This window comes from Colius striatus, chromosome 10 (assembly GCF_028858725.1).
Source record: "Colius striatus isolate bColStr4 chromosome 10, bColStr4.1.hap1, whole genome shotgun sequence".
Classification (NCBI taxonomy): Eukaryota; Metazoa; Chordata; class Aves; order Coliiformes; family Coliidae; genus Colius; species Colius striatus.
In genome coordinates this window covers 30,024,643-30,254,407 of record NC_084768.1, presented here as the reverse complement: position 1 = coordinate 30,254,407, position 229,765 = coordinate 30,024,643, and the positions used below count along the sequence as shown (strand labels likewise).

General features: G+C 47.9%; 5 protein-coding genes across 6 annotated transcripts; 1 reads left to right on the top strand and 4 right to left on the bottom strand.

Annotated features, from left to right (window-relative positions):
* Positions 1-588: 588 nt before the first annotated feature.
* On the bottom strand, positions 589-100,779 carry EIF2B3 (eukaryotic translation initiation factor 2B subunit gamma). The gene is made up of 11 exons (XM_062003961.1): positions 100,349-100,779; positions 97,743-97,882; positions 80,493-80,652; positions 74,896-75,007; positions 50,411-50,500; positions 31,822-31,949; positions 31,020-31,213; positions 26,891-26,968; positions 26,054-26,202; positions 12,454-12,557; positions 589-795 (listed from the first exon to the last, which is right to left on the bottom strand). The coding sequence occupies exons 1-11, from the start codon at positions 100,494-100,496 to the stop codon at positions 743-745; spliced, it is 1,356 nt and encodes a 451-aa protein (XP_061859945.1). The 5' UTR covers positions 100,497-100,779; the 3' UTR covers positions 589-742.
* Positions 100,780-101,188: 409 nt separating this feature from the next.
* Positions 101,189-109,502, bottom strand: LOC104561172 (E3 ubiquitin-protein ligase HECTD3). Its single transcript, XM_062004066.1, has 21 exons — positions 109,050-109,502; positions 108,792-108,952; positions 108,418-108,510; positions 107,908-108,043; positions 107,414-107,529; positions 107,081-107,194; positions 105,928-106,010; positions 105,517-105,682; positions 104,933-105,014; positions 104,486-104,668; positions 104,338-104,387; positions 104,153-104,217; positions 103,818-103,921; positions 103,442-103,561; positions 103,227-103,316; positions 102,928-103,134; positions 102,526-102,655; positions 102,045-102,119; positions 101,701-101,782; positions 101,521-101,592; positions 101,189-101,361 (listed from the first exon to the last, which is right to left on the bottom strand). The coding sequence occupies exons 1-21, from the start codon at positions 109,377-109,379 to the stop codon at positions 101,277-101,279; spliced, it is 2,544 nt and encodes an 847-aa protein (XP_061860050.1). The 5' UTR covers positions 109,380-109,502; the 3' UTR covers positions 101,189-101,276.
* A 4,192-nt stretch (positions 109,503-113,694) lies between these two features.
* HECTD3 (HECT domain E3 ubiquitin protein ligase 3) lies at positions 113,695-124,389 on the bottom strand. The gene is made up of 21 exons (XM_062003839.1): positions 123,888-124,389; positions 123,645-123,805; positions 123,168-123,260; positions 122,781-122,916; positions 122,247-122,362; positions 121,887-122,000; positions 121,412-121,494; positions 120,878-121,043; positions 120,363-120,444; positions 119,273-119,455; positions 118,542-118,594; positions 118,177-118,241; positions 117,638-117,741; positions 116,601-116,720; positions 116,181-116,270; positions 115,594-115,800; positions 115,134-115,263; positions 114,613-114,687; positions 114,303-114,384; positions 114,112-114,183; positions 113,695-113,890 (listed from the first exon to the last, which is right to left on the bottom strand). The coding sequence occupies exons 1-21, from the start codon at positions 124,212-124,214 to the stop codon at positions 113,806-113,808; spliced, it is 2,544 nt and encodes an 847-aa protein (XP_061859823.1). The 5' UTR covers positions 124,215-124,389; the 3' UTR covers positions 113,695-113,805.
* A 96-nt stretch (positions 124,390-124,485) lies between these two features.
* UROD (uroporphyrinogen decarboxylase) lies at positions 124,486-128,381 on the top strand. Of its 2 annotated transcripts, none has more exons than XM_062003841.1 (10): positions 124,486-124,577; positions 125,959-126,071; positions 126,158-126,237; positions 126,412-126,474; positions 126,574-126,771; positions 127,010-127,171; positions 127,294-127,431; positions 127,538-127,638; positions 127,901-127,967; positions 128,104-128,381. In XM_062003841.1, the coding sequence occupies exons 1-10, from the start codon at positions 124,552-124,554 to the stop codon at positions 128,266-128,268; spliced, it is 1,113 nt and encodes a 370-aa protein (XP_061859825.1). In that variant the 5' UTR covers positions 124,486-124,551; the 3' UTR covers positions 128,269-128,381. The 2 variants fall into 2 exon arrangements, with proteins under 2 accessions (XP_061859825.1, XP_061859824.1); XM_062003840.1 differs by having other exon boundaries at positions 126,379-126,474.
* Positions 128,382-129,243: 862 nt separating this feature from the next.
* ZSWIM5 (zinc finger SWIM-type containing 5) lies at positions 129,244-228,662 on the bottom strand. Its single transcript, XM_062003838.1, is given in 15 exon segments — positions 129,244-131,791; positions 132,201-132,282; positions 132,589-132,752; positions 134,923-135,080; positions 136,565-136,700; positions 137,135-137,395; positions 137,986-138,123; positions 138,978-139,124; positions 141,639-141,815; positions 144,191-144,370; positions 149,463-149,613; positions 150,221-150,369; positions 158,649-159,005; positions 227,946-228,394; positions 228,396-228,662. Coding segments are annotated over 15 exon segments (3,654 nt in total). The 5' UTR covers positions 228,638-228,662; the 3' UTR covers positions 129,244-130,928.
* Between the last annotated feature and the right edge of the window lie 1,103 nt (positions 228,663-229,765).

Here is a 229,765-nt window from a genome sequence, read left to right as displayed (position 1 = left end):
AACAGATCATATAGATGTGGGGAGGGGCCTCTTGTCTGACATTAGGAACTGACAAGCAAAAGAATCATGAAAATAAGGCCGACAGTACCTTCTGCTTGCGCCCCGCTTCCCCTTTGCCCCCCTCAGCCCTCTCACATACTTGGCTCTCGGGCAGGATTTGAAAGTAACGGACCCAGCTCAGCCCCGATGGCAACGGGGTGCCAAACCCCTCCGAGGCGCAGCTCAAACACTTCTGTGCTCTGGGGCAGCAGCGTGAGAGAGAGGAGGAGGAGGCTGGCGAAGGCGTTTGGTGCCCACAGCAGCGCCGCGTTCCGCTGCCCGCCTGCTGCGCTGATGAGATGCACGGGCAGCATCCCGAGCGGTTTCTCCCAGGCTCGGGGCTGGCGGTGCAGGGCTGCAGGGAGGTGCTTTACATGGCAGGGAGGGCGACTAAGTCATTCTTTGGAGCGGGCACAGTCTGTGTGGTCCCGGCTCTCCCTTCTGCTGGAAAAGTACAGTGCGTTGGCCCGGCGCAGGGCCCGGCGCTCCCCCGGCGGCACAGACCCGCGCGCATCCCAATGAGGGGGGAGGGGCCGCCGGCCACACCACTCTGGAAATTCTTCTTTATTAAGACATAAATACAAAGCTGAACAGGAAAGGAGCAATGACAGGGTAAACCCTGCCAGTACTGATGATCTTACGGCGCTTGAACATCTGGTTCGGCTGCTGGCTTCCATAAAATCATCTTTAAAAGCTACTCGGGTTATATCTCCATCAGCTGTTCGGTGCCCACAATGACTTCATTAACATGTTTGGCTGAAAAAAGAGAGGGAGGAAAAGAAGAGGAGTTGAGTTTTTCAGCGGTGCTTCAGCAGACCTTCAGCATCTTTCAAATCTGCAACTTTAATACAAATGAGAGAAGCAGATTCTGGGGAATACAAACAGCGATTCGCTGCCCTTCTTTGGACGCCAGCCTTCTCTCCGACAGTATCCCCCACGCATGGCAAAAGCCTAAACAACTGACCAACTAAAAACCTAAACTGTTCCTCTAATGAGAGTTTTCACAGGTATGTGTCACTGCTGAACAAGGGAGGCCCGATGGAAGGCTCAGCTGCTGCTGACAGGTGCACACCTAAGTCGAGGCAAAGAACCATCGACGCCCAAGATGGAGATCTGACAGAAAAGGAAAGAGCAGCGATCCACCCCGGCCCTAAAGAGCACTGTGTGCCCTCAAACTGCACGGAGGCTGGGGAGGAGAGGGGCTGCTCAGCATCGGGACCCATCACTGAGGTAGCATGAGAAACCCTCAGCAATCTCAACTCGGCCCTGGCAGCTTAAAAAAGAGAGTTGGGGTTTGGGTTTGGTTTTTTTCCCTCCATTTAAATCTGACTTCTCCCGTTTGGACTCAACTCTGGATGGAGCCTTTCCAAAAGTATCCGTGTGAAGAAAGGTCTAAGTACCGTTATCACATCGGAGGGTAACAGCGGGCAGCCCTCCTCAGACTCCTGTGGAGCAAATTTGTTGGAGGAGTCACAGTCACAGTCGCTCCTTTGCCTGTTCCCAGGGGCTCTGCACAGCCCCAGTGGACACAAATAACGTGCCAGTCCCTGCCCCAGCACTGTTAATGCCCTGTACTGAAAGAGCCTTCCCTTTAAAATGCAAAAGCAGCTTGTCAGGGAAGGACTGCAAATAAGGGATCTAAAGCCAAAATAATAAAACAACAACTGAAAGCCCAGTGCCTAAAAAAACCCGGAGCATGTGGCCTCAGAGTGTGACACAAAGCCAGGGAGCTCAAAGTGGGTGTCCCGTGGCGGGAGGCAGGGAATCTACATTGCTCTGTGGGAGATGGACACCTATTCAGGTGGAGCTCAGGTGGTTTGACCCATGCCCTCAGGCTCCCCATCTCCCCCTCCTGCACCGTGGGAACAACAATTGGCTCTGGAGCCTGGGATAAAGCACCGAGGCCTGTGAGGTGCTGGGATGCACTGATAGAGGCTGTGCTGTCTCCCACACCTTACACAGTAGTGGGGGTGGATATCCAAGGATCATGGAAACAACCAGCTTTATTTACCCACCTAAAACTCCTCCCCTCAGGGGAGTGGATTTTGCAAGGCTGCTGCAAAACAACAAACATGCCACCTTTGGCTAAATGAAGAAATTCCTGGCAATCCCCAAACTGTCTGGGCCAACGTGGTGATTCTTCTCTTAAGATTCAAGGCATTACCTTTGCACCGTGTGAACCATTGCTCCTGAAAAGGTTTGATCAAAAACTGCCCTACAGACTTCAAGGAGTAGCAAGATAATTTCCCATTACAACCCCGACCCCACAATCAGGCGGCTCCTGCCGTGTCCTCAGCTTGGGGACAGAGTTGCGTTAGCCACACGGCTGCCTTTCAGAAGCCCTTTATGAAGGCAAAAATAAGGAGATGAAGGAGCTGCATCTCACTTTCAGCATCAGATGGAGTGGTTTAGTTCTTTGCTCAGGGTGTTTAGCCGCAACTGATAATTAACTCCAGAGCCCGGTGCTAACACCTTGGAGCTCGAAGATGGAACACGAAGCCCAATCTCCAGCGCTTTGGGCAGGATGAGCAGAGACAGATGAGGTGCTCTGGAACGCGAGGGACTGACTGTACAAGAGCCAGGTGCAAGTGTGATGTAGGTAGCACCACACAACCTCTCCAGCTCAGCTCTGCCAATAGCCCCGAGTCCAGCCCTCAGCATCCTCTCTCCTCCCGCCCCGGACCCCACACAACTTTGCCAAGGTACCTCAAACCCAACCTGCAGCACTTCTTGCTATAACATTCCTCACCCCCAACAACTTTCCCAATATATCTCAAACAGGCCCTGTAGCAACTCCTGTGACTCCACTCCTGAACCTCCTCCAAGCAGACTACCTATCGTGTTGATTTCTGTGATGTGAATAAGACCCTGGCTACCATCCAGCGGGAGTAATTACGCTATGCCCCCACAGATTAAACGTGCCTTCATCGAGGCTTACAAAGAGCCATGTCAATTTAGGGTGCTATATATAGGTTATCTGTAGCAATGCTTTTTAATAAGGAACTCCTTGCTTCGCTTCAGTCTGCGTGCTGGGCTGTCCCAAACGTGCAGAGCCGGGATGGGTCCCGCCAGACGCTTCCTCGCAGAGGTGGTACCAGCTATTTGTAATCTGCACTGACATGCTTGTCGCTGCCTTACGATGTGTTGCATTTTACACCTGGTGAGTTCAAAATGCTTTTCGAGAGCAGGCGAGTAAGAGCATTCCCCTGTTACAGACGGGGAAACTGAGGGAGTTTCAGTAACCAGAGCCACAAGGCAATCAGAGCACGGAGTCCCCTCAGCTCCCGTCCCTCTGCCTTTTGTGTCTCCTCCGTGTGGCCCAGATTCCCCGGAGCGGGCACACACACACAGCCTGCCTGGGATGTCACTGCTACCTCAGAGGCTCGCATGAAATCACCAAGCTCATTTCTCCTTGTACAGGGCTAAAAGAAAACACATGAACGTGCCTGTCTCAGATCCCCGAGAAAGTTTTGAAGCGATAAAGAGAAGATAAAGGGAATGGTTTTGCTAGAAACAAAGCCCGGTTCCGCTCCCTGAGGGGACGCGATAGGCAGATAAGGATTCACCCTGCTTCCCTCTTCCCTTCCCAAAGCCCTCCTCGTAGGAGGGACGGGAGTTCAGACTCCACTGTGCGTGCCAGAGAGCCGAGCTGAGCTGCGGATAGCGTTTCATTATCAGCCGTGGCTGCCAGTTGCCAGTGGCTCTGGCTGGTACCAGCAAGCTCACTTCATGCAGAAACTCTGCCTGAAACTCTGGGGGAGGAGGGAGAAGTACCTCACATGCTTAGCTGTTCAGCTCCCTTCTCCTTCCCCAGCTCCCCATTAGGGATTTCTTACCAGGCTGCCTTTTATCTGACACTGGCAGGGTTACAGATGCATTCAGCCCACAGAGAAAGAAGAGGGATTAGAGAAAAGGACTTTCAGAAAGCCTTAGAGTTCAACTCCGCAACCTTAAATCATGTTCAACTAGATCTTCTCAGATTGGGAGCATCTGGTGCTAAGCAAATCCAGAGCTGATCAACACATTCAACCCTCCCGATTAACACTTTGCTTCAACTTGCTGACGCAGCCTTGCCCCAGAGCCGGCCTGGGTGCTTGAATCCAGCGTCCAGGGAGATTTCAGCGAGTGCAAATCAAGCCCTTGTCACTGCTTACATATGCATTCCTGCTTTGGAAGACATTTGTTTATGCATACTGTACACTAGCCCCTTAAAAGCATATGCGGGAGGCAAGGAGAGCTGGGGAGCAGCTTTTGGTGCTTGGCTAAAAACAAATTGTAATGCAAATAAACAGAGGGACGGAAATGAGTGCACAGCCCGGCAGAAACCCCCCAGCAGGCCGGGGACCCAGCGCTCCCCAGCCTTCCCCCAGGTTCCTGCCAAGCTGCTCACAGAAAGGGGATGCCTGAGCATTCCTTTAAAAGCCATGTGAAAGCATCTCCTTGTTGTTTGCTCAATTAGCCCCAGACAGATTGCTGCTGCTGCTGCTGGTGGCAACGCTGGGTTGTTAAAGGAGGAGGGGAAGGAGGGGAAAGGGAGGGGAAAAAAAAAAAAGAGAGGAGAGAAGGGGAAAAAAAAAAAAAGGGTTAGGGCCTAGGCCCAGGACCACCACGAAGTTCCAGCCCTCAGGGGCTCCAGAAAACGTTCAGTTTACTCACTCAATTACATACACTGTTTTATAAACCCTTTAAAATAAAATAGAAAACAGTCCCTGGCACAGAATTACTGCTCTATTATACAGCAGTGATGAAAGCCACTGCTGTGTATTTGCTCTCTTTAAAGCAAGAGATAGTTTAACTTAAAAGACTAGGCGGGGGGGAGGGGTGGCTGCAGAAACGCATGCACGAAAACACGCTGTGGGTGGTTCCTACCACATTCACCCACGACAGAAAGGATCAGAGAGTGGGAGAGAAGAGCAACTTGTCTCTGCAGTGATGGTTGGCCCTGGAAAAGCAGCCAGGCTTGTTGTGGGGGGGGGGGGAGGGTTGGGGGGAGAGGAACTAAAGGGACTTAAGGGGATGGGAAGCAGCTGAAGCTTGACTTTGGGAGGCTGGAGGGTGTTTTAAATTACATGTAGAGATAAAGAAGGGAAGCAGGTGATGGAAGCTGATTTGTTTGTGTTTACAGAGCAGTGGGGATTTCCAGCCAAGGCCTGCTCTCTCCTCAGCCACACTTTACTTACGGGATCACTGGAGATCAGGGGTGACCACGCTGTGGCCCCAAAGGCCAGGAGTGTCTCATAGATTTCTCCCAAGCACCACACCAGCCCCACTGCGTGGCTGTGGGCTGAGCCCCTGGGCCTTTGGGTACCCCAGCTGCACCCAGGGGTGAGATGTGCAACTCATGCCAGGGACACGGGGAATGGGGCTGGCAGTGGTCAAGGCAGGTCAGCTCTGGCCTACAAGCTGAGACCTCCAGCCCAGGGAACAGGCAGGCAGCAGGGATCTCACTCCCACCTTACACCCTTCCTCAGCAACCACTCCTGCACTGTGCCCCTGCTCAATGGCTTCAGCTGAGGCTCTTCCCATAGTTCAACCAGTAGTAATCCCTTCACCCTCAAACCCTTCTGAAGGATAGCTGTGTCCTGAGAGTATAAAGTAAAGGCAACACAGAATTTAGTACCCAAAGAGAGACGGATTTTCTGTGGCTTGGAGCGGACGGATGGGAGGAGTGAAGGAACTGGAAGGAGAGCTGTATGAGAAAGTGATCAGTCAGGGTCTTAGGAGAAAGGTTAGTCAAGGGAAAAGGAGACCAAGAGCTGGTGATGTGCCTAAGATAGCAAGCTCCTTGGGGAGGAGGGCACACTTAGAGCCCTAGTGTGGGGCAGAGTCTTGCCAAAGTGTTTAAGGGACTGAACTGAACCGACCGATGTACTTCTATGAGGTAGCACCACCTGACAGCAAATGCAAGCAGGCCCCTCAAAAACATCACTCTGACAGACTCCATCCACACTCCTGCTAAGACGGCAGAGATGCTATGTCTGCCTGGACGTTGCTGCCCTCTGCAATGGATGCAAGTAGAGGTCCCCTTCCTTTCTCAGCATCCATTGGGGTGCTCCTCCTGGCTCTTTCATGTGGTTGAGCTCTAGCAGAGCACAAGTGGTTATTTTTCTCTGCGTGGAGCATGTAAAAATATTTCCACAAGGTTCTGAAGTGTTGCCTTATGGGCAGACTTCACAATTTGCACGCTGCGAATGTGGCAGCTCGCTTAACCCCCTCCCTCAGGAAGCCTGAACTTCCCTGCCTGAGAATGACAGTATGCACAAGTGCCCATCCCCAGCAGCAGTGGCGAGGACAAGGGAGGACACAACGTTGCTGGATGGATCTCCTAGGCAAGTTTTATGCCACTGCTAAGGCCAGAACTCATAAACCATCTTTATACAACTTGGAAAAGAGGCTTATTAGGATTAGTTAGAAATGTAGTCATTGCATAGTCGCTGAAACAAAAATGACAACTATTTAAGAGACGCCTGTTCTAACTGCCAACAGTATCTTTGTCACGGACACTCATCAGTTAAACTACTTTAGAGAGCAAATCTTATGGACTTCTCACTTTTGCTGTAAATTTACACCATTCCTACATCATCTCCAGCTCATCTCGCACCCCAGTGCTCAATATACATGTGTGCACTGTTTAGTCTGTGTCTGTTCTTCACAAGCTTTCGTAACTCCCATCTGCACTGCAGCATGCACTCTGATCCCGACCTCGTGTTGTGCTAAGTGTTCCTAGTTCCTGAAGACTTCACCAGGAGGTAACTCAGCATTTCACAAGAGCAGATGCTCGACCCTTCTTGAATGCAGCGAGAGCATCAGAAAGTCCCTCAGTTCCTTCCTGTCCCTATCCTGCTAAATCTTGGCTGGGGCAAAGCGTCTTCACAAGCAGTCACCCATTCATATGTGGAGGTTTCATAAACTGTACCTGCCTTCAGAGGATGACATTAGAGAAAAATGTGCTCTTTGGCCCTCATTAAAATAAAACAATCTTACTCTGTTTCATTGAGAAGTCCTAGGACTCCAACCTTGGAACAGAACTTGGAAAATGATCGGAAACGGGAGCCAGTCCTTACTGGATATGTGCCTTTTTCTGTTCTTGTGAGAAACCACACAGTTTTGGCTACGTGATAAGCCTCTGGAAAAAAAATAATCTCAGTTTTCACATGTTCTCAGGAGAGCAGCTCAAAGCTCCAGAGACTCTGTCTGCAGCAAGCGCTGCTGGCCATGGAAGCACAGAGGAGGGGAGGCAGGACTCCCCCACGCCAGCATCCCTGCGCTGCAGAGCTGCCTCCCGCCTGCACCCACAGCCATCCTGCCTGGGCACCGGGAGTCACGCTGCAGAGCTGCCTCCCCTCTGCACCCACAGCCAACCTGCCCGGGCACCGGGAGCCACGCTGCAGAGCTGCCTCCCCTCTGCACCCACAGCCATCCTGCCCGGGAACCGGGAGCCGTGCTGCAGAGCTGCCTCCCCTCTGTGCCCACAGCCAACCTGCCTGGGCACCGGGAGCCACGCTGCAGAGCTGCCTCCCCTCTGTGCCCACAGCCAACCTGCCTGGGCACCGGGAGCCACACTGCAGAGCTGCCTCCCCTCTGTGCCCACAGCCATCCTGCCCGGGCACCGGGAGCCACACTGCAGAGCTGCCTCCCCTTTGTGCCCACAGCCATCCTGCCTGGGCACCGGGAGCCACACTGCAGAGCTGCCTCCCCTTTGTGCCCACAGCCATCCTGCCCGGGCACCAGGAGCCGTGCTGCAGAGCTGCCTCCCCTCTGTGCCCACAGCCATCCTGCCTGGGAACCAGGAGCTGTGCTGCCTGAATCAGTAAGTAGAACTTTCTCCTCCCAGCACCAGGACTGGATCTCATGGCTGCTGGTGCCCATGGGCACCCATGAAACCTCCTGGCAAAGAAGTTATCTTCTGCCTCAAGGAAGATGACCCACTACTATCAGTTCCCAGCAGCTAAAGCAGCAGAAAGCTGTACAAGGGAGTCTCAGTTTCTGATGCTGCTAACAATCCACACAAGTGCCAACATCATCCTGCAGAATAAGCTATTTTTGTTGGTTTTTTTTAGTGGACTGAACCTTCCCTTTCAACATTTACAGGAAAAATGCTAAGGGTGAAATGTCAAGTCTGTATCAGCTAGGAAATGCAACATGTAACATACAGCTTCAGCACTTGAGCTGGCCAGTCCAAATGAATGGGCAGATGATCAGAACCTCCCTGTTGCTCAGGTCTCTGTAAAATAGGAGGAAACCCCAACCACGTTCATACTGAGGATGCACAGATGATGTTGTTGTTAACAACTGTGAAGCAGTCAGATGACAAATGTTGCAGGGCAGCCACAGGAAGGAGGGATCTTGTCTCTTGCACAGTGTGCAGTAATTAAGGTTTCAGACACAAACCAAAGGGAAGTCAGGAAAGTGAAAAATATGGAAAACCCCTGCATTCAGCAAGCACTACTCATGCTGGGTGTTGACTGTCTCAGGGCACCAAGGAAAATAAAAATACATGGTGGCATAAAAACTGCACAGGAACAAGCACAGAGAAGTCTTAAGCCTACAGCCTGGTCACAAAGATAATGCTACTACTAAGTATGTACCAGGATACCAAGCTGAGATTACATCAGCATCCTGGCTGCTGGTATTTTTACCCTTTCTGAACATATGCTTTGCGGCCACAACACTGCTGTAATGCACTTTTTGGGTGGGCAATGACTCAAGCTGTCCCCAAACGACATTGTCTCCTTCATACCCAACGCTCGTAAAAGATTGCTGCCTCAGCAACAACAGAGACGAAGGCGAGGGACATCGTGGTGCCTTTTGTGTCCGTTTTGCTGGTTCTGGTCCTCTGTGTGTGTCTTTACCACCTCTGTTCTTGGTGTTGCTTTGAAGAAGGGTTAGCCCACTTTACTGTACATGCCTCTTCCTGGCTAACCTATACCAGATGTATAACACTCCCCGCTGAATCTGGCCTAGAGACTCCTTTGGGAACTGAACTCACTGATTCTAGGGCTCATTTGACTCCATGACTGGCCCATCACCAGACTCCCTCTCTTTAAGCCCTACTTCAATGAGTGCACGCTGCTTTTGAGCTCCTCTTTAAAAATAGGTTCATCAAAAAGGCTGGAGCATGATCCTAATAACTGTCTTTGAAACAGTGATTGAATGCTTTGTGCAATTAAGCTCTTTCAGAACTGCTGCCTGCCATTTCCTATCCCTTTAATAACTACCTCCTTTTTCTTAGGTACCAACATGTTTTTCACAATGCTACCTGCATGAGGTAGCTTTCACAAAGCCCATCTGTTAATTCTCTGCTAGCAAATTCCTTAAATTAAAGTATCAAAGAGGAAGGAAAGTGGACGCTTCCTAAGCATGGTAATAAAAGCAGTAGGAAGAGAATAGTATGGCTCTCAGGAGGCATGGCTTGCAAGTCCAGAAGTTTAATAAAACTCCTTAGCTTGACTTTAAGAGGCACTTAAAAGTACCATCTCTGGCCAGTGCTGTGACAGGGCTGAAGTCGATGCAGGGCTGCAGGGTCACTGCTGACAGTTACCTGACCTCTCTGTATCTCTAACTATTCCCTCTATTTAGGTGTCCAGAGCCTTGCCAAGCCCATTATTAAGTGATGAGGTCTCCCACTATGTCCCCAGGGAGATTATCCCACAGCCTACCAGACCACATCGTTAGGAAAATGTTCCAGATAGCCAACCTAAATTGTGTTTAATTCAATCCCATTACTCCCAGCTGTACCATTTGGACCACCCCAAATACGCCCGTATTCTTCCGCAGAAGGAAAAGGGTGAGAGCTGGTTTGAGTTACGTTTGCCTATCATTTGTGGTAGCTGTTCCCCTGCCATCCTCCTCGGATGGGACTGGAGTTCATTTTGTGAAAGGAGGTCAGTGCACCACTGGCTCAAAGAGCTCTTGTGCCCTGAGCTGCCTGGGCACTGTGGCCAGCACTCGTAGGGCAGCACAGCGAGCACGTAGCCAGCTCTGCAGCACACTGCGGGTTTTGCTTGGGGTTGTGTAGGATGACTCCAACATATTTCTACCTTTGATGCCTCTGGCTGATGTTTTGGAATAAAGAGCTGCTGTATTTTTATTTTTTCATGTTTCTGGGAAGGTATATGCAGCCCTGCTGAGGAGGTTTCTAGCGTGGAACTCCCAGACTAGGGTCAAGAGCCAGCTGCTACCACTGACGTCTGCTCAAGTGTGATCAGCTTGCAACAAAAGGTGGCTCCAACCCAAGAGAACCAGGCTTGGGGTTTTATTTTTTTTTCCTAATCTGGCCATGGAAGCTTGAGTTTGAAGAAGGAAAAGTTACCAAACAGAACAACATAGCCAAAGTCTCGATGAAAGGGGGAAGATGGAAACAGACTTGCGGGGCCACACCAAAAGCTTGGCACAAGATACAGGAAGTCTCGGGCAGGGGAAAGGAAGTCGTGGCATGCTTTCACAGCGAAAAAGAGAGGGCCCCGTTTGCTAGGGGACCAGCCAAGGTCAGAAAAGACATGCTGGGCTGGAAAGACTCTACAGTTCAGGAAAGCAGTCATGAACTTCGCAGACAGATCCCAGACCACCGAGGAGAACCTGACCCCCAGCCCAAAGAAATTCCAGAACGGTTAGGAAACTGAGGCAGGGAAATGAACTGAGGCTTTATTATTTTCTCTTGCTCAGCATAATGGTACATTCATAATCCACCTGAAGGTGTCTTTGCTAACGTCAATCATACGTTTCTGAACAGTTTAACTAGAGGGCCCATAGACTCATTAACAAGTGGATTTAAGCTTTGGAGAGCTGAGCAGTGGACTCTACAGGAACAGACAAATGAATCATGGGTTGCAACTCTGTTACTGACCCTGCAAATACATCTACAGGGCCTGAAGAACATTCAGATAAGGATGAAAATCAAGAGGAAAATGCTTTCCATACTAAAACCAACCAGAATAGGATGTGCAGCCTGGAAAAGGCTACTGAAGCAGATGTGTGCGAGGTCAAAGAGTGGTATTTCTGTTTGTTAAAATCAAGTCAAGAAATCAAACGTATTCCTAAGATATTCCCTAAATCTACACCCATGTCCTCATAGCTCATGCTGCAGGTTAACAACCAAACGTGACCTGAGTCAGCTCTCTCAGCCATTCCTGCAGACGTGTGTATGTGGCACGTAAGGATGTGGTTTAGTGGTAGACTTGGCAGTGCTATGCTTATGGTTGGGCTTGATGAGCTTAAAGGTCTTTTCCAACCTAAATGATTCTATGATTCTGTGCTCAGGGGAGGACACAGATGGAGGGTAGTCAGTGGCTGGGGGCAATGAACCCCACACAGGCTGCTGATTCAGTCAGATTCGTGGGCAGAACCATGAGTAGGGACAGTCTCTGGTATACAAGGACCAAGACCACAGGGCACAGAACACTCACTGCGTGTTCCCTGAGACTTGCAGCTGCAAGATCGATGCTTTGTTTTCACGAGTCTGTTTTAGTTTCACTGTAAATGAAAATCTGTCATATGCATAGCTGACAATAGGTTATGCTGTACATTAAGTGCAAACCCTGCGCTCTGTCAGGGCCCGTGAAGACAAAGCGAGCAAACACATCCTGATCTGACTAAATAACTTCACATGGAGCCTTGCAAAGGAACTCACTTTTGTCCTCAGTCCACACCCTCAAGCAGGGATCTGCCAAGCCCCAACTATAAATATTCATTAAAAAGCCCTCTGCTTGGGATGCAGTGACTGAGACAGCCATTTCCTGCCCATTATCTCTTAGGGCAGGAAATCAACAGTTCCACTCAGGCGGTTCCTGAGCCCTCACCACACCACTCAGGCTTCCCCTGGATGGCTCAACTTCGCCCAAATGAGGGCTATGTAGTTGTAACCTCTCTGAAGCCCCAAACCAGCATTTTCTAGCAGTGAAGCAGACCTGAACGTAGCTGCCCTTGGGTTTCATACTGGGCACAGCAGCTCCGAGTATGATACTGCACCTTGAGCTTTTGCTTGGAGCAAGGTGAACAGGAGTGCACTGGCAACCGTGGGTATGTAGCACTCACAGGGAGAAGAATGTCTGTGTGATCACCCTTGACACTGAGAAAGATTACTAGTCAAAATACCAGCTTCTTCTGCTGAAGACAACTTCAGACTGATCTAATTGTGGTCTCTGGGAAAAAGATTGTCTCAGCACCCAGTCTTGTTCTTTATAACAATAACAACAGATCTTTTCTGCCAACTTCAGAGGAGCAAGTCCCTGAACAATTCTTATGCCAAGAAGCTGTACTTTCCATGAAAAACAAATCCTAATATTATAGGACACCACACTGCAGAACTGCCACTGTTTACTCGCATTTCATGAAGAAGCAGGAGTAAAATCTCAAGTTAAAAAAAACCCTCTGAAAACATTGCAAATGCACTGTAAATATAGGTCCTCTACTTACCTCTGGCTTCCAGCCTCTGATCGCTTCCAATCAAACAGTCTTTGATGTCTGCGCCCTTCTCTATCACGGCGTTGTGGCAAATAACACTGCCCTGAAGACAGCACCTACAGCATAAGCACAAAGGAAAGCATGAAAATCATTTAAAATGACAGGTATAGAACAAAAGTATCCACTGGAACATCCAAAGAGCCTGTGACATGATTCTATAAGTAAGTTCAGTTCTTCTTTGTTCTCCAAATCTCCAGCATTCTTCTCCTGATCCTCACACCCTGTTGCTGGAAAAACTGAAATGCCAGCTGTCAGAATGGGTTTGCAAAAAAGGGTTTCCAGCTTTACCTCCAGTAAGAACAGCTTTCCCCTACATTTCCTTAACAGAATACATACTGCCACAGGATTTCACAGACCTGGCCTGGGACTTGGGACCTGCATTGAGCCTTGTATTTTCCACAGACAGTCTGGGTAACTGTGGAGCAGGCTCCTCTGCTCAGCTCCCCAGTTAAAAGGAGGAGGAGAAGCCCAGTTATTCCCTGTGAATTTGGCTGAGAAGTTTCATACGTTCCAGTTCCAGCTTGCCAGGCCCTGAGGAAGGGTGGCGAGGTCAATACCTCATCTGGCTGTCTTTGTTCATGTTACATTCAAGCACTCAAACACGATTACTGTGGAGTACTAAACCAATGAAACCCACACCACGCTACTGGCCTTGGATATCTTTACACTCACATAGCCTTTGACACCACAAAGTTTGAAATGCTACACAGGATGGCAAAAGCCATCTTCTTCCAAAACAAATCTGTGATAACCAGCTTTCAGAGCTGCTGATCTGATTGTCCAGACAGGAAAGAAGTTCAGAGTCCAAGTGCTGGCTTCATAACTCCTCTGCTGAGAGATGCAGAGTAAGTTGCTGTGTTGGTCTGAGCACCTCCATGGAGTAAAATGGAAGCTGTGGATCTTTACTAGCATCTGTGATGTGTCCTGAAACGCTCTTCACTCAGCATTGTGTGCTGTGTTAAATGGTATTATTTCTGCTAATACTAACTACAACAACTATGGATATCCTGCAGCCAGTGTGGGTCACAGGCGTCACCGCTACTCATTGCACCAGCGACGCACAGCTGCACCGCACCACGGGGCTGGCTCAGGAAAAGAATTGTTACCCTAATGTCTGAACTGACAGCACAGAGGGGTTTTGGTCTCAGGTCAAAGCCCTGAGTCTCAACTCTGTGTTGCATGGAGAACTTGCTGGCTGTGGTCCTCAAGAAGAAGAGAGAAAAACATCAGTCCTCACTCCAGACCGCTGATCCTAAAATCACTAGTATCTACTCCACAGAATTTGTCACTAAACACATTAGAATTCTGTTGCTTGTGTGGGTCAGAGCAGAAACCATCTGCCCCACAAAACCAGCATTAATTCTACAGGAGTAAAAGCAATAAAACTGGACCTCAGCCACAGTGGTTAGCAGTTACGACCCCCCTCGAACAGACTGTCCCCTCTGAACAATTATTCTTTTAACTCGCTTAAACTCCCCCTCCCCTGACCTATAAGGAGGCAATATGAGCAATTACGCTACAAGCAACCAGCTCAGGTTGCCTTGGCAAGGTTTTTACTAACATGTTAATAAGATAAAAAGCGGCAAAGATACACAGCAGACCCCTGCCTGCCTTTGCTCTCCCACTGTCACGATCTGCTTCCTTTCCAGCAGCTCCGCGCGCAGCGGCTCAGGCTGTCGCCTTGCGCAACGGCGGTCGCTGAGCGGGAGCAGCTCTGTGTCTGCTGGCGGGGCAGGGAAAGGGTCTGTGGAGGGAGGACTGCCCACTGCTGCCAGCCTGACTTGGCTTTCAACAGGAGTAGCGAAGGCGATGGGAGAAGTTGCTCGTTCCCCACTGAAATGGCTCCCATCCAAAACGCACGCTGCAAAATACCTCCTCCTCCATCGCTTGGAGCCAGTCAGATGAGAGCTTTCCCCTGAAAACTTTTAGGTTCCCACCATCTATCACTCGTGAGCACCAGAGCAGTCGTGAGCAGGCTACACCTCTCGGCATTATCCTCACGCAGGAGGATATTCCCCAACAGAAAGGGGATTTAAGCTGTCGCTCTGGAGTTCAGGCTGGAGAATACTGGACGTGTGTTCAAAGCCTACTTGGGGATAGTTTTTCAGCCCCTGGAGAAAAAATAGCATTGTAACCAAGAAACTGCTGATGACATGAACATCAAAGATAAGGGGGGGTTCCCGCCAAACCATTTTTTTGGGGAGGGACAAGCCAGAGAACCAAGATGAACTTTTCTGTGCCAGGTGCTTGCAAACCAGCCCTTCCCCAGTGCCAGGGTAAAACAAACCCCAAGAACTCTGCCACCCCAGGAGTTTCTTAAAACTTAAAAACCCAACCAACTGCAGAAGTTTTCAAACCATACTCAACGCTCAGATTACCCCAATCGCACAAACCAGCAGCGAATCTGGCTTTTATTGCTCAAGTGGAACAAAACTTCAAGAGATAAAAACACAATTTGTGGGTGTTCCCTGCACCCGCTGACAGATGTAACACAGCTCTTTTGAAACCACTTGTAAAAAAAAAAGGACGTCACAAAGCCTGCCAGGAGAAGTATTTTGTGTATTTATTTAATTGTTACTATTTTTCAAAGCCGAAAAGTAAGGAATAAACTTTTATTCTCTCGCAGGGTGAATATCCCATCTCGGGGCACTCTGCTGTATTATATCCTTGGCTGAACAGCCACCATGGTTCCTGCCTTGCTTAACAATTAGGTGCTGTTAGTCCTCAAAGGTGCTCCAGCAACGTCCAGCTCCGTGGGCACCGCTGTGTGTGTGCATACATTCGATGTACTGCCTCATAATGCAAACCAGATTGATTCCTCCCCCCTCCCACCCCCCAAAATCTTAGTATATTTTTAAACTTTTCAGCACGGTGAAAACGGATATCTTCTGACCTTAAAATCCAAAGAGCATGTTCAAACCTACAAGAGGAACTAATTTGGGGCATTTGATTTATGGCTGAAATTTCAATCTGAATTTGTTGTAGGTGTAATCGCAAACCCAACGTCTGGCAGCTGGGCGTTTTGCAGAAAATAAATACAAATAGTCAGTGTGCGTCTGCATTCTAGAGAGAGCATTTTACAAGCCCGGTCCTGTAGTGGGAACAGATGCAGCTAAGACATTAATTTGTTCTACAGGTACAACATGAGGATGGAAGCATGTGAGAGAGAGTGTGCGTGTAGGTCTGTGCCCGTGCACGCGTGTGTGTGTTACGCGCCTGTATCCGAGAGACAGAGAGGCTGACTTTGGGGTGGGTTTTTTTTTGCCTTGAAAGTGAGAGAACAAGAGCAAAAGGAGTAGTGGCCAAGGAGGCATGGGGGGATTACAAGGATTTAGGTCTTTAAACTGCAGACCACCTAACAAGATCACTCTGAAATGCCACTAATTTCAGTTAAGGCCACAGACCTCCCTTCCTCTGCCCTCCCTCTCTCCCCCATTGTAAACAACTAATCCCAGCAGAAAACAACAGAGAGCAAAATGTACACACATTCTGCAACATTCCAGGTCCTTCTTTATCTTTTATTTATTTTTCTAAAAGGTCAGCCTATGTATGGAGGGAGGGGGGAGGGGAAGAAAGCCAAAAAAACCTCAAGTCCATCTCTTGTGTGGGCTTGAAGGAAGCTGGGAGAAAGCAAAGTCCAAGAGCATACAATATGGAGCTTTTATAGCACAGCAATTCCTGGACTCGGCTTACTTTCCCCTCCCTCTACTTGTGGCAAAGTCACATAGCTTTAAACCAAAGGACAGGGTGGTCGATTACATCTGAAAGAAATGTAAAGAATTGAGAAAGAATTCCATCTCCTGTCGAAATTACAAATAAGGAAGTATTAGTCCCAGAGACAGGCTGATTTATGCAGCCCTGGAACTGCTGACTTTCAGCCTGAGTATCAGTCTATAAATCAAACTCTTAAATCAAGTGTGTCGATCGCTGCAGCACTGCGATACTTAGGAGAAGCGAGGCACCTACCACTGAAAGCAGGAAGACTGCCAGGGTGCTGTACCCTTCTTAATTTTCTGAAGTGTAAATCTGAGATCAAACATCCTTTGGGGGAACGGGAAATCAAAATCCGCAGCGCTCAGCACACCGGGAGCGGGCTGCGGGAGTCCGAGACACAACCCCCTAATTACAGGCTACCCACTGATTATTTAGGACTCTGTGATTAAAGTGATGAACGCTCCTGGGAGAAAGGAGCTTAAGTAACTGAGGTCAAGACCTCAACTGCAGCTCTCGCCCTGGTTGTGCAAGCTTAGGAAGGTATGAATGTCACAGGTTTGCCTTACAGCAAATCTCCTGAAATGCCAATGGAAGTTATCCAGGTCTGCTAGTTTAATCCAATTGTGCCAAAACCCCAACGTAATCTGCTGTTGGGCAGCAAAGCAAATGAGGTGTCTAAAATGCAACGCTTAAAACCGTACACTCACGAGGAAGAAAGAGCCTGGAGGAGAAAGCTTAGGACAGCCCTTTGGTACTGGCTCTGCTGTGCCAATAGGTCGGGTCTCTTGCTCTTCCAGATGAGCTACAAAACAGAGAGACTGATTCAGGAGTTAAAAGCAAAGGGTGACGTGCCTCGGCAGCTACTTTGCTGACTGAGGGGTAACAGCTGTGGATTCCCCTGGGAGCAACATCCCATTCTGCCCCGACCAAGAAGATAACAGCCACAACAGGCACCTTAATAACACCGCGAGGTGGCAAGGAGGCAGGCAGAGCTCTAAACCCTACCAACAAACCCTCGAGGAATCCCCCGTTAGCTAGTGAGCTAGGGTCCAGGACACATGAACACAGAGGAGAGGCACATGGGAAAACAAGGAAGAGGCAAAAACACTACGAGGCAAGTTGGGAACCCAAAATGTCGCCTTCACCGACAAGTTTTACGCACCAATACTTTTTGACACCAACACGCTTTTACACACTGACAGGCAAACTCAGGGCACTGTGAATCTCACGCTATGCACTCAAGTAAATACCAAAGACTACAATAGATGCCAGCAGTACATGCTATAATTTATAGATACATTTCAAAGCGAGCATTCTTAAGTGAATTTGGGCTTTGATCTCCCGTTTTTCCCCTTGGGGGTAACAAAATCATTTTACCAACCCCTCTAAATTCTTCACCCGTCTCCGAGGGTGTTTTCGCTAAGAAACTTGTTTCATGTCTCTTTTCTAGCCAAGCTCATCGCTGTGGTATGGCTCCTTTACACTTCTTCCCCACACCCTAAACATTTTGCATTACATATTGCGTATACTTGCCAGCACTCGTATTTTCCAGTGAAAGTTCAACTGACCTTAAAGGATTGCCTCAAACCTACCTTAATGTGTTTTATTAAGTGAAACTTAGGCTGCTGGGGGAGGTTGCCTGGAAGGTTGTGCCTCACCTCTGAAACTTCAGTTAAACCCATCTGATCTTGGAACAAACAAATTGGTGGCCTTTTATGTAGCTGCGAGCTGGGTTTTGCACACTTCAGCGAAAGCACGCTGCAAGGGGGTTTATATCAGGAAACCCCACACGCAGGAAAACTGACCTCCCTCTGGATTCTCTCTTGCAGAGTGGGAGGGCCGTGCCCTGCATGATTTTACAGGCACTTAGCTGACACCTGGGGAAAGCTATCGATGGCTATGTGAAGGTAACAAAGCAGAAAATGTTCACCCCCATCTCTGGATTTGCTTTACTTTCTCACTGGCACAGTGAGAATGAGCAGGGTAACTGGCACACACTTTCTCTGGGCTTTTTCCATACCTGTAGCCCTCCATAGGACACAAGTGGTTAAATCAGCTTCCATATCATAGGGGCTAGGATGATGAGGAAAAGAGTTTTTTCAATGTTACAAACTGAGCCTGGCTTCTTAGAGCCAAGCTGAACTTATTCAACCCCACAGTCCCCTTAGGAACTTAGAGGCAGGATTCTGGCACAATGTGGTACTTTTTTTCCTTTTCCATACACAGGTTGAGAAATATTTTCAAGAGATCCCCACACCAGTTTCTCACCAAAACCCAAAGGCAATCAGTTGCTTGTGAAAAAAACCTCTGTGCTCTTTGATTAGACCCATGTGGCTAGCAGGAGGCTAAAGCTTACTTACAGCTCTGAAGCCAGACATAACCCTGGCCACTTGGAGAGGCAGATCAGCAGAATGAGAGGAGATGTTGCAAAATGCCAGAGCTGATTTGTGCTTTAAGTCCAACTTTTGATGTACAAGATATGTGGAAAATTGGGAAGAGTTCCCTGCACTATCAGGAAAACATCTGTATCTGAGATTAAAGAACAGGTGATTTATTTAAGACAGATTGATGTACCAGGAAGCTAGCCAGAAGAAAACCTTCTCTTTTTTTTTTTTGAGGAGCTGCTAGTAATAATGGTTCAGACATTCACAAGACAACAGGTACTATATGAGAAATATCCTAAATACATTAGATACAGTAGGATTTGACTTCAGTTGAAAGTAACTAAAAACTAGCCCTGCAGTAGCTCAACTGCTTCCTGCTCACCGGTTTCCTAGTTTGCTCTCTCTTCTTCAATTCATCTCTCTCAAAGCAAACTCTGCCAGCCAGAGGTTGCCTCTATTCAGTATCTTATACAACATGTGCAATGAATTAAACACTAGAATGAAAACTGTGGTTCCTGACCAAAAAGGTACAGACTTTAAAACCAAGGGCTGTGACAGAAGGACAGAACATAATTGCTATACAATAAAGAGCAATAAGAACTCTTTTTGCAGGTAAGGACTATACCTAGCTTACTTCACACGTTCATATTCATCCATATCTATGATATATTTTACCCATATATACACTTAGCTGGGCCTGTGCTTTTTCTGAATCAAGTTCTCACTTTTCATTTGCTTCCTGTCATATCTATTCTAAACTCTTCCTTCCTCCAGGGAAGCAATCAGTGGTGTGAGACAAAGTGTCCAGAAGGCAACAGCCACCTGAAAAAATGGTTGAAGACACAAAATGTTTGGGAATGCTATCATAAGCAAATCTTTCTTTCCAGCTTTGCAAGATATGGTGCTGGAAACAACTTCAACTCTTCTTTTCTTCTTATGAGGGAATGTGCTGTAAAATGGGTTTTACAATTTCAGCAAATGTTGCCTCAGCAACATTCCCCCATTATCCAAGGGGGAAAAAAAGACTACTTATGTGCTGAACCCCTATAAATGCTCAATTCCATCCTGGTTTTAATTAGAACTTTCTTCAAACTGCTGACTGTTTCTACATCAGGTGCTGATTTGGCACTATTGAGGAAACAACCAATAAACTTCACAATCAATCTGCAGTTAGTAGTCAATCCAGCTCAGCTTGCTTGTTGTTTTCTTCCTTTGTACGTTTTCTCATAGAAAGCAGCAATAAATTGGAGACATGTGGTAAACCAGAGTAGCCTTTAACCAGTCACATGTGGTCTCTTTCCAGTTCCCTCACTGGTATCATTACAGCATCTGTGCCATTTACTTTCACACAGGTAGCCAGAACACCTTTAACAAAATCCAACTTACTGTCTTCGCCAGTTTTGGCTGACATAGCATTTTTTGTGCCAGTCCTTCCTCCACAAATCTGGGTACTTTTGTCCTTTCTAACCCAGCCTATTCTTCCTGCCCAGGGAGTTAGAACTCCTCCAGGTTTACCACATCTCCCCATGGGACTTGTCCAGCCTTCCCTCTCTCCTCAATAGTCACATCACCTCCCTGTGCTTTTTGGAACCCACAGCATTCAGTGTCACCTCCTGTGCATTCCAAGTTCCCCGATGCTGCAACACTCTGCAATTTGCAGCCATCACGAGCAGCTTGATCCAAAACATATCTGCTTACCTTTTTAACCCCTTCCCTTTCCAAAAGGTAACCTTAGTAATGTGACATATGGGGAAGTTTCAGCAGTTCTTTTTGGGTATTATGTTTTATCTAGTTCCAATAATATGCTGTAAGCTTTACAAACACAATAAGGAGACAATGTTATTGTTCAATGTTTTCTGCCCATGCATACACACACACACACACACACACTCATGATAACTAGTCTCAGTCGTATCTGTAATCTCAGTCTTACAGTTCCTGAACCAAGACTGCCCACTGCATATGCAATTGTCTGCTGCAAACTCCTTTCTGGAATCCTCTCCTTCTCCCACTGCTATTCCCAATTTGGGATACAGCTTGAGGAGTTCAATGGTAAGGAATCTTTTGAAACATCACGTTGGACTAGATGATCTTTCGTGGTCCCTTCCAACCCGTAAGATTCTGTGAACCACATGACAGACACCAGGACAAAGGCACTGTTGTACAATTGAAGGGAGAACCTTGCAGAGTCCCAACCAGAGAACTGTTAAATGTCAGCAACGTAAATACCAGAGGAAGGCAGTACCTGCCCTTCAGAGCTTGTGATTCTACATGCCCCAAATTATACCCGTGCTGATAAACTCCTGTGCCACACAAAGCATCTTTGACCACAGACTGTAAAACACTCAGAACAGACATGTGTCTCTACACACTACATAAAGAAACAGGGAGACTAAAATTGACATAGGAACAGCTTCCTGAGGACGTCAACAGACCTTGAATTGTTATAGACTTCCAAATAAAGATTGTCATCTTTAGAAGTCAACAACTGCTGAGTTCAACTCAGCAGGTAGGACCTAAATTCTCTAGCCTGTGCCATGCAGATGACCAGACATTTCATTTTCCATTGTCCAAAAACTATGATTCTCAATTAGCAGTTTTTCTGATAAGATTATAGGCAAGAGCTTCCTTGGGTTACTCTGTGAAGATCTGGTACTTCCTAGCTATTGAAGATAAATCTTGGGCTATTTGCATCTTGCTGTCACCCCCAATCACAGCAGCCTATTTAAGATTTCCATGAAAACATCATTTGAAGCAGAATGCTTTCTTGTATTTCCTTGAAAAAAGAAAAGCAGCAAAATATTTCCTTTCAGAGATGAAACCTGCCACAGAGTCCCTGTGGTACTGACCACCAGCATGTCAACAAAACTGTTTCAAAGCATGGATTACTGTGGACTCAATATTTATCTGAGCTTTTCATGCTTGCCTCCTTAACTGCCATCTAAGTAGTCCAAGGGTTTTTTTCCCCTCCTATAGTCTCATCTCTTCAATGTTTCCCAGGGAACTGTTAATTTTCATGACCAAGGAAGAAGGATATACTGTGCACATGACAAAATGGCCACGCTCTTTTCAGTAAGTATATACACTGAGACAGTTTTACTAACAAAGAAGAGATTTCGAAATCTTTATCTGCAGGAATGGAATAAAGGATTGAACATGGCTTTTCCTGTTAATATTTTTCTCAATGCTCAGAGCACTGCAGCACAAGGTCCTGTATGACCACAGCAATTAGATGTTCCTGTTGCCAGATGCTAACAAAGTAGAACTATAAGACTGGCAAAAACAAAGCCACTGTTTGTAAAAAACCAGCCCCAACAAACCCACTATCAAGTGCCAATAAAAAAAAGACCAAAACAGGAACCTGAAACTTAATTCTGTTTCTGTTCTATGGAGAGATCAGGGTGGAGTTAGAATGATAGTATCAGAGCATAATTCGGGTTGGAAGGGACCTTCAAAAGTCATCTAATCGAACCCCTTGCCATGAACAGGGACATCTTCAACTAGATTATGCTGCTCACAGCCCTGTCCAACCTGACCTTGAAAGTTTGTAGGGATGGTGCATCTACCACCTCTCTGGGAAACCTGTTCCAGTGTTTCACCACTCTAAGGAATTTCTTCCTTATATCTAGATCTTTTAGTTTAAAACCATGACCTTTTGTCTTGTTGTTTCAGTCAGTCTGCCAGTGTTACAGATTGCTCCTTTGCAAGTAAGCTATAACAAGAGGGCTGCTACACCAAAGCCAGAGGAATCCAGGGATCCTGTTTTGCTGCACCACCTCTAATGCAAACAGCGCAAACTGGAGGGGCAGCCCCAAGCTACCACAGAGACTGGGGACATCTACAGCTACTGCAGGAGCATTCTGATGTACAAAGTTTTCAAGTGATCTATAATTCAGCTCGATTAATAAATTTTCTCCAACTATGTAACTCAGTGCAGTCATTTGTCACTGAGCTCTGGGGAGTCATTCAGAAAGAAACAAGAACTGTTTCCCCACTGCAGCCTGTCACCTGGCCAGTCAGCATCTCTCAGCACTTGCACTGTTGTATAAATTACATCCCTCCCAGCTTGGTCAAGTATGTCCATCACTCAGCACATATGTAATCTTCGCTATTTTATTGTCTCATTGATGGAAGAATTAGCTGCACAGCAGGACACACATTAAGAAAGGACTACCAATTATTTTGCCTGTGTTACTAACTTCTTTAATCCCCTGTAATCTCTTCTAAAGGGGGATTCATATCTACTCAAATCACTTCACAGGAGACATATATAACGTAACAGAAGCTCTACACACAAGGAGAAAAAAAAAAGCCCTGCTACTGGGTCTTCCAGAGCAACAAACACATCAGCCATCGCTGCAGAGCAGCTCATGATTTGCAAACAGCATGCAATGGTACTGTCCAAGTTAAGTCCAGTTCCTTGATGCGTTCAGTTGGGAAGGTCATCATCATCTGGGTAATAACCTCTGTTTCTCCAATAATAAGCCAACCACAGTCTAACAACAGGAACCTAGTTTTGTTCTAAGCACCTTGTGGTGTTCTCATCTGCCCAGGAAGAACCTCTTTATCCATTTCAGAAGTTTGTATCAAATGTGCTGAGGCTATTGAAAATCTTTCTCTGGTTTGGAGATGTAATTTGTCAATCTTGAAGCCACAGGAACCATGGCATCGGATCCTCAAATCACACTACAGGAAAACTAGCAAGAGAGAAATGTTTTCATCTATTTTTTTTGTTTGTTTCTTTTTTGTTGTTAATCTGTTTTTTTCCCCTATCTTGACATAGTAAAGCTGCTGATCACTTTCTGCAGCAGAGGTAGGGGGAAAAAGTAAGCTTCAACCCAAGTGGTAAAGGAAATACCAAGGCAGTGCCATGTATAAGCACAGCTCTTGATAAATGAACTCAGAATGTGGGGAAATAGTTGCATTTTGTTGTTTCCAGTCTCGTGACTTTCAGAATTGATTTACCCATACTTTCTTTCTTCACTGGGTTAACGAAATAGCTTTGTCTTTTCCAAAATGTGTCCCCTACAGAATCTTCTCAGCCTACTGCTTCAGGTTGGTGTAACTGCAATGAACACTGCTGTGTCCGCTGCTTGAGACCTGATCTAGGTGAACCTGCTTTTGCAGGGGTTTGGACTAGATGATCTCTAAAGGTCCCTTCCAACCCCTACCATTCTATGACTCTATGACCAGCCTTCAGTCACCGCTCACGTTTGACTAGGGCACTAACAGAATAGTCCGTTAGTTTGGTGGAGCTGATCATGTCAGCATTAAAATGTATATTCTTTAAATGTTTTTATCCACTTCTCAGTGCAATTCCAGAAGTTTCTAATGCACAATACCTTAGATGATGTTAAAATTGTCTAATTGTCAGACATCTGCTACACAATAAAAATGAATTAGATTTGTTAAGGCACTTTCTTATGCTCATTTTGACCCACATCAGCCAGCAGATACTGACTTTCTAATTACAGTCCAAGACATTTTCTGAGTTGGTGATTAGATAAAGTCTGAGTTATTTTAGAGACACTTGGGACAAGAGATGTTTGAAATGAGAAGTTGTCCATTGAAGGCAGTTTAAAGCAAAACCACATATAATTTACCCACCTGCTGCAAATGGATCCATGAACACATGTAAGAATCATTAGAGCTATCAGATCTAATCAAAGCCATGACAGAGGGTCAAAAACACAAAGAAGTTCTTCACTAAGTTGCAAGCAAGACTTCTTTCAACAACACTCAGCAGCTAGAATATTTCTGTATCTCACTACCTGTGTATGCATGATTTCATACCTCTCTAATCTTAAGAATTACCATGATGCAGAAAGAAATACTTTATCAGCTCAGACTCTGTGCAGATCTATATGAATTATGGTATGCTTTGAAATAAAGCTTCAAGGTCTACAGCGTTAATTCTGTCTGGAGAGGAATAATTGCAAGTTTGACTTCAGTGCATCAGTGTGCAGTAACCATAGAGCAAGCTAAATGGGGTAAACCCCTGGGACAAGGCTTTTTCCCTCAATGGTGGCTGCATTGTTTTCCCTGAGAGAGACTAGGGATGACATCATCCAGGAAGTCACAAAAATCTCACCCCAAAAGTTAGTTTATCCCTCATAAAAAAATACTATATCCTCATCTTTATGATGCTTGTGGAATTTTATGGAATGCTTAAGATAACGACTCTGAGTCTGATTTAGGAGAGAATACTACTGTGTACCAGTGCACACAAACACAAGCTGGTTTGATTTACACACTTAGCTACCTCTGTGATTTAGTGGTAGAGCTGCTCATCTCCTATACAAAACCAAACCATTATGACCGTGGCATCAAGTCGTTAATCAAAATGACAGAGGGTCTCGCGATCAAACGAGAGAGGTTCTGGTACTACTTCTGACAACAGTGCTTGTGATACAGCCATACTGGATCCATTTGCAACTGCACTGGAAACCAGCTATTTTCTGTACTCGATGGAATTCTGATTTATGATGTGCTTGAAATTACTGTGGATTTCTATTAAAGACAAACACTTGGCAGTAAGGTACCATACTTACCTGCAATTTAGTTATGTAACAGTAGTATCCTCCATAGACCCCACATCCTTTGGGGTTTTTTGTGTTTCAGATATGTAGCTTTCAGAGCCAACTTGGCATTTTTTAAGAGTTTGGCCTTTTTCCTGAGGCTCTAAGCAAACCTCAAGCCATGAAGGAGCAGGGAATTTATACAGGCCTGCACAGACTCAATCAGCAGTTTCCTCTCCACTGACATCCACAGGAAGCCAGCATGTATGGAAAGATGGGGGCATGCAGACGTCAACAATTACAGATAGGCCACTTTTCCCACATTTGGAAATGTACAGCTCAAGGCTACCTATTTAGTTAGTGTCTTTAATGCATGGGAAACCTCTACTAACTGGCAGATTTTCTCTTTGAGAGGTTTAATCATTTATTCTATTACTCAGCATACACAACGGTAAAATAAAGCTGCAACAGGGCAAAACAGAGCCAAAGAAAATGACATTTTAAGTGAAGCTTGTAATGTTCAAAGATGCTAAGAAGGTTTCTAGTTGGTAAGTGTACCACTTTAAAATATGTATTGTACCTCAAATGTTTTAGGTGTACTCATACACCCAGCCACTAAAACAACACTTGGAAGGATGACACACAAGCTCATACAGACTCACACACGCACTAAACTCACTTACACATTCTGAAAATGAGGCGATCTCCTCTAAAAAGAATAAATTTAAGTTCTAAGAATGCAGCCCTGTCATTAATTCATTTCATTTGTGAGCTTGTAGCTTATTTATAGACTTACTTCTGACTTGGTCTTTAGAAACACACCTCCCTGGTATCAACTGTTGTCTGAGGATTGCTTAGAGGACAAAAATTACTCAGAATCTACCTAGAAAAAGAAACTGAAAATACAGAGGACCAAGATACAAAGAGGCAACATACCCTTCTTCGATTGTAACAGAATTCATGATGATGCAGTTTGTGATCTTAACTTTGTCTTTTATGGTACACATGCTGCCGACGATGGAGCGTTTAATGGATGTCTTCTCCCCGACTTGTGTGGATGATCCAATGATGCTGTCTGACCCAACCTAGGCAAGAAATGAATGGAAATCTGGAGCTCTCCGGTATGTGCTCTCCATAGACCTCTTCCAAACAGCATGTCTCAAACACTCATCAACAAAAGGTAGTTTGCTCTACCCTTGGGGATCCTTGGAAGAAGAGAGACCTAGAAATCTGGAGCCCATCCCATAAGCTGATAGTTGGACAATCTTCTCAAGGTCCATTAGCTCGGTGAAACCCAATTAGCTGGTCTGGCTCTGTAGGTGTCACCAGGTAAGAATAGTCCTGCTGGCATTCACTGGTTTCACTAAGGTTTGCCCAGTGAGATGTGTTAAAAGTAGGCTTGAAACTGGTATTCAACCAAAATGTTTTATCAAGAAGCAGAGGTAAAATAAGGATCTCTTCTTAGTTTGGTGTCCTTTCGGGGACAAGCTGCTCAACTACCATGGACTGCCATTATGGAACAAGAGACTGCAGTGTCTCACTTGGCAATAAGACAGAATTTTTACCAAACATTTTTAGAGACAGAGACTGAAACGCAAGAACCCATGTGTGAGCCTCTGAGGAGACTCTGGGCTGTATCAGCTACACTGCAATTCCACACTTTGGAACTCAGCTACGCTTCCAACAGTGCGATTGAATTTTAGGAAGCAGTCTTGAAGCAGAGGGCATGCAGACTGTATTGGAAGAGCAGAGGTGGGAAAATGGAACACTTACCATGCCTTTGTCAGTGATCTGTGCAGATCCATGAACCAGTGGCTCTTCCAGACCCAGATGAAACAATAGCTTGGGAACCTGGATGGAAAACCCCACATTACAAGTTAACATGACACTGTTGTATCCATATGTTACTTAAACAGCTTAAAGATGGCTTTGGTTTCTCTTGCACTGTGCATCTACCATAAACATTTTAACTTAAAGAAAATCATAGGTTCCTGCATTTTAAATCTGCAACCACCTATGTGTGATGTATCATCTTCCCCTGTTGTAAAGAAGATAGGTACTGTTCCACTGAAGTGCATTGCCATGTCTCCTCTCAACTCAGCTTCCCACCTGGGGAGAATCAGTGGATCTGCAGCAGCAAGTAGGCTGGCTCCAGTTGAACATAGAGACATCCTGTACATTACTACCTTGCCATTTCCAGAACTTGCCATTTCCAGTGCAGCTCAACATGTTTGACACCACACAGTAATGCACGAGAGGGAAGCACGTAACATCAAATACAAACCAGTAAACTGGCATAAAAAGATGACTATGCTCAGCCCGCTCAACAGTGTAGCGTGCTGAGGTACAGGCAACAAAAAGTACTTCAGATGTTTAAGGAGAAAGAAACTAAAGTGAATCAAGTGGCTATTCCAGATGGTAGAGAGCTGCAGAAGAAAAAGGTCTCAATAGAGAGAAGGCAGGTGTTAGATAAGGAGACAAAGCAGCAATGGTAACAGAGACACAGCCCATGAGGTAGCCAAGAACAAATCCAGGAAGAGTAACCCTGAACTGGCTCCTGAAAAGAAAGGTGAGCCAGTGCTGTAGGAGGATGGGATATCAGTCCATCAATTCCTTCTTTTCTGGGTGAAAGAGTAGCCTGAGGCACTCTGCATCTCCTGGCGTCAGGCTAGGGCCAAGGTCACACACCACAGAAGAGGTGATGACAGCACAGATGGAGATTGCAGGGAGCTGGGACAGACACGGTGCTGTACAGAGTTACCTGCAGCAATGATGCAATGTACGATGCATCTTGGTAGGACAGAGATGGCAGTCAAAGAAACAAGGGAGATACAGAAGGTGGCAAAATGCTGCATGAGGGCTAAAAGGTCTGTGTCTTGGCAAATGGTGAGTGCTGTGTGCTGGGGCTGCTGTGGAGCAGTCAGGATCCCTGCACCGACTGTCCATCGGGGAGCTCCACTTGAACCTCAGCTCAGTGATGTGTAATCAGGTTTGCTTGAGGGGAGGAAGTGGCACTCAAAGTCTCCCTTTTCTCTACCCAGGCACCTATTTCTACAAAACTCTTTGGAAAGCTTATCTTTCAGATCTTTATTGCTCTGTTAAATTTGGCTGACAGATGCCAGTAATTTCCAAAGCTGCTGTGAAGGAGCTGCCATAGAAAGCTTGGATAACAAGAGCTGATGGCTAGGGAGTGAACCTCAAGAAGCAGATCCCACAGATCTGAAAAAGTTGGGATCAGATCAGAAAAAAATATCTCAAGATCTCAAATGAGATGATACTTGCAGGAAATTGTTTGGATATTCATAATATGACCAGCCTGTTTCCCTTCCAGCATGCAAAGATGGATAAATAGTGCTGGGTTTTGTATGATAAGAACTTTCACAGCTGATGCGTCATTCAGATGAGTGAGATGAGCTCAGATGAGCTCACATCTCTGAGCTATCATTTCAGGCTGCCTGTTGTCCCCAGCAGACATTTCCACATCTGTAGCTCTTTACATCTTGAAGATGGACCTTCTCACTAGACTTGTGTTTTCTTTGTTTTGTAAAAAACCAAAAGTAGGTTAGATCCTTCAGGCCAAGGTGGAGGCACGACAGAAAACCACCAGCTTACCAGAACAACAAACTAAGCCAGTCTGCCTGGATGACGCTGTCTTGGTGAAGGCATGCTGTCCTCTCCCAACACAGAGCTGGGCAGCCACAACAGCTAGATTCAAGAGAGGAATACACATCAAATCATACCTAAAGCACAGGTTGGAAAGATTCCTACTTTGTACTGTGGGAAGGGAAAAAAGTCAAGAAAGGCTTTTGCCCTCCTCAGTGGAAAGGTGGTGTGGTGAAATAAATAAAGCATTTTACTGGCCAGAGCAAAGTCCTTATTAGAATCAGTCAAGGGTAGTGCAGCCTGAGGGGTGACCCAAGAAAGCTTCAGAGCAAAATGCTTGAGCTGGTAAAGGAAGGTTAGACAGGGGGCAGGAGTCAGAGGGAGTGCCTGGGTCAAGGGAAGGTTTAAGATGTGTTTGGATTTAATTCATCTTACAAAGAAACTATTTCCTGCTATTGAAGATAACTCCCTCCTGAACCCACCTGCCCACACACAGGCTGCAGGCATCCAGAAACCCAGCTGGAAGTGAAATGATGTGAGTAAAGTGTTTCCTCACCAGAAGGGCAACGGGTTAGGATGCCATTCCTTCTCATGGCTACTGGACTGGACTGCTACTGCTCTGTGAGGCTGTCCTCTTGGACAGCAAAGTTACATGCCCTGGCTTTGCAGCCAGGGAATCAGAATCTGGTCTGTGAAGACCAAGATAAAAGCAAACAAGACACCAAAAGTATTCCTTAGAGACCAACAAAACAGGTAAAAAATAAGCTGATAAAATAAAATGCGTATCTTTTATGAGGATTAGCAAGTGAAACAAAACGTAGTGGCACTGAAAAAAGGAACTCTTTTCTCACAGCCCCTCATTAAGCTTCAGTTTATGTTTTACCTCCACATACTTTCCTTAAAAATTTTACCATTCTGGAAAAGTTAAAAATTCAAAGAAAATCCTTTCCAGTGTTGAAGGCCCCAATGTGATTTCAAAACACTAATTCTATGTACCACCCAGGAGCAAACACATTTCCTGAACTGACCAAAATGTAGAATATTTAGTTTAAAAAAAATAAAAACACAAACCCAACACACACAAAAAAAAAGCCCACATGGAGTCTGACTGGCTCAACTCAATAACTTTTTACAGAAGTGGCTGCTGCCAAATGTACATGAACACTTCCCCTAGCAAGTGGTGTTCTCCCTTAACCCTTTGGGCACAGTTGTTCCTGATATTCTCAGGGAAAGTTTTCCCCTTCTGACAGCAGTGCTGTCTCCCTCCTCTCTTCCTCATGTCCCTAACTGCAAACCAAATAACTTTACTTCTCTGCTCTCCACAGACACCAAGGAGAAAAAGCTCTAACGTGTGAACTCACTCTGTCATCCTGAAACTCTAATTTACATAAATTCATCCATTCATTTTATTACAAAGAAATAATCTCAAAGCAGTGAGCACTTCCAGGGGTCACAATGCAACTTCATCGCTTTCCCAGCTCCATTTCCAGAAATCTTGAGTCTTTCTCCACAGCATTTCCTATTATTATTTCAAAACTAGAGCAAACTGTCCACTCCTGCTAGTAACAAAGCTCATGACTAGCAGAGTGAAGTGAGAACTTGTACATTACATCAGCCAGTGCAGCAAAAAGAAAATAATTAATTAAAAAAATCATATTAAAAGCTTTTAATCATCAGCTCATTAGCCAGTACAGGAGTTCTCTAATCCTCCCCTGTGATCTTTTATTTTATGAATTCTCAGTAGTGTGAAAGTGAAAGCTGCAACAGATCAAAACATTTCACCTCTGTGTTTACCTGGAGTGTTGTTGCAGCCAAACCTGTTCATAAGTCTTTCATAATGGAAAGCATTAAGCAATTTGAATGTAGTTTAAGTCTTCCTGCAAATCTTTGTCATTATCACTTAGATAAAACACCTGTTAGGAAGAGTCCAGCCAGAACTGATCCTGCCCTTAGGACATGGGGCACATTGATTAGATGAGCTAGCGAAGCTACTTCCAGCCTTACTTTCCACACTTTTTGGCTCTTTGGCTGCAGGTCTTGCCAACCCAAAAAACCAGAACAGTGTGTGGGGTGGGAGTTTTCTTAGTTAAATCAAAGCTATGGAGTAAATCTGTGACAGAACTGTTTCCTGGCCTCAGGTTCCTATCCAGTAACCAGGAGGGTGAAGTGCTTAGATAACATGGCACTGGTTCAATTCCCACACACTCCTCAGCTGTACCACAGGGAGCCACTCCCAGAGGCTAAAATGTCCCATGAACAACTGCTGTTTGCCCACGTGGTAGCTCTGGGTTTTTCTCACCTGTCTGTTAGCTTCGATGTACAATCCCAGATTATTCACTCGGTAGCACAGTCCCTCTTTCATTATATGGACGTAGCAGCGCACTTTTCCTTCGTGGAGAGTTTCATTCATATCTCCTCTGTGATCATTCCAACAAGAGTTATCTGGAGCAGGTTTCAGCAAGCTATTATCTTCTTTTATGAAACTATAAATGTCTGGAGAACACACACATGCATGAAGTGAGACACGATTTAATGAAATACTTTCTGAAGAGGAATACTATTAAAATATTGTTGGTGAAGGGAAATCTTTGCCTCACATCATCTGAATGGCTGGATACTCAGCAATCATTAACAGATTTTATCACATGCAGTGAGTAAGTGCTTATTTCTGTTCTGCAGGTGGGAATCAAGGGATCAGGACAGATGCAATGTTCTGCCCAGGGTCACACAAGGAGACAGCGGAAATGCTAAAAATAAATTCTGAGATCTGAGATCCTGTCCAGTTCCCAGTGCAGGGTGCTTAAGGCTTAGTCTGTTGCCCTACACAATTTTAGGAACTCCCTCCTAAATTTACATTTTCCAAAGTGCATTCATCTATACTGTATCCCAGAAGACAAAATACAGAGCACCTAGCTGATTTGATTTACACCAAGATGAGGGAGGACTAAAACATTTATGCAATGCAGAATGCTGTTTAAAAAAGGAATCCACAAGAATCCACAAGAGAAAACATAACGTTTCAGGCTAATTGTGTACCTAATAATTTGGCTGTAGCACATGGGCTTTAAAACTTTAATCAAATCTTTCATACTTGTACTGACCTAGAGATGCTTGTTCTTTTTTCTTTTGGTCCTCTTCTTTGTTGTCTAGTCCTTGCTGAACTGATGGAGAAGAGAACTGTCTCCTAACCAGATGTGGAATCAGTTCACTCCGGAGAGATGTGATTGTCCTGGGGAGAAGATGCACACATGAAGTCCCTGAATAACAGAACTTACGTGTCTTCATTTTGTTTGCATAACATTATGAGACACTTTGCACATTGTTCACAAAATGGCAGGTACTCCAAGACATATGGCACTAAAACAATGTCCATTAGTCACATGCTGCCTTAATGCATTAAAATATAAAGGAAGATTACAAAGAAGGAAAAAGCTTCATATTTAGAACTAGTTCCCTTATATTTTAACAGAGATGCCTGTAATTTAATGTGGCATCACCTTGCAACTCATGCTTATGTGCAGATGGAATGTGGAAAGTACAACACTGTAATGCCAACAAGTGAAATCCACCTTCTGTGGTTTAAAAAATGGCATCAATTGACAAGGAGAGAATAAAGTGCCTAAGATGGAAAAAAATCAAATCAGATCCTTTTCTTTGTGCAAAAATATGGAAATGCTCAATATCAGAACTTTAAATGAAAAATATATATGACAGATATTAATGGTGTCCTCCTGCTCAGATGAAACACCAAGAACATTTTAAAGACTAGGTCTTTTAACCAAGAGAAATCAGAACATTTTAACCAGTTTAGGTCCCAAGAGTTTCATCCTCTTTAGGTGCCCTGATACAAAATTCATCCGTGAACAGAAAGCTTCCAAAGGCTTCAGCTAAGAATGTACCCATCTTCCCCGCGTACTGATTTCAACTTTAGATTCATTTTGACAGCCCAATACTAGGAAGCAGAGAAATCACACGAGGAGTTTGTGAGAAAGCAGAGACTGGAACCCAAGTCACCTATGCCTTGAACAAGGAATCCGATCACTAGATTATGTTTCCCCTTGCATTGATTTATACATTAAAATGAATCAAAAAAATCTTCTCCCCCGTAGATAAATATGAATGTGGAAAGTCTACTGTGCAATGGGATTATAACCCTGGCAATTTAATTTTAATGATTAGAGGATAATTTTATTTTTCCATAAGCTGGGGGAAAAAAACCCTAAATCAATATTTTTTACAGTTTCAGTGAATGAGATGCCGTCTTAAAAAAAGCTTTATTGTTGTTGTTTCATTATTTTAACAATCTGTATTTAGTTAATGACTTGTGGATTATTTAAAGTAGCGCTTGGGAAAATCATGAGGAAAACGAACTCAAACTTGGCATGTATACGAGGAAGTGCTAAACTTCAGAGGAAGGATTGAGGCAACTAACACAGAGAGCTTGGCTAGAGGAACTCAACAAATGATAACCTGCAAAGAAAGAGGAGTTATTTAGAATGGAAGACAGCAAAACCAGGAACTAACTGTAGGTTAAACTAAAAAAAGGAAAGTACTAGAAGGAGTATCCCGAAAGTCATTTTGGTTGGCAAAATCTCTGGCAAAGGAGGATCTTAAACGGCCGAAACTTTAACAAACAAGCAGCAGGCACCCGTTCAGGTTGATGAAAGTGAAGCAGACCTAAGGACCAAAACAGACTTTCCTGTATCTTTGTTGGGAAGACCCAGGTGTGATTGCCAGTTCACCTCTGCAAACAAATACAGAGTTTTCCTTTTTCTTTACAAACTCTTCTGTCAGTGCTGCACACAACTGTAGGTTGTGTGACATCCTCTGTCCTGCAGTGGCACGATCTAACGCATCCCAGATCTCAAATTCTGCTGTCATGTTTTTTTATTACATAGAAAAGCTCTAGCCTTCAGTCTCTCCTTGAAAATAAGATTACAACCACCTTCAGATAGCAGTATTTTGCGAACTAATGAAGCAAACCACTTCATTCTTTAATCACCAGAATTCTCCCTGCTAACCGGTTACAGGCGCGCTCTGCCACGGCTGCCCTGGCCCCGCGCTCCGGCACACGTGTGGCTCTGCAGATGGGCAGTTTACTACCTTACAGTGTTTGCCTGCAGCTGTGCCATTCAGCAATGATTTCCTGCTTGGGTTTTATACTCCATCCAAAACCGACAATCCTGTGTTTCCCTCAGAGGCTGGCCGTGGCATTTAGAAGATATATTACCTATAAAATATCCAAGTATTTGGCAGTCTTAAATAGTCTGATGCAGAGGACAACACAACACAACACGGTAGGAAATGAAAGCAGTGGAAGAGGGAGAAAGACAAAGTTCTGCCTGTTTTTTTGATGGTTTACTCTTTCTTGGCCAAGCTCCTGAAGCTTTCCTGCAATTCTCTGAAGTGCTAGCCACATTCCTTCGGCAAAGGTGGAGTAAATCTCCAGGTCATCCATAAGATGTGGCTCAGAAACACAGGCTTCTTACTGGAAAACTAGGAAGGTTTGCCTTTGCTTGCTGTTTAAGCAATTTATATGCAACATTAAAGGAATTTGCCTTTGGAAAGTATTAAAAAAAATGCAGTAAAGCACTCAGTGACAAAAATTTGTGAATTTTTTGTGACAGATCTTGCAAGTGGACATATGAAGTGATAGCGTGAGAATATTATCCGACTGTCAACAGCAGGGGAAACCAAACATCTGTCTGGGACTAGGAAAGGAATTTAAATCAAAGGAAGGATAGGACTGAAGGCCCTTCATCAAGAGAGGAAAAAATTAGCAGGAGTTGGAAAGAACCAACTAGCCTGTAACCTAGATTCAGGAGAAAACAAACCAGAAAGGTTTTTTCTCTAGTGTGTTAAAAGCTCTTACAGTCAAATCCTGAGCTACACGTGCCTATATTAAGAAGAAATAAGTGTAACACTGTGTAAGCTGAAGAAAGCAGTCTTTTTTTGTTCTCTTCAGGTTTTAAAACTTGGCATCCCGTTGGTTTCTAAGCTTGCTATTTTCTTTAGCACCAAGAAGTAAAAATGAAATGTCCCCTGAGACTAACATACGGCAAAATCTACTATAACCAGAAGAAAGCAAGTGGAGGTGGGGGTGGAAGGACAGGAGGGCGCACAAAAGTTTGGCAGAAATCCAAGTCTAAGCTAACTTGGAGTAACCATGACCTGACACCTCACAGCAAAGTCTGGATGGTAGAGGGGACAAAAACGAACCTGCTTTTGAGAAACATTCGCCAAAATAAACACACTTTCACAAATTCCAGCCCAGGGATGAAGCTTTTTTGTGATATTTCATTCCCTAAAACTTTGATTTTCAAAGTTATATCTGTCTGGTTTCACCTCGACAGGAAGCAGTAGGTGTTCAATTAAACTCCTGAAGACTGAGAGTGCTGTTAAGACTGCTGCTTATAAAGGAAGGAGAAGTGGGAGGATAATCCCTGTAGCATCTTATATGGCTTCAGTCCCCTGGGAACAACAGGAGACGGCAGCAGTTTTGAAAGATGTTGACACTGGTCACATTTTAAGCACGTAAAAAGAAGGAATAACTCTGGGATGGAATCTGCCATTCATACAGCAGGTCACAAGAAAGGGGAATGTTGGCAAGAGACAGTGCATACTCAAGGGAAATGAAGGCAATGGGGCTGCTGAAATTCATGGTGCATGTGCAAGAAACAGCTGGGAACTCAAGAGAAGGTAAAATTTTTAAAAGCAGCCTCTGGAAAAGTCTATATTAAATGTACCTAAGAGCTCAGAGCACATATCAGCCATTTGCAGTGAGCAATGAAAATTGTAGACTCAGACCTAGGCATTTCAAACCTAGGATGTTCAAGGTTAATTTTATCTAAACCCAAAACATTAAGGTTCAAAAATAGAGTCGTGGTCAGACAACTGCAATCTTACCGAGTACTATAATTACCAGAGAGACCTAGGTATTATGCCTTGAGAATCCCTTGATCCCTGGTGCCTGTGCACTATGATGTCTTCCCAGTCTTCCTGGTGTTTTTGCAGGACAACAAAGGCATAGATGAGGTTCACTCTAAACTAGAAGATTCTACATGTGAAGAACACGAGGTGCAAATCCCTTAGATCTTCAAGCTTCACGTTTAAACGCAGCCACGCATGAGATTTCAGTGAGTTTTAACCACAAATAAAGTTAGAACACTCTGTGATATGGCAAAACTGAGTCTATATCTATGCATGTTACACTACATACATTATGGCCCACAGAGGGCCAACTTTTACTTGTTGCTGAAATGCAGCTGCCTCTGGGATGAAGATTACTGAAACCTCTCAAAAAAGCTTACTGAAACTTTCTCAAGAAATGAAGAACAATGGAGCCAACTGAAACATGAGAAGAGTTTGGGGAAAAGACCACAAATGTTGACCACTTACAATTTAAAAAACCCATACATATTTCACAGTTATGCTTCAATGGGTGATAATTTCTGTTCTTAGCCATACATATTGCTGGAGACACGGTCTTTCAGATGACACTGCAAATAATGGTTCTCACCAACGCCGGTAAAGGGAAAAAAAAGTCTCATAAAATATTTTATAATAATAGAAGAGTCTATTTAAGTCTAAGTTTAGGTGACCTTGTAAAAGTCTAGGTACAAGGAGGTGCTGTTTGGCTTGACTCACAGCAGGAATGGGAGCATCCCAGCTTTTCTTTCCTTGCAGCTAGTTCTCACCAGCTTCAGGCACCCTGAACACAACTGTCAGTTCCATTTACCGGCTGTCATTCATTTTCATTTTCCATGTTTAATGTTAAACACCATAAAACGGTATTAATCAGTATTAGCATTTTAATATCCTCCCCGTTTTATTAATCTGTGATGAAGCATGAAATCTACCACTGCTGTCAGCACCCACATGTGAAATCTGCTGTTACTCTCCATGGGCTAATCGCAGGGGGTCTCCCTTGCTGTCACTGTTAGCACAATCAGCTATATCTACAGGTGCAGACAGTGTTTGTGATTCCTCACTACAAGCAAGCAAATCATTAGCCCTTTAATACCTGCTTTTGCCTTCTTTTTTTTAAAGGCTAACGTTAGCTCTTGTACAACTATGCAAGCATATGGTGAGTTCGGTTCTGATCTTAGCTCCATGGCCCTCAACAGAGATTCTTCACATCAAAAGGAGAACATGAAGCTGTATCTCAGACTGGTGATCGTAATTAATGTTAGAAATGTATACATAAATACAACTAAACAAATCCTAAGGCACTTACAGTTTTGGCCAAAAAGAAGGTGCATGTTTATGCAGAACAATAAAGATGTAAGAAAAAGGGAGGGAGGCATATATATAAAAAAAATAGGGTGTGTTGGAAGAAAGAGAAAAGTTAATTCTAAACCCTGTAGGTACATAGTTCATGGTTCTCATCGCTTAAAGGATAAAGCCAAATAACATTTAAAAACTCCCTGTAAGCTGGGAGCTCTCTTGTTGAATCTCAAAGTTATTTTCTCCTGATCCTTTGATGGAGATTAAAAATTTCCATGTGAATACAAAGAAAGAAACAACAGTTACTCTGAGATTTTTTCCCCAAGCATTTAATGCTCCAAACTAGAGCAGCCAGCCACCATTCCCATCTCCTCCCCCCCTCCTTACAGGAAAAAAAAAAGTCAACTCACTTTGAAGAAAAGACAAAACAGGGTCAGGGCAAGGGGGATTAGGGAAATGATATTTATATCATGGACCAAATTAAAATGTCAATGCAAGAGGCAGGCAAATAGCCCTTTCCACATATATACACCAGGCATGTTTCCTCAAGGAAACAGGAAAGAGATTTGAAAAGAGTTAATGCAGTCCTGAGTTAATACCACCTGCCTCAGACTCAACACCACTTAAAAGACAGTGTTTGGGTCCATTTCCCACAATGTGGTTTTAACAAGCACAATGGAAAAAGCAATTACAAGCCTTTTGCCCTTCTTCTCACTGCTTCGCTGCTAAAAATGCTGGAATTTCTGAGACATGCTAAGAATGTGGAGAAAGCAGAGAAGGACTATATACAAAAGGAAAAAATAGCAAATGATAAATTTATAGGGTGTGCCACATCCCTGCAGAAGCCTGGTTTTGCCCTTGTATCTTGCAATAATCTGTTTGCTTTTGTTTGGGGCACCCAAGACCAAGTACAATAATAGAAAACTCTGAAGTAAGTAGGCAAAGCAATAAACTACCAGAAGATTACTTGTGCCCAATTCAATAACCTGCAACACCCATCACAGCATCAAACAACTGCTGTTTATTGCTACGTCCTATTTGTCTTGTTCTACTCTATCACAAAAAACAAAAGAGTAAATATGTTCCTCACACCCCTCAATTTTGTATTAGTTATTTATTTGTCAGGGTTTCTTATTATTTTTGGAGCTAAATGCCTATGGAGAAGGCAAGGAAACTTTGAGAAATGTTCTGCTATAAGGTAATTCCACATGACTGCATTTGTGCTTCATTTGGCTTTCCATACTCTTTTCTAACCGAAACCTTCAAGTCTGACAGCCACCTATTCCCAACCTTCATAAAAGCATGCATGACAGTATTTCAAAAGCAGAGCAAGCCAGTATAACCACACAGCTTTGCTCTGCAGGCTCAAGTTTATGAATGACTTCCCAAAACTGCAGAATCACCACTGAAATCCCTGCATTCTGGATCATGGAGGGAAAGCAGAAGAGATCCAAGTGACAGTCAAAGACATCATCATACAGAGAAGATCCAGATCAAAGTAAGGAAGGGATGGTATGGATGCAAACCACATAAAAAGCTGTTCTCAAGTTCCACCAAGTCTGGAGGCACTTAAAGGAACAGGGATCTAACTTCCACTTCTGCCAAAAATCCCTTTGGGAAACAAGACAGCTTTCTGAAAAATTGACCACAGAAATTAAAACTCCTCAATTACATACTCAAATCCTTTGAAAGCTTGCACGCACTCAGCTCAGGTCATCTAAGTAACCTTAACTCTGCCCACTCGTCAAACAGCCAGGAACGCCCCGCAGCTCCCGACTAATGCAGCAGCTTTTGCACGGGAATGCCAGCAAGTTTAGACATTTTTAGAACTTCTCTCTGACCAAAAGTCTCTGAGGCCGTCAGAGGCCACCCAGGGTGTTTGGCAGGTTGTACTTGCTGCTGAGGAATGGATCTCATTCATTCCCAGACAGCATCCCATTCTTCTCAAACAAGCGCACCTGCACCAAACGCGCGTCCTTGCCAGAACTCATCCTTCCCCATTCTCTCCCACCTCCGCCTTTGCAGCCATCTGTCTGAGTTACCAACTTTTTTTCTCTAAATGCCTTTGAAATTAGGCTCCTTCTCTGAAAAGTGCACTGAACAGAGTTCTGATATTTCTGATAATACGCCTAAACAAACACGTGCACACGATGCATTTGCTAAAGCTGATGTGTATGCATAAAACTGACGAACTTTGTAAACTTATGGCATATAGTATATATCTCTTCATACATTTAAACACTTCAGACCTGTCTGTATAAAACACATCAGCATCAAAAAATGTAGACATGGCTGTAGTTTCACATGGTTAAGGTCTTTCAGCCTGCTTCACCACGGCTGCAGGAGAGGCACCATATATGTCCACGTCACTGCTTTGTTTCTCCATACAGATACCGTTCGGTTGCAACCAAATGGATCTATTCTTGCTTTGACTTAATAACATGCCCACTCCTTCAGCAGTCTGGGAGACACAGTGGAAGCTCTGATGTATAATTTAGTCTCGCTTCCACCACTACAAGTCCCATTTCTACACCTTTTTCCCCAGCAATCAATTCTATCTTAAATCCATTCCTTGCTGTAGGACAACTCTTTTTTCTCTTTACTGTGGCATTTGCAGCATGATCTTTTGTTACTTTACCCTTTCCTGAAGAATAAGATAAAGCTCTTTGACCAGTGAATCCAATTTCTTCTTCACAAGTCTATGTTTATGTATAATGTTCTTTCCAGATGTTATTCACCCAAAAAAGTTTGGTGTAAAACACCGTGCGTGCTACAGCTCATCTCTGCATCTTCAGTACAGGGAGATCTCACTCCTCCTTCCCCATTCAGGTCTTTGACTTCAAAACTTGTATCTTAAGTAGACAGCATTCAGCATTTCCCAATGACTGTTCTGTGTCTTTTCAAAACGTTATGATACCATTTTTTCACTTTAACTGAAGAAAGGTGTAGTTGCTCCCCTTGGATGCAAGACTATGTTCTAAGATCACCCTGTACCTCCTACTCTAGCTACTTACCACGTTCAAAATACATCTTAGGATATTATTGATTGATAATTCACTGGCTTAATATAGGTATCTCTTAACTACTTTATCCAGGCACGTGTGTCCTATCATTGTTAGCAAAATTCATTCTCCCTTCTATATGCAGGAACTTAAAAGTCACCCATCATACCAACTCAACGGAATAATAGTCAGCAACCGTGTTCTAGACATATTTATTATTGTTCATGTTTCATTGGGCTGGGTAAGGCACAATGAAATTTGACACTGAAGGAACACCTAGAGTAAAGAAACTATGAGAAATAGAATGGCAGAGAAACAATCACTATTTTTCTTTCTTTTCCTAAAATTTATCTTGAAAGTAAAAAGGGATGCATCATTTTAGAAGGATCAGTCAGTGACTGGGGGGGTGTGGAAGAAGAGAAGTTTAGAAGCAAACCAGAGAGGGGCAGAAAGGAAAACATTATTTTGAAAATTCTTTAAAGTTGTACAATCAGGCCACCTGAACAAAAAATACAGGAACTTTTTTAAGGCTTCCTTAAAAATTCCACTGCAAGAGAAATACACTATAATATCACACATAAGGCCTGTATCCTCACAGGGACATGTCCAGCAAGGTAAGATAATTTCCCCCCAAGTACCTCACATGCAAGTAGTGCTAGGTGAAGGAAAGTGTACTAGATTGATGAAAGAATGCTTAGGCTGATGCTGTCCAAGTGGCAATGATTTAAAGTGCACATAGATGGGCAAAAGAACTGTCATTCCTCCTTGGTTCAGAATCCACGTCTCATCTGAATACAAAAGTCAGTATGACTGAAGGCTACCCAGGGAAACTGCAACTGCAGGAAGCAGTGGAAGAAATAGTTAACAATTTTTAATGTTTATTTATCAGGTCAGAGCAAGGCCAGTTGAGGCCACCAATAGGGCCAGGAGCACATGACGCAGGAGCAGAAGTTGGGGGAGCAAGGTTTGTTCAGCCTGGAGAAGAGAAGACTGCAGGGAGATCTGATTAGAGTTTTCCACTGCCCAAAGTGAAGTGATATAGAAGACAGTCAGACTTTTCCAAGAGGTGCAGAGTAAAAGGGCAAGAGACAACAGATGCTAGCTGCAACAAGGGAAATTCCAGTTGGGACATAAATAAAACAACTTTTCAGTGAGTGGTACAGGCCTGGGACAAGGTCCAGTCTCCATTCTTGGAGACTTTTGAAACTCAACTGCAAAAAAACACACTGAGCAATACAAAAGGTAGACTTCCTCGAGCAGGAGGTTGGACTAGAGACTGCTAGAGGCCCCTCCTCAACCTAAATTTTTGTCTGATCCTATAATACTTGCATTGACATTCAAATGACCTTTTTCATGGCCTCCCTACCTTCGTTTTTATTTGCAAATCCAAAAGGTCGTTTTCTGATGCTGAAAATCACAGGGTACAAAATAAACAAATGTTAACATTTACTTAAGAAAAATTTGCAATAGGAGCAGCTTGTATGCACAGAATGCTGAGCTGTGACCAAGCATGCTTCGAGCAGCTCAGGCACACGGCTGCTGCGGCATGCTGTGGTCTCACAGGAAGATTTGTACTTATTCATAAGGTTAATCAGCTCCAATTCAGCACAGCCAAAGGTATGTCTGCTCCCAGGTAGTCCACTAACAGGAAAGGGAATTGTATCTATTACAGAAGTGATTTGTTGAAAATCACAGTCTGTTTAAATCTAGTTGGGATTGTCGGGGTTTTTCCCCCCTGGAGGTTTCAGGAGTTAGCTTTATTGGTACCATGGAAAGATAACAGTACTGATACTCTGGAGGAGGACATCAACAAATTTCAAGTCTTGGCATTTCTAGCAGGGAACAGAGAAAGCTCCAACAGCTGGATATGTTTGACAAGGAAAGGAAACAGGGAAGATAAATTGCCATTTCATATTCTACTAGATGAAATGTGCTAAGGAGGAGCTTGGGTTTGGTTGGGGTTTTTTTTTCCTCCCCTTTTTCTTTCCCTTGTTTGGAAAGCTACATCTATTTGCCCTGTCTTCACACAGTATACTTCCTGTAGGAGCTATTTGTTTATTTACCCATTTTAATCACAAGGAAAGTATTCATTATAAAATCTCCCTTTACAGCAAAGGAGAAACCTTCCAGCCACACGGCTGACACATGTTAACTCGCAGGTATTCACAGAGCAGGTTCTGTTTTAAGCCATCTTTCAGGCAGCCACACAAAGACCACCAAAGCTGGGTGTTCAGCTCTGCCAGACCTCCCTCAGCCAGCAAACCCTTGCCAGGAAACACAGGTGACAGCCTGAATGATAAAAAGGCATTTAAAGGGGAAAAAGAAAAAATGCACTGGTTTAGTCTGGGCAGCACCTTAATATAAACCTGCAGAGGCCTTTGTGTACAGCATAGCACACAGCCATCCGACCAGCGGCTTCAGAGCCAGTCACTCGCACCTCCAGTTTTCAAAGATCTCATACAGCCCCTGCCATTTTTTAGGGAGGAGAAGGGTGGCTCCACCGCAGCTCTTCTCAAGGCCACAGGTCTCAGAATACAGCAGTGGGACAGTAAACCTTCCTCTCTCCTCCTAGTACTGGCCCAGCAGAGGCTCTCTGGATGCAGCGGCAGGGAGCCGAGAAGAGAAGCCTGCTCTGGGACTGCAGCTGAAGCAGTTTGGAAAGGCAAAGTGCTATGACCTCACACAATTTGCTCTTATTTATTTCAGCAGCTCAAAAAAAAACCAAACCCTCTAAACCACCCCAGTGTTTAACTTTCCAAACAAATCATACTGACTTTGGCTATAAAGCTTACTGCAAATTTGCTCAGTTCAGAGAAGAGTTTCTCTACTGGCGAATTCTGTCAGGCAGCTCTCCAGGGCTGGAAGAACTGCAGAAGAGCTGATTTGTTTCCTTAGCTCCAGCTCAGCCTCTCACAGGGTGCACCCCGAGAGGAGGGCCCCCGGGGAAAGTGGATTACCCTGGTGGTAAGCAAGATGTTAGCACTCAGCATTCCCAAGACATGGCATTGCAAATGCTTACTTGGACTTTTCAAAGCAACCACAGTGCTGCTGTTTGCCATTCTTGCCTTTCCAGTACCACATATCATTCCTTCTGGCCACAAACAGGGCTGCCCGCTTCCCAGGTGACTGTACAAGGGAAATGTTGGCTTTTTCTACACCCAGCAATTCAGGGCAAAATGGAGACTTTTTTGGTAAGAAAGGGAAGGAAGGACACCAAAGTACATGAAATGTTGTGATATATGAGGAAGATATGCTATCAACTGTGTTTTAGATATATGGACATAGTCCTTTGAAACAAAGTGCAAAGATTGCCTTGTGTTAGGAAATGTATTTGCCACTCTGGTGCAAAACAGAGAAGCCACATCTGAGCTACTAACACAGTAGCATCTGCTTTATAAAAGCTGAGATGACTACTTTTAGAGGTGGTGCAAGCGAGGTGCCTATAGATAAATTGCCCAGCATTTCGTGTTGTAACTTTCTGTCTTGGTCTGTTTGTAAACTTTGGCAAAGTTTAACTGTTCTGGCTGAAATTACCCATGCCAGGTGTTTGCCTCAAGCTGATTTTTTTGGTTTTGATAGCTTCATGAAAATGTTGCAGCTATTTCCAAGAACAAAACTATGGGGGAAAAAACACCTTTGTTTTGTCCATGTTAAAAGTATGTTGACTGCTTCACTGAAAAGCTCTTGCACTTCCATGCTTGCAATTTGGCACAAGATAGTCTTTTCATCACAGCATTGTAAAGATAAAAAGTTCCCATACTACATCAAGCTAAGCCTGAAAAACCACTGTTTGCACATGCTTGGAAGTGAGCTGTTTTGTAACTAAATTTTTTGAGTCCTACACTGGGCATGCTCCATTCTCTTTCTCTTTCAGCACGGTAACTGAACTGCTCATGCAGAGTAGTAGAGCATGCTCCAAGTCAAGGTTAAAAAGACTGGACTGAATATTCTTTAAAGTTCACAGCATCTCATTTTCTTCTGGTGGCTGACCTGAAAGGTGATAAATCTATGTTGATAACAGCCACTCCATTAGCAACAGTCACAGTAGCCTCACTGATTAATTCTAAAAGCATCACATATAGAAATATTTATACCTACACTTAAAAGAACATCAGGGTAATGGTTTGGACACTTAAATTAAGAAAGCTAGAACTGTGTTGCTTATACAACCTTAATTTTAAGACCTCATACGTAAACATTATGACACAGTCCTTAAAAACACACTCACCTACTTTTCCTCTCTCCCCAGTCTCCATCTCTTCTTCACCCAATGTAAAGACGGACTATGCCCTGAGGATGAATCAAGGTTGTGTAATGAGGCAGAAGAATGCCTACCTCATTTGTTAGAGAATGTGTGTTAAATGTACAAAGCAGAGGGCTGCAAGAGGAGAAAAGGACTGCTAATATTTAAGGCAAACAAATGATGCCTGAAGAATGGATTCTGGCTTGGGTTTCTGTTTTAATTTCCCTTCTGTCAGAGATGTTTACAGATGCTGCTGAACACAGAATGTAAATCTAATTTCTGCAGGTTGCCATTTTGTGCTTTTGATTACTCTGGAAAATAGGAGGCTGAGGGGAGACATGATCACTCTCTACAATTATCTGATAGGAGATTATAGCAAGGTGGGGAATCCTGAGGAAAGAACGATAGGACAAGAGGAAACAGCCTGAAGTTGCACCAGGGATGGTTTAGATTGGAGATTAGGAAGAACTTTTTCCCCAAGAGGGTTGTTGGGCACAGGCTGCTCAGGGAGGTGGTGAAGTCACCATTACTGGAGATATTCAAAAGCCCTGTAGGGATGTGTTGAGGAACATGGGTTGGTGATGGGCTTGGCAGTGTGAAGTGAATGGTTGAACCTGATGATCTTAAAGGTCTCTTCCAAACAAAACAATTCTATGCTATGATTTCATCAGTGACACCCCTTAACATCTATCATCAATGGCATAGATTCTTTGAACGACTGAAAAACAACATACTTAAGACAAAGATGCTTCAAACGTCAACTCGTGTGCCCTAGTTTCACCCTTTCAGAATGGGGATAGACTATGACATCTCTAAGAGAAGTGCTGGAAAGATAATCAATGAAGTGTGTGCAGATTATTATAGTATCAGTGCTAAGCACTGGAGAATCCAAAAATAAAGTATTTACTTTATTTTCAGAACAGGGTTTAAAGAGCGAGCAGCAAGTAAGGCTGGTGGCCTTCCCCTGAACTACACGAGATACATAAGACATTGAACAATATCTCCTTCAGTGAGCACCTTGGACAACAAAGCAACAGTTACAGAGGGGAAAAAAATATGTAGAGTCACATAACTGGAGATTATACCATAATATGTGGCACATACAGAAGCAACAGATTGCACAAGGAGTCTCAGCTATGGTACTTCCTAACTGCTGAGTGCCCAACTTTACAAGGCCAGCATTTTTAAACGTGTCCAACCTTTAACTAAGGTTTGATTAGATATTCATGAAAAGTTTTGTACTGATGAAACCTGAAATACTTAATAGGTAGGGCTTTGTTTAGGTAAACTGGATCTTTCTGGTCTGCCTCAATGAGAGGTGAAAATGTCAGCCTTCATGTATATAGAGGTTTCAGCTTTGAGCAAGGTGAAATCCTCACAGGTACAAATATGCCATCTGTACCTGCACAGCTAACCGTGGCCACAGTGCCATTCATGCATCTATATGTTATAAATGCATATTACATATACTTTTAAGCACATACACAGGATATAGAGACACAACATCTTCAACATTTAAATTTCCAAAGCAAGTTTAAATTTTACATGTTAAAACTTTACAGGGGAAGGGGTTGCTTTATATCCATCTCCCCCCTCACCCTCCTCCAAGTCAGGTAACTTATTTTACCAGGCTAGACCTTTAGAAATATTCTTGAAAAAAACAGAACACAAACTACCACGTAATTTCACTTTGATCACATTTCTGCTAGGAGCTTTGCTGGGATCGTTAGCAAGGGAACTGTCAGCACACGGTAAAGAAATATCAGTGCATGCCTGTGCAGCACACCAGGCTCACAGAGCACAGCCCTAGACCCTGCCCTCCACTACAGATGAAGTTCACAGAGGAAAGGGAATAAGGACTCTCTTCTTCCATCTGCCCTGAATGCAGCAGCGAGGCAGCATTCCAACCTAGCACTCAGGAGAGTGCCAAAAAAGGGACTGGCTACTGTGCTGGCTGCCACCCCAGGCCCCAGGGGTGTGAGGCCCGCCAGCTGTGGGGTGGAGCCGTGCCCCCAGCCAGCTACAGCCTCTGCTTCTGTCTCGCCTGCTGGCTCAGCTCACGGAAGGATCGTTGTAAGAAAAGCAATATTGTGCAGTTCATCATGCAGTGCAGGTGTTCACCTTCAACTATCCCTGCCCTGTGCTGGCAGAGCAGCTCCTGCAGCACGCACGGCCTGCGTGCGCCTGTCTTCCCCACGCCACAAAGCACCTCGGGCTCTTAGGGCAACGCTCTTCTGAAAAAGGAAATGTTTAGGAAAGAAAAGCTCTTGCCTGAATACAGGGAGATCAGACTTTTCACTGCCCTCCATCCTGTGCAAAGAAGTGATACAGTTCTGGAGACCTGGTACATCTGCCAGACTGACACCAGCCTCTGCAACTCTATGAACCTGGGGAACAATCAAAGGTCTCTGCAGGAAAAACAAGACCTAGGGACAGTTACAATCAGCAGAAAATTCAGACCAAACAAGTTGCTGCTTGTTCATGTTGAGGTCACAGTACCCATTGAGATGGGATAAACCCAGCTGGTAGTGGAACAGTTGAATCTAGTCCACAGCACCGAGTATCCCCTGCAGATGTAGGGATGAAGATGTCCATCCCAGTCCAGAGCTCTGAGTGCTCCCACCGGCACCTCTGGGCAGAGGTTGCCAGTACACTGGAGTTGATTTAGGAGCACACAGTCAACCTGCCCCAATGGTACAGGAGTATGGAGAGAAGGGAAATAGAAACTGCTAGGGGTGGGAATCTCTTCAGCTGTTCTCCAGGCCACTGCAGAACCACGAGTGTTTGACCTCAGTAGATTTGGACAGGGTAGGACTGTCATACCCTTGCAGACTCAATTTCACTGGGATCCAGTGCTGAAATAGAGGATGACAGACAGATGGAGTGGGGATTTGAACTGCCAAAACATTTTTTTCCCCCTAGGAAAGGAAAGAGAAAGCAGTTTGACTCCCTGAGAAGTGACTTCCCTGGGTTTAAACAACATTTGGGGCATGATATTTTTTATCTTTGCCTGGACACACATATTTGAGGAGGTTCTCATAAACAGACCATTTCCTCTGACTTTTATTCAAAGGTATAGTGATCTCTGCTTTCTAAAACTCAAGAATTTGTTTGGTTTGCTATAGTGCAATAAAAATTCAGGGAGGAGAATCTACTATTCAGTCCTTTAAAAAGAGTTCATAGTCCTTGAATGCATTTTTATGGACTGAGTTACAGACTACCAAAAGTATTTTGACTTCTCCTAACGTCCCCCATAGTGGAATCTCAGTGCTGCTAAATAAATACTGATTATTCTACAAACAATGCCACTCAGAAGAGGAAACAAGTGCATAGAAGAATTAAGGGATCTGTCCAGTACCACAAAGCCAGACAGTTGCTGAGCTGGTAACAAACCCTTGGTGTTACAAGTCCATTTTGGAGCTGAAAAAGAAATTCAGCCTTTTTCTAGAGGTGTAATATAATGAACTTGTCTCAAATGCTAAAGCAACATTGGAAAAACAAAGGTTTAGCCATTTAAAATTATTTTCCCTGTTTTCATATTATTTGCTAGTGATTCCATACCACACATACATTAATGTGACCGAAGTGGAGGAATCAAATTTACCCTTATAGGTGCAGCTTTATCAAAACTACATTCACCTGAGGAGTCAGAGCTTGTTCTTGCCACATCTTTGCAGCTAAGCTGGGGCTACACTGGGCTTTTATTCCATTTGGAGCAACAGATCCCACATGCACAGCCACATTAGTTTTCATGTAATTCTTTGACCTGGAAGTAATGGTAACTTTCCTCTGCAAAAGGATAAGCTGCAGCCAGTTGTAGGATCTGAAATTTTTACTGCTGGCCAGTCTCTTTTCTGATCTTGCCATGTCAAAATAATATTTGAAAAAAGTAAATGCTTCACTGAGCTACAAACAATGAAAAAAAAAAGGTGTTCTGCCTGCCATCAAACCTTGCTGTTAAAATATTAACACAATGTAAATATTGTAATATTGAGGAAGTACACTGTGTCAGTACTTCCTGGCACCGTACAAGAGCTTCACTGTTCACTTCAGTCCATGCTGTTAGTTTTAAACATGCACAACTTAAACAAGGCATCTGAGCTTCTCCAGTCCTGGTGTAGAACTCCAGAGAGGCAAAATCTTACTGTAGGTTCTCTCTAGATTAAAAACTAAAGCATTAAAAAGAAGTCTTAAACCCAAACAATTATGTAGATGTCAGTACTTCTGAGGCAAAAATATTCCACAGGGTCTATTTAAAAAAGTCCTGGCATATTGCTGCCAAACATGGAAAGATCTTTGGGTATGCATTGTCCTCTCCTTCCTCAGAGAAGAAAAACAAGCTGCAAATGCCTACAAATGCCAGAAGCCTGAAAGCCCAAGTTATTCCTCATGGCAAAAGTCCCATTCCCCAGATCTGCCAGTTAAGCACATTACTTGCAAATTACTTTCTCGACTGACTGAATAAGCAGCATGTCTGTAATAAAGAGAATGAAGCAGCTACCTGCCATCAGTAAGCCAGGTGTTGTTATCAGCTCTTAGAAATGCTGTCTAGCTGCTGTAATTATGTATTTGTCGTGGAAGTGCTGCTGCTTCACAAGATAGTGAAGACAGAGAATGACTTCTCTATGGAAAAGAAATGGTCATACTTGCAAAAAGCAAGTTCTAGAGGGACCTGGGGGCAACTGGAGGAGTTGCAAGATTTTACTCTGCTGGCTTTGGTTCACACAAGGTTAAATTTCAACACTGACAAAATCAAACATCTCACCAGTTACAATGGAAATAGCATAAAGCCTTGAAATCTGAAGTTATCTTTATTTGAGGCCTCATTGTGTCATGTACTGTGGCATGTCTGACTGTCCTTGTCTCACAGACCTCATGCTCTACATTCAAAACAGTATGAAATACTAAGGAAAAAGAACTGTGTGAAATGTCTAACATTCCAGAGACGTGTAATCCCATCAAAATTGGACGGCTAGGATTTTAAGAAATGAGTTCTACATGTTGTATTATGACAAAAGAAAAGTGTAAATACTGCTTCATGCTACCACAGGTTATACAAGAAGTTTGAAATATCACCAGCTTTCTAAAATACACTGCATAAACAGTTTACTCCAGATTTAAATCATCTGCTGCTTCTGAAGCTTTCTCACCTCTCAGACACGTTCCCGTTCACAAGTGAGAACTAAAATGACTTGTATAATGACCCCATGTGCCAGTCACAGCATCAGATAAGATTTATTCTTACGGATAGCAAGAAATTGCCCTGGGGGTTAACACAGATTTTCCACTTCACTCACAGAACCTTATTCTGGAAGAGCTTCTTCAGTTATGCATCCAACTGCATTACCAGATTTGTATATGGTCAAGACTACCACAAACCCTCCTGCCTTTCAACATGTTTTCACATGCCAGTTTGTGTGCTAAGGAAAAGCACTATGAACACAACACTTAGCCTCTTTATCTCTTATCTTATGTAAAAGGAGAGAAAAATTCTTGAGAACTCAGTGAGCATTCAATACATATAATTGGCATGAGAGTGCTACAAAAACTCTAGGAACAGGACATTATTCCAAAAGTGAACTACTTACTGTGAGGGGGGTTGTTCATTTGTTTGTTTTTTTAAAGATAAACAGGTTGGGTGTTTTTTCTGGTCTGTTTCATGAAATATTATAGCTAAGATCCTTCTCCACTTCCAAAAATGGATGTTTTTCTTACTCTCAGTGGGTGGTCTCAGAGTTTTGACAGAGGAACATCACAAGCTAAAAACATAGGATGCTACAGAGATAGCCCACCTGCAGTGGTGGTGGATGTGAAGGGGGAGAGAAAAGGTGAATGCAAAGGCCAAAACAGACTGTGGTGGGGGAAATCAAAGGTCAGAAATGTATTCACAGCCCTAACAATGGGGGAGCCTTGGTGAAATGAGCAGCCAAAAAGCACAGATACTTTAGGAAAACAAGGGATGCACAAAAGAGACAAAAATTTTAGCTTTCACTTATTCTGTTATTAGATTATTTGTTTTAAAAGTCTGAATAAGAAACTCACATGTAATGCTTGGCACACCTGTTACTGTAGTTAAAGCATTTTGAAAGCAACTTTATTTCACCTTTTTCTTTTATGCCAGCCAATTTAACCAATCAAATCTCCCTTTAAAAGTCCTCGTATGAACCAGACACCGATGCAAACACCTGCCATGACCTTGTGTATTACTTGGTTTCTTACCTGTTTTCTACAAGGAAGTCTACCACGTATTTCTTCAGACAGTAGAGATGAGCATCCATCAGCCCTGTTCTGATGTGCATTCTGGGATGCCTGGAAAAGAAAAGAAGTAGAAAATCATGGAGCTTTCCATGGCCATTTACAAGACCTTCGCTTTGAAACGAAGCCAGTGGATAGTAATAAGTGTGCAAAGGTAGATCTGTTCCTTTCCATCTACTTCTGGATTAACAGAGGAGGCTGCCATTATTGGACTGTGTCTATAAACTTACACCTGCTGGCCCTGGGCTGATCTGTTATGAAAGAAAGAAAACACCTCCTCCAAGGAGTCATTACTTCTGCTACATCTTCTTATGTAAGTGGAAATTGCACATTACTGGGCAGGAAGCCAAAGTAATGGGCCCAGAGTGCTAAAAGTTACAGTGGGTAATGTCAGGGTACAATAATTCAAAGTTTTTGGCTAAGTGCCTGCCTTAATATGCAAGGCTGTGCATGTTCTGCTAGCAAACACAACAACACTACTGTATTTTTTCCAACACTTCCTGGAGAGGAATAGGGGAAGAAGATGGGGTCTGCTCACCTTTCCTACACTACAAATTACTGCTGCAGCTCAAGAACAAAGCATTTGCCCACCCAGCCCAGTAAGGTGGAAAAGACCAGTAAAACTCCCACTCATCATTAGTCAAACAATGTCTCTGCTTTCAGACTAGTGGCAGGTTAATATTTCAGAAACTCAGAAATCTCCAATAGCTTCAACATTGTCAGGTTTTAAATCTGAGAGACTCATCAACTAATTCTATTATTTCTCTTTGTGTATTCTTTGCTCTTAAGATAGCAGAGACCCTTTTTGGAACCTATCTCAAAGTAACTAGATATTTTTTGGCAATATGACTTTCATTTCGACACACCTGTAGCCTCATTTGAGAGTGTTCTGGCTGCCTGAACACTCGCCACTACTTCTCAGGACAGAAAAGCCACAAGAATATTTAGCTTACAGATTAAAAACTATGAAGCAAAACAACAGGGACTACACCAGGCTGTTTGAGAGCTCTCTAACTGCATCCACAGGCCAGAGGGTATTAGGGAGAGAAATTTCAATCCACACCTCACATTGTCTCTGTTTTCATTTTTCCTCCTTTGATGTCTCAATTTCATTATGGAGTTTTTGAATTAACCTATCTTACTAGTATATTCCATCCCATCTTTGTTCACTTATTCCAGAACATGTTAAAGTCAGATCTTTATGATCGTGATCACTTTTATTATTTAGTTAGCTCTGCAGAGAGTTTACTCACAACTTGAGCATGCAAATATATCTATTTATTTGTAGTACACCAATACTAGCACACCAACTATTTAATAACACTAAAGCTATCGAGACTATCAGGTGTTCTAATAAGCCATTTTTCAGTGCATTTCTCAATTAATGCATTGAGTTACCAAAGTATTTCAACCTTAAAATGTTATAATTTAGGTGGCATTTCACAAGCTTGTCATACAATTCAAACCAAGCGTTCTATTAACTGTAACAAAATTCTTTAAGTCCCACTTGCAAGGGAAAGCTCCTGTAATGGTAGTACAACACTTTGCAGTAAAGTTATGTGGTGCTTTATCATTAAAAATGATATATGCACTTTCAGGAGATTACTTCATTAACAAAACATGAGCTCACCTAGCAATGCTCCAGTACTGATGTTATCAGTGGCCCAGATGTTGCTGTGGAAGTCAGCCCAAATAGCAATGTTCCTTATGCAAATAGGATAGGGAATCCACTAATTTTAATGATGTCTTCCAGTTGGAAGTCAGCAGACTCCCTCCTGCTCTGCATCCTGAGGATGACTTCCACATTTTGAACATCTACGAGAGGGAGAATTTTCCTGTTGTCTGAGAAAAAGGGCTCCCTTGTATTATATCATGAATATAATTAATTCTTGAAATGGGTGAAAGAGACAAACGGAAAGAAACGGAGCAGGGACGAAAACTGAGAAAATGAACAAAACAATGGAACAAGGCAAGAAGCATGTAAAAAAAAAAGTCCAAACAGATGCAACATAGGAAGGAGAAGGCAAAAATAAGAGGAAAAACCCCAATCTTTCATTTGCAGATGACAAACAGGACACCGTTTCTTTAGTATTTAGAATGGTATATTATTCTCTCCTTATTTAAGATCTATCACAACCTCCTTTAAATACAAGGCAGGGGAAGGCTGCAAGGGCTAGACAGCAAGCAGAAGAGTGTAAAACAGGAACTCATCAACAAATGCTGATTCTGTTGCCAATATCTGTGTGGCTTTCACACAGTCTCCCCACCTCCAAACTAGAATAACACTATTTAGCTACACTGCAGGACACTGAGGATTTGTGGGCTAAAGTTTGTCTCTGCATTCAAGTATTGTACCAAGTTTTTCTGTAGCTAAGCAACTTTGTATAACAAAGTTATACAAAACCACTGCAAGTGGACAGACAGTAGCACAGTGCTATCCTAGTTGCTGCTCCATCACACACAAAAAAATCACCCCACAAAAACGAGCCATACAACAAGATGTACTGAAATGCCACTCCGAGTTAGCTTTCAATGTAGAATATACTAACAATAACAGAACATCATGCTGGACAAGAGGGAGGTCCCACAAAGAAAATCCTCTGAAATACAGACCACCTAAGTGATTTGCAACAGAATAGTCCCATAGATTAATATTATAATCACAAGCTTCAAAGGTCAAACAGGCAAGTTTGGGCACATGCATAAACAAAGCTGTGATTTCTGTAAACCAGACTCAAGCAGAGAATAGCCACACTAAACCAGACTGATAAGACCACTCTATCATAACAAGCCACTAAAGATGATGCTAATTTTCACTGACTAGTGCATAAACCAGTTTATCTTCAGGTAAAAGCAAAGGAGCCAAATAATCTAACAGATAACAGCAAACTCTATCACCATTTCAAATGAGCATCTGGTTACTAATATGGAAAGTCACAGTCCCTTCTCATGCCTCTGATCTCCTACTCCATCAGCTAATCTTTACAATATATGAAAAATGAGCCTGTCCCGAGGAACAGCTGATAGAGAGAGAATCAAATAACAAACAATGCACGTAGCAAGAGCTGACGCACCTAGGCTTATCGCTCTGGGGGAGATAATACAGAAGGCTTTTAATTATATCATCAAAGCAAGGGAGAAGGTACTAGGAGGGGCTGGCTGCAGATGGTTAAGTGTTAATGAATGCTGGGTTGGGTGGTTTATCAAAAGAAAAAGACTGGATATATATCTGAGAGGGTCACCATTGAGATGAAAGTTGTATCAGCCATTGTTGGAGCTCTTTAATGAGCGAGGGATGTCAAATGTGAACCCTCTAAGAATCATACCAATTACTAAATGAACTTCAGTTCAATCTAGCAAATGTAATCAAGCACAAGTCATTAAAATACATGGTAAAACTCCCATTGGCGTTGCCACTATAGTGTCTATTATTGTCTGTGCTCCCATGCAAGGGAGAGGGCTGCTCCCAGTTGTAAGCTCTGTGTGTTATGTTAAGTGATGGCAGATTTTAGCCCTAATGATGAGGCATGGAGGGCTCCCTGGCAGAAAGTCGACAATGAGGAGGCTCAGAGAGATCTGTGGAGAAGTCAGGAAAAGATCAGCAATTAAAAGAGCAGTTTCAAAGAATACAATTTAATGTGTAAAATTAGCTTTTATTAGCACATAATTCCACAAAATCCTGACTCGGGATGAGAGTGCATAAAGATCTGCAAGAGTCCTTAGAAAGGTCCGTGCCCGTAATTCTTGACACGCCATTGTGAAATAATAAGCAGTACTAACAGGATTGATGCATGCTTCGTACATGGCATTGCTTTCAAAGTGGAGCCCAGAGCTTTTCTCTCCCTGATAACCTCTCTCAGGATTTCCTCCCTCCAGGAAATCAACCCCTGATAGGGCAAACTTCTCTGTTTAAAGGCAAAAAGATGGACAATTGTTTCAACTGTAAACTAATTAAGAGAGATTACCACCAAGAGCTGGAGGTTCAAACCAGTCCTGCACTCCCACTGACAGTGTGATAATGCCAGGCTGGGGTCAAAATCATAAATCTGAAGGGAGCACACACAATGCTTAAAGCCAAAAAAGCCTCTCTACTAAGCATGGGATATTACCACATTAACCTCACCACCTCACAAATAAACTAGCTGAGAAAGAGAAATCCCATGGCCTCTTTCCCTTTAACTTCATACAGCTGTTGATGGAAAATATGAAGGTCCTTAAGTAAGCTCAAGAACCTGAGGCTGTCCATACTCTAACACTAATCCAAGCAATGACACAATAAAAATGCAATCATACCTGCTATTAACCTGGCTCCTGAGCTGATAGCTGAATTACATCTACCATGGGCTTATGGGGTATTAGTTCATCTTCCTCCTCATCCCCTCATCCCTCCTAAGTAAATAAGTAACAGCAAGCTAAGTGCAAACTATGCATTCCACACTCATTTCTTTTCTAATTAATCACATATAGCTCACATAGTTCACGTAGCCAAACGGTCTACAGCATTTTTCCTGTCCCCCCCCCCCGCTACATACTGCACCCCTGCATGAAGCAGCGTGCTATCCAGTTCAAACACACACTGCTGACCCTGGCTGTCTGCACAGAGCGGGTGCTCTCGTGTTGACACTGAGCCACTGTACAAATCAACACCAACAGGAGTCTCATAGCATAAGCTGCCAGACCACCTTTAATGTCTTGAGCATTCCTACTTTTAAAGGAAAAAAAAAAAACCCCACACAAAAATCCCTAAATCTCCTTGCTCATTTACGGGACAGCTCTTGGCTGTAAACTCACTAATAATAAAAGACCACTGTTACGTTGGCCCTTCAGAAATCCCAGACACCTTATGACCTTAATTTTTGAGGCAGTGCTTTTGGCCAAGAAGATCCCCAAGTGCTACCCGCAGTGAATGTCCCCACTGTCTCCAGGCTCCTTTGCCCACCGGTGAAATGCTGCCACCTCTGGGTGGAACGGCAGCAGCCATGGTGCGGCCCGGACACCCCCTCAGCTTCCAGCCCTCGGCTGAACCACGCTGCCCAGAGCCCCTTGTCTGCAGAGTGGGAGAGGATGGGGGGGGGTGGGGGCATGCAGGGGAGCAGGCAGGCTGAGGTGAATTAGAGGATGATGCTTCTGGAGTGGAACAACTAGTTTGGATCTGGCTCGGATGTATTGCTTGGTGATGCGAGAGCTGGAGTGGGGAGGAGAAGGGCGCTGAAAAGTGATCACCCAAGATTTCAAGATGGTGTAAGGCTACTACAAGGTGTCTTACAGATGTGCAATGGGCACTGGTAACTCTGCTTTCTGGCTCTGAGGCATCCCCTCACTGTCTCACTTCCTCCAGTTTTGTAACAACCTTATTTATAAGGACAAGAGGGCAAGATGCAATTTGGTCCCCAGAGGACCTGGAGAGGGAGACACCACAGCAGCATCTCTGGCAACTACCCACCATCCATCCTCTGGTTGCTGCTTCTACAGAGACATCGTGTCAAGAAGAGGAAGTACTTTCCAAATGAAAATGTTTTATTGATCTAGTGGCCTACGTTGTTTGAAAGCCTTCCAAATAATAAATATTTTTCATTTAAAGCCTTCACTGCATGCCGTTTCTCTTTGTTATATTATATTATTAATATACCCATGAGACTATATTGCAAACTATGAACCTAATCCTGACAAAAACATGCTGAAAACTTTTTGGTAAAGCAACCAACTTTCACAGAAAGCCAAAGATTAAATCACTTTCTCAAGTAGAAAGAGTACAGGTTAGCAGTCGGAACTCAACATTAATATTTGGTTCAAGGTTAGTAATGGTTTATAATAAGCCAGCGTGACCTCCCATAGAAAGAGTCATTATCTTGGCACCAACACTGCTTTAACATTAATATCTCTCTTGACTTCAACGCTGAACAGCAAGGGTGCTGATGGCTGCACAGAAAACTCATCCCATGACTTTACAGAAAATGTTTCACTTCACCCTGCTTCTGTGTCCCTGTATGAAAATAGGAGCAATAGTAATTCCTCACCCAGCCCAAGTGCGGGAAGCACTCCCTGGAGGCGCACAGCACCACGGTGCTGGATGCACGTGCATCCAGCCCCCAGGAGCACACCAGACACAGCTGCTACGGAAAGCATTTCCCTCAACTTGGGTCTAAGGGTCTTCTCTGCCATACTGAGTGCTAACAGCTGTAGGAAATAACACAGGCGCTGGGCTCCCCACAGCTCCCCTGCCCCTCATTCTCTTTCCCTGTCACTGGAAAAACAGAGTTCATTGCAAGTGTTTTATACTGGACTCAAGTTTGCTAGAATAATCCAATCACTATGTAGAAACTGAGAAGGCGAAAGAGGGAGACCAAAATGATAATAAGTCCAGAGTTTGGTGTGAACAGAAGAGAATACACTGTGAAGGAGGGCGGGGAATGCCAGAGGTGTTATTAATAGGTTTTACCCTTGAGCTCTGGCAGCTACTTGTTCTATACAGAGGAAAAGGATTAATCAAGCCTCACACGTAAAGATTCTTTCTATGGTCTGCCAAAATATTTAAAGCAGTATACACAAAGTGTAAGCCATGTTATTATACACATTCAATGTAATCATCTTATGCTACAGTTAAGGCCAGAATGACAATAAAGTAGATTATTGTGCACTATAACCAATTCAATTCCAACACAACAGGACATGGCTTAGTCACTTGGTTCAGATCTGGTATTTGATCTTATTTTTCTTATGCTGGGCTAAACTGTGATTTAAGAGATTTAATCAAGCTTTGGGAAATGCTTTCTTTGCTAAAGAAGGAGAAAGAACTAAAAGTCTGCACCTGGCAACCCTAATCATTCAGCTCATTTTGCTTCCTGCTTCATGGAAAATCACCTTAGTAAATAATTGTTCCCTACAATCACCAGGGCTGAAAGGATGACAATACATAAGAGGAACAAGTTTTAAGCAAACAGCTGAAGCTGGAGGATTGTACAGAGGCTACTGAAGAACAGCAGCTCCTGCTGATCCCTCCTACGCCAGTTCCCAAAGGGCTGAGCAGTAGACATATGATATATTTTCTTAAATCAAATAATTACAGTAAATGCATGGGAAACGGTGAAACTCAATACTAGGTCAAAGCTGTAGGTCACTAGCAATATATAGCTTAAGCACAGCAAGGCTGCCACAATTTCTTTATGTTAGTGCCCTAGACTCAAAGGCAAACAAAATGGAACTCAGCAGCATGACTAGCTGATCTCAGCCTTGCTCCATCAGGCTCCAAAGACCTTCTGCACCTCCCAGGTAAGGTGGGTTTTACTTAGAATCTATGATCTGCAAAATCTGGGAATTTAAGGTAATAGCATGCCTTTAGACTACCAAAATAAACAGGCAGAAAGAAATCCTTCCTCTCCCAACCTTAAACTGCAAGTAAAATCGGAAGTCAAAACAAGCATTAGAAGCATTTCCATTTTACAAGGTCCAAGAGCAGGAGAAACTGAAGCTTGCAGATTCCTTAGAGGTTTCCCATTGTGAGTCACCTACCTCATGAAAATCAACTACTTCTGCACCACCAATTTACTAAAATGAAAAATTCCTCTTAATTTAAACGTGTTCTATAGGCCATACCTGATCACTCACCTTCCTTTGCTAGGATCTTTGCCTGACCAACAAACAGGCCCTTATGATGGAAGCTGCCTATTTGTGAGTCTTTAGAAGATATTTCCACTCAAACAATTCTTGGGATTGGAGAACAACCTGACAGCAGACAGAGTCTGCTGTCAGACAGAGTCTGACAGCATAGCTTGAAGAAGAAAGGGATAGAAGAAAGAAAAGAGCAAAACATGTTGTGCGTCAGACAAAGCAGCATCTGGCTCCCCCCAAGACTTCCAGTCAAGAAAGCAAGAAGACCTGAGCTTTGAAATACAAAAAGATGAGAAAAAAAATCAGGTGTTACAGTTTAAATTACCAAAATGTACCCAGATGCAGCCCATGTGGGATGCCTTCCACAGTGAATCTGGCAATGCTCATTTCCTTTATCTGCTGTAAGTGAATTATACTTAGCTTCTGCTCTTCGAGAGTCTGCAGCTTCCTCAGTGGATGGTTTGACCCGTGTTTTCTTTCTATTTCCCTTTGGAACACACTGCTTCTGCCTCACAATAAGCTTTTACAGTCATATCTGTTCACACTTCAACTCCATTGAAACCTGGACCCTTTAGCATTAGGCAACATGGTAACCACACTTCAGCCTGACAAGATACCAACAACTACAAGTGTCAAATATTTAATCAGATAACTACAGAATGGTTTGAGTTGGAAGGGACCTTAAAGATCATCTCACTCCAACCCCCTGCCATGGGCAGGGAAACTTTGCACTAGACCAGGTTACTCAAAGCCCTATTCAAGCTGGCCTTGAACACTTTCAGGCATGTGGCATCCACAACCTCTATGGGCAACCTGTTTCCAACGCATCACCACCCTCACAGTGAAGAGCTTCTTCCTAATACCTAATCTAAATCTACCCTTCTTCAGTCTAAAGCAATGGCCCCTTCTCTTCTCCAGGTTCTCTCAGCCTCTCTCCATAGGAGAGGTGTTCCAGCCCTCTGATCATTTTTATGTCCCTCCTCAGGATCCTCTCCAACAGGTACATATCCTTCTTATGTTGGGGGCCCCACAGCTGGATGCAGCACTGCATGGAGGGCTTCACTAGAGCACAGTAGAAGGGGAGAACCACCTCTTGATCTGTTGGACATACTTCTCTTGATATAGTCTAGGACACAGTTGCCTTTCTGGGCTGCAAGAGCACGTTGCCAGCTTATATTCAGTTTTTCATCCACCAGTATCCCCAGCTTTCTCTCAGGCAGAAATTACAATGGACATAGAACTTGGTTTTGACACCACTGCAGAGGGAGCCTGTTTGTGACTGCCAGGACAAGGCTGCTCAGCAATGCTGACAGAGTACATAGCAGTTTCCCTTAAAATGTATTTTAATTCTAAGGCATCAGCAGGCAGATTTGATCAATCCTGCTTCCCTACAGAAAATCAGAGTGGTTTTCTGACTTGGCTACACTGAAGTCACGACTCAGTCTGTATATTCAGAGATATCTCAGACCAGCCTGGATTTAGGGCAAGATCAACCTTGAGCCACGAGATTTCAGGACACAGAGAGCTCAGGACACAATAAGCATTAGAGTACAGCCAAATTCTGAAATGACAAAACACCCCAAATGATAGCCACATCACACAAGAAATACGGAGATACTTGCAGTCTTTTCCAGTTTAAAGGGATCTATACTATTTAACTTATCAGCTAATATTTTGACAGTATCAAATAAGAACTTCATTAAAACAAAGCCTTAAAATTAGAAAATGCAGCATTCCTTTTGTCAAATTTAAAATCAGAGGAGAACTGAAGTCAGACTGAAGCCACTTGCAGACATATTTCATGCTTTCAACCCAAAATAACTTTATGATTCATTACTTTAATAGCTAACTGGCACTTTACAGAACACCATTAGAAATACCATAGGATGATGAACATAAGTATCAGGGAAAAAAAAAAGAATAAAGAAAGAAAAATCTATTGTTACCACAAGAAGAGCTTCACATCCACCCAAAGTCCAAATCTGCATTTTTAAATGAGTAATTACAGTGGTTGTGACCACAGTGGATTGGTTTCTGGTTAGACCAGATTATTCATTATTTAAAATTTCCAGATTTGTTAATAGCTATAACAGAAGTTATAACAGCATGACTTCAGCAATGAAATAGATACGAGAAATGTCATGAATTGAGACTTCAGTGGTCTCTAACAGCCAAAGCAGAAGACCCATTTTCACCACTGATCACAAGCTGGTATTGAAAAGCAAGACAGAAGACAGCAACTGAACCTTCCGTTGCCTATGTCACCTGGGGTAGGGAGTTAAATCTCACAGCCTAGATGCAATAAAACAGCAACTAACAGAGTTCAGATGTCCCTGTAATTTGCTCTTACAACAGCTCACAATGCAAAGACCAGAATGGCAACAAAACCAATCCTTTTCCTTTACAAGGCTAAAACTATGGTAGGACGATTTCCTCATCTTGAAACACTTAGCCTAACAGAAAGCAAAAGAAAATGGGTAGTGGATGACCTGAAGATTATCATATACAGTTTTACGGGAACCTCAACTACTGTTAAAACAAAACAACTTCTGTTCCCTTCTTGCCTGGAAAAGACTGGGACTATTTCGTCTGTGGTTGTGGACTGTTTCAGTATTATCCAACTGCATAACGAAACTAGTGTCAAAATTAAGTTTTAAATGGCTTGAGGTTTATAGGAATTAAAGAAGGAAAAATTAAATTTGAAACTCTGCTTGTTTACTAGCACTAATTAAGTATGCCAGATTTCTGGGCAAGCTTCCTAGCCTGTGGCTACTACGTTACTGGCTTGTAAAAAGCAGTGGAGAAGAACACAAGTACAAAGCACAAATACAATAACAAGAGATTTCGTGTACAGTCCTGCCCTTAGTTTATAAAGAAGAAAAATGTATTAGAAACAATCTGTAACTTTAAAGACCTGTGCTAACACTCTAGACTGTATTAGTAATATAAAAAAGAGCCAAGTCTACAATGGTTGCTTTTGCAGAGAACAGTTTGAAAAAAAAACAACAGAGGGGTAAGAAGCAATAAGCACAACCAAAATGAACAGGAAGCCTTAAAAGACTAGTTTACTTCTAGAAATCCCATGCTTCTAGGCTCTGCTCTCTAATTTGCTATAAAAATAAAAGAGAGTATTTGCACTTCAACAGAAGATGTGGCTTTGATTATTCACACCACAGAAGCCGCACTCCTTAAAAATAGCGGGTTTCTTTATTATATTGGAATTCACTAGAAAATAGGTTTATTCTGAAGTGCTGGAATTTCACATTTAATTTGAGGCAAGGGCTGTACCATAATCATACAGTCCATTTAGACTCTCAACTTTTAAGACAGATAGTATCTTTCAAAGGAACCAGCACAATGAACTCATAGTCTATGAGGAAGCTACAAACCAACCAAGGAAGAACAAACTAAAGCCAAGCTCAGACAAAAGGAGCCTCTGGAGACTGCTCATCTCATCACACAGGTGAAACGAAACAGAATAAAATGCAATGGTACCAGCATCATATCCAGGCAGGCAGGGGCAGGAGAAGGAGGGACAGTAAGATCTCATGGCCTAAATACTGTTCTTTGCACATCCTTCTTTCAGGAAAGGCTCCCAATTTACTCTCCGTGGCTGAAGCAGTCATTTCTACAAAAGCAGCAAACAACTCTTAATGAAGCAAGACTTGAGGACAATTTGCTGCCTTGACAGCTTTGAAATGAACAGCCTTTCACAGCAACTCAAATTAATGTGTGTTCCCATTGTACAGTAGTCTTGCCCAGCTTTAAGGAAACCAGGAATTACGCTTCAATAAAAATTCAGTCACGCAAATATTCTGCTATAAAAAGAGGCACAAACATATAACTCTGACTTCCACAATCACGTACATGAGGCAAAGGGAAATGATATAAAAATAACCAGGTTTTTGTTTACATCTCAGATTTACAAGAGCAATTCCAGAAACTTCCACAGAGGCATTGATTTAATTAGCCTGCATAGCACACTTTATTTGTATTCAGATCTCTGACGTACATTGATAAAAAAGAAACAAATACACAATGGATACACACAAAATTGTTCCCTAAAATTTTTCCATGCCCAGATGCAGGTAAGAATTCTCAAACACACTTTCATGGGCTCCTCCTTACATGCAAATGATAGGTTTTTAATATATACAAACTAGGTATGTTTTCAATTAAAAACGTGACTAGATCGATTGGATCATATGTTCTTGCAAACCAGCCAAAAATCAAATATAAACTGAAGCCCTGAAGGAATTTCTGGAATTACAAACCATACAGCACAACACTTCTACTTCTGGCAAGCAGAATCACCTCTCCTTTTAAAACAAACCTAGAAGCAACAGCCACGCATAAAAACACACTGTCATTTAGCAGTGAAATAAATACAGTCTCAGCTTAGCAAGTAAACATAAAACGAGCAAGTAAGAGCAGAGCACTTGCTTCTTACTTTTTGGTAACTGTTAATCTCAATTTTGTGTCTTACTATTCCACTGGATGACAAAATTGGTTCCTCTGAGATGTGAACGTTGGATTCTCCTCAGGACACAAACAATAGTAAGGAGAGGGGCATTTTTGCTTAGGGTAACAAACAGGACTACTGAGAATGGGTTTCTCAAACATTTTTTCCAGTGTATTTTGATCCACATTAGTATCGACTTTGTCTGTTTGTCCTTCCTCACGTTAGATTTAAATACCAAAACATCCTAGAATTTGGGGAATAAATATTTAAATGTGAGTGTAAATAAGAAGATATTATGCACTTTAAGAGACAATCTACAAGTTCAAGTTGGTACTTACCTGTAAGGAATGCTTCCGAAGCTCATCAACTTGTCTCCTCTTTATATAACTTCAGCTAGTTCTCCACACCCATGCTCTACCCAGCCTGGGATCAACAATTTTGACCACTGAACTTACACTTAGAAATTAAATCAACCTTTGCAAAGATACAGCCCCGACATCTTTCACTTGCATACATCACAGTTGTCCTTGACTCTCCCATGTGCACAGCACACAACTGGCGCTGGCCTCAAATCACTGCAGTGCAGCACAGCATCCCATAACCCCTGCTCATTCCAAGCCATTTAATGCTGAACAATCCAATTCAGCTTTCACTTCTTCACACAGTAACTTCTCAGACACTGACCAATGATGAAAAACACTCATCACCATCATGTCAGCATTATCTAGAAACCTGAGGAAACAGCAGTCTCCTCAGATACCTAAGGCTCTGGATAATCCAAATCTCAGTGGAACTAACACTTATGACCAGTTTTCTTATTGTCATTGTAGGAGTAGTTGAAACAAGCAGTAGGAATGCAAGCACATAGTGGGTAAAAGACTGAAGACTTCCAGAAGTCCTGAATGAAAGCTGTGAGTCATCTCCACTGTGGACACAACATGTTTTCGTTCAGGCAAATTAAGAAGGCAAAGTACAGAAAGAGTGTCAAAGCAAAACTAGCTTTTAAGTCATTGTGCTGCAGTCTGCTCTGAGCTTTGTGTCACAAAGACTCAGCACTAGACACCTTTCTCAGAGGGTGCACAAATTCATATCCTTGCATCCACACATCTTTCTGATATGTACAAGTTCATATCCTTGCATCCACTGCCTTCGAGATGGCGAATCAGTTACAATGTCAGAACACAGAAATGAAGGACCAACTAAAGGGACAAACTTCTTTGCAACTGTGTTTCAGCTCTAGTGTTTGGTATTTCTGTTGTTCATAGCATTGACTTATAGGTTCATTATATCTTCATTTATGCACATGACTTTTATGAGGCCATTATTTAGCAGAGCAGAAGCACCTTGTTTTATTACATAACCTGTAATTCAGAAAACATTAACTTTTTCTCTTTATGGAGAAAATTGTCATTAAAAAAGTGAAGAAACAGATCACACACAGCAGTCCAAATAAACTCAGAAGATGCTTTACAGCAGATCACTTATAAAAAATAGCTGTCATGCTTTTAAAATGTTTAGGAGAAATGAAAGGAGTTAGTCTTTGGAACGGTTATCTCCTAAAAGCAATTACTTTTCTCTTGTTAAAAGTAAGCTATCTGAAGAACAAGAAAAGATTATACTCCTGTTTGATAATTTTTGCTGGAACCTGAAAGTGTGGACCAAAGCTGTAAGTAAGGGTAACAAAACCTCAGTTCTTATCTCAGAATGTAAAAGCTTCCATCAGATGGCCAAAGGGGAAGTGGAGAGCAGCATACAAATGTGAGGAATAAAGAAACCTGAAAATAACTTTTTCTTCTTTATCCAGTTACATGGACCCAAGAAAGCCCACACAACAGTACTGTTTCTGCACCAGAACTGCCTCTTACCATATCCTAAGCATGGACTCAGCCTGGGAGCTGCTCTGCTTGCCCAGCTCTGCAGTTGCCAGACTGGTCTGGCCGGGCAGCAGTACAGCCACTCGCATGTTAGCTCAGGTGCACTGCTACAAGCTGTGCCAGACTCAAGCCAGCTTTTGTAAAACCAGCTCATGCACAAGCAAGGAAGCACCTATCTACAAATTTGATCATGTATGCTCAGGAGTGGTGGCTTGTTAATGCAAAAGAAAACATATTTTATTTTTCACTCTATGCCCAGTGCTTTTGTATGAAAAGCTGTAGAATTAGTACACTGAAAGGAAATTAGAGACAGTGGAGTGATAAGAATAGCAGCACCTGACAACGTAACACACAAGAAAGTATACAACAATACATTAAATACTACTGGCATCTGACATGCAGAAATGTAAGTGCTGAAAATGAAAATCTAAGTTTAAATGTGATCTGTAGCTCATGCTGTACACAGTGTTACATCAGCTGCTTCCCACAGGTCGCTTTAACTATTACTATTCTGATTCTAAATGTAGGAAAGCCAACAGTTAATATCCTGTACTCAAAGCAGCATTTTACATTTATACTACCGGCATAAACATTCATGAATTATGATCCTATGAGACAGGAAAGGAATACTGTGCTCACTTTAAAAAGTGTGAGACACAAACACTGTGGACTTCTGAAGGCCAAGAAGCCATGTGGATAAGCAAGATCTCTTTGCATATTAATTACGAGACATTCTTAATGCAAACAGGAGACAGCACATCAAATCTCATGTTAAATTCTACCCTTTCTAGCACTAGATCACCTGTAAAACAAGCAAACTTGCTTACTCTAATGGTTGTCTACAACAATCGAACATTTACATTTGTCTTTTTTTCCCAAAGACAAGAACAGATTACTGAGAATTAAGGTCAGATAATTTTTCTGAAAACCTTTTAAGTCAGCAGGGATATGAGAAGCCATTTTTTACCCCAGACACAAGGTTATTCCTGTCACATATGAAAGTCTGGAGTCTATATAAATCCCTAGTAGCATAACCCCTTCTTTTCAATTGACAAACATTAGGTGCACAACAAAAAAAAACCTGCCAAAGTCTACTTTTCTTCCTTCATATAATAACATCAATCAGAAAACACACAGAATCCTGCATTCTACAGCTAAATTATCACAGGGTACATCTAATCCTTAAATCTCAAATATATACTATTTTCTCAAAGGGAAAGACTTGGAAAAGCATACCAGCAAGCACTAATTTGTCTTACTGATCTACCCCCTCAGTAGCCAGAGGCTACCCTTTTAACTACACTGACTTAACAAAAGAATCTAAATTGTATAAATCAATGTCTCAATTAACATTTTGTTTAGGAAGAGTTACAGAAGAGAAACAGAATGTAATCATTTGCTAGCACAGTGGCTCCAGAGGTCTGGGAGCGAATGCAAGAAGAATGGAGTTGAATGTGGGAAGAGTCCATTATTCTTTCAATAGCGTCTGGTGCTGCAAAATATGTGCTTGCATACTTTCCTACTTGAAAAGCTTAAGTCTTCAGTAGCTCCTTGGTCTGGGAAAATGGCAGGCACCCAAATACTAACCCAGGGATCTAGGAGGAGATCTACCTGAAGAATAGTATTTTTCAAGTGGCCTTAGAAGTGAAAAGTGGCCATAAAGAGAAGTCTCATTCCCAAGGGATTTTATTCCTTCTGTCTGGCTGCTGTTCGTCAGGTGCCGTTCCCCACACACATCCCCAGCACATTCTAATGCAAGAATGGAGAGAGGGCCTCTCTGAAAATAATCACACTTGTTGAAAGACCTGCCCTGCATAAATATCTCCAACAACAGTACAAACAGAAATCAGACTTCTTGCCCGATACTTTAGCTGAAATTTATGGCACTGCTGGCCATGATTCTGTTATTACTGTTCTACCTGGCGAAGACTCAAAGTCACAGGAGTGGGAAGTTCAGAGGTGTTTTCAGAAACCATGTAGCTCATTCAGAGGAAAAAAAAAGCACAACAACCAAAAAAGCATACCTAATTCTACCAATGCTGTACCAATGCATTACTGAACAAAGCTAGGTACACATGTATGACTACGTGTACCATGGGAATGGGATAGAGAAGGACACATATGGCCCCTGAAATGATATTTAATGCTATACCTTGGGAATAATAAAGCAAAGAAAGGGTGGGGGGGAGATCAAAAGTAATACTGAAGACACTCTCTTGTGCTCTTGCAAATATCACCAGCTGCTGGGGGATTTATATGCAGAAAAAGCAGAAGCTGAGCTTTAACTTAAATGTCCCTTGCTTTCTTACTGGTTTGCTTCCAACTCTCTAAGTTAATTAAAGTCCATCAGCTATTTTTTCTGTCTGAACACCCTAAATGACTCCCTTTTAAAATCCCTGTATTGACTGACCCAGATTTTTTATAATCCTGAGCTTCTACTAACCCCAAGTACAAATACTGTGACACAAACGTTTCTTTAAAAGGTTAAAGGATCTCAAGATGATTGACCCAAGTAACACCAACAGCTATTGCTGGCTAACATGCAGGTATGTGTAAGTTACACTTAGAATGAGTAGTTGTGCAAGAGACAGTCCTGCATTGCCAGTTCACATATCAAGGTCTAATAGTCACCTCCTCTTAATTCATAACAGAGTATGTCATATTTGGTGACTGAAGAAGGAGAGACTCCTACAAGAAATCTCCAAGACATATGGATAAGAAGTTTTATTGCTTGTGAAAGGAATCTCTATCTGATCTTCTCTGGCTGGGGAAATGGCACAATAAATTTGATGAAGAAAGGAAGGATTTAAAGCCAGAGAAAATTTGGATTTCTCAAAGCATAAACACAGAGGACGTGCTGCCTTTAGGAACAGATCTCTGCTATTTACTCGATCTACTGGAAGAACTCTGGGGTGCATGTTGTAGCAAGAGACAGGAAAGTTTGCTACGCTCTTCATTTCCTGTGTAACTCCAGAAACTGCCAGCACAATGCTGTTTGAGGAGAACCACACCATGGCTATTCAAGAGGGAATTCAGCATTGTATTCTGAATGAATGGAAACATTTTGAAAGACATATATTTGCTGTGAGTAAAGTAGACTGCAAACCCAGTAAGGATCGTGGGCCCACGTACCGTCAACCAACTAGTTGCATATTCCGACTCTTTCCATGATGACTTTCACAATATTCTTAGCAATGCTAAACATCACAGTAAATCCCTCAGGCTAGAGTTCACAGTAGCCATGAAGTATAATAAATCAGCACTAAAAAATATTACACAACTAGAGTTCAACTGACATCAAGTGTAGCTAATTTTAACGCAGAGCCGATCGCTTTTAGGTACCCCTGCAAGTCAGTGATTTGAGATCTCAATGACCAGGATGAAGGAAAGGCTCTTCAAAGTCCAGGTTTCTTAAAATAGACTGTATGAATGGTTCCTTGCAAAAATCTTGTGGGTATTTTCCCTCCAGACCACTGTAAAAATCTTCTGCTAAGCATCACAATTTACAGGATTAGGAAAAAAACCCTCAGTAATGCAGAACAGTGAGGGAACCACAAGCTTTGGCTGGGCTTGTTGCATGCCAGGACCTCAGCCCCGAGCAGAATCAGACCTTTCAACCGAAGAGGAACAGCCCCATGCCTCATTTCACCCTTACTTTGCTTTAAACCAGGCCGTTTTCCTCCCCCCAGCCCTACATATTCCACATTGGCTGATAAATTCCCCAACGGCGGGTGTTAACTAACTCCGCATTCCAGTCTGCTCTGCGTCATGGACTTCCACGGCCCGCTGATGAGGAACACATGGCGGACATGTGGTCGGGGAGAGCCTGACAGTGCTCGCACAAGCAAGGATAACTCCTCTGACCTTTGGCTTCTTTTATCCTCTCCGTACCATCCCAACCACACAATAAGGAGCCTGTGCCCCTCTGTTGCGTACTGGTCAGTCTGGGATCACTGGACACAGTGACTTCAACAAGCAGCTATGCTATGGCTGAAAACATAGGCTGAAAGCAAATAATTGATCATTCTGTATCTCTCCTCTAACCAGACCATTCAGAAGAACTTTTAGATCATACGGTGGATCAATTAGGATAAATATGTCTCCAAACCAACTGGTGATGGCAACGTTTCCCATCAACTCCATGAAAGAAACTAACTCACAGTGTTGCTAAACAACACACAGTGGCAACTGTATTAAAGTACTAAGACATCTTTCTAAAAGGAACAGACCATTTATCATCTTTTCAAGACTCAAACCTGGCTTGGACTAACAATGAGATTCAACTTCAATGCTGTCCAACCTGATGACTCATCCAGAGCACTGCATTTACCAAGTCACATGGATTTGAGGGTGTCCAAGCAATACAGTCATCCCTTCCTCCTTTGAAACTTCTGAAAAGTAAAACCAAATCAGGGGCTAAGTGCTGGTCTGAGACTGCAGCAGACAGACAGATGAATGACTAATGACAATCCACACAACATACATTTACTGACCATTAGAAACCAAATGCTGAGCCTCATGCTCTCTGCTTTTAGTCTCATGTCTGCTGCAACTCTCTCAGGACCTTACAGTAAAATGAAATCCGTTGCCAGTAAGTCTTTCTATGGCTACATTCAACAGAAGTTCCTGATAATATTCCAGGTTCTAAGATTCATGACCTCTTACCTGGACAAGCTGTCAAGACATAGCATGACCTTCCTTTTATAAATAGGACCTGGATTTGCTGTACATTCCTTTCAACCCTCTTGCAACAAATTAATAAAGTAACACAGCAGCAGCAAGACACACTAAAATCCTGTGGAAGCAACTGTATTAAGATCAGTAGGGCTATGTTCCTTAAAACAGAAAGTCAATGTCTTACTGACTGCTTTGATAGTATGTTAAAGTTTATTGCACAAGCATAACATATAACAGCATCAAATTAAGACGTTCTCTTTGTATTTGGCCAGATTGCTTTTAAAATACAGCATTTTTGAAGCTGAAAGCTACACTCATCTCTAACAAATTCACAGAAAAAGCAGAGCAAGCTGAGCAAAGTTTGAACACATAATAAAAAAAGGGTAAATTTTCTGAGAAAATTAATGTCTTTTAGTTATACTCTTAGTGAGCTAAGAAACTTCTACACAGGCATACAAGACCTCCAAGGGCATCTTGAGAACATCTATTCCCAACTCACGCTTCAGCTCCTCACAGGCCAGTTTTTCTTTTTTTGCCTGAAATGTTCAGCAATATCCTCTTTTGTAAAGAAATATGATTAAAGATACATCATCATTTTTAAAGTGTGGTTATAGTCTGAGAAGTTAGTGTGTAAAAATCACACCCTCTTATTCAATAGACCTAGCTTCCCTGTTTCAATTCAGATCAGATCCGCTTGCTTTACTGGCTAAAATAACTTTTTACAACTTTCTAAATTCCTACTAGTACTGTGAAACCAATTCAGTCCTGAGAAGGGGAAACAGATTCTCTTCTGGCCTGTGCATCTGCAAAAGGATTATTACTGAAATCAACACATACAATTTCTATTCTTGTGGTGGAGGAGCCAAAAAGAACCTGACTTTTATTTCTGGATCAGTCAGAAAATGTTATTTTTATTTATGAAAACCTGCTTCTGCAGGGGGATTGGACTAGATGATCTCTAAAGTTCCCTTCCAACCCCTACCATTCTGTGATTCTATGAACTGCAAGAGTAGCTCTGGAGTACCAGGAAAGACATGAAGATCTATGCATCACAATCAAAACATTACATTTTAGAAGAGAGAAAAAGAAAAAAATAACATATATTCCATGTCACTCCTCAAAACAGCACTTGAATGCAAAGGAAATTTAGTAACAAAAGCTGCTAAGAGTGAAAACTAACAATTTTTCCAACATGGGAACACTTGCAAAGCTAATACATAAATATTCATCCTGTAGACAGTTGAGCCCAGGAAGGAGTTTTTGCTCCCCAGTCTGCCCTTAGTTGTTCCTTAGGATTCTTCTACTGAGTTGGGTTATTGCAGCCCTCCTTTTGCTGCCAGTGGTGCTGCTTGTGGGGATCTCTCCCCTACACACACAGTAAAAGGAACTAAGTTACCCAGGTCCTGCTGATTATTAGAAGTAATGCAACTCATTTTGTCACATGGGGCTTATGAAGTAGAGTCATACATCTATCTGGAGTAAGCTGGAGGTGGTGGCCCCCTGCACCAGCACAGTTGGATCTGGCAGAGGATACCTGCCCATGATGTAGTTCAGGATGCTTTACACAGTGAGGCATTTGCCTATACTTGTGTCATTCCCAGCCTTCCTCATGGAAGAAGAAAAAAAAACCAATCCAAAAGATAGGAGTGACAGAATATTTCAGAGATGCCAGTTTCCCAAGGAGGGCACTTTCTGAGAACAGAAACACTAAGGAAGTTTCAGTGTGTTTATATTTGATCCACTTATTTAAAACAAATTATCAGCAGAAAAAAAAAAAGAAGCCATATCCCAAGGCGACAGAAAGGAAATCAAGTGTATCAAAGCTATTCCTGAACTCCCATTACCTACCCACTTGGCAACGTTGACTTTTGAAATTATACTACACCATTCATTTTTACTCTCATGATGCAAGAGGAAAAGGAAGAAAAACTCCCCCTCTTACCCCCCTCTCTTTATTAAAATATCTTAAAAACAGATCTGGATTGTTACTTCAAGGTTCCTAATGTTAGTACTGTATATATTTATAGATGAGGTATTCCTTTCTGTCTGAAGCACATGAGGTAATAAGTAGCTGGAATTGTCACGGTGATTTATGAACATATTCTCTGGGAGAAGCCCTGCACCTGCGCCTGTGCAGACAGAACACCCACGAAGGCTGAACTCACCCTTACACAGCCCACAAGATCTTAAAAGGAAATGCTCCAAATTTAGACCTGCTCCAACAGGTGTCTTTTACTGTCTCACTTTGCATGACCATAAATATCAGAGGTGGAGCAAAAAGCTCCCTGTCCATTGTAATCGTGCTTTGAAAACAAATACCTTTGCCCCCTCCAAAAGCAAAGGCAGCCGCTATGGAATTCTCATCATTTCCTCACTCCTTCATCCTGCCAAGACCCAAGTCAGAGAGATGTCACCAGCAAAACCAGGCTCCAGTGATGAGCACATAACTTTATTTTTTTTTCCTCTTCAAACAGCCCTAAGCTGGCTCCAAAACTTCCCCAAACTGTACTTCTTTCATGCTAGGATCTCATCTTGCAGTTATTTGCCAAACTGAATGACATGCACAGGCTGTTCATGGCTTTTTATAAGCTCTCATTACCCAAACAGGGAACCATTTCCTTGAAAATACCTTCCCCAGCAGCATCAGTCTCTCCAGGCATCACTAAAAAATTTGTCTCCCGGCCCACCCTGATGCACACCAAAATACATATGCCTGGATGGATGGCTTTGATACAGTTTTGCACTTGTTTACTGGAGGGAGGATGCTACCTGTGGGACTTGTCATTAACAGCAGGGCAGAAAAAAACCAAACAAACACCACAAAAAGGAAATTTAAGGGTTGAATGGAAAGCTTTGGCAGATTTGCTCTGGCAAGCAAAGGACCAGAATCCAGACTCTTTTCTGTGGTGCATTCTCAACACCAAAACAGCTATCTGTATGTCCAAAACTCCAAAACAAAATAAAACAAAAAATCTGGAAAAGAAATCCTAACCAAACTCTGAAAAAGAGTAACAGGTTACACCACCAACTTTGAAATTGTATTAAAATGTTTAATTCAGTCACACCTTCATTATAACAAAATGTCTGAGTCAAGAGGTACTCAACAGGTACTCAGGAAAATGTGTGTTTTGCCCTGTCCCTCCCCACCAGCTGCTCTTTTATGGCAGGAAAGTGAAGAGCGTGAAATCCAATGATAGGAAGAAGGCAAAGGTCAGGAAAAAGGTTTTTCTTGAAGGATTTAAATTAGCATTCTACAGCTTTGAATGTTTTGTCAACACAACTTCCCTCCTGTGAGCAGGGGAAGCCAAGGGTCCTTTGAACCATTTCTGTATGGGATCTAGATTTTTACCAGTAACAAGATTCCTAGCTTTAAAGAAAAGCTCATCTTCCCTCTTCCCATTCCTTTCACCACTCCCTCCCAGTCCCTCCTTCCACCCCCCTCCTTTAAAAGGGAGAGAAAGAAAGAAAACAGAAAAAGAGAAGGATCTGAAGAGCAAAACAAGCACTGGAGGAGTTCTAGAGTTCATGTAACTAGACCACTGTAGCCCTTCAAAGGGACCATTAGAAGCAAAATAAACAAAAGCAACACCCTCAAGATGTCTATTGTATTTTACAGAGGAACAAATGAGTGTACTGGAAATTCTCACGTCCTGCCACACAGTCTGTTATTTCACCAAAACAAAGTCCAGAAATCAAGAAACAGCCAACATGGTAGCTGAAAGCCAGTCACTTCAAGTGATCCATGAAGAAAACAAGATTGGGCTTGCTCTCTTTTTTTTCCCCCCTCTCCTTTTCTCCTACTATGATGTATTAAAAAAGACTTCAAAGATACGTTTTAAGTGCTCCTTTTGTTTCTCACGTGAGAAAGCCAGGGCTTGAGCAGGTCTAGACAACACAGTGGTTAAAACATGATTAGCTGCCAACACTTTGTCTTCTTAGAGCTCTCACAGTTGTTGCTACCCTGCAATTGCCTCATTTGAAAATACTTGACAATTTACATATACTGTTTTGCTTCCCTCAGAGTTTCTCCATGATGGCAGCTGTAAAACAGGGAGTGCACGAGCACCAGCAGTAGGCAGTTTCAGATGTCAGAGGCTCACCCAGGTGGATACTGGCCCAGTGCTTCTGCCTGATGCTTCAAAACATCTTTTTCGTTCTTCCTTCTTTTTAAAGACTTAGCAGATCTTCTCCCTTTGTGCTTCTAGATCGGCCTAGCATCTGTACATTTTACTTGAAGGGTGGCTAGTACTTTACACTAGCTTTCATAGCTGTGCATTGAGAAATACAAGAAAGACTGGCAAACATACAGATTTTAATCCCATCTGTGTATCACTACCACTACATTCACCAAATCCCAAACAGTTATGCTCAAAAAGATCTGAAGACAATGTAACTGAACAGGTGCTCCTGAAGGCAAAGTTTGGCCTGCAGGATAAAGCCTGATTAATTTAGCTGTAGGAATGAGAATCCTCTGGTCAGATGAACCTGTAAAATCAGAGGTCAACTAAGATCGCATATGTTACAGCAATTTTTAAAGTCATTATACCATAGCCACCCATTAGTGCTAGGGAGAAAGCCATAAAGACAAGCCCATCACTAACAGTAGATAAAATATTCCTCCCTGTCCCCAAATAGATCTGTTAGTCTTCCTTTGTGCAAAACCACAGAATGCAACAGTGCTGAATTTCCTTCACTAGGCAGATCAGCTGCTGTGTGTGTACAGATGGATTGCCTGCAGCTTGGGCCCTGCCATGTCCAAGAAAAATCCAGGAAAGCACCAGTGGGAACACACTGGGATAGGCTTTTTCCATCCCAGCAGTTATCAGGGCTCACTCTTGACCACCTTCCTTCTGGGGTAATCCTTAAACTTGGGCAGGAGTGGGGTCATCTTTCTATGCGCACACAACACCTCCCTTGCATCTGGTAGTAGGATGTTCAAGGCAAGATTACACCTCGCTGTTGCCTACAGCACACACCAGAGGCATTTTCACAGAAGAGATTTAACTGAGAGCACACTCCAGATGTCCACATCCTTGACTTACAAGGTCCACATGGAAGAATTTTCCAGCTCTCAGATGGCTGCCTCACAGGTGCCTAATCTCACAGAGGCGAAAGCCCGTCAGCCTGGGACAGACTACAAAGGCTGACCTCTCAAGGAGCCAGCAGAGCTTTCCACAGAATATGTCAGACAGCATGTGTCTGAGAAAACCAAAATCACTGTACAGAAGAGTGTAAAGAGCAATAACTCATCTCTCCTTCTCCTACTCATGGATATGAATTACACTGTGCAGGAAGCTCAGCTATTGGTATATTCAATAAATTCAGCCACGTCTCCCATGCAGTTTAATGGTGGATGCAACATGGATTCTCTAATGAATCTTTTTGGCCCTGGAAAAACAGATGAGGCTTTGTGCCTTATATGCAGAAGAGTGTCATGAAATTCAGCAGCCTCTCTCGGACACTCTGTAAAACCATTTGGGACTCAGCCAATGAGATGAGCATTTCATTTACAGACATAGGTTTGCCACTTCTGATTCTCTGAATCTAAACTGCACCTGAACTATAGAGATGCTGGCTTCATTTCAAGCAGTCACTTTTTCACCTACTCCTTTTCTTTCTCTGGAATTTTTCACAATAAAGGTATCAGACAAGCCTATCAACTGGTTATAATGATGTAATGAAAATTAAAATAGTGCTCCCTGAATACTGCAAAAGCTGCTTTTCATCTTCCCTTCTCATCCTACTTTGTCTCTAACCATCACTTCAAGTCCAAAGTTATTTTCCCCCATCCTAAGTTCGGTTTCTATTAAAAGGACCCATAAGCTTACTTCTGAAGGATGGATCTTTTAATGACAAGTTCTTCATCCAAGTCAGCTTCATTAGCCATGAAGAGTAATCGTTTTCCCGTGTCATCCACTCCAATGAAGTCACGCTGCTCCACTGAAGTAGAAAATCAAACACAATCATTATATAACACCATCTTAATGCAAGCTGGAAAGACAACTGGGACCACCAACCGCCCCCAAAACGTGAAATACTCCGTTTCAGATTAACCCAGCAAATCAATGAATTTGCAAAAGTTACCCACAATATTTATTAACTTCTTTCAGTCAGAGTAGCTGGTATACATCATAACATTGAAAATACTGTTCCTGCAAGCTTTTTGCATCCTTTTCATGAAGATGCCAACTACAGGTCCTGACATGCAACACTCCATCTTTCGCTGAGCTTTCCTTCTCTCTCTCTCTTTTTAGAATAATAATAATAAAAAACCCAGCTACCTGAATTTACACAACAACAAACCCAAGGCAAGCAGAGAGTTCTTCAAGATCCAACTGCTTCTTATTATAAAATCTCTCCCCACTAGAGTGAGGTGGTCTGGAGAAGATTGTGATTTCAGTTAAGACATACATTGCAAGTGATCTCCTATTTCAGATAAACACTGATAGCAACAGAAAACCTAAATCATAGACACAAACACACATAAAAGAATAGATTCTGAGACTCCTGCCACGGATATTTCTGAGTGGGTTCAGTTGGTTTAAATATCTAATCGTAAAACTGCCAACCAAGAGAACACCTAATAGTCACATATATTGCTGTGGCAACTGTCATCTCACGTAATCAGTGACTGTGCATTAACAGTGACTTTGGTCTACTGAAACGTAAAGCATTTGGTTTTTGAACAGTTTTCCACAACATCTGAACACAGTGGTGGCAGCTTATTCTAACTTACACTTTGTAGCATGAGCCATCACTCTGGTAGCAACTACACAATGATCTTTACAGGAACATGGGCTGTATAAGAATGTCATAGGATACAGTTCTAAGAAAAACCTCTTTTCTTCCACTAAATACTCTTATTTTGGACCAAACTGGCAAAAATTCCATCCCCTAAGTTCTAAGCCTTTAACCACATTGAAGTAAGAGTATGCTCTACAAGTGGTTAATTCTTTAAGATCTTTTCTCAGCCAAATTATTTTTAACCCTGTTTTCCCCAGTTCAGCCCCATCCCTTACTTTACTTTTAGCCAGTCCTTCAGAGTTACCATAGCAATAACCATATCAAAACAGTCAAATCTACACAGCTGTTGAAAGTTCTCATTTTGGCAGTCTTTGATCCAAGTGATCAAGCATATCCTCTTCAGAAATCTCCCCATCCCTTCTCAGAAATCAATCACAGAGTGAAGAAGTACTAAAATAGGCCTGAACATGTAACACTGTGACAAGTTAAGTACAACTAGGATAAAGCTCACTTGCTGTAAGAACTGAGAAATAAGTCTTGACAGCAGTGCTGATTCCCATGCTAAGGAGGATGATGAAGTCTGACAGTAGGAGCTAATCAACTGTTGACACTGCCACCTAAATGGGGTCTCCTGACAGGCTAGTAGGGACCCATTTTCCTCCATCAAGGTATCAACACGTCAGTCGAAGTTCAGGTGGTGGCTGCCCATCTCCTGATCATTCCTACAGTAACACAGAACACTGCTATGGCAAAGCTCTATGCAGTAAGTAAAAGGGAAAACCAAAAGTGGATGAAAACAGAACAAGGTACGTGATTGCCACCAAACCAGTTTCTCTTGACTGTGTGGATAGGCAAGGAAAAAACCCAACAGTACAATCATGTGACTGTGCTATTTTTTGGGTTTTGTAGCAGATGCCAGGTCAGGTTTTTCCCTGTACTCTGGCAATAAATACCATTACTTTTGTAATTTAGAAAAGACAAAACTTATTACTAAAATCAATTACCCAGAAGTAAGAGAGTGCTGTTTCAAATCATACTGGCATTCTTAGCGAGGGAAAAAAAATAAACAGAAGAACAAACACATAACTAGTTTACAAAATCCCTGCAAGGAAAGTATGAGAAAAATGTTAAAGCTGCTGTGACCTTAAGCAAAAATATTAAGGTATAAAAATGGAATGGAGGATGTGTTTTGCCTCCTCATGATAAGAATTTGACACAGCTATTGAAATTTATTAATCACCTTAGAAATTAGATCCCCATCAATTTTAAGGGCTGTGATGACCTGAAGGAATCATGACATCACATGAGAATGGAAGTTGAGAATTCAGTGATGAGAAGAAATAATTGTCAGTCAGATTTTCTCAAATGTCTTTTAATCAAACATAATTAATTGATATTTGGGAAAAAAAACACCCCACACCTTTGTTAAAGATTTCAGTTAGAGAGAGAATTCACACGAAGCAGCAAGACCACCAAGAGGTCTTCTGGCAAACAGAGGGAATACCAGTGATGACATGCCTGCTGCTTTCAAGACAAGAAAAACAAGCAGGAAACAGTCACAATCCTCATCTTTTCTGCCTTTCTCTATAAACACAAAGGTTGAGACACACTTTTCCACCCAGTCCCTTGCAGGTCATCTGTAAGCACATGGCTCCAGTCTGGGTGTCTGAATTCCTGACACTCTCTGTTTATTTGGGTTACTACAATTTGCTAGCAGCCTGCATTTGTTTTTCTTCCCTTTTATTGCCACACCTCTTATTGATCAATTTAAAAAGCCAATGAGATGATTATTGTCAAAATATGACAATACACATAAAAGCCAAAGCTGTAACTGGCAGCTGAGTTATGTCAACCATTTCAGGAAACCAGCAGTATGACTTTATGGCTGCCTAACAGCGTAATTCATGCTAATTTAAAGACTGTTCTTTATGTGACGTTCTTGAATCTTCACTAATATCCTGAAAGCAACAGCTTTGTATTGGATTCCATGATATTAAAAATCAAGCCTTGTTGCTCCTTCTCAAAAAACGAATGGATTTGTAAGTATATAAAACTGCAATTATATCCAGTGGCCTCTCAGGACTAAGGATCCACTCCCTAATATTAATACTTGAACAGTATTTTTTAAGTACATGGAAACATACACGTGTCACAATTTACAGGAGGAGCTAATAGTGCCACATACAATGAAAAGTTGCCTAACACATTCCACATTCATGTCTTGTATTCAGTTGCTTATAAGCGTCATCAAAATTTTGACTGTTTGGGATGAAATTTCCAATGTCAGGTGTCTGCCTTCAGAGGAACATTTGGAAAATTTCAGGAAAAACAATTCAGCTGCTTCTAAGGCTAAAGAAGAAAACCCAAATGTTTTAGCCCAAGTTTAAAACAGTTATATGGCGCTTCCCTTGAAAAGCTCTGGTATTCCAGTTCTTTGCAAAAGCAACATGACATTCAGCACATCAGGAGTGTACGTTTTGCCATCTGATCCCACTATAAAGCACTGAAAAACTGCAGTTTCACATGCAAAGACCTCAAGACTTCTATTTTTGCTGCAAAAATTTCTGCATATTTTATTCTTAAGGTTGTTTGAATTCCTCAGCTGCTAGAACTGATCACATAGCAGGTGCCATCTAAGGTCTTCTATACCATCAGGTGATACAAAGCCACGTTGTGATGACTCCTCAAGGGGAAAAAGCTTTATCTGTTGTGTTTTTGCAAGCTGCTCTTTACAAGGAAATAAAAGAGCATAAAAATGAGGATTCTGCAAGATGGGCTAGAAGGGAAAGAAAGTAGTCTCTGGCAGAAATTGAGACTGTCTGAGAAAGGACATTGGACCACTGAGACAGGAATCAGAAGAAAAAAGGTGACTATGGGCAGATAAATGAAGCATATCGAGATGAGAAGTCAGAAGTGAACAAGGGATGGGACTGCTAGTAAAAGAAAAGAGAAAGAGAAGCTCTGACTCTTGACAAGGATCCTTGAAGGAGGAGATAAGAGAGAACAAGCATGGAAGTTGGTGGTGGTGGTGGTGGCAAGAAGCAAGCATGGGAAAAGAGAAAGGAATGACTTGGACAGCAATAGGGTTCATTCAGTCAAATAGGAATGAAAGGCAGAGGGGTTTGGTGCCCCCTAAAATGTACTCTCCCTCTAGAACCTGGAGAAGAACCCAAAATTCCCATCTCAGTACTTCCCTGCCTTTAGAAAATGACTAAAAAAGGTCTGGTAGGGTTCATGTCTCATCCAAGGCAGTTCACACAAAAACAACTTACTAGGACAGCTCAAGTAGAGTAGCTTTGAGCAGGAGACCTCACCACCTAGCCCCAAAGGAAAACACTGTGGGTGTCAAAACACTTCCACACAATGGAATTTAAACATTTTCAAGTTTGCTCTTTTACAGATCTGAGAAGTCAAATTTTAACAAGTCATATAGGAAGTTATGCTACAAAGTCATGCCCAGAGACATTAAAATCCAAGCAAATTAAGAATGCATGTGCAACCTGATGTGTTTATATGTGCAAAGAGTCTTCAGATGATCTTGTTTATCCTAACAGACCTCACCCTGTGTGTTCTGAGCTCACGTACTGGGCAGCTCTATGATGTTTAACCACAGACCCATTAGTTTATAACTCCTAAAAGCTCAACTCTGTGGTTGTAGTAGTGCTCTTGACAATGTTTCATGTGCCATTACCGCTTAGATTGCCTCTTCAAAAACAGGAGGGTTCAGAGCTGTTTGAGAGTCCAAGTCCAAAATGCTTTCAGCCTTACTAACTTCACACTTTGTTCCAGAGAATCTTTTCATGCAGAGTCTAAGCAGCTTTCTTTGAAAGTGGAGGAAATGTGTTTTTTAAGACACACACATAGTCCAACTGTTGGCTTGCATTTCACTCCTCTCTCAAACAGTTTGAAGCTGTGCTTTCTTATTCATATTACTGTAATGCCTCTGAGCTTTAATCCCGGACCAGGACCCACTAAAGCTGGCAATAATCAAGCCTCAGTAATTTAAAGATATCATTAAAAGAAAATGAGAGGTAGGTATGGTATGGGAACAACTGTATGGTATTTTTACTTACATGCTAAAAGTATTAATGGGGATAAAAGCCCTGCCCTGCCTTACAGCAGTGTTGTGAGGATACATTAAAGATTACAAGGCAGTAACTAAGATATTATGGTAAGAGGGACAAGATAAGCATCTAACCAAGTCCTTGAAATCAGTGGGAGTTTTGCCTAGCAAAAAGTTCCTGGATGTGATCTCAGAAAAGTAATTCAGTATGTACCATGCTGTTATCCATGGGTCCAACGACTGCTCCCTATAGTCAGTGGTAAAATTCCCAGTTATAATCTGGCCGATGCTTAGTGCTCTTGAAAACCCTCATGGTTTTAATGTTCAAATGTAACAAAAATTTAGGGTTTGATCCAAAACTCACTGAAGTCACCTGGAGCTTTTCCCTTTACTCTTGTGAGCTTTGGATGAGATCCTGCAAGATTACACGAGTCTAATACTTAATTCTGAGCTGGAAAAAACCAAGTCACACCCCCACCAGGGAATCTGAGGAAAAATGGGGTAACTGTACCTTTTTCATTTCTTATGCTTTGAGACTGATTACTAAACATATCAGACATACCAGTGGTTTCTCTGTTATTTATTAATCAATGAATATATATCTTCCTAGCTACATACCTGGCTTTTTTTTCCCTTTCTGTCCTGGTACCACTTCTGTGGGCTCATGAGTTTTCTTCATCAACATGGAAAGAGTAGCATCATGTGTCCGGAAGAGATCCACAACTTTATATAAATCAACATCTGTGATCAGGTCACAGCTCAGCACCAAGACATCAGTCTGTCAAAGAAGAAAAAAAAAAACAGATCCCTCAGAGATAAAATGACCACAAACAGATTAGCATTTGAGGACTCAACAACAAATATACCCATAACATTTTCTGACATTCCCTCCACACACACTTTTTTCTTCCTTTAAAAAAACACAGGGTCTTGTCTGACAAAAATAGTTACTGGTTTTCAGCAGTTTAATTTCTTGACTCCTGCTGTTATTGAATTAGTTACTTGGTTAATATTTATCCGGCTCTGGACCATAAAGAATATGTGACTACCTAAACTGCCATCGTCTGCTCCTAAGGGAAGGAACCAGGATCCAGCAGCCATGGCTTTCAGGACTGCCGTGAAATTCTGCAGTGTTTACAGCAGCTACTTTTAGTTACATAATGGTGTAGAAAAGAAATCTTTCTAAAGAAATCTTTTTTAGCTGACTTTGCATCTGGCTACAAACCACTGGAAAAGACATTTAAACTATGTTATTTTATCGGGGGAAAAAAAGCAAAGACTATCTAGGATGTGATTTACTCAGTAATTGCACTGTGATGGTGGGCTCAGTTCAGAAACACATTTCCTAAAACCAGCACTACTCCACACAAAAAAAGAGAAAAAGGGGAAGTTAGGTGCTATTTAATAACAGGCTTGTATTTTATTTTGACCTCAAAGGATTGCAAAGTGCCCTGTGAAGTATTTGAGAGAACTGCTGCATGTATCACAGAAACATTGTCACATACTGAACAAGACATAGGAGCTTTATTAACCACACACACTGTCAACACACTCTGGCTAAAACCTCTTACTTAGAAACAATTTTCTGTATTTCACATGGGTTGTGGAATATACTGCCAAAAATGTACTAGTTGGGCAATTATCTTCATTTAAACTTATCCTAACATAATATTTGTGCAGCGTGGCCTACAGAAAAGTAGCAAGTTTTCCACTTTATTTTTTGTTAATGATCAACCTTCTAAAGGCGTCTCAAGAAGACCGTGTTTCTTTCTTGACATTTACCATTTTCACTGTCTTCACTACCACTTACTACAGCAAGCCTCCCTGCAGAGCGTGACATGGCTTCCTAGTTCTTTCTTTTAAAGAGACATTGTTTGGTAAGAAGGGCACTGGAAAATACTTGGTAAAACCTGAGCTGATTAATTCGTGGAGGATCACTAATTCTACTTTTACTTTTGAAAATTAACTTGGTTCAAAGCAAACTAGTTAATCATTGACCTTTTACTACAGAAAGGTTTATTATAGAAAGGTTTGCTCTACAGACTTTATCTACTACTAGGAGATCTCACATTGAGGGTGAGCCTAACAGAGGTCTGCTATTTACATTATTTGACATGTTCTCCTACAAATGCAAGGCAGTTTCATGTGTTTACCAGTAAGTCATGGGAATTCATCATGTCACAAACTGTTAGGGCTGCTGATTTGGCATGCTGTGCAAAAGGTCAAGCTCTTAGATTTTCATTTGATTTCTCCCCACTTCACTGAGAAACACCTGGCTGCTTTACAGGAAAGAACAATGTGCAGGTTGAGAATCTTACACATTAAAAACCTGACTTGGATCGACCCTTTTAACCTATTTTCAAAATGTGTATTTTATATTCCAGTTTTGCCCAGGAGAAGTGCTTTAATTATCACTTCTCTAAAACAAACAACATGCACACATTGGAAAAAAACCCCAGCCCAAACCACTAAAGCAAGCTGCCTAGCACTCTGTGGCAGCCCCAGTCCAACATTCCAGTATGTACAGAGAAAGCAAGAAAAAAACCCCCTCAGTTTGGTATGGAAATTTATCTCCCACTTTGTAACTGTAAATAGTGAAGAAATATGTATTAAAAAGCCTGAAAAAATTTGCAAAGTTTTAGATGTTGTGTTTTTAAAAGAACACAAATAAGATACAATATCTGCAGAAAAAGCCAAAAGGTATCCAAGACCCATATAAATAGGCCTGTACTTCTCGAGTTCGGTTTGTAGAAAGAAGAGATCACCAGCTTCAGATCGGAATGTGTTCAGTCCAGCAGCAAAAATAAGAAATAACATTAATAAAAGAGAGACAGACACACTGATGGACTTATTCTGGACTTGCAAAACAAACCTTGTAATTATTTCACATTTTCCTAAATGCTTTAATCTGTCACTACAGCAAAAACCCAACAAGCGTTTCACAGTTGTGACCAGGCTCCTGGGTTTTTTCTCCTCACTATAGGACAAGCTTTTTGCAAAAACTGAATGCAAGACCCCTGAGGAGCATACGGGAACAGAACCACCAAATGTCTGGTTGCCATCTGTTCTACCCATTTACTCTCCCAATATGTAAATAAACGTCAGTGAGCGCAGGGACCAGTGAAACACACAGTTGCTCTGTAAAGCCCACATTTCTGTCTCTCCTCCTGATGAGCAGAGCAGTGGCCTCAGAAGCACACTGAGAATACACCATGAAAGGCTCTTTTGGGACTTGACAGCCTCCCCTTTGAAACACCACCCCCCTCATAAATAAAGCCCTCACTGTCTAATGGATGCACTTTTTTTTTCCCAGTGTACAACTCCCGAACGAATAAACTAATGGCTGAATGAAAAAATAAACTATCCTAGAACTCTAGCAGAAGTGTGTGTTTTTCTTCACGTTTTTAGGGTGGGCGTAGAAGAAAGAAAATAAATGGTAGAGCTTGTGGGTTTTTTACATATATACATGCCAAATAAATACAGTTCACCTATCCCAATCAGCCACTGATACAAAAAAGTACGTACTCACTGCTTGCACTCCTGTGCTAATGAGGGGTATGTGAACATACTTGAATTTATGAATTATGCAAACACCTAAGTACACACACATACACATCTCTTAATGAAATACATGTAACAATGATTACATCAACCCCAAACTATTATACAAACAGATGATAGGAATCAACGTGAACTGATTAAAAAAAAACCCAGCAAACACACACCCCAAGTGCTGCAAAGGAAGAAAATCATGTGCACAAATGCACTCTCAACACCTTCTCAACCATGGGAAGGACAAGGCAAGGGTCTTAACTGGTACAGGACCATCTAATGGATGGGGCATGAAACAAATGCTTGGAATTTCTGGAATGTTCCTGCTCAGACAAACTTGATCTGTGCCATTTTGTTTACTACTTTTATGACACAGAGGAGTACCTGTCACAGACACGGGCTCTAGCTGAGAAGCTACTGTACAGACCAGGTGAAAACACCATCAAGCATAAGAAAAAAAGAACAGCAAATAACTTTGGGTTGGGAAACAATAGAAAATACCTTCAGTGCTACCCACGTGTAGGGGCAGCAGCCCTAGCTTGCTGGTAGCACAGTGCACATTGATGAGCATCACAAGAGCTACAGAAAAGACAAGGGGAATATGACAAACCTTGGAAGAGTCACTTGGGATTCAGTAATCCCCTTTAACCTCAGATTTGCAATTCACACACTTGAGCTCAGAATTTGGACTTGGCTGCTTATCAGTGAAGAAAAATGAGGTCCTGCAGAGACCATCCCACCTATGATCCGAGTTTAAAGGAAATGTTCCTGTGTACCTACTCACCACGAACTGAACCCTGGGCTTTGAGCCTAGCCACTGCTGAACACAGAGTATTCAGTCAAGTAGGGTAACATGATGCTTAAAGCCCTCAAATCTCTGCTCTCCCTTTTATACACCAGCTAATAGCATTTCACCAGCAAACACTTCCAAACTGAAATCCTCGAGATAACTTACATACTTAACATGTGTAAATGCAACACTGTAAAATAAAGCATCAAAAGATTGATACAAAATAGAGGGAAAAAACCCAGTAAAGAAGAAAAACTCAAAACCAATATGTCAACAATTACATTAAATCCAACACAATATGGAAAATCTACACAAAACCAAGACCAAAAAGCAGAATGTTTCAAGAACTCAGTTCAAGACAACCAATTTAAAAATAGAAAACATGTTTTCAATGGAACTAACTCATGCCACAGATCAAAAGATGGATGCAATTATATGGTGTAATATACCAGCATAAATAAAAAGCCTTGGACTTTCTCACATCCCAAATACAAAGGCAATGCTAAAAACTCTTTTATATTCAGCATTAATTGCTGGATCCCTTCTGTTCAAACAGGAGATATCAAGGTTACCACAGATAGCTGGCAGCAAATGATGAATTTTTAGTGGTATTCACTATGCTTTTTTCTATCAAGTATAGACAAGGGCAGGACCTCATAAGCCTAAACTGCTGATGGCTTCAAAAACTGCAGACTAGAAAATGAGAAAACATGTGTTGCAAGGAAATCTCTAATTTGAACAAAATCAGACTCAAGAGAAAGAGGAAAACAAATGTCAGATTGCATTATAAACAGAAAAAAAGCAAAAGATCCACAAGTAGTGGAACCAGCTCCTAACAGAACTAAAGACAGACACAACATTGAAGTTAAAGGCTTGAAGTTTCCAATTGCAGGGTACCACACTGAGACTTTGACAGGAAAAGAAAAAGAAATCAAGAGATTAGACTCTGTTCCTGCAGTCAGTTTCAGTTAACGCACACAGAATTTTGCATCACTTCCTGCAGTGTCACCATGCAACAGGGGAAGAGAGGAACAAATTGTAATTACTGCTGGAATAAGGCTGAGTTTTATACACAATAGCCTGGAACTTCACCCACATGTTGCATTAACAGTGGGGTTTGTGTAATGCTTTTATTATTCTAAAGAGTGGAAAGGGAAAGAACGGTTTGGCTGAGGGCAAACATTTTGATTGCTTGTTAGCGTGCTCCAGGCAAAGCTGAAGATACCTCCTAGGAATAGCATTATTCACCCCTCTTCAGATCAGAAACTTACATCCAAGGCTTTAGAGAATCCCTTTTTATCTCAGACTCCATTAAGAGTCCTCCAATTCCACACCTGTGACCTCTTTGAAGCTCTGTGGCTGTTGCTGTAACTGGGGCAGGGAACCTCATTTATTTTTGGATGTCTGTAGGATCTTGTTAGCTACCAACTGAAATGGCTGCCTTTGGCTGGGAATTCCCACTCTGCTTTTGTCATGTCCTTGATAGCAGGATTCAGAAGAAAATCGTGGTTTAGTACTTTGTTAGGAGACACGAAGCGTTTACCTACTGTGCTGTCACCCTGCAGCAGCAACTTTGCTGGAGACCAGCATTTTCATAACTTTTCTAAGGATAGAGGGCAGTGGAGGCACAGAATCTTGCTCCCTCTGAAATCCAGCAGCAATCTCTACTTATTAAGAGACAGAAGAAACTTCTTTTCCTTCTTTTTTGAAAGACAATGTGTAACATGAAAGAGGCTGCTTCTTTCTTTAAAAAAAAACCAAACCAAACCAAACCAGGAAAGTCTAATGCAGGAGCCAAGGGAGTCTCTTCTAATTTCTTGGATGGCCCTGAATTCATCAGGTGAGGGTATCTTGAGGCAATGTGAATGCCTTCACATACGTAACCTGTCAGCAGCACTGTTTATCTTCTCAAGATGAAGATGCCAGAAGCTGGGGCGGAGACTTCAACCCAGTCCCATCATATGTCTCATCCTATGCATGGTATCAGATGGGATCATACAGTGAAAACACCATTTTAGGTTATCTCTGTATCTCAAGAGTTACCATCCAAAATCAATATTTTTTCATTTACATACATATAAGCTAGGAACAGGAAAGATATTCAAGCCTGGAAGGCATCCTGTCTCCTCCCAGGAGGAAGTCTCGTTACCTATTGCTCAAACTGACACGTGGGGTGGAAAAGAGTAATTTACAGTTATCAGCAATCGAAAGCAGAAGTTGAGATGAACATAAGCTTCCTAAGAATGTTTTTAAAGCAGGACACTGACATTATGACACCGAACTGTAAAACTTCTGGTCTGGAACATAAGCTTGGCAATCCACCTTTTCCTCTGGTTCTGACTAATGCAATTTTATCCTGCTTACACTGTAGTCCGAACAGAATTTTCCCAGCTTCCTCCAACCACATCGCTCTTCACTGGTTGGACTGTTACATCAAGAACAAGTTACTCACCCTCCTTTTAATAGTCTATCTTTTGCATTTACCATGCACTTACCAAATCCTCTTCTGCCTGCACTCATAGATTGACATATATTACCCTGCCTGGCTGGCTCCCTCATTTGTCTGAGGTCAGGAGTCTTCTCCTGAGTTTCTGTCCAGACCTTAAGCATGCCAGAGAGGAGACTGTTTCTCCCATCTAAAGGCATCCAGAAAGCATGCACTGTCACTCATAAGAACCATGCCTGCTAAAGCTCAGGTAGGTATCCCATAACCCAGAGCCTGAATTCGCCAGTTCATGGAGGGTGAGCCTGGCAAACTAAATTCTCCCCTGGCTCAATGCACTACATGAACAGATCCCTTCTTCACAGGCAGGAGAACTCCAGAAACAAACAATGTTAGTGCTCTCCTCATCACTCCTGTTCCTGGACGGCAGGTTTCCAGGACTACCTGGACGGCAGCACTACCAGACCTGCTGCGAAGCTGATCTTGGACTCTGCCTCACATGAACAGAAAGGAGAACGCCACAGTCAGGCTCCAATCTCAACAGCAGCAGCGCAACAGGCTTGCTGCCAAAGCCCAGAGCTCAAGTCTAGGCTTAACACTTCATGTGAGCAGAGCCTTAGGCAGTCAGGTGCTGTAGTCATACAAACAATAATAATAAAAAGTAGTCCTAATGGAGCTCAACCAGTTCAACTTATTGAAGGAAAAAAGGCCTTTGCCCACAGCCCACAATCACCTAAAGAGCAGATCTCTCAGCAACACAACAAAAAGCAGGTGTGGCTGGATTTGGGGGCTAGAAATCAGCATTCAGCACAGAAATAAAAGGCAAGGTGGCTTAAGAGGGAGAACAAGTATAATCTGGAATAAAATATCAAAGGATATAAAGACTCTTCATCTGCTAGGATGTATGAAGAAAGCCTTGCTATCTTCCAGAAACACACTCACTGTCATTGATAGGTTTTGGGGCTAACAGCCCTAATTACCATCTGCAAATTCCTGTAAAGATTACAGAATCATAATGGTTCCTTGCAGTCTCAAAGCACACTATAAATGAACAACATTTACAGTGTGTGTCCTCAGAAACCACCCTGCCATCCCACAGCTAGTATCAATGTGGTACTAAACTTAATAAAATGGAGTGAAACTCCAAACCATGACATAAAACCCAGTTTCATATCTGCTCCAGCAGAAAACCCCAACACTAATCTGCTCTGCAAAGCACAGCCTCTGCGAAACACAGCTCAGTGGCATCACTACTTCATAGTGCCTGCACTCAACCGAGTGTCCACTTGCATGAAACCTGATTAGCTTTGTTCACATTTGGGGTGTTTTTTCCTCTAAAAATGTTAAGAGTATTGTTGTGAACTGTAGATTCCTACACTATCCTCTATGCAATACTGTTTCCTCTTCTCCAATTTTTACAGTTCTATTTGGTCTGCAACAACTGCTGTTGTACAAAAAACGCTATGAAAACTTCAAGACTTCCACTACTTTTTCCAGCAACCACTAGCCTACATCTAGAATGTTCATCATCTTCCCCAAGGAACTAATGGCATCTATAGCACAGAAGAATCCCTGAATTTGCTTCGAAGAAAATCTGAATACACTTTTTTTTCCCTTTTCAGCACATAACCAAGGAAAAAGAAAAGCTGAGAACCTACATGGTCTTCCCAGGTAACAGAACATGGCAAAATTAAATTCCAGACATCCTACAAGCCCACTGACCTTCACCATGGCTTTCACCAACATACACAGTGACAGGAAACCAGTGCCTAACAAAGTGGCGGCCTCTGGGACAGCCTGTGCTGTTCACAGCACCACCTTCCTTCTATCAGTGGTACACTACTGCACCAAGCTGCAAAAACAGACACAGGGAAAAAGCCTCTCTAGCACATGGACTCCATGGACTGATGTTTGGGATCTACTCCCTCCCACATTCCCCAATAACTGGAACTGTGCACTTTGGTTAACACATGCAGCTGTGTTTGCTCTAAACAATTCCACTATCTCATTCAAGGGATGAATACTCACTGAGGAACATCACCTGCAACAGGGTAAATGGGACAGGTGTACAGCCCTGATTGTCATGAAAAGCCCTGACCTCCTACGAGGGAAGGGCTGTTAAGATGCAAACACAGAGAAGATGTACATGGAGCAATCATGTAGGCTAGCAAAAAGGCTGTGGACAGCAAGGAAAACAACAAGGAAAAAATGCAGAGGTTGCCTGTGAATGCCTCCTTGCAAGTAATCCCCTCCCTGAAGTCAGAGAGGCCTTCAGACATCAGACCAGGTGGTGACTCCACATTCAAAACAAGGATGTCATTGACGACCACTAAATGGAGCCCTACAGAACCCCTCCTGCTCTGTGGAGTCCATAGACATCAGTGATGTCTTCATGCCACCCTTCATGCCCTCACCCAGGCATAGGTGACAGTTATATCTAAGGCTCTAGGCTTTGCCCTCCCCACTGACAGCACCAAGGAGAAATAGTGGCTGGAACACAGTTACTTTTTTCCCCCCACACCCTTAAAATCTTACTCTCTCCTTGGAAGTAAGAGACACAAGTTCATTTCACACAGACTTTTCATTTCTTTGAACATTCACCACAGAAATTTTTAAAACTATAAACTTGAGTTTGACTTATTAAATTAAAAGTCTTCCTGGGCCTCATAGATGAGCTGATAATAATGGACACTGAACTCTTCTTTGCCTTCATGCATCCATGGAAATGTTGTTAAAGACCAAAATGGTTTTTGGTATTACCTTTAATAAAGCTATAATTTTCCCTCAGCACCTAGGACATTAAGTTATTTACACAAGACTGTGTATACTTTAAAATGGGGAAATGAAGGATGACTTAAAAAAATGAACACTAATTCTATTTACACCAAAAGAAAAGAAAGTTAGCAACAGTTCATAAAAACAGGAAAATATTTTTACCACGATGCTTTTAAACAAATTATTTCAGCTATATATCTGTGCAAAGAGCTTACTAGGCCTGCAATTACAGTAAGCTGAATTGGGGTAAATCATGAGAAAACACACAGGCTCTAAAAAAGATACCTACTCCAATACAGCAGAAATGTTGACAACTTCTACATGCAAACAAGGGGTCCTAGTAAACATCACGAGCACAAGCCTCAAGCTGCCAGCAGCATGGAAAGGGTAAGGACATGCAGTGGGAGATGCAACAATTAAAACTGTCGGGCATCTCAGATCTGTCAATGATTTGTCTTGCAAAACACCTAAGGTTTTGCCTGTGTGGATAATGGAAAGCATCCTCTGTGGCAGAAGAGTAAATGTGCTAATAACCATTCCTAATCCTAAGCTTCAGAGCTAATTGCCTTGTTCAAACTGCTGGTGTTTTAGCACTGATCCATAGTAAACCCTGGCAGCAAAATAATTAATTTAATTAGCTACATTCTTCTAACACTGAGTAACTTAAAAAAAAAAACCCAAACCAACCCAAAAGAAAAAAAAACAAACCCAACAACCAACAACTGTTGAATTCTCTAACTCTGACCTTGCCAGCAAAAATAAAGATCAGAGCAAAGTCCTGAACACATTCATCAAGTACACAGTCAGGCAGCACTATATCATTCCCCCCAGCAACATCACCAGACCGAGCACCTGCCAAGATAGCTGCTCTCTACTAAGACAATCAGCTGTGCTTTGGGAATGGGACTTGGATATGTAATCCCTAATAAATTTTGTCTGGTGCCTCGGTGGTGGCAGCTTTCAATCAGAGGTAGCGATGGAACCAAGATACTACACACCTCTAATACATCTGCTTTTCCCACACAGCACTAACAACAATCTGAAAGGCACATCAGAAAAGTCAGCAGCACAGCAACTCGTATTTGCAATTCAAACAGATCTGCTGGAGAAAAAGAACCAATTCAATTATTTTTACTATTTCAAAATAGGTGAAAGGAATATTTAGTGAAGTCTTGCTCATGTATATAGAGAGACCTTGTCTCTTACAAATGAATTTCTTTTGTTTTCTTTAATTTCCACTGACAGTACAAAAAATACATAACTATACATTACAGGGAATGAAGTTTTTCTTTCCATGCTCACCAAACTCTGCTCAGCTGTACTAAAAAGGATTCAGATTCCACCTTCCAGCCATTACAGCAAGCTTACTTACATCATGTGTTTAGAAAGGAGATTTTTCAGCAGAGGAAGTGAAGCGCTTAGCCGTGCTGTCCAAGACTCCACGGATCAGTGACCCTCAGCAGCATACAGACCACCACCGTGACATCACACTTTCCACAACATGGCTCCCAAAGATGCACATACCAAGAGAGATCTGGGGTTTCAATCTTTGTTTATTTGTTCCAAGAAAGTTGTTTTTTCTGCTTCTTTTTGGTAGCTTTTTCAGGGTTTGTTTCGCTTTGCTTTTTGAAACTAAGAAAACCAGGTGGGCCACCTGACACGAAACATTTCACACACAAGCACTCACCAGTGATAGCAGCAGAAGACATGCTGATTAATTCACACCATATTAGTCAGGGCTTCCATTAGCACAACTAAAGGCTCATCAAGGAAGGAAAATGTGAAATTGTTCCATTGCCGTTATTCTGCTGGAACACCACAATTTAATCACTGTCTGGAGTATAGTTGAGTGACACAAGGGAGAGAAATGCTTAACAGAAGATGAAAATAATATAGACTCCGTGAAGACAAATGCTCGATCCAGGCACACCCAATCCACCTCCTGCTCAGCCTGGAACACAGATTCATGATTTAACCAGGTTTCCCAACCTGCTGCCTGGAGAGGCCCCAGCTCGGGATGTGGCGCCAGACAGCAGCTGCCTGGGTCTGGTGAAATTTGGCACAGACAACAAAGTGGTCAAATATTAGAGATGCCTAAATTTCAGAGGAATTCATTTGTAAGGTACACTGACACCCCCTTGCCTTATTTTTTCTTCCCTCCTCCCAGAATCAACAATAATCTACAACTCACAGAAAGGTCTGCGGCAGTTTGATGGATGGTACAAGCAGAAGGTCACAGAAACACAGTTCTCAAAGAAGTTTCCTGAGTCAGAGATTAGCCTCCTGCCATTCCAGGTAGTTTATTTAAAACAAACTAACAAACGCAAACAAACCACAAAACACCAGGTTCTCACTCTAATATAAAGTTAGGGGATTTTGGTCTTGATTACTCCTTCTGGAAGACTGTTTCACAGTCCTATTCTGCTCTGATTAAAACCTTTCTATACTTCCCAGTCTATGTTTTCTCATAGCAAATGTAAACCCAATTATATTCTCTCTGAACATCTTATCCCCTTTTCTAGTGTTTGTTCCACATTTGATGTATTTGAGTTCCATACCTGTACAGTATCCCAGGCAAAAAAAAATCTTCCCATTGCCTTAAGCAATTGCATTAATTTCTCCTCTCTACCATAACACATACTTTACCCAATACATTCTAGTCTTGTGTTTACCTTTCCTTCCTCCATCAGCATGGCTGGTCACCATCACTCCATTTCAACTAGTATGTTCTGAGATATTGTAATTTACTCTTGGGCTCCTGGGTCCTATTACAATCCTTACTAATCCCCATAATCATGACTTGTTACCAACTAAAGACTTAACACTGTTACTATGCTATAACATGGCACATATATTTTGCATACTGGTCCTGTGAATCATCCACGGGATGTCTACTAAACAGCAAGAGAAGGCCTTTAAGAATGGCAGAAGTCAAATAAATGAAGCTATAAATCCGGACTGAAGAAGTCACAGAACAACATGTTGGAGGGAACACCGCTGCCAAAAAGCCCCAATAAACTAGAAGACTTTACCCTATAACTTGAAAAAAGTGAGTCCACTAATACCAACTACTGAGGAAAACTCTCCCTAAGTGAGCTATGGGATTTAATTACACAATCTTTCCAGAGACATTTAAAAAAGTGAACTTTTAAAGAGGCAGCCTATTGCCCATCCTTATGAAAACAAAAATCATCAGTGAAAGAAGAGCTTCCTATCAAACAAAACTGCAGCATCTTTTCTCTTGCTAGAATGCATATCAGATATCACCACTGAAACTGAGTAATAGGGAAATTAGTAAGTCTTGACAGACTGAACTCTTCTGAATGCCAGCCAGTCCTGCTTACCAATGAAAACCAGAAACAAGGACTAGAGAGAGTTATTGAGGAGAAAGTAATCACATATGATTTAAAAAAAAGGAAACCCACACTTCTTATAGAAACTCCCTTCTGCACTGCTCCAGGCAGTCTGCAAGCTTTGCATGCTAAGTACAAATAAATAAAAACAGGAACACGGAAGTTACCAAATCACACTTCAGCACCTGCTCTCTCACACCTGCAATGTCATCCTTAGTTTACAACAGCACGCTGGATATACTGTTTTACTGAAAATAGCAAACACTGATCTCACTTAAAACTCCCTTAAACCTGAAACACCACGTGTGAAGAAAATCAAAGACAAATACAGAGCAAGTTCAGTGTTTTCTCATCGTCTGTGGAAGAGTTACTCAGTTGTTCATGTTCAGGGCTAGATTAAGCCATCTTTGCACCCAAAATGTTTGTTCACTTGTCCCTAATGAAAATTTATCATTTAGAGAGTCTAACCCTTAAGAAAGCAAATCATTTCTTCCCCTTTACAAACTCTACAGGCTCCTCAGCAAAGCATACAAAGGCTTCTGCCTCCCATGCCTGTAATGGATGTAAGTGACCAGTAAGAGTCTAAGTGACTGATGAAGTAGAAAAGATATCTCAAGACAGCAAAATCATAACAGGAAAATGAGGCTTCATGAAGGAAAGTACATTTCATACAAGAATATTTTTTACACTTATGCTAACTAGTTTGTGCTGGGTTTTCTTTATTTCAAGCACTCCCTGACAGGTCAAGAATATTCTTGATGCAAAGAATTAATTAGAACAATAGCAACATGGCTCCAACAAAAGCAGGAGATGAAAACATATGTTCTCCAGAGACAAAGGAAAGCACAGAATCCACCCTAAATTGCTCACAGTCTGCTTTTACTTATGTAAATTAGATGAGGTGGTACCTACCTATAACAGACCTGGAGAGAGTTGACCTTGCTATTTAATCTATAAAAATACTCTCCTGAAGTTTCAAAGTAATTACTGACAATGATTCTTGACAACAGACACCAACATACAGCAACACTTTAAAATTTCAACAAAATACAGTGGGACTGAACAAATTGAGGGAAAGTACCACTGTCAGAGATTTGGAAACAGAGATCTGCACAAAACCATGAGAGATGTGAGACATATGTCCAGTTTCCAGCACTGTTCTGAATCTCTTCAGTGACTCTACGTATGTTACTTCACTTTGTTAAGCCTCAGTTCTCAGCTGCAGATTTGTGAAGACAAACTTGTTAATGGTATTAGCTATTCAGATGCCAGAAATGAATGTTTAAATAAAACCTAACAAAAAAACCCCCCACAAGTCAATTAAAGAACTGCTCTAGATGAACAGACCAGACTGACACCCAGGCTCAGGAATGCAGGGAGTGGAACTTATGGGACAAAGTTCTCTGTTGTTCATTACCTCTCAAGCAGGTGTCTTTAGGAATCAAGTTTAGGATAATATCTTTATTGTGTGAAGAATCCAATAAAAAGATACATTCAGGCTTGTAGTGAACATAAAAACCCTAATGAAGCTGCCACCATGTCAAGTGGATGTAGGCTGAGAGTACCAAAAATAACAGAAGAGTTTCAATAGAGCAAAAAGCACCATTTACAGCATCAACTCTTGAAGTAAAGATGTCAAAAAAAAATCTCAGTGTGTAGACTGAGCAAACAGCAAGCAAAAATTTGAACGGGTTTCCTTTGCTCTGATGAACATCTGAACAAAGTAAGACTAGTGGAGTCAGCTGCTTGTTATTGTGAATCAAGACAGTCAAGTCTTACCTGCCTCAAAAAGTGCTACCACAGCAACAGCAACTACCAAACTCCCTCACCCTGACAGGTGGTGCACTGATGTATTCTCATGCTACAACTGAATGCAATGCTGTAAACTGAATCTCAACATCTAATCTTTGAAGTATCAAACTTTGTTAACCAAGGTGTAACACAACAAAAAGGCACAGCAAGCAGCACTGCTGCACTGGTGGAACTCCCTCCCTCAGTCAAACGCCAGGCAAGGCAGAGAGTCATGAGATGTTAGAGAGGTCTAACATTTATGCACCTCTCAGAACCTGAGATCAGCAATTCAGATACCCTTACACAAATTTCTTACTGTGCATTTACAATCTTGGCTTTGCTCTCTGTCACTTGCATTGCACACAAGCAAGTTGCCTGTGCTGTGCCACGTTACCTCGTTTTTATTGAGCATACTTGCTCTTCTGTCTGCGGGCAATTAACTCCATTTGTGACAACTACGTTTCAGCAACCAGCTTCAGCTTCTCATAAGACTTTTGGCATGGATTGCAAAAATCCTGCCAGCAAACTAAGGCCACAAGCAGCAGTTGTTTTCACCAGGGAAACGCATTCTTCAGCGAGATCCCTCTCCTGCTACACCGCAGACACAGCCAACATACAGCAGCTTTTCAGCTACCTCTGCTGTGTGGTTCTCTCACCTATATCACACAGGAGAGGGGACACCCTGTAAGAGGTGTACCAGTGGTATGCATTTACTAGAGGAACGACTCCAAAATACACAGTGCAGCAATCTGCTCAAGAACTTAGCATAGGCTTATTTCAAATAAGAGACCACTTTGTCCTCTCTGGCCAGACAAGCAAGACATGGAATAAAAAAGGCAGAAGCAGATGCTGCCCTTCATACACAGCAGCTGGCTGAAGAAAAGCTGTGTTTCTCAGTTCTACCTCACATCTTCTCTAAGCCTTTTTTCTGAAAAAGAAACAGAAGATCAACACTGCTGCCTCCAAAGACACAGTCTATTCAACATCTTCATCAACGACCTGGATGAGGGGACAGAGTGACCCTCAGCAAGTTTGCTGATGACACCAAACTGGGAGGACTGGCTGATTCCCCAGAGGCTGTGCTGCCATTCAGTGGGATCTCGACCAGCTTGAGAGTTGGGCAGAGAGGAACCTCATGAGGTTCAACAAGGACAAGTGCAAAGTCCTGCATCTGGGAAGGAACACCACCAAGACAGGCTGGGGATTGACCTGCTGGAGAGCAGCTCTGCAGAGAGAGACCTGGGAGTGCTGATTGATAATAAACTGACCATGAGCCAGCAATGTGCCCTCGTGGCCATGAAGGCCAATGGCAGCCTGGGATACATCAAGAAGAGTATGGGCAGCAGGTCAAGGGAGGTTCTTCTCCCCCTCTACTCTGCCCTGCTGAGGCCTCATCTGGAGTCCTGTGTCCAGTTCTGGGCTCCTCAGCTCAAGAGGGACAGGGAAGTGCTGGAGAGAGCCCAGTACAGGGCCACCAAGATGACCAGAGGACTGGAACATCTTTCATACAAGGAAAGGCTGCGGGAAATGGGGCTGTTTAGTCTGGAGGAGACTGAGGAGAGATCTTATTAACATTTATAAATATCTAAAGGGCGGGTGTCAGGAGGTTGGGACATCCCTTTTTTCTATAGTAGCCAGCAACAGGACAAGGGAAGATGGGATGAAGCTGGAACACAAAAAATTCCACTTAAATATAAGAAGAAACTATTTCCCTGTTGAGGTGAGGGAGCCCTGGCACAGGCTGCCCAGAGGGGTTGTGGAGGCTCTTTCCTTGGAGGCCTTCAAGACCCACCTGGACATGTTCCTATGTGACTTGATCTAGGTGAACCTGCTTCTGCAGGGGGGTTGGTCTAGATGGTCTCTAAAGGTCCTTTCCAACCCCTACCATTCTATGATTCTATTTTCTTACCTCCACAAGTTTCCACTGTTGTCTCCCATGCCTCTACCTAAGCAAACCTGCCTGGACTTCCAAAAAGAGGGACACTCAGACTGATCACAATAAAACTGTAAGGTCAGGGTCACAGTTTGCAGTGCAGATATTTCCTTACTGCAAGCATGCATTTCAAAAACACTGCCAAGCCGAGTTCCAACAGAGCACAATTCTCCACGTGACAGAAACATTCAGCTAAGTTAAACTGATTTTGTTGATTTTGCTTTTCCTTTCCATATCTTCTCTTTGCCCTCTAAGTTATTCTGCTCTGTGCATTAATTCCTTGCAGGACATCTCTTGTGCCACCTAGACACCCATCTTTGCCTGCAAAGTTTCATCTTGTCTCAGATGGAGTCTTTCTCCTGAGAGTGCACAACCTGTTACACAGCAATTTATTAACTTCAAAAAGAGACTGAAGACAAAAAGACACCTCAGGACTTAAAGGGTTCATGGATATTCTGATGCAACCTTTATTTGAACAGCCAGTTTGGCTAAGATGACCTAAACAGACAGGGAACAAACTGGAAAGATTAAGTGTATGACAACAACAAAACCAAAGATCATGGTAAGAGCTCTGAGCAGCACTTCTGCCTTACATGGGAACCTTTCAATTGTGCATCTGGAAATGAAAATTCTATAAACTGGCATTTTTATTAGAACAGCAGCCCTTTATCACGTTTGGGGACCTTTTATGGAAGAGCTTACCATACAACCAGGCCAGCAAATGTATAGGAAAACCAGAAAACTGAAGCACAGAGCAAGTCACTTTCCTAAAGGCTCAGGGAAGCTTGTGGCAGGGCCAAGCACTGAACATAAACTTCCTTGTACATCAGCATATTGTCTGAGATGACAGCCAAGGTTTGTGCACAACTGCTTCCCCCAGCACTGCGTGGATAACAGCTATAGCACATCATGTTAAAAATGGAACAATTAAAAAAATACAACCTTTTCATTACCCTGATAGAAAGCAAACACTGACTAAGGAGCAGCCAGTGCCTAGCCTGGATCTGCTCCAGCTTTCCTTGCTGTCATTTCTAGTCATTCAGTGTCTGTCTTTGAGCTCCCCCGCGACGTAACCTTTATAAAATTCATTTCTTCTGGAGACCAGGAAATGCAGTTACACACAATATCAGTAGCTCACAATGTCATTATATGGGGCAGCTGCTAAAGAACAACGAAAAAAAATACTATAAATAAATATCTTACACTCAAGTTCAAGAAGAGACAGTAATACCTTAATTTTCTGGTGAATATGCCTCAGTGAATCTGCTGTACCCATGTCCATGTTGTCACTGATGCACACAAAATCCAGCTTCATCTTTGTGTCCAAGTTTAACATCTTTTGGATTTCCTTCCGTGTAATCACAATGACCTCTAGGACAGAGGAAAGTGGGATGAGATCAAGCAGAAAAAAGCCATCCATCACAAATAGGATACACTCACGTTTTATTTACAAAGGCTGATGGAACTGTCAAAAGGCTTGAGTAACGTAACAGTTCTACAAAGAACCAAGCTCTTTTAGCATTAGGAACTTCTGAAAATCATAATTAAACTCCTAATGAATAGATGAAAACAATCTCTTCTGCTTTGTGTGAGTGGAAGCTGGGACTCCAGGAGACATGCCTGTGAGTGGCATGAGTAATCAAGACAGAACAGAAACATCTGTATCATTAGCAAGCAACCTTAAACTGTATGTCCTCAAACAGACCAATGAGAATCAGCAGTAATGTCCCCAACCCTTGAGAGCCTTGTCTTTTGCCCACCCTAATCCTGTACAATCCTGTGGACAACACCATCAACCACAGTGTTACAGTAGTTAATTTCTCAGCACTAGCTTGGCATGAGTAATATGTGAGCAATGGAGTCATTCCACCTTCAAGAAAAAAGGTAAATACATATTTGAAGGATATCAGCAGTGGCATGAAAGTATCTTTTCTGAAATGAAGAATGTGAGAACTGAAGCTCTGCAGAGAAAAGATTGGGAAAATAGACTGGGAAAAAAACCCAGTCAAACCCTCAAATGAAAATATCCCCACCCCCCAGAAAAGAACCTCAACATCACAACATCAAATTCCATATGGAACTTTAACAGAAAAGTATGGGAAACCTCACAGCCCTCAGCCTAGGAAGCTCCTTTGGTACAATAGCCTGAGAATAAACCTGTATCAATCAAAACTGAACTCATCCTGAATCTGTTAAACAGAAGAAATGGAAGGAACATGAGAATTTTGTGGCAGTTTGGTACCATAAATGTGAGAGGGCTCCTCTCCCACTCCCATACCAGATGCCTACTTGGATTCCAAGCAGGTTGAAGAACCTAGAGAAAGGGACTGAAAACACACCCTGAATATTAGGGTGCTAAATGTTCTCCTGAATATTAGGAGAGGTGAAGCATTTGCAATTAGGATAAAAGAGACACTGTGACTCAGCCTGGGGAACACCTACTGACTAACAAAAGCAAGTATGAGGAAATAAAGCCTCATGTGATGCTTAATAAAAATTATGAGCCAGAGAGATATTTCATGCCACTGGAGTATTAACACAGAACTGTACAGCTTGGTCAGAAGCAAGAGAGAACTAGGAAGGTGGCAGCTTGCTTACGGAAGCTGCATATACAACCCTGCATGGCCAGGCTTTTGCAGGAGATAGGTAAGCTGAAGAGCTATGTGTAAGAAATGAGAAAGATCTGACCATAACACCACCTACTAGTGGTCAAGGGCATCAAGTGGGAATGGTTATTTTTTAATAAAGAGCCTCACAAAGCACAATATTGGGTACACAGAAGCTTTTAGCTACCTGTATATCCATTTCACAGGATAAAAGTATAGTCCTAACAAAAAACAGACAGGAGAGTAGTCAAAGAAAGTGGACAATCAGAGAGCTGATTTCAACAAACAACAGGCAAAGAAAACAATTAAAAGGGAAAAAGTCCTTATTAATTATTTAATGAAACAAAACAAAGGCACAGTCTGAGTTTACTCTCTTCTTTTCCTTCACACTGACGTAACAAGAGGCTAAAGTGGTCAGTCATGAGCTGATCTTTACATTTTTACAGAAAAAAAAAGAAGCAGACAGAAAAAAATCCACAATCCCAGGTTGGAGTACAGAGTAATTGCACAGTCAGAAAGGCAAAAGGCAAACACGAACATCAAAAAGCAGAGATGCAACAGGTGTCGCTGAGAAGTTTCATAGGCAGAGAGAAAGGTTTGGTCTACCACTCAAAAGATAAACAAAACCCCAACCCAGAATATACTAAAGAATTTCATCATGTACTAACTACTGTTTTAACCCTCTTGTGAATCCAGAACCACAGGTGAACATCACAAGTCTGCCACTGCCCCCACCTCATTCTGTCCAAAACCCAGCTCTTGGCTTCACACTGCAACAAGGACTAAAGGCCTCAGACAGAGCAAGTAACCCTGAACTTGAGGCCAGACTGAAACAACAAACAAAGAGATATCCCAGGAGAGCTGACACACTTCTCACCCTACTCTTGTTTCTTTCTCTGAACCACTAATAAGTGAGAAACTCCCAGTTCACTCCCCTGGGAAAGACAAAGTTGTGAAAAGCATATAGATGGGAAGAGCCTTAGTGAGGGGACATGAGGTCGTGGCACAGGAGTCACAGCACAGAGTGAAACGAGGGATGTGGCATGGGCCCACAGCACAGCTTCACAACTGAGACAAGATCTCCTACCTCGACCAACAACCCACCTGCGACAGGACACTGTAACAAGAGGGGGCGACAAAGGGGAGTGGCAGAGGTGACCAAGGGGAGCCTGAGGAGACCAAGGTGAGCGTGTCGCCTCCACTCCCACACCAAGACACCGTCGCGCCTCACCTTCGAAGCCAGCTCGCTCCAGGAGGTTCAGCGGGTACCAGAGCAGGGGCCGGTTGCCCACGGGGAGCAGCGGCTTCGGGATGCTGGAGGTCAGGTCCGTCATACGGGAACCGCCTCCCGCCGCCATCACCACGGCCTGGAACTCCATGCTGCGGAGGGAGCAGAGCGGCAGGGCCGCACTCAGCCGCGGACGCACCGGGCGGGCCCGAGCCGGGCAGGCCGAGCCGAGCCGAGCCGGGCCGGGCTAAGACCGGCTCGGTTCAACCTGGCGCAACTTTCTCCGGCAGCCCTCCCGGGAGACCCGGCGCTGCCTGCCCGCCTCCCGCAGCCCGCGCCCAGGCGCCCCGGCCTCTCCCCGCGACGCGCCGGCCCCTCGGTGCGCTGCGGCCGCCGCCGGCTCCCGGCGCCCACTGACAGGACGCCAATGGCGGCACCGGCGCGCGCTGCGCCTGCGCAACGACGGACGAGCGAGTCGATGGCGGGCAGCGGCGGCAGAGCGCCGATAGGCTCGATCCGCCGCCTCGCGGAGAACAGCTCCTCCCGCTCAGGGCGGCGAGACCACCACCGAGGGAAGGATCCCGGGCTGCGGAGCGCCGAGTCATGGATCCGCGCTCGGCAGCGAGAGGGGGCTCGGCGGCACAGCGCCCCCGGGCGGCCGGGCGCGGGGCTGCAGGCGGCGATGGCGGCGATGGCGGGTCAGGGGAGCAGCCCGTCGGTGCCACGCTCCCCATCACACCACGTCCGAGGAGGGGACAGGACGCACAGCCCCGGCCCCCAGCAGCCCTAAGTGCAGCACTGGCCACATCGGCCGCAGGCCTGGAGAAGCAGGGACACACGGGACACGAGGGCAGGAGCCAGCCCTGCACTTTTATTGGATCCAGGAGCCCCGAGGCGGGTGGCTCCCACAGCACAGCGTGCCTGGAGGGCCTCAGTCCTGCCACAGGTCCTTGTCGGTGTCGATGGACATGCAGTTGTACACGGTGTAGCGCAGCAGCTCCTCACAGGTCTTGGCCCTGCACGGGGTGGAACGCTGGGTCATGGCCAGGAACACGGCCAAGAGCTTCACATTCCTCTCCCCCCACCTGCCCCATGTCCTCTTGGGCAGCCTGGAAAGGGACCCCCGTGCCAGCCCCAGGGAGGTGGGGAGCGTCTCTGTCCCCAGCTCAACTCACGAGGAATAGTTGGGCAAGAAGAAGCTGCTGGAGCACGTGGAGGCTTCTGGCATAAGGTCCACTGCATCCGAGCTTGGGAGAACGGAGAGAGAATTAGACCCTGGCACAGCACAGAGACATCACAGCACACAGGCGCCCCAGCACGGCACAGGGGCCCCAGCCTGGGCAGGATGGACTCACTGTGACCTGTTTGGATAGACAGTGATCTCAACTGGGAGGCGTCTCCGGCCAGTGACAAACTTGATGAAATGGCTGAGATCCTCTGAGGAGAAAACCAGGGCTCAGGTCTCAGGGACAGGATCATCCCAGTTGCTGCCACGATGGCAGGCTCTGCCCTTGCAGAAGCATCCCGGGCAAAGCTAAGCAATGGTCTCAGTATCCCAGGAAGGGTAAGGCAGGATGACTCCATCCAACTCCCAAGAAGCACCCAATGAGCATCCCTGAGGCACAGGGCAGTGGGTGCCCTGTCCCCTGCCCCACCCTGCTAGACATGGAAGAGTGGGGAAAGGCTTGGGGTTGCTCACCACTAGTGAAGTTGTTGAGTGCTTCCAAGAAGTTCTGGATGCGGGTGTCGTCGGAGGAAAAATCCTCAAACCTGACTGCACCAAAAAAAGTCCAACAGCTTTGTTAGAAACTCTCAGCAGAGCAAATTAGCGTGGGACATGCATCCTGCCCTTCTGTGAGAGCCCAGAGTGGCAGCAGGAGTGGAGGAGACTCCCTGAGAGCCTCCAGCACCCCTGTGACACATTGTGCAAAGCTGGGTGGAGAAATGGGGGTCCCAGTTTGCAGAGTGGCCATTCACTTCTGCCCATAGCAGCTGAGGACCAGAGGGGTTTGCAGCTAAACCTGAAGCCTCCCTATCCAGGGTTCCTCTGCCTTACCCTGCCCCAGGTTCCCAGGCACCACACAACCAAGGACTGAGCATGGGGCAGGATGAGCACCTTCAAGGGAGGTCTCTGCCAAGCAGAGGGCTAGGATCACCTTTGGGCTGGCCCTGGCACTTACTAAATTTCCGCAGTTCAGCCAATGTGATCTCAGGGATCCCACAGACCTTCTCCTCCAGCTGCTGCCAGGTGAGCAGATCCAGCACGGGCAGGGGCACGACGCTGAGCAGCCCAGCACGCATGGCTGCAATCTGTGGGGAGGCACAGGACGGGCCCCATGTAACCAAGGCAGCCCTAAGCCCAGGACAGCCTCCTAGGGCACCAGGGGTAGTGACTGCAGGACTCCAAAGAGTGTCCCTGGGACTCAGGCACATCCTGGGGGTGGGATGCATGGAGGAAGTGCCCAGGTGGAGCTGGTTTTGGGGACAAGTTTTTGCAGCCACCAACCCCACAGATACCAGGAGGACTTGCTATGGGAGCAGAGCCCCCTTGCAGCCGTGGCAGCCCTGAGGGACAGTGTTACCTGCTCCTTGCTCTCCTCCAGCCGAGCCTTCTGCACCAGGCGGATGAACTCTTTGCGGTCCTCGTAGCGCACCACGGTGCGGCTGCCGCCGGGGATCAGCTCCACCACGCGCTGGTCACTCAGCACCGTTGTGTAGGTCAGCTCTTTGCCAAACATGAACTCAAAGGCTTCCTTGTCCACCTCTTCCAGCACCTCCAGTAGCTTCACCTGCAACCCCAATGGGTGAAAGCTATCATGGCGGAGCCAGAGCAGCCAAGGGAGTGCACAGCGCCGCCCTGGCAGCCCCCAGCCTCACTCACCAGCTCCGAGTCCACAGTGGCAAAGTCCTTGCTCCAGAAGACCTCTTCCCCTGCCAACTGTTTCCACACCAGTGCTGGCAGAGCCAGGATCTGTCAGGGAGAGTGGAAATGCACATCTTCTCCATGCCTCGCAACCTCAGTGCAGCCCCTCTGCCCAAGACATGGCAGCCCCTACCTAGACCCCTCCCCAGCCAGGGAGGCTCTGCTGTGCTCACCAGAAGCTCCTTGCTCCTCAGGGCTGCTCCCATCAGCTGCCCAATCCACTCATACTTGGGGAAATCCTTGCAGGAGGGGTTGGGGACATACATGTCCCTAGTGTTGCTGCTGCTGTTACCCTGGAGGAGAAAGGCTTAGGACATGTGGACACAGTTGCAACCAGCCCAGCACAGTCCCTCTTGCAGCCTCCCTTATCATCCCTCTGCCTGTCTCTCCTGCTCTTCACACCTTTCCAGGACATCTCCACCACCAGGGTACGAGCACACCCCCACCAGCCTTGCAAACACTAAGATAAGACTAACACCCCAAAAGCTTCCAGGCTCTGCTGGCTGCCCCTGCTCAGGGCCAGGACAGGCAGACAGTGGGGTACCAAACCTGGTTGGAGGTGCGGATGAAGAAGGGCAGGGGCACAGGGACGTCAGCTGAGCTGGGACACAGCTCCTGTGCCAAATCCGACAGGCTGTCCCGAAAACCACCACCTACAGTGAGGGCAGAGGCTGGGTAGTGCCAGACATGCCAGGGCCAGCTGCTGAGCCCAGGGTCTGGCCAAGCTGCCTCCCTCCCCTGGGTAAGGGAGATGCAGAGTCCACTCCACATTAGCAGAGCAGAGCTGCCTCCCACTGAGTTGTCAGCATGGGCATCCCCCTGAGCTGCAACTCACATGAGAAAGCCCAGGGGAGAGCCCTGGGGCAGGAGGGAAGAGCTCTCACCGTTGTCAATGATGCCCTCTTCGATGAACTCACACTGCCACCACTGGTTGTGGCTCAGGGGCCACCTGCAGGGAGGCAACAGCCCAGTGCATATCCCTCCTCTGAGAAAGCAAGAAGCACCCAGCATCCCCTCACATCCCCCTCTGTACAGGTGACACCCCACAAATGCCACACTGAAGACCCACCTGTAGTCCAGGGGGTGATTGCTCTTGCAAGGTCTGAGGCCTTCATATATCTGGAGAGGAGCAGAGTGGAGTGGGGATGAGAGGCAGCGGGAGCAGGCGATGCTGAAGTGGCAGGGAGGTGGCAGGGGCTGGGTGGAGGTTGCTGTACCTGGTTGAAGATGGTGTTCTTGTAGCTGGGGTCCAGCGCGGGGTTGTCGCGGTGCTCCCAGGCCCGGTGCCGGTTGATGTTCAGCTTTGGTACAATCATTGGGGTGCTGGTCTCCGAGGACTGCAGACAGTGGTTGATGAGGGCTGTGCTTTGCTTGGACAGCAGCAGGAATGGCTTCATGTTCTAGCAAGGGATGAGCAGGGGTGGTTACAGGCCTGACCCTTCATGTACCTTCTTTTTTTCTCCTCCTCAAGTGCAGCCCCTGGTATTGCAGGGGATACTCAGCTCCTCCGTCCCTCTGGCAGTGCCCAGCATGGCAGCTCTCAGCATGGGCCCTGTTGCCATCAGATCAAAGGGGGACACACCACGACCCCCAGTGAAACCACCTGAGCCCATGATGAGATGCTCCTACTGGTGCCATCCCAGGGCAGCCCGGCAAACACTCACCCTGAGTGCACTGAAGGTGTTAACACTGTCCTCAGAGAGGGGGATCAGGTAATGCAGGACACTGTCCAGGAGGTGGACGAACCTGCAGACCAGAGAGGAGCAGCATGAGGATGTGAGGGGGCTGATGGAGGTGCAGAGCCCAATATGCTCACGGTGTTTCCCCACAGACAGCTCCTGGCATGCACCAAGCCTGGGCACCATGTTCCCTGCGTGTGGGTCTCCCCCCGCTCATGGAAGGACACCAGCACACTAAGGGGAGTCCCCAGTCAGCACCCTCTGGCCCAGCACGTGCCACAGCACTGCAGATGAATCGCTGCAGAGCGTCTCTCTGTGGGGCCAGTGCTGAATGCAGCCTGGGCTGCCCTGCACGCAGCAGGCTGGGGGACTCCCCGTGACACAGATCCTCCCCTCCCCACACCACCACCGTGCTCCCCAGACACTGGAAGCAGCTGTGTTCGGATGGGGAGCGGCAAGGCAAAGTTCCTGACACGTATGGGAAAGGAGCTGGCAGACTTTAAGACACATGCAACACCCTGCTAGAGGCCAGGGCCTGGTTCTTTTTGAGTGCCACCCCTGTGCCATACCTCTGAATGACCACGGCCCGCCGGTACAGCATGTCTGCACCCACCCCTTCCAGGAGAGGGTAGCGCACCAGCCTGGCTGCCTGGAACATGTCAGCGTTGAGGACCAGGTCCCACTCCCAGAAGGACTTGAGCTTAATCCCTCGCAGGCGGACATTGTACCCTTGTTCTGCCAAGAAACAGGAGTGGTGCCGTGTGCGTGGCTGCAGCTGTGCGGCTGGCACGGCCTGGATGCTGCAACTAGGGGCAAGGACCCTCCCACCGCTGCCTGCCTGCAGCATCTCTAATGAAGATCATTCTCCAAGTTTCCCTCCAGGCCCCAAAAAGCAGCCAGAGGAGCTACAGACGCCAGCACCAGCTGCAGCTTTAGGTCTGGGCCAGGCTGGCAGCCACAGTCCAGCAGTGCAGGCTCACCCCGGCACTCCAGGATGCGGATCTCCAGCACTGGCAGGTAGGTCTCCATGTTGCGGAGGATGCAGATGTCGTGGTAGCTGTTCCTATACATGGCACAGAGGGAGATGGCAGAGCCGTGAGGCACAGGCACCACCAAGGTAGCCGGCGAGGCATGGGCCACTCCGGCTCCCAGCCAAGCACATGCCACTACCCACAGCAAAAGCCCTCCCTGCCTCACCAGGGCTGTGTCAGGAGGGGACCAAGTGGAGAGGAGAGGCTGTCAGAGGCACAGAAATCCTGAAGAAGGTAGAAGCCACATCCAAAGAGCCAGAAGAGAGCATAAAGTCAAAGCAGAACAAAAAGGCAAGATGGCCAAGAGCGCATCGCTGTTTCCTGGGGAGTCCTGGTGCATCTTGCAATGGCACAACCATCCTTCAAGCTGAGCTGGTCACATAAGGGTGATGTGTTCTGAAGGAAGTGGGGATGTGTGGAGATGAGTGATTTGGCAAGTGATTTGCTTTTACTTCCAAAGCCTTTGGTAAGGTCCTGGCAAAGACCTACAGGCACGTGGGGAAAAACCACTGTGACTGCCCAGACACAGCAAGGTGTTGGCTCCTGCCACCAGGAAGGAGACCTTGGTGGTCTTGTGAGAGCTTCATCAAAGACAAATCTCACTGCTCAGCCAAAAAAGGTAAAACAGGTAAGCTTTGGGGAAGGAGATGTTTGCACCCATGTAAATCCCTGACTGCCTCAAGGAGGGTGCTGCGGATCCACAGTGAAGAGGAAGAGGTGAAGCACCCCAGGACTTCTCGGCTACAGCATGGCAGAGATGCTCAGAGAGGTGACAGAAGCAGGACATGTCCCCAGAGATGTGGAGGAGGAGGCAGAAAGACTCTCAAAATCACAAGGCAGGAGGAAGTACACTGAGCTCAGCTGCTACAGCCCAGAAAAGGAAGAAGAGCAGACATGAAGGTGCTCAGCTGTGATCAGGGGACCACCATGCTGGTGGGGACAGATGTAGCCTGCACCCAGGGAGTGCCAGCATGCAGAGAGCCACTGTCACTGGCAGGTCACTCAGGATCAACCTCAGCCCTTAGCATCTGCTTGGGTGCAGACAGCTCGGGGATTCGGCCCAAGTCAGACCCAGGCTGCTCCTCGCTCCTTTGTTACTCACTCATTAATTAGGACAGTTCTCAGGTGGTGCAGCCTGTCTGGTGCCCCTCCATACACAGCCACCCGCCTGGGTACATAAGAGAACTCCTGCCCATCCAGCGTCAGCCACAGCTTCCTGGGGAGGAGAAGAGCAAAGTGCAGTGTTGTTCTCCCTTTGCAAGCTGCCTGGGCACAGAGATGCCCCAGAGATGTCCTGGAGCTGGGGACAAGGCTGTTTCCTCCTGGGCTGCAACCCCAGAGAAGATTGAACGCAGGAGGCAGATAATGCTTTGCCCTGCACCCTGCCTGTCCCTGGCACAGCCGCCTGCAGGGAGGGGACACCCCGAGGTCTCACTTGACAATGGCGCCTTTCTTCATGTTGAGCCGCAGCCAGTGCTGCCCCTGGAGCCCGTTGCTCTCCCAGAAGGTGTCTGACCGCCCATCTGTGAGACGGGCCGCGCCACAGTCCTCCTGCAAGAGTCCAGCAAGTGGAGGGAGGGAGCTGAGCACCCTTGGGCATGCCGTGGCCACCTCTGCGACGTGTCCCATGGGGCCAGAAGAAGTCAGGACCAGGCCAGACCCTTGGCTCGCTGGACTGTGGGTGGATGGTGGCTCTCACATAGAGTAAGCTGGGCACAGCTACAGACCCCTCACAATGTCCCAGAGACACACTGGGATTTTGCTCCAGATGCCCAACTCCTGGCAACTTTGCTAGAGCAGCAAAATCCCAAGAGCATCCCCCGTCCCTCACAGAAGGGACAGCCTCTCCCGCCCGCTCCTCCCCACAGCCACAGCGAAGCTCATGTGTCTCACGCTGACTTTAGGCTGCAGAGGAGCCCCACTACGCACCACCTGCGTGGAGACCTCAACGCTGCCAATGTGCTCCTTGATGCAGTCCCCGTAATACAGCTTCCTCTCGCTGTGATCATACAGGAAGCGCACCAGCTGTATGTCATGGCTGTAGCTCCAGCCTGGGGGTGCAGACCTGTGGAGAAGTTACGTGTTAATGGGACAAGGAGACCAGGCTGCGCCCCAAATCCACCCATCAGCATCGGCTCAGAATGGCCACAGCATCTGGGATGGCACCAGGCAGCCATACCCTGACGCAGACAGATGGCAGAGCAGTAACTCACCACCACCACACCAGGTGTTTATGGCCACTGAATAGCACCCTGATGCTTTGTGGAGCAAAGGCCATCTTTGCTTGAGCAGTATCAAATAGTATATTGATAAAAGGCATCTCATGGCACCCGTCCTCCCCACACCCAACCCTGAAGCCAGTCCTGGCCCCACAGGTATGTCCAGGCCCTGGCAAACCACTCCTTGGGAGATGCACCACTCTAGGAGATGTACTCATACCGAAACTTCTGCACCACGGCCTCGTCCTGCTCCATGACTCTGGGCTTCTCTCCCAGGCTTATGGAGTATGTCAGGTCCACCACTTGTTCCCAGCTGCAGCAGCACGGGTGGAAGATCACACAGGGGAAGAGATGGGTCAGTGCTCAGCATGCCTAAGCATTACTGCCTTAGCCTAGAGGGGAGGCAAGCAGCAGTGGGGGACCCAAGGTGACACTCAGTGAGGAGACCTGGGGGGAATGAGCAGGGGCTGTGCTGGATGCACCAAGGGATTTGGGATGGCTGGGTCGCACTTCCTACCCATGTGGGTCCTCGCCACACACGCCTCCAGCGCCCACTGACGTCCCTGCCCGGGGTGCAGCAGGCTGGGGCCATACCTGACCACGGGTCTGTCATTGACCCCAAGCGCTTTGTGCTGCCACTGGCTCTTCCCCACGGAGTTAACCGGGACCAACTTATCTCCTTTGCCTCCAAACCGCTTCGCCAGGAGCCAGCCCTCGGCCAGGCCATGGCTGCCCGCGTACTCCTCCAGCTGCTCCTGAAACCACGACACGCCTCGCCTCGTCACCGCCGCCGGGACCCGGCTCGCTTCCCGGCTGCTCAGCGGCTCCCGCCGTGCCCCCGCCCGCCGGTACCTTGCTGAGCTTGACCCAGAGCCCGGCGCCGTTGCAGTACTCCTCGCCGGTGGCGCGGAGGCAGCCGCCCTTCCGCACCTCGATGGTGGTCCGCGCCGCCCGCTTCCCGCCCCGCGCCGGCCCCGGGCTGTCCCACACGCTGAGCAGGCTGCGGGGGGCGGCGGCGGCGTCGGCGGCCGCGGGGTCCTTGCAGATCTTGTACTGCACCTCCCGCGGCACGTAGCACAGCGCGGCGGGCAGCGCCCGGGCGCGGCGGAAGCACTCGCTGCACTGCAGCAGGAACCGCAGCCGGCCCAGCACCTGGTGCGGGCCTTCCCCGCCCGCGCTCATCGCCTCCCGGGGACCGGTTCCCGCCGCGCCCCGGGCTGTCCCGGCGCTGTGTCCCGGCCGTTGCCCGCCCAGCCGCGCCGGTTCCCCTCAGGCCGTGACGCCGCGGCCGCCTCCGGCCGCGCCTGGCCCGGCCCTCCGGGGCAGGCCCCGCTGCCGGGCTGCCGCCTCCTCCCCGCCTCAGCCCTTCTTCACCGCTCGCGGGCCACAGGCTCCCCGCTCCCTGTCATCCTCACTCTGACAAGATGCGACTGTGTTTACGCCCACCCCGGGCCCTCCGTCTCGGGCAGGAGCTGACCCGTGCCACCCCTTTCCCCTCCGAGCCTCCAATATCCCCGTTGCTGCCTGCGTCCCTGCAAGCAGAGCGTGGGCCTCCGTGGGGTCAGGGGAAGGGCTACATCTCGGCATAGATGCGGGGAAGAGGGAAGCAGGCGTTCTGCTACGGGGAGAGACAGCTTCTGGCTGCCTGGGCAACGTAGTCCTGTCCCAGGCAGGCTTGCAGCAGGGGGAGAGGCTCCAAGCACCCACTGGGGAGAATGATGGGCTTTTGCCTGCTCAGGACCACCTTTATCCCAGCCAGCAGTGGCATCCAGGCAGCAGGAGCCAGGCCGTTACACCCAGCAGCACCCACCTAGCCCACAACAGCCGGCAGTACATAACCCCTCCAGCCCATCAGATCTGCCTGCCGCATACCACAGCGAGGCGGTGGCAGAGAACAAATCGGCTCCACCCTGTGCCACCCGAGTTTCTCTGGGCTGGGCAGAAACAGCTACCTTTAGGGATCAGGAAACAACGGGGCAAGCAGAGCTCAAAGGTCCCTGCACCCCTCTGGCGCCTGCCTGCACTCCTGGCAGGGCAGAGTCCAGCTCCATCGCTGCCCACAAAGGCACGGCACAGCTGCCAGCCCTGTGGTGTTACCTGTGGCACAGACATGTCTGTGCCGTGGGCACGGGCCTCACCAGCAGCAAATTGCCGTGAACCATGGTGTGCGAGAACTGGAGACTTGTGCCTTGTTCCTCACTGCAGCCAGCAGGGCTCGTGTCCTCCCTCCCCAGACACATCACCCCACAAAGCTGGTTGCAGAGCTGGTGAGCCAGTTCATACTCTGAGCCATCTGCCTCTGTGCAAAGGGCAATCACTGGGCCAACTTCTGCTTCAGATCCAGTCGCCTCTCATGACACCAGTCTCCACTGCTGTTCAGCAGGCAGATGCAGGAGCCTCAGCCAGACCAGATAAGGCATCAGGAAGGCCAGAAGTGGTTAGTTTGCTCACTTTATTTTAGCTCCTACATGAGGTAGGGACAGACAGATCCAGTCACACCATTTACACCTTGCCCTCCTGCAGGGTATTAGCAGAATAACAAGCACAGCTAGACTACACGTGCATTATTAATCACCTGATGCTATTCTAGGACAAGTCAGCAAGCTGAGGGCAGGAGAGTGCGAGTGGTTACAGAGCCATCATAGCATCAGTCCCTGCCCCAGCTTATCCCTACCGCCCCAGTAAAGCTCAGGCACCTCCAGCTGCCTCCTCCTCACAGCTTCACTGGGGCACCAGCACCTTCCTGAAAATGACCCTAGCTTGAATAATTCATCTTTACTGACTTGAGCCTAAGGGGGTGGTGTAGGGGGGACACAGCTTCTGGTTCCTGGTGCCCAGGAGGGCTCCTTCACCCCAGCCCACGCAGAGCAGGAGTCCAGGGCCAGGGGACTGACTTGTGTCGTATCAAACAGGGCAGGAGACAGCTCCTACCTGCAGCTTTAGAGATTGTAGGAGAATGAACGTGAGTCAGGATTGAAATAACACCTCTTTTGGGCCCCTGAGAGGTGAGCCAGGTTGACCTTTATGACAGCTCGCTGGGCTGTCACAGCAGTAATTCAGTTTGCTGTTGGCTTCAGAACGCTTCAGAGGAGACAGAGGATCTGCAGCTTATCCTGGCCTCCTTGCTCAGCAGTCACATTTGTCCATGCACTAAGTGATCTCTGCTGAGACCTCACTTCAGCAGTGGGCTCTTCCTGCAAGGGGAAGAGCTTTCACAAGGCTCAACACCTCAATATAACACTACAGCAGTGGCTGCTGCCATTCTCCAACACGTGTATGGCCGTAACACAAAATGGACAGCCAAACAATGGTATATATGGTAAAACAATGTTTTTCTCAGTATCCTTGGGGAGGTTAAACCCAGACCATCCCAGGTGAGCTCCCAACTGCAGTTTTCCTGCTAGGGCCAGGGTCCTGCTACTACAGTCTCTTTTTAACAGAAATCCCTGCCACCAGCTGGATCTTCCCCTCTGAGTTCCAGCAAGCCCTGGGGCAGCACTCTTCTCGGGCTGTGAGAAGTCAGGGGCTAAAAGACCTTGCTAGGAGGAAGAGCAGAGAAATATGACAAAGGTCAATAACTAGTCATCGAGTGCTCTAGACCTGAAGCCAGATGGAGAAGACTGGAATCAGATTGCCAAGGGCTGTAAGAGAAGTCTTATGCATCTCCAAGGATGGAGATACCATGATGCTGCTAGGGAAGGATCCCACTACTTCAGGCTTCTTACCATGGAAGGCTGGGATGGTATACATGGATGGGGAGAGGGAATAGGGCTGTCCAAACATCTCATCCCTCAATGAGAAGCCTGAGCTGTTCTGGATACCTCCCTAATTACCTCAGCTACTCTGTCAGCTGCTGCCACCAAGGCCAGGGCAGCTGTGGTGACCCATTGGCCACGTCTCAGCCAGAGCTGCCCATTCCCCTGCAGCTGGTCACCCTGAACAGCCCCAGCTGGCTCTTCACCTGCCCATCCTCACAGGTGACATCAGCTCATGCTCCACTAAAGACTATCTTGCCCTGACTCACTCATCAACTAATTGTCCCCAGCCCAGCAATAAAACACCAGCGAGGAGGTAAATTTTCTTGCTGTTTCTATTTCTGTCCAGTAACTAATGTGACCTTCTGCTGATCTCCCTTAGACAAGTGGGGAAGGTTGGGAAAAGCAGGATCGATACCAGAAAGGATTTGAGATGGCTCACTTCAAATCCCAGCTGGATGCTGAAGACTCCTTCACCAACATTCCTGACTGAGGCCAAGCCAGCAGATCAAAGTCCTTTCACCAGCTTGTTCCTGAACACATAAAACAAGACACTCTAGCAAGTGACTCAGCCACCAGCGCTGAAAAGTATCACATGGGCTCTGCTCCTGTTGACACTGGCATTGAAATCAGTCACAAAGTCACATAGCTCATTACTGAGGTGACTCTGGGGTTTCCAAAAACTTCCCTCTTCCAGCAGATGGGACTTCACACCCACCCAGATCAAGGAGCGTATCCAATCATCTTGAAGTTGTAAAGACTGCATCGCCCTCTCCTTGCTCACACAGTGTGTGTCCACCTGCTCAGGGAGCTCCAACCCTTGGCACTCAAGTCTCTTCACTCCTGAGGCAAAAAGATTACCCTGTCTACCTGAAAGCCCCACCTACCTCCCCACAGCAGAGGGGATCACAGCCTGGCACCACTGTGCCTGCTGCTGCTGCTCTAACCCCCACTGTCAGAGGGAAGAGCTTGGCCCTGCCTGCACATCTCCATGTAGTTGTCACACTGGCTTTTAGGGGAAAACCAAGGCTCAAAGAGCCTGCAGCATGCTGGATGCAGAACTGAAGGTTACACAGCAGGAGGGAAGCAGACAGCTCCCACACCTCCTGTGGGGAAGCAGCTCCCCCAGCAGTCGGTTCTGCACAGGGGTGCAGGGAACCACGGGTGGTGAGAGGATCTCGGATTATGGGCTATGTACAAGCAAGGGAGTCCTGTCCTTTCCTTTCCTGACAGCACCCACAGTCCCACCGTGCAGGTCTGCTGTGACACCTGGTAGCCAGTGGCACCCCTGCAGCACCTGCCACCAGCCTGCCTCCTTCCTCCTAAACCTGGACTGGGCATCTCATTTCCACCGACCTCATGTGAGAGCAGGAACAAGGCAACAGATTTTGGTCAGGACACATGGACTAGGACACACTGAGCATCTGTGAGCATCCCTGTGGTCTTGGCAGCAGCTGCCAGTTCCCTGTCCTGTGCTGTGAGCTGACGTACAGCTCTGTGGCCCTACCCTACTCCTGGTTGGAGCAGAGAGCAGCCTGGGAGGAGCAAGTTGTGCAGCTGCAACAGGGACATGTGGAGAAGAGACCCATTAGAAAAGCCTAACAGACTGTTCAGATGTCATGAGGCTGGGCCAGGGTTTCAGTATTGCAATCACATTTACACTCCAAACTACCTCCCACCATGCCGAAGGCCCAAACCCCCATGTCCAAAGAGGTTCTGGTTACCACTGCTGTGAGCCAGGCTTCACATCTATATGTTTATTTTATATACACATCCTAGGGGTACAGGGGAGCTCTTCCCACTGTACAGGCTCTGTCCAAATATTGTCCATGCTGCTCAGTCAGGCTGCAACATCACTCTTCCCATGGACTCATATCTGTGTCAATGGCCACGCAGTTATAGGCAGCGTAACGCAACTTCTCTTCACATACTTTGGCTCTAGGGATGGGAGGAGGCAGAAAGAAAAAAAGACAAAGAGGAGTTGCCATGGCTGCATTTGCCAGCTGAGAGGACAGATGCTTTCTGAGATGGGAGGCTACGCTCACAGAGAATCACAGCAGCCACACGGCAAAGTGATGGGTCCTAGGGGTCAGCACCAAGGTCAGGAAGACAGCCCAGACACACAGTCCCCCAGGATGCAGGCAAACACCAAAACTTACGTGGCATAGTTGGGCAGGAAAAGGGTGCTGGAGCAGGTGGACGACTCCGGCAAAGCATCTGTTGTCTCAGAGCTTGGGGAAAAGGGGACAAACTGGTCAGAACAAACAGGCCAGTGAGGCAGGGGAGAGCAGACCACATTCCTTTGGTGTAGCATTTATCAGCCTTGCAGTCTACAGAAGAACAGACTCACCCCATCTTGTCTGGATAGATGTAGATCCGTGCTGGAAGGCGGCTTCTGCCAGTGACAAATCTGAGGAAGCGGCTGCGATCCTCTGTGAAGGAAAAGCAAAGGCATCAGCAGACCCTAGAGGGATGTGAGATGTAGTACAGCCACTTCAGCCACTTCCAGGTGTCCCCTGTGCAAGCAGCCAGTTCCTTCGGCTCAGCTACCTGTTCTCCTTGGCTTCCATCTGTTCCCCAGGCAGCAACGAGGGTGGTTTCACCCTCCCAGTTCCCAGTGAGCACGAACAAGACGTGCAGGGACAGAGCAAATCACTCACCATTGGTGAAGTTGTTGAGGGCTTCCCAGAAGTATTGAACACGGGTGTCCAAGGGCTCAAAATCCTCAAACCGGGCTGGCAGAAAGGAGACAGAAAAGGAGTTTACTAAAGATCTAAGCCACTCCTGGATATAGTAGGGCTTCCCCTTCTCATCCAGGGATCTTCTGCCAGCACGGAAGGAACCCCCTTAGGTGCCTGCAGGGTGTGAGCATGTAGACCCAAGGTGTGAGTGACACAGGCAGTCAGATCCCTCCCAGAAAGCATATCCAGATCCACATCTCAGCTCAGAGACTTGGATACTGGCAGTTTAGGAATGGCCCAGTCTCTACTCTGAGGCCTAGCATGGAGAAAAGGACACCCCTGCCCCCACAAACACCCAGCTAAAGGCAAGAGCTATACTGGCCCACATTCCCACTGTAATAAAGGCTGATACCGGCCCTCCACACCTCTCCTTGTCCCAGCACGGAGAGAAGACAGCCTTGTTTTCAAGAAAGGAGTTTTCAGCAGGCCCCTTCACTTACTGAGCTTCTTCAGGGCATCAACTGTGACTTCAGGGTCTCCACAGACTTTTTTTTCCAGTTCCTGCCAGGTGAGGAGGTCAAGAACAGCTTGGGGCACCACCTTCAACAGCCCAGCCTGCATGGCCATGATCTGAAAGGAGACAAGTAAGCCACATGTCTTGCTGTGACTGCTCAGCAAATACTCCAAGGAACCTGAAGAAGGGAACAGGATCCTACAGAGATGCATCCCAGTTCATTCAGGAAGTCTGTGCCAGAGCTGGGAACAACACCTTCCTGTCCTCCTATGCTGCCACTTTGCTTCTCAACAACTTCACAGGCTCCAGGACCTCACCAAAAAGAACTGTCTATCCTTATCTTAACGAGCAGAGGGACACTAACCACGATACATTTTACCAGAGACAGACCCAGAGGCTGTGTGCCTGGCAACTCCATGCCCACTGGTGCTGGGGGACAGTGTTACCTGCTCCTTGCTCTCCTCCAGCCGAGCCTTCTGCACCAGGCGGATGAACTCTTTGCGGTCCTCGTAGCGCACCACGGTGCTGCCGCCGCCGGGGATCAGCTCCACCACACGCTGGTCACTCAGCACCGTTGTGTAGGTCAGCTCATTCCCAAATTTGAACTCAAAGGTGTCTTTGTCCATCACTTCCATCACCTCCAGCAGCTTCACCTGCCCAGGCCCCAGATGAGTGCTTGTTAAAGAGATGCCCAGTGGGCAGCGGTGTGCCTGAGCCCACATCTCCTCCTTTCTCAGACAAGGGCTGGAGTGACAGCCACAGCAGCACAGTATGGTATATAATGCCCTATAGCTGTTTAGCACACCCTGAGGCATTACATGCTTGAAGCAGTAGTAGCAGAGCTACATCTCTATACTAGCTATAGGATGCATTCAATGCCAAGAGTGTCCTTTTTGTGCATGTTTCTTTGACACATCACGGGAGGAGGCAAGTACCACATGAGGTCAGGGACACGAATCGACAGGGACACAAATCACCACTTTGCTGAGTGTCACAAGGAATAGGATAGGCACAGCCTCCCAGTCCCTCTCACCAGCACAGAGTCCACAGCAGGGAAGTCTTTGCTCCAGCTGACCTCCTCTCCTGTTAATTGTTTCCATACAAAGCCAGGAAGAGCCAGGACCTGCAGAAGAACAGGGACTTCGCTGAGTCTGTGTGAAAGAAGACACACCCAAAGACAGAGATAGGCTTCAACGGTGCAGACACAAAGGAGCTTCCCTACTTGCCTTATTGACACACAGAGCTCATCATAGCTGAGCAAAAGCCTGACACCCTCTACCAAGCTCCCAGCAGCATCTCCCAAAACTCACACTGTGAGCTCTCCCAGCCCCTGACAAACATTTTTTGCCCCAGTGTGCCATCACAGAGCCCTCCCACGCTCCTGTCAGCCTGCAGAACGGGGCTAACTCCCTTTGCAGCAATCCTCTACACAGGGATGGGGGTGAAAGCCTACCAGAAACTCCTTGCCCCTCAGAGCTGCTCCCATGATCTGCCCAATCCACTCATACTTTGGGAAGTCTTTACAGGAGGGGTTGGGGACGTACATGTCTCTGGCTTCTCCAGTGCCGTTACCCTGCAAGAGCGAGAAGCAAAACCCCAAGTCATGACCTCAGCACAGCATGAAGTAACACAACAGGATAAACCTCCCATCTCCTTGGCAATATTCCTAGTGAGAGACAAGTATCCAGGCACTTGCCAGCATGTTCTAAAACAAGATCATACAACCACAGAATGGTGGGATCTCTAGAGTTCATTCAGTCCAAACCCCTGCTAAAGCAGGTTCCCCTCCATCGGGTCACACAGGAACATGTCCATGTGGGTTTGGAAACCTCCAGAGAAGGAGCCTCCACATCCTCTCTAGGCAGCCTGGGCCAGGGCTCCCTCACCTCAGCACCAAACAAGTTTCTCCTTGTGTTTAAGTTTTTGTGCTCTAGCTTCTGTCCATTACCCCCAGTCCTGTCACTGGGCACCACAGAAGAGTATTGTCCCACCCGCCCACCAGGTCACTGTCAATGATGCTCCCCCTCAGTCTTCTCTAGGCTAAACAGCCCCAGTTCCCACAGCCTTTCCTCATAAGGAAGATGTTCCAGTCCCCTGATCATCTTGGAGGCCCTGTGCTGGCCTCTCTCCAGCAGTTCACTGTCCCTCTTGAGCTGAGGAGCCCAGAACTGCACACAGGACTCCAGATGAGGCCTCACCAGGGCAGAGTCGAGGGAGCAGAGCCTCCCTTGACCTGCTGGACACACTCTTCGTGATGCATCCAAGGATGCCATTGGCCTTGCTCATGAGGGCACATTGGTGGCTCATGTTCAGTTTGTTACCAACCAGCACTCCCAGGTCTCTCTCTGCAGATGCCACAGAGCAATCCACCCAAGCCTTCATGAGGAAAAGCTCCTGACCAGCAGAAGTAGGTAGGTCCCTGGCATGCAGAGGGACACTGCTCTGCCAGGCACAGAAAGATCTGCCTCAAATACCCCCAACCCACAGCACCTGGTTGGACGTGCGCACAAAGAAGGGCAGAGGCACGGGGGTGTCTGCTGAGCTGGGACACAGCTCCTCCGACATGTCTGCCAAGCTGTCCCGAAAACCGCCACCTGCGACCCCAAAAGAAGGGCATTTTAGTGATGTGAACTCCTCACATGCTGACCTTCAGAGTCATGGAGCAAAGATAAGGAATTCTGGTCCAACCTGGCTCAGGACTGAGCAGAAGGCTCCTGACAGAGCCTTATGGCACCAGAGTAAATAAGACAGGAGAAATCATATCCCTGCCTGGCCTGTGGAGGACAGCCAGAGGGAGCATTGGCACTGCCAAAGTTGCTGTTACTGACTAATGGAGGTCAGGTCCCCATCCCAGCAAGCAGTCCTCCTTATCTGGGACATGGCTGGGAGCAGCAGGAAGAGACAACCTGTCTTCCTTCCCTCCTCCACAGGCAGTGACACTGGGAGCAAACAAGAGCTTCTACAACAACAGTCACTCCATCGAGCCCCAACTCTGCCCCAGAGGAGCTCTTGCCTCACACAGCCCCTACCTTGGTCGATGATGCCCTCTGCGATGAATTTGCACTCCCACCACTGGTCATAACGCAAGGGCCACCTGTGGAGAACCAGCCATCACCTGAGGAGCTGCTCAAAGCCAGGGAGATGCTGGGGAGGCAGCAGGCAAAGCAGGGACATCAGGGGACCCGGGTAGGCGAGTGTGGGCTTTGGACAGGACAAGATCTCAATCCCCAGAGACAGTTGCATCCCCAGTGAGGAGGTGACAGCTTGGGAACAACATGGTTGAGTTGGCTCCTGCCCTAGCAAACCCCCTCCAGAGCACAGGACATCATGCTGTGACAAAAGACGTAGCACTCAGCATTGCATGATCCCCTCACTCCCCCCCAACACCGCTCACCTGTAATCTAGAGGCTTTTCAAACTTGTCTGAGGGTTTCAAGCCTTCATAAACCTGCAACAAGCAGAGAAGACCAAGGCTGTTATTCCCTCTCCAGGGGAAACACTGCCAGGTGAAGGCAGAAAACTGGGAGAAACCTGGTTTGCCCCAAATCTTAAAATACTGACTGAAGCTGATCTCTAAGTGGTCTAGGAACCATTCATTTCTAGAAAGAAAACATGAATTAGAGTCCCGACCTCTGAATGGAGCTTTCTGGCCTCAGAGGTACATTGAGCAGATATTAAACCTCACAGCAGTCTGGGCTGTTTGTGCACACATAGATCTTTTGGAGGTGGTGGGGACGAATGAAAATAGCAAGACCAACACTACACTGCTGTAAAACCAAGCAACAGGACTGTATGCAGTCATGTTATTGCTACCACACAAGAATTCTTTGCTGCCCTTTTAGTGTAAGGAGATTGTTATGCTCTACATCAGCGACATGCCACAGAGAGCATCCAGGACAGAGATATCAACTTAGAGATCCCAAATCCTTCCTAGATGTTATTCCTGGATAAGGGATCATGAGCACGTGTAACTGTAGAGTCTATGAGTCATGTGAAGAGACCCTGAGGTCTCTAGGTGTCTCCAGATCAAAGCTATCCCTTCCACTCATCTCTACGCGGTTCATTTGGGTTTTGGGATGCCTCACTTTCCCCAGAGCAGCAGGGACCCTTCCAGAAGGGACAGTACCTGGGTGAAGACAGCGTTCTTGCAGCTGGGGTCCAGGGCAGGGTTGTCTCGGTGCTCCATAGCCAGGCGTCGGTTAATATAGAGCCGCGGCATGAAATTGGGCTTGCTGGTCTCCGAGTCCTTCAGACACTGGGTAATGAGGGCCGTGCGCCTCTTGGACAGCAGCAAGAACTGCTTGATATGCTGCCAATGGGTATGTCCAAAATGTCAGAAGTGCCCAGTGTCCAAAACACATCACCTACTTCCTGCTGAAGCCACTGCACTGCCAGGTCTGTCTCCTTCCCAGGGCCACTGCCTTCCACACACAGACATATTCTCCTTCACAATATTTGCTGCACCTCTGCTTCTGAAAGATTTTGCTGTCTGGCTTAAGGAAGACAGTAAGCCCAGCCTTCTCTCCCTCAGTCATCATCTGATGCTCACACTCCAGAGTTGCTTGGGCTCTCCTTCACCCTCACTCTCATCAGTCTTGCTATCCCTCCTATTTGTAATCAAAGCAAGTTCCTTTAAACAAGAACCCTCAAATGCTTTCGGTCCTGTGTTGAGCTGGCACAGGAGTTACCACACCAAGCCTGGAAACACACAGGATGGGGCTACACCAACATGTATTCTAGGAGAGGATATAGGAAAATAGACAACTGGAGGGACAAACTCAGTCTAATGAGAAAGATGGAAATCAAAAGCTTATAGAAGCCAGAAAGAAGTTACTGGTAAAAGCCTTGCTGTCTGGACTCAGCCAGCTCCAAGCTGCTGGCAGCAACTGCAGGAACAGTGTGTCCTGGGCTGAGATCTCAGAAATCTGCATTCAGCTCACAGGCCCAGTGCTTCTACAGTGCAGGTCCTTTTGAGGATGTGCTCTGGTTTGGTTCTACTTGTTAACCATAGCTACATGTTGCCACATCAGCATTTTAGCAGGAAACTATCCTCTAAATAGTATCAACTTTCACAGCTTTAATGAACTTTGCTCAGCCAGGTACCTCCCTTGAGCTGCCTTAAAGGCAACAAGCAGTGACTGCCTCCCTCATCACAGCCCAAGTGTAATCCCCCTGCCAGACTTAGGCCCTGCCAGGTACAGGGGGAAATCACTCACCTTGAGCTTGCTGAACGTGCCAACAGTGTGGTCCCAGGCTGGGATCAAGTGATGCAGGACACTGTCCAGGAGCTTGATGAACCTAAATCCCAAAGAAGGTATTGTGACACAGGAGGGACAGGGATCTGGACCAGCCTACTCCAGACCAGACATCCCTGGACACGAGCAGAGAAGTAACAATCCATCCAAAGCCAGCCCAGCATGGTCTTCTACACCACAGAGACTTTGGCACCGAATTCCCACTGGCTGGGCACTGCAGGGACCTCGCATCCCTTACAAGGGACTCTGCCCCATACACCGTGTGGATTTGCAACACGCAAGACACTGTGAACTTGAGGTGCAAATGTCCTCTGAAAGCACAGGGGAGTTACCCCTGAGAGTCCACTGTGTTCCCAAACAACTCTATTTTCTCCAGGCTGCAGGATACCTGTCCCCGGGGGAGTCACATGCTTTACAGCTTCCAGTCACACCCATGCAGCCAATGCCATCCCACTTTGCCCCTCTCCCAGCGGTACCTTTGAATGAGCACGGCTCGTCGGTACAGCAGGTCAGGGTCTGTCCCTTCTAGGCGAGGGTAGCGCACTAAATTGGGCAACTGGAACATGTCAGCACTGAGCCCCAGGTCTCTCTGTCGAGAGGATTTGATTTTGATGCCTCGAAGGCGAACATCAATCCCATCATCTGCCAAAGAAGACAACGGGTGATACGCTAAGGCCACGAGAAAGCAAGTCTTCCAGCATGAGAGGTATAGAAGTAAAGGCACTAGGAATATGAGCAGCTCCATCACCTCTGGGCTGGGCATGGAGAGCCTGAAACACCTCTCTGAAGAGGAACAGGGGCATTTACAGAAGGAAAAAGAACCCATGGTTGAAGGCAGAGAAAGACAGAATGAAAGCTGAGAGCCTGCAAACCTCCAGACCCTCCCAGAGCTTCCCATCTTCTCCATCTCATTTAAAACAGGGCCAAGAAGCACAAGCCACAGGAACAAACTCTTAATGTACAGTATCTTACAGATGCATTGTGGAGGTGGCCATAACCCCCAGCCCTACCTCTGCACTCCACAATCCGGATCTCGATGACAGGCAGGTGTGTCGCCATGTCCTCAAGGACGCACACATCCCCAGTGTAGCTCCTGCAAACACAGCACAGATGACGGCTGCAGAGCTGTTCCCTGGCCCATCCTACCAAAAGCCACTCGGCTGCTTGTGTGTTTGCATCTCTTGAAATGGAAGCCTGTGCCAGAAACCCAGACCCAGGCCTATGCTGAATGCCTGAACCTGCTGGTGCCTCAGGTCCAGGTGATGTGATCCCAACAGGTCCCACAATCGGACGAGAACCCTGATGGTTGTGCTGTCTGCCATTGTAGACAGAGTGAACTCACATCTCAGAGATGGGAAATACTTCTCCTGAGGCACTGGGCCTCTTCAGTAAGGCTGCTGCTGGCACAATTGTTCAGGGTTAGGGTGTCCATCACCTCTGGCCCCTGTAAGGGCCACAGTCCCCTCTTCACTTCCATCCACTCACTCATCAATGCCAACATCGTTCAGCTTCTTCAGATTGTCCGCCTCACCCCCGTACACAGCAACCCGCTTGGGCATGAAGTTCTCATCAGTGGTATCCACTGTCAGCAGGAGCTTCCTGCAAAAGGAAGCAACGAATGAGGAGAAGGCAACTACATGTGAACACCTGTTGCTGCTCCCTATCATTGATTGGTCATCCTTGTTATCAAGCACACGCAGCTGGTGCTGGGATCCCTGGGCACCTGTGACAATGTTAAGGGCCCCTTTGAACCCAGAGCCAGAGCAAGGGCTGAGGGGCAAGGCAAATTTTAGGCCACGATGGACTCATGCAGAGAATGTGGGCTGCAGAGGAGAGGTGCCTCACTTGACAATGGTGCCTTTCTTCATGTTGAGTCGCACCCAGTGCTGGCCCTGGGACCCATCACTCTCCCAGTACGTGTCGGCATGGCTGTCGGTCAAGCATGACACGTTGAAGTCCTCCTGGAAGAGGGCAGTAACAAAAGGAAGATCAGATGGGGGTAGAATTAGTGGTTACTCTCCTCATAAGTCTCAAGATACAGATGGTGTCAAGCTGGTGTGTTTCCTTTGATGGCCCGTGGGTAGATGCAGGGAATACAGAACGTACAGGACATTGGGGCTGGCCTTTCCAAGGTGCTCTGGGGTCACACACAGAGCACAGAGTATCAAACCCTCTCTAAAATCAGCTCGGCAGCTAATATTAGCATTTGCTTCTCAAATCACAGCTCCTCCAGGGGCCACAATGTGCTACACGACTCTTCCCAAGCATCTCTCCACATCCTCAAACACAGCCCAGCCCAGAGCAGCACACCAAACACCATCCACGCTCCCCAGCCTCATGGCACAGTGGGGCTGACACGGCCTCATCCCTTTAACCCACCGTATAGGACGAGACATCGATGCTGTCCACGTATTGCTTGACGCTGCCCAAGTTCTCATCCTCCTTCCCAATGTGATCATAGAGGAAATGCACCAGGTCTTCATCACACTCGTAAGTCCACGTTGGGGGCACAAACCTGCCAGGGAAATGGGATTAATGAGTCTGGAAAGCCAGAGGCAGGCAGGCCAACAGGTCAGGGAAGGCAGGTCCACGTCCTGCTTGCCTTGGTCTTGCCCTGCTTTGTGCAGGCTTATCTCGGACGAGAGCTGTTCCCAGCTACCTGTCTTCCCCCCTCTCCCCCGGTCTGCAGGAGACAGCTGTCTGAGCAGCCAAGGAGAGGCAGTGGCTTGCACCCAAGTGCAGCAGAAGCTGGGAAACAGCTCATACCGAAGCTTCTCAACTGCGGCCTCATCTTGCTCCATGGGCTTGGGCTTCGCTCCGAGGCGCAGCGAGTACGTCAGATCCACCACCTGCTCCCATCTGAAACAACCCAGAGAAGGGGAGCGTGAGAAAATCCCAGGGGGAAAGAGGAGCTGGTGGTCGAGGACCAGCTGGAAGCAAGATCCGAGTTTAAAGACCCATCACCTCCGGCCTTACCGGCTACCCTTTCCTTTCCAACCATCTCTATTTCCTCTAGCCCATGCTACGCAAGTGACAAGCACGGCGACCAACCCAAACCCCATTACCTCCGCATCTGGCATCCCTACTGCCTCACTCCCACGGCAGAGGCGGCCAGCCGTGCCGGGACGGCCGCGGGGCCGCACACCGACGGCCCGCACGGCCGGGCCTGGGTGAATGCCAGAGGAGAACCTCGCCGGGGAGGCGGCGACGCCGACCGAGAGGCAGAGAGCGGCGGCCCCGCACCTGATGACGGGTTTGTAGTCCACCCCGAAGAGCTGCTGCTGCCGCTGGATCCGCTCCGTGGACTCCACCGGCACCAGGCGGTCCCCGCCGTCGGCGTGCTTGCACACCAGCACCCAGCCCTCCTCCAGCTCGCAGCCGCTCCGGTACTCCTCCAGCTGCTCCTGCGGGTCGGGCGGCTCCGTCAGCGCACGGCCGGGCCCCTCGGCGGGCCGCACCTCCCCCCGTGCCCCCGCCCGCCGGTACCTTGCTGAGCTTGACCCAGAGCCCGGCGCCGTTGCAGTACTCCTCGCCGGTGGCGCGGAGGCAGCCGCCCTTCCGCACCTCGATGGTGGTCCGCGCCGCCCGCTTCCCGCCCCGCGCCGGCCCCGGGCTGTCCCACACGCTGAGCAGGCTGCGGGGGGCGGCGGCGGCGGCGGCCGCGGGGTCCTTGCAGATCTTGTACTGCACCTCCCGCGGCACGTAGCACAGCGCGGCGGGCAGCGCCCGGGCGCGGCGGAAGCACTCGCTGCACTGCAGCAGGAACCGCAGCCGGCCCAGCACCTGGTGCGGGGCGTCCCCGCCCGCGCTCATCGCCTCCCGGGGCCCCCCGCACGGGCGGCCGCGGCCCGAACCCTGCGCACGCGGGGTCGCTACTCGGGGGTTTACGGCAAACCCCGCCCGCCGGCCAGGCAAGATGGCAACGCCCTCCGGGGCGGACGTAGAGCAAGATGGCGGCGCCCGTGAGGCGTACGGAGGAGCGATTGCGGGGCAAGATGGCAGCGTGAGGAGGGGCGGGCGGCGGGGCGCGGAGAGGCGGGGCTACGGCAAGATGGCGGCGGCGGGGCGGGGCGGGGGCGGGGAGAGGCGGGGCGCGCCGCAACGCACCGCAACGCGCCGCAACGGAGGGGCCGCGGAGCGGCGCGGGAGGATGGAGGGTGGCGGCGAGCGGCTGCTGTGAGTAACCGGCGCGGGGACGGTGGGGGCACGCACCGGAGCCTGCACGGGGGACACTGGTGTGACCCCGGGAGCGGCGATCTGACACTGGGGTCCTGTGCTGGGGACACTGGGGTGGCCCTGGGATCAGCGATCTGACACTGGGGTCCTGTGCTGGGACACTGGGGTGGCCCCGGGAGCGGCGATCTGACACTGGGGTCCTGTGCTGGGACACTGGGGTGGCCCTGGGATCAGCGATCTGACACTGGGGTCCTGTGCTGGGACACTGGGATGGCCCCGGGAGCGGCGATCTGACACTGGAGTCCTGTGCTGGGACACTGGGGTGGCCCCGGGAGCGGCGATGTGACACTGGGGTCCTGTGCTGGGACACTGGGGTGGCCCCGGGAGCGGCGATGTGACACTGGGGTCCTGTGCTGGGGACACTGGGGTGGTCCCGGGAGCGGCGATCTGACACTGGAGTCCTGTGCTGGGACACTGGGGTGGCCCCGGGAGCGGCGATGTGACACTGGGGTCCTGTGCTGGGACACTGGGGTGGCCCCGGGAGCGGCGATCTGACACTGGGGTCCTGTGCTGGGACACTGGGGTGGCCCCAGGAGCGGCGATGTGACACTGGGGTCCTGTGCTGGGACACTGGGGTGGCCCCGGGAGCGGCGATGTGACACTGGAGTCCTGTGCTGGGACACTGGGGTGGCTCTGGGGTGGCCCTGGGGAGATGGTGCTGACACAAGGATCCTGCCCTGGGGTCACTGGTGAGGTGCTGGGAGGGCTGATGCCATGCTGGTGAAGCACTGGAAGTGCTGACCCCTCACTGGGACGATGGATCAGCAGGGCCACTGGTGTGGCAGTGAAGTGACTGGTCCTACACAGGAGCCGTTGGGGACTTTTTCCCCACAGCCCCTGTCTGTCACAGCAGGACAGCCCTGGCCATCCTGTGCGGTTGCCCCACGCCTGGGGCAGGCCGGGCTCCAGCAGCCCCTGGGCTGACACCATGGAGGGAAGCCTGAGACACGTAGCTGCCGCCTTGGCGGGCGCCCGGGGCTCTGGGAGCTGCAAGGCAAAGATAGGGGCCGGGATGCTGGCGGCAGGGCTGCTGACCTGCTGGCCCCAAATCTCTCCAAGCGGGAGCAGCTGCTGGCTCTGATAACTTAATCTCACGGGGCCCATGGCCTGGCATCGCCTCTCCATGATCCCGAGCAGGGAGAGGCCCTGGGCAGCATTTGTCACGTTTGTCGCACCGAGTGCGAGCCCTTCCCTGCAGCCACTGCCCGGGGAGCAGGGCCGAGCTGCTGGCCCTGGCAACCCGTGCTCCCAGCCGTAGGGATTTGGCAGGGCCAGCAGATGCCTCGCGGGTAACAATCCGTCTCTGCTTGCTCATCTGCAGCCCCAAGGGCTTCCCCAAGCTGAAGAACGACACGTTCCTGCGAGCGGCACGCGGGGAGGAGACGGAGCACACGCCGGTGTGGTGCATGCGGCAGGCGGGACGCTATCTGCCCGGTGAGCAGGCGGGGGCGTGCGGGGCGGGGGGATGGCGAGGGGGGGCCTGCTGCTCGCCCCGTGACGCTCGGGCTGCTCCCTCACAGAGTTTCGGGAGACCCGGGCAGCGCAGGATTTCTTTGCCACTTGCCGAAGCCCCAAACTGTGCTGTGAGCTGACACTGCAGGTGAGTGTTCCCCCAGGGGAGGAGCTGTGAGTCTCTTCTTCCCTACTCAGGAGGGGATGGGTTGTGTACAAGGTGTGTAGTTCTTGGAAACTCCACTGCTCCACATGCTCATCCAGGTCCTTGTTGGGGAGGTGATCCCAGCCCCTCCCTGACACCGCTTCTTCCCCTCCGCAGCCACTCAGGCGATTCCCCCTGGATGCTGCCATCATCTTCTCTGACATCCTGGTGGTGCCCCAGGTGAGAGCCATGGCCACTGGCGGGGAGCAGCAGCTGGGAACTGCGCTGGGTTTGGGGGTTACCCCATTCCCACCTCTTCCATTTCTGCCCTGTCCCTAGGCACTGGGCATGGAGGTTGTCATGGTCCCCGGCAAAGGACCCACATTCACGGAGCCTCTGAAGGAGGTGGAGGATCTGCTGAAACTGCGCCAGAAGGTGGACGTGACGGCGGAGCTGGGTTACGTGTTCCAGGCCATCACGCTGACACGCCACAGCCTGGAGGGCAGAGTGCCGCTCATCGGCTTCTCCGGGGCGCCCGTGAGTCCCGTGGCTCTGCCATCCCGGCCTCGCGGCTGCGCTTCTCTGCTCGCTCTGGCTGTGACACCCCTCCGAGCTGTGGGTGCTACTGGGTTGTGTAGGTGGGGGATGTCACATGCAGGAGCTGCTGTACCCCAGGCTCTGAGCTGCCTGCAGGTCCCACCTTCAGCATTGTGACCGGCCTTGCGCATCTTCCTCTGTCTCCCATCACCCTCCTCACTCCTCTCCTTTTCTGCAGTGGACGCTCATGTCCTACATGATTGAAGGTGGCGGCTCCTCTACAATGTCCAAGGCCAAGAGCTGGCTGTACCGGCACCCCGAGGCCAGTCACCGCCTGCTGCGGCTGCTGGCCGATGTCATCACTGACTACCTGGTGGGGCAGGTGGCTGCTGGAGCGCAGGTGTGTCCTGGGGCCGTGGGGACAGGGCCAGGCAGGGACTAGGGACATGGAGAGGAGAGGGTCCAGCCCGTGGGAGGAGGAGGGCCTGAGGTGCGTCTCTCCCAGCCCTGTGTCCCTGGCAGGCGCTCCAGCTGTTCGAGTCCCACGCGGGGCACCTGGGCCCGGAGCAGTTCCAGGAATTTGCCCTGCCTTACATCAGAGAGATCGCCCAGGCTGTCAAGAGCAAACTGAAGGAGGAGGCACTGCCTCTGGTGCCCATGGTGAGTGGGGGCCACCTGGATTGACCCTGGCATGGCGTCTGGTCCCGCAGTCTGGCCTGTGGAGAGGGGCCTGACCCAAGTTACTGCTCATCTCCTGCCTCCACAGATCATCTTTGCGAAGGACGCACACTACGCTCTGCGCGACCTGGCCCGGGCTGGCTACGAGGTGGTCGGTCTCGACTGGACCATCCGGCCCCAGGAAGCTCGGTAAGAGTCTGGCAGAGCGCTCGGGTGCCTGGGCAGCACCCCAGGCTGGGTCCCCTGACCTATTCCTCTGCCCTGAGCCATCCCAGGCCTGGAGGTTTTAGCTCCAGAGGCAAGGACAGCTGGGCCCCTGTGCTGCGTGGAGCTAACAACAATCAGGGGCTTCACTGAGGGGTCCTGTGTTCCCTGCAGTGGGGGTTGCAGGCGCCTGGCTGTCCCCAGCCTCTGCACCACATACAACTCACCAATTTCCTCCCTACTGCAGTGCACAGATAGGAAAAGATGTCACCCTGCAAGGGAACCTGGATCCCTGCGCTCTCTATGCTCCCAAGGTGAGCTGCAGTCAGCAGCAGGGACTGGGTCCAGCCTATGTTAAAGGCCTCCTGCTGGCTCATGTCCCAGCATTCTCCAGGCTGGCTGGGAACTGATGTACCTGGGCTCACTGACGGCTTCCCACTGTGCTTGCAGGAGAAGATTGGCGAGCTGGTGAAGAAGATGCTGGAAGGTTTCGGGACGCAACGCTACATCGCCAACCTGGGCCACGGCCTCTACCCCGACATGAACCCCGAGCACGTGGGTGCCTTCGTGGAGGCTGTGCACGCTCATTCCCGCCACATCAACAAGCACAGCTGAGCCTGGGGGTTTGGGGACAGGACTCTGGTTCGGGCACAGTCACCCCAAGCAGTGTGTTGGCACAGGGCTTGCTCCAGGCTGGGCTGCAGCATTAAACCAGCACCTTGTCTGCAGCAGCCGCGTGGCTCTGGCTGGGGGGACTGGGAACTGGATGGCCCTGGAGGAGATGGGCAGCGATGGCAGCCTGGCAGTGGGGCATGTGAGGTCAGGGTAAGCCCCCGAGCCCATCCTGCAGGTCAGGATGGGGAAATGGGGATGCTCCTCCCTACCAGGCTGCACAGTGTCATGCCAAGGGTTTGTGTGAGCACAGAGCACAATAAGCATGTCCCGGCAGCACGGACACGCTTGGCGCTGGAGGGGAAGAGGGGCTGCCTGAGGCTGGCCCACCCCTGCCACAGGTTCAGAGTCCTGCTCAGGTGGGAATGGGCACCGTGACATCGACCCAGGGCCTCCCCCAGTGGGTGGGAAACCTGGCAGGACTCAACTGGGGGACAGCCAGCCACAGGGCAGGAGCCCTCCAAACACTCCCATCACAAGCACCCTGTTGTGCTGTGGCAGCAGTATCATGGCCCTAGCACCACCCTCCTCCTCCCCCAGCTGCCAGAGCCTCTTGGGGACCATCCCACTAGTCCTGGAGATCTCTCCCTGACACACATCTCTCCTGATTCTCGGGGCCAAGTCTGCCCAGGGCTCAGCAACCCCTGCAGAAAGCAGCACAGGGTGCCAGCAAGTACCTTGTGTTCTGACTCTGTGCCCACGCCATCCCACACTGCAGCACACTCACTGGAGCCCAGGCTGGCTGCAGCATGGATGGGGCAGTGGCAGCAGGGTGGGCAGGGCGCCTTGCTGCTGCTCCATCTCCTTGCTTGGGGTGCAGGAGCTGGGTACAACAGGGGGCTGCCCTGCTTCCATCACTGCCCAGCAAGCGCAGGTGACCCCTCCAACTTCAGAGACAGGCAGCAAAGCTACAGGTGGTAACGTTCATCCCTTTTATTATTAAACATCAGATGAAGAGGTCGCACACACACATACACGCACGCACGCACGCAGAAAGAAAACAAAGAGAAAAACAACCAAAAGAAAAAAGAGGGAAGGAAAAAAAGGAGAGAAACAGAGTGGCTGAAGCCCGCTAGTCCGGTGGCGACACAGACCCAGTACAATTGCTTTCCTGGCCGGAGCACGGACACAAAGTCACTTGCCAAAAAAAATTCAACGTCAAACCAGACAGCAGATAACTAGCCCACATTCTCTAACTACGAGTCACCATCCAGACCGGCCCTGCCCTCCCCCCCCAGCCCTCCCAACCCGCTGGCAAAGAAAATGAACTAAAACCGAAGAGCCGCCGCCGCGGGGCTGGAGAGTCTGAGCGGGCGCCGGGCGCCGCCGGGAGGGCCGAGCCGAGCGGCGGCTGTGCCGCGGCGCCGGGGAGAGCAGCGCTGCGGGGCTGCCCCCGCTCCTGGCCCCGGAGCCGCCGCTCCCGCCCCGGGCAGCCCCGGAGCCCCGCGCCCGCCCGGGCACCTCACCCAGCCGCGCCCGCCGCACAGGAGCCGGCGCTGGCCGAGGCGATGGGCACCGTCTCCTCCCTTCTCCTGCCTCCCCGTGCGCCCGAGCGAGTCCCTTCCGCCGCTGTCCTCCGGCGCTGCGCTGCCGCTCCTCCTGCCGTCCGTCCGTCCGTCCGCGCCGGGGCTGCGAGTCGAGCGGACGTTTGCCTCCCCCCGCACCCTTCTCGCTGCTAACGATGCCGTGGGAACCTGAGAAATGTTCGCGTGCCTCCTCCTCTTTTTTTTTATCTGTGGTTTTGTTTCGTGTGGTTTTTGTTTTGTTTAAATAATAGTTATAATAATAACAACAACAATAATAATAATAATAGCAATAATAAAAACAATCGCCCCAGCCCACGACAATTTCAAGTATCCCCCAAATGAAAGACAGAATTATAAATAATTATAACTTTACAATTTAATAATTGACACATATACTATAGTATTTACAGTATCATAAATGCTTTTTTTTTTGTCTTTTGTGTTACTTTTAGTAAGCAATCCCTGAGAACAGTTACTTTAACTTGTTTTTATTGAAGCATCTTCACGAACAGAGGAGTTTGCATGTCTCGGGGCGGGCGGGAGAAGCGCTCTGCAAAGCCATTGCTTTCGGTGTCGCGTGAGGTTCTAAGTGTCACAGCTTTCCTCGCTTGCTCTTTCTCTTCCTTTTCTAATTCCCCGTGTGATTTTTGTCAAGGTTTTTTTTTTTTGCACTTTGCAACCTTGGTGTATCCCTCCAGCGACCGCTTCCTTCGGGAAAGAGGTATTAAGATTTCCAGGTTAGCTTTTGGTATTGGCAAGGGAGGGCAGGGAGGGGGGGGCAGGGGCTGAGCGAACCATCCTTTTTTTCCCCTCCCCCGTGGTTGCCTTTTGGTTTGTGCCCAAGGAATCTCTGGATCCTCTCAGCGTGTGAAATGGTTAAATCCAAGGAAGGAAAACAAACGAAATTAAAGAAAGAAAGAAAAACAAACAAACAAACAAACAAAAGAAACAGAAGACCAGAAGAGAGCAGCCTCTGCCAAGGGGGGGTAAAGGCCATCTCCGCTTTCCTTCCTTCTTCTCTCCCGAGTCCCCGTGCCGCGGCCGGACCCTGCCAGTGCGCGTGGCGGCGGCCGGGGCTCACCCAAACCGCTCCCGCACCAGCAGCATCAGTTTTTTCTTGCCTTTGTAGATTTGTTTGAGATTGTCAATGAACTGGGCGAACTGTATGTGCCCGTCCTGCGCCAGGAGGAAGGTCTCCCTGGCCTTGCTGAGGAACTCGATGAACTCCCCGTAGTGCCGCGGGCTGATGTGGGTGAGCCGGGAGTGGGTGGTGTTGATGTAGGCGCTTATCGTCGCGTCCAGCAGCTGCCGCAGCGGGGCTTTGTCGGTGGACATCAGCTTCCCCGAGTTCCTGCGGCCGGGGATGCCAGCCAGCCCCGGGGCCGTCATGGTGCAGCGGCGAAGGATGTCCGAGAGCACCGTGGCGCAGTGCACGCTCTTCACGACCAGCGGGATGATGGCCGCCAGCTCGTTTTTGCCCAGGGAGTGGCTCAAGGCGCAGGCCCAGAGCACGTCGTTGATGGCCGGGTGCGTGTCCTGGTTGTAGGCCAGGTTGAGATGCGTCATGGCCAACGAGGCCAGTTTGAAGGCCCGGAGCGGGTAGCCCCGGTGCTCCATGTAGCGGGCGATGGTGAAGAGCTGCGTGTAGGTCATGCCGGTGGAGGCGGCGTCGATGACGATCTGGTAGGCGGTCTCGAAGGCGATGTGGTCCTTCTCGCAGAGGGTGAGGGCGGACAGGGCGCAGTTCTGCGGGTCCTTCATGGCACACTGCAGGGCCAGGGTGCGGGCACAGCTGGCCAGCTCTTCCCGCTGCGGGTAGTCCAGGCTCAGGCGCAGGATGGTGTTGTGGGACATCACCGTGGCTGCCACGATGCTGGTGGCTTCCGTGGGAGTGAACAGCGAGTACCAGCTCTGCAGGATACTCACCAGGGCCCTCACCCCTGCAAGAAAACACCGGCATCACGGCACAGCCCTGGAGCCTGGCTTGGATCACAGGGCTGCTCCAAGACCCCAGGTACCCGGAGCCAAGGCAAAGCCAGCCCACGGCAGCCCTGAGCCACTGCCTTTGCCCCAACAGGGACAGGGCAGAGTGGGACAGGCAGAGGCTACCCTGTGCTGCCACGCTGCAGGGCACAGCAAACACTGCTGGCCTGCCCCTGCTATAGGGCACTTGTCCCTGTCTCAAACCTGGCCACTGCTGTGGCCCCAGCCCTGCCAGCTGGTACTCTGAGGTATATCCAGTTGTGCAGGAAGAATTAGGAGACCTTAGAGAGCTCAGATGTGCAGGGCTATCAACGACCCTAGGATCTGCGTGCCCACCTGCTCCCCCTGGCACGGCGAGGTACTCACCCACTTCGGTAGCGCAGGTCACCAGCCACCTCACCATCTCCCGCCGCCGCCAGTTGAGGGTGGACAGCGTCATGCGCATCACCTGTGAAGCAAACTCGGGGTGACCAGCAGCCCCACAGGGCTCCAACGAGGCCACCCAACACAGTGCTGCTCCCTAGAAATCCCTCCAGCCCGGCTGGCTACGGGCTCTCTGGCACTGCCTCGCCTCCACCCAAACCAGTGGGCACAGGGGCCTCCCAGGGCTGAGTTCCCCTGCTCAGGACCATATAGGGCTGAATTTCCTCCCTCCATGGAGTACAGCCTGCTTGGTGGAAGACCATCACACCAGCATCGCTGCCACAGCACGTGGGACAGAAAGGCCACCAGCATCCCCAGCACCACCCAGTACCTGCAGCCCCAGCTCCAGCGCCACGTTGAGCAGCGTCGTGTCCGAGTTGCTGTCTGCTGGCGTGGCGATCTTGAACGCGTCCTGGGCCAGCTTAAAGATCAAGGAGGAGGAGTGGATGTTCTTCTGGATGGCCTCCAGCACCGTGCGTAGGCGCAGCATGTCCCCTGGGTGCGAGCAAGAATGGTCAGATGGTTTGGCCTCCCCCTACCTTGCCCCTGAGCCCCATCTCCTGCCTGTGCCAGCCCTACAGCATGGTCAGATCCGCTGCACACGCACGTGGATGGACACACAGGGATGTTGGATCAGGCCCTGCAGTCCAACAGCAAAATGAGGCAGCTTCCCCACGAGGTGACACATCCTACAGCACCCATCCTTGCTCAAGATCGTTCTCTCACAGAGAGGACAAACAGCTCTGAGTGATCCCAGACACATCCTGGAGCAGCCATCTCCAGGCACCTGGATGTTCTACCCTGGGCTCAAGTTTGACAACTGTAAGGCAGAGACTTCTCAAAGAAAGAGGAGTTTGGAGAGATGCCCAGCACTGAATGGCTGCAAGAAGGTCAGTCTTCATTTAGGAACGTTAAAAAGATGAAGAAAAGCTGTTTCCTGCACACATACTGTCTTGCTCAGTAAGTCCCTTCCTTCTGCAAGGCTAACAAAGGGTCATCCAGACTCACTGTGGCTTGGCCCCGGATGTCCCAGGCCAGGTGTGCAGCTCTCACAACTGAGACACACTGAGATACCCACCAAAGAAAGGGGTTCCTGGCACAACACTCAGTGATGCTGTGTGTCTCCTGCCACAGGAGGCCATAGGTGCTAGAAAGATACATAACGGAACTGGGAGATGGGTGGGATCTTAGAAGAGGGACCCATCAAGGCGTATTAATGTCACGATCCTGCAACTGGCTTGGGAAGAGGCTCCTGTGGGACACAGAGTGGGGAGAGGGACCTTTGGCATGGGTGCAGACCAGACATGCCAATGTGCCATATCAGATTCCTCTGCTTTGTTCCAGGTTCACGTTTCTACTCCCATCGTTGTAAACTGAGCAGACAAAGCTCATGCAAAGAAAACCAAGTAATGCACAGCAGCGTGAAAAACCTAATGCTGCACCTGGGCATAGAGACAACTCAGGTGACTAATAGCTACAGATATTGCCTGCCACACAGAGCAGCTGCTTGCACCGCCACCAAAATCCAAACCTCCCCAGAACAGCTCAGGGGGGCACAGGTGAGAGGGGCTGCGAGGACGTGGGATGGCATCAGGATGTGCTGCAGTGGGGGAACACTCAAGGAAGGGGAAGGTGGGACCATCCATGCATCATCCAATGGCCCTAAACCCCCAGCATCAAAACCTCATCCTCATTGAGGGCTGGACGGATAAGCCAGGTGCCAGCTTTCCTTTAGGGCCTGGCAAAGCACAGGCAGGACACCATAAGCCCTGGGGAAGCAGCCAAGAGGAGGAGGGCTGGAAGGAGAGAAGAGGCTGCTGAGGCAGTGAGGCTGGAGCTTTCTGAAGGCTCGTTTATCTTCCCCTTCTCTAAGGAAGTGGCACCTTCCCAATTAGGCTGGCAGTGCTGGGGGCTGGGGCAGCCTGTGGGGGCAGAACCAACCACTCATCTCACAAGCTCTCAAGGGGCAAAAGGCACTCGCTGTCCCAGTGGGGTTGGCTTCTGGACAGAGGGATGTTTAATGAAAAGCCCCTGTGCTTGCCTTCATCGTTGTGCCTGGGCAGGAGCTGAAGAGGGCTGAGACATCAGCGAGGTGTTTTATGAGCCCCCCGTGGCTGGGACCCCGGTGTCCCACCCAGCACAGCCATCCCCATCTTCAGCTCAACAGACAGCCACACGTGGTTTGGTGCACAGGGAGGTCTTCTCCCTCCTACAGCCTATGCAAGATTGTCACCACAGGGCAGGATGAGACAAAGCAGAGGTAAAAGGATAAGCAGCTTCAAACTAAACCGTGGCATGAACCCATGACATGCCTGGCAGGGCAAGCTGGGCAGCAGGGCAAGTCCAGCATCGCCCAGGGGAATTGTCCAGCATCCACAGCATTGTGGTTGGTATTTGCCTGCACCTTCTGGGAACCTCCTGTCCTGCTCTGCCTGACCACAAGCTTTGGGGCCCTCTGGGACAAGAGTCCCGAGTTCTCAGATTCTAGAGGGCTGCTCCAAGGCCAGCTCACTGTACCCTGCCCATGGCAGGCTGCCAGCGAGGCACGCGGCTGATCTCTTCCAACGCTCGAGAGAGCAGAAGCAGGAGCTCCCTCTTCTCTCTTTGATGCTCTTGTGCAGTATCACACCACGTTCCCCCGTGCCAGAGCTTCCCCCACACCAACCTTTGGCTGCGGTGAGCATGGTGGAGGCCAGCTCGCACTGCTGCGACTCCAGGTGCCCCAGGGTGAACCAGCGCGGGTACCGGCTGGGCACCACCGACACCAGGTGATGGGGGTGAGTCACGTCACCTGACGGTGCTGTGGTCTCCAGGACGGGCAACCTGAAGGGCAAACGAAGAGGAGGCAAGGTCAGAGGGCAGGCCAGCCCCAGCTTGGCCTGCTCTCCCCGAGGCAGGGGCTCTGCCTGCACACAGCTGCCCGCTGTGCTGCCTTTGAAAGCGTCCTGTCCTGCTGCCGCGCACATGTGGGGGCTCTGATGCTGTGTGCTCAACACATGGGCACGGGGATCAATCTGAGACCAACTTGAAAGGAGGAGAATGATCCATGAAGTGATTTATCAACTTGTAAGGAAAAGCACAAGCCTCAGAAAAAAGAAAAAAACCAAAGCAAGACAAATCCCTCCTCCCTCCCCAGCTCCTTTCATGTCAGAGCCCCCGGCAGAACTCCTGGCTTTATCATCTGGTTCTTCTTAGAACACCCGGCTACGATCAGAAGCAGTGGCACTTTTCTCCAGGCCCTCTGCAGCCAGTTTGGTTTACCTGCTTTTGTGGGGATATCAAAAAGCCTAGAACACCCTGCTTGCCTCACTCAAAGGCTTGGGGTACACGTGGGGCAGCAGAAGCCCAACCTTCCCAGCCCAGGCCAGAGACACTCTGAGACAGGGGCTCCCAGCTGGGAGCAGGGGACAGGCACTAACTCATGGTGAGGGAGCAACATGCCACTCCGGGCAGCCAGTCCCATTCCTGCTCAGTGGCTGGAGGTCTTTGGTCTGGGTGGGGCATGGTGTCCCCATGCACTGCAGAGGCTGCTCCTTTAGGTCTGGCTGTCCTCCTAAGCAGCTCTTCCCAGGACAGGGAGATTTCACAGCCTCCTTGGGCCTTGGGGAGAGATGGCTCATTTCACCAAGGAAATGTGCGAGAAAGATGGTGTCAGAGGGAGAGGGCACTGGGATGCTCTGGGGCTAGTGGTCCTTCAAGCATTGATTCAGCTGGGAAATTCAAGCCTTTTCAAGACCCATCCAGTCCCTGCCAAGAAACTGCAGTACACTGGCTGATGACTGAGGTGTGTCATGCACTGAGGAGGGAGATGGGGCAGCCCTTGGCATCAGCTCTGTCCTTGGTCCCAGGGACAGAGCTGGGCTTTAATGGAGAACAGAATCCAACTGTGTTCTCCACTTAGCTCTGCAGCATCCTGCAGCCCAATCCTCTGCCCATCTGTGCCAGGCTAACAGCCCTTGCTGTGGGCACAGAGAGCTGCAGGGTGTCCACGGCCTGGTAGACAGAAGGCAGATGACAGCACCATGCCTGCCTGAGACCTGCTCCAGCTGCCTGGGGCAAGGGGCTGGGCAGAGGGCTGCTCCAGCAGACATCACCAGGCCCGTGCAAATCCCTACGGATGGGGCTTGTAAACCAAGAATCACCCAAAAAGAGAGCAGGAGTTTCTGCACAAGATCCCAGGGACAGCCAGCTCCAAGCCTGCCTCCGCTCCCGCCCCTGCTCTAGGGCTGCAGCGCATCCTGGCTTCCCAGCGGAGCAGAGGATGGAGGCAAAACAGGGGGCAGAGACAGAATAAAACATGCACCAACCTCATGGCCCGCAAAGCCAGCTTGTATGCCAGGTCTGCATCATGGGGCAGCAGGGCAGAGAACAGGTATTTGGCAAAGGTGTGCATGGGGACGCTCTCACGGTGGATGACTTCTCCCAAGCCGCTGAAGGGACCACCTAGGTGGAAGCACAGAGCCCATCAGGCATAATTAGCACAGCAGGATTTGTGGCTCAGGCTTGTACCACCCCAAAGCTTTGAGGACGCGCTCAGCAGCTCCCTGGTGCGTTACTCAAGTCACTCAAGTTACTTCAGGGCAAAGGGCTGCTCCTTCCTTTCCTAAGAACCCTTTCTGGTCAAAATCCCTTAGAAACTGAGGCCACATGCTTAGCCTCCCTCTCTGTAACGTCTCTGAGGCAGTCTCGCTCCAGGGACATCTGTAATCTTTGCTTTGCCAGATGATGGGGCAGAGCAGCCATCCTACAGACTCAGCAGCACAGAGGAAGAAGCCAGGATGGGGTCAGCCAGGCATAAACCTTGGAAAATATGCCCAGGAGATGTTACCAACACCCAGCTAATGCACAGAAGCCAGCTAGATGGACCAAGCCCCCACCTTCCAGCAGTAAGATGCATTGCTTCCGCAGGGTCTGCACCAGCACCGGGTCCAGCTCCAGGTCCTGCAGCCGGGCAATGATCTGCTCCTCGTTGCGACACACCTTGTCCTGGGCATAGAGACCTTCAGGCATCACTCTCTGCTGACCCATCCCCATCAGAGCCACCTCCAAGGCCAGCGACAGGTAGGACTCGCCACTGTCTTGGCTGCCGGTTGCGACGGGCACGTGTTGATACACTGGGGGTTTAGCATCCCCAGCATCTGGAAGAAGGGGGAAGAGATGCAACAGGGTTAGAAGAGCCTTCCTAAGTGGCAGAACCACAGCAGAGAGAAAAGCCTCCCAGCTTCAGAACGAAGGTTCACACTTCCCTTGCTGCCTGCCTTTGGTTACCCAGAGATGACAGAACCACAGAAGCATTTAGGTTGGAAGAGACCTTTAAGATCAGTGAGTCCACTCGCTAACAAACATCATGGCTAATAGCTCCTTAGAGGAGATACGGGCTTCACCTTTCCTCCTCCTCTCACTAGGAGACACAGGAGACCTGAGACATGTGCAACAGGGTGCAGAGCTGACACCAGAGCCCTCACACAGTCCAGCTTGCCTCAGCCCAGCTCTGCTAAGCCACTCTCTCGCTCTCCTCTGGCTGCAAACCCTGAAGGCTGGGAAAATTCAGGGTACTAACTCCCCTGCTCTGCACCACAGCTCTGCCCTGGCTGCTCTCTGCAAAGGCAGAGAGAGGGGAGATTCAGAGCTCAGGAACCCTGAGCCCCAGACCCACACCCAGGGTCTGCTCACCAGGCTCAGGTCAGCCCCAGTCACTGGGAAGGGAGCCAGGAGAAGCCCTCAGTACCTGAAATTTCAAGGCAATTTTCCTCTTCTAATCTACAAGCTTCAGTCAGGGTGAGGAAGAGGCAGCCAATGGGGTTCAGAGGGTGGCCTACCCAGCCCTCCAGGTTGGTGATACTTGTTGCTCCTCGTTGCAGCAGCTCTGCAAAGAAAGACAGGAAAAGTGAGGAACTGAAAGGCAGGTTCTGCAGCCAGAGGAGTCTCTGAGGCCACAGGGCCTGGGACATGGGGACCTCAAAGGCCAACTCTCGCACGGTAGCTCATGAGGGCAAGGAGCAGCTCAGACCAACCACCATGCAAGCTGCCATAGACATCAGGAGCAGGCACCCAACAAAAAAAGGTATCTCTAAGGCCACATAAGATGCAGCAGTTTGTCCTCTGTTCCAGGACAACATGAGGGACTGCAGAGCCTCAGGAAGGCAGGTCATTTGCAATGGTAGCCTCAATGTTTTGGAAACACTAGCGGAAATCTCTAGAGATGACAAAGGCTCCCAGTGGATCTTAAAAGCTCCATCTTTTGAGCACCTGAAGGTAGCTGGGCTAGTAAGGTCTAGGCATCACTGACCACCAGCAGCACTGCAGTAACGCACCCCAGCTCCCTGCCCACCGCAACCACAAAAGCAGAAACACTGAGCTTGCCTCCTGGTGCAGTTTACTCAGGAAATGCAAGGTGGAGGTGGCACACGTAGCCAGTTACTGCAGCTCTGCAGACAAGCAGCTCCTCAGGCACTCAGGCATCACCTGCCTGTGCAATCCCTGCAGGCAACCAGGCATGGTGACAATGGGGACAAGCACATCACGCACCTCTTAGCTTGTGGGTACCAAAACCAGCTTGGCTCAAGCAAGGGTGTGAGTAATCCCATACAATGCTGCTACCATCAACTTCTGCCACTTGATGGGGCAGCACCACTCTCTGAGGTGGAGAAGACTTTCTCAACCAGTTGGGACATCCCAGCTAGATTTTGTGGGACACTTCTCCCACAGCTCTGCTCATACCTTTCTTCTGATGCTTGTATATCTCCAGCTGCCTCTGCTGCTGCAGTCGCAGGGTGTTGATTATGGCAACAGTTAGTCGGAGAGCTTCTCTGGGATAGCCGTGGGAGCGCAGGGCATCCACCCGAGCGCAGGCTGTCGGGACGTGCTCTGCAGGGCAAGGACAGACATGGCATGGATGAGCCACAGCAGTGCAGGAACTCAAGGGATGAGGTGGGACAGAAAACCCACAGCATCAAGCTTCAGGGCATCTTCTTCTACTGGTCTTCTGCATGGCCCAGCTACCTTCTCCCTGCCTTGGATTTACCCGTTTCTCCCTGCTCCTGGCAGGGTGCCTACCAGGAACACTAAGGGGACTCCTACCACATTCAGCCCACAGTAGCCACGTCAGTACCTAAATCCTCCACCTCCACAAACCTTATCTAGTGGAAGCATTTCCAGTGCACCACTGCTGCAATATAACATCTCCAAACACAGGCTGTTATAACCCTGACACCGGCTTCTCCTAAAATCTGCAGGGCTTCTGGTGGTTGCTCTCATTGCTGTGCACTCAAATTCCTGGCATCATGTCCAACGCTTCTCCATGCTCCCATGGCACAGCTGATGATACATTGGGTGAGGCTGTGCACCCAGCACTGTACTAGGGGCATTGGCAGATTTGGGGTGATGCTCTGAATTGCTTCCTTCACACCTCAGTGGAGCCAACTCTGCAGACACTCTGACTCTTCTGTAGCTCTCCTGCCTGGTGTTTTATTATTACCAACAGTTGCATGAAAACTCCCCCGTGAAGATTCACAGTTGCTTAGGAATTCATCTGCTCCTGCTGCTCATTGCTCACCTGAAGTCTCAAGCAACTGTGGAGAGGATTATGACTGAGTGAGAAATTAGCAGGAGCAGATGACATGACATGACATGCTGCATAACAAGCGGTGAAAATCCCATTTTCTTGCAAAATGTCCTACCAAGTGTGGGGGGAAAAAAGACAAACACAGAAGAACTAAAATTATGGTAGAGGGATAATTTCTCCTCCTGGAAGAGCTTGGAAAGCTTTTGAAATGCAGACAACCACCTCCACAAATGGGGTTTCCATGTCCCAGAGGTCACCCGCAAGGGATACAGGAGGAAGAGGTTTCAGAACAAACACATCCGTAAAAGAGCTTCTTGTTGCTCCCTCTATTCATTTGCTAAATGGATGAAACATTCAGCTTCTCATTGAGTTCATCACTGGAAGTTGCTGACAAATCAACACTCCTCTCCCAGCACTGACTCCCTGAGGAGGCGCCAAGAAAGCGAAAGCGCAAAATCCAAAGTCAGTCAGAAAAACAACATGTAGCAACCAGAGGCCAGAGGGCTCACCAGAACCCAGATCATGCTAGGGACAGGGGAGCTGTTGCCACCAGGTCCCTGCTTGATGGAGTCCACGGAAGCACTAACCCATCACCACTGCCCGTGGCTGCACGGAGAGGAGACCAACATTTTCCCACAGTAGAAATGTCCTCTCCTGCTCCAGCTAAGCTAGCAGTGGTGCACCAGCAGCCTTCACACGGGCCCTTTTAACTTATCTCTGGGCCTTAACAGCAAAGTAGTGCCTGCTGCTCCAGAACCAAATCTCTAGATGACTTAAAATACTCTCTTCCCATTTGGCTGGATGATGGCAGACCCTGGCTCCTGGAGTGGACAACAGGGCAGTGGTGGCTTTTCATCTGTTCCATGTCTATCCATTCACCTCTTGGGCTGTAGGTTTGAGGCATCCACCATCCTGAAGGTGTGGAGGGGCTGTGCCTCCTATTTTGGGCTCAGTCAAGAGAGCCTACAGCCACACCAAGCACCTCCCAAGCCCTTTGGCTCACTCATTCTCATCCTCATCCCAGACACACAGTTGTTGAGGCTCTGCAGATCTGCGCAAGGTCACGATTTTGCAGTAGAGATGTTGTGTGGCTTGCAGCATGTGGACTGAAGGTCTACAACACAGGAGGGTATTGGGCTTGACTCATTCAGTATGCCTTAAGCTCATACAAGGCTTAATTGCAATGTCTGCTAATTGCCTTTAAGAGAAGATTAAAGAGAGGGTGAGAGGAGGGAAGAAAAAACCCAGAGGATACCAGGGTGCTCCCCAGAAAACTTCCCAGGGACTTCAGTGTCTGGGCCCCTGTACTGGGACTGGTGAGAGCTTGCAGTGGGGTCTGTCAGGATGAATGAGCACATGCTGAGCCTGGTCCAAGCTGCCCAAGGGCATCCCAAATTGTAAAGATGGGGGGCTTGCTCTAAGGACTGTGGCTGGGGTGTGGTAAGGCAAGAAGTTCTTCTGCTCACACTGCTCCTCAGGCTAAGGCTCAGGGAGGCACGTTCAACCTTGGATGCAGGAGCTTGCAAGGACCCAGGGTAACAATGCTTGTTTTAGAGCCAGAGAATCATTTCAGTTCGAAAAGACACTTCTTAAGATCAAGTCCAGACACTCCTCTCACACTGTCAAGTCCAACACTAACCCATGTCCCTCAGCACATCTAAATGGCTTTTCAGTATCTCCAGGGATGGGGACTCCACCACCAGCCTGAGAAGCCTGGGACAGTGTCTGACAACACTTTTGATGCCTTGGGTGGCTCTTCCCCACTAGCAACCCTATCCACCCAGGGCATGCAAGGGGCTGTTGGTCTGGGTGCTCACCTAGCCACAGCGGCTGGCCCTGGGAGTTGAAGAGGAGGCTCTCGCCTTCCCGCTGGTAGGAGGGAGACACGTAGAAGTCGCTGCTAATGATGCGCTGGAGGTGACTGTCCTGCCAGTGCAGGTCACAGCCCTCGATGGCCCGTGTGAACACGGTTCGCCGGGGCCTGGCCAGCGAGTCTGCAAAGAGAAGAGCCATCAGTGCCTTGGACAGAGACCACAGGAGCATCAACCCACCAGCACTGCCTGTGGCTACTCAGAGAGGAGACCTGCCTGCAGCTACACAGAACTCCCCACAGTAGAAATGTTGCTCCAGCAGCCTTCACATGGGCCCTTTTAACTCATCTCTGGGCCTTAATAACAAATTAGTGCCTGCTGCTCCAGAACCAAACCCAAACATTCTCTCCCCATTTGGCTGGGTGATGGCAGACCCTGGCTCCTGGAGTGGACAACAGTGCGGTGGTGGGTTTTGACCTGTTCCATGTCCATCCATCCACCTCTTGGGCTGTAGGGATGAGGCATCCACCCTCCTGGAGGTGTGGTGAGGCTGTGCCTCCCGTTTTGGGTTCAGTCTGAGGCACGACCTCCCTGGGTAGAGCAACATCTTTACAATGAGAACAAAGCCCTCACCGGGTCCAAAAGAGAGAGGTGAGGAAAGAGGCAGGGGCTGCCTGTCTGTTTGCTTTCTGACAACAACCCACCCTCACATATGAGCCTCGTGCCCTGAAGCACAGCAGTGCCTTCCCACCCCTGCCATGCCCAGCGTGCAGGCAGCTGCCAGGGCTCAGGGCTGAGCTTCCTCAGCGTTAGCACCCCACAAGCACCACACGCTCTCCTCATGGGCTCCAGCGCAGTCCTGACCTCCCTGAGCCACACTGATTAGCAGCATCTGAAGCCGTGAAGGGAACTGCTCAAGTGTGTCCCATCTGGCTCGGGGTGATGGGGGGAACTGTCTCTTCCAGCAACCTCCTGTGGCTGCGTGAGAAGGCTGGTAGGGAGGAGATGGCCTTGTCTGAAACCCCAGTGCTGCTCTGCAGCAGATGTCTGTGTGCCTCTTCAGAGCTGCTCTGTAACTTCACTGCCATTTTTAAAACAGTCTAATCCTTGATGACCATTTGACTCCATCCAGGCAGATCAGACAAGTGATTTGTCAGGGGGAAAAGGCCTGTCCAGAGCAGTCCTGCTCTTGCCCCAGCCATGCCAGATCATGAGGGCCAAAGACAGCCATTGGGATGCAAAATGGGAAGCCCCAAAGGGGATGCAATGCTGAATGTTAGGTCCTGCAACCCCACAAAACCAGCGAGTTAAATGCATTCAAGTGGGGAAAACAAAAGGCATTGCTCAAAGCTGATCCAGGGAGGCTGGATAAACACGCTCTGGAAACAATGGTATCAAGCAATTAGCCTGAATGCTGCAGGCACCCTGAGGTGGAGAGAAATTAAACAGGTGTTCCTGTGTAGAGAACCAAGCCTGCTCACTTTACCAGGAAGGATTTCAGGAATCAGCTGTTCTCCTTTGAGCAATAACGGGAGGCTGGCAACAATCTGCAGCAGTATTTGCATAGGCACAAACATTCACCCCAGGACACCTCCAGGATCCATGCAGCTTTCAGTGCCCTGCTTGGGAGTGTGGGGACAAGGGTCATCCCCAAGAAGCACTTTAGAAACAAAAAGTGCCCTGCTCAGCTCTGCCAACCTGCCAGGAATGCCAGAGTGAATCCTCTGTGGGGCTGGGAACACCAGGGGGAAGTCCCAGGGCTCAGGATGTGGAGCAAGGCCAGGTTTAAATTAGCTGCTCCCCAAGGATGTGCCCGGGGCAGGCAGTCCTGGCTGTCCTGCTGCCCAGGGACTAATCCCACCCAGATGAGTGAAGTTTCCTTCACAGCACAGCTGCTGTCCCCCTCCCTCATCCCACTTTGGCCACATGTAACACACCAAAGAGTAATTCCAGTGCAGCAGATGGAGGCATGGTAAAAACAGTAACTTTCAACTAATGCCTACCTCAGGCAAAAGGAAAGGGGAAAAGTGTTTAATTTTGAAGGGATCAAATGCATTGTCAGAGGCTGACAAAATATTTTGGCATGAACAACCCCATAACTACATCCCTCCTTCGTGCTTGAACTGCATTTAAGATTTCTGGCTAATGACTTATCTACCACCTCAATCAAAGCCTGAAGGGCTGGGAAAGGGGCTGTGCATCACCAGCTCCTCCCTCTCACTCTCACAGCCAGGGCTTCCAAACTCAGCAGCAATGGTCTTCTGTAAAACTCCACACCCAAACCTGCACAGATGGTAGGGATCTAAACTCCCCCAAGAGCAAATTGCTTTTAAAACTGCCTCTGACTTGATGCTCAAAACACAAGCGACTTCCTAGAACAAACAGCAATGGGACAAACATTTCCTGGGGTATCTAAAACTGGAAGCTGTAAAGAGAAACGCTTCGTGTTCCCGTGACTCCCAGAGACATCAGCAGCAGGTGAACCGAGGTCTCTCAGCTTTGGGTGGAGTTTGGACCCAGCCCCAACCCCTGTGGCCATGGGCTGGATTTCCACTCACCTTGGCTGTGAGCAGAGCTCTGTGTAAGCGCGTTGGTGATGTTGGGAAGCTCGTTCCCGTAATTGCCGTCTTCCAGGGGACACACGTCCATCTCGCCCCATTTGCGCAGCTGCCGGAGCCAGCAGGATTTCTCTTCCAGCTTGCAGTGTGGGTTTAACACCACACACACCCACAGTGCCCCTAAACAAAGCCAAGGAATTAAGGAGGTGCCACCACTGGACCCGCAGGGCAGAGCTCCGCTGCTGAAGCCCACAAGGTTTCAGCAGCATTTGTAACCTCGTTTCAGCATAATGCACGGGCCCAGGAGGGGGATTTAGACAGCTCCTAAATAAAAGTAAAACTCCTCTGTAATGAAGCTAAATTATAATCTCATGAGATGGGGGACAGTAGGGAGGAGGGGGGAGTGAGCGGCTGTGTGTGAATTTGTGAGTGCTTCTGTCTGCCAGGACAAATTTACTGTTTGAACTACACATCAAAGCACGCTTAAAAACACCCTGGCAAGCTGCAGAGTCTGTATCTCCAAAGGCTAACCTGATTTTGATCCTACCCACGTTCCAAGCGCTTTAAAGCCCACTCCAAATTCTATTTCATCTGCCATTGTTCTTCAGGCCATTTGCATTCAACTATTTAAAAAGGAGATTGGGTGTATTTTCTCCCCCTTTCTTTCCCCCCTTTTTCTGTTTTAATCCCCAGTAGCCCCCAGCCTGCAGAGGAACCAGCAGAGGAACTGGGAGCTTGGCTTGATATCTCTCAGGCAAGAGTCCTACAAGGTGTTAGCTCTCAGGATCTCGCAAGCAGCGTTGCCCATGAGTAGAATGCCCATGCTGACAACCCTCCAGGCCAAGCATGGCACCTCTTGGGCCTGACAGTGCTGTTCGTGTAGCAAAACCAGGCCCAAGGGCATCTGTCATTAAGCTCCTCCATAAGACAGGGCAGATGCTGGTGCTGCTGAGTCTTGCTGACTCTCCTTGGTCACCCACTGCTCTGCAAAGAGCTGCAGCAACCCAAGCAAGTGCAAAACCCTGAACTCTCCTTTAACTAATCATATTTCTGCCCAAATTTCCCTGCAAGGATGCCAGGATACAGCACATTCCCTCCCTTGTGTGTGCCCTGTGGGGTGGGACAGCTGTGTGCTGGCCCCTGGGGGCTGAGCAGCCCCTGCTGCTCCTCTCTGTGTCAGATCCTGCCACACACACACGACAGCTCAGCCTCCTGCAGAAACACTCTGCCCTGCCTCTCCTCCATGAGTCCAGCAGAGACCTGGAGCACCTTCATCCTGGCCAGCCAGCTGCTCTCCCCCACCTCTCCATTGCTCCCAGAGCCACTGTTCCCACCCCAACGGGACAGCAGGCAGCAGTACAGTATCACTCCACGCAGCTCTGCTGCACTGCCAGAGGATTCCTCCACGTACCCAACCCCCTCCCTCGCTGGCTGCTTTTTTTGTGGCAGCTCCCCAGCTGCACAGCCACACTGTTCAGCCAAACAGCCCCAAGTGAGGCTGTGACTACAGCACAGGCAGCCAGAGCAGTTGCTCCCTTTTCCAGGCAGCACCAGGGAAAACCAGGCTGAGCAGTGACATCCTGACTCTGGCCCCACTCTGATGCCTCTCTGCTCCTCTGGGTTATAGCTGAGCTTTGGTGGTGCTCTTGGGGTGCATCTCCCAGGCCCCGAACTCTGCCAGTTCCAGAACCACATTTGGTTCAAATAACTAATAGAGTATGGAGGCTGTGCAGCCCTGGCTCCTTGGAGTGGCTTGGCAGCAGAGACGTCCTGGTGTCACAACGCAGCTGGTGGCAGCAGCATCATATCCTGGAACGGGCACAGGTAAAGCAACCACAGGCACTGGAGATCAGCAGCTGTTCAAAGCAGCCTTTGCCTGGTCCTGTTCCACTCAGCTCCACTGCTCCTCAGAAACCCCCAATGAAACCCTTCTCCTTTCTGATGGAAAAGGGGAAAGAAGACTTTTGAGCTGCAACACGAGTGAGTAATGCAAGTGCAAAAGAGCCATCTTCTTAGGGGCTTCTGGAGCCCAGCCTTGCCAGAGCAGGTCTGTGTCCCAGGTGCCTGCAGGCTCCATGGGCACGGTGTCTTTGGAAAAATCAGGTCTTGGCTCCAGAAGATCAGTCTTCTTTAAGGCTCTGGTTACTGCTCTTCAGCTGAGCAGCGGCCGCTGCTGCCCAGAGGGCACAAAACTCTCCACCTCCCACGCAGCTGTGAGCTAAATCCTGTGTTCTGCCCCTGGTGTTGGGCATTCCCTTCCCACCAGCACTCCTGCTTGATGTCACTGCCCCTCTTGCCAGCTCCAGGGCTGTTTGTGCAGAAAGCAGCCTCGGGCAGCTCTGGCTCAGGCCCAGGGGACAGGCAAGAAGGAGGCTCAATGCTCCTGCTTCACTGCCCCCAGGAATGGGATGCGCCCACTGCATTTCTTTTGCTCTCACAGCTCGGCTAAGACACAACCCTTGGAAGCCTTATGGCTTTGCAACCTATTTTTTAAGAGCCCTCTGAGGCAAAACACTTCAAAACACCATGCCTCTGGGCTGTCCTGCAGAGGGAAGATGTGGTGGGGAGGTGGAAGCAAGGATGGAAGAGGGATTTGCGTCTGTCTCGGCTGCAATAGTTATCTGGGAGATGGAAAAAAGGGGTTTTCTGAGCCCTATGGTCAAGTGACATCAACTGACAGTACAAAGTGACTCCTGTTCCGAGCTGAAACCCCTCATGGGGTCAGACTCCGTGTCTGTTCACATGCTGCAGGAACCTTCATCTGAACTTTCCGATAGCGGGAGGTTAAGTGGGGAACAAAGCAGCAGATCATGATTAAACTAAGCCTCTAAACAAAAACTGCTTTTTGATGAGGGGGCTGGGTGCAGGGACGGGGAGGAGGGGGCCGGAGCCTTCCCAGCCCAGCGGCCCTGCAGAGGACAGACGCTCCCGTCCTGCGCCCAAGTTTCCAAACCATCAAAGACATTTTTTCCCCGTTTCCCACAGGGTCGCTCCCCGGCTTAATCTGCTGAAATTCCCCACTGTAAACAAGTGGCCGAGATAAATAAACCCGTCTCCAGGCAGATTAAGGTCAGGCTGCACTTCAGCTGGGTTTTTCGTCTATTTTTTGTAATTAGGCTTTAAACATAAGTACTAACGCGCCAGGGCAAATGCTCCCACGCCGCAGAGCTCTCCACCCAGCACGCCTTTCCCCTGGCTCCCCAGCAGACGGGGCAATAGATGTTCAGTTGGCAGCACATGCACAAGCAAATGATGCCCTTTTGAATATTTGTTTGTTTGTTGAAAAAGGAACCGACCCCCCTCTGAAATCCTGCGAAATCCTCGACCATTTTCCCCAGCATAAACCCACAATCTTCTTTAAGGCTGATCTTCTTCCAATCCCACGCAAGTCTGTGATGCAGCCTTTGCTAAAATCGATGATTAATTATTAAACACGTGCCCAAAATAATTTCTGTGAGGCCCATTTTTCTCTTCCACGTGGCAAGGGAACATGGTCTGTGCCAGGGCAGCCCAAGGCAGCTGGTAACAGGCTCTTCGCCTCTTCCTCTTTAGGCAGCAGCAGTGACGCTGGGCAGCTTTGGCATCTGCAGCCCACAGGGGTTGGACAACGTGCCTTCACCACCCCACATGCTCTGGCTGTTGTTACCCACCCAGTGATGGTTTGGGACATCTCTCTGTGTTGCTGATGTTTGTTACTGGTGAACACCACCAACTCACTGCAGCCCTCTGTGCCTCCATCCTTCACTCAGAGGGATGCTTTGTTCCCACAGAAAACGCTGCCCAAGGGCCAAATCCAAAAGGCTTCTGTGAAATGGGAGGAATAAACCCTGCCCTTGCTGTCCTGGAGCTGCAGGAACTCCTCTTCAGCACAGAGATGCCCAGGCCCTCCCCTGTGACGTGCCTACGCTGGGTGAGCTGCTCGCTCTGCTGTGTGTTGGCTGGCACTGTGCTTCACCTGCTGCCACACTGGCCTGGCCTTGGTAGAGCCCCGACGTTTCCCAGCCACCTTGCCATCTGCTGATGGGGACGTGCTTCTTCCCACTCAAAATGACACGCACCAACCTGGGCCTTGCATGCTTAAGCCAGGACTGAAACCCAACCACTCCCCCTTCACGTGTGCAGGAAGGGAGAGAGCCGAAATTGCTCCCTGCATCCAGGTCTGTCCAAACACTCATCCATCCACGTTTCACGTGTTCTTCCATGTGGAAATTCTGGCTCGGTGGATTTGGCCACCTCTCCTGGACCCTGGCATATCCAACCATCTTAGCTGCAGCATCCCAAAATCCTGGAAATATCTTTCTGGCAAGCTAGAACAGATGAGTTCTCCAGAGCTGGCACAGTTACTTCTATCCACGGAATGTCACACAGAAATAAGATATCCCACTCCTGCCCAGCCCCTGTCTGCACAGTTTGGCCAGGCCCTCTGGTCTCCTGGCTATGCTTGGGCATTTGGTAGGAGAGTCTGATGCCAGCTGCAGTTTCAGGTGCTCCAGACCCTGGACCACTCTCATTCTTCTTCCAACTCTACAACATCCTTTTGGTCCTAGCCCATGAACCCTTAGACAACATCTCCTACCAGCAGGCTACAGAGGCGCTCAAGCTCACTTGTAAAACTACAGTACAAGTTGAACTATTCACCCATGGTCCCAGATGTCCAGGAGAGCCCAGAACTGCTGGGTTAACTCAACTACACACCCATCCTCCCTGGGCCCACGTCATCTAAATGTTTTATTCTAATGATATTACGGTGTCAGCCAGCTGAGCCGGTGTCTAAGGTGCTTAACTAGAATTACCCAGAACTGCATCTCCCTTAAAGCCAGGTCTGCACTGGCCACCCTACCCCCTTCATCCTGGAAACGTGCACCAGAGCAGACAGAACTCTGTTAGACAGGATGAGACTTGAGAACCTGCCTTTTCCCCCTCTGCACCTCAGTTCCTTCAGGAACAGGACTTCCATGCCCAGGTGACATCCAGCTTCTGGGGCTCACCAGCCCCTGCTCTCCTTCACAAAGGCTTTGGGGCAGCACATCAAACATCAGGCTTCTGCACACTCACCAGCCTTCACCCTTTCCCAGGAGAGGGGTTGATGTAGCTCTGGGGTCTGATCCAGCTCTCCTACCAGGATTTCCCCAGCAAGAGACAGAGCAAGCTCCTGGCATCTATCAGGGCCTCCATCCCCAAAAAAGAGCCCTAAAGGCCTCTGTGACGATGTTTGCTGGCCTGGCAGCCCAGGTAACGCTGCTGTGGCTCTCTGCCAGAGGGTGACCCTTACCCAGCTCATCCCAGAGCTGCCGGCACTTCTCTGTGATGCCGGTGCCCTGCTGCCTCCAAAGGGAGAGCCGAGGGTCGGCCATGAACTGCTCCGTGATCAGCGTCAGCATCCTGGCCCCGTTGGAGTCCCTCATGCGCAGCATCTCCCGCACCTGGGGACGACAGAGGAAGTCTTTGCTGACACAAACCACGGTCCCTCTCAGGGTGTTTAAGACACGGTCGCCTGGCTGGCAACCCACAGCTCCCTCAGTCTAGGGGTTCAGACTGTAAACATGCACATATATGTGAGTATAGTCATGCACTGTAGCACTCATGCAATGGCTGTGATGTGGCTGGTTGGAGCCCAGCTGAGCAGTGGCAACAGCCTATCTGTTAAGAGGACTGAGAGATCATGAAAACAACACTCTCTGCAAAGAGAAGAGCCCATAGGTTGGTGCCACCTCTCCATGGTCTTGGTAGGCTCTGCAGGATTGGCCTTCCCTGCACCGTGCGGAGCGGGCGACAGGGGAAAGTCCTCTGTCACGCAGGGATCACAGTGAGCCCATCATGTGGGAGGAAAGGAACCTGCCAGGAGAGTGGGTGAGACAACCCAGGCCTGACCCAGAGCCTGGATTACAGCTGTCTGCTCTGCGGCCGGGCGAGAAGGCACTGGAGCAGAGATTCCCAGCTGTGACGGGCACCCTGCCAGGGCAGCCAGCGAGCTGCTGCCTACGTGACACGCCGGGCGCAGAGGGGAGACAGCAGCAGGCTCCTCCTCACCTTGGCAAACATGGAGTTGAGCTGCTTCCCCGAGCCGTAGTACCCTCCCTGAGATAGGAACAGCTTCACCTGCTCTCGGACCTGCTCCTCATCCAAGTGCCAGCAGTTCTCATCGTCAATGCTGGCCCCAGCAGTGGGGTCGGGAGCGCCTGGGGAAGGAGGAGAAAAGAGAGAACTGTGTTTACAGCCACAGGGTCAGCAGTCTCATCAGCAAGAAGCAGACCCATCTCTGTTTTATGTGGACCCACCTCTATTTTGTCAGATCAGGTAAGGGAAAATCAACCAGGTTCCCAGGCAGAGAGCCCCAGCTGGCAGCATCATCCTCTCCTTCCACAGCGACAGCAGCAGGCATCAGCAGGGACCCTGACCACAGGACTAATCCCTAGTCCCCCTCCCTCTGTGCCCCATGTGAAGCGAGGCTGAGGAAGACCAGGGACTTGCCTTTCTTCAAAGCCCTGTGCAGAGCCTGGAGAGCTCCTGGGCTCCAGGGATTGCCCAGGGATCACACAGGGTACTCCTGTTCCTGCTTCACATCACTGGTTTGTTTAAGCATCAGTAAAGCTCCCCATGCCTGCAAGCGCTTCCTCACATTAGGAATGGTCTAACAAAAGCCCCACTGCACAGAGGCTCCAGTGCCCCGGGCTAAACACCTGGTCCTGCTCCTCATCTGCTTTAGGGGACAAGTTGGTGTGCACCAATGTACCTGCCTGGGAGAGACCTTCCACTGCAAAGAGCAAAGGAACAATAATCCTTCAAAGAGCAAATAGTGACCAGGGCAGGGCCTTTGGCATGCACACACATGTATTCACAGGCTGTATTTCATCTTTCAGTGAGCTAAAAAAAAAACCCTAAACCAAAAAAGAAGCCCAATCCAAGTGCTTTAAACACCAGCTTGGATCCACTTCCCCTTGCCTTGCCCCTTTCAATTCCTATTTTCCCTGTCCTGGTGCTGCCCTGCCTCCCAGCAATGCCCTCACGGGGCAGGCAGCAGCATGGCTCCAGCAAGCAGCCAGGAGTGCAAAAGGAAACTCAGCTTTCCACTTGCCCACTTTTGAGTCCTGCTCTGCAGAAACTCCTCAGAAACTTCCCTCCTGGGAAACCAGTGCCAAGGAGGGGCCAGCACGGCTGGAGGGTGCTGCGCTCCGCTTTGGTCTGCTTCTCCTATCTCAAGAGAGGATGAGGGCCAGCGCAGGGAGAGTGAGCTGCTGCAGACAGCCAAGGGATGCTGTAAGCTGACAAGTTCTCAATTAAATCTTAATGCTATCTTCCCCACTTGAGTGGGATGGGGTTGAGGAGCAGACGCCGCGTTCACACGGAGACAGCTCAGGATGCTGTGTGTGCCCCAGCCCCACGCATTGCTGAACCAGGAGCTCAAACACAACACCTGAAAATCAAAGCCCAGGATGCCTGCTCAGCAGGGTGACTGGCTTTTCCTGACTTGTTAGCGAGAGGATGCCAATTTGAGGGGTTTTGTTCCTCTGGCAAAAGGCTGAGAATGCTCCTGACCCGGGTAAGATATTTGCATTCAATGTTCTTTACAAAAATTCCTTTCATTTCTGCTAACAGAGGCTGCCCAAGAGCAGCTCCAGCAAGCTCTAGGTGCAGCCTGTGCCACACTGAAGGGACAGGATGCTGCTGCTCCCTCTGCAGAATAATTTATAGCTGACACAACCATGTAACTGGGACAGGAGACGAAGCAGCAGAAAGGAAACCACAGCCCCTGGATGAGCACAAGGGCTTTCACCTACAACGCCACATGTGTTCTGGTCCTGCTCCCCCACCTCTGGTGTCCAAGCCCTGCTGCAAGCCAAGAGAGACCACCACACCAGGGACAGTCCATCATGGACGGCTTAGCTTTTCTGTGCCTTTTCCTTTTACTCCACACCCTCCTCCCATTCTTATCTTGCAGATAAAGAGCAGACAAGCCAGTGATTATCCCCTATCAGGATCCGATGACTAATCTGTCTACCACCAGTGCTTATCCAGCCCCATCACTGAAGTATCCCAGACTCTCAATATCCTCCTCCCCATCACCCTGCCCTTCGCTCCCAGCTGCAGCTCCTCAGACCAGCCTGGTCACTTGGCTGCATCCATAGGGTCATCCAGCTGCATCTATAGGGATCAGGAAGCCGTGGATGCCTGGGCTGACCCATCCCACCTAAGCTCAACTCATCCCTGCTCCTTCACCCGGGATGCTGGGACAGATACAGGTGGAGGAGTTAGCAAGATGCAAAAAGTAGCTGCATTTTTGTGGGGTTCCCAGGGCTACCCTCAGCACTGCTGCTCACACAGAGCGTCAGCACGGAAAGCCTGAGCAGCGAGGGAAGCGGCAGCTAAATAAAACCTCCTCCTCCCACGCAACACATTGAGCACTTCGCACGTTGGGGTTCCGGCCCGCAGCCAAATTAGTAACGTGCCTCCCCCGCCTCCAAATACAACCTCAATTTGCTTGTAAATGTATTTTGCTCTTCTATAAAAGATTCAGGGAGAGGGTTGTAACGGCAGATTCCCACACGTGCAGCGCTAGCCGGCAGATAATGGGCTGCCCAATTACACTGGGGAGCTGGATAAACATTTAAGAGCAAACAACGGGATTTATGTGTGTGTGTGTGGAGGGGGTGTTAAATATTAATGGCAGGATTTGTCCACTTCCCCTTGCCCAACTCTCACATCGTGGAGGCTTCGGCAGCGGCACGCAGCCCTGACGCAGCCCAGGAGCGATTCCACGCCTGGGCTCCAAAGGAGCAGGGAACGGCATGTAAAACACCCAGGCGCCTGCTTAACACATTTCTCATATAGCAGCACTCCTGCTCCAAACCAGAGCCCTGTTTGTGACGTGCTGGAGCTCCGGCCTGCAGGATTCAGATTTAAGGCAACATCTTGAGTGGAAAGTGTGTTTTCGCCAGCCCGTTTACACCGGCTGTGGAAACAGAGATAAAAATGCAATCCATCACACTCACTCCCAAGCAGGAGGACTCCCCCTCCCCAACCCTCGCTGCAGGCTCAGGGTTTAACTGTTTGACAACCAAGAGAGACTTCTGGAGGCGGATACAAAGGCTGAGAAATAAGGACTGGAAAAATCTACAGATTAGGAAACAGAGTGAAGCCAGTCACGAAAAATTCAGAGCCCTGTTGCCCAAGAGGAAGGAAACAAAAGGCGCTTCTGGACTGGCAAGCAGACAGTTTGCAGGGTGGAGGAGGTGGTGGGACCTCATGGGTCACGTCAAGACATGGGAACATCCCAGACCCAAGCTCCTGAACTCAAGAAGGGGAGATATATCAGTGAGGCTGTGTGGGAAGCACTCCCAGAGCACCTCAGGGTAGGAGGAGGGGCAGCACAAAGGAAAAGGGTTAGTTATTATTTTTAACCAGGGACTGGAGCTGATAAACTGATGGTAAAAGGAACTCGGGGTGCGGGTGGCCACCTTGGCATCTCCCTCGTGGTCACCTCAGCCAACTGTGCCCAGCACCCACCAGTGTCTCGGGGTCTGGCCACGGCTTCTCAGCAGTGCTGGGAAGGGCTCCTGGCTGTCGTGGCAGCGGTTCACAAGGGCCATCCCATGACTGCACGTGGTGGCCTTGCGCTGAATGCCTCCAGCATCCAGAGAGAAAACAAACAGACGTGAAGGAACAGCTCGGGGCAGGGGGTGGGGAGGACAGGGACAAATAAACAAACAGCAGAAAACCTCAGAGAGAAAATAACCAGGCACCAGAAACGAAATGAACTCGAACAAGGAATTAAAAATAGCAGCAAAGTGAGGAATAGAGCCCTGCCAGTTTGTTTTCAAGAGGAGGCAGGATGGATGGAGCCTCCAGGGCAGCCTGAAGATTCACACCCTCTTTGACAGCGATGAGGCAAGCAAAGCCTGACTGGCTCCCAGCACAGGGAGCACACTCGATGGTGTTACCACCCACCATTGGGTCCAGCCATCTTTGGAAGCTGCTTGTCAAGCATCACATGTGCTCTGAGGTTTTTCGGCAACCTCATCAACTCTACCAGAGAAGGGAGAGGAGCCACTGGCAGAGACTTTCTCTCCAGCACTCAGGTGTGTTATTTTCTCTTAAACTCACATCAGCTCAGCAAGCAGGAACAGGAATGCCCTGGAGACCTGACCTTCTCCTTCTCCCCAGTGGGAAGGCAGAATTTCAGATAGATTTACTGGTGCTGCCCCTCCAGATGCTGTCACAGGATGACCTCAAAGTGAAAAACCAACTGAGGACTCCTCAAACATCAGCCCAGGCTCAGTGTGACAGGAGAAGCAGGCAGGGACTTCCTGCACGGGCAGCCTGGCACATGACCCAGAGGGCTCTCCAGGCCTGCCAAAACCTCCTGCTTCTTATCCAAGGAAGGGAGAGACTTCACTAGTGATGCATAAAGGATAACTCTAAGCTCAAAACCTTGTAGGTCTTTAAGCTTTTAATGAAAGATTTTAATGGCCATGCAGTGGTTTCCATCAGCCTCTTCTCCTTCCTTAGCTGCAGACTGCATTTGCCCTCAGGAAGAACCCAACATTTGCCTCCAAAAGCCAGACATCCAAATCAGACTCAGAGGATGTATCTGAGACAGCAGCTTTCCTTCTGTACCCCTACACTGATCCCGTCTTCCTCTTGAAAGAAATTCAAATCATCTCCCAGAAGCATGAACCAAAACACAAGAGGAGGTGAATGTCAGCTCCCACGGCTGCTGGATGGCTTGGTCCCCGTGCCCTCTCTGCTGCTGGGTGTCAGATCCAAGCTGTAAGAGCAGGAAATCCAGGGCTGCTGTCAGGACTCACTGGTCCTTCTGAGTTCCCCCTCCTCCACGTTGCTTTTGCCCCCCAAATCTCCCTCTCTGCCTACAGTTCTCACTCCAGCTCTTTTTCACAGCCTTGCACTGTTCAGTACCTCCTGGCCCTGTCTGTAATACTTTACTGCAACAAAACAATCGCCCTCTGTTCCTCATTCACACCTCAAAAGGACATGTTCTTCCCACGTTCCGTGGTGGTAGGCCATGGATCCATGCCCACAGATCCCAGTGGAAGAGCTGCATCTATGCCCAGCACATCCCATCATGGCTGGTGGCCCCGAGCCACAATCTCTGCTTGCATTTCCCGAGCCAGGCTGGCCTCACAGCAAGCCAACACAAGCCCTGGGCTGATGCTCTCGGAAGAGTGGAGGGAGCAGGGTGCCAAGGTGGCCACCATCAGACGACCCTTGCTCTACCAGAGTCCTGGCTGTTGGATCCAAGCTCTCTAGCTGCAGGTCCGGGCAGCTCTCAGAAAGGCCAAGCAGCCATGAGTCACATTTGCAGGGCAATGACAGCCTTGCAGCGCTGCTTCGTGCCTGATAGTCACACCACTGACTTTGTCCTCAGGCAGGAACACGCTCAGGGAGGGGGCAGAGCAGCACTGAAACCCAGCCCAGTCTCCTCACTCCAGCTGCCACTTCAGAGGCGGAGCGTGGGGGTGTCAGACACTGCCCGCTGCAGCCAGCCACCACAGCAGCGACGTGCCCTGCTCCAGCAGGCAGAGGTCAGGCAGGGAGCAGAGTGGCAGGCACACCTCGGCTCTCTGCTCAGATGGAATCCCTGGAGAACATGCACATGCCCTGGCTGCGCTCCGAGGCTGCACTGTTACTGGAGAGTTTGCATGTCCTTCGAGGAAGGCAGCGGGGAGGATCGGCATGCAGCACACAGCCCGCGGCAGCGGACACAAAGCTCTGACGCCCCGAGACAAGCACGCCAGACAATGGCCTGTCATTTTCTTTGCTGCTCAAGCTCTGCAGGGAGAGAAGGAGCAGCCCTGAAAGCCTTATTTTACAAAACCAGATGATCCCCTCGCACCAGGGGCATTCCCCAGCCAGCCCAGAGAGCTCCCGAGGTGCAGAATCGGCTCCTCCATCCCACATTAACAGGGAAGGAGCAGCCCCTTTCGGGACCAGAGGCACGTGGGGAAGACCTGATGCTGATCTGAAGCTCAACAGACCTCTGCTCAAAAGAAATGAGGGGGGGAAAAAAGGGATTTCTGAAGAGGCTGCTCTTGCTCCAAGGTGTAACAATAACCTCAGGTGTCCAATACACACACTGGGTTACTGTTTGGGCTGCACAACTTGCTAAAAGCTGTCTTGGTGTCAACCCCAAGGTGAATGGAAGGTGTGACCCCAAGGGTGGGAACTAGATACAGACAAGAAATATGCACATACAATCCCATAAAGCCCTATGTAAAGCACATCTTGAAGAATTCCAGCTCCCAGTTGCAGCTGGGGAGGGCAAGGCGGGGGAAAGATTTGGATCCCCTTCAACTGGAGCCACCTTCTCCTGGGGTAAGTCAACAACACATCTCTGTCGGCTCAAAATTGCACCCTGGAGTGTATGAATACACAAGAGTCTGAAGGGACAGACAATTTCTTGCTTTGTTTTTTAAAAACACTTGTAAAAACAAGAGGCAGATATTGAACCAGAGCCAACATCTGTATCTTTGTAAGACTCTCAATCACCAGCTTTTTGCTGACTCCAGACCAATAAATATTCAAAGCCTTAAAAGCTTTCCTTCAATCTGCTTAGGAGAAAGGACCCTCAAACAATAGCCAAGAAAAAACTTTGCCCAACCTCAGCTTCAGTGAATCTGCTCAGGGAAGGAATGGACTTCACCAGATTCTTGCAGTACCACAGCTGCTCATTCTTTTTTAATGCCAAAAAATGAAGAAAGGCCCAAAAAACCAGTAATGTGGAGCACAACCACACACACAGAGCAGATGTGGCCAAGTGGAGCCTCTCTCAAGGTAGGAGCAGGAATGAGCAGGAGGGGATAGAGGGAGGGGAAAATAAGATCAGAGCTGCCATCACCCCTACGCTTGAGGTGGACTCCTGGCCCCACCTCTACATGTGGATTCAACCAGTTCAGATCCTGTTTTAGGCTGCATATGGGGCTTTTCATCTTCAGAGCACTTAACAGGCATGTGTTAATCCCCACAACGCCCTTGTGCAGCAGATAAGTGTTCATTATCTCTGCTCTACAGCTGGTGGGACAGGCATATTGAGGAGGGGCTCACTGTTGCAGATCCTGGGCAACCTCAGTTCCTGGGCTCCTTGGAAAGACAAGGTGAGAGCAGCCAGCTTGGATTGATGAAGGGAGCTGCAGGGTAACTGCCCAGGGAGCTTGGACCATCTCCTGGGCCAGTGGGCAAGTAGAACAGGGCTGGGATGGGCACCAAACCCTAGCTGGAGCTTTTCAGGGGAGAAATTGAAAAGTATCTTCCAAACACAAAGCCACAGGACACATCTCTGCTGCCTTTGTGCAGCAGGTCAGGACTGCAGTGCTCATTTATTATGGGCAAATTAATGCCCATGGAGGTTAAAGCTTCATCTCCCACGGGCTCAGCCCACTTCTGACTTAGCAACGTGCAGGGCTCGGCTGACACCACGTCCCTGCACGCTGGAGGAACCACATCCCCACTGCACCTTGCATTCCTCAGGGTACCAGCACCACGTCTTTCGTGCTGAGGACCAAACATGCTCCCTTCCTCCACCCTTGGCTTCTCAATCCTACACTGAGCTGTGCTTCATGCACCGCCAGCCTGTCTGCTCTGCCTTTTCCCGCCTGCCTCATCCACTGTTTGACAGATAAACACATAAAGAATCCCTGAATGGTGGGAGTTGGAAGGGACCTCTAGGGATCATCCAGTCCAACTCCCTTCTACAGCAGGTTCCCCTCCATCAGGTCACACAGGAAGGTGTGCAGGTGGGTTTGGAAACCTCCAGAGAAGGAGCCTCCACACCCTCCCTGTGCAGCCTGGGCCAGGGCTCCCTCACCTCAACAGCAAAGACGTTTCTCCTTGTGTTTAAGTGGAACTCTATGTGTTCCAGCTCATGTCCATAACTCCAGTCCTGTCACTGGACACTACAGAAAAAAGTATCACTCCATCCTCCTGACATCCACCCTTTAGGTACTCAAAAGTGTCAATGAGGTCCCCCTCAGTCTTATTCTCTTCTCTAGACTAAACAGCCCCAGTTCCTGCAGCCTTTCCTTGTATGAAAGATGTTCCAGTCCCCTGATCATCTTGGTGACCCTGTGCTGGACTCTCTCCAGCAGTTCCCTGTCCCTCTGGAGCTGAGGAGCCCAGAACTGGACACAGGACTCCAGATGAGGCCTCACCAGGGCAGAGTAGAGGGGGAGCAGAACCTCCCTTGACCTGCTGGCCACACTCTTTCTGATGCATCCCAGGATGCCATTGGCCTTCTTGGCCACGAGGGCACATTGCTGGGGGATGTATGGCCAGCACCGATGTGGTCTCAACACCCATCCATTAAATGTCAGTCTGATATTGCCACCTGTCTGTGCAACAACAGACAAACACCAAGGAACGGTCACCACTGCTGGTGTGAAACCACCACCTCAGCCCCAAGGGCAGCATGGACCGGTGCCGAGGCACCCAGGGAGGGAGGAATTACCGTGCACTTGGTTGATCTCCGAGTTGGACGACAGGATCTCATCAGCCAACTTCTGGGCGGTGGGCAGCACCTCGGTGTGGTGGGCCGTGATCAAATACTGAACAAACTTCTGGAGCTGGTCCCTGTTCATCTGGAAAAGGGTCTCTGAGATGGGAAGACGGAGTTTGACCTGGTCCGGCTTGCGGATCCTGTACAGCGAAAGCGCCACGACATGGGCACAGTAAAAGATGTCCTTGTTCCCACAGCCACACGTCACCGAGGTGATTTTGCAGCGGTCGAAGCTGATGGCCACCTTGTAGGTCATCTCTGGTTCTGTCGCTGTTGCTGGCTCTGTTACTGTCCCACTGAGGTGGAACCCTGGAGAGGGAAAAGAGAAGGAAAGGCCATGTTAGCTTCCCTCGTAACCACGACTACCCATGCAAACTCCAGCAGGAGGACAAGGCCAGCCAAGGCCACACGAGCCAAGACAAGGCCACACAAAGCACGTCATCCTGGTGGCTTACACCCAGCAACACCCAGCATGCATCAACACACACGTGCAGCCAGACTCAGCGGTGAGTTTATTTAACAGCCAAACCCTTGGGGGAAGAGCAAAGCTGCTTGGTTCCCATTTGTTTAAGAGCCTCTCAGACAGTTTCTCTCCTGGGAGTCATCTTCATCCACGCTTCCCTCTCGCTGAATTTGCAACTCAAGTGAGCAAGGGTTGGCAGAAAAAGGCCAGGTTTTCTTTTCTTTGATGAGGCAAAAAAAAAAAAAAGGCCACAAAATTAAATGCAACACAACTCCAGCTTCAGTCTCAACTAGATAGAGCACTCAGGGCACGGCCACAGCTCTGAGCTCTTCCACACGGCGGGAACGAGGAGCAAAGACGGGAGCAATGCATAACCCAAAGAGTGGGCTAGGGGGGGAAACTGTTTGTTCTCTGAGCTCCACAACATTCACTGGTTCCCTGTGAGCTCTGGAGCTTTCCCTGAAATCCTGCTGCCTGGGAGCCAGATGCTTGTTGGCATGGCCCATGTGTTGGGCTGCAGCAGCAGAAACGGTGCTGCTGACAGCCCCCACTGTGCCACGAGTGCATGCAGCACCTTTGGGCACAAACTGTGAAAAAACTCCCAGCAAGATGCAAATGCAGGTGAGGAGCACAAAACAGGCTTGGAAGGAAAAGTCCTCTGGGTCCAAGGAAGGTGGATGCATCAAGCAAGGGAGTGATAAAGTCAGTGAGAAAGACGGGATGACCATCAACCTCCATCTGAAAGCCTGGCAAGCCCTTCACCAGGAGCCTGCTGCTGAGGAGGTCCAATAGCAACACTTTGCACTTGCCCCAGCCACCTGAAAAAAAGGGACATCTTTGTTTCCCTCAATCCTTTGGCTCATTCCTCTGAGGAGGACCAGGAGGTTAATTAGCACAGCCAGGGCCATCCAGTGCCCCTGTCTCAGAGGCTGGCATGGGACCCTGGAATCCTGTCCTGCCTACCCCAGCCCTCCTCCCTGAAGAGGATGCTCAATTTCTCTGTGGCACTGCAACCTTATTAAGCCCGTGTTTGTACAGAGGTCCCTGTGGAGCCTGCTGTCCCCCCGGAGAAGGCGGCAGACAGCTGAGAGCCCTACAATTAGCGACAGAAAAGGAGAAGGGATGGGGGAGTGAAGATTAAAATACATTAACTGCATCAAACCCTTGCACATTTGCCAACTTTCACAAAGGCTTTCCGAGACAAATTCTACCAGAGGTTTTTAATAAATGGCATCAAAACCAGCTATTCACTGCCAGTCTCTTTAAAGCCACGCCAAAAACCACATTCAAATCTGATTAAGCGTCAAGGAGGTCTGCTTTTACTTTAGCAAAGGGGAGGGGGAAAGCAGACCTGTTCTGCTGCCATCGACCAAAACCCACCCCCACATGGCCAACAGAGCAGGAGGGGCGGAAGGGACAACCCTGCACTACCCTCTCGCTCGCACGCCGCCGGGAGTGGAAGCGTGGCTGCAGAGGTGCCAGGCTTGGCGCTGCAGGAGCAGCACAGCCAGGGGCTGACGAGCCCTCCCTCTCCCTCCATATGAGTCCATCCCCCAGCAGTCAAACTATATAAATCCCAAGGATAAACTCCAAAGTGTTTATGTTTTACCACTTCTCCGGTCTGCGATGCTTGGCAGGCGGCTCCAACTCACTGCCAGTTTCTCCTCAGTTTACTTTTTGAACACATTAAAAGGATTGGAAGCCACATTCCTGAGAAAGAATGTATGTACATTCGTAGGCACATACACATAGATACATATAAAACCCTCTAAGACAAACTGCTAGCCATAAACCCTGCCTCCAAATGCTTACTTTAGCAGGACCATGCACCAGACTTCACTCAGGGCTAACGGGCGTTAAGGTTTAAGGATCTCATTTAACTAAATGACCTGTTTTGGACAGGTGTTAAGTCTGCAAATACATCAACTGTTGTCTGAATCCAGCCTCCTAAGAGAGGAAATGTGTCCAGATATTTCTTGGGCTGCTCTCAGGCACTCAAAAAGCTGTGTTTCCCCGTCCACTGTGAGAGCTGGTCCTCACAACTCGTAGCCAGGGTCTGCACATCAAACAGGACCGTTCAGCACATCAGCAACTGCTGAGTTCATCTGGAACTCGAGCCTTCAGTCAAGTGTTGGTTTAGATTTTAGCCATGGTGGCAGCAGGTCTGTTTAAGATAAACTAGGAACTCTACACAAAACATTTATCAAAAGCTTAGGCAGAAGTTAAACATGGTGAGGAGTGGGGAGGGGGACAGAGAGTAGCTGGTAGGTACACAGGCAGCATTTGGGAATATTTGCATTACCGGGAGGTCATATCATGCTGTGGCCAGGGCTGCACACCAGCTCAGCAGTGATGAGTACCATCATTCCTGAGAGGAGTGGTGGTTAAAAGGCAGGTTATGGTGTAGTTACTCCACTATCCATCAAAGCGTTCGCTCCTGGTCCACACAAAAGCCTGACGCTACAGTTGCCAAGAGGCTACAGGTCACCCTGTAGAAGGACAGCCGTCACCATACTCTCCTCTCAGTTCACCTCACATCCTGGAGGCAGACTGGGCAGGCAGTACTGTGACTCCAGCAGAGAGAAACACAGCCCTGGCTGTAGACACAGTGTCTGGATGGCGCTGAGAGCAAAAGCATACTCCCCTCCATGTTCCCCTGCACTTGCAATTTAAGACATTCCTACAGCTGAGTGCTTATCTAGGACTTCATCTTCTGTTCCTTAACATAAGCTAACTCGGTGCTTGATTTGCTGCCAGCACAGTGACAGTGCCAGGGCTTGAAAACCATGGAAATGAAATAATTAAACACCACCTTTGTAACTAGAGACTCACTACGCTCCATCGGAGCCTATCTTTGTCCCAAGAACGACGTCGTCTCCTCCCTGCCCCAGGACAACCTCCCCTACTTCTACCACAGATGCTTTCCAGTGGATGTCTCTTTGATCCAGGTTGCAAAAGGAGTCGAGTGCTCATACCTGCCCCAGAAAGAGCACAGAAAGGTGACAGAAATGTTCACAGGCACCCAAGACACAGCTGCTTCCTAATCCCATTTATCTATCAAATGGGGATAAAACACCAAAGACCTTGCATCAGTGTCACAGGACATTGTGCTTATGCTTTAAATTAAAAGAGACCCTAAGAAATTCTTCTGTGGGAGTCTGTGAGCTCCACGCTAGTGGCACTTCCAAACTCATCAGCTGGGCAACGCTTTGCTTTCTTCCTTGGAGCTGATAAACCCTGCAGGCTGGGAGGATCATGGATCTATAAAACATCCCTGGGCTCTGAAACAGCTACAAAGGATCAAGCCTTTAGCAGCAACCCCAGTGCAGGAGACTTTTCTATAAAGGTAAGACCACTAAGGCCTCAACAGAAGTATCTTTAAGCAAGATGGAGAATTCTTTGATCTCTAAGTCTACTCAGTCTAAAACTAAAGAGTTTTGCAAACTTTTCCAGTTCTTAAACAGCAGGCAGAGTCTTTCAGTTGGGCATTTGTAACTCAGATGACCACGAGCCACCCATGAGGAGAAGCCTGTCCTGCAGCTCCAACCCACCAGCAGGCTGGCTAGTCTTGGATCCCCCAGCAAACGAACTCCTGAAGGTAAAGCCAAAATGCTAAAAGTTCAGAGATAGCAAGGTGGAAATTTAAACCTCAGAAACAAGCAAAACCCAGGTGTAACTCCTTCCCTTCTCCTGACCGTCAGCAAGAGCTCTCCAACACCCATGAGAAGGAGCGAAAGGAGGACCCCGCAGCTACAACACTACCCGGGAACTCGAGAGCTCAGCTCTGCTCTCTCTGGCAGTTGCTGCTCACAGCCATCCCCCAGATTTCACACTGCAGCCCAGGCAGAAGTCACAGTTGTCATTTGCAAAGTTTTGCCATTTGGAAAAATGATCTGTCTGTTCCCAGGGGCGGCACACGCTCGCCTTTCACAGAGCCCCAGCACAGCCCTGCCCGGGAGGAAGCCTTCACACCTCAGCAGCCCTTTCTGGGACCTAACCCTGGACCAGCAGAGACCATCTGAGGTTGCTGCACTGGCTTTGCTTCACAAGAGGATGGGGACCACATACATGAGTGATGTGGGGAGCATTTCTTCACATCACTGTGGCTCCCGTGTCGGCTCTTCTCGCTCTGTGTGGAAATCTTGAAGCCGAGTAAGGAATGGCTCTGCAGAGGGAGCAAGGACCACTAGTGGGATGCAGCTGAACACTGTACATAAACAACTCACCCCCTGCATCTGGCTGTCCACACCTCAAGTGACCTCCCAGTAACCGAGGCTGGTATTTTGTGCAGCCTCCATTAGGAACAACGTGATGGAAAGTCCATCTACACAGCTTCCTGAGGGCACCAGCCACATCCCCTCCCATCCCAGCCAGAGAGGAGCGGCTGCAGTGGACACTGGCTTGGCTCCTCCCTGCTCTTGTGGCCAATGCTCAGCTCCCAGGACCCCAGCTCTAGGCAGGCTAACCCCCCATGCAATCGGTGTTTGGGCAGCTCTGCCTTCAGGCAGGGAGGAGCTCTGCAAAACCGAACGGGAAGGATACTTAAGGGGCTCAGCAGATGTGGAGGAGGGACACTGAAATTCTCAGTGTACACACTAGGTTAACATGACCCAAATATATATTTTTTTTTAAGTTTCCAAACCACAGCGGAAAGGTATTTTAAACTAAAGTGATTCCAAGCTCTTTAGTGATTAAACGGGCTGCAGCTCCAGCTCTTAGTGGAAAAACCATTTGTTTTTCCACTGTGTGAAAGCCATAACTAGCAATGAATAATAATGGCTGAGTGTTATTTATAAGCCATTCTTGGTCACATTTCCGTGCCTTGAAACAAGCAGCTTTCTAAACGTGAACTTAAAATCAGTCAATATTTGTAATGTAGACAACACCCCTGGGAGGAAGGTGTCTGTGTGCTCACGCTGTGGGAAGCAGAGGTTAGTAAAATCTCCCAAAGCTTTCCAGCTTTGAGATCAATTCCTCCAGCCGGCTGATGCTGACAATTGCTCAGTTCCTGACCTTGCAGTTGGAAAGGAGATGGGCTCATGAACTCATTTGCACATGACAATGCTCCAGCGAAGTGAATCATCTGCCTCCGATAGTAAGGGAGAGTACAGCGTGCCCCAGCCCTCCCGGGCTCCATTCAACCAGCGCAGGGCTGGCCTTTTGTGCTGCCAGTGCAAGAAAGACTCCACTGAAGATGTGTGCAATTAAACCCACTTTTCTTGTTGCTCTTTTGATTCAGAGCAGCTCAATGAGAGGCACCCTAGGCAGGTGTTGTCACACACAGATAAAATGTGCCTTTTCAGAGCGCTGGCGGACAAAAAGAGGGTAAGGCTACATCAATTGCTATTTCTCCCTTGCAAAATAGGGAATCCAGGCTTCCAGCAAGTCAATGAGAAGAGCTGCTACGAGTTTACATCCTCCCTCCTTCCCAAAGCAATTTCTCTTTGTGACCACAGGCAAAGGTGTTGCCATTGAGCGAGACCAGACGAGACTTTGGCAGGGATGAAGGAGGCAGGCGGTGGCTGGCCGGGAGGATGCTGCCCCAGCAGAGCACAGCCCTGCTTCTTCTGCGGTACATTTTCCCCTCGCAGCCCTCCTCCCCGCTCCCCACCACGCTGCTGTCCTTGCCCAGTCATCATCACGCTGGAAAAGCCCCTCTGGTTTTGCAGAGCTAACAAAGACCATTAGTAGTCCTCAGGAAAGAGCAGTGCCCACAGCTGAGCTGATGCTGGAGGAGCAGTAACAAAGGGATACAGACAAACTGGAGAGCATGCATCACGCCTGCAAGCGTCCCCGCACATGCCTACAGCCTCAGGCATCAACTACCACAGCTTCAGGAGAAATACTGTCTCTCCAGGTAGGCCAGGGAAGAAGCACGAGCTGCAGCTGTAAACAGAGGAGATGCAAGTGGGGCTGTTTGTGCTGGAGGGAGCCGTAAGCTCCTCTGAGCAGCTGAGTAAGCTGGGGGGACGCTCTCTCTGCCATCTGCTCTGATCCCACAACACCTCCTGCAAATGAAGAGTCAATCCACTGGTTTCTATCCCTGTTAACCTCTAATCAGCCAAGAGGACGGGCCTCTGCCTTGCTCTTTATCTGAGCCAGCTAATGCGTGAAGCACTCCGCGCTTCCCATCTGCTCCAGCATTACTAGAGTTAAAGGACAAAGCCGTTTCCCCATCCGGAGCATTCACTTACACAGATGCCCTTGTATTAACTCAATTTCCCAGTGATTTCCATTATTACCCTTACGAGATTTCTGGTGTTTGTTTATCTAGGAGCCTGAAATGGAGGGGTTTTTTCCTCCTCCTAACCAGCTCAGGCTGTGCTCAGGATGACTGGTCCTGGTCTGTGACATTGCCCAAAAACGTTCATAACCATTTCCCCCTTTCCCCCCCAGCCTGGAATGCTCTTTGTTGCACATCTAAATCTGAAGACTCATTTTTTTTTTAGGTCTTTGTTGCCAGTCTCAAAGCCAAGACCACCCCTTCCAGCATCACCTTCTACAACCTTCCACCATCAGCCAGCAAATGGGTTTCTAATGTACCCAGATGCTCAACTCTTGCTCCAAAGACAGAAGGTTTGGGGGAATACAGAAACAATATAACCAGTTTTAAAGCTCTGATCGATTTCCTCTGCTGAGGTGCAGCCCTTCAAGCTGGATTCCTCTGTTAGCAGTTCAGATCTAACACAAACTAACCCAAATGTATCTGCAGCAGCGCAAGCATGAGGAAAGGCTTGAAGAAAGGATGACTTCACCACATCTTTGCTAACATTGTGTAATAACTGACGGCAAAATGCTGTCAAGTCTCGGCTCTTTACTGCCACAGTATATCTTACAGTAAGCTTGACTAGAAGGAGCTTCCTTAAAACCATAAGAAATTAGAAAGATGAAGATGTGCAGTACATACAAGCAGTGAATGCACCATTTCAACAGTGAGAGAGAAAAAGCTACACATCCCTGTGACCATCCCAAAAAGTGTCTCTTAGCGTTCCCCAGCGGCTGCATCTGAACAAGAAGCAATGCAGTTCCTTGTTATAAGCTCAAGTGTTTTCTCAACAGATGCCAGGTTGTTTGCAAGCATGAAAGAAAAAATCCATGTGGAGGAAATTCACTTTTGCTGGAGTTTCCGGGCTTGTGGGTCTCATCAGTCGAGGCTGCCACAGAGCAGACCCAACCTCATGCTGTCACCACCCTTCTGCCTCGAGGAAACCGATGGGAGATGCCAAAAGTCACACGCGAGGCTGAACTGGGGTCATCTCCTGACTTCAATGGAGCCACTCAGATCTCCAACAGCTGAGAAGCTGGCTTCCAGTACATAAAAGGGTTTCATTAGGAAATGCCTCTTATCCCTCCGTGCACGTGTCACCACGATGGGATCACTCATCTCTAGCACAGAGGAAAGCCAGCGGAACAACGCTCTTCCCGCCATCGTCTGTTTTATGTGGTGGTTCACGGAACTCAGAGCCCCACAAAAACATCATCCTAACACTCCTAAAAGCAAAGTGTCTCCCATGCCAGAGCCCTCAACCAACCGTTGCTTCTGGCTTAAGGGCTCATCATTGGGTACCCTCCGGTCAGGGAATAATTTCCTCCAGAGCCACGGACATTCTTTTCTCTCCCCTTGCTGACCTGCTTTTATGAGACAAGTCCTCCCTCCCTCACTGGCAGCTTTTCCAGGCCTCAGGCTGGGGAGCAGCTTTGGAGTTTGGCCTCCAAATACACAAAGAAAAACTGCGTTCAGTGCTTCTTTTGCAACTTATAGCTGCCCCTCGAGTGGGCCACCTCCAAACCAAATCCCCAACTCAATCCACCAACACAGAAAATCAAAACCAAACCTGTGAGCTTCATCACTTATTTTCTTCCCACGTTTTAGCTTTGCATGGGACAGGACCAGCAGCCAGCTTAACATAAGGAACAGAATGAAACCAGGGCGTCGCACAGCAATGCGGGGAAGCAGGACACCACCCCGATCCTCCCCGAGACACCAGACCTCAAAATAGCAGCTCTACAATTTATAGGGAAGTTATTAGCTTTAATTTTCCTGGCCCTCAGAAGCCTTCCGAGGGTATGAGGCAGCCTAGATTCAGGTCGAAAGTCTGCTCCAAATTCTTCCCAAAAAAAGACATTTTTTTTCCACTAAGAATAGCTTCGTTTTCTGTTGGGCTTTTTATTTAAAGGATAAAGTCAGACTTTCTAAGTAATGCTGTTAAATGAACACTATACTTAAGAAGCATTTCAGTAGCATTTGTGGTAATGGCCTCAGCAACAGATTTGCTGAAAAGGTCAATTAACTTATTCCCGAAAACCTTGCTTGTCAGCACAGAAAAGGGCTCTGCATTGAAACTGCTCCCTCAAAGTGGAAGAAAATCTTGGAGATGACACTGTCCTGCTGTTTCTGCTCTCCATCTCCTTTTTGGGAGTTGGGCACAGGCCCCAGAAGCAGGGACAGGACAACCCTCCTCTCCTACTGACTTTTCCAGCCCTCATTTATAACAGATCCACTTCTCTTCATATTCTTTTTTTGCTATTGAATTTCACTAAGGAGACCACAGCCAAACATTTTTTATGTTGTAGAAATATTATTACAGTTAAGTGGCTTAGCTCACTCCAGTAGCTTCACAAAAACTTTGTGGTTTCCTTCCCCACCGACCCCCAAACCAATAAAGCTTAAGTTTTAGAGCTTCTTAGTATTGCTCCATTATAGGGAAATTCATTTCTCATTGCAGAATAAAACATTCAGCAAATGCTATTCCACGTCAGCCTCCTCTGTGGACATTTTATTCCAGAATCATTTCGGGAAACTGTGAGTCTTCTTTATTCCTGAAGGAAACGACCTTAATTCCAGGACATGGAGACATTCAAATAGCTACTGCACACCAGCAGCTGGGCTGGTCTCCAGCCCTTGGTGACAACCCTGACCAGAGCAATCCCAGAGGAGGAGGGTGAGGGGTGATGTTAAGCTTAGGCAAGTTGATGCTCAGTTTCAATGTCCAGCAAAAACTGAAGGGAAGGAAAGGCACAGACCCTGCTTTTGTGTAGAAAAAGAAGTTTTTCCAGCTTTTTCTCAATCCATAAACTGCAAAGTGAGAACTGTCTAGTGAGAAGTCAGAGGACTGCATCACGAAGTGTAACATCAGTCCTATGGTGCTGAGGAAAGCAAATGATTCCTGTCCCTGGAATCTGCACAAAGCTGTCAAAGTGAGCCACACGGGTCCTCCAGCAGGGCCATACTTTGGAGAGGGGAACACTTGCTGTCACATTGTGCATCCCACATCTCCATCTTGGCTCTGCACTCTTCCCACAAGGAAGGGTGCCCACACATCGGGGTCTCTCATCCTCTGTTGGTCCCTCATAGGAAGGATGCTAGTGCTTACATGTGTCCCTCGGGGGTGACAAGGCTTTCACCCATCGTGCACATAAAGTGTGTCAAGTGAGGGTATTTGAGAAGCACCAACAGTGGAGAGACCTGCAGAGCATCTAAGTGTGCTGTGGTAGCTCCCAAGCCTGCTAGTGGATGTTTCCTACTTCTGCCACGAGGACCAGGTTTTTGTTAAGATATCTGCCAGCACTACCAAACTACACTTCACACCCAAAATTACTCAGGCAACTACAGAGTCAGCTCCACAGAGCCCAGAGGCTGTGACAGAGAGCCACGCTCCTTGGCACCTCCCGTGCATGGCCATTTCCCCAAGTCCCACAGATGGTATCAAAAAAGGGATCCCTGATACATTGTCCATTGCTGCCCATCAACCTCAACATGCTTCAGGACGCCACAACAAGGCACTGCAAGAAAAATCAGAGATCAGACCAACCCAAGTGAGGCACTCACATACAAGTTCTCAGATGCGGGTGTCTTCTCTCTGATGAGACCCCACAGTAAGTTTGGGGTCACAGCTGATGAGCAGCCAAACCATTCAATTCTGCATGATAAAAACCCTCTGCAGAACAGTTATAATGATTTAAATAACACTTAAAACCCTCTTTTGATCGCATTAGTTTTCGTATGACCCTTCTGAAAAGTCAGGAAGGCAGCGGGAGGTCTGCAGAGCAGAGACTTCCCCAGCAGCCCTCCTTGCTTGAAAGGAAGGCGGTTGGGAGGCAGATGCCTGACAAAGATGCTCCACTCCCCTACATCAGCAGTTTTCACCATCTTTAGCACACAAGCATTTCACCAGAAGCAGATTCCCGTGTGGTTCATTTATGCCCCTCGGTGCTACCCCTTCTCCTTCCGGACACCCGCTGTCACCAGCATCCCCCAGCTGCAGTCCACCAAACCTCTGCCTTAGTGAGGAGCTTGCAACTGGAAAGTTGCCCCAGAGGATGCATCCACTATGCACAGGAAAACACAAGCTCTCTCGTTTTTCCGGGTTCAGAATAACTCCACAGCTTTGCAGCCTTCAGAAACACAAAGGGCCACCTAAGCTGATAAGCAGGGAGGCACAAGCCATTGTTTCTCTGGGTCAGGAGCAGTGTAATGGGCTGTCTCTCAGAAAGTCAAGTTTCTGATCAAAAACTTCACAGATTTTGGGTGTTTTTTCTAGAAAAACATTGTTATTCAATCTACAGCCCTGACTGCAGGCTCCTCCGTTTGCTTTTGGTGCAGTGCAAACATCTAAAATGACACCACGTAATGACAAGAGCTGTCATCGGGATGGCTGGGGCTCCAGTAGAAAGAAAAATGAGGGAGTGATCCATCCCTTCTCCCTGGAATTCATCACAATTAAAACAAAAGGAAACCTATACTGTGCAGTCAATGCATAAATACACAGGACTGAAGGGAAAGGGGAAGAGTGTGACATTGAGACATTTAGCGGTGGTTTTCTCCCATTATGTGGCATGAGGTCCTGGAGGTGGATACAGAGCCTCCAGCTCCTCTAATCACAGACTTATTTCAGTAATTAAGTCCCTTTACAAAAGGGAAAAGGTAAAAAAAAAAAGGGGAAAAGGGAAAAAAAGGAAAAGGCTGCAATATCCCAGTCAATTATCTGCTGGCTGGCTGAATACAACCTGAAAGGCTCACCAGAGTGAAATCCCAACCCTGCAGTCTCCTGCAGCTCCTGGTTTGCCCTGATCCTCCACAGGGCTCCCTGGCAGCAGACACCACACATGCCAGAGGGTTATCAGCAGATTTATCTCAATTTGGAATTGGAAGCAACCAAAAAAACCGCAGCGAGCTCAGCATAATAGGACAGAAACAAAGTAAAAAGCAAAACCAGATGAGCAACTGGGGCGTTGACTCCTCTGTTCCCTTTGAAAAGGGAAGCTGGTAATTTGAGAGAAGGTGGCTTTACTCACACTCTCTGCAAAGAGTTTTAGGAATTGCCCTAATGGGTGTATAACCCAAGTATTACACAGTTCTCCCACTCAGAGCCTGGGAAGCAGTGGGGTGGGAAGTCTTCCCCCGATCCTTGAAAGAGGGTCAACAAACACCTCCAGAAAAGGGGGATAAGCCACATGCTGTAGGTGACACATCCCAGCTTGAGGTAGGTCTCTCTCCCAGTCAGAGGGCTGATGGCAGGGCACAGCTGGAGAGCTGCACCTCGCTGGGATCTCCCCCAAAAGCAACACCCGCTGCCTTCCCCAGCCCATGCTGTACCAGGAGCAGGGGCCCTCTTCAAGGAAGCACTGAGAGAAAGATGTGAGAAGCCCACATTCTACCACTCCACAGGAAGGAAACCTCCAGCACTGCCTTCACCCCAGGCAACCACCTTGGGCTCAACCTGGAGTATCTGAAGGCTTTGGGTAAACTCCCACAGTCAGGTTTTCCAGGAACCGCAGCCCCCGGGATGAATACGGCACATAACTGTAAACCAAACTGCTGTAATGAGAGAGATCAGGGCTGGTGCTGGGAAAGTTGCCCTCGCCAAGATGACACCTGAAAAGAGATCCATGCAGGTGGATTCCATCCTGCCTCCATGCTGGGTGCTGCTAACCCCACTTCCCACAGCTGCTTGGCAGCTACCACAGTTTGCTGTGCCAATTGTGTTTCAGGTGTTTTGTACTCTCACAGTCAGCTTTCACAGATCAGAAACAGCCATTTTCTCCTCCAGGTGCCAACTCAGCATCTGCTGAACTCCTGCAAGCCCCTGCCAGGATGCTGGTCTGCAGTGCATGACGACAAACAATGACCATCAAACCATTTGGGATGGAAAAGTCCCAACCTGTGGAGTCACAGGAGAAGCGTAGCTATCACAGATGCTTCAAAAACACACAAGCACGAGCTTGAAACCACACAGAATGTGCAGAAATGAAAGTTTTCTTTCCAAAACTTGTAATGTTTTAAGCAGATCCAACTATTCTTGTCATGGCTCGGGATTTTGTGCACTTAGGTTTAGTTGTTTGGTGATGTTAACATCACCCTGCTACACAGGCAGCCAGATCCCACCATCACCTCCATGCTCCCACAGAAGGTTTATGTACAACACCCAGAGCCAGGCCCTCTCCAAACAACATGCAGAATGATCTGGGCTGGGTGTCTGAAGAAAGCAGCTGTGGGTTTCTGGTTTATAAAGACAGTTGAGACCTCAGTGGCACCACACATTGAAGGACGATGCTCACACCTGGAAGAACAACGCTGGGATTGCATGGCAACGTGTTTGTTCAGTTGTGCTGGGTTTCAAACTTACTCTGAGCTAAAGGAGACTGGAGCCCCAAAGCTTCCAGCAAGACCAGCTTAACTCCTCCCTGAGCCTTTGGTTGGACACCTACTTGCAAGACTTTACATCCAATGCTTGTGTGTACAGGGAACAGTCATGTTTTACCAGCTTTGACACCAATGTGCCTGTCTCAACAGCAAACAGCTCCTGCAACAACACACACGCCAAATTAAAATGATTGCAACCTTCAGCAGCCTCTCTCTCTAAAGAGCAATTGCCATTACTTATTAATTTGCTTCCTCAAGATAAACAAGAAACGTATTAAAACCTAAAATAGATGAGAAGCAGGCACACACAGGGCAGCAGAGGGACAGGAGGTTGCCACTTGTCTTTAAAAAATAAATACTTCTATGCTGGATTACACTTTCCACTTGCTGCTTCCCCTGGGAGCCAATTTCCACGCTGTGCGTTTCCTCCACAGGAGATGGAAACCCCACAGGCTTCTATGGCAGGTCGAGGGCTCGTCTGCCTTCGAGGGGAAGAAGGACCAAACTTGAGACCTAGCAAGTGAAAAGTAAATTAAAACCAGACATTTTGAAACAAAACCTGAGTGCACCCGAGTGATGATGAACACAGGCTGCTCTTATGGATCATGACCTTGACATCTTGCAGACGAGGTGTGTTCTTTTAAAATCAATTCAGCTCCTTGTTTGGAGAAACCACTCTGCTAAACCTTGAGACACACTCATCATGAAGAGACCAATACTTGTCAGGAGAGCTGAAAGCAAAGTCTCACTCCCCCCCAGCTGATGCTCAGAGGTGGAACCGGAGGTGCAAAACTCTTCAGTACAGTCTCCTGCATCATCTGCAGGGAGGAGAAATGACTGGAAGGGCTGTGAGGAGCAGAGTCCCCATCATGCCCATGATGTACATTTGCAAAGGCAGAATGTCACCTGTGGACCTACCACCCATGTAACAGCCGCTCCAACAGTGTTCCTTTCATACATCCCCCCACACCTTGTTTCTCAAGTCATAAGGAAAGGATTAAAAGTGGCTGTCACCAGCACAATGCAAGTTATCAATCGCATCAGTACACAGGGCCAAAGTAGGAGCAAATTACTTTCACAGTATACTCAACATTTGCGCAGGCAGGAGTGTGTGGGAGATAAGAGGGAAAGAAAACACACAGCAGATAATCTGGACACCTAAAATACAAGCACTGAGTCTGCAGTCATGATTGCCTTCACTCCTGGTGGTTTACTAAAAATCAACCTGATTTTCAAGTGAGTAACACAGAGCAACAGCACTAAGGAATCTTCTGGGGCAGTTGAAACTGCTCCACCCTGCATGACAAGATGTGACAAGGCTTTGTTCCTCAGCCTTCCCCTTAATAAAGATATGAAGATCCACTTTAGTGTCTTCAGCACCTCCAGTCACGGAACTGGTAAGAAGTGCAGCTTTGAGAGCTCTGAGCCACCAGGACATGTTGCTGGACTTGGGCAACGGGTATGAAGTGTGTTGGGGGAGACATTACCAGACCCATAAGTCTAAGTAAACCAAACTAAAAAGAAATGAAAACCAATTGCATCACAAGCTCTGTTAAGCTCAGCCATCCTCAACAGTTGTCCCCTTCTCCTATTGTCCCCGAGACCGTGCCAGCTCTGGGTATTGTCCTAGGCACACCTTTGCAATCCCCACACCAAACACTTGTGAAACACTATCCCAGCTCAACATGTCTGGAAGATGCAATGACTGAAAGGTCACCAGTTGACATTTTCAGGCTTTCCTGCATCAAGCCAACAGCCAAAACAGCAGCAAAGCCAATGCCAGGCTGTGCAGCCTCTTGCTGCCCTCCACTCTCCAAGTCCATTGTTCACACCCTCTCCATTCTGCTGCTCTGCATTTGGGGTGGGCTGTGGGCTTCACTCAGTCTCCAAGGGAGATGCTGCTGAACCCAGCTACTGCCACTCAAGATGCCAGCTAAACTTACCTTGACATTTTCAGCCACCTATATCTGCATCGACTGGATATTTAAGCTGACACTTTCACACATTTGCTTTGTCTGAAGTCTACAGATCAATCCACCTCAAATACAGATCTCTTTTTAACACTCCAAAGCTAATGAAAAAAATCCCTTCTGGTGAAAGGACAACACTGGATCAGAGAAGTTTCATTAGCCCTTAACCAGGCAAAGTTGGAAGCTCGTCCCCTGTTTAATTCTAATACTCTGACTCTGTTAAACATTAACTGTATAAATAATCAAATACTTCACATGGCAGAGCCACACTTCCAATCTGGGGCCAATAACCCAGAGGGTAATGAAGGGTGTAGTCTTCTGGGCTGAAGGATTTCCAGCACTCTCCAAAGAGCAGAACAAAGACGATCCCTCCCCCCTCCGCTGCCTTCAAAGCAAAAGCTTTGATTTGCTCAGCGAGACCACATCAAGCCAGAGCACAGGCATGCGAACGGTATGTATCTCATCACCCCCCTCCACTCCAGAGACACGCACCAAACCACCAGCCATTGTGTGGTCTCAGCTCCATCAAACAATCCAGGTCCCCTCCTAAAACACCCACCTCTCCAAGGCCCTGGTGACAGCTGCCTCCGAGCATCCCTCTCACTTTCACTCCACTCTGCTGGGGAAGTGATGTGGCAGCAGCCCACTTGGCATGCATCAGTCCTGGACAGGGGCCCTTCCATCAACCCCACCCAGTGCTTCTCCAAGATAAGCATTTTCCTGATGAACAGGAACTCCAGATGTCCAAATGCCTGTGTTCTTTCACCAGGTTTGCAGGGGAAAACAACCCCAGTTTCTGTCACTTGTAACGAGGATCACAACTGCCTGGCACCTCTGAAACAAAGATCTCACCCTCTTTGGCCTTTGTTTTCCCCAACTGCAAAGCTGGGATAATGTTGCTTCTGGGCCTCACAGGGGTATTTTAAGGAGCAAGCTGAAGTGGCTTGTTAGGAAATGACTGGTGCATTTGCAAAATGCAGTGGAAAGAAAGACCTATAAAGGAAAAAAGCCTGTTTGAAAGAACTTAAAATGAAAAGCTGCATTAAAAATACATAAACCTGATGCTGACCATCCCCCTCTCCAAGGGCAAGCTAAGGTGCTTTTTTGGAATATGTAATCATCTGATATCCAGGACTTCTCCAGTTCAGATTGCTGCTCTCATTTTAATGCTGACTGAAAAGCTTCAAGTGATGTTTGACAATCAAAGTAGCAGGAGCCAAAAGGAGAAACTTCAGACCCACAGCCCTGCCTAGAACTGAGCTTTCAGTACTGAAGAGATGACTTCAGAAAATTAGTATTGGCTTTGCCAGAACCCAGGAGAGCGATTCCACATTAATTATCACTCTTGCTCTGCAGACAGACATATAAAAAATAAAGACAATTGCAAGGCTTGTTCAGAAGAGGGGATTCAGCACCAGGGCTCAGCACAGACGTTTTCTCCTTCACGTGTTACTCAACCATCCAGCTCCTGAGGAAAGCCCTTGACTGTAGGTGCAAGGTAAAGCATGGACTCACCACAACCTGTGTGATTTCTGTCCATATTGATAAGTTTAGCTTCAGCACACAGCACCTGAGTTGTACAATAAATGATCTGAGGTCAAGCAGGGGATGTATTGCCCAGTTTCTTGCTACAGTGAGCACGAAGCCTCTCTGGAAGGAGCACGAAGCCTTCCAGGATGTTTGCTGGCAGACCAGCCCCACTCCATGCTCTCCACCACCTCTGCTCCTGCAGACAATCCATACAGCCACTTCTCTTGTGCTCCAGACCCTTCACCAGCTCCATTGCCCATCTTTGGACATGCTCCAACACCTCGATGTCTGTTTTGTAGTGAGGGGCTCAACAATGAACACAGCGGAGCTTCACCAGAGGCACAATCACTGCCCTGGTCCCACTGGCCACACTAGTTCTGATACAAGCCAGGATGCCATTGGCCTTCTTGGCCACCTGGGCACAATGCTGGCTAGTGGTCAGCTAATTAATACACCCAGGTCATTTTCTGTTGGACAGCTTTTCCACTCAGCCCCAAGCCTGTAGCATCACCTGGGTTTTTTGGGGCCCAAGTGCAGGACCCAGCACTTGGTCTCATTAAACCTCATGCAATTGGCCTCAGCCCATCAATCCAGCCTGTCCAGATCCCTCTGAAGAGCTTTCCTATCCTCTGCTCTCCAGAGTTTTAATGTGCAGGTAAGGGGACTTGTTTCAGCAGCAAGGACCCTGATTTACCTCCTCCTCCTCATCAGTGGGGAGAGCACAGTCAGGATGCACAAGCACAGAGAAGGGCTCTTGGTTTCTAGCACATCAGTCCTGGAGTGGGGGAACTCAGCTGCTGCATCTTGGAGAAACACTTTTTTCTAGTCAGCTCGTCATTTTCAGTGTTCTCCTCTCAGCATTGTCTTGAAGCACCTGTAGCATGTATGAGAGCATGAGACATCCTTTCAGGAGTCCCTGACCTACCAGCATCGACTGGAGTAGCTCAGGCTCTTTGCAGACACAACCCATCTCACATGTGCATGCTTGAGAGTGTGCAGAGTGAGTATGAACAGGAGATAGGTCCCAGATCCTCGGGACTTAGTCTCTTCAGGAAGCCATGCTGAGAAGGGCTTACACTGCTTTACAGCACTTGCAAGCAGGTTACAGTAAATCATCCAGATGTCACTCAAATTACTGGTGTAGCACACAGGGAATGACCTTATGGGTGCCCTGAACACGAGCCTCTCAGTTCCTCCTGGCTCCCTCATCCACAGACACACTTCACAGGCAAACTGTCCATGCTGAGAACTTGCAGTCTGCTCCAAGGCAAACTCCCACTACATCTGCCATCCTCACTTAAATGGGAGATAGCTGCTTTCCCTCTTGTACATGGTGCAACGGCAGCTACACTGAACAGGCTGCATCTCAAGCACTGTGCTCAGTCCTGAGCCCCTCACTACAAGAAAGACACTGAGGTGTTGGAGCGTGTCCAAAGATGGGCACTGGAGCTGGGGAGGGAGCAGCAGAGGGAGTTGGGGGTGTTTAGCCTGGAGAAGAGAAGGCAAGAGGAGATACGATCACTCTACAACTCCCTGAAGGAGAGTTGCAGTGAGGTGGAGGTCGATCTCTTCTCTATAGTAACGAATGACAGAACAAGAGGAAATGGGTTCAAGTCGCACCAGGGGACGTTTAGATTGGACATTAGGAAGAACTTTTTCACCAAGAGGGTTATCTTAAAGGTCTTTTCCAACCCTAATGATGCTGTGATTCTCTATGATTCCTCTAAAACACAACTGGCTGTCTTTCCAAGCAAAGAGGGATATGTCCTCCCAGTTTCTAAAGAATTGTTCCTGAAACCCTCAAAGCCAAGCTCTTGGTCTTACTTTCCTGGAGGTCTTACTTTCTTTGACAGCAAAGAGAAAAAGAACAGCAGCTCTCTGACAGCTGCTTTCTCTGCCACCTCCTTCAGTGAGATGGGGCTGCTTACAGCCCTCTTCACTCTCTGCAGCAAAGTCCTTTTTCTCATCCCTGCTCCCCCCATCCCTTTGTTTCAGCCTGGAGGAGACTGAGTGGGGACCTCATTAACACAAGTATTTAAAAGATGTATGTCAAGAGGATGGGGTGACACATTTTCTGTAGTGCCCAGTGATAGGACTAGAGGTAATGGACAAAAGCTGGAACACAAAAAGTTCCACTTAAGGAAAAGCATCTTTACTGTAAGGGTGAGGGAGCCCTGGTACAGGCTGTCCAGGGAGGTTGTGGAGTCTCCTTCTTTGGAGTGTTTCAAAACCCACCTGGACACATCGCTGCGTGACCTGATCTAGGCAGACTGACTTGAGCAGGAGGTTGGACTAGATGATCTTTAGAGGTCCCTTCCAACTCCTACCATTCTGTGAAGTAACACCAAACAGCAATGTGGAGATGCCAGAGACATTTCTGAAGGACAGTACCTATTGATGAAAGTCCCTGTTGAACAGATTTCCTATTGGAAAGCTCAAATCTTGAGGATCGTTCCCCTAAACACTCATCTGGAAGGGGAAGATTGGTTTTAAGGTCAGAGAAAAGGTGCAAATTCACCCAAAAGAGGGTGTCCCAGCCTGTAGTGTCATCAGGGCCAAATGTACCAGAGCAGCACAGCCCCCCAGCTGCTGACTGTCCAATTGCTCTCCCTTCCTGCAGCACACGCGCAGAGAACCCAAGAAAAGCAGAGAAGCAGACAAAGGTCTTTCTGAGGAGGAACAACCCTGCACCTCATGAGGCCAATAGAAAAGTCCTGCCAGAAGCATGTCTAACAGCAAGAGAGCTCATAACAAGGGCTTTGGGAAGCATCCATGCAAGCTTTCCTTGCATGTATACTCTCCTCTAGACACCTCACTTTGGAGGCATGACATCCAGCTACCTGCCCAGGAGGTCACAGACCAGGTCGAATGTGCAAGAAGCCCCAAAGCACACACTGCACAGCTCTGAGATGCTGGAACCTGGGCTGGAGGCACACAAGACAGCCTGGATGCTACGGTGGAGCTGCTGCTCCAGCACCACTGGCAACAGGCAGTCCAGACCTGGGAGGAAAAGCCAAGAACCATCACAGAAGAAGGTGGTGGGTGCAGAGACAGGAGAGCCAAAGGCTCTTCACCTCCCACGCAGCCACAGAACTGCGGCCAGAGAGCCCCTTTTTGACTTGCAGTTCCTCATGCCGAAGGAAAATTCAAAGCTGATTTTTACTCCTGACTTACAGATCCTGAGGAGGAGGAAAAGGAATAAAAAGAAGCCAGGCCATCTGCTCAAGATCCCTGCAGCAGAGGAGAGGGCTGCAGGGTGATTCTCCAGGCAGAGCCCTGGTAAGACTTTCAGGTTGACTTGGCCGTTTGATTTCTTTAGTGCGATTTTGGACACAGATGTTTTATAACACACACTATCAAGTGTGTACATGTGAGGAAATTGACTCTGATTTGAATATCCCTGAGAGCGCATTGCTCTTATTAAACACACTCTGCAGAGCTATTCCTCCATGTGGCATTAGACAGTACAAGATGTTCTGGTAGGCTCCAAAAATTGGCCCATAAAAAATAAACACTTCTGCTTCACTAAGGGCATCTGGAAATGACCCAGAGAGCTTGTCTATTTTCATTGGTAGCATTTTTGTACAACAGGAGAAAGAATTTGCTTGTGAATTTAGAGCAAATGTTCCTCAAATGCTTACAAGGAATCCTAGAAAACATCAGCAAGCACACCAGTCACCCAGCTCCCCACAGGGAGAGCCACAAGACCACGATGCGGTCCCATCTCATGCAGGCTTTCCCCCACAAACTCTCCTTCCTGCTGCCTCTCAGTAAATCACACCCTTGAGGAAAAGAATTTCTCTCAGACACAGGACCCACCCGCTCCCACAAGCATCCAACTCCACCACTGCACACACGTGGCAAGCAAAGACAGGCCAAAGCAGTGCGCAGACAGCGCTTTGCCATGATGCTCCTTTGATAGCAAATGGTGGTTCCGAAAGGAAAACCCACTAACACCATTTAAAGTTGATGCACTGCTACCTTTGCACTTCCCATGGCTATAAATTTCTGCCTGGCAGCTGGACACAGCGTCAGTTCAAATCCAAGAAGCAACTTCCTCCTTGGTACCTGGGGGTGCAGACATGAAACCTCCCTCTGTGCTGTCAGAGACATTTCTGGCGCTTTGGCACGTCTGCAATGGTGTCCTTTCACATCACCACAGGCAGCAGCATGTCCTGCCATGCTGCTGTGGTAGGACACCAGCGAGCTGGGGAGCTGGAGGTCCAAGAGAGTTCCTTCTGCTACAGGAGAGAACCAGGAGCACTTGCATTCGTCAGTGATGGGGTGCTGGACAAGCAGACAGGAATAAACAATGAAGAGACGGCATCTTCTTCAACTGCCTCTCGACCAGAGACACATTGCTGGTGACTGGTTTCTCAAGGCTCTCCAAATTCCTGCTCCAAGCTCAGCAGAGTGGAAACAGGAATGGTGGAGTCTCCTACCCCAGGTCGTACCCAGGGACTGCTCTGCTAGCTGCCTGGCTCCTTCCTTCTCAGCGAAACATGCCAGAAATGAACAAACCCAAACTCTAGCATGGTGACACTTTTCACAAGGCAGACTCCAGGCTCTCCAGCCAGGCCCAACTGCAGACACTACAGAAGTGTATTTACTTTAAAGTGACTGTTTGAGCTGGAGCTTGCAAGAGGAATGATCTCTTCCTTTTTTTTTTCCCAAGTGCTTGCAGTTACTCTAAAAACTGATTTTAGCAAGAGTTACATTTCAGGCTCTCTTTAGTGAAACCATCTGCTGATCTCCCAAATGTGGTGCAAGCATCTCTGCAAGGACCGTGGTGCTGGAGACACAGCGCCCAGAGAAAGGCTGTTACTTAAGCTGCACAATGAGGAAATATCAGAGTGAGACAAACTGACCTGGTGTGTCCCTGTTGCACAACACCATCCCATGCTTTTCCCTGGCCCTGGAAGGTCTCCCTCCTCCGGTTGCTATCATGTTTTCTGCCTTTGTCCAGAGTATCTCTGGATTCTCATGTTCCCTGCCAGCCACAGCCCCATCTGCCTGCCCAGTTATGATTAGGGACAAGCTCCCCACTCTGTATCTGCTTCCCAAGGCAGCTATTAAGAGGAAAAGCCTGCTCTGGTGAAGCTTGCCCCAGGCTAGCCCTTAAGGAGGCATTGGCTGAGGATGGCCAGCATCCAGCCCTGACTCCCCAGGGAGCCCTGTGGGAAGGAGCCTTGTCCATTGTGAAGGGACTCGGGTAATTACCAGCCACTGGAATCAAAGAAGTCTCTGCTGAGCGCATGCGAATTCCAACTTTTCATGGGTTTGGCCACTGTTTGCAGAGGGATGGCAAAGACTTCTGGCAAAATGGGCACCTCCTCCCCCTTTCTCTCCACTGAGCTTCACAGCAAGTTCCAAGAAAAGCCCCTCAGACTTCTTCAGCAGGGTAAACCCAACATCCATCTCCAAGCACGCTTTCCAAAATGGCAGCACCATTTCACAGGCTTTATTTTCCACCCCCTCCCTTAAAATCAAACATGTTGAGGTCGACATCCAGCATGGAAATTGAAAGCACGGATGGTTAAAACCCTGACAAAATTACAAGCAGAGTCTTATCTTAGTGAACTTTTGGGCAAAATTTTAATAATAGCTGGTGCCAACAACTCCACCTCCAGTAATCTCCATCCTTAGGCAAAGTGCTTCCAGACACCCGCTCAGCAGCACAAGAGCACCCATCTCAACTCCCTCCTCGCCTCTGCCGACGCTGAAATTGAAGCAGACTGACTGTGGGATAATTTAGGGGGAAATTACATTTTCTATATAACTTTCATACGTGACTATATTTAGCAGATGGAGAAACAAAGTACATGTATTCAGTAAATAGATATTTTTATAGCCATGAAATTATAAACACATATGTATGTTCCAAGGAGATCTGAAGTCTATTTTAAGATGCTCTTCACATGCAGATCATTAAAGCCTACAATAGAGCTCCTTTGCCATATTATAATAAATATGGAAAGCGAATACATGCTTCTCAACTCTTGTAGGTCATGAGAGACCTAAAGATGATCTTGTTTCTCTTCTGGTCGCCCTCCTTAGTGCTGTTTCGAAGGGAAATTGGTTTCATATGTGGGCTGACTGCACCTCGCAGCATCATTTTGCCTGCAAACCTAATTTAGTGAGCTGCTGAAACACTGTAACAGAGGCAAGCATCAATTCCAGACCTCCGAAATCCAGAGGGTCAATGTCGGAAATGAATTCCTCGCCTGACAGACTGCTAGCCTTGCAAGAGCAGCAAAACTAGCATCTTTCCACCTCTTGCGTTCAGGAAGCATTAATCACACTTGCATTGCTCCAGCTATTGGAATTTCTGATCTGGGCTGATTAATTTCCTCCCTGCGCCCATTTCAAGCTGCTCACGAGGTCTGGGATTTGCCTTTGGAGAGGGATGCTGAGCTTCTCTTCCTGCTCCCTGCATGGCCAAAGCCAGGAAACAGGACAACTTTCTCCACCTTATTTCCTCAAGACTTCTGTCCCCGGGGAGTCGACGAGATTTTAATCTGCACCTGGCACTGTATCTATCAGATATGCCAGTACGGTACCTTACCTTAACAAACACCCTCAAGAGCAGACTCATCTATCTTAATTGGTAAATGCTTCATTAATAATGCAGCTGAGGAGTCTCAGAGCTAAAAATATAAATAGCAACTTCTGATGCAAGGGCTTTTTTTCCTTCTAGCAGTACAGATTCAGAAGGAAGGTCTCTTCGCCGTGCCCTGCTGCAGACAGAAGAGCCCTTTGCAGGCTGGACAAAAAGCCTCTTTTCTGTCTTTGGGGGGTCCAAGTTCAGAGCATCCCTTCTGAAAGGAGAAAGGCGGGCACTCTGGAAGGCATTCCTGGCCTGAGAGGCACCCAGGAAGACAGAAACCCGTCAAGCACCATCACAGAGGTCAACATCACAATGCTACCGAGACAGTGGCTTCCAGCCCACTGATGGATGACAGGAAAAGCATTAAAAAGCCTCTTCAGTTAAGTCACAGATTCCAGTCCTATGATTAACGCTGCTCTTAGCCAGGGAGCAAAGCAAAGGCTCAAACATCACAACCAGAAGAGACGTCTGAAGAAAAAGATCTTGTGTGTCTGAGATGACCCCAGGCCTACCATGTTAATCTCTGGCTTTCCATTTTAAGGACTTAGCCAAAACAAGGCAGGGGAAGTCTCTGAAATCCAGCTCTGCTCACGAATTCCAAGGGTGTTGAAATAGTAGGCCTGGGTTCTCCTTTTTCTTATAAATTCATCCTGCAGACAAAAAGCCAGACAATGGGGGATTTCAAGCATAGTCAGTCTAGCCAGAGACTTGATCTTGCTGATCTTAATCAAGTTTCTCAGAGTGATGGCCATTATTTGTACACAAGACCATTTTTATTGCCCTTTCTTTAAAGCTCTGCTTATCGGTCCCCACAAAATCTGAACGGGTCAGACTAAGGGTTTCAATTCAAATGCAGAAGAAGAAATGACTAAGGTTTCTGGAGCTTGGATTTAACAATTGTTGGTAAATATTTTCCTCCTAACAGCATTTGGAGGATCTAAATAAAAAGGAAGTGTTAGATCAAATCCCAGATAAACAGTTTCTGGCAAAAAACTGAAGACTGCAAGCAAGGAGGTTTCGGCCACTTTTCTTGGGGAAAAGCTGCCAAACCAATTTTTGTACCAGATTCAACTACCATGTCCACATCTTAATTTTATCTAAGCAACCCTTCTCTGACCCCAGCTCTGACAACTCACAAGTCGCCTTCTGCATTATTTATGGCATCTTTCTACAGCAAATGGCTCTTTCAAACAGTCAAGAGGCTTCTTTCAGAGGGTTTTACAGTGGTTCGGGCTCCAGACTTGGAAAACAAGGCTGCTGTACAAGTCCAACTCAGATTTTCAGTGTGACTTCGGATCCTGTGCTTAAAGCTCCTTTGGAAATGGCTTCTGGGCACATGTGAAAACTCCTGCTTGGAACGGGAAGGCAGGCCAGAGATTGTATTTCCAAGAGATCGCAAACAGTCGCACCTGGAAACGCTGCTTTTCTGCCTCAAATCCTTTTCCAAATCTCATTTAGTGCTCGTGGGATAGTGACAAGGAACTTCTAACCAGGCACTTGCCAAAGGTAAATAAGATCACTTCTGCACTCACTAAGAGCAGCAGCTCAGCAATACCTCCACAATACCTCCCAGGACAGCAGCAGCAGGATGGGATTTTGCAAAGGGGTCTGCATGGACACGACATCCTTTTATCACTTCACTCACCATGGGCAGAGGGGCTCAGCGTTCCCCATCCCACTCGGTGCCTCCGGCTGGAGGCACCTCAGCTGAGACAAACCCATCATTGTGCAGGCGGCTCTGAGCGCCAGCCCGGCAGGACATCAAGGACATTGGAAACTGCTTTCTCTGGCCAGCCTGAGCTCCTGCCTCCCGCCCCACTGATTAATGGTTCTCTGCCACAGCAGCTAATAGGATCCTCTTTGAAATCCAAATAACCAGCATTAGTGACCTCAGAGCTCTGTCTGCTAACTGGACATACTCCCTGCCTTTAATTCTCTCAGTCTTTCATAGCATGTTCTCTATTGAAGCTTCCATTCCCATCATTTTCTTCTCAAGCCTCTACTCTCCTGTTCTGCTGACCTCTCCCCGTCTGCTCCCCCAGCTACACCCCTGTGTGCGGCTGTGCCGCAGCATCACCCCAACCGAGCGCATTCCCTTCCCCAAGGGCTCAGGTCAGCTGCTGCAACCCCACAGCAATGTCTGTACCCACACAAAATCCGGGCCAAGGGGCTTCAGCAAATGCTCCCCTGGCACGGGGAATTGCAATTGAGTGTATTCCAGGGCTGATGCTCAGCAGCCACCAATTTAAAGCTCAAATTCACCGTGCTCCCTTGCCGTTCCCACACCTAGCTCAGCAAAAGCTTGTCTGTAAGGGACTAACATTTAGGCAACCAGCTCTGACTACAGTAAATCTCCTTCTTGCCTTTTTTTTTTCTTTTTAATCCATAACCATCAGCTTTAAAGCTTTAAATCAATATCCCCTCTTGCGATCTGCATTCAGCGAGGAATTATTCACATTGAGAGCTTTAAAAATTAAGCTAAACCCTGCAGGGCCCAGGCCAAACTTAAATCACAGCAAAGCTTTAAACACTGGATCAGGGACACAGCATGAGCCATGTCCTGGTCTTAGATGCAAACTAAATGTAGAAAAACAAAGCCGCCGACACTGTGTTAAAAGGAAAAACCATAAATGGTCCATGCTGGGGCCTCTCTCAGGGACACAAGGGGCAGGAGCCCCCCTTCCATGAGGAAAGGTCAGCCCGTTCCAAACGAACTTCTCGCAAAGGAAAGAAACTAATTGTCCCTGCAAAGGAAAGAGACTTATTGTCACTGCTTGAGGGAGAAAAAAAGGACATCTGATCCATCCACTCTGTGATGCTGGCCAGAGGCTGCTTTTTCAGAGGGACGATGTGTGGGTAAAGAAGCAGTGCCATGTGGTCCCTCTGCAGTTGTACCCACATCTATGGGATGTGCAGCTCCTCAGCAGCACTCACCCACTGCTGCTTACCTCCAGCAACACAGCCAGCCATGGGCTGAGCAGAAAACGCCAGATCCTGAGCTGAGAGTCCACGGCATCCTTGGAGATGAAACTTAAACTGAAGAGGAGGCAGGATAAGAAAACCCCACAACCTAAAGCAGCTCCTGTTTGTGTCCTAGAGGAGCAAAAAAGCAAGAAAGGATGGGCAAGAGCAAGGACTCTTGATCTCAGTGGTAAGATGAGTTCCCATCTTTAACTTGAAATGGGATCCAACTTGCTCAATGACAGGACTGGATATTACAGAGAAGAACTGTTCCCCCCCTCTCCTACCACTGAGATACGGGGCTGCAAGCAGCTGCTTCTGTACAAAGAGACCTCAATCTCACCCCATCACCCATCTGATGGTGTGATGGTAGCAGAGAAAGACAAGTTGGGCATAACCAGCCCAGGAAACGTCAGCTGGATTTCTGCCACCCCCATAGTGGTGTCTAAGTGAACAGTGATATCTTTCCCTCTTCCCTGCTTGAGCAACGGCATGAAGGAGTTTGTCTGGACAGTGCAGAGAGAATCCTTGATCCCCCAGTCACCAGCCCAACACAAGACCCAACAAGGACTGTCAAGGGCCAAGGAGCTGGAACAAGGCTAAGAAATGATTACAAAGCAATGCCAGACTCCAATAAGCAGATTTAGATGTAACAATAGGGGGCTGAAAACCCAAACACCCCAAAGCCTGGAGGCAATCAGGACTGTTTAAGCATCCACAAGTGACATTTCTAGCACCACCTGAAATGTGTGTTTTCCTTTCTGTTTCAAAGCCTTATTTTCCAATCAGATTATGCACAGGATAAATACCCTTATACGCTGACAGCAGGCACTGCACAAGAAAATTGGGGATAATGGTAAATGCAAAGACTTACAGATACTTATCTCAGCATCTGAAAGAAGTATTAGCTTTGAATGTGGTGTTCAAACACAGTGTCAATCAACAGAACCCAGAGAAACTGCAAATTTGCTTAGCCAAACTCAGCCCTAAAACAAATAGAATTAAATAAATAAAACAGAACTAGGATTCTAGAGACCATCTCTCAGATGGGAAGTAGTGGTCTCATGCACAAAATGCCAGGCTGGTCCAGGTTGACAAAGCACAAGAACAGATGAGCCACCAAGAGCAACAGCTCTGGTGCATTGAGGGAGCTCCTGTCTGAGGCCAAGGGCACCCAACCACGAGGGACCTCACGATCAAAGGGGCTGGTGACACCACCACCACCTGCAGATACAGCAAGCACAGACACGTCATGGCTGCCATGGAGGATGTCAGCACTGGCCAGCCAGGCCGGAGGAATGGCCACACAAGCATCCCCAAACTCCCTGCAGTCATCAAGTAGCACCCATGTCCTCAAAGCATCGTGCTGCAACCCCCTGCCTTGGAGATCATGAAGCCTCAATGGCTTCTGCTGTCACCATTCCCTCCATACCTCCTACTCAGAAAGGGGACATCAAACTCAGGCTGTTGCAAACAACCCCTGACCAACACTGTCCAGGACAACACATCTACACACAGATTTTCCAACCAGCAACTGTTAAATGTACACACAGGCCCCACACATTCCCACATAAATAATTCATGTGGCAAGGAAGCCGTTGAACCACATTTGCCCTGACACTGACCTAGCAGGAAAAGATGTACAGTCAGGTCCTTAAACTTTAATGAATCACCTTGAAGAATACCAGCTTAAAAATATACTATCATTAGCAATCTCAGTGGAGAGGAGAGATGAAGAAGGAATGATGCTTCTTCAACAGTCCAGATCTTCTTACCTCTCAAGGTCCAACACATACTGGTGTCTCCAAAGATGTGGCTGGACCTCTTTCAGCTGGTCAGTTGTGCTCTGAAAGTGCAGGATCCACTCACCAGTCATCCAGCTCCTTCCCCTACACTTGCTTTCAGCACTGAACATCTTTCAAACCCCCAAAGTTAGCCAGGCATGCAACTGATCCTCCAGACAAACAGCCCGACATCTAACAACGAGACTCAGGCTACAGTCATAGATCACCAACACAAAAAGCAAAGCTGTGATCTGAAATCTTATCTGGTCGCTGCAGAAACGTGGCAGCGAAGGTCAACTTTCCATCATTCAGCAGAGATTCAGCTCCAGCACATAAAGAAACACTAAAAAATATCACTGTTGAGTTAAAACAACTTTGGGGTTTCTGCTTTGCAGCCAAGTATCACTCAGCGGCCATTAAACAGATTTTTTAGCCATCAGTGGAACATTAGAAATTCCATGAATTTGAAGTTTATTATTTCCATGATACAGTTTATACTTTTTTCAGGATTTATACTCCTTGGCTTCACTCTTTCAGCTATAAATAAAACCATTTGCTAAGTTGGCTGATACACCGCAGCCCATGACTGGCACATTTATGCAAGCTGGCTGAAAAACAAGATGGTTCAAGGAATCACCAGAAACACTAAATCCAGTTATTTCAAATCCATTTTGAAAGATCTAATAAATCTGCTTGGATCACTTGATATACAGAACTGGCTAAACTCAAGTAGCCGTGCTTCTGCACAGCATCTCTGACGTTTATGGTGTGGCTGATGAGCATTTTAGAGCTTTCAATCTCAAGCCCTTCACAGTCCATCACAAAACATTCGTGTTTTTGGATAGTCTTCAGATAGGAAACTAGGAGAAAGAAACAGCAAAAGGGATCCTGCAGAATGATATAACAGGATTCCCTGTGTCTTCCCACACGTGGAAATGGAAAAGAGACATGTGTCCATGGCTTCCCACCTTGGTGGGACACACCTGGCAGAAACAGGACAGGGCACACTGAGGTCTTTTCACCCTAGGCATCCAAAACAAAGAGGATATCCCATGCATCACTCAAGAGACTAGTCTCCACTCCTCTAGACCTCCTGGAAGACCCTTTCCTCAATAAAGAGGATACAGCAGCTTCTTAAGAGAGAGCATGACATTCCCTTTTATCAGCTGTATACCTACAATGAATATTTCAGAGCCGTGCTGTCCCTGGAGTTAGCTCCCACTGTCTCTTTTGTATACTCAAGATACAGTTTCATCATGTGTTACAGCAGCAACAAGTAACAAGAGGTACTAGGAAGGGAAAATCACCAAGTGGACCAGAGTGTTGCAACTTCAGTCTTCCGTGAAGTTGATGCATATACACAGGCTCATCACAAGCAAAAAGCAGATCTGGAAGCTGCTCTGCTCCACCAACAAGATCCATCAAGTCAAAGGGAGTTGGAAAGCTTTAAGTCTCGTGAGGCTGGGCCAATAGCAAACACTGCATTGGACTAAGTTTGTGCAGCTTTCAGGGTAGATGGAAATTTTGGAATCTACCCCGCTCTCAGAGCTGCCTGGTTAGCAAGAGGCAAGTGATGAAACATCTGATCACAGGAGGAAAAAAATAAAGACCTCCAACTCAACGCTTTTATCGTAGAAGTTGTAATCTGTGCCCTGGGAACTACTCAGAAAGTAATTCTAGCCTCAGGATACATCAACAGACCTTACCCCAGCACAGAAGGGACTGATGGCAGGTTTGCTTCTCCATTAAGATGAGTAAGTCAAAGGGGAAGGCAGGAAAGTCATCTCACTGGGACAGTTGTAGCTGTGCAGGAAATCCTAAGCCAGAGGCAGGGGCTGAATATTCAACGGGAGCTTTTGCATGCTTACTCTCTGAGCAAAACAAAAACCTTGCAAAGCTGCTCAGACAGGTGATGATCAGCATTGCAAAAGCAAGGCAAGCTCTCCAGGAACAAACTCAAGGTGTGTGGTGCCTCCAGCCACGAGAGAGCAACTTGACCCTGGGGAAACTGCAAAACTTTGAGCCTTGATTAGGTCAAGAGATATGTGAGAGGATAAATCAGAGCACTAATGGATGAAAGCCACAGTTCAGGGCTTCTCTCCCTGCCTCCCTGCTCCAGTAGGTCATGCATCCAGGCAGGAGCTAATTTTCTGTTAGCTACCAAAGCCATATTTCCAAGTTTTGGTTTGGGGCTCTCTCTGACTTCCAGGACCAACAGCTTTCTGATTGATAGTTGTGTGTTGGGTCTACCTGAAAGCATTGTTACCACTTTGAAGTCCCTTCTCTCCCTTTGCATCTCCCAGTCAGCAGCAACAGAAAGCTGCCAACAGCCATATCTCATCCATGGAAATGCCAACCATTTTGGACCACAAAACATTTGATAAACATGAAAATCAGTGTGATGGTTTTATCACTCTTCCCTGTGGTTAACAAGTGATGAGACTACAGCTCCCCACAGCATGTCATTCAGCTCCCTGCTGTCCCCGACCCTTACTGGGGAATACTGCTTGCTACCACAGCAACATGCAGCACCCAAGGCCCAAACCAGCACTAGATAGTCCTCTGCCTCTGCTCCTGACACTGGGAACCAAAAATCAATCATGCTTTGCTCCTCCCTGGTGCAACTGCTCAGAAACTGCTGAGTTCGACCTTACTTATCATGGGATGTAGTGCATTTCTGTTTTCTAATCCCCTGCATCTGCATTTTGTACAGCCCTTTTCTAAGGCTCTCCAGATTTTGCTTTACAGTTTATCACCCTGCTCAAGCAAGATGACGCATCTTTAAACTTTCCACTCAAAAGAAGCGCTGAAGAACAAAACCATTCAAAACCCAAAAAGCTGTCTCGGAAAATGGTCCCCAGGGAAAATGGCCAGCAGGAGTTTTTTTCAAGTCATACAATTAATGAGACAAGGGATTATATTTTCTGTTGGAAAGATTCCTTATTCCTGGTATCATAACAAAATATTAAGCTGAGAACTTTTCTTTTTAGCTTTGCTCAAAAACTAGGGCAATGAAAACAAGTGCTGAGCTCTGAGGAAAGTTAGGTCAGCACAGACCTAATGAACAGCTTCTTCTCCTCCATCCCTCTCAAGAAGTTCCTGTACATCTCCAATTCAGACAACCCTGAAGCAACCGAAATCCTACAGGTCCAGGCCGAAGTTTCCTCACCAATACCTCCCAGTTGTCAGAAAAGGCTTAACATAGTCTCTAGAGGCTAAAACACACTTCTGAAGTTTTAAGGTCTCTGAATCCAAATGAGAAGAAAACCAGCCCAGCCGCACTGTCAAAGTTATTTGTGCTGAAAAAGCCCAAGAGGATCCACCAAAGAGAACACGGTCTAAGAGCAGAAATGGTACCGTCTGCCTGCCTGTGGGGTTGACCTTTACATCCTCTCCAATTACAAGAACCTCAGCTTCACACCCACCCATGGGTCTCCCATCACACAGGAGACAGCACTGGCTGTAGCTCATCTGGGCTTTGGGGTCTGCAGGGTTTGGCCAGCACATATGCATCGATCCAAGCAACAAGGACAACAGCAATAGACACAAAACCATTTCATCCCATATCTTTGAGCCATCAGTCTGCTCCTCCTCTTTGCAATCAACACCACAGGGAGTCCTCTGATCCTAACCAGCTCCCTGAGCACAACCCTCAGTGCCTCACAGATCAATGGGGGTGCTCTCCACGGGGGTTTGGGATGAATTTCAAAGAAAAAAAAACATTGCTAGAACAGGAAGACCCTGGATACAAAACAAATGGGCAGCTCTACTGCTCTACATCAGGTCTGCAGGAAGCCAAGGACACCTCCAAACACCCAACAAGGGTGCTAAGCCAAAAAACACACGGCCTGACAACCCCAAAGGGAACATGCTGCCTCCCACATCAGAGCCTTGAATGATTATTTGTATATGAGGCTGTGTTGAATTAGGGCAGCCAGAGACAGTGTTGTGGTCCCAATGAGGAGCCCCCAACACAGCCTCCCCTCACGGTGGAGATGACCTGGACAGCCTTGTTATCAGCAACACCAGGCTGGGGAATAGCCACTACAGTGCTGGGGCAACATATTCAATGGAAAGGTTTGGGCAAGGCAGGAACCCAGTGCCTTGTTCTACCAGGGCTGGTCTTGTAAAATCAATGTTACTGGACAAAATCCCTGTGGCCTCAACTAAGCCCTGGGAAAACACTGACTAAGCCAAGCGAATATCTGTCAGCTCTGTGTGACTGGTTTATCATCTGGAGAAGGCTGGACCCTCCACAGCGTACACAGATGCTACTACAGTCACTCCAATTCCAGAAGGAAACTTTTGCCACTACATATGCAACCACTTTTCTGCACTCTACCCCAGTGATGTTCCCACATTCAGAAAAACAACTCCAAACATTCCCTTTAATTAAGTTAGCTGTTTGTACTGCAAGGTTCAAGCTGGACTCCAACTACCTGTGTAACCATGGCGTTGGCAGGGCTGGCTGCCTCAGATTGGAATTAATCTCTTCTAGTTCTAGAGAACAAAAATAAGCTCTAAAAATGAAAAACAAAGATGGTTTTGGTCCCTACCAAGCGATTTCTTGCCCTCACGTGGGTTTGGCACAAAGATGTACTGCACTGCCAGCACTTGGGTTGATGGAAAACCTGCTCTCACCAGCAGCAGAAAAATGGCCCCAAGCCTCCAGCCATCACATCTCCTTCCCTGGGCAATCCCAGCCTAGCACCACAATTTATTACAGATGGCTTTGTCGACGATAACCAAACATGACACCCAGTCACCCTCACTTCGCTCGCAGCCCAGCCATCCCGGAGGAGGGATAAGCCATCCCAGCACCACCCTAAGACATCATCAAACACCGAAATGAACATTTCTTCTTTAGGTCAGCTTCGCCTTCCTCCTGCCGGCGGCAACCGAGTGGCAGAGCGATCTGCTTGCATTCCCCTGACAGCCCAAGGATGGGTTACAGCCACGGCCAGGCTGCTGAGTGGCGGCATTTGGGTACTTGACACGCTACAATAGGATCCGTTTGCCTTTTTCTTGAAAACGAGAGGCCGACATTGTGAAGCAGTTAAAGCCAGACATCCAAGCGAGGCCATCACCACACACACGGGCTCAAAAGGCTTTGTCTGCCCTTCTAAGGGAAATTTCATAATATGCGAGGGTGAGTAGTCAGCAAAAGGCTTGGATCTCTCCACTTGTAATCATCCCTGGCTTCCTCACAACGGCCCTGAATGCATCTTTGATTGGTTATGTATGAGAGGAACCGTCCCCAGCGTGGTGCCTGACATGTGTGATGCAGATCTGGGTTGGACTCTCGAGCAGGAAGAAGGATTCAATTCAGCAGCCACGCTCAAAGGGGAGGGGGGGGGAAATAAAAGTAATAATAATGTTGAAATGTGGCAATTATTTCATCCCCAATGGTTTCAAGCTATTACTGGTTGGTTCAATAAGAGCTTGCCTGGAAATTAAAGGCTAGAGCACTTGTGGTCTCCCCCCGCAGATGAGGCAAAGAGCCAGTTCCCAGGCTACAACTCTTATTCCCCAGAAGGGCATTTCCACCCGGTGCTCTGCTTCTCACCCCAAAGGCGAAGGCCACTCTGCCCTGGGGAAGGGGAATCCATCCCTGGGTGCACCTGGTCACCTCCAGCATCCACCCCAGAGGCTAAGCCCCATCTCCCCAGGGCGAGAGAGGAGAGGTGTGCAGATCCGGCCTCATCCCCTTGTGCAAGTGGCTTTCCTGTTGTTGCAGGTGAACAAAGGCCGGGCGGCGCGGTGGGCCCCGACACGGGTGCCGTCCCTTTAATGAACGGCATTTCAATCCCAGTGAATATTCATAAAATTACCCCAGCTCTAATTTGTATAAAATGACAGCCTGCAAACCAGGGATGATTGAAGAGGACTAAAATCATTTTGTTTGATTACCATCTCCCCTCCCACCTCCCCACTCCCCCCCCCCTTCATTATCTTTTATGTCTATTTAAACTCTGGACACTGCATATTCATCTCAATTCTCCCTCCATCTCTCCTTCTGTTTGTGGGCTGCTGCTGCTTCTATTTCCTCCCCCTCCTGCTCCTGTCTCTCCTCCTTTCATTGTAATTTTCGTCTTGCTTCTGTTGTGCATTCAGGGATTTGAGGAGGTTTTCTGGGGGGAGGGGGTGGACTTCATTTTATAAAAAAAAAAGAAGAAAAAATAGTGTGTTGTCTGGATAGAAAATTACATTTGCATGCTCGAGGGGCCTGAGGGCTTCTCTGTGGGCTTGGCAGAGATCCTACCTCAGGAGGGGGGGCAGGGAGGTGGAAGATGCTGATTTGATTTCCTCCTCTTCCCATCCCTTCCCCCTTTCCTTTCCATATTATAAATGTCTGGCTGATTTTTCTTTTCTTTTTCTGCATGTGCAAACCACTTGAAGAACAATGGCACAGATTAGAGGCCTTCCTTAGGGCTGTTTATGAATGCAGTTGTGGAGTTCAGCAAAGCAGAAACATTACATACAGTAATTGGACATTTAATTACTAATGAAGCTAGCAACTGAGTATTTTTTTTTTCCAAGGGTCTGAAGCAATGTGACAGACTCTCCAACTGCAGGTTTAATTATGGCTGGAGATGGGCTTAATATTCCATCTTACACTCTATTACCCTCTCAAAAGCCCTTCTGCCTTTTATTTGTAATTTTTATGCCCCTGCCCCCTCCAAGGAGGGAAACATCCTGATGCCCAGGCCACTGGACAGGATGATGCTTCTGGTGTTGCTCTTAATTGCTGCAAAGCTGAAGCCAGCCTTGGACAGGTTTCCTACAGAGCCAGCTCTCCCAGGAGCGTGGAAAGGAAGAGACTTGCTTTGGTGGCCAAGGACATCCAGAATCAATCCCTCCTTGCATGATCACATCTCAGTTTTGGCCCATCTCAGCAGGTTTCAGTCCCTCTTTTTAAGAAGCCAAATACTCGGATCATTTATCCCCACTTCAATAGATTTCTTTTCATCCTACTGTTTAGCTTAAGTTTTCTTCTCCTTCCTCCACTTCACCACATCACTGCCTTCCCTGAAGCCCACAGGGCAAGTGGAAATGAAGGCCATTTTGGAAGTCTCCACATTGCAGAGGATCCAGAGCAGGCTCCAGGAGATGTGAAAGCAAAGTTTTGTCCCCAGAAAGTTCTACTCCCCTAGGTTTATAATTAGACATCTGTGCAACACTGGGCTGGTTTCAGGAGGGAGAGGTGAGTAGCTCACGCGCCTGGAGGGGAAACTTGGCTAGGTTCACTTAGGTACCTGAGGTCTCAATCCTGCCACTGGCAGCACGGCTCAGAGGACCCCAAAACAACAAGCCAGTCCACACAGGATCATGTCTTTCCCCTCTATTTTGTCTCTGACAGAAACTGACGGCCCCTAGGAAGACACAGTGAGAGCTTCTCTCCTGCTTCTGGCAAGAAGGTCTGCTCAGGACTTCCAGAGCTGGGAGCTGCATCTAGACCATTTGGTTTAATACCACTGAAGTGGGGCTGGAATAGGCCTAACAAGCAACTTTGGATGTTTTTTATCTCATTCTGCATCGCTGAGTTTCATTCACTGCTGCTCCAATTTCCTTTTTCAGGTGAAAGGAGACTAAGTGCCAGGCAATCCCACCTCCTCATGCAGAGTGCTAAGCTCCAGGGAGCAGAACCTCCAGCTTCTGTTGATCAGAAAACCTTCTAATTGATTACAGATGAACGTGGTGCAGTGAAACTGTTGGATTTTAAGAGCACAGAGAGCACTTTTGTAAAATGTCATATGCATATTGGGATTTTTCTTTCCTGGCTTTAATGACAAAGTGCAAATTTGAGGGCAGAAAAGGCAGGAGAAGGCAGAGTAACAGATGTGAGGAGATGAAAAATGTTCCCAAAGAACAAGTCACCCATTTCTTACTCCAGACTCTCCAGCACATTGCCTTACCTCTGTTAAACTGTATGCTTTCAAGTGTTTTTTTCATGCTAGTGCTCATATATGTTACGGAACATACAAACAACATTCAAACAGGGGTCATAAATTCAACAGGCCTGCAGAGTCCTTACATAGCTGGTCCTTCTCCTCCGGTCTCAGGGTGCCAAGGCATCTCCAAAGCAGGAAGGACTCAAGACAGTGGGAATGTTGTGCCAATTTACCTAAATCCACTGGAAAATGGAGCCACTGGATTCCCACTCACATGGCTAATGGTGAGATTCATCTCCTAAGGGTCTAAGCCAGCAGGCAAGTCTCCTCTACCATCACAACTGCGAGACAATCATCTACGTACCCCAAAGACCTGGGTTAACATCACCTCCAGGCAGCACCAGTCTCTCCAGTGACTGCTAGAGATCTGGAAAAGCCACACAACTTTTAGACAGCAGACAAGAGGAATCCCCCTCAAACAGCATTTGCTTGCATAATAGATGTAATGGAAAGTTCCCTGGCATCGGTGAGAGGCCCCACTGTTCTGCCCCCTACTTGGATCCAAGGCCATTCACCTCTGGTTGTTTTCAGAAGCAGATACCATGCTCCTTGGACCAGGAACAGGAGTCTGCACCAAGCCTTCTTCTAAACTTTGCCTAGTTCCTCAGCTTTGACTGAATTCAAGACCTTTTTTTTGTTGTGTGGACACTAGAGGGCTGAAGGTCTCAGGGGATACAGTAACCTGGCCTTCATCCACCTTCCTCACACATGAAAGCAGTCAAACAAGAACTATTTCCATATCCCTTGAGATTAATTTCAGCCTGTCCTTCACACAGAGATGCAGCTGAAGGACTCAGTCACTGCTTTAATAAGTCATTTTACATCCCTTTTTAGATCAGGCTAACCAATGGGGGACCACCACAAAGCGGGACAATGTGGAACATGGGAGGACCCCTTTCAGAAAAGGCAAACAGCCCATACAAACATGCATGGACAGACAGCAACTCTGGCCAGATCCTGCTATCAGAAACAGGGCATTGCAAGCTGAGAGATCTTCTGGCCTGTGTCCTGCCTTCACCTCCTGCCAAGCCACCTCAACACCTTACATTTCAAAGAAATTCCAAATTTCATCAGGGCCATCTCCAGGAATACCCCAAGCACCAGCTCACCAGCAACAGCCCCTGCCCTTTGGGAGCTGACCATTGCCAGTTCAGTGCTACAGAAATGCTGGTGGCCAGATTCATCTGTTTCCCTCCACGCCAGAAAAACATAACCCATTGACTCATCTCAGCGTTTCCATCTTCTCAGAGATCATATGGAACTAAGGACATCTCCTCATAGACACCTAGACCCAAACCTCCAATCACACCCATCAACTTCTATCAACGTCAGCTGTATTTCAAACTATTTTAAAGCAATAGCACCGAATGCAAAACACTTAAGACAGATTATATGACAGAATATAGACCTGATGTGAACTACCTTTGACCAGCACAGCTCCATGCACCCCTTGCCATAAGAACTCATAATTTGCCCAAGGGACTTGCAACTGCTGCTGTCCATCTGAGAGTCCTTAAATGGGGCCTGCTTTGTAGAAAAGGATGAACAACCTCCTGCTGGAGTCTGGGCCTCTTCAAGATGTCTCAAGTCAAACATTCAACATTTAATTACCTTTGAAGACCAAAGAGCCCCTCTCCATTCTCCTCCCATGTGTTTATCTTCTGCAGAAGTCAGCTGCTGAGTTTGCAGGACAAAGATCAAATAACAACAAAAAGAGGTTTTAAGTTGCACTCCCAATCCCATTAATCATATTTGCAAGATCTCCCTCCCCTCACTGCCTTAAAAATGCTTATTTCCAGATCCTGGCCAGTCTGCTCCCTACAAACATAGGTGCAGTGCCCAGAAGAGAAACTGCTTCTGTGGAAAAAATGTGTCATCAGGTATGAGAAACTACTCCTCTACTTAACACATCCACTGACACCGGGCAAAGGTGTCAGCAGAAAACCATGAGGGCATGGAGAGTCAGTCCTGTCCAAAGTAGCTCCAAGGCTGGAAAGGAGAGGAGAGAGCTTGCTCCAGCCCTTGGGACATTGGAAACACCAGTGGTGGGAGGGATCTGGCTCCTCCAGCAGAGCCAGTGCCAATTTGGGGTCCAGGTGCTGGAGCCTGAGCTCACCCTGGAAGAACTCAACGAGGTTTTGGGACCGATCACATCCAGAGAGACAAGACAGCTGCATTTACAGAGCTTCCTCTTTGGGGGCCAACAGACCCTTCAAGCCACTTCAAAGAGATCACATCTGCCCAACAGTTGTCTTTTTTCTAGCTATCCCATGGCCTAAGAAATCCATCACCTTCCCACACATTGCCAGATGCTATGCCTAGACAGGAACGCCCCAAACACCCTTCAGAACTTGCAGGCAGCACAAATGAGTCCATCAAAACCTGTTCAGACCAGAGCCAAGACCAGAAGGGAGCCCTGTCTTCCCCAGTTCTCCCACTGCACCCAAACTGGCCTCAACTGGCAAGTTGAAACTCATCTTTGCTCACAGTTCAGGGGGTTTTGGTAGGGGGCAAGGCTGGGGTGGCAGCCCCTAGGCTCACACACAATAGAGGAGAGGAGAAAAGCAGAGCTCAGAAACCCACGCCAAGGAGATTCGGTCTCCAAAAAGGCCAGAAATGTTGAGCCAGCACCATACCATTGCTCAACACAAGCTGGACAGAGGCACCAGGGCCTTGCCTGTTATTCAACATGAGGTCTGGAGCCGTGACAGGGGTAAACAACCCGTCAGGCCCCCAGATCCCAGCTCCTCATGGGGAGTGTGGTGCTGAGTCCCCTATCCCAAACCACTTCTGCTTCAAATCCCAGCAAAACCCAGTCGGAGACGTCTGCCGCCCGCTGAGAGCCCGCTGTCATGACGGAGGAGCACACCACTCTCAAACTGGACTCTATTTCAACATCTCTAACTTGCTACAGCTGTTCACTTCAACTGCTAAAAGCCAGCATAAGCTGATTTTGTAAACTGCGTCTATGCAAACTGCACCATTCCTCCAACATAAATAGTACAATCCTGGCTTATGATTTCAGCAACTTGATGTTTTCTTGGCCGAGAGCAAGCCCAAGGAACTGGAGATGGAAACAGCTTCAGAAAGCCTGGCCAACCACACAACACAGCCTGAAAAGGTCCCAAAAAGGACAGCACACAGAGTCACGTGGCCAAACCAGCATCCCGTCCCTGCAGCTCACACCCACGCACCCCACGGACAGCAGGCAGGCACTGGGACGCACACTGCACTCTGCAATGTGCTCCTACATGCTCAGTTATCAAGGGAGGTGTACTGCAAAGCTGGCAGAGAGACAAACCAAGCACTTCAGAGCTACAAATATCGCAAGTTTAATCCTGCTCCTGGCAAAATCAGGTCCCAAAGTCTGGATGTTCTCCTTCCTGATGTAATGCCTGGGAAAGACAAATGAGGAGAGCCTGTTGGTTGGCATGGGGAGCCTACAGCCTCCAGTGCCAACATCCTACATATTGTCTCAGTCCCAAGCAGTCAGGACAGCTTGGTGAGTGTCGGTAGTGGTCCTCATCTCACCTGGATGAAGGACAAGGAGCTGCACACTTAATTTATACGGAACCCTCATGGCACATGGCGTCTCCTGAAGGACACAAGAACCTACACATCCTCAAAACCAGCAGTAAGCCTCCTCTGCTACTCACACACTGTATGCAAAGTAGTCTTTAAATCCATGTAGCGTCCTACTAAAACAATGCTGCTTCTTTGTTCTCTGGTGCAGAAAACATCCTTTGAGCTAGTTAGATTTCAAAGCTCTTCACTCCTCACTGCAGCCAGAGATAAATACATTAGGATGCAAGGAATTAATAACTTAAGACAACAATTCTGAGTTTAATAAAAAAATGTTCCTCCCACCCCTTGCTCTGAAGAGGAGGATGGCTGTTAAACCTGTGCAAAACTTGCATTAATTCACCAACTGTTTCCATGGCAGAAACGGATGATGCAGCGTAGTCAGTGACTTCATTTCCTGAGGACATCACATCTTGCTCTATACTAAAAATACAGACTTGTATTTTAGGCCGGCCAAGGGATGCTGGGTTTTTAGCTTCCACAGGAATCTCTAGGAAGGCACATACCTGAGCCAGAACTGGGAAAGCAAACCCTTTGATAGACCTGCAGGCTAGTCTTTCACCACAGCATCAGCACCTAGCATGATTTGCTGCTTGGAGACAGCAAGACAGAAGTAGTTTGTCAAGAAAACCACTTCCTTGCTTCCTTCATTGCCCTTCAGAAAAATGTGATTCCTACGTTGGCTGCTCACGCTCTTAACACCAAAAGTAGGGACATGGTAACACAGCTCAGAGAGGAGATGGGCAGAAGTCTCAAGAGATTAATCCGCCACACATGCAAAATTACCGTCTGCAAGACACCGAGAAGATGACAGATATTAAATACACGTGAAAAACCTATTGCTTTACTTCCAGGGCAGTCAGTGGTGAGATGGAGTAGCCATTTTACACACCTGAGCTATCCTCAGCAGCCTGCTGACACTCACTTCTCTCCCAACTGTGCAATTTGTTTTCGTAGTTAATTACAAAGAGAGATCAACATCAACCTGCAGAAAGTAGGCAGCACCTTTGCTATTTTTGGAACAAAAAGTACAGGACAGAAAGTGATTTCCTTTGATAGGTAGAAAAGATACCCAAAATAAATGATCTTTTATGCTTCTCTGTAATTTCTTTCCCTTTTGCTATCATTTAACACCTTTGATCATTTTAAAACAAGACCCACTCTCATGAATTCCCTCCTAATTAAATATTCTAATTAAAATATATCACGCTATACATTCACTCTGGTTTTGAAAGCTTGGTTTTAATCTGGAGGGCAAATAACTCTGATCTCAAGAGTTGAAAGAAAACCCCGAAACACCCCACACTCAACTGATTCAACAACTTTTAGAAAAATAAATCTACCCCAAGACCTAGAGAGTGAAAAGGAACATTTGCCCCCATTTAACATTGCCAAGATGACACTGTCAGGCAACATCACCTCTTCCTGCATCCATACATCAGCTGGCATAATGGTAGGGTCTATCTTAGTACAAATATTTACTCTGATTTCGACTTGTGTAAATACCTGGAAGGCAAGGTGACATTTACAGATCACTACAACCAATTTAATCGGTGTCCTACCTGCCCTGCCTAGTCCTTCTCTAGTCCTATACTACAAATCCCCACAAATCCATATAATTTGGGTACCTACCTGGAGACTGAGCAGAAGGTCAAATTCTAAAGCAAAATTCTACTTCAGTACACGTGTAGATTTCACAAACTGTTGCCCTGAGGTTAAAAATACAGGCTCTGAGAAGAAGAAAGCCCCTGTAGGCATGAAAAACAAGCATGCCCATGATTGGGATAAAACGTCCCACCTCCTTCCCGAGAAACTGGAAGGATAAGTTTAGCATTGTGTATTTTCCCCACAGGTTAGTAACCAGGATGTTATACATGACCATGTTACGTTAGACAAATGTGCAAGTTTACTCAACATATGCAATGCACAAAAAGGAAGAATTCAAAGAGATCCCACAGCAGCAGCAACGGCCGTTTGGCCTAGGCTGCATCTCCCAGTAAAGCCTCTAAAGCAGCTCGTGACACAGAGCAGACTAGTGCCACCTCCTTCCTGCAAAAGAAGGTCTCCAAGGTATAAAGGGGACTTCAAAGTAACACAGCTTCACTTGAGAGATGATTCCTCGGTCGCTGATCTGAAGAGGACACTCTGATGTACACTTTGATGCTGTACAGGCCCTGATGCTCCCATCCTGGAACAAGTCCCTGGATGGCTTCAGTTATGTCAAGAGGCGTGGAGTGGTCTGAGATCAGCACCTTGCCAAAAGGCATTGCTTGGAACAAGACACATTTCTGTCACTTGTAGTTAGGATACGTGCTTTTGTTAAGTTTCCATGAAAGAAAAAGGATCAAAGAGGCCGATGTGAGCAGACTTGTGCATATGTGATCACATCCCAACAGCAGCACAAAATAGCATGGACTCACTCCCCTACCCTCAAGTGAGATCCTTCCCAGTTTGCCAACATACCTCCACATATTTTAAAGAAGTTTAGGACCACATGTGGGCAAAGCTTCTCCCTCCAGGGCTTTTTCAATCCAGCATCTAATTAGTTTGAGGACTTGTCCTCACAGGGACCAAATCACTGGGAAAGACAACATTAGTTGATTATTATAACACACAATCCATATCTTTGCAGAAGGGCACACTTTCTCATAGCCCAAAATAGCTCAAAAATTGATTTTGTTGGGATAGGCTTAAGAAAAAAAAAGGTCTACAACTAAGCTTTTTTTTCATCCCAAAAAGCCTTACTTTTCCCCCAGAATATTATGGTCACATAACCTAAACATTACCAAAGGCACTGATGGTGAGGTAGGTACTTGGTGGCAAACAAGCACTTCAGTCATTTCTGCTTCCTAATACAAAAGCTTCTAGGAATCTTGCACTGATTCAATGTTTCACCACAGCTTTACCATCAGACGAAAATGGGTTTTTAGAGGAAAAAGCCCTACTTTAATCACAGAACTTCACAATGACAGCTACACAGCAAAAATGAAACACGTGCATGAAGCCCCATAGGAAAGATCAATGGTTTTAGGTTTCAGGGAGATTAGACTGTATATTTTTAAAGTTCTGCAATATAAATGTGGTTTACACAAAAAGAAGAAAGTGGGGGAGAAGTGTAATCTATAACACTTGTTCTTTCTGAATTTGAAAGCCATTTATTATTTTGGAGACACTTCTCCAGCACAACTCCCAAGTGAGCAAGAATGTGATTTTTACAGTAGAATTAACTATTACAAGCAGAAAGCCAAGCTCCTGGCATCCCAAGGAGAACTGGAACAACCTGATACCAGCACACTGGGTAAGGAGGAGCTGAAGCCTTCCACTTCAGCCCCATCACAGACTTTGCTACCAGTCTTGCTGAAGTGGCCTCTATGAGGAGCCCAAATCTGACCCATAGAGACTCTCCCACAAACTGTCTTGCAGAACTCAGCTCCTTCCAACAAGTAGCCCTTGGTCTCTGCTACAGATCCAGGGAGGCAATGTCACACTGGCACAGATCATTTCTAGTCATCGTGGAGTGAAATCACATGCGTAGTTCTTCAGCTAAAGCAGATCTTACATCCAGAGTGTCCATAAAACTGGAGACTTTGTCATCTTCTGAACTTCTCCAACTTGAAGAATATATATGCCCAGAGAGTCACCATTTAGTTAAAGCACAATGATTTCAGAAAAAAAGCCTTGCTGTGTTCCACATGTGCTGGACACCTTTATCCTCCCAGCTCCTTCAGGCTACACTGCCATATCCTCCCGGTTTGGCAAAAGAGCTGTTCCCTGCACTACCCGGTTTGATCAGACACCATGTGAAGCTGAAGAGACCAGAACACAGCATCTTCAGTCCTCTATGCATCTTCCCAGTGGAGATGCAACCCACAGCACGAATCAGCTTCCTGAAAACAGGTTGTGCTTTCTTAGCCTGATCACTTTCGTAGATCCTTTAAGGTAACCCTCTAAACCAAGCCCTCAGACCACAGCCACTGGGACAGGAGGAGAGAGACAAAGATAGCAAAGATGGAGAGAGGTGGGGGGGTGGAGAATAAAAATTTGGAAAAGAAGATAAACTACAAAAATCCCAGGGAAGGAAGGATGGACACTAAATCACTGTCACGAAAGCATCAGTAAAACATCTTTGCATTCCTCTGATACCTCCTCCTACTCAACAGCTGACAGGCCAAGCTAAAAGGTACTGCAGAAGGTTTATGCAGGAAGCATTTGCAACTTCTTGCCTTATAATATTCCTGCCAGGTGCAGGTTTTGTTTAAGTTAACGTGCCACAGCAGGGATGCACAATTATAGGCAAGTTCTCAAAAATAGCAGGAGATGAGCTTTTCACTTAGAAAGGCTCTCTCTTCCTTCCTTTGTCCAATGGCACAGAACATAACTAGAGTCAAATTCATCAATTTAGAGTTGTGGGGAATGGGCTGTCTCTCCTATCCTTATTTACTCACCTGACAGGGAAGAAAACAGCTCAACACAGATAGTGAGACAATGCTCCATCTGTACAAAGAAATTAGTCCCAACAACACAAACATCCCAACCCCAGAGGGCAAAGTCCACCCCCACAACTCTTTGGTGGCTGCAGTTAATAATACATATCTGAACATCAAATCAGAAAGGGCTACAGCTTTTACAGCATCCCAAGTCCTGATAACCCCCATGAATTTCAGCAGGGCACAGAGATGTCTCCTGAGATGCCAAGCAAGCAAGGAGATTGAAACAGATCATGATTGCAAGAGGGACTGCTTAGCAGGGAACCCAAAGGCCAATACCAAAAGGCAGAGAGGCAGAGGGACAAACACTAAGAGCCCATTCCCAAACAGAATGAGTTATTCAGAGAAATCTAGGTGGAGATTTTTTCTGAAAAAGAGAAAGAGAAGCTTTGGAATATGTCGTCAGGAAAGGTAGAGGAGGACAGTTCTCTGAAGACTGAGTGTTCCTCCTCTTCTCAAGTCTTCAGTGGTGCAGCGATCTGCCTGCATGCTGCAATAGCAAGGAAAGGGGCAGGGATCTACATCAGCCACTAACAGGCAGCTCACAGCTCCCCCAGGGAAGCAAGCTCCAGAATACCTCCCCTGGCACAGCAAAGACTTCTCCCAGTGCCCCAAATGGAGAAGAGCTTATTTATTTTAGCTGCTGTGAAACATCTGGATGCCAAAGTTGTTTGGAGAAGGGATGTGTCTCAGCTAGCTAGTCTGCTACTCAGCAAGGGTGAAACATCAGCTCTGCTTGGTCTCTTATTAGGTTTGTTGCCCAGGCATCATCTAATTGTCACTACAGTTTTACGAGCTGAAGATTTGTGTTAAGATAAGACTGGATTAATTTTTGGCAGCATATCCAGAGCTGACAGGAGGCCCAGACATAAAATAAGCTAATTCAATCGCTTTCCCTGTCCAAAGTACCCTCCTGCCCACTGGCAGCAGCGGGTTTAGAGAAATGGGATAGAGCAGTAAAGATTGTTACAGGTCCAAGAGGGTGATTCAACCCCAGAGGTCAAAAAAGCCTGCTCACTTAGAAACAAATGTACTTGTTTAAAGTGCCAGATGGACCTCACATGTTCATCTCCTTCCAAAGTAATAAAGGCTACTTGAGCATACTGTTCATCTGACCCTGGAGCCAACACCACAGTGTTGAATGGTGTTCTCTTCCCACAGCAAGTGGACTTCTTACCCTAACTAGAAACATCCCTGTCACACTCCAAATCACTAACACTTACTGTGGGATCACAAAATGGAGCTGAGATTGGTCCCTGAAACCTCATGGGTCATTCATATAGAAAAAGTCTTCCGAGATCAACCATCTTGAGCCATCTCGGTCGAGATGCATCTTGTCCTACTCCACACTCAAGCAACAAAACCTTCTGTTTTAACTGCTCATCCATTCTTCTCCTCCAGTCAGAGCACCCTCAAAGTGCCCATCTCTTTCCTCTGCAAAGACAAGCAAGATAAATCCAGTTTCTGGCCAGGCCTCACTTGGGACACACCATGAACCCACCATGGTACATGCCCATGCACCTCCCAACTGTTCAATGACGTTATCAACCTGCTCCAAACTGGCACAATGTAGGGCTCCCTTACCTCATCATCACGCCACGAACCAGCAAGAGGGCACGACCTACAGCTCTTGCACAGGTTATGGCCACAACCAAGAGAAACGTCTGCTTTCGCTGCCTTTGGAAACAGCAACGCCATCAGAGTTCAAATTTAGAAACCAAGCAAATCAGACAACTGCATATCTGTGCTCAAATTAGACAACAACCCAACAAACCTGTGACTGTGCAGTGCCCCTAGCACCCCCTCTCCACCCCAAACTTAGCAGGCGTTTTTCTGCGTTCTGAATTCCAAAGGCAGCTCATTAGCCAAGACTCAGCAAACTCAGGTTAAAAAAAGCAGCCGCTCCAGCTCCGTCAGGGAGGCAGATGGCACCGGCGCCTTTCAGACGCTGCAGGCTGCATCAGCACTTTCTCCAGCCCATGGTGTCTGAAGAGGGGAGGGCTGCAGGTCGGAGGCAGCGCAGCAGCGGTCCTGTCTGCCAAACGGGGCCACAAACAGGTGACTCATCGCTGCGAAGAACCCGACTCCTCCCCAGCTCCCGCCACGCAGCCTGGAAAGGCGGCTGATTGATTTATTCACTTGCTAGAAGTTCTCACCAGCCATGGGTTGACTCTCATGCAGCTGTCCTGGTCTCACACTGCGACACAAGTGTATTACAGCCACAGTCTGGGATTTCATTGTGATGTCCAGAGCCCAGCCTTTCCTCAGATGTGCCTCCCACCCCACTCACTGGGATGCAGGAAAAAGATAGGGCTGCTGCCATTGATGGGGGAAAAAATGTGTCTGGGGAAAACCTGTGCTGGAAACAAGAAGCAGTGACATGGGTGTTGATGCAGCCCAGCTGACTCTTCAGAATAATCCCTTACGCCGGCAGGAACCCAGCCAGGTAGATACAATTTAATTAAAGTGACGTCAGCTCACGATGCAGAAGTCAGAGGTCCTTCTGGACACGGTGCCCAGTGGCTCAGATGTTGAGTAGGGACTAACAGAGGTCAAACTTGCCTAGACTCCATCCATCCGTGCTCCTGATTTTTCTCCCTCTTGGGTTTTAAGTAGCTCTTCATTTCAGACGCTCTCCCAGGTACTTTTCCCAATGCCCTGAGTTCTTGCCAACGTCGTAAGCCAGGAGCCTACATTGGGATCAGCATATTTTCTCTTTAGCACCTCCTGTCCCTCTCAATCCCATCTCACTCCTTCAGGACCTCAACATATATCCCAGCTGAGAAGCAACAGTGAAGCCAGAGCAGCTGGGGATGCTTTACACACACTGGGAATCCCAACAAAATCTCTCTTGGACTGGCTATGGAAGTAAAAGCCACATGGTGAAGATGAGGTCCTGCATTTACAAAAGAGCACTCAGCCTCTCTGCCTGGGCAGACCACAGTCAACAAGACACACTGTTTTTCCAGATGGCCACTTAAGCCTTCACAGGTTCCCCCACTGTCCATGAATACTGCTCGGAAAACCTGTACCATCGGCAGGCTCATTGCCACCTTATTCCAGCTCAGACTGGGAGTTGCACGGAAGCATCCATCAAGAGAATCCATGTGACATCCCCAAAGCATCTACATGGAGCAATGAGGAGCAGGTGACTGGTTTCAGCTAGAGCATAACCACAAAAGGCCAAATTCTCCAGATGTCACCATGGCCCAGATCCACTGCAGCAGATGTTCTCTGTGCAGTTCTCCATTTTGCACTCGGTTGCAGACAAAGATTTGCAACCCAGGTGCAACTGAGGTGGCTAAGGATGGTCACACCTCTGACTAGGATGCAGGACATATCTGCTGACATGTCTGCAGCCCTGTGCAAGGTGAGGAAACCCTGAGCAGTGCACTAAGCTACCAGCTGAGAGGGTGAAGGCACCCGTTCCAGTACATCTGATTGGGTCCTGACTTTGCAGGTGAACGGGGTCTGGGCTCCCTACCTATAAGGGTCCAAAAGATAATGAGGGACCATCAGCCCTGTAAGCAGCATTAAAGCTTCTTCAAAACATCTAGGTGCTCTGGGACTGATAGTACTTGATAGTAATCGATTCCTTCCCACCAGTGGGATTCTGCAAGTACCTACAGCTCTCCTGAATGGGGCCATCAGCACCTACAGTCTCAAACTAACAGCCTGTAATGAAGGGATTTTACCTATGCTAATAGCACAGCAGATGATAAACAGCAATTTCACTCTCAGTGTTCACTGGGGTGAGCAAAGGGCAGATCAGACACAGAGATGACATTCGTACTCTGGGAAGGAGCAGGAGCCCAAAGAGCTCAAGATGAGGTGCCAGAAAAAAAGTGTTTTTATCACAGAAAAGTGTTTTTATCACTGACATGGGCAAACTATTCTGGCTTGTCCAGAGAAGTCTCCAAGATGAAAGGATTGAGTATAACATGTTGACTAAACCCAAGAAAAAAATGCATTTGCCCTATCTTTTAGTTTGAAAAGCTGAGTATTTCCACTGGCACTGGTGAGGCACAGTTTAATGCCCACAAAATCTGAGCAACAACAGGAGCTTGCCTGATGGCACCACCTCCTTCTCAAGTGGGTACTCTCCTGCCTGGTAGAAGGACTGGGTTCACACTGATGCTGCTTGACCCAGAGACTTACTAGGGATGGGCTTCTCTCCCATCCTGTGGCCACATACCCAGCAAGAGTTAACTTCAGGGCTGGTTCCAGCTACAGCTTTGTGGGTTTAATACAGCCTAGAGCTGTAGCAAGGGTGTTAAACTCCCACTCTTCTAGTTCAAAGGCAGCTTTGCAGAGCTGAGGAGTCTTAAAATGCACAGCTTTTCAGAAGTGTGACCTTTTCACAAGGTTTCCAATTCAGTAAAGATTTGTTTCCTCCCTCTTCAAGCACGTAACTAATGGTAGTCATGAAACACCTCCTCCAACAGCAGCAGGCAGGCGGGCCAGGCTCCCCACCAGCCTGGAAATGTCATCATCAGTTCCCTTTGGTTATCCTGATGGTGTTTCTGCAAAGGCTCAAGGGCACAGAAAGTCACTGTGCCATCATCAGGTCTTGTACACAGCTTCACACCACCTCCATCCCACTGTTCTCTCCCCAGCACAGGGAGCAGAATGTGCAGGCAGGGAGAGCAGCAGGCTGGGAGCAACGCGGAGTGAGCGCTGCCTCACGCACACAATTCCCATCCATCTGTGGCAGAAGTCCCCCAGTTTCAAAAAGCTGTTCAAATCCCTAACTGCTCTCCCCAGTAAAGTCCACATTTGGCTCTTGCCTTCAGATACCAAGCCAGGACACCTTCCCAGCTCTCCTCAACGCTCGATTTAGATCACATCCACAGGTTTCATTGGATGTTTTCCTTTGCTCTTGCTTGCCCTGAGGTTTCTCCAGGGGAAAGAAGAGCAAAAGGAGCGTTTAAGGTGCTTGCACCAATAAATCCTGAAGCACAGCAAGGACTTTTCAATGCATACCTGGCAAATGCCTGTCTCCAGCCCTCACCCTATGCCCACTCCTCAGGATAGCCTCAATCGTGAGCTCCTGCTCTTGCCCATCTCCACCAAGACAAGGTGGACAGGTGCATTGCCACCTAAAGGGACTTCTCCATCCTAAATGCCCACAAACCTGCAAGCTCCCAAAAAGCCTTTGGCACAAGCTGCTGCTCCTGGCTCCATCTGCAACGCTCCCACCCTAAAGCAAGCAAAATCCCTGTGTACACCCTGTCTGTCCTTTTCCTCCTCTTCTGTTCACACTGTCTGTAAACCTCATCTGCACACAGACTGGGAGATCTTGAGGGCAGAGGCCAGTTTTCCCTCACCTGAGAGGTGCCTCCATGTGCTACCTAGCCATGTATGAAGCACAGAGCCACTGAACTGCTCTGTCAGACAACTCCCTTTCACGCCTCATTTACTTCCCTGCAAATGAGTTCAACATTTCCTGTTTCACCCTTTTTTTTCTCCCCCATTTACACTACAGGAATGGGGGAATGTCCCCTCTGAGGAAACTGAGCCAGCCCTCAAAGGCTGACAAACCAAACAAAGACTGCACTCTGCATACTCCCACCAAAAGGGAAGCTGCCTCAGAGCCTTGTTGCTGCTGTTACAAACTCATTTCAACTTGCACCCTGCCTCCAGGGTACCCAAGTTGTCACCACTCCATGATGGGAGGGAGGCAGTCCATAAAAACATCCACACAGTCTCCACAGCTCAGGAGACTTATGTTATCTTAAAATACCTGGGATTAGTAATCTAAGCAGGCAGGTCACATGCACTTTAGAGTGGTAGTCAAGAGCTGTCGGAAGCAGCTTGAAATTGAGGTAGAAGTACAGTACAATTACACCGCTGAGAGTCACGGAATCACAAAGTGGTTTGGGTTGGGAGGGACCTTACAGATCATCTAGTTCCAACCCCTCAGCCATGGGCAGGAACACCTTCCCCTAGACCAGGTTGCTCAAGCCCCATCCAAGCTGGCCTTGAGTCACCAGCACTGATGTGCCAGGCATTTCTGAGCCAACCCAGAGGATGCATCACCGATCCCAAAGCTTACAAACTCTCAATTCAAGGCACTGCCAACAACACAGTTGACATTCCCAAGGAACACATTATTTTTATGCTGACAAAGCTTTTCCAAATACAGGGCACAACATTAAACAAACCAAGTTTAGAGTTTGGGTTATGAGCTTCCCAGAAAAACTTTGGGCCGACCAAGGGGGAACTCCAGCCTTACACCAGACTCAATAAACGTGCCACGCAGCTCCAAAGCAAGCTTTGGCTAACCTGCATTTAGGCATTTTCCCCACCCATTGCTTATTTACCACATGGGTTTGTTTGGATGTGTTTTGCTCACGATTTGCTCTTTGGAGCAACTCCAAATCTGCCTCCCTCTTAAGTTGTGCTACAATATAGTCATTCAAACTGATTGCAAACATCAGAAGCGAGGGTTGATTTCTTTATGCACGCTAATTCTAGACTAGGTCACCAAACTATTTTCATAGTTATGTCAGCACTGTCTAGACAAACCATTAAAAACAGGATGCAACGATCATCAGAAATGCAACAGCAATTTTGTGCCCAGAGATAACTGCGGGAGCCATGAGGAGAGATGAAAACGCTGCATCAGTCCGGTTTCCATAGGTTGGCCAGACCTGGCCCGGCTGTCATTTTTTGTTGAAGTGAAACTACCAAAGCTCCCCAGAAAAAAAATGTGTATTTAACTGCAATTCAAAACAAATAAGCTGACATCAACAAGCCTGGAGAACAACAGGATCTTCTGAAGGACTCTCAATGCACTCATAAACCCATCCAAAGCAGGGTCCTCTGTGCTCCTGCACACCCATACCTTGTTTCCAGCACCACACTCTCTGTGGGAGGCTAACCACCACACTACCGTGACTTCATGCCACCACACAGAGTGCCCTGTGGCAAGAGTCCTAGCACATACACCAGGATCTGGCCCCTGGGCACTCACCCTTGCCAGCCCTCAGTAGGCTCCCATCCTCACCATCAAAACCACAGCCTCTGCACCCACGGAGGGTTTCTTGCTAGCATTGAGGATCAGAAAGGCAGCTTCCTGTTCCTTGCCACTTCTTGGCAGGGAACTCTTCCAAACTCCAAGAACACAAGCTGTAATCTTGGCAGAAAGGGACATGTATAAAAATCACCACTCTGTCAAAACAGGGAAATAATGCAGGAGCTGATCTGTGCACATTAATCCGCTGCAGTCATGAGGAGACAATTTCCCTGGAGAAAGTCATACATTAAAAGGAAAAAGGGGAAAAAAAAAAGGGAAGAAAAAAAGATTAATGTGACTTTGAAATATCACAAGCACCGTTTATCTTCCTCCTGCCACCACAGGTTTCTTGTCTTTTTTCTTTTCTCTTTTCTCCCTTTTTTTTTTAAATACAAAGAGCCTTAAAATTCACTGTGAATACAGCCCTTCTGCCTCAGATGTGCAAACATAGGTGCATTACAGCACAGCAAAAACATAAACACAGTCCCACTTGCTCTCTCAGTACACAACCTCAACATCTTTAATCAATTCATTTTTTCTTAAAACAACCACCACAATTGCTTTTCACTGGCATAACCTTCTAATTACACTGAAGAGTAGATGGATGCTTCTCAGAGCTTCTGCTCGTGCTAACGACTGGGTTACACACAAAGTTCAGCCCTTGGTACTTCTGTGTCGGCACGGAAGCTGAATGCAAAAAATCCTGAACAGATAGACAGCCCAGGCCATATAATGGGCATGACCAGAATTTCAAGTGCAAGACTAAAAGATCTTGCCAGTTAAAGCAAAAAACTAAATAAATAAGGTTCAATCTATATAACACAAAGACAGAGACGCTTCAAACTGAAGCGAATTGCATGAACACAGCCTCTGGCAATGCTGAAACAAATGAGCTCACCATAGCGTTTATATTCTCATTTTCCTTTTACACATACCCCATAGATCATAAATATACATTAATAACTGTAACAGTCAAAGTTTACACTCAGCTGTAACATTTAGGATCAATACTCTTCAAATGACCTTTAATAGTAATGAGCTGCCATAACACTGTCTTGAGGACATTAAATTTTTATTAGAAATACTTTATTACAAAGGTTCAAACCTGTCTCCATGTACTTGTACACTCACACAACATTTCTCTCACTATTATCTTTTTCCTTGACCAGCTCTTGCAAGGTTTTTGAAAGACATACAGTATCAGGGCTTTAGATATTTCACATTTTCAGAGGTGGGTTGGTTGGTTTTTTTGCCTTCTTGTTTTTTTAATCAGAACCAGTGAGCCAGGGGTTGGAAAAATCATCCACTTTTCAAAGTGATAAATAGGAATTGCTCCCACGTGGCTTGAACAGGACAGGACTGAGCTCCCGATTACCATAAGCCGTCAGTTGGAGGGGGTGGAGGAGGCTGATGCCTCGTGGAGGGATGACCTGAGGCAGCATTGCCTCCTGGCTCTGCAGACCACCCCCAGCTCCCCAGGGAAGCCAGACAGAGGCTCAGCTCTGCTTCTCCCCCAGGTCTACGGGGACTTAGGTGAGGACCCTCCATCAGAACAAGTCCATCTCACACAGCTCCAGTCGACTGGAAAGCAAAAAAGGGAAACATGGGGAGAAACAACAACAAAAGAAATGGAAACATCCAGTCAAGATCCGGGCTCTCAACTCCTTTATGTTTTTTTAATGACTAGTCAAGTTCAAAATCAGATCATGTCAATGTTTCAGTGCCTATTTCAAGAATTAAAATAATTCACAGGGAACTCAGAGCAATTTATTTCTTCGGCTGCAGGTCCTGGATGCAAACCACAGAGAAATCTGATTTCAGCAGAACAATGAAACTGAGCAGATGGAAGTGAAGTCAAACAAAGGAAACACCAGGGGAAAAAAAAAAAGATAAATATTTCTCTGCCTTGGTATTAGACACAATCTCTATGAGAAGCAAATTAAACACACTCAAGGCAGCACCATATATTGCACCCAATGCCCTCTGAAGAACCTGACGTGGCTCAGCACAGACACCAGGTTGCTAAAAGGAGCCCAGATCTGACTGGGAGAGCAGCACAAGCACGTTCCCACATTTCATTCTGAATTCTGCTTCTAGAATTTAATCTCTAAAAACAACATTTTGTGACTTCCAGACCACTTTCTAAACAGCAGTGATCAAACTGGAGGGCAAGCACCCAAGTAAAAGCAACAGAGAAACTGACCGGTCATGGACTTTGCTTATCTGCACCTCTCAACCCCATGATTTTTTAGAGAGATACTCTGAAATCACAGCAAATATCAAGTCTGAGAGGATCCTCTTTTCCAGTGGCAGCACCAGGACAGCAGGCAGTGAGCTGGCAGCACACATCCAGCCAGCAGTATGCTCCTTCCCACTCAGCAGAGGCAAACTGCATCCCCTCACCTTCCCAAACCCCTTATCTGGGTCAGGGCCGTGGCAGTCCCTCACCACAACCCCCATTTCTCCTTGGGCTCTTGCAGTTGCTCATTAGGGTAGAGAAAGGCTCCGATGCATCATCTCTGCGGGCTTGAGGAGGGGCTCATCCACAACGGGTAATTCCCACTGCTTAATGACCTGAGACCAGCCAAGGCAGAGGCAAATGGGAAAGGGAATCTTCTCATTTGTTACCCATCCCCACATCCCGATAAAGAGAATGATTACACTTTTAAGTTCAAACAATTCCCTGCAGTTGTAGCCATGTCATATCTAGATTGTCTAATTTACATGCATATTCATAATCCCTGTGTATTTAATTAAATTCTTCAATCCCTGGAGTGTCTTTCCTAAACAATAGTAATTTATCTTGCACAGATAAGGGTGCCCTCGATTTATTCCACTCTGTAGCTAACAGCATTTCCTTCTGATGAAGGCTAGGAAGCAAAGTCCAACAGAGGGAATCTCTGAATATATTTAAATTGCAAGATTAGGCTGCTCCTCTTTCTTTCTCTCTCACCCCAAGTTACCCTTTTAAGTAATAAACACTTTCTCCTGAGCTCCAAGGAAAACCTTTTGCCCAGCCTCCTGATAACAGCTGTATGCTCCAAATACAAAAGCACTGCCCAAAACGCACTCCGCAAAGCGATCCCGCAGACTTCGGCATCACGAGCTACCAAGCAGCAGGGGTGTTACCCAGCATGGTCCACGGGCCATCCGCTGCACATACACTTCACAGCTGGCTATGAACCCCTTTGCTGCAGCCTCACCACAAGCCACGTGGGAAAAGCCATAGCCAGGAGAATGAAGAGCCTTTCATCTTTCCAACAAACATCCCTACGTTTGGGCTGTTCCTCAATGGATAACATCAGGCCTCTGAGAGAGGGCCAGATAATACACCAGACAGTCTGAGATGAGCTTTTTTGGTTATACAGTACCCCTAACCCAATAAATCCACAGTTTTTAATAGCTTCTACCCCCTCTCCCAAACCTCAGCCTGAGGCTCCAGGACAGAATCAAAGCATCAAAGTGGGGTGGAGAAGTGTTGGTCTCTACAAAAGCCTCTTTGGCCCCACCACCTCTGCATCACTGCTACCTCCCGTAGCAGAGCTGACTGTTCCTTGCCGGGGGAACAGCCATGCTACTGCCTGCACAGAAGGGATGCTGCACCCTGAGGAGACTCAGGGATAACCCCAGTGCTGCAGGAGATCTGACGCATCTCCTTCTTCATCCACACCACAGTCAAGGGCTAGGCCAGGGAAGCCCTTTAGCTGGAGAGGCTGCTCACAACAAGGGATGCATCCCTGTGCTCTGGCACCATTTCCTAATCTCCCCAAGCATTTGCTGCTGACCACTGCCAGACATGAGGGAATCCAGCCACTTTGCTCCCAACCAGCCCCTTTAAGCCTTTAGAGATGCTGTTACCATACATGAAAATAGGGTCAGGATTCTGCTGTCAGCACCCTCCTGAGCTGCAGAGTCACTCGTGCTGCTGAGGCAGCTCAAGGAAAGCCCTCGGGAAAGGGACTACTGGGACTCAGTGATAGACAGACAAGACACAGCGACTAACCCTGCTCTGGAGTAAAACTGACCTCCTCTCACCGTGGTGTCCCAGCACTCACTTCCCTAGGCAACTTCACCTCTCAAGTTTCGTACACAGCCACATCCATCAGGTGCTCCTCCAGACCACCCCCATGGCCACCAGAAACCTGTGTTTTGCACCACCACACCACAGCCGCAGCTTAACAACCCCAGCCCTCCACCCCTGCATCTGCCTGACACCATGAGGAGTCCCTACCCTTTACAGTTAGATGCTTCCCCCCTCGTTCAAGAACAGCAGAATCATAGAATCATTTGGGTTGGAAAAGACCTTCAAGAACATCAGGTCCAACCATTCACCTCACACTGCTACCACTAAACCATGTCCCTCAGCACCTCAGCTATGCATCTTTTCAGTATCTCCAGGGATGGGGACTGCAGCACCTCCCTGGGCAGCCTGGGACAGTGTCTTACGACCCTCTCAGGGAAAAAGTTCCTCATCACTTCCCTTGGTGTAACTTGAGGCCATTTCCTTTTGTCCTATCGTTCATTACTGGGGAGAAGAGACCAACTCCCACTTTAATACAACCTCCTCTCAGTCAGTTGTAAAAAACAATCATATCACCCCTCAGTCTCCTCGTCTCCAGGCTAAAGAATCCCAGTTGCCTCAGCTGTTCCTCATCAGAATCCTGCTCCCTTCCCCACCTTTGTTGCCCATCTCCAGACATGCTCCAGCACCTCAATGTCCTTCCTGTAGTGAGAGGCCCAAAACTGAACACAGCACTTGAGGTGCAGCCTCAGCAGTGCCAAGTACAGAGGGACAATCACTGGTCTGGTCCTGCTGGCCACACTATTTCTGATACAAATCAGGATGTCACTGGCCTTCTTGGCCACACTGATGGCTCATGTTCAGCTGCTATCGATTAACGTCCACAAGCTCTTTTCCACTGGAAGCGACAGACAAGGAGGGCAATGGTCTCCTTTAGTGCTTCAGCTAGACCTGGCACTGCCCTGAAGATGGGGCTCGTGCCGCCACCCCAGCCCATTAACGCTGGGCTCAGCACCCGGCAGAGCCCGCGGGACAGAGAGGTACTGTCCTCCACCAGTGACGTGGAGCCTGCCATTGCCAAATCCTCTTCCCCAGGAATTCATAGCTGGACTCAGACATTCCCAGCCTGTTACTTATTTCAATACTTTCAGCCCTCCAGAGTACAGGGACATCCTGTCTTAAACCTGCCGAGCCTCACGCCAAGAGGACATCTGCTTGGAAGGTGGCCTCTCCGGCTGATCCAGCCCTGGAGGGCTGCCTTCCCGTCTCTGCAAGATCCCAAACATACCCTTGCACCCAACAAAGAGAGGCCAGTTCACAGCAGAGCCAGGAACAAGAAAAGTCAGTCAGGCAAACCACAGCTCCCATTCCCACTTCAGAAGCTTTGCGAGATTTTTAGACCTTGGAAACGTTTTCTTCCTACTCAGGGCATTTTTAGGTTAATGGTTCATCAAACCTCACAGTCCAGGAAACCTTTGTGTGGCTGACCAGTATGTGGGTGTAGGGATGGGTGGGGAAAAAAAACTCCTCTTGGGCATCTGTTCTTCCCACAATGCTTGAACCGCAGGCTCTGGGCTGAGCTAGGAGCCACCAGAAACAAGCCAAAAACCAGGCAGCCAGGCAAGGGAAAACCTCATTGCTGCCTCTTTCAGACTTGAGGAACACAGATAGTGAGCAATCACTCCCAGACAGAAAGCATCAATCTCCTGTTGGAGATGCTCTGCAAAACACAGCATCCCCAGGTGAGAAGCAGCCACGCTGTGCCCCTCTGCAAACCTCAGAGGTGCTGGTGACACCCGGCACTGCAGGGGCTGACAAGGCTGCTGGCAGAGGGAACACACGATGTCTGAACTCTCTGTTTGCCCAGGAGCCAGTCTCCAACATCACACAACTCTGATTCCCTGCGTTGATTTCGTTTGGTTTGGTCCTTCTAGCCTAAGCCTTGTTTTACAAGCATTCCTCAAGTGCAAAAAGGAATGAAGTATCAGTGTTTGAGAGAAGAGCCCTTGGTACCCTGAAGCTCACTCTTCTTCCTCTTCTTCAAAAACTAGTACTTTCAAGTGAAAGCTCCAAATCTGGACAATTCTCATGAAGTGATTCCCCTACATCACCCACCTTCTTGTCTACTGTGAAAGTGGAGGAGCTGAGCCACGGCTAGGAACATCTAATCATTCACCTTTATCCTGTCCAGTTTTCCTAAATTTTTATGATTTTCCAGGATCAAAGTACCAGTGGATTTTTATCACAACACAGAAAGGCAATGGAGCAAAATTTCCCTCTGCTCCCTTTCCTAGCAAGCACAGCACCAACTGTAACATGCTTCCAGTGCCCCTTCTGCCCCTCAGGTGCTCCACAGATAAAGCAGTTCACTGTGAGCCACCAGCAAATAACCTCCAGCTTAAGCAAAGCAGATGACATGAGAATCTTTCAAACCACATCACTGCTGAACTTGAAAGATAAGGGATGTTTGTGCTGTATGAGGGCTGTGACTCAAAGTGGACAGAGTGATGCACCTGAAGATACCCACTCTTTCCACATGCCCCCAGCAATGCGGTAGGAGGCGAGCAGGAATCATCTTTTCCCAAATAACCAGTAACTTCCAAACTGAGAAGGAAATATTTGCTTCCAGTACACCTCACCTGCATGGGAACACCCTGACCTTGCCAATCCTCATCCACCCTGACCACAAAGCAGCAGAAAGCAAGGATGCGTGCTGCTTTCCACCATCCATTCCGTGAGATGGTTTCAGAAGCCACGGTGTGTGCACCACAGAGGGCTGTGGGAAGGTTTCAACAGCCACGTGCTGTGCCCTGGTTCTGAAACCAGCAACCTCATTTACCACTATCCAAATGTGCTCCTTGATCTCAAAAAACCTGGCTGCTAGCAAGCACACCCAGGCAGAGGTTAGCCAAAGAGCCTGTATTTTATGTAGTGGGAGGGGGTCCGTGAAGCTAACTCAAGAGAAGGAAGAGATGGAGAGACTTGTTTGAAGGGGAGGTAATGCACATTTCTATGCCTTCTAGGAAGTTCTGGAAAAGAGCAACAGGGATAAGCTCCACTCTGCACCAATTTGGAGGGCATAGCTTAGAAGCTGTCCAAACCCCACTGCTCATTCGTGGTCATCCTTACAAGCACCTGCCTTGCGCCTGTTGTTGGTGAGTAATATTTTCCACAGTGGGAAGCAAGTGAACAGAAGCGACACACCAGGAGTCACCATCACACTTGGTCACACATTGTTCACAGCTCCTCTCCATCAAAACCTGCAGGAGCTTTTACAGTCCAACCTCATTGTGAGCCCAAGGTGCAGAAGAGCACGCTTCATCACCCCACTTGCCACCTTTCAAAGAAGGTATCTGCCTAAAACAGGCACTCTTTCCTCACTCATCCTCCAGTCTCCAGAAGCGATGCCCTAGTGCAACAGGTCAAGCAACACCGCAGGAGCCATCAGTCTGCAGACTGCACCAGGTGCTGGAGCCTTCTGAGGATACTAAAAGCATCTGCCAACCAACCTGCTGAGACTCCCAGTCTTCAGAGAGCTCCACCAACCTCAGCAACTTCCCAACGTACCATAACAACATTTCCTAAGTGGAGTTTACAGACTAATTTTGCAACTTTCAAGCCAGATGCCCTTTCTCTTAGCAAGTATGTAAAATATGGCTTATGGATCAAATAAGGCAGGCTTAGAAGAGGGGAGAGTCAAGAGGGAGAAGACACTTCCCAACAAGGAGAAATACAAGATTTGCTGCAAAATGTAACAGATTCAGGGGACAAATTAAAAAGGGAAACCACAAAAACTTAGCCAAGTCCTTTTTTTAATTCTTGCATCTGCTGCTTTACAGTAAAGATTCAGCTACTGTGTATAATTAGATTTATATTCTGTGATTCTATTCTATACAGATTCCTTTGAAACTTCTTTGAGGTTAAAAACTACTGAGAAGTTTTAGCTGGGAAATAAAAAAGCTGCAGTAAGAACATTACCTCACACACACACAGGTCTCGGAGATGCTGCAATGTAAACAGGGGAAAGTTTCACCTGTGAAAGTGGTCTGCAGACTCCTGCAGGGTAGAGAGCAAGGCCACACCAGCTTATTGCTGCTCACCCTCAGCTCCCCACACAGGGCCCTGCAGCTCCAGGAACATTTTGAGGACCTGCCATTTGGAAACCAGTTGCAAACCCCAGACTCAAAGCAGCTCACCAAGAATGAGTGGCAGCAGTATGGACACTGTGTGATGTGCCTGGGTTTTCTTGAGCAATGAAATGACTTTAACAATGAGAAACAAAACAGATAGATCTGATTTCAGGGCTAAAAATCCAGCAGTCCAAACAGACTTTAAGTACAGATCTTAAGCTCCAAGAGCAGGACGTGAACATGACCCAGATACCCAAGAGTCAGCAGACAACAAAAGTGGCAGAAAGGGAGACCAGTATATGGGTAAAAGGGACACCCCTGGTCTGCAATCTGAGCCCCATACTGATCACTCTGGTATAAAGAGGATCTCAAACTCATTTATGTAATAGTACATCTCCTGAAACTCTAGAAACCATCCATCGGATGCCATCACATTATGCACTTACAGCGTGGACAAGGGGGGAAGAAAACTGTCTCCATTTATATGGGAGGGACAAAACACCTCATGCTTTAAGAGCATCAGGACTGCAAAGCACCCAAACATCCCACTCCACTTAGGACCTACACAGCAGGCACTCCTGGGAGAGGCCAATCTGCCTGTGTCTCCACTAACCATGAGGAAAACCAAGGTGATAAGGAACACTAGACATCCACCAGCCAAGCTAAGAGGATGAAGCATTTCTCTGGAAACAATCGGGTTCCCTAATAACAGGGCTGCAGCGGCGGCGTGAAAGGGAGGGAGGAGGAGCAGGCGGGGAGAAAGGGACTAGCTGGATATTTATCCCATCCTCATCTTTGTGTTATCAGTACCCCGGTATCAGCATTGTTCAAAATGGCTGCTTAGATGGTTGCCAGCAGCAACAACAGAATCGGTCCATCTGCTGGCATTCTCCCTAATCTATCTCAAACACTCGTCTTCTTTTTAAATGCACGCAGGGGAAAGAAGGAGGGGGGGGGAGAGAAAAGTCCGCCTCATACAAAGAAACAGAATCCTGCTATAACAGAGCCTTTTAACTAGATTTTATGCCACCCCTGTTTCCAGGACACACAGACAAAAGTTAATTTTACGATAAAAGAACCAGTGTTAGGTGCTTTTTTGTTATGAGATCAGAAAGCAAATGGAATTTGAATTGTCTGCAGTGGCATGTATCTGACAAAGATTAATTTAAACAGATATTGTCTCTGAAACCAAAGTCCATTGAGCGGCTTCACAGCCTATCAACCATGCGAAAGCAGCTCCTTCAGCAGCACTGCTGACTCCACCACTTTCTTTAAAAATGGCTTAACCTATTTCTTGTAAGATAAAAGGTCATATATAGTTCTATTTTACAAACCCATAATAGCTAAAGCCACACCAAGAGAGGACAATCGGGAGAAAATAATACCGGGGGGGGGGGGGGATTTCCTCCCCCTTCACAGACAGATGCTCGACACTTGCTGGGTATTTTTCAAAGTTCAGCCATAGACACCGAAATATTTCAACATCCTTAGAACAGAATAAAAACCCCAGGGCCCCTGCAGGTCAGCAGTGCAGGATGGAGGAGCCCAGCCTGGGTCGAGATGCTGCAGCAGGGCAGCTCACTGCAATCCGCACGGGATGCTCCTCTCGCACAGATGCGAAGCCATGAGAAGGATGCAGGGAGGAGAAGCGGGGCTGCCAGCTAGCTCCCTTAGCACCTGGGCCAAGCAGGCAGGGGTGGGCAGGAGGGGAAAAAGCACTGCTCCCCAGGACTTACCCACCTCAGCCCCTCTCTGAACACTGGGGTATTATTTCTCCTTTTAACCACAAATCTGTGCGTGCCATCAGCAGGCGGATGGAGACAGCTGCTCAGACTTCAATGGGACACACACACAGATGGGGGTGGGGGGGAAAAGCTGCAGAAACCCAAATCCTGCAATTTATTCCCTTTTTATTTCCAGTTTATACAGAGCACCGCAGGGAAAATGCTACCAGACAGTTTCAGAGCATTTGATACAGCAACGACCCAGCTTTGGGAAAAGAACGGAGGAGAAGCAAAATAAAAGATGACAGCCAAAAGCACTTTTAATATAGTTTCAGTACTTTCAAGAGAAAGCTTCTGTACACAGAGCAGCCAGTGAACTGTTACCAAAATAAACACAACTGGCTTTAAAAAAATTAGGAATTTCTTTCTGAGGATCAAGCGAATCAAAAGAGACGAGAACCAGCGAGTGAGACAGAAAACACATTTATTTTTCATCCTCCAGACGCAATTCTTTTAATTTGGCATCCAAAGCCATTGTGGTTCATTAATGCAAATTTTATTTATCTCAGGAACTCATTTGTTGCTCTGCCATCCCTTTGACAGGGCACTCGTCTTCGTCGAGGCAGCCCAACACCAATAACGGGTGATGGCTACCGCTGGTGTCCCGGGCAGCCACCGGCACCCAGGGTGGAAGCCGGTGCTACGGAACGGCACCCAGAGGGGAGGCACAGCCTGGCCTGGCCTTGCTAAGGCCCAGGCCACCAAGCCACCCACATTCACCCAGGGAATCCCTCCCCATCAGCAGCTGCAGGGCACAGGCACTCTCTCCAGGTGCAAAGGCAGCAGTCAGGCAGATACCACGCAGTGCCCCGCTGAGCCAACCTCAATGATGATTAGCAGCGCCCGGCCTAATGAGTTGGGTGGCATAGGTGCAGGCAGCTCATTACAGGGAGCATCACAAGGGGGGCACAGACCCCTCATCTCCCATTTTAACCCAGGGGCAACAGCAGCAGATTTACAGATGACAAGCTGGACCAACACATCCACACGCATCCCTTCTGAGCCGGCATCCCTGCGGATCTGCCTCCTAAGCACATTTGTGGCTTTGTTTTCAACGATGTGAGAAACGAGGCCAAAACAAAAAAAAGGAGAAAAATCCCTGGCAGTGTGTACCTAGAATGGGACAAGTAAAAGCCCAGGGTTTTATTAATTTGTGCATTACTTTAAATGCAGCATTTTACAAGGACTAACCCCAATCCTGCACAAAATCCTAAGCCGTAAGCTTGAGACAAAAAAAATATAAATGCTCTTAAAATGCAGGGCTAGAAAATCCATTTGGAGAGAAATGTGGTGGCATCACACACAGGTGAATGCTCAGCATTTAATAAAACACACACCCGCTGCACCAACCAAGTGGAATCTAGTCATATTTAAACACAGGGATTAAAAAGAAACATCTAAATACAGAAAAGCCTTTGAAAAATTGAATTTCTGTTTATGGGACATTTCGTGGTAAAACCATGAAGATGCTTTCCCCCACACAGTCCCAGAGAAGTGATTTTTCAGGACCTGGATCTCTCTGTGAGATGTTATTACGACCTTCCGTGTGCAACTCCCGTTGCAAAGGCACGAGAAGTCAGAGGTCAAGCCCGTACATCAAACCCTGCCCTTGGGAATACCAGGTGAAAAATGACACGGGGTTCAGTCCTCCTCTTCTGAGCACGCACGAGAGCATTTCCAGGGCCTCAGCAGCTCTTCAGTAGGACATGGGGAGCTCCCCACCACTATCCCAAATCCTGGCTCTGTCCACTTGTTTTACAGCAGTCCTTAACATAGCCAAGGTGTGGTGTCACCGAGTTTTTCTACTCATTGGACAATGGAACAATTTCTGTTGATGCTGATGCCAAAAAAAAGCCCAAACTCAGCAGAGGTAGGAACCTGTTACTCACAGGAACTGCTTTCCTCCTCTCATCCCCAGAAGACCAAGAGTATGACTGGAGTATGACATAACCTCTTCAAGACAGCATCAAATGTTAGGTAGGACACACTAGAAATTCATGTTAATACCCTCAAGACAGCTATTTCACACCTCCAGCTCCCGGTAAAATAAAGTCACCAACGCCAGCCACAGATGGGGAAACTGATGGAGAAACAAGTTCAGCCATTACCTGCTTCCTACTGAGCAAAGACCCCTGCACCCACCTTCCCAGGTCTCCAGCAAACCTCATCCATTGCCCCACCAGAAGAAACGAGCACTGCAAAGAGACAGGGGAGCAAGCAGAGGCCCCTTCCTCACTGCCTCCCACGGGACCTCATGTGAGGATGGCTCCTCAGAGAGCAGCCAGGGGAACAGAACTCAAAGCCTCACATCCCTAGGAGAAACAAGAACACCCCTGCATCTCCATAGTAAAGTTCACTTGCTTCAAGTACAAGACATTTTCATGCAGCACCAAGCCTTGGCCTCTCACTGAAAATCCCTGGCTTGGCTGCCTTGAGAGAGTGAAGAGTTGCTGCTCTTCTTGCAATTCCCACTCAGCTCCTGACCCTCAGGAGCTACTCCAGCCTCAAAGGCAGTAGGGGAAAACTTTCATCACCACTAGACACAGAGCTGCCCATACAACCCAAATGCAAAAGAGCTCCTGAGAATGAAGCACAAGCACAAGGTTGGCCATGCCATTCACCTGAGCAGCCTGCCCCGGGAAAGGGGAACAAGACATAACTCTTAAACACCAAAGACTTGCCACCTGCCCCAGAGATCAGGTCCCCCTCCAGTGCCAGGTTCACATGTACACCAAGGAAACACATAAACCCACAAACTCTCTCTTCCACCCTAACACTACTGAGATTATTTTTGTTAATGCGTGTATTTCCAAAGGAAATTAAAGGCTGACACACCACAAGAGACGATTCACAGCTGAATGTGACAGTACAGAGCTATGGGATAGACAAGCTCATTGAATTCTTCTAAAAGTCCTATCTGAGGTTAGAGGGACTAATCATAAAACATCCAACATCAAAGCCAGCATCAAATAACAGCAAAGCACATTCCCTCGCACAAAGCTTCAGAAACAAAGCACAGGGGCACATGTGGTTTATGTTACTGCAGTTTTAGCACAGTTAAATATTTCCTAATATATTCCCTCTACATGTGAGCAAAACCTGCAGTGAACAACGTGCACAAAGCTTCTCACCTGGGCTAAGCTTCATAAAGCACAGGTAGGCTGAGAACAAACTCCTTTTGCCTGCTCAAGCCAGAAACCGGGACTTCTCACGCTTTCTCCCCAAAAGACACTTCAAACGTATTTATTCTTAATGATTAAACAAAATATTTCATTTCCTGTGCTTTACTTTTCAGGTCTCTAAGTCTCTTTAAGCTACCATCTTTTGCCTGGAATAATTAACCACCTAGTTAAAAAGACATCCCAGCTTCAGAATGTCTGTTTAGACTTTTTCAAAAGACTCGAAAGTCAATAAATAAATCTGCTTCTTTGACAAAATCATTAAAATTCCAGCTGTCAGAGCCCTCCCAGCTCTCCCTGACATACCAGCAAGAAACTCTGGTGGTTTCCATCATCTCCCATTCCAGAACATCCTCAAGAAATACCTCACCTATGAAGGAGCAGCAATAAACAGATTGTAAGTTTTAATGCCTGATAATCCTTTGTTTTAATTATATATATGGAGACAATAATAATTAGAAACATAAAGAGCTTAATGTAGATTTAAAATGTTCCAAGTGATACGGCTAATGAACCTCTGCTGGCCCCTTTCATGTGGTTTGAAGTATTTTAATACATTTTATAGGAAAAAGTAATCTACTGGCAAAGAAAAATAAAGTGAAAATTAACTTATGCAACGACCTCCACGCCCAAAAACTAAGAGGATACAGAAAATGACACTTCCTTGGTAGGACTCTGACAGATGACACCAGGGTTCAGCATAGACACTAAAATACGTTTCACAACCTATGGTGTTCCTTTCAAACCTGCTCCCACTGGACACAGCCTTAAACCTACAGGAGATCCGTCTTTACACAAAACAAAAGCAACCACAAGTGGCCCTGGAGAGCCCCATCAAAGTGTTTTCCCCAAAATAAACAGCTCCATAAAGCAACACGCCACCTGGACTTTTAAAACCAACTGGATACTAATTTAGACTCTGCCCCGCACCACATCACAAGGGAGGGAAACCAAACGCTTGCCTAAAAGCAAGCATTTTAGGGGGGAAAAAATGCTGAAAAACCTAAAAGTAGCTTTGGGAAAGGAAAAAAAAAGCTAAAAGTAGCCTCAGTCACGTTAAGAGCACAGGAACCCATCCGTATTTTTACCTCAAAGCTGCATTTCAACAGGCATCATTACGAATACACACCGAGAGCAGCTGGAAACCGCAGCGGAACAAAAAGCTTCCAAATCAAAACTCGTCCAATTAAAGTGCATTCCCACGTATTATTTACAGGTATCAGGTCAAGCTTAACCTCTGCCCAGGCAGAAGGCTCCTGAAGCTGGGTCAGAACCCCCTCCCCCTGCGCCTGGATGTCCGGCTCTAATCACCAGACCAGGAACCGCAGGAAGAGATCCAGCACTGACCTGCAAAGCATCAGCTAAAATATTCAGAATTAATTGCAGGATTGGAAAAAACAGGCTCCCTCCAAGTGTTTACAAAGGCAGTGCATTTCCAAGCCCTGCTTCATTGTTACTCTAACAGCAAAAGTAAATTCTGCCTATGTACTTATGGCTGGACCGCATACCTCCCCATCGGGGCACAAAGGCTTATCTGTGGGGAAGGAGCACACACTACAGAGGCTCCTGAGTGGCCAGTTACAAGGCAAAGAACAGCACAAAGCTCCACGTTTCCTCTTGTGAGCAATCATAAAAGCAACGAGAAAGCACAATTCCCACCTAAAATTGCCACGGACACTCGCCCACCCATCAGCAACCGCCGACGGACTCAAGGGCAAACCGTATTATACCGTGCTGGGGAGCGCGGGCGAGAAACATGAATCTGTTCTGCTGGATCACAGCCTAACTGTCAAAATCCACCAAAGCTCTTTTCTCTCTCCCAAACCCCAAGAGATAATGGTGTAAAAAACTTTTGTTCATAAATATTTATGCGAGTGAACTTGTTAAAAATTAACCACCGTCGTTAAAGGTTTTGTATCCTTTAGGATTCCCGGCATGCAGTGCACTCTGCATGCTTTATATTAAGCCTGGCATTTCTGCATTCCTTTCCTGCATGCTTTTGTCATTTGTCTAAAAATTAAAAGAAACCCCCCCACACACACACCACACACACACAAAGACGGGATCTGTACACATAATAATAAAGCAGTTTTTAAGAAGACAAAGATGCCTGTGTTCAACATCCAAGATCTTTCTTTGAGCAGGAGAGGGGGGGAAACAAAAAAATGAAAATCAATTTAACGACTCCAGTGAGATCAGCGTTTAAGCCTCGTTTAAGTTTTACTAAGCATGAAGGAATTATTGGTTGATAATGTGGCATGTATGGGGTTTTTTTTTTAGAGCTGCCAGCTTCGTGAGCACGAGGGAGACGGAGCCCCGAGCAGTTTGTCCCCACGAGCACAACCCTCACCCCTCTCCACATCATCTTCCATCTCCAGAAGGTTATTCCTCGTGGATTTTGGCTTTCAAGTTTTCAAAGACATTTTTCCAACCACAGAGAGAAGGAATTTCACATCCGCACTATCCGTATGTTTTCACGGCTCTGAGTCAGAAACACGACTGTACAAACATCTGATCTTTATTAACAGCAAATCTCAACTGTGCAAACCTCAGGTCGTGACGCCGGGAGCTGGCGGTGTCCATTAAAGAGATCCTTAGAAGGGAACAGTAGTTTTGATTTAGCGCTGGTGAACATCAAGTAAGCCAGGCTTGGGGTTTGATTTGTTTTTTTCCAAGACATAATGGTTCCCATACAAGCCAGCAACCGAGTTCCTATCTTAATTGCAAACACACACAACGCAGCCACAAAGTGTCTGTGTCTCCAGTGGCTGGAGCTCTTCCACCTCACCTTCCAGCAAGCATCCGCAGGATGGATGTGGAAAGTTGGCAGAGGAGATCTCGGCTCTGCCTCCCGCCCCGGATAAACACGCAGCCCTTCACAGCCTTTTGTTTGATGTCAGTCTTCCTCCTCTGGCTCGGGGCTGCGAGGGACTGCTGTAACAAGGCTGCTCCGGGGAGAAAAACCAGAGGGGTCCAACCCCACATCACCCACCCGCTGCTGTCTGAAGAGGAGCCGCGCTACAGCTGAGACCCGACCCCCTCCGCTGCGAAGGCAAACTCCCGCAGCGAGCAGCCCGCCTGCCCCTCTCGGGCTGCAAAAACAAGAGATAAATCACCCACCGACTCCGCGGCCGGCGCTTCCAGAACACGCCGCTGCATCTGAAAGGCTGACGGTTCAGAGGACAATGGGCGCGAGCTCCGGTTTCAAAGCTGGGGAGAGGGTTTAGGCTTGTCAGGGGATACAGCAGAGCTGGGATTGTCCTCCCCATCCGGGAAGCACAGGGAGACGGGGCCCGCGTGATGCTGAACGCCAGCGCTGGACATCACTTTGGGATGGGACCGCTCCGCGCGTCCCACGCGCGTCTGACCCCCGCGCACACCCAGACCCTTCACAGCATTGCCTGAAGCCTCAGCGGAGCCACGTTGCAAACACAAACCATTTTTTTTTTAAAGCTCATTAAAACAAGAAATTCCCTTTGTACAGAACCAGCCCTGGTTTTAGGCAGCCGTGAGCTGGGTCCCCCACTCCCACGCTGGCTGCCCCCCGCGCATCCACACCTCGGTGGGCACGTCAATAAAGCACTGCCCACGCTACGCTGGTATTTTCCTTTCCCTCCCAATTTTAAAGTTCCCGAAGAGCTGCTCCTCTCCTCCTTAAAAAAAACATTTGGTTTTGAGGCTCAAAGTATTTTAAACAGAACAATTAATCATCTGAATGCAGCCCTTACAAAACATTCATTCACCCAAAAAGAAAAGGGTATAATCATATCCTCGGAGAAAAACCCTTTGTGCTACAGGAATTTTCACTGCATATCCTCGGAGGTGGAAGAATTCTTCTGCTGTCTCCTATTTTCACGTCTCGAATGGAAAATGCTTTGGTGATGCTCTTGTGAATGTAAACTGTACCAAATGGGATTTTGATGTCATTATTTTTCTTTTTGTAAAGCAGGGTTGGGGTTTTTTTTCTCCCTCCCCCCGCAAAAGGAAGGAGGGCTCTTTAAATAAACACAGCCTGAGCTAACCATTCCTTACAACAAAAACCTCCCTCCCTTCACTCATTCACGCCATACCCTGGCACAAGATGAATTTACATTTCGCATTTGCAAAACAAATTCTAGCCTAATGTCATTTTAATGGGGACGTGCATCTCAATCACTTCCAGTAACAACCGGGAGCGATTATTTTATGTAAAACATCACAATTTGTTTCTCTTTAAATATATACAGACACAAGGTGCATTTTGGCTAGGGACAGGGACTGGGAGGACGGGAGGGGGAAGAGGAATAATATTTCCTCTCCGAGGATCCCCCTCTGCCAGTGCACACAAAAGCCACCTGCCCATGGAGAGAGAGACACGATGCCATTATTCCCACCACCATTCCCACGGCCCCTTGACGAGAAGGCCGAGCGCCCGTCCCCGACGCGCGACGGTGACACCCGCCGGGGGTATCCGCCGGTCAGCCCAACCTGCCACCCCCACCGCCCCTGCCTTTCCCACCACTGAAGGTGGCCGTGTGGGTGCCTGCGACGGGGTAAGCGGGGGACAGACGCCCCCCTAGAGATTTTCCGAGGCGGGGGGAAAGCCCCTGATGGAGAAGACAAAGACAAGCGCTCGGAGCTGCTGGAGAAACGCGTTGTGTTTAGAAACCCATCGCCCCGTGGAAGAGCCGGGACCCCCGGGGGGGTGGGGGCACGCGGGGCTGAGAGGGACCCCGGCGGCGAGGCGGAGGGGAAAAGGAGGGGGGGGAAGGCTGCGTGCCCTCCATACAAATCCCCGACGGGCACTTGGCGGAGGGGGCTGGCTTTATTTTCCCACTCGGGCTAGATGCACGGCATCCACGGCAGCGGGCCGCTGCCGGTGACAGCGGGCACACACAGTCTCATCACGGGGCGGGGGCTAGATGTGTGGGTGTGTGTCACCCCCAGCCTTCCCACCCCTCCAAACCCCAAAGGCACCCCAAAGCTGGCATCCTCCCAGCGAGGCACAAGGCGGTCCCTGCCCCCGGGGCAGGATTTTCCTGTCAAACCACAACCGCGCCAGACAAAAGGCTGAGGTGTTTGGAGGGGATGCGGGGCGGCGGCGGCGGGACGACACACGGACGGACACCAGCCCTCGGGGGCCCCGTCCCGGCACTCACCGACTTGCAGCACGTTGTCCACCGCGCCGGTCTCCAGCAGGCGGATGCCGCGGCGGAAGGGCAGCCCCTCGCCCTGCGGCGCGGGGGCGGCGGCGGGGGCGGCGGGCGGCGGCGGTCCGGCGGCGCCGGGGCTCTCCTCGCCGACCGGGGCGGGGGCGGCGGCGGCGGACGGTCCCCCCGCGGCGGCGCTGGCGGGGGATGCGGCGGCGGCGCGGCCGGGCTGGAAGCTGGAGTACATGCAGATCTGCCGCTCGCTGCGGGGGAAGCTCCAGTAGACGATGCGGCGCTGGACGGGCTCGGGGATGCGCTGGAAGCGGCCCTCCACCCGCTCGAAGGCCCAGCTCCCCGCCACCCGTTTGGCCGCCGCGTCCAGCAGCGACTCGGGCTGCAGCAGGCTGCCCGCCCCGCCGCCGCCGCCGCCGCACCCCGGCCCCGCCGCCGCCCCCCCCCGCCGCCGTCCCCGCCGCCCCCGCCGTCCCCGCCGCCGCCGCGGGGCAGCAGCCGGCCAGAACCGGAGGGGCTCCGCTGGCCCCCGCGCCCGGCCCAGCGCCGGCCCCGGCGGCCCCGGGACGGGGGTGAACGGCCCCGGTGCCCCCCGCCGGGCAGGCTCGGGAGCACAAGCGCTTGGGGCCCGGGGCGCCGGTGGGCAGCGGCGGGCGGAGCAGCTCCTCTCCCTCTCCTCCCTCCGCCATGGCTGCGACCGACTGAGCCGGGCGAGGGGAGGAGAGATGGGGAGGAGATGGGGGGGGGGGGCGGGGGGGGAGCTGGGGGTGGAGACTGGAGGGGGTGGTTCCGCCGGCCAGGAGCCGGCCCCCGCCGGGGCGGGACGCTCCGCAGCCCCCCGCCCGCTCCGCGCTCCGCCCGGCACCTGCCCGGGATGCCGGGGGCTCGGCTCCGCGGGGCGGGGAGGGGGTCGTCCCTGAGGACCGCGCCAGTGCCCTCCTGGCAGTGTCGCCGGGCTCGTGGGAGGGACAGCGGGGGGACGCTGTGTCCCCGTGGCCAGCGAGCGGGGGGCGACAGCAGCCGAGCGCACGGCGGGGCTGGACGTGGCACTGCTGCCCCGGTGGTGTCCGCCGCCAACCGGGGACCGCTGCTGCTGCGAGCGCTGCGGTCCCCGGCCTCAGCACCCAGCCCAACGCGAAAACCGCCTTCGGGTTGAAGCCGGGTAGCAGAGCAGGCAGCACTGCGCGGCCCCTCGGCGGGCGTTAGGGTTTGCTTTTTCTTTGTAAGATGCTCGTCCCGCACATCACTGCAGCACCCTTGGGCGCAGAGAGAATACCGGGTCCTGTGGCACACTTGGCCTTTGGGAGAGGAGACGGGAGAAATACAGGCGGTGCTGAGTCTCGGGGAGCTGTGCTGTGCCCTTAGATGGGGTTGCATTAAAGTGAGGTCCTTCAGAAAATATTACCTGAGTCAACACCCCAAAATCCAGGGAGCTGACTCCTTGCCAGCCTCTGATTCAGCAGAGGATGGTGGCAGCACCCTGGGACCAGCACAGCTCAGGGCCAGCCAGTTTGCTGCTGTGTCCAGAGCAACACCACCTCAGGATTTTTCCCAGAAATACATTCCTGTTCTTTTGTCTTGTCTAATTTTAAGTGACAAACCTCTGAGGAAGAGCAGAGCTCACAGACCTCGCAGTTCAGTTTTCTTCCTGTTATTCTCAGTGCTTTTTGAATCTAAGACCAATTCCTTTCAATCTGCAGTTCAGTCACATCTAGACCATTACCGGTTACTCCCTTGTTGCAGAGATTTCCTATTTACTCTTACTGACAGAGCAAGAGTAGATTTCCTGGAATAACAGGGCGATGCAATTAGGGAGC

Bases quoted from the DNA above. Each gene is read 5' to 3' on its own strand.
- HECTD3 (XM_062003839.1), bottom strand. From the start codon at position 124,214: ATGAGCGCGGGCGGGGACGCCCCGCACCAGGTGCTGGGCCGGCTGCGG. The intron at 116,721-117,637 runs GTGCTGTGGGTT...TCGCTCTTGCAG, and splicing joins TTGTGCGCACGTCCAACCAG to GGTAACGGCACTGGAGAAGC. The intron at 116,271-116,600 runs GTAGGCTTTCAC...GTTCTTCTGCAG, and splicing joins TGAGGGGCAAGGAGTTTCTG to GTCCTGGCTCTTCCTGGCTT.
- LOC104561172 (XM_062004066.1), bottom strand. From the start codon at position 109,379: ATGAGCGCGGGCGGGGAAGGCCCGCACCAGGTGCTGGGCCGGCTGCGG. The intron at 108,044-108,417 runs GTATGAGTACAT...ACTTCTCCACAG, and splicing joins GCCGTGGTGCAGAAGTTTCG to GTCTGCACCCCCAGGCTGGA. The intron at 102,656-102,927 runs GTAACACTGTCC...GCCTCCCCACAG, and splicing joins TGGAGGAGAGCAAGGAGCAG to ATTGCAGCCATGCGTGCTGG.
- UROD (XM_062003840.1), top strand. From the start codon at position 124,552: ATGGAGGGTGGCGGCGAGCGGCTGCT. The intron at 126,772-127,009 runs GTGAGTCCCGTG...CCTTTTCTGCAG, and splicing joins TCGGCTTCTCCGGGGCGCCC to TGGACGCTCATGTCCTACAT. The intron at 127,432-127,537 runs GTGAGTGGGGGC...CTGCCTCCACAG, and splicing joins CACTGCCTCTGGTGCCCATG to ATCATCTTTGCGAAGGACGC.
- EIF2B3 (XM_062003961.1), bottom strand. From the start codon at position 100,496: ATGGAGTTCCAGGCCGTGGTGATGGCGGCGGGAGGCGGTTCCCGTATG. The intron at 75,008-80,492 runs GTATGTAGCTAG...TTTCTACTTCAG, and splicing joins GAAAGGGAAAAAAAAGCCAG to TGGAGCAGCGTGACTTCATT. The intron at 796-12,453 runs GTAAGTAGAGGA...CTCTTTTTTCAG, and splicing joins TCAGAGGCTGGAAGCCAGAG to CCAAACATGTTAATGAAGTC.